At 39.1% G+C, this 288,358-nt stretch overlaps 3 protein-coding genes and 1 pseudogene across 4 annotated transcripts; 1 reads left to right on the top strand and 3 right to left on the bottom strand.

Moving 5' to 3' along the window:
• Nucleotides 1-48,630: 48,630 nt before the first annotated feature.
• On the bottom strand, nt 48,631-58,679 carry LOC127418933 (gastrula zinc finger protein XlCGF8.2DB-like). The gene is made up of 3 exons (XM_051659865.1): nt 58,633-58,679; nt 57,261-57,477; nt 48,631-51,641 (listed from the first exon to the last, which is right to left on the bottom strand). The coding sequence occupies exons 1-3, from the start codon at nt 58,663-58,665 to the stop codon at nt 50,785-50,787; spliced, it is 1,107 nt and encodes a 368-aa protein (XP_051515825.1). The 5' UTR covers nt 58,666-58,679; the 3' UTR covers nt 48,631-50,784.
• A 41,182-nt stretch (nt 58,680-99,861) lies between these two features.
• LOC127419359 (sodium/hydrogen exchanger 8-like) lies at nt 99,862-151,252 on the bottom strand (annotated as a pseudogene).
• Nucleotides 151,253-168,139: 16,887 nt separating this feature from the next.
• Nucleotides 168,140-221,825, top strand: LOC127418927 (beta-1,4-galactosyltransferase 5-like). Of its 2 annotated transcripts, XM_051659858.1 has the most exons (10): nt 168,140-168,542; nt 193,993-194,123; nt 201,549-201,668; nt 202,679-202,792; nt 205,997-206,124; nt 208,854-208,970; nt 211,546-211,733; nt 212,336-212,458; nt 216,031-216,132; nt 216,264-221,825. In XM_051659858.1, the coding sequence occupies exons 2-10, from the start codon at nt 194,066-194,068 to the stop codon at nt 216,409-216,411; spliced, it is 1,098 nt and encodes a 365-aa protein (XP_051515818.1). In that variant the 5' UTR covers nt 168,140-168,542; nt 193,993-194,065; the 3' UTR covers nt 216,412-221,825. The 2 variants fall into 2 exon arrangements, with proteins under 2 accessions (XP_051515818.1, XP_051515817.1); XM_051659857.1 differs by lacking the exon at nt 193,993-194,123.
• A 2,115-nt stretch (nt 221,826-223,940) lies between these two features.
• Nucleotides 223,941-266,782, bottom strand: LOC127418894 (EMILIN-3-like). Its single transcript, XM_051659790.1, has 5 exons — nt 266,291-266,782; nt 236,175-236,297; nt 227,219-227,547; nt 225,866-226,401; nt 223,941-225,666 (listed from the first exon to the last, which is right to left on the bottom strand). The coding sequence occupies exons 1-5, from the start codon at nt 266,449-266,451 to the stop codon at nt 224,386-224,388; spliced, it is 2,430 nt and encodes an 809-aa protein (XP_051515750.1). The 5' UTR covers nt 266,452-266,782; the 3' UTR covers nt 223,941-224,385.
• Between the last annotated feature and the right edge of the window lie 21,576 nt (nt 266,783-288,358).

The raw sequence follows: 288,358 nt of genomic DNA, 5'->3' as shown, positions 1-288,358 counted from the left end.
TGTACAAGACTTTATCCCCACCCCTGTAAGAATCCTCTTTGGCCTGATGAAGCTGCCTGAGCTCTGCTGTAAACCACGGTTTGTCATTGTTGAAGTCCTAGTAGGAATGCACATATCCTCACAGAAACTGATATATGATGTAACAGTATATGTGAGCTTGTCCAGGTCTGTGGCTGCAGCCTCAAAAACACTCCAATCCGTGCAATCGAAGCAGGCTTTGCTTCATTGGTCTCATCTCATTTACAGTCCTTACTACTGGCTTGGTTGATTTTAATTTCTGCCTGTAGGTTGGAAGAAGATGAACCAGACAGTGATCAGAGAGTCCCAAAGCTGCTCTAGGGACAGAGCGATATGCATCCTTTATTGTTGTGTAGCAATAATCCAGTATGTTCCTGTCTCTGGTGGGGCATGTAATGTGCTGTTTGTATTTGGGCAGTTCACGTGTGAGTTATGCTTTGTTAAAATCCCCAAGAACAATAATAACTGAGTCCGGGTATCGTTGTTCTGTGTCTGTGATTTGATCAGTCAGCTGTTGCAGCACTGTGTTCACACACGCGTTTGCCGCGAAATACACACTCACCAGAATAAACGAGGAAAACTCCCGTGGCGAGTAGAACGGCTTACATTTAATAAAGAGCACTTCAAAAGTAGGACAGCATATCCTCTTTAACGTTGTTACATCTGTACACCAACCTTCACTGATGTAAATGCATGTTCCACTACCTCTTGTTTTCCCCGTTAACTCCGCGATACGATCCACTCTGAACAGCTGAAAGCCCAGCAGATGTAACATGCTGTCCGGAATGGCTTCACTCAGCCAGGTTTCTGTGAAGAACAAGGCAGCAGAGTTTGAAAAGTCCTTGTTTGTACGAGTGAGGAGATGTAGTTCGTCCTTTTTGTAAGGGAGAGAGCGGAGATTCACTAGATGAATGCTCGGCAGCGCTGTTCGAAAGCCACACTGACGAAGCCTGACCAGCGCACCTGCTCGTCTCTCTCTCCTGCATCTCATAGCACGTTTAAACAACACAGCTGCGCATCTGATAAAAATGTCCAGCAAAACATCAGAATATTCAAAAACTGGGAAAAGCTTGTCTGCTATATGCTGCCGAAAGTTCAGAAGTTCGTCCCTGGTAAAACTGACCGGACAAATATTACTAAACGCAAGACAAACAAACAAAAACAACAAAAGAACTGAAGAGCTACACACTGAGGCAGCCATCCATGGCGCCATCTTGATGATTAGGAGGAATAATAAATTGGGAAGTATTAAAGAAATGTACAGTTGGTAGTGATCACTTTCCTATAATAAGCACAATTGTAAATAATGGGATAAGGAGGGAAAAACAAGGAAATACAGGAAAATGGAAGTTTGAGAAAGTTAACTGGGAAAAATATAAAATGAGTGAGGAAGGAATGAAAATGATCAAGAATGAAGGAAAAGATTTTGAAAGGATAAATATAGAATTAGTTTCAGTGATACAGAATGCTGCAAAAGAATGTATCCCAAAAAGTAAAGGAAAGAGGGTGGAGAAAATTGTTCCATGGTGGAATGAGACGTGTACAATTGCAGTCAGAAAGAAAAGGAAAGCATTTAAAATACTGAAGAAAACACATAATTTGGAACATATGATAATATATAAGAAAACTCAAGCAGAAACAAGGAAAATTATAAGGGAAGTAAAGAGAGAGTATTGGAGATCATTTTGTGAAGAAATTGGTAAAAGTACTCCAGTTGAGGAAGTGTGGAGCATGATTAAAAAGATGAGTGGAATTAGGAGAGAATATGATATTCAGTTTTAAGTATGGAAGAGGAAAATGCAATAAGTGACAAAGAAAAAGCAGAAATGTTCCAAAAAGAGTTTTTAAAAAGAAATAGTTCAGATAATTTGACAAAGTAGAGTAAGGAAATGAGGGAGAAGCTGCTAAGAAAACATCCATATATATTGGAAAGGAGGAGGGCAATGGATGGTTTATTGGATGTTCCGTTTTCATTCCCTGAATTAAAACGAGCATTAAAAAAAATGAAGGTAACAACTCCAGGATAAGATGAAATAAGTTATATTATGTTAAAAAAGTTAAGTGAAGAATCACTTGGAGTAATATTAAAGTTTTATAACAGAATATGGGAAGAAGGGATTTGACCTCAGAGTTGGAAGGAAGCTTTAATTATTCCTATAAAGAAACTAAGTAAAGATCCAAATGTACCTCTAAATTACAGACCAATAGCTTTAACTACACATTTATGTAAACTAATGGAAAAAAATTATTACTGACCGGCTAATGTATCATTTGGAGAAAATTAAGTTCTTTTCTCCGTATCAAAGTGGATTTAGATGCGGAAGGGGAACAATGGACTCAATAGTGAGTTTGGAATCGGATATAAGGAAAGCCTTGATAAATAAAGAAACAGTAGTAGCAATTTTCTTTGATATTGAAAAGGCTTATGATATGTTATGGAAGCAAGGTTTGCTGATAAAATTAGATCAGATTTGAATAGGTGGTAGGTTTATAATTCGATTAAAGATATTTTTAATAGAAAGAAATATAAAAGTGAAGATTGGAGAATATATATCAGAATAAATGGGGATTTAAATTCTCTGTGGAGAAAACCAAATATATATTCTTTACAAATAAAAAGATGAGTAGAGATATAAATCTAAAATTATATAATTAGGAATTAGAACAAGTTAAAGTGATAAGATTTCTTGGAATGTGGTTTGACACAAAAATTACATGGAGTACTCACATAAATAAGATAGAAGAGAAATGTAAGAAGATTTTAAGTGTAACAAGGTGTGTTTCAGGTCGTGAATGGGGGGCTGATAGAATGGCACTGAAAACCATTTATTCTACAATGATAAGAGCAATACTAGACTATGGATGTATGGCTTATGGATCAGCATCTAAATCACTATTAGGAAAATTAGAGAGAATTCAGTCATTAAGCATTAAGAATTTGTTGTGGAGCTTATCCTTCTCCAGTACCAGCATTACAGGTGGAGATGGGAGAGATGCCAATCTACTTAAGAAGGAAGCAACTGATATTGACATACTTAAAAGGTCAGAAGGATAATCACCCTTCAATAAAGGTACTAGAGGCTTGTTGGGAACATGGGAAAGGGAAAATTAATAGTTTTGGCTGGATTATTAAGGATTTAGTGCAGGATATGAAATTAAACAAGTATAATGTTACCCCAGAAGTAATATTACCATCAATACCTCTATTGATCTTACCGCAGCCAAACTTTGATTTATTCCTATTGGAAGCAAGACAAGACAAGAGTCAAAATGCATTAGATGCAGAATTAACAAAGGAGTATATATGGACTAAGTATGAAAGTTATATACAGGTTTTTACAGATGCATCTAAAGATCCAGGGAAAGGTCAGGTGGGGGTGGCATACATCATCCCAAGATTGAAAGAGGCAGACTGAAAAAGGATATCAGATCAAGTTTCAGTGTTTACAGGAGAATTACTAGCAATTTTGCTAACAATGAACAAAATAAAAGATATGGGATTAAACGAAACTCTCATATGTTCAGATTCAAGCTCTGCCCTGTTAAGTCGGGAAGCTCAACAGTCTGAAACTAGACAAGATATATTGATGGAGATTCTTCAGATATTATATATAATGCAGCAGACAAATAAGACAATTCAGTTTTTATGGGTTTCTGCACACATTGGAGTATCAGGGAACAAGGAAGCAGATAAATTAGCAAAACAAGTTATGGCAAAGGAAAATATAGACATGCATATAATGTATAGTAAATCAGAACTCAAATCAATAATAAAAAAGGAGTTAAATCATAAATGGTAATTTTATTGGGATAATGAAGAAAAGGGTAGGCATCTACATTTAATACAACCATTAGTAGGAAGAGGAAGGAATTCAAGTGGGAGAAGAAAAGAAGATTGTATTTTATCTAGACTCAGACTGGGACATACAAGACATAAATCAACAATGTATATAATAGGAAAACATCTTACAGGATTACATGATTGGTGTGGATTTAGAGAAACAGTGGAACATGTATTAATACAGTGTAACAGACATACAGAATAAAGAAATAAACTAACAGATGAATTACAGAAGAAAGGAGAACAGCAATCAACCTTAAAGAAGCTTTTAAATCCAGTAAGAGGGAATAGTCTATTAATACAATTTCTGAATAGAACTTGGTTAATTGAAAGAATATAGCTAGCCCATAAAAAAAAATAAAAAAATTCTTCTTCTTCTTCCTCCTCTCTCTGGGCAGTGAGGGACTTTGGGCTGAAAATGGAGGAGCTGAACACGCAGCGCCATCGGAAGTACGAGTCCTGAAAGGTCTGGGGAGAGAAGGGAAAGAGTCTCTGATCCATAACCCACAGTAGATGGCGGTAATGCTCTATTTTAGAATGCGATCCGGCAATTAAAAAAAAGGAGGAGGATGAACAGGAAATCACATGAGAGGAACAAGGAACTTAGTTTTCAAAATAAAAGACATGAACAAAAACACACGAAAATGTGACAGTAACTTATATTAAAGACCATAATAATAGATTTGAATTGAATATTAAAAAAAGTTGGAATTGCACTTTTTTTTGTTTTAGATTGGGAAAAATCCAAGCAAGAGTTACCAAATACCACAGTATCCATAATTATACAAGTCATAGGCGAGGACTGTGAGCTAAAATATGTCTGGGTTTGTGATGCCACAGGAATAATAAAGCTTGTTCTATGGAACCAGCTCATTTGTCAAGTAGTACCTGAACCAGATATTCCCTCACAAACCTGGCAACAAGAGAGAGAGAATCTTTTGTCACTTCAAGGTTATCAACCACCATTACGGAAATTGAAAACATCAGTATGCCTAAAGATATATTGAACTCGCAACACGATGATAGCCGTACCCAGTGATGTGCACAGACATTTAGAGGGGCTCCAAACATAGTTGAGGGACAGTCGCTTCCAATTTGTCCATTGGACCGGGTGTGTGCATGCGGCCGATTGCATGTACCGCCAAACTTGTTTCCACCTCAGCAAAGGGGCAGAGGATCTCCTTAGGAGGGGCACCTCATCAAAGGGGCAGGAGCTCAATGAATGTACAGTTGCAAGAAACAGTTTGGAATTTTTGATTTCTGCATTGATTACTTATGAAATGTGGTCTGATCTTCATCTAAGTCATAATTATAGACAAACACGATCTGACTAAATTAATAACACACAAACAATCGCACTCTCAATATTTTTTTATTGAAGACATTGAGAGCATTCACAGAGCAGGCTGGAAAAGGACCTTTAAAAGACCTAAAAGTGTGACAGAACACATTTGATAAAATAAATGGTCATTGATGCACTACCAAACCGACAGCCTTTTAGCTACATTTTATAACTTTTAATTTATGAATTCATATAAAAGCTAATACTGCAAACTAAATAATAATTTTAAAGAAATACATGCCACACTATCTTTTAATTACAGAAAAAAAGGCATTGGCCATGCACGTAACTAGACTTTAAAGACATTGAGTGCTTGCTCTAGTGTGACAATACAGTAGAATGCAGGGACTAAATATAAGTGGCATGGGGTGTAAAGCAATAGACTTAAAAATGTTAAGTCAAGTAATTTTTATTTCTAAAGCTATTAGCTAAAGCGCTTTTCATAAGACATCGTTTTAAAGCAGCTTTACAGAAAATTATGTTGTAATGTCCTCAATGAGTAGTTTCATTGAATAAACATGACTGAAAATCATGCTTTAAAACTTATTTGTCTTTAGGAACCCAGAGACCAAGCCAAAGGTGACTGTGTTTACTCCATTATATGTTAGTTAATGGAGAAAAAAAAAACTTGGGAGAAACCAGGCTCAGCTGGGGGAGCAGTTCCTCTCTGGCTATGCAGTAATATAATGCCAACATTAGCTATGTTTAATTTAAGTCATGTACTAATTGAGTAAACTGAGAAGATTTTGGTGAGCAATGTTTAAAACAAAAAGATATCAGAAAGTAACCCGGACTGAACTCCAGGCACGTTTCGCTGACAGAGAACGCTTGCAGGTCACCTACCCTCTTGATGGAAGTGAGCGCAGTCAGGAGGGCAGTCTTCAAGGAGAGTGCCTTAAGCTCGGCTGACTGCAAAGGCTCAAAGGGGGCTCTTTGTAGACCCTGAAGAACTACAGAGTGGTCCCATGAGGGAACGAGGCATGGTCTGGAGGGATTCAGCCTCCTGGTGTCTCTTAGGAACCTGATGATCAGGTCGTGCTTCCCTAAGGACTTACCGTTGACTGCATCGTGGTGTGCTGCTATGGTGGCAACGTACACCTTCAAAGTGGAAGGGGACAGCCTCCCTTCCAACCTCTCCTGCAGGAAGGAAAGCACTGATCTGACTGCGCATCTCTGGGGGTCTTCGTGTCGGGAAGAACACCACTTAGCGAACAGACGCCACTTAAAGGCATACAGGCACCTCGTAGAGGGGGCCCTAGCCTGAGTGATCGTGTCTATCACTGCAGGAAGGTCCTTCCTCAGGGGAATTTGCCAGGGGGAGCTGTCGCGAGGAGCGTGAGGTTCGAGAACCACGTCTGGGTGGGCCAGTAGGGTGCTACCAGGACGACCTGCTCCTCGTCCTCCCTGACCTTGCACAGGGTCTGTGCAAGTAGGCTCACTGGAGGAAATGCATATTTGCATAGGCCAGGGAGCCAGCTGTGTGCCAACGCGTCTATGCCGAGGGGAGCCTCGGTGAGGGTCTACCAGAGTGGGCAGTGGGAGGATTCTTGGGAGGCAAACAGGTCCACCTGTGCCCGTCCGAATTGACTCCAAATCAGCTGGACCACCAGTCTCCACTCTCCCCTGAGGGTAACCTGCCGTGACAGCGCGTCCGCTGTAGTGTTGAGGTTGCCCGGGATGTGAGTGGCTCGCAGCGACTTGAAGTGTTGCTGACTCCAGAGGAGGAGATGGCGGGCAAGTTGTGACATACAACGATGCTACTGTTGCCGTGTTGTCTGTCCGAATTAACACGTGCTTGCCCTGGATCAACGGCCAGAACCTCCGCAGGGCAAGCAGAATTGCCACAACTCGAGGCAGTTGATGTGACAATGCCTGTTGCAAACAGCGCCCCAGCCCGTTTTGGAGGCATCTGTCGTGACTACGATGCGCCTGGAGACCAGTTCTAGAGGAACACCTGCCCGTAGAAATGAGAGGTCGGTCCAAGGGCTGAAAAGACGGTGACAGACCGGCGTGATGACCACGCGATGTGTCCCGTGGCGCCATGCCCATCTCAGGACTCGAGTCTGGAGCCAGTGCTGAAGCGGCCTCATATGCATCAACCCGAGCAGGGTGGCCACCGCCGAGGATGCCATATGCCCCAGGAGCCTCTGAAAAAGTTTCAGTGGAACCGCTGTTTTCTGTTTGAAAGTCTTCAAACAGGCCAGCACCAACTAAGCGCGCTCGTTCATAAGGCACGCCGTCAAGGAGACTGAGTCCAACTCCAAACCGAGAAAAGAGATGCTCTGAACCGGGAGGAGCTTGCTCTTTTCCCAGTTGACCCGAAGCCCTGGTCGGCTGAGGTGTAAGAGCACCCTGTGTGCACACAACATGTCTCGAGAGTGAGCTAGGATTAGCCAGTCGTCCAGATAATTGAGAATGTGAATGCCCACCTCCCTTAACGGGGCAAGGGCAGCCTCTGCGACCTTCATGAAGAAGTGAGGAGACAGGGACAGGCCAAAAGGGAGGACTTTGTACTGATACGCCTGACCCTCAAATGCAAACCGCAGGAAGGGTCTGTGTCGAGGAAGGATCGAGACATGGAAGTACACATCTTTCAGATCTACCGCCGCGAACCAATCTTGATGCCGGACGCTCGCCAGAATGCGTTTTTGCGTCAGCATCTTGAACGGGAGTCTGTGTAAGGCCCAGTTCAGTACTCGTAGGTCCAAGATTGGCCACAACCCACCGCCTTTTTTTGGTACGATGAAGTAGGGGCTGTAAAACCCCTCCTTCATCTCGGCTGGAGGGACAGGTTCTATCGCGCCCTTCCGTAGGAGGGTAGCGATCGCCGCGCGCAAAGTAGCAGCGTTTTCGCTCTTGACCAAGGTGAAGTGAATACCGCTGAACCTGGGCGGGTGCCTGGTGAACTGAATCGCATAGCCGAGTTGGACGGTCCGAGTTGGATGGTCGGACGTAACCCGTGGTGACTGCCACATCAGGGGCGGCTGTGTGCCACAGCTGGGTGCTCCGTGGTGGAAAGGCCACCGCTGGAGCGTCAATCCTGTAAGAAAAAACCCATGGACGGTAGTCGTGGTGACGACCGTGCACACCGGGTATGTGACCCAGGGAGGAAGGAAGCCGCTCTTTTGCTGAACTGTTGGGTATCGCAGCCACTTGGGCATGCAGCGAAATCAAACAAAAAGGCAACAAAAGATTTTCCACCCGGCCCTCCACCGGGGGATGGAGTGGTCTTTTTACCAGCTCTAAGTGAGTGGGTTCCCTCGTCTCTGGGTCACCCATCTCAGGGGCACTTTGACAACCTCCGTGGGTTCTTAGGCGTCGGTTGTGAGACGGGTGGCATCTGCTTCCTGTGGTGGGCTCCACACTGGGGCCGGGCCGAAGGGGCTGGCTGCAGCGGTGCGGGATCTTGAGCCGCGCCGGGGCAGGATGTGCCGGATTGCCTCCGTCTGCTGCTTCAAATCTTGTTTAAATGAGACGGCCTTCGTAGGACAAACGGAAATGGAACGTAACATGGTTGCTATGACAGCACACCACTCTTTAACAAGCGTGAATGCTTCGAGTGAGACAGTAACAAATTCCCTTTAGAAGGGAATGTATGAGGTAAATTTTAGGAGAGTTATAAAGATGTAAAGAGATAAGAAAATCGGTTTTACAGGTGTACTTTTAGTCTACTACTTTATTTAACTATAATAAAATTGTAATAACTATACATATTATATACTCTGCACCCATCTACTGAGGTACTTCAACTTGGGAATTAACATTACTAGTGTTTGAACATCATATTTACAGGCAAATTGGCGTCGTTTTTTTTTTTTTTGATATTTCCGTTGAAGCAAAGAATTGTGGGTTGTGAGTGCCCACGAAGGATACACCTCATGCATCCTCCGAATTCCCATGAAAGAAGGTCGCATTCGAAGGCTGCATTCAAAGTATCCTACTTGCTTTTCTGAAACGAGACGGCCTCGATGACATATTGTAATGTTTTCCAGACTCTTAGTTTGGGTTGTTTTATATGCTGGGGTGCCAGACAGGATTTCTGTCATTAGTTTAAGTTTGAGATCATTGTTTAAGTCTCAAAGTAAAGAAAACGTACAAAGATTTGTGTCTTACACAAAACCCGTAACTTAGTGAGATGAGGATTTACACACCAGTAATCAATGCAATAATACCAATAATAACCACTCGTAAATATATATATATATATAAAAAATAAAATAAAAAAAAGAACATTAAACACAACAGGACTCAGATAAGGATTTGCATTCAAATCCGTATATTCAAAATTCAGCAAATTCAAGTGTCTCAAAATTGACTTTTGGTTAGAGAGGAAAGAAGAAAGAAAAAAGAAAAACAAAAATCAATTCAAAATTGTCCTGCCACAAAATAGGCAAAAAAAAAAAAAAAAAAAAAAAAAAAACATTAGTCCAGTTCACAAGGCAATCAATTAATCCAAACAGTAAATAATCAGCAGCAAAAACAGTTCAAATAGTCAAAGTAGTAGGGGAGAATAGGAAAAAATATTCCCCCTATCAAAAACAGTCAACAGTCATCCACAGCAGGCTGAATTGTACTCACGACTCATTGTTTAATGGTCTGGTACACATTTTCTGGGACTTCTTAGGCACTGGTATATACAGGGCTGGAGGCTTCCACTCTGTCAATCCAGTTCAGGTTTTGGAATTATACACTCACATTACTGTTTTCCCTGAAGCGTCTCAATGACTGGCAGCTAGTCACATAATGACAAGGATATTTTCCTTTGCGTAATCCAGGATGCATGATCACAGTATAACGCTGACGGTAAGCACTCTTGCCACGGATAAAACAGTAAATCGCCGCGGAAGTCTTCAAGAGGAGCTCCACGAGGTACACTCAATGCCACCCGACAGCCGCCGCCATCTTGCCGTGAGTGACGCACGTCAACCAGATAAAGGTAACTAGGGGCTGGACTAAAAACGTCACCATCTTGATTCGGGCCATATAGAACGATGACTGTAGATCCATAGAATATTGACATATCTTTGATATTTGTGGATAATGATCACAGATTAATTTCCCAGATGAATGATGACTGATAAATAAAAGACAGATGAACAATTAATTGCAATTCAATTATTTATTTCATGATGACATCGTCACAGTATGCGCCCGAGAAATGCGAGCTCCGGAGGACGCAGCCTTCCAAATGAGACACAGCCAATGTGTCGCTTTACAAACCCTGTAACTGTTAGACGACAACTATAGATTTCATCATTCTATTTTTATATTTTACCGGTCGCTATGTGACTTCCTGCCCTGGTTGCTGCTGGCACACTACTTGAGTCTGTGTTTGTAGCTTGCTAGCCTTCTTAGCATTGCTTATTCCTCTACGTTCATAGTTTATTCTTTAATCTTTGCCATTTTACAATGCGCTCCGGATTTTTACACTTTTCTACTTTTTCAACTGCGTGTATTTCACCTCTCACACCCGTTATTCTTTTTCTTTTTTCACTTGTCTACATCTCGCATTTCAACTGCATGCATTCGTATTCTCTTCTGTGTTTTACACGGACTATTGCATCTATCTCAAACCCCTGCTGATCAGGAACCACCACAACAACAGCAAACAATTGCGTGCGGAATTCGCATCAATATAAATCTCTCTTTTGGGTGACGCTGTTTCCTGTTCCTGTTGCTACTCGAGTCTGTGTTTGTGGCCTGCTAGAATGCTTGTCTTTCTATTTGTATCATTTAATCTTTAATCTCACCCATTTTTTTGCACGCATTGTTTTTTCCACTTTTATACTTTTTAAAGTGATACAACTATGTGCATTTTACCGCGCACACCTGCCTTTCTACCCTGCTCGTCGTAGTGACAAGGTTTATAGTAGATTAGTGTCATTAAATGGCTGGATGTCTGAGTGGTGTCCGGAGAATAGCATAGGATTTATAGACAATTGAAAGAGTTTATGGGGTAGACCTGAACTGCTAAAGAGAGTTAGACTCCATCCCTCCAGGGAAGGTGCTGCTCTCCTCTCTAGTAATTTGTCTCTATTCACTCTATTTGTATTAAAACTGCTTTTGTATTAATTGTAAAATTCTATTAATTATGTACAAAGTTTTGAATGGTCTAGCTCCACAGTACTTAAGTGACCTTCTACCATGCTATATTCCATCATGTTCGTTATGGTTGCAAAATTCTGGCCTGTTGATAGTACCTAGAATATCAAAATCCACAAAACTAGGTAGATCTTTTTCTTATTTGGCTTTAAATCAATTGAATAGTCTTCCTAACAGTTTTCAGGACTCAGACACTCTCTCAGTTTAAGTCAAAAATAAAGACTCATCTATTCAGCCAGGCATACACCTAATTTATCCATCAATTCATAATTAGGCTGCTTTAGTTAGGTCTGCCAGAACTGGAAACACTTCTCATAATCTATAACTCTGCAATAAATTGAATGGCATCTACGGTAATATTATTCAATTTGTTTCCCTGACTCAACCTTAGGATTCCTAAACCGAGGTTACCAGAGCCGGCCGGATCCAGCTCCGTTCCTGCTTGGCGTCGGACTCCAGTGCTACATGTTGCTGAGTGATGACGACTAACTGCAGATGGTGCTATCCAGACATCATTTCAGTCTACTACAATGGACTTCAGAGGATGAACTGATGCCAACTCCAACCGTAAGACATGGGATATTTCACATGCCATTGCCTGAACCTTGGACTTAGGACCTCACCGAACCTCACAGAAATGGCCTGCCAGTTGAACTGCGATGCATCTCACTGATCTCTACCTGCATCATCTTGGTCTATTGATGGACCACACTCTTAAAATGGAAGAAGTAGTTTTATTTAGATAGTGCCTTTCCCAAACCTCAAGGTCACTTTACAATAAGTACATTTTATACAGCATATAAAACACTGTCTTATTTATGTAGAAAAGTAATAGTAGCTCATACATTTGCAATTTTTTCATCTGTAAATTGACCTTGGTCATAGTTACCATAATACTGGACCATGTACAGGGTTGGGAGGGTTACCTTTGAAATGTATTCCACTACAGATTACAGAATACATGCTGTAAAATGTAATTTGTAACATATTCCGTTAGATTACTCAAGATCTGTAACATATTCTAAATACTTTGGATTACTTCTTCAGCACTGGTAGATTTTTTTCACTTCTCTACCTCTACCTTCACCAAACTCTACCAGTACAGTAAGACAAAATACATATTAAAAATACATTCTCTGAAAAACCTAAATATCTTATGCAGTGTTGTTTCTAAAACAAGATCAATCAAATTGATCTTGTTTTATGGATTTTTATATATTTTTACAGGAAAACAATAAAAAAATTATTATCAAGAATACGATTTCTGCCCTAATATCAAAGGTCTTTCTAGAAAAAAAGAAATTGTGATCCAACGTGAATTTTCTTGATAAAAAACAATATGACCGTGCCTGGTAACATGTGCATGTAAAATAGCTAGAAATAGCATTTTAGCTTAGCATAAAGCTGACAATTTACACAAGGTTTATTTCTATTTCTTCTTCTCCAAACTTATTTCAAACTTTCTTCTCTGTCTGCTCGTATGAATGTAACACTTCATAAGAAAGTTTCACCGCTGTTCAAATGCACTTTGGATCTCATCATTTATATGTATAAATGTTTTCCATCTGAAAGCACTAAATATTAAATGAAACAAATGACAATAAAGTATTCTCTTCAGTAATCAAAATACTTTTTGAATGTAACTGTATTCTAAATACCAATGATTTAAACTGTAACTGTAGTGGAATACAGTTACTTATATTTTGTATTTTAAATACGTAATCCCGTTACATGTATTCCGTTACCCCCCAACCCTGACCATGGATGCATACTCAACTTGAAGAACCTATGGGCTCAAACAGACTGCTTCAAAACCTGGGCCCAGTTGTTCAAAAAGTTAAATATGGATCAGAATGATCTAGATTTGGAAATACAAACATCCCCTTCCATTTTCAATTTCTTTTAGTCAGAACCCTCATCTGACCCACAACAATAAATAAAAACAAACAAATATACATTATTCACAGATACAATGTGGATATTTTGAACTCGTGTTTGAGAAATCATAAAAAGGCTAAATGTCCAAGAGTTAACAAAATAAAGAACGTTCAGAGTCCTTCTTCATTTTTGGAGAGACGGAAGCGGATATCAAGTCTGGCTTTGGTTTGCTGTAGTTGGGTAAGAGTGATTTGTTCCTCTGCCAAGCGAATCTATACTCTGCTCTTTGGGTTTCTTGTTAAAGAAGTGACTTATAGGCATCATCATCTTTGTTTGGCAGTGAATGCTTCCAGCCTCTTTTCTGAGCTCCTTTGGCAATAACTACTGGCTCTACCAGTGAGGATCCACCTTCTTCCTCAATAACAGGGCTGAGATACAAAATAAATGTTTCCTCTGCATTAGGAGGAACTGGCTCGCTTTCCTTTATAATTGTGGGCTCACCGTCCCTTACAACACCTTGAACCTGTGCAGAGCTTGCAAGTTTTCACCTCCAATAATGTCAAAAACCACATCTGTGTAATCACCTCTCCTTAAGGGCTTGTTGCCTGTTTGGGTGTTTTTTGCTTCAGCATTGTCCTTTGTTGCCCTGGCCTTCAGACTTTCCATCTAAATTTCACTTGCTCTGTGGTCCTCTTCTGGCCAGACCCCATGGCATTCATATTCTGGGTGATTTCAACCCATATGTTTTTTCTTTTTCTTTTTGTTAGTCACTTCTCCACCCATAATAGAATTCAAAGTTCCAACTATTGAAGCATAATGGCACCTAACACCCTCCAGCAGTGCATGGGTATCTGCAGCAGTGATATTAGGTCCTTTTGAGTCCATGGTTCCACCTCTTTGGTGCAGTGAACTGGGCATGATTGATTTAATTGAACACAAGCCAAAGCACATCAGCTAATTGATGTTTAATGGGTGTGCATTTTAAAAGACCAATTACATAGCCATCTTATTCAGCCTCTCAGAGGACTTGCAGAGAGGCACTGACATGGCAGGAATTGTCCATCGCCACCACCTTTTTGGTAGGAGAGGATACCATCAAAAGGTGTATGTTGAGTGTACAAAACCACTGGAGCAATACACCACTGACGAACTGTGTGCTTGGTTTCACTTTGGGACTGCTGATATTAAGTACATTGTAGACCTTGTCAGGCCAAAACAACGCAGAACCCGAAGGAGTCACGGTCTGTCCGTGGAAGAACAGGGCCTCATTGCTCTGCACTTCTATGAATCTGGGACTTTCTACCAAGTTGTTGGTGACAATATAGGAGTGGAAAAATCAACTGTGAGTGATGTGGTGAAAGATGTGTCAGTTGCTTTGGCCAGCCTGATCAATCAATTTGCCTCATTTCCAAAAGATGACCAGATTGCCCAGACCAAGTGCAATTTTTTTCTTTTTCCCAATACTATTGGGGTTATCAACTGCACTCATGTGCATATACAAACACCTCATGAGAGGGAGTGGGAGTACGTCAACCGAAAGGGGAGGCACAGCAGCAACATCCAACTTGTGGGCAACACTGACCTCGTCATCACAAACTGCGTCGTGAAGTGGCCTGGGTCTGTCCATGATGCGTGTATCCTGAGGGAGAGTGCTCTATACAGAGAGCTCCAAACCAACCGATCGGACTGCTTAATATTACACATTGTTTACTAATAAGGTTACAGCCATCAGCAATACATTCTCAGCACCACACCCTGTCAAACACCTGCCTCCTGTATGCAGCTCTTCTGTCTCTATGTTCTCTCCTCTGACTGACACTGAAGTCTCTAAACTCCTCCTCTCCAACCATCCCACCACCTGTTCCCTTGACCCCATTCCTTCCCACCTTCTCCAGACCATCTCCTACCTGCACTCACACACATAATTAACATATCTCTACTTACAGGCATTTTCCCCCACTACATTTAGGCAGGCTCGAGTAACCCCACTGCTGAAAAAACCTGCATTAACCTCAAACAGTAGAATACTACAGACCAGTCTCTCTCATCCCATTCATGGCAAAAACACTTGAATGGGCAGTTTTCAATCAGATCTCTGCTTATCTCTCTCAAAACATGCTGCTGGATGACAATCAGTCAGGCTTCAAAAGTGGACACTCCACCGAGACTGCCCTGCATGCAGCAGCATGTCTGGTCTTTAATGAACCAAAGAGAGCACATGTTACACCACTCCTTGTCTCTCTTCACTGGCTGCCAGTTGATGCATGTATCAAATTCAAGGCTGTGATGCTGGTATACAGAACAGTTACTGGGTCTGCTCCAGCATACCTAAAATAATTTCTGCAGAGCTACGTTCCACCAGAAGCCTGCGGTCGGCTAAGGAATGGTGCCTTGTTGTACCAACACAAAGAGGCACCAAAACACTTTCCTGGACTTTCGATTTTTTGTCACTAAAAAAATTAAAATAAATTATTGTTGCATTTTAATCTGTCTTGAATACAACTATTCTGATGCTAGTGAAACTTTGAAATGCAGCACTTTTTGTACCACTGTGTTGGGCCTCATGTATTCAGATAGAAGACAAAGGCAGGCCTAACACAGTCGTAAAAACCTAACTCAGGCCCCCACATACCAGGTCATAAATTATACTGATAAAAATCGTGCCAAAATCAAACAAAGGGAGTCCAAAACAGACTACAAATCCCATGAAGCCTTGTTCACTAAAGGATCGAACTCTCAACTTCTATTGGATGAGGCACACAACAGAACGTCCCTCAAACCATGACATCATCAGGAGATGAAATACCTCTGAAATGCTTCCGGGATTTGCTTCCAGCAACTTTGTTTACCGGGTATACACGTAGCTCATCGCTGCTCTCAGGCACAAGGAAGTAACGTCCGACTTGAAACTGTGGCCATACAATCTCCATCTCGCTGGATGAGTTGAGATTACTCTGTGTTCAACCGAACACTCTAACGGATCCGAAGGAGACCGCCGAGCAATCCGCATCTTCATCCGTTTGCCTGCAGAAGTGAAGAGATTAAAGATTTCTCTTCCATCTTCAATCAAGTCGACATTTCTGAGTTCTCCGCCAGCCCGCCAAGAATCAACAGCCATGCCCACCAACAGAGCGAGGAAATGGCCTCCCGTCACCACACGAGCCTCAAGGAACTGGGTCAGAATTAAAGGACGGAGGGACACACATTCTACCTGTGTCCTCATGCGATTCAAATAAGAGATTTACGTCTGGGCAGAGATAGAATATTATAGTGTGTTATTCTTGTGTTTCAAGGTTTTTGCTTGTACAGTTTACAGACCGCCATGTCCGCTCATTATTAATACTCATTTGTGATAATTAATACCCTTTGTTTTGCTGTATTGTGGTCCAACCAAATTGGACTGTTGTGCATTTTCACCATCACGGGTGAAACTGGCAAACTGAGTTATCCATTAAAGAGTCAAAGAACACGGGACTTTTACGAGCCGTCCACCTTGTCTCTGAGCGATAAACTTAACAGCTGCTTTCTCTCCCATGATCACGAAATTGGCTTTAGGGCCATCACTTTATTCTCTCTCTCTCTCATACTAACCACACACACACACACACACACACACACACACACACACACTCGCTCTCTCTCACACACACACACCCTCATGTGTTATAGAATTATTTTTATTTCCATATCTAATCATATCACTGTTTAGTTTGTAGTTGTAAGTCGGAAGTTTATTGACTGCATTGTATTAATTATTAATTGATATTACAGCATAAATAAACTTTGTTTATATTACAAAGAGAAGTGTTTTGGTTTGTTTTGCATATGCCTGTGTCATCCTGACGGGATGTCAGTGCTCGGATTCAAGCCTTCATTCATTGTTTTTTTCCCGAAAATCGATATTCTTCGGATGTCGATTTTCCTAAGAAAACAATCTAATATTGAGACTGTTATACTATCTGGTTATTAGTCCCTGATTCCAGGTTGGTGCCCCGTCAATGTTAATCCTTATTAATATTCTGTTGATTTTTGATAATCGATAATTATCTTTGATGATTGTTGAATTTGAATGATCAGTAAGCTAGTGTTAATTTTAATTAATGTTTCATCAATGTTAACAATTAACGATTATCTTTGGTAACTGTTGATTTAAAGGATTAGAAAAAGCTAACATTGATTCTCAACAATGTTCTATTGATTTTAATAATTAATAATTGTCTTTGATAATTATTAATTATTGCTAATAACCAAACCCGCTCCTAAACGTAGCGCACTACATTTACTGGAGCCCCATATGAGGTTTTAATGAGTTAGATTAAATTAATTAATTTAAATATTAATTAATAACTAAAGAAATAATTATTAATTATTTCTGATAGTAACACTGATCTACTCTTTTGAAAGAATTGGTATGGACCTCATTGGGTCATCGCTTTGTGTTGGTTCTGGTGGACTACTCAACGCGATATCCGGAAACAGTGCCCCTGCGCAACATCTCAGCACGTAGTGTTGCGGAGGCATTCTTCAGAATAATCTCCTGAGAGGGGATTCCGAAAGAAATCCTCACTGATCACGGCACTACTTCTGTCATGAACACTACACGAACTGTACAAATTATTGGGTATTAAATCGATTCGCACAAGTGTTTAGCACCCACAAACTGTTATTTGCAGTCTGAGAGGTCCCACAAGCCCCCACAACCAGTAAAGCCCTACAACTGTCTCCTTAAGATTTGCTTTGGATAAAAGCGTCTGCCAAATGAATAAATGTAATGTACATGTAATATTAGGAGACAGTGCCTATCCACTTCTACTATGGCTGATGACCCCTTTTCTTGCAGCAAACACACCTGAGCAGGCACGCTTCAACACTGCTCATTGCAAAACAAGATGTGCATTTGAGTGCTTTGCATGCCTTAACTACTTGCGAGTGGAATAAAGGATGCAATTGTTAGAAACTACTTTTGACTGGTTCATCTCTGATGATTGTGTTGTTTTAATTAATATACAGTGATAAATGACAGTTAAAATTAAATATATTATTTTTGTTTGATATTGGCAGCTGTTTAGGGGATTATTTTATGGGAACAAAATATTTTGTTTTACTGTACAGAAAGCCTTAATAGGTAGCCTAATTTCAACTTTATCTACTTTAGCACTGTAACGGTTAAACATATCAAGTGCAAAACATAAATAAATGAATATATGCTTCATGATACAAATGTTGTATTATGTGACAAATTTTAAAGTTTTATTACATTTTGTTCCTGAAATCCACCCTGAATTCACACTTCTGCTGGGATCAGGACAATCCTGATTTTTTTGGATCAAAGGTATCCCAATCCTACTAAAAAGTTTGAACAACACATACTGAAGGTTTGATCCAGATCAAAACCAAGACTGGATTATGTGATCTAATCTGATTTCAGAATCCTTTTTTTTTCTTTTGAACAACCCATTTTCAAGATTTGATCCTATCCAATAGCCAAAATCCAATCGGATTACTTCTGAACAACTGGGTACTGGGTGTTGCGTCATGCATCCAGGTTGGGGGTCAGCTTCAGAACATTTGTCCAGAACCTACAGAACAGTAATGGCAAAGTTTTGTAGCTGCTATAAATGTTGATACAATACAGGTTAGTGTAACTAGGATCATTTGTGGGGTAAAGGAGGAAACGGGAAATGTGACTTCAACTCAAAAAGGTCAGTCTTTAATAATAACTCAAAATAGCTTTCCAGCATGGGTGAGAACAGCCCAGTCACTGTGGGATTCTTCTATTACCCATATCGAGCATTGCATTTAATTCTTCCCGAACTACTTTTTTCTTGTGCTCGGGAAGCCGGTAGGGATGGCTACATACCACTACCCTGGGCATAGTTTCGATGTGGTGCAGTATGAGGTTTGTACGACCAGGCAGACGCGAGAACACGTTTGCAAATTCTTTCTGCAATTTGGCAACCTCTGTGACTTGAGACGAAGAGAGGTGGTCTCCACAAGTGACCGGGGTGACATGACATGATTGGCTTTTATGTTCACCTCTTGCACGAGCTCCGCCCTCTCTGGAACTACCATTGCCAACATCACAGGGACCACCTCCCTCCATAATTTCAGGAGGTTTAGATGGTATATTTGACGTGCGTCGCCTCTATTCATTTGTTTTACCTCATAATCGAGATCTCCCACTCATAATCGAGATCACGTGTGACCTCAAAGGGCCCTTCCCACTTGGTGAGTAATTTGGTGCTCCATGTTGGGAGCAATAAAAGCACTTTATCTCCCGGTGTGAATTCCCATAGGTGAATACCCCTGTCATACAGTTGGCTTTGATGTTCCTGAGCTTGGATCAAATTCTCCTGTGTTAGTTGACCCAAAGTGTGGAGTTTTGCTCTAAGATCAAGAATGTACTGAATTTCATTTTTGCTCTTTGAAGGTTCCTCCTCCCAAGATTTCCGCATGACGTCGAGCACACTGCGTGGCCAATGACCATACAGCAGCTTGAATGGGGAAAGCTCTGTGGGGGCTTGTGGGACCTCTCAGACTGCAAATAACAGTTTGTGGGTGCTAAACACTTGTGCGAATCGATTTAATACCCAATAATTTGTACAGTTCGTGTAGTGTTCATGACAGAAGTAGTGCCGTGATCAGTGAGGATCACATATTCCTTTTAATAGTCTCAAATTTTGGCCAACTAATCCTCAAAATTAGTGGATGGGTGAGGCAGGAACTAACCGCAGCCTCTACTCTATGCTTTTGTCCCCAACATTTAATAATGAGTGTCACTACAGGATAATTGTGAATATCCCCATGCACACATCTCACCTCCCTTTTATTTGTGCCCAAAGCCTCGTCCTGAACCAAACATTGTTGGATAATGGTCTGATTACAGCCAGTATCTACCAAGGCTTGATATGTACTTCCTCTGATTCTCACAGGTATTCTGTATGCTCCGGTTCGATTGGGGGCAGGTTGGTCCTGGAAATGTCCAGGTTCTCCGTGACTCAAAGAGGCCAGCCCAGGCATTACACCTGCACTTGCGACAGTGGGTTCAACCATCTGAGGGGGAGAGCGAAGAGACATTGGGGTCACCTGTTGCAGGGAAACCCCCAGGGAATGGGGAGCCGGCTTTGGCGGTACCTTTCCTCGCATCCGGGGTACCGGGATGCACTGTATTACAGGGACAGAGTGAGAGAGAAGAGAGGGGGGAAAACAAGATGGAGGGGAGAAAGAGTGGGAGGGCTCCACCCTCGGATATGCCGACATATGGTCCTCAGCCAGTTGGACGGCTTCCTCCAGTGACACCGGGTGGTGGCACTGGACCCACTCTGCTGTTCTTTTTGGAAGATGACGGATCAGCTGTTCCAGCACCATGAGATCAATGACTCCCTCGGCGTCGTGGCCCTCAGCCAGCAGCCACTTCCGGCAAGCGTCACAAAGCTGTTGCGTGAAGGCAAATGGGCAGCCACGCGTGTCCATCTTCATCAAATGGAAGAGTTGTCAGTGCTGTTCCGGGCTGTGACCGACCCGCTGCAAGATGGACTTCTTCAGGTCGTTGTGCACCAGGATACTCGCAGCATGTGGCATGAGTCTGAGCAAGTGGCCAGCCCCAGATCTCGGCCGTCTTCTTGAAGAGGTCTAGGAACAACTCCGGATCATCTTCTGCCCCCATTTTTATGAGGATGACCAGAGGCATGGGGGCTGTTGTGTCCGGGGCTGTTTCTCCCTGTGCAGTAAGCTCCGGATCGCCTGCCGGTCCTCTGCTTGAGCCCAAAGCACCTCCTGGAATTGGTGATCCTGGTCCTGGCACAGCTCAAGCAGGGCCTTATGCTGAGCATGGTGCATGCTGGCGAGGGACTGGATAACTCCCGCCAATGGTGAGGACTCCATGCCGATGTATATTTTCTACAAATTTCTGGGTTTCGGCACCAGTGTAACAGGGTTCATTTGTGGGGTAAAAGAGAAAACAGGAAATGTGACTTCAACTCAAAAAGGTCAGTCTTTAATAATAACTCAAAATAGCTTTCCAGCATTTAAAACACAGACAGCTTTGTGCGACTCTCTCTCTCAGTCTCTGAGACAGGTGTTAGATATGTAGTGCTCAGGTGTGTGCACCCTTACCACTTTCTCTCTCTCCGAACGAATGCACCACTACGCAATGTAAATGTATTAATGTATAGGAATATAATATCAATTACAATGTTTTGGGTTTTTTCTTTCTCTGATGATTAGTAAGTGTAGTCTTTTTATACATCTTCATATGAAGTCCTCTGCTAATATATATATATATATATATATATATAATACACACACACACACACACACACACACACACACACACTGGCGGCCAAAAGTTTGGAATAATGTACATATTTTGTTCTTATGGAAAGAAATTGGTACTTTTATTCACCAAAGTGGCATTCAGCTGATCACAATGTATAGTCAGGACTTTAAAAACGTGAACAATTCATATTTCAATTTGAAAAAAAATTCAGAACTTCTTAAACTATTTCAAAGAGTTCTCATCTCATCATCTCCATGACAGCTTTGCAGATCCTTTGGCATTCTAGCTGTCAGTTTGTCCAGATACTCATGTGACATTTCACCCCACGCTTCCTGTAGCACTTGACTTGACATAGTTGTCTTGTCGGGCACTTCTCACGCACCTTACAGTCTAGCTGATCCCACAAAAGCTCAATGGTGTTAAGATCCATAACACTCTTTTCCAATTAACTGCTGTCCAATGTCTGTGTTTCTTTGCCCACTCTAACCTTTTCTTTTTGTTTTTCTGTTTCAAAAGTGGCTTTTACTTTGCAATTCTTCCCATACGGCCTGCACCCCTGAGTCTTCTCTTTACTGTTGTGCATGAAACTGGTGTTGAGCGGGTAGAATTCAATGAAGCTGTCAGCTGAGGAAATGTGAGGCATCTATTTCCAAACTAGAGACTGCATTGGACTTATCCTCATGTTTAGTTGTACATCTGGGCCTTCCACACCTCTTTCTGTCCTTGTTAGAGCCAGTTGTCCTTTGTCTTTGAAGACTGTAGTGAACACCTTTTGTATGAAATCTTCAGTTCCCCTTAGGTCACCCTAGGGAGCACCAAACACCTCTGATCTTTGAGAAAAGGCCAATGGGAATTGGCGAGTGGAAATTGCATGCCATTCCCCCGGACATACAGGTATAAAAGGAGCTGGCTTGCAATCACTCATTCAGATTTTTTTCTTCGGAGCCAAGTGGTTGTGTTTCAGCGAGCTGAATTCCTCCGCCGATCCATTCACCTCAACAGAAACTGTTGGATTTATGGCGCATTACAGCGGCTTCTCCCCCTCTTGCACTGGTTGAGTGCAGAGAATACCCCTGGGCACTTCAGCAGCCTAAAAGAATATATTCTTCCTCTAAAAGAGTATATTTCACTTCTAAAAGAGTGGCACTCATGGAGAGCATTTTTTTTTAAAGCTGCCTTTCTGTTTGTGTATATTTCCTGGTTGCGATCATTACCTCTCTGCTTCCCATGGCCATAATTGCTGCCTCATGTGCTGGGCGCTGCCCATGCAAGGACAGCATTCGTGGACGGGTCATGTTCTCACTGCAAGAGCATGATTATGGCAACGTTGGTGTCACGGCTTTCCTTCCTCAGAGGGAAAGCCACACCAGCGGCTCCCTGCCGCGGTCCTTCTGCCTACGGGTTTGAGGCCGCATCGGTTAGCACTGGGAGCGATTTTGGAGATTTCAATGGGAGCCTCTCACGATGCAGTAGACGTAAGTATTTAGGGAAGCACAACTTGATCATCAGGTTCCTGAGAGGCGCAAGGAGGTTAAATCCCCCCAGATCGCGTCTCATTCCCTCGTGGGACCTCTCTGTGGTCCTTCGGGGCCTATGGGGAGCACCATTTGAGCCCCTAGAGTCAGCTGAGCTAAAGGCACTCTCTTTTGACTGCCCTCCTGATGGCGCTCACCTCCATCAAAAGGGTAGGGGACCTGCAGGCGTTCTCTGTCAGCGAAACGTGCCTGGAGTTCGGTCTGGGTTACTCTCATGTGATCCTGAGATCCCGACCGGGCTATGTGCCCAAGGTTCCCAAGACCCCATTTAGGGATCAGGTGGTGAACTTGCAAGCGAAGCTGCCCCGGGAGGAGGCAGACCCGGCCTCTGAGCGGCTCTTTGTCTGATTTGGCGGACAGCGGAAAGGGAACGCTATCTCCAAACAGAGGATCACCCACTGGGTCATTGATGCCATCGCTATTGCATATCACACCCAGGACGTGCTGCCCCCCTTGGGGCTATGAGCCCACTCTACTAGGAGTGTGGCGGCCTCCTGGGTGCCTCTTTAGCAGACAAATGCAGAGCAGCGTGCTGGGCAACACCCAACACCTTTGCAAGATTCTATAATCTCCGTGTTGAGCTTGTCTCGTCCCGTGTGTTGTCAGGTACGAACAGGTAAATTCCGGGACAGCTGGCCAGGTGTACTGCTTGCGCATAGTGCCTTTCCCCTCCCCTGAGGTGAAGACGTGCACTTTTTACCCTCAGTCGTGTTCATGAAGTCATGGACCCTAGATGTCCTTCCTCCTTAGCCCTGTGGCAGGCGAGTTTATGGAGAAACTCGCTGCCGGCCCAGTACGTGTGCTAACTAGGCCCTGTACTGGGGTAGGTGCTCCACATGCGCTGGTTGTCCATACGTAACCCTGTGTGATGTATCTTCTGCAAAAAAGTTTCCCTGTTGGTAAACTGCGTCTTCCTCAGACAGAGGTCTCTCTGCCCCCAGTCACCGTGTTTGTAGAACTTCTCCCCTCTCGGGTAGGACCTACCACTGGACTTCTCAACATGAGATGCTTCCGACAAGACTTGGTAAGACCATGTGACGTATTTCTACTCAAATGCCCCCCCCCCCCCCCCGGTGACACCCCCCGACGAACGGACCCTATATGGCCTCCAGCTGAATGATTTCATTCCTTTTGGGGAGAAAAAAAGAGAAGAGGCCGCAGCTGGGTCAGCCGGTCCCTAATTTTGGGCAGTCGACTTGTCCCCGAGGTGCATGTGACCATTTGACACCTGTAAGAGCATTGGGGGAGGTTACGTGACGGCCGGGTGCACTGGCTACAAGGCATGCAGAGGTCTGCCCGTCTCGCACCACCAGTCCACGTAACACAGTTCAGTTAGTTGTGGCGTTTTGTATAGGGACCCCTAGTATCACTACATCGACACAACCTCGAGTGAGTGACAGAAGGGGAATGTCTCGTTACTGTCGTAACCTCCGTTCCATGATGGAGGGAACGAGACGTTGTGTCCCTCCTGCCACAACACTGAACTACCTGCTGAAATGGCCGGGACCTTGTCTCGGCTCCACAGCACAAAACCTGAATGGTTGCAAGCCAGCTCCTTTTATACCCGTATGTCCGGGGGAGTGGCATGCAAATTCCACTCGCCAATTCCCATTGGCCTTTTCTCAAAGATCAGAGGTGTTTGGGGCTCCCAAGGCTGTTCTCTCCATCAGGGAATGGAGGTTACAACAGTAACTGAGACATTTTTTGGCAATTTCAAGCATTGTATAGCCTTCATTCCTCAAAACAATGATTGACTGATGAGTTTCTAGAGAAAGCTGTTTTTTTTATTTATTTATTTATTTATTTATTTATTTTGCCATTTTTGACCTAATATTGACCTTAAGACATGCCAGTCTATTGCATACTGTGGCAACCTAAAACAAACACAAAGACAATGATAAGCTTAATTTAATTAACCAAATAGCTTTCTACTGTGTTTGATATAATGACAAGTGATTTTCTAGTACCAAATTAGCAATTTAGCATGATTACTCAAGGATACGGTGTTGGAGTGATGGCTGCTGGAAATGGGGCCTGTCTAGATTTGATCAAAAATGACTTTTTTCAAATAGTGATGGTGCTGTTTTTTACACCAGTAACGTCCTGACTATACTTTGTGATAAGTTGAATGCCTTGTTTTACTACTGGTGCAAAAGGTAGCAGGGAAACTATTAGCCTATTCAATGCTGAAAGTTGATAGCTGCATTATTTTCCAAATAGATATTTAGACATTGTTTTAAGCCACTGTTTTAAGGGTGTCGGTAAAGCTATCATTCAACAATCTTGCCAATAAATAAAGTCAATAAATACTGGTTATTGTTACGGCAGTTAAGGCCAATAACTATAGATTTAGAAAAGAAGCGTTACCATTGGGACACATCGAGACGCTCTCGAGGGTGAAGTTGACCATGAGCCGCCTCGTCCCAGTCACTCTCTCGGTTCACAGTAGGAAGTGGCTCAAATAAATATGGACTGATTCCTTTGGTGAAATTTAGCTGCTGTTGATTGTCCTTGTTCTCGTCCTCCTCCTCAATAAAAAGTTCTTCAAGGGAGGGTGCTGGTGGTGTGTCAGGTGGAGAGTAATACTCCACAACTGACTGTAAACTTGCATTTAGATCTGCCTCCATTTAGTTTGCAATGTGCACTTTCTACGATCCAATCAATTCTCGATGGACAAAATCAAGTCCTGCCCTACAATTTTTTATCGTTCGATAAACCGTATCACTCGGATATACACTGATCAGCCACAACATTAAAACCACTGATGGGTAAAGAGAATGACATTTATTATCTTGTTACAATGACACCTGTCAAGGGGTGGGATATATTAGGCAGCAAGTGAACAGTCAGTTCTTGAATTTCATGTGTTGGAAGCAGGAAAAATGGGCCATGTTGTGATGGCTAGACGACTGGATCAGAGCATCTCCAAAACAGCAGGTCTTGTGGTGTGTTCCTGGTATGCAGTGGTTAGTACCAACCAAAAGTGGTCCAAGGAAGGACAACCGGTAAACCGGCAACAGGATCACGGGCGCCCAAGGCTCACTGATGTGAGCAAAGGCTTGCTCGTCTGGTGCAATCCCACAGAAGAGCCACTATAGCACAAATTACTGAAAAACTTAATGCTAACCATGATAGAAAGGTGTCAGAACACACAGTGCATCACAGCTTGCCATGTATGGGGCTGCATAGCCACAGACTGGTCAGAGTGCCCATGCTGACCTCTGTCCACTGCCGAAAATGCCTGCAATGTGCATGTGAGCTTCAGAACTGGACCATGGAGCAATGGAAGAAGGTGGCCTGGTCTGATGAATCATGTTTTCTGTAAGATCATGTGGACGGCCAGGCGCATGTGCGTCATTTACCTGGGGAAGAGATGACAGCACGATGCACTATTGGAAGAAGGCAGGCCGGTGGAGGCAGTGTGATGCTCTGTGCAATGTTCTGCTGGGAAACCTTGGGTCCTGGCATTCATGTGGATATTTGACACGTACCACCTACCTAAAGATTGTTGCAGACCATGTACACCCCTTCATGGCAATGGTATTCCCTGATGGCAGTGGCCTCTTTCAGCAGGATAATGTGCCCTGCCACACTGCAAAAATTGTTCAGGAATGGTTTGAGGAACATGAAAAAGAGTTCAAGGTGTTGACTTGGCCTCCAAATTCCCCAGATCTCAATCCAATTGAGCATCTATGGGATTTGCTGAACCAACAAGTTCAATCCATGGAGGCCCCACATCGCAACTTGCAGGACTTACAGAATCAGCTGCTAACGTCTTGGTGTCAGATACCATAGGACACCTTCAGAGGTCTTGTGGAATCCATGCCTCGATGGGTCAGAGATGTTTTGATGGCATGAGGGGGACCTACACGATATTAGGCAGGTGGTTTTAATGTTGTGGCTGATCGGTGTACGTCACAATAGGAAAGTAAAGTCTATCCAACTTCTGTTTCATGCCGACTTTAAAGTGGGGCTTGACTGAGCAGGGAGGAGGAAAATGTCTTAAATATTTATCTGTTTCTCACCCATACCTATGAAATCTCTTCTGGAGACATTGATTTAACCACTGGAGTTTTACTTTTATGCTGATTTATGTAATATTTGGAGCTTCAACATTTGGCACCATTCACTTGCATTTTATGGACCAAAACAGCAGAGAAATTCTTCCAAAAATCTTCATTTGAGTTAAGCAGAAGAAAGAAAGTCATACACATCTAGGATGGCATGAAGGTGAGTAAATCATGAGAGAACTGAAATTTTTGGGTGAAGTATCGCTTTAAGGCAGATAACAAAGTTTTATAATGGTTGAAAGGTAGTCAAGTTTTGTGTCTTTAATTCAATGTAAAAATTCTAAACATTTTTTTTTTTTTTTTTTGGTGTGTGTTTGGTGTTTAGTTATGACAAACATGAAAATATATAAATATGTAAGGAATATTTCTCGTTGGATGTAAAAGGGTTTAAATCCCACGTAAAGGGACTTAAAGGTGCACTCGGTCATTTTTTATTTTTTTTGTGTGTGTGTGTGTGTCATCTTGTACTTACAAAAAGGGGCATGATACTGATGCCATTGTAGAAATTCACCATTCACAGTCAGTCATGATTGATTTAATCAAAGAGTGAAAGTGTCCAATCACAGGGCAGTTACAGGGTAGAGATTAAGCTAGTAGTATTCGACTGGTTGTTTGATTATAACAACGAAGCCCCCATGAGGAGACCCTCTGAATGTAGATTTTAAAACAGCTTTCATAACATTACTAATATGACTGGGGTCTTCATCTCACATGAGTGGTCATGATTTAATACATACTGTATGTTTCAAAATTACAATTAATTTCTTTAAGCGTAAAACTTTTTTAATTAGGGAAAAATACTGAGTGCACCTTCAAATAAAATAAGTCAGCTTTTAAAATGAACCATGTTTATGTGCAACACAGGATTAAATAATTATAAACATCAAAACTACTTCCTTGAAGTTGCTGTCCCATATACCCTTTGCAAACAGCCATGTGGACAGGCCATTCATGATGGTTTTCAGTTGCTCATTTTCATCTGGATGGACCCTTTTGAGGCGTCTCCTTCCTGCAGTGCCCTTCAAGGGTGCAAATATGCCATTTGGGATTCATCCACAGTGAAGTTTTTGGTGTTACTCAGAGGACAGGATATATAACGTCAACACGCTTGGAACAAAACAAACAAGTCAAGTCATTTTTATTTGTATAGCGCCTTTCACAACACACATCATTTCAAAGCAGCTTCACAGAAGATCAGGCATTAACAGAAGATAAAACTAATATCTATAATGTCTTAGAGTCATCATTGATACGATTGCGAATTGTTTAAAATAAGTAATTAAATAATAATTGTATTTATAACCCCAGTGAGCAAGCCGAAGGCGACTGTGGCGAGGAACATAAACTCTATAAGATGTTGGTTAATGGAGAAAAATAACCTTGGAAGAAACCAGACTCACTGTGGGGGCCAGTTCCCCTCTGGCTAACATCATGAATATAATGCCAATATTACTTATGTATAGTACAAGTCATGGTTTAAAATTATTAAACTAAGTAAGTGTTAAGGGTCAGTGTTTAAAACAAAGATTTTATATGAACTGTAAGATTAATGACTAATGTCTTTGAAGTCCATCCTAGATTAACTGCAGAAGTTCACACAGATACAATAGTCCTTGTTAGTTGGCTGATGAAGGGTTTTGTTGGCAATTAACTGATAGTCTATGTATTCCATTTAAAGAGTGCAGTCCATCATTAAACCAAGGTGATGCAGGCAGGGATCAGTTAGGTGCATCGCAGTTCAACCTGGCCAGTAATTTCGGTGAGGTCTGTCCTAAGTCCAAGGTTCAGGCTATGGCATTTGAAGTATCCCATGTCTAATGGTTGGAGTTGGCATCAGTTCATCCTCTGAAGTCCATTGTAATAGACTGAAGTGATGTTTGGCTGGCCCCGGCTGATCTTAGTCATCGTCACACAGTGACACATAGCAGTGGAGCCCAACACCAAGCAGTAATGGAGCTGGATCCAGCCGGTTCTGGTGACCTCAGGATAGGAGTCCCAAGGTTGAGACAGGGAAACAAATGAAATAATATTAGCATAGATGCCATTCAGTTTATTGCAGAGTTATAGATCTGTAACACAGGGTAGAAGGAAAGGAGGAGGCAAGAACCAGCTTGACAATATAACTGATAATGGAATGAGAAACTTAAACCAAAAGACGAACACACACAGGTGTCAGACAGCTGTCCGTAACTCTTTCTCTCTGTCGCACTGCCATCTCCAGTCAGCCTTTATCCCTCTCAGGCTAATCAGCCCAATTAGGGGCCAGGTATGCGGAATCACGACCTGGCCCCGCCCTCCGCCCTGCCACAAGATCATGATCACTGTTTCTGGTTCCAGCAGACCTAACTAAAGCAGCCTAATTGTGAGTAGAAGGATAAATTAGGTGTATGCCTGGCTAAATAGATGAGTCTTTAGTCTAGACTTAAACTGAGTGAGTGTGTCTGTGAGGAGACTATTCCATAGTTTAGGTGCCAAATATGAGAAGGATAAAGATTTTAGGATTTTTATATTTTAGGAACTATTAACAGGCCAGAATTTTGCGAATGTAATGAACGTAATGGAATATAGTGTGGTAGAAGGTCACTTAAGTACTGCAGAGCTAGACCATTCAAAGCTTTGTACGTAGTTAACAGAATTTTAAAATTAATACGAAATTAACAGGTAACCAAAGTAACAATGATAAAATGGGGCTAATATGATCATATTTCTTGGTTCTCGTCAGCACTCTGGCTGCTGCATTTTGAACCAATTGAAGTATATTTATTGATATTGCTGGACATCCTTCCAGAAATGCATTACAATAATCTAATCTTGAGGTCCTGAATGCATGAATTAGTTTTTCGGCATCAGCAACAGAGAGCATGTGTCGTAACTTAGCAGTATTTCTTAGGTGGAAGAATGCTGTTCTACAAACACTGGTAATTTGATTTTCAAAGGACAGATTGGTATCAAATATAACACCTAAATTCTTCGCTGTTGAAGATGATGTAACAGTACATCCATCAAGAGTCAAATTATATTTTAGCAGCTTATTTTTAGATGTTTTTGGTCCAATAATTAGTACCTCTGTTTTGTCAGAATTGAGTAGAAGGAAATTTCTGGCCATCTAATCTTTTATTTCATTAATACACTCTGCTAATTTGGAGAATTGTGAAATCTCATCAGGTTTTGAAGAAATATAAAGTCGGGTATCGTCGGCATAACAGTGGAAACTTATTCCAAGATTCCTGATAATATCTCCCAGGGGAAGCATATACAAGGAGAAAAGCAGAGGCCCTAAAACTGATCCCTGAGGCACTCCATACTTTACTGTTGTTTGGTTTGACAATTCCTCATTTACACAGACAAAGTGGTAGTGGTCTGCTAAATAGAACCTAAACCATACTAATGCAACTCCACAAATGCCAACATAATTCTCCAGCCTGTTCAAGAGAATGTTGTGATCTATCATGTCGAATGCAGCACTAAGATCTAAAAGCACCAGAAGTGCAGGTCGTCCTGGTAGCACCCTACTGGCCCACCCAGACGTGGTTCTCGGACCTCACACTCCTCGCGACAGCCCCCCCCCCCCCCGGTGAATTCCCCTGAGGAAGGACCTTCTTTCTCAGGGATGGGGCACCATCTGGCACCCGCGACCAGACCTCTGGAATCTCCATGTCTGGCTCCTGGACGGGACGTGGAAGACCTAAGAGGACAAGATCACTCAGGCTAGGGCCCCCTCTACAAGGCGCCTGTATGCCTTTAAGTGGCGTCTGTTCGCTAAGTGGTGTTCCCCAGAGATGCGCAGTCAGATCAGTGCTTTCCTTCCTGCAGGAGAGCTTTCACCTTGAAGGTGTATGTTGCCGCCATAGCAGCACACCACGACGCAGTCGACGGTAAGTCCTCAGGGAAGCACGACCTGATCATCAGGTTCCTGAGAGGCGCCAGGAGGCTGAATCCCTCCAGACCGCACCTCGTTCCCTCATGGGACCTCTATGTAGTTCTTCAGGGTCTACAGAGAGCCACCTTTGAGCCTTTGCAGTCAGCTGAGCATAAGGCACTCTCCTTGAAGGCTGCCCTCCTGACTGCGCTCACTTCCATCAAGAGGGTAGGAGACCTGCAAGCGTTCTCTGTCAGAGCAACACATAGCTCCAATGCCATCATTAGATTTGCTGATGACACGACGGTGGTAGGTCTGATCACTGACAATGATGAAACAGCCTACAGAGAGGAGGTGCACACTCTGACACACTGGTGTCAGGAGCACAACCTCTCCCTCAATGTCAGTAAGACAAAGGAGCTTGTGGTGGACTTCAGGAAAAGAAAAAGAGAACACAGCCCCATCACCATCAATGGAGCACCAGTGGAGAGAGTCAGCAGCTTCAAGTTCCTGGGTGTCCACATCACTGAGGAACTCACATGGTCCATCTACACTGAAGTCGTTGTGAAGAAGGCTCATCAGCGCCTCTTCTTCCTGAGATGGCTGAGAAAGTTTGGAATGAACCGCCACATCCTCACACGGTTCTACACCTGCACTGTAGAGAGCATCCTGACTGGCTGCATCTCCACCTGGTACAGCAATAGCACAGCCCACAACCGCAAAGCACTGCAAAGGGTGATGCGAACTGCCAGACACATCATCGGAGGTGAGCTTCCCTCCCTCCAGGACATATATACCAGGCGGTGTGTGAAAAAAGCTTGGAGGATCATCAGAGACTCCAGCCACCCGAGCCATGGGCTGTTCTCACTGCTACCATCAGGCAGGCGGTATCGCAGCATAAGGACCCACACCAGCCGACTTCATGATAGCTTCTTCCCCCAAGCAATCAGACTTTTGAACTCCTGATCTCCCACGATCAAAATACATCAGCACTGCACTTTATTACTCTTACTCTTATATCTCACACCGGACTGTCATAAATTATATTATTATTATATTATATTCTCTCTTAACAACTTACTATCAACCGACAGCCTGAATGTCAATACAGTACAATACAACCTACTGTACATTCTATATATACTAAATATACTTTTTTTATTGAATAATGTGTATCTATATTGTGTGTATTGTATACTGTACAGTGTATGTTATTATTTGTATATTGTGTTGTGTGTAATTATGTGTATATTAGACTTTAAATTGTGTTGTGTTAATTTGATGTTATTGTAAATTGGTATATGTCTCATCACTGTCACGACTGCTATGTTGATCGGAACTGCACCCAAGAATTTCGCACACCATTGCACTTGTGTATATGGCTGTGTGACAATAAAAGTGATTTGATTTGATTTGAATACTAATCTTGGATACTGTTTAGAGGGGATAGGGTGCAGATTAGGACACAGATTAAGTCTATATTTAGTTAATATCTTCCTCAACCTTTGATCTCTTATAGTGCTCAAATATTCTGCTGTCATGTGGTTTATTTTTAGTTCCAAATAGAAAAGCATTTTCTTTTGTGATGGTATGATATGTTTCCAATGGGCAATATAATGTTCTTTTTGCTGTTTTATTATTTGGTTGGGCAAGACTGTGTGTGTGTTGTTCTGTGATTGGCTCAGTTTGAGCACTAGCTGGGAGAAAGCACTGCGCTTTACATCAAGGCTATTCAACTGGCAGCCTGTGGGCCAAGTCTGGCCAGCCAATAATCTTTATCTGGCCCCACATCTGATTTTGATAAAACCGCTTTGCAGTCTGATTATCAGAGCACTCTCTGTGCTAAACTCAGTGGTGAGGTTAACAACACTCAGCGGTGCATGCAACAGCATTCATGGTCGTTAGTGAGCACATGTAACAAAGAAAAGAAATAGTTATGAATCTTGTCAAAATAGTTGATCATATGCTGTGTTCAATTCATATATGTTGTGTTTATTACCATGGGTGCACACAGAGGGATATGGGGACAACTACATGAAAGACCTGAGTATATTTGCTCAGATACGCCAGTTTCTCTTCTATTCTAAATCTGTCCCTCCGGACAAACTGTTTGAAAACGTTTTAATTCATGTTAATTTAAGATTACCTTTTTCGAAATGTAATTTCAGTTAACTTATTATTTGAGTTGTGTATGAACCGAGAAGTTTGTTAAAAAGCGTAATTTAATATGTTTGAGTCATCGTACACAAGGCGAGCACTTGGAAAGTGTATATACAGTGTATGTGTATTTAAATATGTCGTTTTGCAATAAATCTATGCAATTTTTTTAATGACATATTGGATGAAACTAGAGACTCCAGTCTTTTGACTCAAACAAATTTCAATGTGAAAAGTTAAGCTGGTTTCTTACCAGATGTAGTTTTGATGCTGTTTCTCTGAAAGACAAACTTAGCTGAGATTGGCACCATGTTTTTTTGTCACATGACTCGGTGCGCTGAAAGTTTAACCCCTTAACGACAGCCTAGATTCTCCTGAACTGAGATCAGGGTGGAGTCTTTAGTGAAAATAAAAAGTGATAAGGTGAAGTGCCACTGAACCTGCATACATACATATATATATCCTAAATTTGGTTCTATGTACAGTTCAGCAATGACAACTCTCGGAAAGATTTGGCATGTTAATGTAGGTATGACATATTGATAGGATATTGGCCTTGGCTGACTAGATCTGCTACGCTGCTGCAGAGAAATGAAATTTGCTTCTGCTAGAAAATACACACACATACAAAGTTAAGGCCTGAGTATACTTCAGTTGTCCGTGTTGCTGGTTGCTCCGCACACAGTATGCGTGACGCAAATTTCTTCCTCAGCACAGTCTGCATGGCCCAGATTTTCTCGACCATGTGCATTGTCTGCGCCTGTGCATGAGATTGGCTGTAGTAATATGTGGGTCCACTAGGAGGCAAAATGTACAGTTGGCTCATTGCTTTTGAGTAGTCAAAGAAGAGGGTGCACTACCAATAAAAACAACAAAGCAGTAGTAGTGGCAATAACAACAATGGTGAAACCGACTCTCAAAAGAGGTAGGTTAAGCTATTTTTGTTAAATTATGAAAATGTAAAGTGATTACAGTGACCTAATTAGTTATGCCAACACTCTGAGCAGGGTTCCCACGCGTCCTGGAAAACCTGGAATTTTGCAATGCAGTTTTCCAGTCATGAAAATGGGAAGAAAAATGCCTAAATGTCCTGGAAAATAAATATTTGTCCTGGAAAATATTTCAGTTAATAAAAAGGTTTGACTGTGTTGCTAGCAAGGTTTTAGTTACATGTACAAAAACATGGAACGATCAGGACTTTGAATAGGAATCAAATACATAAATTCATATAGTTTTGTCACTGCTGCCAGCTGTGCATTGTGAAACAACATCAACAGTTAAGGGCGTTTTCACAGAAGCAACCAATCGTGTGCTTGGCAGTCGTGGTCCAATTGAGGCAGATCGCTTGATTGGTTACAGCTATGTTCGGTCGGGTGCATGGCTACAGCAGCACCATGCACAGTGAGAAAAGGCACTCGTGAAACTTCTCATTCATAAACAAACTGAATGACCTAGTCCATTTAATGACCGACTGAATGAGGGGGCATGTTGTTCTTTTACTTCAGCATTGGCATGTGAGTCTACCTTGTTCATCAGGTAAATAAAAGAGCGGAAGAGCTATTAATGCGTAAAAGTGACTGATGTTTATACACACTGACGGGTATTACTTTCACATGACTCCTGTCAGCGCTGTCTATGAAGTGATGTGTCAGTGCAACCTCAGCACCAACTTTACACCAAAGTGTTTTTCACACGTTTTTGCCTCACAAATTATGTCTTTGAGAGTGCAAAGCAACAATAAACATATTAAAACTGTCCAAATTTATGAAGAGATATTGAGTGTCTCATAACTTATTTAATTATGATCATTTCCGAGTATCCATATGTCCCAGTTATTGAACTACAGTAATTACATTAAAAAATAAATAAAATAAAAAACACTAAGACCTAAACATAAACAAGTCCTTTTTTTAACTTTCTCGTAAATTCTCCCCTTCGTGACGCTTTCTGCAACGCTTGTCATGTGGAGGGCAAAGTGCCGCTTGGCACCTCGACTCAACTCGTGTGAAAAGCATTTTTCAATGACTAAAGGACATTATTTAAATTCAGAATTCTGATTATTAGGCTATTATTGTTGTCTTTTCTGATAAAAGTCAAGCTCAGCAGTTTAAATGCTGTAGGAAAATGATACAGTAGATCTTCTTTGTTCTTATAATGCTTAAACATTCAACTGAAATTCTACTGCAAATTTTAATAAAGGAGAAGGTTATTAATACTCATTAATATTATTAGACTGTCATTGTTGTCTTTTTGGATGAAAACTCATGTTTGGCAGTTCACAAACTGAATGGGAATTATAGATCTGCTTTGTTCTTATAATGCTTAAATACTATAAAGTCTCTTGGCAGATTTCAGTTGTGAACATCTCAAAATGATTCAATGACTCGTTCATAGCACATAAGATGCTTATTTGTCACCACCTAGTGACATCTCCAGAAGGGGTCACTGAACTAATCAGTTAATTAACTGAACTAATTTGTGAAACAAAAGCAAGCCACATCAAAATACCCTTTATTTTGCATCTAATTCTGCACAATTGTGCAGATTATTTTCTATTCTTAAATCATTAAAATAGCTTAAGTTAGTGCTTTTAGCTTATTCTTAAAAAAATAATAATAACCCCACAAAACATGTTTGTGGATCAGTGATTGTCTCACTTTTTTTCACCTCTCATAAGTTCGCATCCCTGTGAGTCATAAACTTTAGGCAATGAAGGCAGTCGGTTAAAACTGATTAAAAAAAATTAAAAAATCACATTGGGTTGGAAGCGTGGTGATTCAGCCTTAATACCTTGGGATGTGAATTATTTTTCAATAATTCAACAATCGGAGTCAGCTTATACTGCGGTTACCACATGTAGTATGCGGAAAAAAGAATCTAATCATAAAAATAGCATTAGCAATAAAACGCAGAATGTCGTGTAATATGACATATTTGGACGAAAATTAATGTTTGAATGTACAATTGATCAAATTAAAATTGTGATAAGTCCTAGTGTGATAAACTATAAAAGTATTTGATTTAATTGAATAAATAAATAATCTGCAAGTGATGCATGCTTCAAAATGAACGTGTAGAGCCGGCCGCGATGATCAACACGTGCGCTCTTGTGTTTTTGAGATGACAGATACAGAGAGCACTCTGATGTGCACAACATATACAGATTATGTATTTATTTAATTAAATCACAGCTTTACAGGGATTAATAATCAAACTGGGCCATGGAGCAAACTGCTTATCTGGAAGTGAGAAACGTCCATCAAAAACACACAGAAACGTCAAAATAAAAGCTTGATTTAAATGGACGCATGCGTTTTTGCTTAAATATTACACTTGTTGGGCGCATAAAATGTCCTGGAAATGTCCTGGAAAATTGTGACTTGAGAGGGAATCCTGTCCAAGGCATTGTTTAGTTTGCTAACTAGCTAGCTAGCTACCAACCAAGTTGATGTGCTGATTCTGTGCATTTCTGACTGACTCAATCAATCAGAATCTCTGGTCACTCTGAACTTGGAGTGCATTGCCTCTGAAACTCTCACCGCCGACATGGAGCAACCTCCCTCCCTGTCCTCACCATCCCCTTCATCTTCCAAGCCGTCGGAGTCATGGCATTCAGCGGCATCACCATCTTCGTCTCCGCCTGATTCAAAGAAGCAGAGGAAGGACCACTTGACGCTGGTGCAAGAAGTTATAATGGCTCGACTGGGCAAGTATGACGAGGATGGGGAAAATATCTACGAGGACATGTATTTTGGCAAGATGGTGTGGAGGATGCTCTCCATAATGTCACCAAAAAACAAAGCACATGCCCGCCTGGAGATTTCCCAGGTGCTTTTCAAGTGGCAGATGGAGTGCTACTTGTCCATGCAAACATAAACTTGTCTACGAGACATTGCGCAAACAAATTTGCTAATTTCTCAATGTGATCCATAAACCATAAACTGTTTCTGTCTGAGCACTCAGTACTTCATATTGCACATCATGTGTATAAAGAATCCACCTATGCAAAAACAATTGCACATTTTATTCACACTTAAATACAGCACCATAATTCTATCTTGCATAAACACTTATACATTTAAATATACTTAAAAATATATATTATAATTGTTATTGCTATCTATAACTTGCAATGCAAACATTTAAGTATTTTTCCTTTAACAGATTGACCTTATCGGCAATGTATATGTACACATTGTGTGTTCTGCATTTGTATTTTTTGTGTACATTTTTCTTCTTCTATGTTTACATGGACAGTATTCACTAAATTGCATGTGAATTCCCCAAACTGACAATTTATATGTATATACTTAATTTATATAAAAATTATTATCTATAACCTGCAATGCAATCACTTAAGTCACACTACTTTTTTTTCCTTAAACAGATTGTCCTTATTGGCAAGTCAAGTCATTTTTATTTGTATAGCACTTTTCACAACACACATCGTTTCAAAGCAGCTTAACAGAAAAATCATGCTCTAAAAGAAAATTAAACTGTAATATCTATAAATTCTTAGTCATCATTGTGTAGTTTAATTGAATATGATTGTAAATTGTGTATAAAAAAATAAATAATTAAATCATAATTGTATTTAGAACCCCAGTGAGCAAGCTGAAGGCGACTGTGGCAAGGAACACAAAACACTGTGGGGGCCAGTGTTTAAACAAAGATTTTGTATGAACTGTAAGATTAATGACTAATGTGTATATGTGTATATACAGTACATATATATACAGGTGCATCTCAATAAATTAGAATGTCGTGGAAAAGTTCATTTATTTCAGTAATTCAACTCAAATTGTGAAACTCGTGTATTAAATAAATTCAATGCACACAGACTGAAGTAGTTTAAGTCTTTGGTTCTTTTAATTGTGATGATTTTGGCTCACATTTAACAAAAACCCACCAATTCACTATCTCAAAAAATTAGAATACATCATAAGACCAATAAAAAAAAACATTTTTAGTGAATTGTTGGCCTTCTGGAAAGTATGTTCATTTACTGTATATGTACTCAATACTTGGTAGGGGCTCCTTTTGCTTTAATTACTGCCTCAATTCGGCGTGGCATGGAGGTGATCAATTTGTGGCACTGCTGAGGTGGTATGGAAGCCCAGGTTTCTTTGACAGTGGCCTTCAGCTCATCTGCATTTTTTGGTCTCTCGTTTCTCATTTTCCTCTTGACAATACCCCATAGATTCTCTATGGGGTTCAGGTCTGGTGAGTTTGCTGGCCAGTCAAGCACACCAACACCATGGTCATTTAACCAACTTTTGGTGCTTTTGGCAGTGTGGGCAGGTGCCAAATCCTGCTGGAAAATGAAATCAGCATCTTAAAAAGCTGGTCAGCAGAAGGAAGCATGAAGTGCTCCAAAATTTCTTGGTAAATGGGTGCAGTGACTTTGGTTTTCAAAAAACACAATGGACCAACACCAGCAGATGACATTGCACCCCAAATCATCACAGACTGTGGAAACTTAACAGTGGACTTCAAGCAACTTGGGCTATGATCTTCTCCACCCTTCCTCCAGACTCTAGGACCTTGGTTTCCAAATGAAATACAAAACTTGCTCTCATCTGAAAAGAGGACTTTGGACCACTGGGCAACAGTCCAGGTAAGACGCCTCTGACGTTGTCTGTGGTTCAGGAGTGGCTTAACAAGAGGAATACAACAACTGTAGCCAAATTCCTTGACACGTCTGTGTGTGGTGGCTCTTGATGCCTTGACCCCAGCCTCAGTCCATTCCTTGTGAAGTTCATCCAAATTCTTGAATCGATTTTGCTTGACAATCCTCATAAGGCTGCGGTTCTCTCGGTTGGTTGTGCATCTTTTTCTTCCACAATTTTCCTTCCACTCAACTTTCTGTTAACATGCTTGGATACAGCACTCTGTAAACAGCCAGCTTCTTTGGCAATGAATGTTTGTGGCTTACCCTCCTTGTGAAGGGTGTCAATGATTGTCTTCTGGACAACTGTCAGATCAGCAGTCTTCCCCATGATTGTGTAGCCTAGTGAACCAAACTGAGAGACCATTTTGAAGGCTCAGGAAACCTTTGCAGGTGTTTTGAGTTGATCAGCTGATTGGCATGTCACCATATTCTAATTTTTTGAGATAGTGAATTGGTGGGTTTTTGTTAAATGTGAGCCAAAATCATCACAATTAAAAGAACCAAAGACTTAAACTACTTCAGTCTGTGTACACTGAATTTATTTAATACACGAGTTTCACAATTTGAGTTGAATTACTGAAATAAATGAACTTTTCCACGACATTCTAATTTATTGAGATGCACCTGTATATATATATATATATATATATATATATATATATATATATATATATATATATATATATGTGTGTGTGTGTGTTTGTATGTATGTATATATACAGTTGTCCTCAAAAGTTTGCATACCCTTGGAGAATTGGTAATATATGTACCATTTTTAAAGAAAACATTAGTGAGCAGGCAAAACACATTTCTTTTATTTCTTATGGGATTCATATTCAACTGTAGGTTATAACAGAATTGTGTAGGGCTTTACTGGTTGTTTAAATCAGTGTTACTATCAGAAATAATTAATAATTATTTCTGTAGTTATTAATTAATATTTAAACTAATAAATTTAATCTAACTCATTGAAACCTCATATGGGGCTCCAGTAAATGTAGTGTGCTACGTTTAGGAGTAAGTTTGGTCATTAGCAGTAATCAATAATTATCAAAGATAATTATTAATTATTAAAATCAATAGAACATTGATGAGAATCAATGTTAGCTTTTTTTAATATCCTGTAAATCAACAATTATCAAAGATAATCGTTAATTGTTAACATCGATGAAACATTAATTAAAATTAACACTAGCTTATTGATCATTCAAATTCAATCATCATAGATAATTATCAATTATCAAAAATCAATAGCACATTAATAAGGATTAACATTGATGGGGCACCACCCTGGAATCAGGGACTAATAACCAAATAGTAAAACAGTCTCAATATTAGATCGTTTTCTTAGGAAAATCGACATCCGAAGAATATCGATTTTCGGGAAAAAAAACAATGAATGAAGGTTTGAATCCGAGCACTGACATCCCATCAGCATGACACAGGTGTATGCAAAACAAACCAAAACACTTCTTTGTAATATAAACAAAGTTTATTTATGCAGTAATATCAATTAATAATTAATACAATGCAGTCAATAAACTTCCGACTTACAACTACAAACTAAACAGTGATATGATTAGATATGGAAATAAAAATAATTCTATAACACATAGGGTGTGTGTGTGTGACAGTGTGTGTGTGACAGTGTGTGTGTAAGCAGGGACGCGCACAAAATAGCGGATGTGACTCTCATGGAGAGTATGTCACATGAGACTTCCGGCCAGGGAATATGACCACGAATGGGGGCGGAGATGGCGTCAACCATTTACCGCGTATATCCGCTTGTACAATAGCTTAGGGACAAAGCTGGGCTTTAGCATTTAAGCTATCTACGAGACAAAATGTGTGCCAGAATGTTTGTGAGGGGTCGCGTACCTGCGTGCGTGTGTGTGTGTGTGTGTGTGTGTGTGGTTAGTACGAGAGCGCAAAAGAGAGAGAAGTGACAGCCCTAAAGCCGATTTTGCGATCGTGGGAGAGAAAGCAGCTGTTTAGTTCATCGCTCAGAGACGCGGTGGACGGCTCGTAAACAGTCCCGCATTATTTGACTCTTTAATGGATGAACTCAGTTGCTGTCTCACCCGCGATGGCGAAATTGCACAACAATCCAATTTGGTTGGACCACAATACAGCAAAACAAATTAATACCCTGAGTATTAATAATGAGCGGACATGGCAGTCCGTAAACTGTACAAGCAAAAACCTTGAAACGCATGAATAACACACTATAATATTCTATCTCTGCCCAGACGTAAACCTCTTACTTGAATCGCATGAGGACACAGGTAGAATGTGTTTTCCTCCGTCCTTTAACTCTGAGCCGGTTCCTTGAGGCTCGGGTGATGACGGGAGGCCGTTTCCTCGCTCTGTCGGCGGGCGGTCTGGCTGTTGATTCTCGGCGGGCTGGCGGAGAACTCAGAAATGTCGACTTGATTGAAGATGGAAGAGAAATCTTTAATCTCTTCACTTCTGTAGGCAAACGGATGAAGATGCGAATTGCTCGGCGGTCTCCTTCGGATCCGTTAGAGTGTTCGGTTGAACACAGAGTAATCTCAACTCGTCCAGCGAGATGGAGATTGTATGGCCACAGTTTCAAGTCGGACATTACTTCCTTGTGCCACGAGGTTGCACCTGAGAGCAGCAAAGAGCTACGTCTATATTCGGTGAACAAAGTCGCTGGAAGTAACTCACGAAACATTTCAGAGGTATTTCAACTCCTGATGATGTCATGTTTGAGGGACGTTCTGTTGTGTGCCTCATCCAATAGGAGTTGAGAGTTCGATCCTTTAGTTAGCAAGGCTTCATGGATTTGTAGTCTGTTTTGGACTCCCTTTGTTTGATTTTGGCACGATTTTTATCAGGAAGATTTACGACTTGGTAGGTGGGGGCTTGAGTTAGGTTTTTACGACTGTATTAGGCCTGCCTTTGTCTTCTATCTGAATACATGAGGCACAACAATTGCACAATCATAAAACAAAACATGGCAACAAAGTAAAAAATGAAATGACCCCTGTTCAAAAGTCTGCATACCCTTAGTTCTTAATACTGTGTATTGCCCCCTTTAGCATCAATGACAGCGTGCAGTCTTTTGTAATAGTTGTCTATGAGGCACAAAATACTTTCAGGTGGTATAGCTGCCCATTCTTCTTGGTAAAATGCTTCCAGGTCATGCAAAGTCTTAGGTTGTCTTGCATGAACCGCACGTTTGAGATCTCCCCAGAGTGGCTCGATGATATTAAGGTCAGGAGACTGTGATGGCCACTCCAGAACCTTCACCTTTTTCTGCTGTAACCACTGGAGCGTCAACTTGGCCTTGTGCTTAGGGTCATTGTCATGCTGGAAAGTCCAAGAGCGTCCCATGTGCAGCTTTCGTGCAGAAGAATGCAAATTGTCTGCCAGTATTTTCTGTAAACATGCTGCATTCATCTTGCCATAAATTTTCACAAGATTCCCAGTGCCTTTAGAGCTCACACACCCCCAAAACATCAGTGAGCACCACCATGCTTCACAATGGGGATGGTATTCTTTTCACTATAGGCCTTGTTGACCCCTCTCCAAACATAGCACTTATGGTTGTGACCATAAAGCTCTATTTTGGTCTTGTCACTCCAAAGAAGCTGTGAGGCATGTCAAGGTGTTGTTGGCATATTGTAACCGGACTTTTTCGTGGCATTTGCACAGCAAAGGCTTCTTTCTGGCAACTCGACCATGCAACTCATTTTTGTTCAAGTATCGTCGTATCGGGCTCCTTGAAAAAACCACACCGTCTTTTTCCAGAGCAGCCTGTATTTCAGGTTACCTGTGGGCTTTTCTTTGTATCCTGAACAATTCTTCTGGCAGTTGTGGCTGAAATCTTTCTTGGTCTACCTGACCTTGGCTTGGTATCAAGAGATCCCCAAATTTTCCACTTCTTAATAAGTGATTGAACAGTACTGACTGGCTTTGGATATCTTTTTATATCCTTTTCCATCTTTATAAAGTTCCATTACCTTGTTATGCAGGTTTTTTGACAGTTCATTTCTGCTCCCCATGGTTCAGTATCTAGCCTGCTCAGTGCATCCATGTGAGAGCTAACAATCTCATTGACTATTAATACGCAGACACTAATTGCAATTTAAAAACATGGCTTAGAAACATAGATGAGTCTTTAGTCTAGACTTAAACTGAGTATGTCTGCATCCTGAACAGTGTTAGGGAGACTATGCCATAGTCTAGGAGCCAAATAGGAAAATGATCTACCGCCTTTTGTGGAATTTGGTATTCTAGGAACTATTAACAGGCCAGAATTTTGCGATCATAATGAGTGTGATGGCATGTAGCATGGTAGAAGGTCACTTAAGTACTGCGGAGCTAGACCATTCAAAGCTTTGTACTTAGTTAACAAAATTTTAAAATGAATACGAAATTTAACGGGTAGCCAATATAATGATGATAAAATGGGGCTAACATGATCATTTTTCTTGGTTCTAGTCAGCACTCTGGCTGCTGCATTTTGAACCAATTGAAGTTTATTTATTAAACTTGCAGGACATCCTCCCAGTAATGCATTACAATAATCTAGTCTTGAGGTCATGAACACATGAATTAATGTTTTGGCATTAGCAACCATGTAGCATTAGCATGTGTCATAATTTAGCAATGTTTCTGAGGTGGAAGAATGCTGTTCTATAAACATTGGAAATTAGATTTTCAAAGGACAGATTTTTTTAGCATATTATTTTACTTTTTTGACTTGTAAGGTAGATGAATGTGTTAAACTGGATGCCCTGAGGGCTATTCAGTGTTTCATAAATATTGCATATAAATAAATTGCAGGCGGGCACTTCCTGTCATTTTGCTGAGTCACACAGGAAGTGCCCACCTGCAATGTGTTCTATTCATTTTAAATACTTACTCCATGGGCGGTGCTCAGAAAGGTCCAAATATCCCAAAATTGACATATGCATATTGTCATGGTGTCCTCAGACAGTGTCCAGAGTTTCATGACCCTTTGACCTTTTTGACACAAGATTTGCCCCTCTAGGAATGGTGTCCAAAAATCCATTATGAAAATTGCATTAGTTAAAATGGCAAGTGGGATGTCAGTAAAGAGGGGTCAAAAGGTCTCAGGCTCTTGAAATTCTAGATCCTGGTAGTCCTGGGTGCCCCCCAATCGAGACCCCAAATATGAATGCTCTAGAGCACTTCTGAATGCTTTTTAACAGCTCTAGAAAATATGCTTCCCATCAATTGACTCTGCTTAGGCCCAAGACTCTGTCTGACTCTAAGAGCAAGAAAGCTGTGTGAGAGCAGTTTTTAAAAAAAAAAAAAGCGAGGCTACACCTGGGAGCAGCAGGGCTGCAACTAGATGCAGTGAATACCGTCGCTGGAAGCAAGGCTTAGGAGGAATCTCCGGGGTTTTATACTCTCAATGACATCATGGTTTAGGGACGCATTCTGTCATGTGTTTCATCCAATAGCGAGTGGTGGTGGTGTAGTGGGCTAAAGCACATAACTTGTAATCTGGTTTGGTCCCCAAAGCCACCACCACTGTGTCCTTGAGCAAAGGCACTTAACTCCAGGTTGCTCCGGGGGGATTGTCCCTGTAATAAATGCACTGTAAGTCGCTTTGGATAAAAGCGTCTGCCAAATGCATAAATGTAAATGCAATAGGAATTGAGAGTTAGATCCTTCAGAATTTCATACCTAGGTGTAAAGTGAACAAGGGTTAATGGGATCTGTAGTCTGTTTTGACTCCCTTTTTTATTTTGCGCAGTTTTTTTATGTGTTATCAGGCTTTGAGTGTTCCTACAGGCCTCAGTCAGGCTTTATATCTGTGTGTAGGACTGCTTTTGTCTCCTATCTGAGCACGATGCCCAACATTACCCCCTTTGGTCTGAAGAGTTGGTTGTTGTCCAGCATCTTTAGAGCAACTGAAGGGCCGAACAGTTCCTGTAGGTTCACAGTAACCAGTAACCGGGTTACGCCGTCCGTGTCTTCCTGATAGAAAAGAAAATGGTTGCACAGTCCATATAGTTCATAGAGTTCACAGAGGCTTTATCATCTGAGCAGAGACTGAGGCACATCTGGGCATAGAAATTCTAGCTAAATCTAAAACTACAGTCATCACACATAAAGACAAACAGATCTGCATCGCCGGGTCTTCTTCCCAGGTGCAGAGTCTGTGGGCAGGTCTGCGGGTCTTCTCGCCTTTCTTTTGCATGCCGACGGTTGATTGCGTTTACCTCAATTTTGGGTAATTGGAAGCCACTCGTCTCTTGAACTCCCAGGACGTGCCCTGTTCCACGCCTAGCTTGGCTAGGAGGTTGGCTTTGTCATTACCGTCTTTGTCAAGACCGGAGGTTTGGGAATGACCTTTGAACTTTTTCCAGTACACTGTCATTCCCAAATCGGTCAGATGCCAGGTAGAGTTCCGAGTGCTTGACTTCATTGTTTCTCGTGTTCCTCATGCTGTTCTCTTTCCATGTGGGAAAGTGAGAAGTAAAAATGACGAGCATAGTTTGAGTCAGAACAGATCATCAGTTGCTCAGCAGTCAACTTAGCAGCTTGCTGGAGTGTAATGAGCACTGCTGCAATCTCCACATACTGGCATGTCTTGTTGCCCAGTCGGAGTTGTTTGGTTCGTCGACGTTGTGGTTGAACCAAACAATAGCGGCTCCTGCCCGAGTCTAACTTTCATGGTGGAATGAGCAGCCATCCCTGTAGACCCTTGGGAGGTCTGCGCAGGTATTCTCATCATAGTAATAATGATTTGCCGGGAGTAGTGGAGTGGTGACAAGTAAGGATTCTGGGCTTGGATGCCCTTCACAGTCACAGTGTTGGCATTCAGCCAGGCACTGGCCCAAGGCCATTTTATGGTTCTGGGCATACTTGACCTCAATGTCATAGCCTTGCATTGCCATCATCCAAGTGGCAATGCGGCTGTTGGATACCTGCACCTCCCTCAGCCGTTGGCTGTTCAGGAAGGTGACAGGTTGGTGACAAGTCTCAATGACTGTCTTCTGACCACCAATGTAGCTACGGAAGGGTTCCACAGCCCATACAGTGGCCAGGAGGACCTTCTCGCAGTCATAGAACTTAATCTCAACAACACTTAGAGGTCAGCTTGCGTAGTCAATGACACATTTGTCTGTGTCTTGTTTCTGTGTCAAGGAGGCACTGAGACAGTGGGACGAGAAGCTTGCCTTGAGGTGGAACTATTTATCCTTGTCTGGGTAGGCCAGACAGGGTACAGAGCTGAGCTTGTCTTTCATCTGGCAGAAAGACATGGGTTCCTGGGGCTCTCCCCACTTGAATGTTTTGTCTTTACGGAGTAGTTCTGTGAGGGGTCTGGCTATCTCCGCATAGTCCTCGATGAACAGTCGGGAGTAGTTGCAGACACCTTGGAAGCTTCTGAGTTCTGACAATCCTGTTAGAGCTTTGATGTCACGGATCACTCAAACTCTCCCAGTTTGGGGTTCTGATGCCATCTGCACTCACTGTTAGATCCACATACTCAAACTTGGTGTGGTACCACTGGCCCTTGGCTAGTGCAAGTTTGGCTCCAGCGGTGGAGAGTTGGTTAAGTGCATGTCAGATCTCGGTCAAGTGTTCCTCAAAGGTCTGGTTCCTCATGAGGATGTCGTCCACGTAGATGAGGTTACCACGGGCAGCAGCATCACTCATGGCCTTATGGAGGAAGATATACTGAGCTGGGGAGTTCGAATATCCAAATAGACAACGGTTCCAGGTGTACTGGCAGTTACCCAGTACCATCTTGTACTGGTCAGCTGGGTCAGCTCTCATTGTCCAGAAGCCATTGGCTATGTCCACATTAGAGAAGAAGCGGGCCCCTTTGACCTTGGCCAGTTCTTGGTCCAAATGGATCATGGACCAGCAGGAAAGTGGTATCTGCTTATTCAGAGGGTGATAGTCAATGGTGAGACACCACTTGCCGGTCGGCTTTAACACTGGCCAAAGTTGTAGTTTAAGTTGCATTCCTGAATGATTAGCTTTTGCAAAAGCTTGTCGAGGAGCCCTTGGATTTTGGAGGGGGATTTTGTACTGGCGTACAAATGTGGGTGGTGCATTTGGATCAGTGGGAATGCAAACGGTGTGGAGGTTGGTGTCATGGGAATCTCTCAAGAAGATCAGCTGGAAATTATGAATGAGTTTCTGAAGCATGTTTCTCTGCCCTCAAATCATCTGAACAAGGCAAAGTTGAAAAATCTCCTTCTTGCTCCACACAATCCCCACCTGTTCAGCTTTGTAACACTTCAGAAAGTAGACATTGCTGGTAATATTGCTGTTCCATTTCATTTGATTCTCCATTTTCATTTTCCCTACAGTGGTACAGGCTATCTGGGCTGGGAAAAACAGAGGGTTTTGTGGGGCAAGATAGGGCCATAAATATATTTTCAGAGAATACAAAGGATCATCTTAGACCTAGAAAAGAGTTGGAAAGTGAGGTAGGCTACTGGGTATCTCTGGGTTTTCTCTGAATAGAACTTTATTACATAATTTTTTTTCATATGTTTTTATAGATAATAAATGCCTTCCTCACAAGCTTGGTGAGGCAGTATAGTACAGACACCAGAAGGGGTTATGTCATAAACTCATACACAATGACTGCCATATGGAAAGGGAAGCACAAAGGCCTGAGAAATGTAAGCAACTTACACTGCTTTATTGACCATGTAGAAAGCAAGGGTCTATTGCTTTTAGCAGTCACCTTATGGCATTCTTGCTGTTGGATCCAATGGATTACAACATCTTAATTGCAGCCACTGGACACTCATTGTAAGTGGCACAGGATATCCTGAGATCCTGTAAGTGTGTTCCTTACACTTGTGTTGCACTGTCAAGGTCATTTATCCGAAGGAGAGAAGATGCCTCTATGTAGACCCATTTGGGGCCAATTTAGTGGCAATGCTGAAATGCAGAGATGTAACCTGGTGAGTTTTTTTTTTTTTTTTTTTTGTGAGTTGAAATTAACTATTAAGAATGCTATTTGTGGAGCTTTCATGAGACAGAGAGGTGTCAACAATTCATGGTGGACATCTGGAACAACTGAGCATCCACATCAACAGGATAGTACATCTTGTGGGGCTATGGTGTGCAAAGTAAGTTTATCAGCAATCTTTAGGCATTTTAGGTGTGCTTTATATCCTTAAAATATTTTCCTCCTAAAACAGCTTGCTGTAAGCAACCTTATGGAGGAGGCAGCAATTTCTGACACAGTTGACCAGGGTGTAAAGGCTATTCGGATGGGCATAGCCAGAAGGCTCATCAATGACACTTGTATGCTTTTGATAAATGTTTGCCTTCATTATGACGATATGGGTAATGTCAATTAATTCAATTGTTAATTTCATACTCAATTCAATTCTTAATTTTTATACTTAGATGACCTGTCCGAGCTCTGTAGGGTTTGTGGTGAACAATCTATATGTGAGCAGTGGGTAAGTTAAAGTGAGAATGGGGAAGTATCCATATTTATGTCTGAATATATTAATAGAAAACCCTTTTCCTCAAATACTTGTTTCCCTCCCCAGATTGGATGTAGCGCTAGTGAACTGTGCTTTAACTGGCAGTGAGCTGGCCAGCCACCTGCGGATCAGGATTTCTATTGCCCTGCCTGCAGCTGTGTTTTTAAATTGTTCCACCATGCAAGAATAAAATTGCCAGTGAAATGGGTCACATCTGTGTGCAGTCTTTTTGTATGTGTTCAGTTGGTTCACCCAGGAAAAGAACAGTTCTGTGGTAAAAGAGCTGACTAAAATGGTTTCAACAGATTATCATGTTGCCTATTTAATAGTTTTCAGTGCTAAGAGGCTGCAAGGTAAAGTGGTAGATGACATGTCACAAAACTATTCCATAGAATAACTGAATATGGCATGGTATTTTGGATTGCCTTTATTTGAGCAAGACCTTTTTGACGGGGTTGTAAACTGTCATTGATACTGACATCTCCTTTTAAAGTTTGAAAACAAATGTATAGTCTGAATGTTCAGCAGTCTGGTACAAATGGTTACAGTGTTAGCCACATTAACAATGCATACCAACATAATCTCATCAAATGTTAAAAATGACTGTGTAGGAAACTGTTTGACAATGGATAATTTTGGCTATTTGTTTTTCTGATCTTATGATTTTGACCTACAGTACTGTAATGTCACTACTGAGACCCAAGCCTACTGAGCATGTCTACACTAATAATAACAAACAAACTCAGTGGGGATTTATTCATTTGGGCAGTTTGTTCATTCAATTACTGATTGATTTTTGATGTTGCATAATATTTGGGAGCAGCATTAGCAAATGACTTTCAGATTTCATACAATGTCATAATCTGACAAGACCATCAGCTTGTAAACGTGAGGCACAAGTTAACATGATCACATTGCTGGATGCACACCATTATACACCAAATAAAGAAACCGGATTTTAATACAAAGATCCTCCCATTGACTATAGCCACCGCGTAGCTCAAGTTAAAAACACATTGTAAAGTAGCGCTGCCACTGATCACATTGCCGATGGCAGAGATAGATTCTCATATTATATATTTTTTTTTTTTTATCTAGCATATTTCTGCCATTTGAGCTAATCATACCACTTATTTTCATCCCAACATCATGTAGTAGGAAAGTGTAAATTCAATGGACAGCGAAATATTGAGACCTGTTGGGAGCATGATTTTCTTAATTGACAAATCTGCAGTAGTACACATCCAAGTTTGTGCTACTAGATAGGGTTTTCAAATGAAAACATAGTGTGGACATGGCCTCAGATCATTTTGCTCATTTGGAAGTATATCCATCGCTGTCTTTTTTGGAATTTCAGAATATTTGCTTGACAGCATTGAATCTGAAGAGAACATTTGCTCTCTGTGATCGCTTGGGCTTGGGCAACACTTTTTGTTTTAAGTCTCAGTAAACTACTTGATTGGCTGAAACTCCTCACACATGAAAAACAGTGCAATGGTTTCCTTCTTTCATGTTTTTTCAATTTATTTGTCGATTATTTCCCTTGATAATGAAGTTGTGATTATTAATTTCAATTATTATAATACACATTAAAAACACATTTTGTTGAGGACTACTGTATGCCATATTCAGGTGAGATATTAAACCTGCATCAGACTGTGCTAAACTCTCTCTTTAGGACTATTTCTTATAGTCAAACGGAATCTGTGTGTGAAGAATTCCGCAGATTTGGGACACACATCATCCACAAATTTCTACTTAATCCCTCTACACAATATGGAATGCATATGTTTAATAAATATTTTAGCTTATTTGAAGATATCTTCAGCAGCCATTAATACTGTTGTAGTCTCAACTCAGTTTTACAATGTTTAATCCATTCTGCAAAATTTCATAGATTTTCCAACAAAATCAGCACAGGAAAATGGCAAAAACAAAAAACAGATTGTGTCTGGGCTTAGACTTATCTTAACACTCTGATTCATCATTGAATTCATGCTCTCAACGGACATGTCTTCGATTGGTTACAATGCTCAATGTTGCAAAGAAAATACACACTGTAAATAGAACATTTTAACAAAAATTTTAACTTTTTTGTTTTGTTTTAAAACTATGTAAAATAATAATAACAAAATATTTCAGTTAACTATTTAATAAAGATGTAAACAATTTTCTATTTAAACAGTAAATAAAAATAGAAACATGACTGGAGAACACCTAAAGGGAATTCTGTTATTGACACTTAATGACGGTAGCCATAAATATAATCTCAAATATTTTTCCAATTCATTGTTTAGCCCTATACCATAGTGTACTTGTAAGGTTTCTCTCCAGTATTAATTCTTTGCTACACTTTCAAGTTGCTGGCTAAAACAATGGTCTTCCCACATTCAACATACATATTAGTCCCCACACCAGTATGCATTCTCTGGTGTTCTATAAAACAGTACAGCAGTGCAAAAAGAGCACACGTAATTCTCATTTTCATTCATTTTCATGTGCACCATTAGGAATATTGTCAAAACATTTTTTTTATATAATATGTATATATATATAATCTCACCAATCAGTTATATGTCCTAACAGAGTGACAACAGAGATGATGAGTCAGAGTGTGTGCCCGTGTGAAACTCTTCCCACACTGATGGCATGTGAAAGGCCTTTCTCCAGTGTGAATTCTCATGTGATCATTAAGATATGATTTACATCTGAAACTCTGTTCACAATTAACACATTTGTAAGGCCTCTCTCCAGTGTGAATTCTTATATGATCACTGAGAGGTCCTTTATTTCTGAAACTCTTTCCACACTGATGGCATGTGTAAGGTCTTTCTCCAGTGTGAATTCTCACATGACAATTAAGAGATCCCTTAGATTTGAAGCTCTGTCCACACAGAACACATATGTAAGGCCTCTCTCCCGTGTGAATCCTCATGTGATCATTAAGGTGTCTTTTATTTATGAATCTCTTACCACACTGAAGGCATGAGAAAGGCTTCTGTCCAGTGTGAATTTTTATATGCTCAGTGAGATGTCCTTTAGTTTTGAAACTCTGTCCACACTGATGGCATGTGTAAGGCCTCTCTCCAGTGTGAATTCTCATGTGATCATTAAGACATCCTTTACGTCTGAAACTCTGTCCACACTCAACACATAAGTAAGGCCTTTCTCCAGTGTGAATTTTAATGTGATCATTAAGATGTCCTTTACGTTTGAAACTCTGTCCACAGTGGACACATGTGTAAGGCCTCTTTCCAGTGCGAGTTCTCATGTGATCATTAAGGTGTCCTTTATAAATGAAACTCTTCCCACTCTGAGGGCATGATAAAGCTTTTTTTCCAGTTATGTAATGATGAGGTTCCTGATACTGATGATTCTCCTCTTCATTCAGTTCCTGAATTTCCTTTTTCACATCCACTAGGTCTAAAAATAAACATAGTAAATTGTAAAAATATAAAAAGCAAGTGATCTCTGGTTTTCTTAAAAAGTCAGTAGATATCTGCTTTTCAAAACCATGACCATTTAGATTATTCATTGTCTCTTTATCTTGTTTTATTTACATGTTAAATGTATGTTTTTAGAAAAAGTCAATGGAATTGCAGCACAGGTACAGTCAGAAATGCATCATTCACTCTGGGCGTGGTTTAGCATGGAGGAAAGAAAAGCCCTGTTACCAAAGTTACTTATTCATTCCTATGAGAAAAACAGGGAGAAATATCCAATAGGTATGACTATTTTAAAGGAACAGTTCCAGGGTATGAAATTAGCACCCGGAAAATGCAGGTGTTTCATTCGCAGTGGTGGGTAACTATACTCATCTACCCGTCACTGTTGTGGGCAACCTGTACGATATCTTAGAGTAACAAATAAAAACAAATGCCGTTAGACATAAAGACACGTTTGAAGAAGCAGACTTGATTATATTCTGAAGAACAGATGAAAGAATAGCCATCAATGTGCATGTGTAATTCGCCGTGTGATTAGAGGTTTATTGGTGCTCGCGCTGTGTCTAGCAGAACACGTTCATTTGACGAGTTCTCACTATTTCTTCTGTCGGTTTTCTGGGAACAATTTGCAAGAATAGTGTCGTATATGAGAAAGCTGCATATGATCTCAGACCACCTTAGGATGCAACAGCATTGGGACTACAAGTGAATTGTCATATATGTCATAATTCAGTACAACCTCAGAAATGCTTCTTGAACACGAAGTTTCTCTTCTGTGCTCGTCTACTCTTTTGAAAGTGGAGATTTATAAAAGGAGTTTTTATTTATCTGTTTCTCACCCACACCTGTCATATCACTTCTGAAGATATGGATTTAACCACTTGAGTTGTATGGATTACTTTATGCTGAATTTATTTGCTTTTTGAGCTTTAAAGTTTTGGACACTGTTGACTTGTATTGTATCTACACAGCTGAGATACTCTTCTAAAAATCTTAATTTGTGTTCTGCAGAAGAAAGTCATACACATCTGGGATGGCATGACGGTGATTAAATGATGAGAGAATTTTCATTTTTGGGTAAACTATACATTTAACACACAAAAAGCATGACGAAAAGCTGTTTTGTAGTTTCTTGCACTTCAGACAAAGCCAAAAAATCCAGACCTGAAGTTTAGCACCAATTTTTTGACAACAAATAAAAAGTCAAAATAAGATGCTGTGGCTGCAGTCTGGATCAAAGTCCCTTTCAAGGCAAGTCAGTCCACCTGGACGCCATTTAAGGAATGCTCCCGGACAGCTATTTTCTATGGATACAAGCAGCATAACAGTACAGCTCCTATCTATTTGAATGGGGAAAAGGCAGAAATCTCTAAAACGGTAGGAAATATAAAGCTGAGTATCATTAGCATAACAGTGAAAACTTATAAAGAAATAAAATAAAATAAAAAAGCAGGGGACCTAATACTGAGCCCTGCGGCACTCCATACTTCTATCTAAAATGTCCTTGTGTACACAAAAAAGTGGTAGATAGGACCTAAACCACGCTAATGTCTGTCCACATATGCCAACATAATTCTCAAGCCTATCCAAAAGAATGTCATGTTTTATGGTATCAAATGCAGCACTAAGATCTAATAGCACTAGAAGAGAGATGCGGCCACGGTCTGATGATTTGTGATTTGTAACTCTGATAAATAGAGCCTCTGCTCGATGGGGCACAAAAAGAAAAGTTAGGAGGACACTACTTTTTCTAATATTTTAGACATAATTGATTAGATTTGACATTTGTCTATAATAAACCAATTCTCCAGAATCAAGCTGTGGTTTATTGTTGTCAAACTAAAATTTGAAATTTGAATATTCGTCGAATTTAAGATTAAAATGGACATTCAAATGCTAAAATGTGCATTCAAACTTTGGATGTGTGTCAGGCACTGATGATGACTTATGGGTCAGACCGATTGCATTCTTGAGCTAAAATAAACTGCAGCTGTAGATGCGATTTAAATGTTGAATTTCCTAAATTGACAGTCTAAATAAAATAGTCAAAAATGTCTGTCTAGTGCATGCTTATGGATGCGGAGTAAACGGCCCTTGGGTGGAGGTCTTTGGCCATTGTGTCTTGCTCTCTTATCAGTGTCTCACTGTATTAGGTGTCAGGTAACTTAGTCTTGTTAGAGTCACGCATACAAATGGATGAGAATCTGCATCATGGTGAAAAGAAAATGCAAAGCGGTACGAGAAACTCGAAAGCTTATCAGATATGTGTGTATGTGGGTGAAATATCTGAACACCGGCAAATAGGACTTCAAGGATCACCATGACAAATGCCCCACCGCAGTGGTAAAGTGCCACCGGTGGTGATGTGCACGTAAATGTATCAGCTGCTAAGACCTTGCGAAAATCTGAATAAATAAAATATGCACTCCTTTATTTTAAGCATCTTTTAAGCATTAAAGATAGTAATAATATTTGTTAATGTTAGGCCTAATAAAAGTTCATTTAAATGAGATCTACGGTATAGAAGAAAATAAATTATTGCTAAATTACTGCTTAAATTATTGGTCTATGTACAGTAAATAATATGACATATCCAATATTCAAACTTATTAACAGCCGATTTAAATTAACCAAGTTACTGAGTTCAGTAAATGCTGTGGTGGCGAGACAGGTGACCATTCATCCCTCTAGATCTTCAATGGTGATCTTGTTCATGTGAGATCATCATTAGATCATATTTGGCCTCAGCGGTTGCACTTTGGAAATTAAAAACAGCCATTTGCAAAGTTTGTGCGAATCGTGATTTTTTTTATTTTTTTTTACATCTTATAGCAACTGTGTGGAAAATGGGTCTGACGTGACAATGACGGTGATGCATGAGATATGCCATGCCATATTCTTTATGTTGGCTACACCTGCAAAACAAGCTTAGAACAGTTAAGATGAATTAAATGTATTACTGTTTTATACAGATCAAATTCACATTGACCTGCTTAACATGCCAAACAGTTAATCAGTTTTTAACTGCACGCAGAAATCAATTAATGCAACAAACTCTCCCATTACAATGACTTCTGTCAGTCACTGCAGGTTTATACTGTTTGAGACCCGCAGTTCAGCACAAGCTCACTGACGCTCCAAACGGATTTCTGCACTCTTACGAATGCTCTCATTAAAACATTCTACTTAGTATAAATCAATTATAATGCCTTCATTAGAATGGAAGAGTTTTAGTTGTCACGTTGCTCATTTGCGGTGTATTCACCATCCAAGTTGCAAGCGAGCTGAGCAACATGCAATGAATCCAAAATCATTCCAAAGTGCTTTTCGCTTTTGTTCTATAGCTTCTTTTCGAGTATCAGGTGACGTTTCTTCAGTATTAATTTTCGTGTGCCACCGCAAACAGGTGAAACACCACGCATCTGGGCATCAGATTGTTTAAAACATGCGCATTGGCATCAGTTCTCATTACTGATAGAACAGGGGACTATTTTAAGCATCTCTGATTAGCCATTGCCATTTCATTGCTAAACTGGCATGTCTGTGATTGGTTAGAATACTCAACCGCTGCAAAAACACACTGTTAAAATAAACTACTGCCACAACAGGAACAGACTTAAATGGAACGCTGTAATCGTCAGATTTCACGATTACATAATCGTGGCAGCGATAATCGTAATTGCAATTAGTTTTTCGATTAATTTTGCAGCCCTATTCTATATTAGTTTCCATCACTATATTGTTAATTTGGGCTCCACTGTTGTCTGTAGTATGTACATTGTGTTTGTAGTTAATTTTTTGGTTTGCTTGTTTTTAGACACTTTTTATTTGAGAATTGGCAGAAAGCACTATATAAAGTAAACGTTGTTATTATTGTCATTATTAGTGATACGAATTTAACTGCATAACACAGTTTATGTGTTGTCAACATGGTAGCACCCATGAGGGGGCGACCCTCTCAATGTAAAATTAATCAGCTTTTATTGAGCTACTGACATGACTGGAAGTCTAATCTAATGTGAATGTACATAATTTTAAACATATTTTAAAAATGCTATTCATGTCTTTGCGTAAAACTTTTTTTTTTTTTTTTTTTTAGCAAAAGCTTAGTGCACCTTTAAAAAAGACTTTCGTAAATCTCACTTGATCTTTACATCTGGTCAAACCTCAACTTTTTTTCTCATGCTGATATTGAACTAAAGTCAGTGTCCCTGCAGAAATCAATGACATAGCACTTTTGTAAAAGAGCTTTAAGCACTTCTGAAACTGTGAGAAACTTTAGTTTGTGACTCTTGTGTGATGTAAAACCATTTTTCTTGGAAACATACACTGGCAGCCAAAAGTTTGGAATAAATGTACAGATTTTGCTGTCACGGATGGAAATTGGTACTTTAATTCACCAAAGTGGCATTCAGCTGATCACAAAGTATAGTCAGGACATTAATGATGTAAAAAACAGCTCCATCACTATTTGAAAAAAGTCATTTTTGATCAAATCTAGACAGGCCCCATTTCCAGCAGCCATTACTCCAACACCTTATCCTTGAGTAATCATGCTAAATTGATCATTTGATACAAGAAAATCACTTGACATTATATCAAACACAGATGAAAGCTATTTGGTTCGGTAAATGAAGCTTAACATTGTCTTTGTGTTTGTTTTTGAGTTGCCAGAGTATGCAATAGACTGGCATGTCTTAAGGTCAATATTAGGTCAAAAATGGCAAAAAATAAACAGCTTTCTCTAGAAACTCATCAGTCAATCATTGTTTTGAGGAATGAAAAACAATCTTCAAAAAACTGAAGATTTCATACAAAGGTGTACACTACAGTCTTCAAAGACAAAGGACAACTGGCTCTAACAAGGACAGAAAGAGATGTGGAAGGCCAGATGTACAACTAGACAAGAGGATAAATACATCAGAGTCTCTAGTTTGAGAAATAGACACCTCACATGTCCTCAGCTGACAGCTTCATTGAATTCTACCCGCTCAATGCCAGTTTCATGTACAACAGTAAAGAGAAGACTCAGGGGTGCAGGCCTTATGGGAAGAATTGCAAAGAAAAAGCCACTTTTAAAACAGAAAAACAAAAAGAAAAGGTTAGAGTGGGCAAAGAAACAGACATTGGACAACAGATAATTGGAAAAGAGTGTTATGGATCTTAACCCCATTGAGCTTTTGTGGGATCAGCTAGACTGTAAGGTGTGTGAGAAGTGCCCGACAAGACAGTCACATCTATGGCGAGTGCTACAGGAAGTGTGGGGTGAAATGTCACCTGAGTATCTGGACAAACTGACCGCTAGAATGTCAAGGATCTGCAAAGCTGTCATTGCTGCACATGGAGGATTTTTTATTAGAACACTTTGTAGTTGTTTAAGTTCTGAATTTTTTTTTAAATTGTAATAGTAATTTCTCACATTATTAATGTCCTGACTATACATTGTGATCAGTTGAATGCCACTTTGGTGAATAAAAGTACCAATTTCTTTCCATAAGAGCAAAATCTGTACATTATTCCAAACTTTTGGCTGCCAGTGTACATGACAGTCGAATGTCATGAAAATAAAAAAACAACATTAAAGGAAGAAACATACCAGAAGGAATAAATTCATCACTATCTTCATTGCTCTGTTCTCCCTCTGCATTGGTTTCTCTTCTTGTGTCTATCAGATTTCTGCAGTCCTCCAGCTTCACTGAGGACATCTTCAATGGTATCTGCAGCATCTGCTGTTCTCCACCATTACAGACAGAAGCCAGACACTCTCTGGAGGTTTTATCAATAGAGCCGTGGAGAGATAGACCAGATTCATCCTGGAAAATGCCAAAAATAAATTAAGTACAATTAAAATTTAAGTACACAATGATCAGTGCTACATTCAGATGTATCCATGCAACAGTAAATGTGTAATGTATGGATATAATAATAATCACATGTAATGTGAATATACTGCATATATTTTGTGTTTACATCCAATTGTTGGTCAATACAAAACACACACTAGACATGTTATCAGATGATGCACTCCAGATTTGATTTTCATTGCAGAAAAAAGTCATGTCTCAAGATAAAACATGTAAACATCTTTACAAAGATACATTTAGAAAGTAAAATTGCCACAAGCTGAAAAGACTTGTTTTCAGAGAATACATAATAAAATAATGTATTATAATTAACTTTTTTTTTTCCTAACAGGAATTTAATCATTCAGGCGAAGCTTCTCGAACAGACTGATTAAAATCACATACAAACCATAAAGGTTAGGGTTAACCTTGACGCTGAAATTGATTATTTCAAAATAAACCATTAGAGGTGTTCATGTTGAGGCTTGAAGAGCGTGGACTGACATTTTCACTTCCACATGTTGAGGAAACTCATGAATATTCGTATGCTGCCAGTGCAACCGATAATCTCAGACACAACTCGGCGAAATATCAGTCTGCAGCTTATCCTCGATGCGCACCTGACCAAATCAGAATCGACTATCCAATCCAAGAAAGCCTTGTGACAAATAAATACAAACGTCTTCAAATGGAGTTTGTTTTTAATTTCATTTTCCTCACACCAGAAATATCTTCAGATATTATAACCGCTTATATATTATATAATATCGCCTACATTTAACACATTTACATCCCGCAGCTGGATTAAATACACTCATAAAACAGATTTAAATATAATATTCACTGATTTCTGTGTCTTGTGAAACTGAATATTTTTAAGCGTCCGAGTCAATGACATGCGTGGAAATTAACATATGTAATTAAACACTGAGGAGAGCACACATACATTCTCCTCCCCCTTCACAACTACTTTAATTCATGTTTCACGTTTGCAGTTTACATAAACCATAATTGTCACATATTTCAACAGTGCGTCTTTAATTATTTGGATTATGATGAATATATTAATAAATAAAGATTAAATAACAAAACGGCAAGCGAAATGAGAAGCACCATTAAACGTACCGGCTGAGTGTTCAAACAATTTTCCGTCGTCATTCTTCTTCTTCTGAAGTTTTATGGTGGTTGGCATATAACGAAAGGTGCTTTACCGCCACTAACTGGTAAGGAGTGTTGGTCGGGATCAAAAAATTCCATTCTTTATGCAAGTATATACATATACTCAGGGCTGGGAGGGTTACTTTTTAAATGTATTCCACTACAGATTACAGAATACACGCTGTAAAATGTAATTTGTAACGTATTCCGTTAGATTACTCAAGCTCAGTAACATATTCTAAATACTTTGGATTTCTTCTTCAGCACTGGTAGATTTTTTTCACTTGTTTTGACTATAAAAGCTCTGCCAGTACAGTAAGACAAAATACACATGTTAAAAATACATTTTCTGAAAAATCAAAATATCTTATGCAGTGTTGTTTCTAAAACAAGATTAATCAAATTGATCTTGTTTTAAGGATTTATAGATATTTTTTACAGGAAAACAATACAAAAAAAAAAAAAATATTATCATGAATACGATTTTTGCCCTAATATCAAAGATCTTACTAGAAAAAAAGAAATTATGATCTAACATGAATTTTCTTGATAAAAAAATATGATCGTGTCTGGTAACATGTCATGTAAAATGGCTAGAAATAGCATTTTAGCTTAGCGTAAAGCTGACAATTTACACAAGGTTTATTTCTATTTCTTCTGCTCCAAACTTACTTCAAACTTACTTCTCTGTCTGCTCGTATGAATGTAACACATCATAAGAAAGTGTTTCACCGCTGTTCAAATGCACTTTGGATCACATCATTTATATGTATAAATGTTTTCCATCTGAAAGGACTAAATATTAAATGAAACAAATGACAATAAAATGCAAAGTAATCTCTTCAGTAATCAAAATACTTTTTGAATGTAACTGTATTCTAATTACTAATGATTTAAATTGTAACTGTAGTGGAATACAGTTACTTATATTTTGTATTTTAAATACGTATTCCCGTTACATGTATTTCATTACTCCCCAACCCTGCATATATTGTACAGTATACACTGTACACACACATACCCATATACTTTCTCACAAACTAAACACTATATTCTTATTTAATTCCATTGCTTTCAAATATTTTATTAAAAAGGGAACACATTCATCCCTTGAATTTCTTTTCAGATTGTTTGCCAACTCATAATTCATCTTAATTGTTTTACAGTTAGAAATCAACATCCTTCTTTTACTACAATATTTGGGAGAAATTATCATAAATGCTCTACTGTTTCTTCCTGAATACACCATTCACAGTTTCCTGTGCCATGTTTGCCTAGCCTATGCTATGTACTATTGAGTGCTGTGTGTCCAAACCTACTGTAAGTCTAGAAATGATGGTTTCTTCTCTTCTATTTCTACCTGTTATTTTACCTATGCCTACAGTTCTTTGAATATTATAAAACTATCTTTCTGTTCTATCCTCCTCCCACTGTTTGTGCCATCTAGTCCTCATTTGTTTTTTAATTAAGCTTTTCATTTCAGTCTTGCTATATTTTACGTTAATGTCTATAACGCTTTATCTTGTGGCTTCTTTTGCCATCCCATCTGCTCATTCATTTCTACATATAAAATATACAATCAGTAATATTAATAATAAAAACATTACCATCAATCCCATCATCTGAATCCTATACTATGTTTGTAGTAGGCTATATCAATCAAAATGTCTATTCTACTTTCAGTATGACACATTTTTAAAGTTGTTAATGACAAACTTGAATCGGAACATATAGGAGCCATCAGTGGTCTTACTTCCTCAACCTACTGCAAAGCCATTAAAATTGCTTACATTTCTCCTGTATACACTGATAAAATATCAGAGATTCTTTTGTGGAACTGAATATTGACATGTGGAACCGTGAATGCCATGCATAATTTGTTCTTTATATTTTTTGATGCATCTGAATATACACTGATCAGCCACAACATTAAAACCACCTGCTTAATATTGTGTATGCCCCCCTCATGCCAACAAAGCAGTGCCAACACGCATCTCAGAATAGCATTCTGAGATGATATTCTCACCACAATTGTACAGAGCGGTTATCTGAGTTACTGTAGACTTTGTCAGTTCGAACCAGTCTGGCCATTCTCTGTTGACCTCTCTCATCAACAATGCATTTCCATCCACAGAACTGCCACTCACTGGATGTTTTTTGTTTTTGGCACCATTCAGAGTAAATTCTAGAGACTGTTGTGTGTGAAAATCCCAGGAGATCAACAGTTACAGAAATACTCAAACCAGCCCGTCTGGCACCAACAATCATGCCACGCTTCAAATCACTCAGATCAAATTTTTCCCCCATGCTGATGGTTGATGTGAACATTAACTGAAGCTCCCGGCCCCTATCTGTATGATATTATGCACTACACTGCTGCCACACGATTGGCTAATTAGATAATCGCATGGATGATTGTTGGTTTATAAATGATAATTTATTTCCATCTCTTTTATCTTTCTCTGTCCTCGCCTCCTTGCAGTGCATTTAGCGAATTGATGTGTCCTTTATGATGCCGAATTTGATCGGTTTCCAGGTCACGGGCACAAGGACGGAGGAGTGAGGAAACGAGGATGCATAATTTAAGAAATGAGAAGTGCCTCTATTTGTTCCTTGCAGGCAGCAGATGCCCTAACCCCGCCCCCACCCTAATCCTAACCATCTGGACCCTGCCAGGAACAACCTTAGGCAACTTTCTCCTGTTGCGAAAAGCACCCAATTTTTCCACTTCTCTGTCAGCTTCTTCTTTTATGTTTTGTGGGAGTTGGCAAACTACCTTATGATGCATTCTGCCACCTACTGGGCTGGAGTGTGGAGCTACAGTGTTGTTGACCAACAAAAAACTTTGAGTCCCTTGTCCTTTGTAGGACAGCGATTTGGTGCCACGTTAAAGAAATATTCCGGGTTCAATACAAGTTGAGCTCATTCAACAGCATTTGTGGCATAATGTTGATTAACACACACACACAAAAATTTTTCAACTCCTTGTCTTTAAAAAAAAAAAAAAAAAAGAGAGAGCACAAATCGAGGTTCCAGTGAGGCACTTACAATGGAAGTGAATGTGGCCAATTCTTGGAGGGTTCAAAAGTTAAAATTGGAAGCTTATAATTTTATAAAAGCACTTACATTAATTGTATTATTTGAATGGTAAAGTTGTTTAAATAGTCGTTTTTATGTTCGTTTTAGGGTTTTGGCATTAAAGGTGTTATGTTGTCATGGCAATGAAGTTGTAAATTAGACATAGCTTTACACAGAAAAGGTTAGTAAGTGATTTTATCAAACTAAAATCATGTTACATGCAAACTGTTTATGTCTTATGGCTACACTTTTGAAACTGAGTATTTTAATGTTTACGGATTGGCCCCATTCACTTCCATTGTAAGTGCCTTACTGTAATCCAGATTTTTGCTTTTTATAAAGAAAAGGAGGGACGAGTTGAAATTTATTTTTGTGGTAATCAACATTATGCCACAAATGCTGTCGATTGAGCTTAATTTATATTAAACCTGAAATATTCCTTTAACATAAAAATAAAGATCTAAGATTTGAGAATAAAGTCATAGCATTATGAGAATAAAGTCGTAATATTTTGAGAATAAGTTGTGTGGAAAGTAACATCAAAGTGATGTAGAAAGTGCAAATGTGCAAAGTGGAGTGTCTGAGTCTTTACATAAAGTAAACACCACTTACCAGCGAGATAACATTGGCTGTGCTACTTCATTATCAAGTTAGTCGAGCTGAATTTGTGCGAAGTTTTTGTGAGCTCTCTGTTTATTAGGGCTGGGAATTGTCACAGACCTCCTGATTTGATATTACAGTGATATTTTCATGCCGATTCAATGTGTATTGCAATTTTTTAAGTATTGCAATTCTGTAAGTATTGCGATTTGATGTTTTTATATATTTAGCTGTGTTAGCTCCTTTTTCTCAGGAAGAAATGTCTGTTGAAGAACAGTTGTGTCTGAAATGAGATTTGTTTCACCATGTAATACAGAATTTGCAGGTAGGGGTGTGTAAAACTACCAATCTACTAATCTACTAATCGACCAGTCTGTGCATTGTCTGAGCTATTAGTTGACTAGTCAGTGTTAAGGAACCCAAGTATAATTAGGCTGCATTATGTTCATGTTACATAATCAGATGTGTTTCATAAGGACACATGGATGCAAGCACAGCCATTTAACAGCAAAACTAACAGATATTCAACTATTAAATAGGCTAAATTACTATAACCTCTTATCCCACAAAACTACTAAAGTAAAAAAGTATGAAACACGAAAAGCTCCAGTACAGAGTGGTACACAAAGGCTTATGCGCAACCCAGACGCTGAATGATGCGCTTCAATGCGCTTTTGTGCATCCCGACGCAGATGACACGCTTCAAGAACCAGGAGCTCGTGAAGTCCCATGGTGATCAGAAGTGCACAGCTGTTAGATTATAAAGATTGTGTGGACACGACATGAAGTTCTCGGCATCCAACAGTTTGATAAGCCTTTATACAGCTAAACTATTTATTAAAGCAGTGTCAGACAGAATCTGTAGAATGACTCCTGACAAATACTCTCCACAGCACCTCACAAATAAATCTGTGGATTATGCATAGTAACAGGAACATTACCCAAAGGAGAGGATTTTACATCCAACAGATAACAATCTGTTTGAGGGCTGCAACAGTGGTGCATTAAATGACTGAATGTAAAGAATTAAAGAGAAGAAACTTCTCTAAAAAGAAAAGTTTTCAAAAAGTCTTGTTGAACTCTGCACAAATATATCTTTCTATATTTGTCTATCAATCATCGTATTAGCATTAAGCTAAACATGTAATTTATTTATTTATTTATTTAAATATAGATTTTTCATCAGGATTCATCAGTTCAAATCGTTTGTCTCAAGAATCGTGATTTGTAACAGAATACATTTTTTCCCCCACCCTTACTAGTTACTGTTACTGCAGTAAAAACATTTTAGTTTGGATGATGATGTGTATATTAAAAAACTTATTCAGTGTTAATGCACTGCACAACTCTAGAGTGATGTTTATTATGTCAGGGCTGTCTAGCAGTTTGTGAGGTTCGATTTCCTCCAAATAGCGCTTTAAAGCTGCACTACGCAACTCTGTGCTCTTTACTGACATCTGTGGTTGAAACTTAAAATTGCTAGCAATTTGCAGAAGAACACTTTTAAGTCAGACGTGTTTTGACACTGCTCCTCTGCATGGATGAATCTCATGGTTTGAGTTTACCGGGACATTGCCTATATGTGATCATGACTGGGGGATATTCAGAGCTGGAATCATAATGTGCTATTGTCATGTTGATATTATGTTATACGATTAAACATTTAAAACAGAAGTATTTCTTGCTTTGAATATAATATATATTTATTTATTTATATATATATATATATATATATATATATATATATATATATATATATATATATATATGTAAATATAACACTCCTATTATCATATTTTGAATGAATGAATTTTACACATAGCGCTTTTTTGACACTACACTCAAAGCACTTTTACATTGATAACAAACCACCACCAGTTACCAGCATTTTTTAATGATTTTTCAAGTGTTTTATCTACTAATAATGTGTGTATTGTACTATACTTATCAATTTAAGAGGTGAAACTCATGATATGGCTGATACCAGCTCGATGGAAGATTAGATTATATTGTACAGCCTCAGTTGATAATGCAAATACCGTAATACTACCGTAATACTACAATAGTATGTCTATGCAATGCACACAATAATACAAAAAACTTAAAACATAAAAGGATTCAATAATGATGGGGATAAAATATATTTTATTAAACATGAAAATAATATGCTTAAATATGCAGTATAACAATTACAAGAAGTCAATTTCAGAAGTCATACATATTAGTATACATGTTACAGTAACATCACCAGACATTGTAGATACATCACGATCGGTTTACACATGAGTAATGTTCGATTCGTAAAAGCATGACAAGCAATATAAGCTTCAACAACCCTACCAGAAAACATATCCAAGCATAATAATAGGTAAACAACTTCAAACAGATAACAAATATACATCCAACCAGACTGCAGCAATGCTGTCATGAACTGCGTGAGTGTGACTGAACTGAAGTGAAAAGCGTAGTTTCTCCTGCCGGAACACATTACAGCCATTACTACTTTTTTGTGTTTATGGACATGACGTAATAACACAAGGATGAACGACATAAGCCAGTGATTTCGTGCCCAATCCAACCTGACAGCTCAAAATACAAATAATTGTTATAGGCTTACCATAGTGAATTAGGGTAAGGACATTGTTTTGAACACTGATTGTTTATGTACTCAATCAATAATGGCAATTTGTTAATTTTTAACCAAAAATCTTACATAGAGCAGCTTTAAAGTAGAAGATTCTCAATAGAATTCAATTGGGCGAGTTTCCAATCTCCGCCGGCCGTGATATCAAATGTAGCCAGACTGACCGCATGTTTCCACTGGCGCGTTGTGAGCGAAGCGAGAAACGGTGACATCTCGTTAATCGACTGTGTTTTTACTGTGCTGCTTCTGATCATCTCTCTGCTTCCTGTCCGGTAAAAGACATTACTCGTCCGTAGGAGAGGGGTTACTGACGAGTGCAACACCTTTGGACAAAACCCCTGGACTTCAGACACTTCTCCCAGCCCGGCTGCAGTATGGATCTGCCTGTCACACAGTTTACGCCTTGGTTGATTCCGAGGCTGAAGGGAACTTTATAGATTTCGAATTGGCTTCTAAGTTCTGACTTCCTATGGTCCAGTTGGAAAGACCCATCACCGCCCACACCCTAAGTGGCATGCTGCTGTCTGTCATCACTCAATCCACAAAGCTGGTCACCTTCATCTCTGGGAATCATATGGAGCAGTTGTCCTTCTACCTTATCCGATCTCCATCAGCATAGATAGTGTTGGGGCATCCTTGGTTGGTAACGCACAACCCACACATAGATTGCTCAACAAACACTGTTCTTGCTTGGAGTCCTTATTGTTTGTTGTACTGTCTAACTCTGCTTTTTTCCCTGTCCAGTCTTGAGTTTTGTTGCAGGACGAACCAGCGGACTTATCCGGAGTACCGTTGACATACTATGACTTGAGGGCGGTGTTCAGCCGGTCCCACACTGTGACCCTTCCTCCACATCGCATGTACGACTGTGCGATTGAACTGCTTCCTGGCACTTCGCCACCACAGGGATGGCTGTATTCGCTCTCAGCTCCCGAGAGGCCATGAATGGGTATATCAATGATTCTCTGGCAGCCGGTCTCATTCACCCTTCCTCTTCGCTGGCATTATGCCTTTAAGGATGGCTCACTTAGATACTATATAGATTATCGGGGGCTGAATGACATCACGGTGAAGAATCGCTATCCTTTACTGTTAATGTCCTCAGCCTTCAAACTCTTGCAGGGAGCAGCCATCTTTATTGAGTTGGATTTACGCAACGCTTACCACCTTGTCCGGATTAGGAATGGGGATGAGTGGAAGACGGCTTTTAACACCTATAGGGGGCACTTTGAATATTTGGTTATGTCTTTCGGATTGGTCAGCGCCCCCGCTGTCTTCGAGGAGCTTGTGAATAATGTGCTTAGAGACATGGTAGATCGTTTTGTGAAGATCTTGATGATATTCTGGTCTTCTCCCAGAATATCCAGGACCATGTGCAGCACGTCAGGCACGTGCTTCAGCAACTGTTACAGAATTGGTTCTTTGTCAAGGCGGAGAAGTGTGCTTTTCATGCACAATTGGTTCCATTCCTGGGGTTCATTGTTTCGTCCAAGGGAGTGCAAATGGACCCGACTAAGGTTAAAGCCATCTCCGATTGGCTAACCCCAGATTCTCGCAAAGCATTGCAGAGGTTTCTGTGGTTCACTAATTTTTATCTGAGTTTATAAGGAACTACACTCAGCTCACCGCACCTCTGATGGACCTCACCTCCACACGCACTGACTTTTGTTGGTCCTCATGAGCTGAGACCACGTGTTCTAAATTAAAGTAGTGGTTTTCTACTGCACCCATCATCGTTACTCCCAATCCTGCAAGTCAGTTCGTGGTGGAGGTGGATGCATTTGAGGTTGGTGTCAGAGCAGTCTTGTCACAGTGCTCCACCTTGGACAAAGATGCATCCGTGTGTTTTTTTTGCACTGCTTAACACCAGCTGAACACAATTACGACGTCGGCAACTGAAAATTATTGGCTGTCCGGTTGGCCTTGGGCGAGTGGCATCATTGGTTAGAGGGTTCAGGGGTATCTTTTGTGGTCTAGACAGATGTAGGGCTTTACTGGTTGTTTAGATCAGTGTTACTATCAGAAATAATTAATAATTATTTCTTTAGTTATTAATTAATATTAATTAAAATCTAGCTCATTAAAACCTCATATGGGGCTCCAGTAAATGTAATGCGCTAAGTTTAGGAGCGGGTTTGGTTATTAGCAAAGATAATAAGATAATTATTAAAATCAATAGAACACTGATGAGAATCAATGTTAGCTTTTTTTAATCCTTTAAATCAACAATTATCAAAGATAATCACTAATCATTAACATCGATGAAATATTAATTAAAATTAACACAAGCTTATTGATCATTCAAATTCAACAATCATCAAAGATAATTATCAATTATCAAAAATCAATAGAATATTAATAAGGATTAATGTTGACGGGGCACCACCATGGAATCAGGGACTAATAACCAGATAGTATAACATTCTCAATATTAGATTGTTTTCTTAGGAAAATCGACATCCGAAGAATATCGATTTTTGGGAATGAAAACAATGAATGAAGGCTTGAATCCGAGCACTGACATCCCATCAGCATGACACAGGTGTATGCAAAACAAACCAAAACACTTCTCTTTGTAATATAACAAAGTTTATTTATGCAGTAATATCAATTAATAATTAATACAATGCAGTCAATAAACTTCTGACTTACAACTACAAACTAAACAGTGATATGATTAGATATGTGTAAGGGGGTTCAGTGGAAAGGAGGAGGCGAGAAGCGAGGTTTCCCAGTTCAGGTAGGTTTTTAATTTGTCTAGCTTGATGCTTACAGTTTTACAGGAAAATATTTACTTTAACATACAACATCACAATAGCTTCTGTAGCAGTGTAGCTTTTCTTGTGCCAGTCTCTCTCTCCCCAGGTCTACTGGCGGTGTGGCTCTTTTATGCCGCTCTCCCCGTGCTCACTGAAATTAGAGACAGGTGTTAGACATAATTTAGCTCAGGTGTAAGCGCCCTTACCGCTTTCTCTCTCACCGGAGCTACAATATGGAAAACAAAATAATCCTAATAACACATGAGGGTGTGTGTGTGTGTAAGGAGGGATGCGCACAAAATGGTGGATATGACTCGTGGAGAGTATGTCACGCGAGACTTCCGGCCAGAGAATATGGCCGCGAATGTGGGTGGAGAGAAAACAGTCAATGGTAGCTTAGGGACAAAGCTGAGCTTTATCACGAAGCTATCTACTAGACAAAAATGTGTGCGAGAATGTTTGTGTGTGTGTGTGTGTGTTAGTACGAGAGAGAGAGAAAGAATTAAGTGACGGCCCCAAAGCTGATTTCGCGATCGTGGGAGAGAAAGCAGCTGTTAGTTTATCACTCAGAGACGCGGTGGACGGCTCATAAACCGTCCCACGGTCTTTGATTCTTTAATGGATAAACTCAGTTTGCCGGTCTCACCCGCGATGGTGGAAATGCACAACAGTCCAATGTGGTTGGACTACAATACAGCAAATCAAATTCGTGATAATTAATACCCTGAGTATTAATAATGAGCGGACATGGCGGTCCGTAAACTGTACAAGCAATAACCTTGATACACAAGAATAACACACTATAATATTCTATCTCTGCCCAGACGTAAACCTCTTATTTGAATCGCATGAGGATGCAGAATGTGTGTTCATCCGTCCTTTAACTCCGACTCGGTTCCTCGAGGCTCGGGTGATGACAGGAGGCCGTTTCCTCGCTCTGTCGGCGGGCAGGCGGAGAAATCAGCGGAGTCGACTTGATTGAAGATGGAAGAGAAATCTTTTATCTCTTCACTTCTGCAGGCAAACGGATGAATATACGTATTGCTCGGCGGTCTCCTTCGGATCCATTAGAGTGTTCGGTGGAACACAGAGTAATCTCAACTCGTCCAGCGAGATGGAGATTGTATGGCCACAGTTTCAAGTCGGACGTTACTTCCTTGTGCCACAAGGTTGCACATGAGAGCAGCGATGAGCTGCGTCCATGCACGGCGAGCAAAGTTGCTGGAAGCAAGTCCCGGAAGCATTTCAGAGGTATTTCTACTCCTAATGATGTCATGGTTGAGGTGCGTTCTGTTGTGTGCCTCATCCAATAGGAGTTGAGAGTTCGATCCTTTAGCGAGCAAGGCTTCATGGGATTTGTAGTCTGTTTGGACTCCCTTTGTTTGATTTTGGCGCGGTTTTTATCAGTAAGATTTATGACTTGATATGGGGGCCTGAGTTAGGTTTTACGACTGTGTTAGGCCTGCCTTTGACTTCTATCTGAATACATGAGGCCCAACACAGATCACAAGTACCTAGAGTATATTCGTAGCGACAAATGCCTCAACTCTTGACAGGCTCGCTGGGCACCATTTTTCATGCATTTCAACTTCGTGCTGTCTTATCGTCCGGGCTCTAAAAACATCAAGCCTGACTCCCTATTTCGATGTTTTGAGGTCGAGACCTCCACCGCCCCACTGGATACCATTCTACGAAACTCCGCACCCCCCGCCATGTGCCAAGCGGACCAATTATTTGTTCCGCAATCTGCCTGGGCGCACATCCTATAGTGGGGTCATTCATCCAATGTCGCTTGTCATCCAGGGGTGGCTCGCATTCAGACACTCATTAGACAGCGATTCTGGTGGCCATCATTAGCGCAGGTTGTTCGTTGATTCGTAGACTCTTGCCCCATTTGTGCGACTAATAAGAAATCCTGTGAACCCCCAACCGCTGCCTGTCCCTTCGAGACCCTGGTCGCACATAGCCATAGATTTTGTAACTGGTCTCCCCCCTCCCATGGCAACACATTTGTTTTGACTGTAGTGAACCAATTCTCGAAGGCGGCTCATTTTATTCCCCTCCCCAAATTACCTTCAGCGAGGAAGACAGCAGTAGTAGTCATTAACCACATCTTCCTCATCCATGGCCTCCCGGTCGATGTGTTTTCTGACAGAGGCCCCAATTTGTGTCTCGTTTTTTGGGCAGAATTCTGTCAACAGCTGGGGGCTACGGTGAGTTTGTCCTCTGGGATTCATCCCCAGACAAATGGGCAAGCTGAGTGTGTGAATCAGGATCTGGAAAAGGCCCTGCGCTGTGTGGCCTCCCGTAATCCATCTTCTTGGAGCAATCATTTAGTCTGGGTCGAGTAGACCCACGATACCTTGCAGTTGTCGTCTACGGGGTTATCACCCTTCCAGTGCAGCATTGGTCATCAGCCCCCTCTGTTCCCTGCACAAGAAACCGACGTACAAGTTCCGTCTGCCCACGCCTTTATGCAGAGGTGACGACGCACCTGGAAAGCCACCAGAGAAGCCCTCATATGGACTGGTGCTCATGTTAAGAGGTCGGCAGACTGGCACCAGGCTAAGGCCCCAGCTTACTTGTGTGGGCAGAAGGTTTGGTGTCCTCTAAGGACATCCCGATCCGACTCCCCTCACGTAAGCTGGGTCTCAAGCTGTTTCCCATCGCCAAGGTCATTAGTCCGGTGGCGGTCTATCTCAAACTACCTCCTTACCTTAAGCGTATTCACCCCGTTTTCCACATCTCCAAAATCAAACCTGTTTTACATTCTGAATTACACCCCACCACACCCATCCCACCTCCTCCGTGTCTTGTTGATGGCTCTCCGGTGTATATGGTCAAGAGACTGATCGATGTCAGGCGGAGGGGCAGAGGGTTCCAATATCTGGTTGACTGGGAGGGTTATGGACCTGAGGAGAGATGTTGGGTCCCAGCTCTGGACATCCTGGACCGCACCCTCATAGATCAATTTAACCTCCGGCAAGGTAATTCTGCCGAGGACGCCAGGAGGGGGGGTACTGTCATGGCTCCGGTGAGTTTGTTGGTTTGTTTTGTATGTTTTGTCATTTTCTCTCCCTCATGTCTCGCAGGTGCGTCCGGCATGCATGATCGGTGTTTCCATAGAAACCATTGATTGTTCCCGGGGGCACGCTGATCATGCCACTGATTAGCGTGCCGAGCAACACCTGTTCTCCTCTAATTCACTCCCTTCTTAAGCCCGTCGTGTTTTCAGTATCTTTGCCAGATTGTTGTTTGATGTTGAGTACTAACCTCACTCTCTCTGCCTAGTTGGTCCTGTCTCGTGTATCTGTTGGTTCCTTGCATTTCGGGTGTGTGGTTGACTTCCAGTATTGCTGCGTGTCAGCTGGTTTCCACGGAGGATACCTCGTCTCTGCCCGCATGTCGGGAGTTAAGTTCGCTCATCTCTGATGGCCGTTGTTCTGCATCTCACAAGCTTCAATGGAGGATTCTATAAATCTGTTCCTGACTTCCAGAATGCACACACTCATCCTATGAACACACTCTTCACGGATTGCCCCTTGCGCGACTATGACATGCATGCCATTGGAGATCACTTCCCACTGCTGCAGCTGGTGTCGGGATTTTCTACATTCCTCAACCCAGTGACTGCTCATTATTATTGTTAATAAATCCTTATAACTGTTCCTCTGCTCTTGGGTCTGTTTGTCTCACTATCATTCATTACAAATATATACACAGGGACTAATAAATTTAACAAGAAACACCTGGGGAACAATCAGAGGGGAACAAGGAACAGAGACAAGACCAAGAACTAAAACTTGATTTCAAAATAAGAGTCCATACAAAACTAAAGTCCAGAACATATGTTACAGTAAGAATCTCACAAGATTGAGTGAGAGGGATCCCTTCTAGACATGACCGTGGAGACCGCGGCACAACGTTACAAATGAGAAGCGTAAAACGCCGGGCGGCAGCCAATCACTATGAGCTGAAGCAGTGACAGCTGTCATAAGCGTTTAAAATACAGTATTCCTTTAATGCTGGAGTTTCTGCTGGATTCAGTGCTTAATCACATCATCATATTAATTTCTGACTTCAGACAGACTTCAAATGATGATTGCCTGGATTCACTGTAATAATACTGTGGCTGGGTGTAGTGTAATGTGCAAAAGTGTAATAAATCTAAACTGTTTGCACATTGTTGGCTTTCTAAAATGAAGCTGGCATCTTTCCAAATGTAATCACGCATATATAAGACGATAGTATTGCTCTCAAAAATTATGAGAGACAATACACACTGGCTTTGCATAATACAAAAACACCCCAAAGCAGTAGCTGTCTAGCGTGTTGAGTGGGGTTGGGCAGATTTTTTCCTGCGCCAGTGGAAATGTATGGTAAATCATGTAAGTTTCACCCATGCTGTCCCAAAGATCTGATGATCTAATCTTTGGAGCATGCTGATGTGCGCTGCAGCCTTTCACATGAATGCACGCTTCATTCGACCCACGGAGATGCACGTATCCAATATGAGAAGCATATTTACTACTTAATAGGCGCTGATCACGAGATGAATTCAATTAAATTTGCTTTGGCTGTGGCCACCCTCCAAAGTGGCTAGTAAGGGTGACAGAGTTACCTGCCACTGCCGATTTCTACCGACGGGTTGGTGGGTGTTAATGTCAAGCCCTGCTGATACATTTAAATGAACATTTTTTATTACATTTATATGCCAGAAGGTGGCAACAAATGACCCATCTTTTAATGAGGACATACAGGTGGAGCTCTGTTCATTTCACATCGTAAACATTTCTGTTAAAGGAATAGTTCGCCCAAAAATTTAAATTCTCTCATCATTTAATCACCCTCATGCCATCCCAGAAGTGTATGACTTTCTTACTTCAACAGAACACAAACAAAGATTTTTGGAAGAATATTTCAGCCATCTAAAAAGTAATCCATACAACTCCAGTGGATTAATGAATGTCTTCTGAAACTAAATGCTAGGTGTGTGTAAGAAATAGATCAATATTTTTCAATTATGATGTTTAGCAATTCTAGTGTTGCAGACCATTTGGTCCATCTAGGAAGTGTCACATGCTCTACCTAAAGGCAAAAATGCATATACAGAATATAGACAGCAAATGGTCAAATTATTGTCAAACACTAAACGAGATGCACTTTGCAAAAGCCAGATAGACTACTTGAACTTCTCATAAACAAGGACCCCAACCCTGAACCACATTGCTGAGTTACTGTGAATAGTACCCTACAGTTTTTTTCAGATCTCCCTATTCTTGGGTTAAAATACCATTGATGCCATATAACCTTTGTGTTCATTCACATGCAATGTGAAAGGTTTTCTGTGGTCTGGCATACCTAGAGCAGGAGCTAACTGCCTCACAGCGGTTAGGTGTTATACGTCTCTCAGCCCAAGTTAGACTCTGCCCTAAATAGATTACCTCAAACTTTGTACCAGAAATCAAGCAGCTAACTGATATCTCTTTTATGTTCAGCTTCATCCTCATCCATGAGTAAAACAAAACATCATCAACACACTGAATGACTGCTGATGTTGTCTCAAAGTCTGTCAGGTGTTTTCATAGAGACTGGTAATAAATAGTGGGTGAATTGTGAAAACCAGGTGGGAGTCTGGTAAAAGTATATGGTTGTCATAGAACAGTAAATGCAAACCATGGCTGCACTTCTTTAGCTAGTGGCACTGACAAAAACCCAGCTACAAAAGGACTGATCTTATCAATGTGTTGGTTTGCTACTCTGTACTCAATTATGAGTATCTGAAAATCAATCTAATTTTCTTGAAGACCAGACAGTACTACTTCTAGGGCTGTTGATCTTAGTAATAATGCCAATATACTTCTATTAGAAAAGACTTGGGATTATTGGAATTAATATGAATGTAGAGATACTTACGTATATAATTTGGCATAAGCCCCATCCTATGGTTCAGTGTTCAGTAGGGGAGCAGAGCTTACCCCATGCAGGACGGGACCTAAACTGTTGATGATGGGTGGAGGGGGGGTTGAGCCCTTGCTTTGTGATTGAGCCCTTGCAAAAAGGGTGGGCATATTTGTGCAATACCCTTGCAAAAGTACAAAAAACGTTTTGAATTTGAGCCCTACCATAAGGGTGACGTTGTTTGTGCAGTACCCCTGCAAAAGGACAAACAATGTTTGAGTTTGGGCCCTACCATAAAGGGTGGTGTTGTTTATTCAAAACCCTAACAAAATAATAAACAATATTTGTGTTTGAGCCCAACGATGAGGGTGATGTTATGTGTGCAATACCATTGCAAAAGAATAAACATTTAGCATTTTTGTCCTGCGATAAGAGGGAGCATTGTTTGTGCAATACCCCAGCAAAGATAAACAATGCTTTGCCATATGAAGGAAAAGTAAATGTTTTCTTTATAAACAAAATTTGCAGAGTTGTGGGACACTTTGAAGCATGGCCTGAAAGACAAGCTACAGCTGCGGCACCTAGACAGCTCATTTGCGCTGCTTAGGAGATTTACTGAGCCAATAGCAGAAAACACCGCAGCTGTGGTGTCGTGAGACGCTTAGTCTCATGTCCGAAAAGATATGCTGCAGTTGCAGCGCCTGGACAGTACATTTGCGCTGCTTAGGAGATGGATTGAGCCACTAGCAGAAGCACTGTCATTGTGGTGTCGCAAGTCTTAGACACACTGCCCTGGGAAAGACTATAGCAGTGAGCTCTAGGGTAGTATGAATGTGGAGAAGGAGAAGGAGACTTTCAATTACAATGTCGGGGCTCCTTTCAGCTGCAGAGAATCAATGACATCAATTATTAATAAAAGTGTAGGAATGGAAAATGCCTAAATGTCTATCTTGGTATATCTTACTAAATCTCTTACTATTTTAATTCTTAAGACGACTGAGAGGTAAAGGGAAATGTGAATAATGATGTGATGTCTGACACCAAAGCTCGTAGAAGCCTGTGTCAAACCAAACAACACCTATGCATGATCCATGATATGCGAAGCTTCAGTCGACTGAATATTCGGTATCTGCTTCAAAAGTGCTAATCCAGCACAGGTTTTATCCCAGTAATGTAATACAAATACCTTACTTAAATGTTACTGCCCTGACCACAAGCACATTTTGTATACTGTATAGTGAAAGGAGCAAAATGATCAAATTGCATTGATAACTTGAAATAAAATATAACCTTATTAAGATAATTTAGTAGGTCATTAATAGGGAGCTTATGTTTTGACCAGCAGATGCAGAAAATTGAACTGTATGTGGAAACTTGAGTAATGAAGCTTTGGAATTTCAAATGTTTGTGATAAATTCCCTCTGTTCTGGATCATACATTTAATCATTTATTTAATGTTTCAATGCTTAGTAGTGACAGCAGTAACATTTATATACCTAGTAATGTAGTTTTTTTAAATGGTTACCATAGCAACATTCTGATACAGTTAAATTCAGTTAAGTGCATTGCTTAAATTATCACACTCAGTGTCACGGATAGTTGATAAGAGTAGATGAATCCAAATGCAGAGAATCCAGCAAGAACTGAAGTACTCAAAACAGTGAGGATGTTGCTCAGATGGCGCAGAGGATGGCCAGCAAATTGCGAGCTCCTGCACCTTGCAGGGTTTTTTACAGTGTTTTTTATGTTTACCTATGTTTTTATTAATTGTTTTTATCACGGATGCTAGTGGTGTTCTTGTGTACGCCTGCCAAACTCTGCTGGAACTCAGATCAAGCATTGTTCACAGATGCGCCACAGATACACAATGGAGCAGCCCCACTATTCTGGACCATCCACCCATGCAAACGTCACTGGAGGAGAGGCAGACGTGTCTTAGTCAGACTGAGATGGTGGACTAACCATCCTCCTCTACCCAGCTTACTATTTGCAAACTTGCTGAGTTTGGAAAACAAATTTGCGAGCTCAGGGGGCGCATCTCATTCCAAAGAGAGGTACGCAACTGCAGCATAATTTGTCTCTTCCTAGAGATCCCTGACTTTTCCATTGAACCACCTGGATTCTCTATTCATTGCGCAGACAGAAATTGCGACCTCACGGGGAAAAGAAAAGGTGGTGGCATATGCTTTATGATCAATGAGTTGTGGTGTGATCATAGGAGCATGCAAACCATCAAAACATTCTGCCCCCCTTGTAACACTTCTACATATTTATGTCAACATTTATCATGGTGTATGTTTTATCAGTCATATCAAGTACTTACCTCTTGTTGGCTGAAACGTATTTACGATATACAAAACTCCATTACCCATAATGCTGTACTGTGCTTATATGTCACTTCCTGTACAACTCACTTCTGCTTTACTTCCTCTTTGCCACATTATTGTTTTTAGATTATATATAGGAGTAGTAGCCATGAGTGAGAGAGTTAGTTCTCTATGGATGTTATCCTCCAGAACGATTCCTAAACACTCTAGGAATTATCTTCAGTCTTGCTGTTAGCCCGCTGGCTGGATTACCCATGTATATACCGTGGAACATTTGCATTTGGATTTGTACTTGGACACATCAGCTTCACATTGGATTATGCTACCAGGACATTTGTTAACACAGTAAAAGTGATACATTTATTCCTTTATTGGAGAGACTATCAGGTACCCAGTGAGACAGAGACTCCATTCATGGTACACTGCTACTCCAGTTTCAATGTATATATAACATCGGTGAAGGTAAAGGGTTGCGATTTATTATTTATTGTGCACGTTTTCTTTGTATAATACAACTTACACTGTGATACATATGTACTTGCTTTATTCTCATTTTTTCATCTGATAATCCATCTCATTGTAACAATTGGCTGCTAATGCTGACAATGAAGAAGCAGACGATGAAGTGATGAACCCAAGTGCAATTTATTAACAAACATGATATCCAAAAACCCTAACTACAAATGTGAAACATGAACTTGACATAACCCTGACATGAACTAGCTAACAAAGTTACATTCACAATACCTGTTGCTAGACAATGGCAAACATGAGCGCTTAAATACAAGGACATGGGTAACAGTTAAACAAGACAACCAATCACAAGACTAAACTATAAACAAGATAACAAGACTAAATTAAATTAAACCAATGAAAAGACAAGACTAATAACAAAGTGATCAAACAATGAACCAGTGAAAACAAGACACATGAACAGGGGAAACACATGACAAGATCACATGAGGGAACAGGAAATCACGTAACATGACAGGAACTAAACTTGAAAATAAAACACATGAAAACAAGAACAAAACACAAACATGACACTCATACAAGCAAGGAACAGCTTCTGAACTGTATTTTATTTCTGTGTACTTTCCCTAATAAGGGGAGACCGTTACACCCTAATCTGAAATACATCATGATCCAGTGCCAACCTTTTTGGCTCCTGAGGGAATTATCATCTGTTATCACTATGGCTGTATACATTCCCCCACAAGCAGATACTGACCTAGCACTTAAACTATGTACAACAATGAACAAACAGGAAACAGCACACTCCGAGGCTGCATTTATTGTGGCCGAGGACTTTAATAAAGCAACACTGAAGAAAAGTACTGCCAAAATACTATCAACACATAAACTGTAACACAAGGGAAGACTGCATCATAGACCACTGCTATACTCACTTCCGCAATGCATACAAAGCCCTCCCATGCGCTCTGTTTGGCAAATCAAACCATTGTTCCATTTCACTCTTACCTGCTAACAGACAGAGATTGAAGCAGGAGACCCCCATCACCAGGACAACTTACCGCTGGTTGGACTAATCAGATGCTGTGTTAAAGGACTGGTTTGATCAAGTGGACTGGAAAATGTTTTGTGCCACTTCCAACAACAATGTTGATGAATATGCAGATGCAGTCTGCGGGATCATCAGTAAGTGCAGAGCAGATGTTGTTTCAGTCAAAACCATCAAAATGTATCCAAGCCAGATGCCTTGGATCAACAATAAGGTTTGTATGGCTCACAATGCACATACAGTTGCGTTCAACTCTGGCGACATGGTTGAATACAAAGCAACCTGTTACTCCCTCTGTAAGTTGATAAAAACGGCCAAACGCGAATACAGGGACTAAGTTGAAAACAATTTAACTCTGACGCTCGCAGCATTTGGCAAGAATTGAACACAAATACAGACTTTAGAGTGCAAGCCAGCACGTTTCACATCACTGTCTCTCTCACGGACAAACTTAACACCTTCTACGCCTGTTTCGAGTTGAACTCAACTCACTCTGGAAGCAAGTAGCAGCGACCAATGGTGTCAACACTTTTTCTGTCTCCATTGAGTATGTGCATAGGAGTCTTAGGTGAGTGAATACATGCAAGAATGTGGGTCCAGACAGCATTCCTGGATGTTTACTGAGATCCTGTACAGACCAACTTACTGGAGTGTTCACAGACATTTTCAACCGGTCTCTCTCCCTGTCTACAGTTCCAGCATGCTTCAAAATGTCAACTATTGTCCCAGTAACAAAGATCCCCAATGTGACATGTCTGAATTACTGGTGCCTGGTTGCTCTGACTCCCATAGTGAGTAAATGCTTTTAGAGACTGGTAAAGGAAATTATCTGCTACATGTTACCTAACACAATGGATCCCATACAGTTTGCCTACCATCAGAACAGGTCCACAGATGACGCAAAAGGTTGACACTGCACACTGCCTTTTTCCATCTGGAGGAGAGAGACACCTATGTGAGAATGCTGTTCATTGATTATAGCTCAGCATTCAATACCATAGTCCCCTCCAAGCTGGACAGCAAGCTACGCAACCTGGGCTGGACAAATCTATCTGTGACTGGATCTTGAGCTACCTGTCGGATCAGCACCAGGTGGTTAGACTGGGCAGCATAATTTCATCTCCACTCATACTCAACACTGGAGCTCCTCAGGGATGTGTGTTGAGCCCTCTCCCGTACTCCCTCTCTACTCATGACTGTGTGGCCACTAACAGCTCCAACACTGTTGTGAAATTTGCTGACAACACAACAGTGGTAGGTCTCATCACCCATGGTAACAAGACCACTTATCGCGAGGATAAGTGCCCTGAGACATTTGTGCCAGGAAAACTGTCTCTCCCTCAACATTGCCAAAGTCAAGGAGATGATAGTGGACTTCAGGGAAAAGAAACGAGTACACGCTCCCATCTCCATCAACGGCAACATTGTGGAGAGAGTCATCACTTTCAAGTTCCGGGGCATACATATCTCTGAGGACCTGACATGGACAGAGCACACACAGAACACTGTGAATAAAGCTCAGCAGTGTCTCTTCTCTTCTTAGACAGCTGAAGAGATTCGGTCCAACATTCTCAGTACTTTCTATAATTGCGCTATTGGAAGCATCCTAGCCTGGTTTGTGACCTGTACTACTTCCAACCACATAGCACTGCAGTGGGTAGTGCGATCGGCCCAACACATAATTGGAACTGAACTACCTTGTCTCCAGGACATTTATATCAAGCGTCATTTGAGGAAGGCAATAAAAATCACCAAGGACCCAAACCACAATCTATTTTTATTGCTTCTGTCAGGAAAACTGTACTGCAGTGTTAAAGCCCAGACCAGCAGGCTCAGAAACAGTTTCTTTCCACAGGCCATTAGAGGACTAAACACTACAATCACATGAACTCATCCATCTTTCACTGAAGTAATGTTTATCCTGTCCTAATGCCTATATTGTATTATTGTGTATAATTTGTGTGTACATATCATTGTTATAATTGGATATATTCTATGTAATTGCACTGTGCATATTTTTAAATATTATACTGCATTGCTGCTGTGATCTATGCACATAAGAGTTTCACTCCTTGTACACCCTTGTCAAGTGATGTGACAAAGCAGATAATACTACTACTAATAATAATGAACTTAAAACTTTTACTAGAGTCACTTCTTCAAAACAAACCAAAAAAAAAAAAAAAAAAAAAAAAAAAAACCTGTTCAAGGAGAGCAAACAGTATAGTTTTCTTTCCAGCTAAACTTTACAGGAAACAAACAAGATTCCTAGCACAAAGACAAAACTCCACAATCTGGCAAGCAACAAAATGGGGTTTTTATATGGTAGCTTCTAATTTATGAGACTAATTAAAAAGACAAGGAAAAACAGCAATTGGCTAAAATGTAATGAGCAAATTAAGGAGTCCAACAAGGTTACAATGAGTCCCAAGTGAAAGGGATCTTCCATTGGAAAGGAGTTCCTTCTTAGAATCTAACCGAGGAAAGGGACTCCAAATTGAGGACAGAATACCCATTGTTTAGAAGGCTTCATAGTCCTATCACTAATAAAATAATTAATAGTTTATAGTAACCCATAATAAAACAAATCTCTACATATTAATGATTCCAGAATGACTAAAATAAAATGAACATGTAACATAACTGTGATATAAGAATTAGCACCCCCTTGTTTGATTTGATTATTTCTTGTATTAGAGCAGCAATATACAATATGCTGTTAATGAAATACAGAAATATAATGAGCAATGCCTACCGCTACGTGTAAGAGGGCACGCTGCAAGAGATGATACTTCCCCTTTAAGAGAGAATGCGGATGTAGACATATGAAGTCCAGAAAACACTTTGTGATTTAACATGCGATAGGAGTGACCAACAGAACAAAACATTATCTTAACCTAATGGATGTAATCATACCCCGTACACTGAAGTACTTATGCATGACGACATGCATGAGTATTGGATCCTGATTTCCCGATGAGAAGTACACTCAGGCATGCAAACACTGTGGTAAACAGATCAACATTTGTGAACCTAAACTTGGTTACCCTTGTGACGCAGCTGCCACGGCTGGCGGGACCCATAATCACTTAGTATGATCAGAGAGAACCAGGTACTCTGGTAAAATGAAATATTGCCACTTGAAGGCAATACTGATGCAGTTTAAGGGATATGATGATCAGAGAATTGAGAACATTGATAGCAGAAAGCTTAGACCCCAACACCACCAGCTATATGCACTGACGATTGTTCCCCCAAAAGAAGAATAGATGGAGAACTTAGCTTATTTTCCTGATGGAGATCAGCTGTGCTGAGAACGTGAACATCACAGTGATTAGACCCAATGTTTAATCCAACATAAAGCAACTGTTGCTTATGAACATCACAATAAGTAGACCACAATGGATAATCCAACATGAAGTGATTGTTGCTTGAAAAAGCGAGGCACAGTGTGTTACATGATTGTGTGTTTCACTCACATGCGTGTGACTGAAAACAACGGAGGTATGCAAACGATGAGAGACAGCTGTGCAGGCTTATAAAGCGGAGGCTGTATTGTGATTGGATGAGATGCCTGATAGACTGAATCCCAAAAAAGGTGTTTTTGGGTTTGTTGCGGTGGTTCGAAAAAGCTTGACAGCGCAAACTTTCAGGAAAAGTTTGTACCTGCTGTTAAACACCTTCTTACTGTCATTGGTCCACGTGATTCAAGGGTGTGAATCATCACCTACTTTGATGGCAATATCTTTTTCCAATTAATAGGTGTGTTGAGACAGTGCCACCTCTACATCACCATGACGTATGCCATCAAAGTACCACAAGAGCAATTTGAGACCAGCTGCCTGGCACAACCAGTGAAGTTGTGCCAAAGCGGCTGCACAAGCTCTGATGACAACACAGCTTATTCATGATTGGCCAGACTCACTGCTGACAAAGGTCACATGTGTTTCATTGGCTGAGTTCTTAATGGCATACTTCACATAATACTCTATTTACGTCTACTATCACATACTATTCTTTTTACTTCTGCTATATCAATTTATGGCAGATATTCTAATGGTATGGTAGAATGCCATTACCAAGGTGTTTATTCTGAAACCTTCTTTTCCACTAAACTCTTACAAATCCGTGTTTTTAACTGTACAATATGTTTATATCATGTTTTATGATGTCATAGCAAATCATGTTTTTATTCATAAAAAAAATATATATTAAAAATACTGACTCCTTTATTGGTATTAAAATAATATTAGCTTTTATTGGACTTTCTTCTTGTACTCACAGCAGGTACTGTATTAAGCAGTACATAACGCTTCTGGTTATTATACATAAAATTCAAATGCCTGTGTAACTGAATTCCTCTTCATCTGCAATAAAGAAAGAAAACATTGCGCTATCTGCCGTGACTGGTGTAGGTTCAGCACACAACAGGAAGTGCAAAGTGTCTGGCTTGAAGGCACTCTTTTCAAGAGATCAGTCAACATGAACAGACTAGAGTGCAGAGCTGCCCTGCTGTACAATCGTTCCCACAGAGACATTTTCCAAGACTATGTAGTGTGATTTTATTTTCAGATTAGTCTACAAAAGAAACTAAATATTCTCAAATACTCAGAAGTGCCCATTCACTTCTTATTTGATGTGCTACATGTCTTTGTCTGCAGTCTGTAAACCATTTGCACTTCTACCCAATATCCCCCACCTGTCTGAAACACTTTTATATACCCATCTTTACAGTAGTATCAGTGTCTTTCTTTAAATATAAGCATAAAAACTTCTACATGATCGATAACAATAACAGTCAGTAACCTGTGCATATTATGACCGCATGTTAGCGCCATAAATGCAAAATGTAAACATGACAAATTACACATTAGCTACTGCATACTGTAAATATTTCTTTAAATATTCATTGATTGGTTAAAACTGTCAGTATCCTGGCATCTTTTTTTAATAATATAATTTTTTTTATTGTAGGAACCATCTCTGTATTTTTTTAAGTTTTTGGTTTTCCTGTGTCTATCCTGCCCTGTTCTCCTTGTTCTCTGTGTTATGTGTTGTAGTGTCTTTGAGCAAATTGCTTTGTTTGTGTTTTGCCATGTGCTCTCCTTGCCCCTCCCTGCTTGTTTGCTCCCTTGCCACACCCTCTTGTCAGCCTGTTTCACTTGTTCTCCATTACCCTTCTGTGTGTATGTTTTGCTTTCTTTGTTTTTTGCTGGGTTTTCTTGTGCCTATGCATTGTTGGTATCTCTGCCATTTCAGTTTGTTGTTTTATCTTGTTGGTTTGTAACTGTTGGTTTTCTATTGCATTTTTTGTCCCTCAGGCATCCCATTCCCTGCATTTGAGTCCTTTATCTCCACAATCCCTAACTAAAACAGCCAATTTTACTGATCTCATGCGTACTATATTCATGGAATGAGGCATATAGTCTTTGATAACACATTTTAATGTCATATTAGGTTTTACACATAGTCTGTCGACAGGACAACATGCATCTCATATTTAAATGCTCCTCTAAATGCCAGCCCCAGCGGTCCAAATGTTCACAAACAGTATAGAGTGGCAGTATATAGTTTCAACCTTCTTTCTAATTCTGAGTGAAAAACAAAGAATAACTTTGCTGTGAGTATATCAAGAGCTAAAATGAGGAAGCGATATCCTCTTAAATGCTGATACGCTATGGGAAACTCCTGCCAGGAGTGATGATCTCTGAAGCCCTTTAAAATCACGCCTATCTGTTGGCAGATGGCACTTGATGCTCCGCACCTTATGTGTGCATCATTGAAGAGAGAGCATCTTTCGGTGCCTTAACAGTGAGAAATCTGTAGTGCAGCGAGCATACGCAGCAGAGTTCCTAGGGTTATAGTCATAACCTTAAAGTTCACTTTCAAGTTGGTCACTTACAGTAGATGAGGACGTTTACCATTGCACCGTGCAACTAATTCACTCGACTACTAGCCATTACAGTAGTTGACACAGTCTCCCCTTTGTATTTAACAATAGGAAACTCAAAAAACATGTATTGTTCAAAAATTTTACAATGGCACTAGCCATACTGGGTAGTGAAACACTGTACAGAAATTCTTCACCCTCAGAAGAATCAAGGTATGGCATGGTCATAAGACCAACAGCCAGAACACAAAGTTACTGTGAACATTGAGAAATCAACCTCCTTCACAGCAAGGATCTGTAAAGAGAGAGAGGAAACATCCAATAATGAAACCTGGCAAAGGTGTTAGGGGAAGCCCAGCCTGCAGCCAGACAGATGTCCTGCAAGCCACACCCTTCGCCCAACCCCAGGAGAAGTCCACACTCCTGATAGGGTTTCAGCCCACTTTTCATCATAATTTTTTGGAATGCAATAATAAGTTATGGAAGTATGTAATTTCTGCGACACTAGTGCCACCGTATGGAATTGCAAAAATAAACAATGTTTTCAAAACAGCTCTCTGAATACTCACTCCACTTTCTCAGCTCAAACACACACACACAAACACACACACACACATATACAGAGAGAGAGAGAGAAAGAGAGTAAGAAATGGGTTAATCTGAGTTTTGCACACACACAGTCATCAGGGCAGACATTGTAACACATTTCAAGGTGATTCTGGTAAACTCTCATTAATTTGGACTGATAATTTGGTCCTCATTTCTTTTAGACTGATCCACTTTAAGTATGTATTTAAATAAACACTGGGCACAGGAACATTTTTTTCCCTCAGGCTATCCATCTCATGAACCGTTAAAACTGCCCTATTGAGCAAAGATTATGTGCAATACACAGCTTAGTGTCTTTATATTTATCCAACATACCATACCTGTTCTGCCATTACATTCCCTTGCTTCTGTATATAACAGATTTGTATAGTGTACATACGTATATATATATATATATATATATATATATATATATATATATATATATATATATATATATATAAACTCAGCAAAAAAGAAACGTCCTCTCACTTTCAACTCTTTTATTTTCAGCAAACTTGACATGTGTAAATCTTTTTATGAACATTTAAAGATTCAACAACTAAGACATAAACTGAACAAGTTTCACAGACATGTGACTAACAGAAATGGAATAATGTGTCCCCATGAGGGCTCCCCATATGAGGTTTTAATGAGTTAGATTCAATTAATTTATTTAAATATTAATTAATAACTAAAGAAATAATTATTAATTATCTAATCTAATCTATCTGATCTAAACAACCAGCAAAGCCCTACACCTGTGTGTGTTTGTGTCTTTTGGTTTAATTTATTATTAAACTATTATTTATATTGTCAAGCTGGTTCTCCACTGAATGTGTTACACTGGTGCCGAAATCCGGGAAGGAGGAGGGATGCGCCGTAGTAGAGTCCTCGCCACTACCGTCCACCCCAATGGAGCAGCCGCGGCCAAATGCCGGGGGACGAAGGAGCCCAGCCGCCTGAGAGTGGAGGAACGGCCGCCGACCGCAAGGGGAGGAGGGGTTCCTAACCAACCGCCTGGAGTGGTCAGGGCCGCTGCCAGGTGCGGAGAAGACCCCCTAACAGCTGCTGAAATGCGGCGGGGTCTGAGACCGCCGACTGCGAGCAGGGAGGTTCTCCTGGCCGACCGCCTGGAGCGGGAGGACTGCTGCCAGGGGCGGGGGAGACCCCTACCATCCACCGAAAAGGTGGCGGGGTTTCCGTCCACCAGGGGCCAGAGGATTGCCTCCGATCCGCCCGGGGAGGCGCGGCTGTCATCCACTAGAGGGTGGAGGATTGGCCGAGGACCAGGCTACGGCGTATCGGCGAACCGGCGAGTATGTTTTTTTTTTTTTCTTTCTCTCTCTCTCTCTCTCCTCTCTCTCACTCTCCCGCTGCTGCTCTGCATTGGCCTTTCCCTCTCTTTTTAAATATTAGTGTTAATTTGGTACCATCGCCACTACAGCATACAAGTACCGCTTTGTTTGTGTTGTTTCCCTCCCCTTGTCCCCTCCCAGACCCAGGAAGGCGGGGATGACCTGCCGGCAGACGGGGTGGAAGGCCCCCCCCCCCCCAGGGAAAGGGGGGGTATACGTCATGCCGGGGGCTTCCCGGCCTGAAAGAACAAGGGAGGAATGTGGCAGGGCGGAGGGCAGGGCCAGGTCATGATTCCGCACACCCGGCCCCTAATTAGGCTGATTAAGCCTGAGAGGGATAAGGCCGACCGGAGATGGCGGTACGAGAGAGAGCGTTACGGACAGCTGTCTGACACCTGTGTGTGTTTGTGTCTTTTGGTTTAAGTTTATTTTCCATTGAATGTGTTACAGTTAGGTTAAGACATAGGGGTTGGGTGTTCAAAATTATCTATATTATAGTGTCATGTAAATACAATTATTGTGACTACATTTACCTGCCGGTTTGATATTGTTTATAAGTGGTTAGGTTTAGGAATGTGGTTGGGTTAAGGCATCTTAAATATCAACACAATAGTATAATGTAACTAAACTAATGTATTTGTAAGTATAATGAAGCGAGAATGGCATGACCTTTTGTAATGATTCAGGCACAAAGTTGCTATGGTGATATCTTTTTCATGAGACAATTTGTAAATTATAATATCTAAGAACAGGCACTGGTGATGGGTCGAGCATTGGTCATGTTGTTGTGCTTCTCTTTACTTTAATGTGTGTATTATTTGTGGTTATTGTTGGAATTGTGGTCTTGGTGATCAGTATTGGCTCAATTATGGCACCTCTGTGTTTATTGGTTGTCATAGGCATAATCACCTACAAAGCCCCACCCAGTCCTGTCAGCACTCCTTGTACAAACAAGAGACCAGGTGCATGGTTGTTTATTGTTGCCATGGTTACCTTTGTTGTAATCTACTTACCAGTTGTGATAATGCTCTGTATTGAATTTTTCTGTCGACTGGGAGAATACATGTCTTTGCACAGAATATCTGTCTGCTTGTTATGTTTGAGATTGATTTTAGAGCCTGTCCTGTGTATGCTGATCTGCAGAAAGAATCTAAGTGTTCAGACAAAACAAACACACACAGAGCTCAACCATCAGTCAGAACATCAGCAGAAGCATCTCAGTGTCATTTTATGAGAGCAAATAAGCAGAAGATTGAAATACTTGATTGAGGAACAGAGCTGTTCAGCACTTAATACAAGTAAAAATTGTAAAACATTTGTTTAATATCGCTTCATTAGAGTTCATAGTGTCTGGCATTTTACATTTTGCTATCAATTTCTATGATAAAATAACCTTTTATTTTTAAAGTATTTGCTTGTTAATACATGGAACTTAATGAGCATATTTGGCCCTACATATAAACTTTATTTACAGTTGAAGCTGAATTTGGCAAGTACAAAGAAATTCACTTAGTACTCTTAATTTAAGAGTAGAAATAAAAATAGGAATACAAATAGAAACAACATGTGGAATAATCCACATAATGACGCAGTGTATCAGTTCAATTCATACACAAATTATTGATTAAAACATAATCAAATAAAACATATAAAGTAGTTGTGCTCATAAGTTTACCCCTTGCAGAACCTGTAAGTAGTTAAACCTTTTTAAAAATCATAAAAATTGTCTTTGTGTTTTTTATTTGGTACTGCTCTGAAGATGTGGCATAACAGCTATTTAAATATATTCCACTAGATAAAATAATGCATGATAGGTGACACACAATACTAAGAACTAAGGGTATGTAAACTTTTTAACAGGTTAATTTATGCTATTTGAGTGTGTAATTGGGATAATGCACTACAAGCTGGTCAAGTCAAGTCATTTTTATTTGTATAGCACTTTTTACAACACGTCGATTCAAAGTAGCTTTACAAAAAATGATGCTGTATCAGAAAATGAAGCTGTAATTTCGGTAATGTCTTAAAGTCTTCATTGTGCAGTTTGATTAAAAAAAGTGAATGTAGATTATGCCTTAAAAATATTATTTGGCTTTAGACCCCCAGTGATCAAGCCAAAGGCAGTGGTGGCAAGGAACACAAAACTCCATAAGATGTTAGTTAATGGAGCAAAATAACCTTCCTAAGTCCATTTTAAGTCAAAGGTTCAGGCAGTGACCACTGAAGTGCCCCATGTCTTATGGTTGGAGTTGACAGCAGTTCATCCTCTTTGATGTCCATTGTAGTTGACTGAAGTGATCACTCAGTGACACATAGCAGTGGGAGTCAGACATCAGGCAGGACCGAAGCAGGATATGGCAGGCTCTGGTAACCTCAGGATATGTATCCTGAGGATGAGACAGGAAAACAGATAGAATAATATTTGTGTGGATGCCATTCACTTTAAAGCAGATTTATAGAATATGAGAAGTGTTTCCAGTTCTGGCAGACCTGACTAATGAAGCGTAACTACGGGTTGAGGGATAAATTAGGTGTATGCCTAGCTGAAGAGATGAGTATTTAGTCTAGACTTAAACTAAGAGAGAGTGTCTAAGTCACGAACACTGCTAGGGAAAAGGATCTGGATTTTGATATTCTAGGTACTATTAACAGGCTGGAATTTTGCGATCGCAATGAACGTGATGGAATATAGCGTAATAGAAGGTCACTTAAGTACTCTGGAGCTAGACCATTCAAAGCTTTGTACGTAGTTAAAATAATTTTAAAATTAATATGAAAATTCACAGGTATCCAATATAGCAACCATAGAATGGGGCTGATATGAACATATTTCTTGGTTCTTGTCAGCACTCTAGCTGCTGCATTTTGAATCAATTTAAGTTTATTTATTGAACCTGCAGGACATTCTCCCAGTGATGTATTACAATAATCTGATCTTGAGGTCATGAATGCATTAATTCGTTTTTCAGCATCAGAAACAGAGAGCATGTGTCGTAACATAGCAATATTTCTGAGGTGGAAGAATGCTGTTCTACAAACATTGGAAATGTGATTTTCAAAAGACAGATTGCGATCAAATATAACACCCAAGTTCTTCGCTGTAGAAGACGACGTAACAGTACATCCATCGAGAGTGAAATAATATTTTAATGTCATATGTTTAGAGGTTTTTGGTCCAATAATTGGTACCTCTGTTTTGTCAGAATTCAGTTGAAGGAAATTTCTGGCTATTCAGTCTTTGATGTCATTGGTACACTCTGCTAACTTGGAGAATTGAGAAATTTTTTTGGTTTCGAGGGAATATAAAGCTGGGTATCACCTGTTTAACAGTGAAAACTAATACCACCGTTCTTGATAATGTCTCATATATATATATATATATATATATATATATATATATATATATATATATATATATATATATGCGGTCAGAGAGATAGGACCTAACCAAGCTAATACCTGTCCACAAATGCCAACATAATTCTCATGCCTATCCAAGAGAAAGTCTTCTTCCAAGAGAAAGTGATCTATGGTGTCGATGGCAGCACTAAGATATAAAAGCACTAGAAGAGAAATGCAGCTGCAATCAGAAAATAAGAGCAAGTCATTTGTAATGCTGATAAATGCAGTCTCTGTAAAATGATGGGGCCTAAATCCTGACTGAAATTCTTCACAGATACCATTTCTCTGTAAATATGAACATATTTGTGAGGATACTACATTTTCTAGTATTTTCAATACAAATGGGAGATTTGAGATCGGTCAATAATTAGACAACTCCCCAGGATAAAGCTGTGGTTTCTTGATAAGGGGTTTGATAACTGCCAGCTTAAAGTTTCTAGGGACATGCCCTAAGAATAGCGAGGATTTAATAATAGTAAGAAGAGGTTCTGAGATTCTGGGAAACACCTCTTTTAGGAGCTTAGTAGGTATGAGATCTAGCACACATGTTGTTGGTTTTGATGCTTTAATAAAATTTGTTAGCTCTTCCTGACTTATAACAGCGAAGGACTGAAGTTGCTCATAGAGTAAAGCCATTCATAAAGTCATTACTACTGTGCTGCGAGGGAAATTTAGCAAAATAAAGCAAACTCTGAATGGGGTAATTTTGTGATAATAATCAGATGACTGCACATTTTTCCTTACATATTGGTAGCTTGTTTTGTATTTATACTTATTTATTTAATCAGGGACAAAACACATTAATTAACATCATGTTGATGTAAATGTGGCAGATTTAGCCAAGGTGGCTAATTTTCATTTGCATTCCCTGGGCAAGTTGATGTTAAAGGAGAAAGACATGTCTTTTATTTTGAATCATGTTTATGTGTCATGTTTTCATTGGTTGATTGTTTAATTAGCTTGTTATCAGTTCTGTTTGTTCATTGGTTTATGTTCCCCCATGTCCATGTATTTAAGCCTCATGTTTTCCATTTTGTCTTTTGTCAAGTATTGAATGTGAATGTGAATGTGAGTGTAGATGTTTATGTCAGGCCACGTTTATGTCAAGCCATGTTTTTGTTAAGTCAAGTTTTTAGCCATAGTCAAGTTCATTGTAAAGACAGTCGATAAGGAGGACACGGGAGGCAGGTTGCTCCACTCACAGGTAAGGCTTTTAATGACCACACTTCAGCTTCACACACTAATCTCTTCAGCTTCACAATAATAAATTCTTAGCTTCACAATAGTAATCTCTTCAGCTTCACAATAATAATTTCTTCAGCTTCACAATAATAACTTTCTGGACCCAGGCTCTCTCTCCCTGGTTTGCTGGCAGTGTGGCTCTTTTATGCCACTCTCCCCGTGCTCACTGTAATTAGAGACAGGTGTTAGACATAATTTAGCTCATGTGCAAGCGCCCTTACCGCTTTCTCTCTCTCCAGACGGACGCTTGACCACGCCCCCGCTGCCACATTCACATTCTCTTATTCTACAACCCTGCTTTAAAGTGAATGGCATCTACGATAATATTATTCTATTTGTTTCCCTGTCTCAACCTCAGGATATATCCAAGGTTACCAGAGTGATATCCAACTCCCACTGCTACGTGTCATTGAGTGATGATGCCTAACTGCAGCCTATACCAGCCAGACTTCACTTCAGTCTACTACAATGGACTTCACAAAGGATGAATTGAGGCCAACTCCAAGACATTGGATACTTCATGTGTCACTGCCTGAACCCTGGACTCAGAAAATGGACTTCACCAAAATTACCTGCCATAAGCTTACAGCGGACTGCGATGCCTCTCACTGACTGTTGCCTATGTTGTCTTGGTCAAAGGATGGACTACACTGGAATGGAATACATAGACTATCAATTAATTGCCAACTGTAGCGCGGAGTGCGGGGCCGGGCCAGAATGACACATGCCTGGACCCCAATCAGCCTGATGAGGAGAGCAAGGGATAAAGGCGACCAGAGACGACAGTTGGTGGGAGAGAGAACTACAGGCAGTTGCCCTGTATGTGTATATGTTTGTGTGTTTTTGTTTAAGTTTATCAGTAAACTTTATTTATATTGTCAAGCTGGTTCTCGCCTCCTCCTTTCCCTCTAACCCCTTTACATTGGTGCCGAAACCCAGGAAGAAGGAAGGATGCCCATCGTAGAGTCCTCGACTCTGCCGTCCATCCAGGGGAGTGCCGCTGCCATCCGCCGGGGGATGGAGTACCCCAACCGCCCGGATGCGGGGAACAGCCGCCGTCCATGAGGCGAGGAGGTACTGGACTCCCTGACCGCCTGGAGCGATGGAGCCATGGAGGAGTGCCCTGCCGGCTGCCAGAAATGCGGAGGGGTCAAGGGAAGACCGCTGTCCACGAGGGGAGGAGGGAATCGACTCCTTGACCACCTGGAACGGTAGGGCCATGGAAAGCATGGGATAAAGGTGACCAGAGATGACAACTGGGGAGAGAGAGAACTACAGGCAGCTGCCCTGTATGTGTTTATGTTTGTGTGTTTGTGTGTTCACAACCTCCACGAGTGCATGCGATATGACGTCACGATGCACTGCAGAATGGGCAACCCCACCATGCAGGAAATCAGAAAGTACGCGCAACTGGCATGGGAGACACGCATGCGCCTTGCCCGAGGGCACGAAGGCGACGCCAGAGCCCTGGGGATCCAAGCCTCATATGCAGACCTAGCGCTTGAAGGCAATGAAATGCCTCGCGTTAAAGTGAATGCTAGAACAGAACCCCAGAGGTGCCGATCACCCCGCCAGCAGGGTAGACAACAGAACCAGGGGGGTGGTGACCAGACACACCCCCAGGGTCACGGCAGGCCTAAACAACAAAACGTTCGCCGGCAGAAAGGAAAGGCACGGTTCGAACGAAAACCCAAACAAGAAGGTGAGTGGGTAGGCAAGGTTTCAAATCCCCTCAGAGAACAAGATTTGAGAAAAGAAATGGAGGACATAAGGAGATGCTTGACTGAGTTAGTAACTAAGCTTGACGTGCTCCATTATTTACCAGGTCCTTCGACCTCCTCAAAGGAACACGGCACTGAAACCCCGTCAGTATGACTAGATGATGTACCCCCTCCCTTAATGTCAAAGTTTACTTTGTAGGTCGGGAAAAGGGGAACAGTGTCCAAGTTGCTCCCCAAAACAGTCACTCCTAACATGCCACACCCTCCTTTTCTGACCTTCTTGGGTGATCTGTACCGTAAGGGCAACGCCTGACACATGGGTCATTCCGCTCGAACGCACTACTCAACACCGGTTCCGAAATAAGTCTAATGGGTTCCAACACCTTCACAGAGGTGACTAGAGCAAAGCTCTCCCTTGGCAAACCTTTATAGACAGAGACCTGCAATGTAAGCATCACAAGCTATATGCAAGATAGGTCGTCTATCACAAAACGGGCCTTGATTGACACCTTTCAAGGGATGATGCTAATAGACCCTGTTTACATATATCCCATTAATACGGAACCACTGTTAATTGGCCAGGACCTACTGAACCGATTGGCTCCGCTCATTGACTGCTGTCGTGGACACATGTGGGCTCAGGTTGACATACCGAGACCACTTGGTCCAGAAAACAGTTCACCAGTTCAGTTGCACACGTCGCCATCGTCCAAAAATCCAGCAGAGACAATGACTCCAATAAGAACAATTACAGGGCCAGGGTAAAACCCTTCAGGGTACTATAGTCACTGTAAATTTGCAGTCCGTTCTTATCAATAACACTTTGCATGCTTTTTGTCAGAGAAAACAACTTATGCGTGTATCATTAGAGATCTAATGCAGGACCTCAGGGAAATTAGCTCCTCAGTCAACAGTCTGAGTAGTAAAAGGATTCCAGCTTACCTGGTCTCCCTAGACCTTGTCGAACAAATCCTTAGATCTGCTACTATCTCTGTTGTGCAACCTTCACAGATACACTTGGCATATAGTTTTGGCATTGAAATTCCAATCCCTGTAAATCCTCAGAACCTCAAAATAGGATTTATCCTCAATCTACCATCATAGGCAGAATATATACAGACTAAAGTCCATATTTAATGTTGGTTTTCAGAGAGGTAATGCACACATTCACCTCAAAACACCACCACACTCGCCTACCATGATGAGGACCCCTCGCTCTACCTTATCCCTAACCTAAACGTGTACCAAGACAAAGGACATTCATTGGGTTTGTCAAAACGCAACCCCTTTGTTAGAGAGGTGACTAACTACCTCCCTGAACAAGTGTCATGGTAGCATGTCCATCAAAGATGAAGGAACAGAGACAAAGGTAGAGCGAGCAGGCAATCGCTGGCTCGTTAACACACCAGCCACCGAAATCCCAATGTCATACGACTGCCATGATACAGCCACTAAACTAAGGCTACCAAACCAAACGGTGTTCTTAATGGTTCCCCAAGGAGCCACCGTGCACATTGATGATATTGTCCTCCATCATCTCAACGTCAACAAACATGACGCAGAAATTGAGATCATGGACGCATTTAGAGGTCACAGCCTCACCGTTGATGACAGCCTTCGACAGCAGCTTCAGGCTGAAGGGATGAAATTAGTGAAGTTCAGTCTCAAACCGACTGGCTTGACCACTATATTTCCTAGTCACATAAGCAGATCGTCATCTTACCGAGAACACCCTATCAGTTTGGTTGCCCTCTGGCTCCTCCTTAGTGGTTGGATCATCATCGCAATTATTGCACACGCCATGTACAGGTACATTCAACCCCTACAGGCCAGACTGGACTCACTTCTCATACAGCCGTGTTTTACATACCAGTCTGAGCCCATCCCACAGGTTAACCCCATCATTTCCAAGGATAAGCCTTTTAACCTTTAACCCTCCTTTCCTCTAACATTTTGTTCCGAGTAACCAATGTCAGGATCTACTTTGATTTTGTGTTATGACCAAAGAACAACAAAGGATTGTGTTATGGTTAATGCTGTGCCTTCCAATAACTTGAAATGTTTATGTGTGATGAATGTAGTTTTAGATTTAGCTAGAAGTTCTATGCCCAGATGTGCCTCAATCTCTGTCCAGACGATAAAGCCTCTGTGAACTCTAATGAACTGTATGGACTGTGCAACCGTTTTCTTTCCTATCAGGAATACATGGATGGCGTAACCCACAGGTTACTGTGAACCGACAAGAACTGTTCGGCCCTTCAGTTGCTCTAAAGATGCTGGACAACAACCAACTCTTCAGACCAAAGGGGGGAATGTTGGGCCTCATGTATTCAGATAGAAGACAAAGGCAGGCCTAACACAGTCGTAAAACCTAACTCAGCCCCCACATAACAAGTCGTAAATCTTACTGATAAAAACCACGCCAAAATCAAACAAAGGTAGTCCAAAACAGACTACAAATCCCATGAAGCCTTGCTCACTAAAGGATCGAACTCTCAACTCCTATTGGATGAGGCACACAACAGAACGTCCCTCAACCATGACATCATCAGGAGTAGAAATACCTCTGAAATGCTTCCGGGATTTGCTTCCAGCAACTTTGTTTGCAGTGTGTAGATGCAGCTCATCGCTGCTCTCAGGTGCAACCTTGTGGCACAAGGAAGTAACGTCCGACTTGAAACTGTGGCCATACAATCTCCATCTCGCTGGACGAGTTGAGATTACTCTGTGTTCAACCGAGCAATCCGCATCTTCATCTGTTTGCCTGCAGAAGTGAAGAGATTAAAGATTTCTCTTCGATCTTCAATCAAGTCGACATCTCTGAAGTTCTCCGCCAGCCCGCCGAGAATCAACAGCCGTGCCCTCCAACGGAGCGAGAAAACGGCCTCCCGTTATCACACAAGCCTCAAGGAACCGGGTCGGAGTTAAAGGACAAACATTCTACCTGTGTCCTCATGCGATTCAAGTAAGAGGTTTACGTCTGGGCAGAGATAGAATATTATAGTGTGTTATTCTTGTGTTTCAAGGTTTTTTTGCTTACGGATCGCCATGTCCGCTCATTATTAATACTCAGGGTATTAATTATCACGAATTTGCTTTGCTGTAATGTGGTCCAACCAAATTGGACTGTTGTGCATTTTCGCCATCGCGGATAAAACCGGCAAACTGAGTTATCCATTAAAGAGTCAAAGAACTTGGGACTTTTACGAGCCTCTGAGTGATAAACTAACAGCTGCTTTCTCTCCACAAATCAGCTTTAGGGCCATCACTTAATTCTCTCTCTCTCTCTCGTACTACCCCCCCCCACACACACACACACACGTTATGTGTTATAGGATTATTTTTATTTCCATATCTAATCATATCACTGTTTACTTTGTAGTTGTAAGTCAGAAGTGTATTGACTGCATTGTATTAATTATTAATTGATATTACTGCATAAATAAACTTTGTTTATATTACAAAGAGAAGTGTTTTGGTTTGTTTTGCATACACCTGTGTTTGCTTCATTGTTTTTTTCCCAAAAATTGATATTCTTCGGATGTCGATTTTCCTAAGAAAACAATCTAATATTGAGACTGTTTTACTATCTGGTTATTAGTCCCTGATTCCAGGGTGGTGCCCCGTCAATGTTAATCCTTATTAATATTCTATTGATTTTTGATAATTGATAATTATCTTTGATGATTGTTGAATTTGAATGATCAATAAGCTAGTGTTAATATTAATTAATGTTTCAACGATGTTAACAATTAATTATTATCTTTGATAATTGTTGATTTAAAGGATTAAAAAAGCTAACATTGATTCTCATCAATGTTCTATTGACTTTAATAATTAATAATTATCTTTGATAATTATTAATTATTGCTAATAACCAAACCCGCTCCTAAACGTAGCGCACTACATTTACTGGAGCCCCATTTTATTTTAATGAGTTTAATGGTTTTAATGAGTTAGATTCAATTAATTAATTTAAATATTAATTAATAACTAAAGAAATAATTATTAATTATTTCTGATAGTAACACTGATCTAAACAACCAGTAAAGCCCTACACAAAGGACACTTCATCTACATGTGCTTCCACAGTTAATACAGGATAAACTTCAAAGACTTTGACACTAATCTTACAGTTCATACAAAATCTTTGTTTAAACACTGGCTCTTAACACTTACTTAGTTTACTAATTTTAAACCATGACTTGTTCTACACATAAATAACTTAATATTGGCATTATATTCATGCTGTTTAGCCGAAGGGAACTGGCCCCCAAAGTAAGCCTTGATTCTCCCAAGATTAATTTTCTCCATTAACCAACATCTTATGGAGTTTTTTGCTCCTTGCAATGGTCGCCCTTGGCTTGCTCACTTGGGGGTCTAAAAACAAATATTATTTACTTATTGTAGCACAATATACAATCACATTTTTATCATATAGCACAAAGATGACTAAGACATTGCAGCTTTATTTTCTGTTATAGCATAATTTCCTGAAAAGCTGCTTTGAAACGACATCAGTTGTGAAAAGTGCTATACAAATAATAATGACGACTTTGATCACAGTAAATCTCACAAAACAAATGCAAATGCCAATACATAAGAGTCAAATGTACATATGTTTTTAATAGAGAAGTCTGGGCCTGGGGCATGTACGCTCTAACTAAATCATAACAGTTTGTTGTCTTCTTCATCTATCTTAGGAAGTTGTTGTTTGCTTAAAAAGATTTTTGCCACAGTTTTATGAAAAGTGAAATAAAAGCACCATAAAGGTATCATAAAGCATTGGTCCATACAACATAAGACATCTTCAAAGACATGAAATAGATTGTGAAGAACCCTGAAAATCTTCCGCTGTAGCTCTTAAATCTTGTGCCATACATTTCTGCTGAATATGAAATGATGATCCACTTCATCCACTTCAAGTTCAACAATTTCACAATGCAATACACAAAACACTGAACATACAGTTGAAGTCAGAAGTTTACATACACTTAGGTTGAAGTCATTAAAACTAATTTTTTAACCACTCCACAGATTTCATATTAGCAAACTATAGTTTTGGCAAGTCATTTAGGACATCTACTTTGTGCATGACATGAGTAATTTTTCCAACAATTGTTTACAGACAGATTGTTTCACTTTTAATTTACTATATCACAATTCCAGTGGGTCAGAAGTTTACATACACTAAGTTAACTGTGCCTTTAAGCAGCTTGGAAAATTCCAGAAAATGATGCCAAGCCTTTAAACAATTAGCCAATTAGCTTCTGATAGGAAATGTACTGAATTGGAGGTGTACCTGTGGATGTATTTTAAGGCCTACCATCAAACTCAGTGCCTCTTTGATTGTCATCATGGAAAAATCAAAAGAAATCAGTCAAGACCTCAGAAAAACATTGTGGACCTCCACAAGTCTGGTTCATCCTTGGGAGCAATTTCCAAACACCTGCAGGTACCATCTTCAATAATAATAATAACAAACAATAGTACGCAAGTATAAACACCATGGGACCACACAGCCATCATATTGCTCAGGAAGGAGACACATTCTGTCTCCTAGACATTAACGTAGATTGGTGCAAAAAGTGCAAATCAATCCCAGAACAACAGCAAAGGACCTTGTGAAGATGCTGGAGGAAACGGGTAGACCAGTATCTATATCCACAGTAAAACGAGTCCTATATCGACATAACCTGAAAGGCTTCTCAGCAAGGAAGAAGCCACTGCTCAAAAACTGCCATAAAAAAGCCAGACTACAGTTTGCAAGTGCACATGGGGACAAAGATCTTACTTTTTGGAGAAATGTCCTCTGGTCTAATGAAACAAAAATTTTACTGTTTGGCCATAATTACCATCGTTATGTTTGAAGGAAAAAGGGTGAGGCTTGCAAGCCAAAGAACACCATCTCAATTGTAAAGCAAGGGGGTGGCAGCATCATGTTGTTGGGGTGCTTTGCTACAGGAGGGACTGGTGCACTTCACAAAATAGATGGCATCATGAGGAAGGAAAATTATGTGGATATATTGAAGCAACATCTCAAGACAAGTTAAAGCTCGGTCGCAAATGGGTCTTCCAAATGGACGATGACCCCAAGCATACCTCCAAAGTTTTGGCAAAATGGCTTAAGGACAACAAAGTCAAGGTATTGGAGTGCCCATCACAAAGCCCTGACCTCAATCCAATGGACAATTTGTGTTATGTCTGGAGGAATGGGCTAGAATTCCAGCAACCTATTGTGAGTAGCTTGTGGAAGGCTACCCAAAACATTCGACCCAAGTTAAACAATTTAAAGGCAATGCTCCCAAATACTAAGAAAGTGTATGTAAACTTCTGACCCACTGGGAATGTGATGAAAGAAATAAAAGCTGAAATAAATCATTCTCTCTACTATTATTCTGACATTTCACATTCTTAAAATAAAGTAGTGATCCTAACTGACCTAAGACAGGGAATGTTTTCTACGATTAAATGTCAGCAATTGTGAAAAACTGAGTTTAACTGTATTTGGCTAAGGTGTATGTAAACTTCTGACTTCAACTGTACACACAACCTGATCACACATTAGTAATACATTTCTATGACGTATACAAATTAAATATAAAATAATATGTCATCCAGACAAACACACATACAATCATACACTCAGTCAAAATGTATATTAATTATCAATGAAAATAGACATGGCAAATGCTGCACAATAGTACTCCCTTTAGGTCAGATTGCTGAGGTTGCTACTTTCTGATCATTTTATCACTGCTGATACAATATCATCACTGCTGAATATTTATATAAATAATGTGACCTACAATATATTAATAAAGCAGTTAAAATGATCATTTAACAACTGAAGATTCATAGAATTCATGCAAAATAGTTGTATTTACATGTTTGTTTTTTAAAGAATTTCTGTTGCATTTGACATTGCATCAGTTTGAATTCCAGTAGGAGATTTTGGTAATGAGAAGTAGTTCAATCTTTCAAAGTGCAAACTGTTTAACTTTAAATATGACATGAACAAACATGGCACTCACAGGTAATTACAATCCATCATTTATTCACATTTGTGTTTTACATCCTTTCGTCATTGCAGTTTTGTGCATGTGGTTCTTAATATTATGCAAACATACATTCCTTCAGTCACACCTTCTTTACAATTACTTATAAACTCACCAAGTTTGCAGTGTCATAGTACAGTGTCAAGATTCATTATAAAAGACTCTTTTTCATTCCATTTATAAAGACAACACAACAAATAAATACTTCATAAATGAAAAAAAGGATACGTTTGTTAATCAATGCCAAACACACACACAAACACACATGTTGGTGCAGCTATCATTATGAGGACTCTCCATAGACATAATGATTTTTATACTGTATGAACTATAGATTCTGTCCCCTAACCCTAACCCTACCCCTAAACCTAACCCTCACAAAAAACGTTCTGCATTTTTACATTTTCAATAAAACATCGTTTAGTATGTTTTTTAAGCAAATTGAATTATGGGGACACTAGAAATGTCCTCATAAACCACATTTATAGCATAATACCCTTGTAATTACCAGTTTGTAAGCTAAATAAAAGTTCTCGTAAACCACTTATACCTGCCCCCCCCACACACACACACACACACAATTAGTTTTTGTCATTTCCCTGTATGAAAAAGCAAAACCCAACAAAGACAAATAGCAAGGCTGTGTAAGAATAAATTAAAGGAATAGTTCACACCAAAATTAAAATGCTGTCATTATTTACTTATCCACATGCAATTCCAAACCTGAATGCTGTTATTTTATATATATAAATATATTTTGAAGTCATATGTAGCTTTCATTTTCAGTGAACTATTCCTTAAAAATTTTTAAACTAAAAAAAAAAAAAGTGTCCAATATTGCTATTTATTTTAGCTTTGTTTGCCTTAAATTCTCTTCAGTATTCAACTTTTTATTAATTGTCATCACCATTATTTTTTCCTCTAGTGCAACTCGAAACATTGTTTTGACCACATCTTCCCCTTCTCTTCATGTTGCAGGTCCACTGTGGAGTGTTGTATTAGAGTAAAGCGCTGCATCATCTTGTGCTCCATGTATTTGATGCTACATACTAAGAGAACGGCTTAAGTTCTGACTCATCTCTCTCTTTCAGCCCTTTCCAAGAGTCTCAGAGCAGTTCTGCTTCATTGTCATCATCTTCAGAACCAGACAACCCCTGACGCACCTCCTCGTACCATTTATTAGTAAGAGTCTTCATCTGGATCTGCCCATGCCACAGGTCCTTACAGAGAAGCATTTAGAGATTATTACCAGAAATTTAGCTTTCAGTTACTCACGTAATTGAAATTATTAGTAACCAGTGCCTGAAGTAAGCCAGTTTGAGCACTGTTTGAAACTAGATTTGGACATTTTCATCAGAAAATGTGTGGTGTTTGTCTGTGCAAAGTCGCCACCACAATGCTAGGGTGTTGTTGGTAGTTGCTAGGGTGTTGCATTGTGATTGCTAAGGTGTTCTTAATGGTTTTTAAAAAGTTGCTATGCAGTTGCTAGTGTGTTCTGGGTGGTTGTTATGTGGTTACTAATGTGTTCTGACTGTTTTTTAGTGTGTTGCAAAGTAGTTTCTAGGGTGTTCTGGCTGGTTTCTAGGGCATTTTGAGTCGCTTTTAACATGTTGCTTAGCAGCTGCTATGTTGTTCTGGGTGGTTGATAGGATGTTGCAAGGTGGTTGTTAATGTGCTCTGCATGTGTTTTTTAGTGTTGTGCTGTGTAGTTTCTAGGATGTTCTGTGAGGTTGCATGGTGTTGTTAGGCGAAACCGATTATGATTTTTTGTATTTTGCTATATAGTTTCCAGGGTATTCTGGGTGGTTGCTATGCTGTTGCTAGGTGGTTGCCAGGGTGTTGATATGCAGTTGCTTATGTGTTCTGAGTGACTTTCAGTGCATTGCTATGTAGTTTCTAGGGTGTTCTGGCTGGTTTCTAGGGCATTTTGAGTCGCTTTTAACATGTTGCTTAGCAGTTGCTAGGTTGTTCTGGGTGGTTGCTAGGATGTTGCAAGGTGGTTGTTAATGTGCTCTGCATGTGTTTTTTAGTGTTGTGCTGTGTAGTTTCTAGGATGTTCTGTGAGGTTGCATGGTGTTGTTAGGCGAAACCGATTATGATTTTTTGTATTTTGCTATGTAGTTTCCAGAGTGTTCTGGGTGGTTGCTATGCTGTTGCTAGGTGGTTGCCAGGGTGTTGATATGCAGTTGCTTATGTGTTCTAAGTGACTTTCAGTGCATTGCTATGTAGTTTCTAGTGTGTTCTGGGTGTTTGCTACAGTATGTAGTTGCTAGGGAGTTGCTAGGTGGTTGCCAGGGTGTTGTTATGCAGTTGCTAATGTGTTCTGATGGAGTTTTAGTGTGTTGCTATGTAGCTGCCAGGGCATTCTGGGTGGTTGCTAGGGCCTTGCTAGATGGTTGCCAAGGCATTGCTATGCAGTTGCTAGGGAGTTGCTAGGTGGCTGCCAGGGTGTTGTTATGCAGTTACTAACCTGTTCTGAGGGGGTTTTAGTGTGTTATTATGTAGCTGATAGGGTGTTCTGGGTGGTTGCTAGGGCCTTGCTAGATGGTTGCCAAGGCATTGCTATGCAGTTGCTAGGGAGTTGCTAGGTGGCTGCCAGGGTGTTGTTATGCAGTTACTAAACTGTTCTGAGGGGGTTTTAGTGTGTTATTATGTAGCTGATAGGGTGTTCTGGGTGGTTGCTAGGGCCTTGCTAGATTTTTTTCAGGCCATTGCTTTGAAGTTGCTATGGAGTTGCTAGGTGGTTACCAGGGTGTTATGCAGTTGCTTATGTGTTCTGAGTGATTTTCAGTGTGTTGCTATGTAGTTTCTGGGTGGTTAATAGGATTTTGCTGAGTGGTTGCTATGTAGTTGCTAAGGAGTTGCTAGGTGGTTGTTATACAGTTGTTGATGTGTTCTGAGGGGTTTGTAGTGTTTGTGTTGTTCTTGCTAGGATGTTATGAGTGGCTTTTAACATGCATCTAATGCAATTGAGAGGGCATTGTTAATGTTTAACAAACGTTTTGGGTAGCCTTTCACAAGCTTCTCACAATAAGTTGCTGGAATTTTGGCCCATTCCTCCAGACAAAACTGGTGTAACTGTGTCAGGTTTGTAGGCCTCCTTGCTCGCACACACTCTTTCAGTTCTGCTCACAAATTTTCTATAGTATTAAGATCAGGGCTTTGTGATGGCCACTCCAATACCTTGACTTTGTTGTCCTTAAGCCATTTTGCCACAACTTTGGAGGTATGCTTGGCATCATTGTCCATTTGGAAGACCCATTTGTGACCGAGCTTTAACTTAATGGCTGATGTCTTGAGATGTTGCTTCAATATATCCACATAATTTTCCTTTCTCATGATGCCATCTATTTTGTGAAGTGCACCAGTCCCTCCTGCAGTACAGCACCCCCACAACATGATGCTGCCACCCCTATGCTTCACGGTTGGGATGGTGTTCTTCGGCTTGCAAACCTCATCCTTTTTCCTTCAAACATAACGATGGTCATTATGACCAAACAGTTAAATTTTTGTTTCATCAGACCAGAGGACATTTCTCCAAAAAGTAAGATCTTTGTCCCCATGTGCACTTGCAAACTGTAGTCTGGCTTTTTATGGCAGTTTTGGAGCAGTGGCTTCTTCCTTGCTGAGCAGCCTTTCAGGTTATGTCGTGGATATAGATACTTGTCTACCTGTTTCCTCCAGCATCTTCACAAGGTCCTTTGCTGTTGTTCTGGGATTGATTTGCACTTTTCACACCAAACTACATGTAACAAAGTTTCATTGTTGGGAAGATAAAGAGGAAGCGGGAGCCGGTTTCCACATTCCAAGTGAGTCAGCTTTTATTAAAATAAAACAGAAAACTTTCCAGTGTATATCAAACAAAAAACTGCTTTTCAGCATAAATTGAAACAAGGTCCAGCTTTTCAGCAATAATTGTAAAAAGTCTCTGATCATAAGTACACAGTCTCTGGTGTGTCACTCTCTTTCTGTGGACTGGCCGTCTTTTATCTCCCCTGACTCTCACTGTGAACACAGAAACGGTAATTAGTCACAATTCATCTCAGGTGGATGTCCTTATCACTTTCTCTCTCCCCAGACCTCCACGCTACGTTCATCTCCAGGAGGCAGAATGTGTCTCCTTCCTGAGCGGTATGATGGCTGCGTGGTCCCATGGTGTTTATACTTGTGTACTATTGATTGTAAAGATGAACGTGGTACCTTCAGGCATTTGGAAATTGCTCCTAAGGATGAACCAGACTTGTGGAGGTCCACAATTTTTTTTCTGAGGTCTTGGCTGATTTCTTTTGATTTTCCCATGATGTCAAGCAAAGAGGCACTGAGTTTGAAGGTAAGCCTTAAAATACATCCACAGGTACACCACCAACTGACTCCAATTAGCCTATCAGAAGCTAAATGAGGCTTGACATCATTTTCTGGAATTTTCCAAGCGGCTTAAAGGCGCAGTTAACGTAGTGTATGTAAACTTCTGACCCACTGGAATTGTGATATAGTCAATTAAATGTGAAACAATCTGTCTGTAAACAATTGTTGGAAGAATTACTCATGTCATGCACAATGATGATGTCCTAAATGACTTGCCAAAACTATAGTTTGCTAATATGAAATCTGTGGAGTGGTTAAAAAATTAGTTTTAATGACTTCAACCTAAGTGTATGTAAACTTCTGACTTCAACTGTATTTGTAGTGTAGCTAGGGTGTTCTGGGTGGATGTCAGGAAGTTGCTAAGTGGTTGGTAATGTGTTCTGATTGGCTTTTAATGTGTTGCTATGTGGTTTCTAGGGTGTTCTGAGTGGTTACTAGGGTGTTTTGAGTGTTTAATTACTGGCCCAAGTCAAAAGTGGCCACCCTCGTGTGTGCTATTCTGCTGCCAGTTGCAACAAACCCCTTTAGAATCCCTTGGTCATAACACACTTTCAATGACTGCAAAGGGTTATCTTAAAGGAGAACTGTGTCATTTCTGTGCCACTAGCATAACCAAACATAATTTCAAATACTAATTTAAAATAGGTATTTTCCACTGATATATATTTGGAAATGAATTGCTGATGCAACGGTAAACTTCCATCAGGAGGTGAAGCCACCAGAAGTGTACGAGCAGCCATCTTGGTGTGCCTCAACTGCCACAGGTGATAATGCTGCCGATTCACCGTCTCCGACCTCTGGCTATGACAGCCGCATTTTTTCCCTCTAGTGACAATCATGAATAATGTTTAATTTGCTTGTTATGGATTTTTTTAGTTACGAGGGAGAAGATATAAGCAGATTGCGATGTCAGAGCATTCACCTGTGCAGCTCATCAGTGCAGCACAATGTTCCAAGGGATGTGAAAAATCTGTCCACAAGTTGTAATACAAGTAGGAAAAGCTGTAATATGTGCTTGTTTTCAGGTGACAACACGTCTTTTACCTCAGAGGGTCCTTATAAAGTCAGACCAGGATTTACACATCGTTTTAAATTCCCTGTTTTTATATTCTCGCTATATATAACTCGCTCTTGCTTTCAAGAGAAAGAAAAATAAAAGAAAAAAGAATTACACACAAAAATACCATACATTTAGGTGAAAGCTGTGGGTATTGGAAGACCCTTATTAATTTTTTTATTAAAATTTTCTGTCTCAGACAATGTAAGAAAACTTCTCTAAGGTAAAATACATCTTTAAACTAGGGATGAGCACGAGTACTCGAGTACTTGGACATGGCAGCAATGATCGATCATGAAAACGATGATCGATAGTGATCACGCATGATGTGACTTTTCACTTAATTCGAAATCCAGTGACAATTACCTGACAACTAAACACACAAACAAAGAGGGAGCTTATTTTTAAATTTGAGATTGATAATGTTGTGGTTTTGAGGGGTACACTGATTGTCAGAAACGTCTCATAGCAACCAAACTGATACAACACTGCAATGCTATCTTTACGATAATCAAAAGAGAGTGTAATTAACCGTGTTTTGAACACTGCTAAACAATGCTAAACACGTTTTATTATCATTTCATGTAAGAATTTTGACTCATTAATGGATATTATTTAATAAAAGTAAATGTTTGACACTGATTGTAAACCTCCCTGCCCTGCGTGAAGTAACACACACCTGCATCTCGACGAAATGGGAGTTGAAGATTTCTGCACGAGTTTCCATGTTAGATGTCCAATATAAAGTGTCATTCCATTGCACTTTCCCCAGTTGAAAGGTGGAAATTCAGACTCTCCGAGTTGAATGGAACACTTCATGAAGCAACAACAGCAACAACAATACAGAGCATCGCGGCTTTCCTCACAAGAGCAAACATTTGGGGACACACACACCAGGCACGTGTGGCAGTGGACTCAACGCGCTTAAGCAACGCATATACAGCAGGCGAGTGTTTCAAACAGCTAGACAGAGCTAGACAGAGCACAGCTAAATGGAACACAATGCACCATCTTCAAACTGAACTACAATTTAACAAGTATATTGAAAATGCAATGGTTATGGTGTCTCCTGTTATTTGAAAATAGACGGTTTAGACAGTCACTAAAAAACTGGTGCGTGCTTACTAAGATTATTATGGTAACCTGAAGGAAGAACAGACAGACGTGCATTGGGCACATTCTTTCAGAGTTGGACAGCGAATCTTCACATAATGATAAAATATGATGCATTATATTTTGAATCTTTTGTACATTTTGTAACATATTTTATAACAGCCTATAATAATGAATAGACGATACACTGGAACAACAAGGCACAATGCAGCAGCCATAGATGTTTGTCAGACATGTTATTATATATACAGTTATGAACATGTTATCGCCCCTCGAGTACTCGACAAGTATTCGAATAATTAGTCAGAGTACTCGAGTAGACAAAATGACCAAAATGCCCATCCCCACTTTAAACTAATAAATCTGTAAACTAAAAACACAAATGAGGATTCAATAATTATGCTTGTTGCAGTTATTACATTGTCTGATATTGAAATCTGATATATGGCCATATACAAACAAATATAATTAGAGTTCATATATTTGAGCATTTATGTACAAATTTAAATTCCACGAGTGTTTAAGAAAATATGTTACATATATGAAAATGTTTGTCATATTTTGAAATATACTGTATGTTGCATTCTGTATGTAGGCCTATATGTGACCTTTTTATATCAATAAAAAACATTTATGAACATTTATTTTCAGCAAGTGTTCAGCATTTTCAGATTCGTAGCCTACTGTATTAAGCATATCAACTTCTTATCACATTTTACTACACAGATAATGGGGATTTTAAGTGAATGTTAGGGATTCTTTGTATAAACGTTGGTTTTTGCTTTTCATTCGCAGCACTAAGGGTGAAGATTAAATGCTAGCTGTGATGTGTGGCATGTGTGCTGTCTGCGGTCCCACGAAAGTTTAGACAAGGATTTTGATAGTGAACTGACAACGTGGAGGAGACAAGGCAGAGACACTAACTGTTACTATGCAGATGATATAACGGCAGCTGTGCATTTGGGTATGTTGCGACTGCTTCAAGCTTTTTAAGCATTTGTTTTGCTGCTGTCAAACATGAAGGAAAGTGATGGGATTCCCTCAGATTAACATTTTTTTGTGGAAAATGTGTGGAAATTATAAAAAATTGGAAGCTACTGCAAATAATGCAGAGATTGGTTTGAATTTTTTTGAGACTGCAAAATCCTGGAGGGACTGGTATGCGTTGTAGGGATGTACAGGAATATCTACTAAGTACAGTTCAAAATCAAATCACTTTTATTGTCACACAACCATATACACAAGTGCAATAGTGTGTGAAATTCTTGGGTGCAGTTCCGAGCAACATAGTAGTCGTGACAGTGATGAGACATATACCAGTTTACAATAAACATCAGATTTACACAACATAATTTAAAATCTAATATACACATAATTACACACAACACAATATACAAATAATAACATACAATGTACAGTATACAATACACACAATATAGAATACACATTATACAATAAAAATATAGTATATATAGTATATATAAAATATACAGTATGTTGTATTGTACTGTATTGACATTCAGGCTGTCGGTTGATAGTAAGTTGCCAGCGTGTTGTTAAGAGAGAATTTAATTTATGACAGTCCGGTGTGAGATAATAAGAGTAATAAAGTGCAGTGCTGATGTATTTTGATCGTGAGAGATCAAGAGTTAAAAAGGCTGATTGCTTGGGGGAAGAAGCTATCATGTAGTCGGCTGGTGCGGGTCCTGATGCTGCGATACCGCCTGCCTGATGGTAGCAGTGAGAACAGCCCATGGCTCGGGTGGCTGGAGTCTCTGATGATCCTCCGAGCTTTTTTCACACACCGCCTGGTATATATGTCCTGGAGGGAGGGAAGCTCACCTCCGATGATGTGTCTGGCAGTTCGCACCACTTTTTGCAGGGCTTTGCGGTTGTGGGCGGTGCTATTGCTGTACCAGGCGGAGATGCAGCCAGTCAGGATGCTCTCTGCAGTGCTGGTGTAGAACTGTGTGAGGATGTGGCGGTTCATTCCAAACTTCCTCAGCCGTCTCAGGAAGAAGAGGCGCTGATGAGCCTTCTTCACAATGGCCTCAGTGTGGACCGACCATGTGAATTCCTCAGTGATGTGGACACCCGGGAACTTGAAGCTGCTGACTCTCTCCACTGGTGCTCCATTGATGGTGATGGGGCTGTGTTCTCTTTTTCTTCTCCTGAAGTCCACCACAAGCTCCTTTGTCTTACTGACGTTGAGGGAGAGGTTGTGCTCCTGACACCAGTGTGTCAGAGTGTGCACCTCCTCTCTGTAGGCTGTTTCATCATTGTCAGTGATCAGACCTACCACCGTCGTATCATCAGCAAACTTAATGATGGCATTGGAGCTATGTGTTGCCACACAGTCATGTGTGTACAGGGAATACAGGAGTGGGCTGAGAACACAGCCCTGCAGGGCTCCAGTGTTGAGGGTCAGTGATGAGGAGATGTTGCTGCCCATTCTAACCACCTGGCGTCTGCTTGACAGGAAGTCCAGGATCCAGCTGCACAGTGAGCTGTTTAAGCCCAGAGCCTGGAGTTTCACATAAAGCTTGGAGGGTACTATGGTGTTGAATGCTGAACTGTAGTCTACAAACAACATTCTCACATAAGTGTTCTTTTTTTCCAGGTAGGAGAGAGCAGTGTGTATTGTAGATGCAATGGCATCATCAGTGGAGCGGTTGTTGCGGTAAGCAAACTGCAATGGGTCCAGTGATGGAGGCAGCACAGAGCAGATGTAATCTCTGATTAGTCTCTCAAAGCATTTGCTGATGATGGGGGTCAGAGCAACAGGATGCCAGTCATTTAAGCAAGTGATTTTGGATTGCTTTGGAACAGGCACAATGGTGGATGTTTTAAAGCATGTGGGGACTACAGACAAAGAGAGGGAAAGGTTGAAAATGTCAGTAAAAACACCAGCCAGTTGGTTCGCTCACGCTCTGATGACACGGCCCGGAATGCCGTCTGGACCCACGGCTTTGCGGATATTCACCCGTCGGAAGGATAGGGTTATATCCGCTACAGAGACGGAGAGTGAACTAACCTCTGTAGCTTCGGTCATGAGAGCTCTCTCCATGAGGGCGGTGTTATTTCCCTCGAAACGAGCATAAAAATTATAAAGGGAGTTTTTATTCCCTTTAAAGTCCGTGATGATGTTAATTCCCTGCCACATGCTTCGAGAGTTGGTGGTGTTGAACTGTCCTTCAATCTTGTTCCTGTATTGATGTTTTGCTGTTCTGATTTTCGGAGGGCATAACTGGCTTGTTTATGCTCCTCCGCATTTCTGGAATTAAAAGTGGAGATCAAGTGCCCCGCGAACATCGCTATTAATCCAAGGTTTCTGGTTCGAGTAGATCTGTATTGTTTTGGTCGGAACAACGTCCTCTACGCACTTTCTAATGAAACACGTTACGCTATCAGCGTAAAGCTCGATGTCGTCATCATAGGCAGACCGGAACATCTCCCAGTCCGCGTGATCAAAACAGTCTTGTATCGTAGAGTCTGATTGGTCCGACCAGCACTGGATCGTTCTGAGGGTGGATGCTTCCTGTTTCAGTTTCTGCCTGTAAGCGGGCAGAAGCAGAATGGAAGAATGGTCCGATTTGCCGAATGGTGGGTGGGGGGAGGGGTTTGTAGCCATCCTGGAAGGGAGAGTAGCAATGGTCCAAAACCTGGACCCTCGTGTGTTAAAACTAATGTGTTGGTGGTATTTTGGTGTGACTCATTTGAGATTGGCTTTGTTAAAGTCCCCGGTCACAATGAATGTGGCCTCAGGGTGCTCGGTTTGCTGCTTGCTTATAATCCCATACAGTTCCTTGAGTGCCCGGTCTGTGTCGGCTTGTGACGGGAGGTACGCAGCAGTGATTATGACTGCAGCAAATTCCCTCGGTAGCCAGAATGGTCGACACAGAAGCATGAGAAATTCCGGATCAGGTGAGCAGAAAGACTTGATAGTCTTGGGCCTCATGTATTCAGATAGAAGACAAAGGCAGGCCTAACACAGTCGTAAAAACCTAACTCAAGCCCCCACATTCCAAGTCGTAAATAAAGACTACAAATCCCATGAAGCCTTGCTCACTAAAGGATCGAACTCTCAACTCCTATTGGATGAGGCACACAACAGAACGTCCCTCAAACATGACATCATCAGGAGCTGAAATACCTCTGAAATGCTTTCGGGATTTGCTTCCAGCAACTTTGCTTGCAGTGTGTGGACGCAGTTCAACGCTGCTCTCATGTGCAACCTCGTGGCACAAGGAAGTAACGTCCGACTTGAAACTGTAGCCATACAATCTCCATCTCGCTGGACGAGTTGAGATTACTCTGTGTTCAACCAAACACTCTAACGGATCCGAAGGAGACCGCCGAGCATTCGCATCTTCATCCGTTTGCCTACAGAAGTGAAGAGATTAAAGATTTCTCTTCCATCTTCAATCAAGTCGACATTTCTGAGTTCTCCGCCAGCCCGCCGAGAATCAACAGCCGTACCGCCCGCCGACAGAGCGAGGAAACTGCCTCCCGTCATCACCCGAGCCTCAAGGAACTGGCTCAGAGTTAAAGGACGGAGGAAAACACATTCTACCTGTGTCCTCATGCAATTCAAGTAAGAGGTTTACGTCTGGGCAGAGATAGAATATTATAGTGTGTTATTCTTGTGTTTCAAGGTTTTTGCTTGTACAGTTTACGGACCACCGAGTCTGCTCATTATTAATACTCAGGGTATTAATTATCACGAATTTGTTTTGCTGTATTGTGGTCCAACCAAATTGGATTGTTGTGCAATTTCACCATCGCGGGTGAGACAGAAACTGAGTTCATCCATTAAAGAGTCAAATAACGCGGGACTGTTTATGAGCCGTACACCGCATCTCTGAGCGATGAACTAAACAGCTGTTTTCTCTCCCACGATCGCGAAATCGGCTTTAGGGCTGTCACTTCTCTCTCTCTCTCGTAATAACCACACACACACACACACGCAGGCACGCGACCCCTCACAAACATTCTGGTACACATTTTTGGCTCGTAGATAGCTTAAATGCTAAAGCCCAGCTTTGTCCCTAAGCTATCGTACAAGCGGATACATGCGGTAACTGGTAGACGCCATCTCCGCCCCCATTCGCGGTCATATTCCCTGGCCGGAAGTCTCGCGTGACATACTCTCCACAAGAGTCACGTCCACCATTTTGTGTGCGTCCCTCCTTACACACACACACTGTCACACACACACCTGATGTGTTATAGGATTATTTTATTTCCATATCTAGTCATATCACTGTTTAGTTTGTAGTTGTAAGTCGGAAGTTTATTGACTGCATTGTATTAATTATTAATTGATATTACTGCATAAATAAACTTTGTTTATATTACAAAGAGAAGTGTTTTGGTTTGTTTTGCATACACCTGTGTCATGCTGATGGGATGTCAGTGCTCGGATTCAAACCTTCATTCATTGTTTTTTTCCCCGAAAATCGATATTCTTCGGATGTCGATTTTCCTAAGAAAACAATCTAATATTGAGACTGTTTTACTATTTGGTTATTAGTCCCTGATTCCAGGGTGGTGCCCCGTCAATGTTAATCCTTATTAATATTCTATTGATTTTTGATAATTGATAATTATCTTTGATGATTGAATTTGAATGATCAATAAGCTAGTTTTAATTTTAATTAATGTCTCATCGATGTTAACAATTAACGATTATCTTTGATAATTGTTGATTTAAAGGATTTTAAAAATCTAACATTGATTCTCATTAATGTTCTATTGATTTTAATAATTAATAATTATCTTTGATAATTATTAATTATTGCTAATAACCAAACTTGCTCCTAAACGTAGCACACTACATTTACTGGAGCCCCATAAAGAGGTTTTAATGAGTTAGATTTAATTAATTTACATATTAATTAATAACTAAAGAAATAATTATTAATTATTTCTGATAGTAACACTGATCTAAACAACCAGTAAAGCCCTACAATAGAATATACATTCCTCTGATCACACCAGGATTTGTTGATCATAAAACATACACCACCACCTCTGCTTTTACCTGAGAGGTCTTTCGCTCTGTCCGTTTGGTGCACGGAACCCCGCGGGTTCAATAGCTGAGTCTGGAATCTACGCAGACATCCAAGTTTCTGTAAGGCAGATAATGCAGCAGTCCCTCGTCTCTCGTTGGAAAGAGATCCGCGCTCTCAGCTCGCAGAGCTTGTTGTCCAGAGACTGAACATTTGCCAGTAGAATACTGGGTAGCGGGGGTCGATTTGCACGACGTCTTACTCTGATGAGAACGCCGGCTCTGTTTCCCCTTTTCCTTCTGCGTTTCCGCGGCCGGGCTGCTCAGACAAAGGGCTCCGCTGTCGTGTTTGTAAACAGCAGGTCGGCATCGAGGAATTTGAAGTCTGGTTTACGGTATTTAATTGCAGAACCAATGTCCAAAAGTGTTTGTCTGTTGTAGACAATAAGGCAGACAACAGCCAAGACAAAAAATATAAGAATTGTAAACAAAACAAACAAAAAAATGACAATGTTGTGTCGGGGCTCGCAACGCAGCAGCCATACTCGCGCCATCTTGAGTCCATTTATCGTGTTATGACATCATAAGCCATCCAGTTCTACAGTGGGATTCTCACACTTTTAATTGTTAACCCAGGGTCATTCTCAACCCTGGGTAAACTGAACCTTGGGTTATCTCGTTTCATGTTTCACACTGTTCATACTTTAGGTTAAGAAATAATCCTAGGTATTTAGTTTTCAAGGTTTCACACCACACTCATAAATCCTGGGCTAACATTCTTATTTGCATATTTATGAGGTTGATAACAATGATTGGATGAATAAAGCTTGCGACAGTCAGGCAACCTGTGTTATCAACTGCTTATCAATAGAAATTCGCTCTGTTTATCTTTCGTCATCTGAAACATATTACGAGTATGAAAACACAGGCAACACGGTGATAACCCCCTTTCAAAATTACAACTGTGAAACCTTGCTTTACCCTGGGTTAAAAGTGGGTTTTAAAAAGATGATAACTCTGTGTGAAAAGCCCTCAAAGGTTGCCTGAACACCCCCTCTTGTCTGTCATTGGTAGTTCAAACAGATAATTCATGCTAATGTTACTGTGTCGGTATACTTAAACAAACAGATCAGTGTTTTAACTGAGGGCACAGGTCTCTAGATAATGGTTAGATATGGGATTGTTCAAATGCCTGAGTTTAAGTGTGAGCAACAGTGATGCTTGTCTTAATGAACACCACTAATAATGTATCAATAAAATACTCTCAGATTAAGAATCTATGAATGACATTATAAAAACATGATGAACATCCGTCTTACCTCCTGTGCGAGTGAAGAAAGGGTTCAGATATTTGGTGTCCAGCCACAGGAAGCCCTTCAGATCCTGCCTGAGCTTCATACTCTTCCTCTGTCTGCTCAGACAAATACTCTGACTCAATGGTGTTACCCTTTGAGAGAGAGAGAGAATCATATTGCGAACCCTGAGAAGACACTAAGACCCCGTTTACACATGGTTTGAACATCTCAGGTGATCCATTCACAAGTGGAGAGAAGTACAAGAGGTACAATTCTGTAATGAAATGAAAACAGGAAGAATGATGCAGATGAAAATTGTCTCACCATATTCTCAGTTTTGCTTAGGTTGACATCTTTCTTGTTCTTGAATCGTGACTGGCTCTCCTCAATGTCCATGATATGGAGTTAATTAACAGAGGTTTGGGAGGAGCATGTTTATTTTAATCTGACAAATCACAGCCCACGAGCAGGAGTATATAAGCGGCTGCTTACCTGCTTCCTGTGACATGTCTCATGACATGAGAGTCTTCCCGCCCATTTCCCCATGAACATACCCAGGCAGATGGATCATCGGATGCAACTTCCCTGCAAAGCATTCGGCTCCACCAGAACAGCTCTTCCATCCAAAGAGTCTTGTTATTCAACAGAAGCTGCCACAGCACCTCTTTGTTTTTTAGCAGTATTGAAGTCTACCATGTTAAGTGTTTATATATATATTATTTTTTTTATTTTATTTTTTATTTTTTACCCTGTCTGTCTTTCTATGCTCCATTTGACGAAGCAGTTTACAGCGCGAAGTTGCTGCCGCAAACTGGCTGCTCCTGCACTTCATAGAAGTGCATCTACAGCAATGGAAACACAGCAGCGCTACCACAGGAGCTCCTTCACTATGCCCCCAAATACTCAATCCACTGCTGCCGCAGTGCTTTAAACTCTGCTCCCACACAAGGCCAACTTTACTCTACTGCTGCAGCAGCTTTTATATCATATTTCCCCGAAGCCTTTTTTTTTCCTTTGCTTCTCAGCAGCTGCAGCTAGCATTACAGGAGATAGCGGTCACCACCTCCTCTTCTCAAAGCACCATATTTCCTTATCTATGGGTAGTCTATTGAGTGAGGCTACCCCCGCAAACAAGCCCCTTTCCTCTTGTTCTCATTCTTCCCGTTCGACTGCTTGCTGGGTTTACCCATTCGAATGCCGTGAGCGCGCTTTCTCTATGTAGCAGTCTCCCGTTCGAATCGCAGTGTGAGCCCTTCTTTTGAACACAGCGTGAGCCTTCTCCCAGTTCGATTGCTTGCTGGGCTTACCCGTTCGAATGCCGCGAGCACTCTCTCTCTATGGAGCAGTCTCCCGTTTGAATCGCAGTGTGAGCCCTCCCTTTCGAACGCAGCGCAAACCAACTCTCGTTCTCATTCTCCCCAGTCGACTGCATGCTGGGCTTACCCGTTCGAATGCCGCGAGCACTCTCTCTCTATGGAGCAGTCTCCCATTTGAATCGCAGTGTGAGCCCTCCCTTTCGAACGCAGCGCAAACCAACTCTCGTTCTCATTCTCCCCAGTCGACTGCTTGCTGGGCTTACTCGTTCGAATGCCGTGAGCACTCTCTCTCTCTATAGAGCAGTCTTCCATTCTAATCGCAGTGTGAGCCCTCCCTTTCGAACACAGCATGAGCCAACTCTCATTTTCACCTTCACTGTTCGCATACCATGAGCCCACCCACTTCTACAATGAGTGGTGGTCTCTCGTTCGAATCGCAGCGTAGCCCTCTCGACCAGCAATCGTAGAAGAATGCACCTTCAAACAAATGCTTAAAGCACTCCCTCTGTACAAATTTTTTTGGGGGAAAAACAATTCAGAAGCATCCGCCAAGCCAATTTACCTAATAGAATTGTTGCTGTCTTGCTGTCCTAAATACTTCCTGCCATAGTCATTGTACTGTTCTTTCATCCTAACGCCTTTTTGGGGGTAATCAGGACTCAAGTCGAGTCTCGAGCTCCGAGCCCTCCAGTATACGGACAGCAAGCCAAATACATTTACTGCTTCAACACAAGATTACATTAACATACGAACTACTGAAGCGGATGAGAGGCACGGTTCCGCCCCCCCAGCAGCAGAATGGTGAACAGTACAATGACTATGGTGGTGGTGCCGATAAGCTGCCGCTTCTCGATGGACTCCAGACCCAGATGAAGATTGCACCACGTAAACCTGAACACACCAGCGTCAAGAGACATGTTAAGACAAGAATATCGAATATAGACAAGACCACATGTCTGAAACATTGACTGAATGTCAGATAGCATTTGAGATACAAATAATGCCCAGGTTAATGAACACAAATACAATTTAATCACAAAAGAACTACTAGTTCTGGCTGACACCCAAATTTAAAATCTTACCTTACATACATACTGTGGACTAATTGCTTAATATTAGTCTCATTTTACAGACAATCCCTCAAATAAAAACTAAAATAAAAAAGATTCAAATTATTCATAAATAATATTTAGTACAGTGCATCCGGAAAGTATTCACAGCGCTTCACTTTTTCCACATTTTGTTATGCTACAGCCTTACTCCAAAATGGATTAAATTCATTATTTTCCTCAAAATTCTAGAAACAATACCCCATAATGACAACGTGAAAGGAGTTTGTTTGAAATCTTTGCAAATTTATTAAAAATAAAAAATGAAAAAAATCACATGTACATAAGTATTCACAGCCTTTGCCAAAACACTCAAAATTGAGCTCAGGTGCATCCTGTTTCCACTGTTCATCCTTGAGATGTTTCTACAACTTGATTGGTGTCCACCTGTGGTAAATTCAGTTGATTGGACATGATTTGGAAAGGCACACACCTGTCTATATAAGGTCCCACAGTTAACAGTGCATGTCAGAGCACAAACCAAGCCATGAAGTCCAAGGAATTGTCTGTAGACCTCCGAGACAAGATTGTATCGAGGCACAGATCTGGGGAAGGGTACAGAACAATTTCTGCAGCATTGAAGGTCCCAATGAGCACAGTGGCCTCCATCATCTGTAAATGGAAGAAGTTTTGAACCACCAGGACTCTTCCTAGTGCTGGCCGCCTGGCCAAACTGAGCGATCGGGGGAGAAGGGCCTTAGTCAGGGAGGTGACCAAGAACCCAATGGTCACTCTGACAGAGCTCCAGCATTTCTCTGTGGAGAGAGGAGAACCTTCCAGAAGAACAACCATCTCTGCAGCACTCCACCAATCAGGCCTGTATGGTAGAGTGGCCAGACGGAAGCCATTCCTCAGTAAAAGGCACATGACAGCCCGCCTGGAGTTTGCCAAAAGGCACCTGAAGGACTCTCAGACCATGAGAAACAAAGATTGAACTCTTTGGCCTGAATGGCAAGCGTCATGTCTGGAAGAAACCAGGCACCGCTCATCACCTGGCCAATACCATCCCTACAGTGAAGCATGGTGGTGTCAGCATCATGTGGTGGGGATGTTTTTCAGTGGCAGGAACTGGGAGATTAGTCAGGATCAAGGGAAAGATGAATGCAGCAATGTACAGAGACATCCTTGATGAAAACCTGCTCCAGAGCGCTCTGGACCTCAGACTGGGGCGAAGGTTCATCTTCCAACAGGACAATGACCCTAAGCACACAGCCAAGATAACAAAGGAGTGGCTCCGGGACAACTCTGTGAATGTCCTTGAGTGGCCCAGCCTGAGCCCAGATCTGAACCCGATTAAACGTCTCTGGAGAGATCTGAAAATGGCTGTGCACCGATGCTCCCCATCCAACCTGATGGAGCTTGAGAGGTCCTGCAAAGAAGAATGGGAGAAACTACCCAAAAATAGGTGTGCCAAGCTTGTAGCATCATACTCAAAAAGACTTGAGGCTGTAATTGGTGCCAAAGATGCTTCAACAAAGTATTGAGCAAAGGACGTGAATACTTATGTACAAGTGATTTTTTTCGTTTTTTTTATTTTTCATAAATTTGCAAAGATTTCAAACAAACTCCTTTCACATTGTCATTATGGGGTATTGTTTGTAGAATTTTGAGGAAAATAATGAATTTAATCCATTTTGGAATAAGGCTGTAACATAACAAAATGTGGAAAAAGTGAAGCGCTGTGAATACTTTCCAGATGCACTGTATATTATAGTATATGTTTACAATCTTATGATGAAATTAAATATTGTATATATACTGTATATTATCCTGTCTTTGAAATCTTGTGACTCAGGATTTGTTTGCTTTATGTCCCTGCTAAAAGTGTTAGTTCATTCCACTACTGTAGATGGCATCAAGCACTAGGATTTTTTTCTCTATCATCTTCTATCACAATATACAAATCTGAAAAGCAGATGGCGCTCTAATGGACATTCAGTCTATAGAATATCTCAGCCTCTGAGTGGACTAGAAGCTCATTCTAGGTTTCATTGGAAAGATGAGATCCTCATCTTTGCAACGATGTATAATAATAATTTGGGGATGATTTGTTTATTATGCTTTTTATTTTATGGGGTGGCCATAAATGATCATGATGTGGCAATACTAAACTTGACTAAAAAATAATAACTCACTTTAAACCCTTTATCCCGTGCTAAATGTTCACATGTATAGCATATTAAATTTGACTCATGAACATTGTCAGTGATGTCTTCTTACCACTAATTTTGATTAGATATGGGGTGAGCAGGAAAGAGAGAGGAAAGATATTCACAGCGTGACCAAGAAGAACCAGAACCTCAGACGAGAATACACTTTGTCAGAAGCTGTGTGTGCATTCAAACTCTGATAAAATGAGGTAAGATGAGTCTCTATATAATTAATTCTTGAAAAAGACTGGTATAATTATATAATGTATATTGACATTTTATTGTTCGTTGACAAAGTAGTAACATTTATTACCAGCTAGAAATAATATATTGACACACATTTTCGAAAAAAAAAAAAACTTCAGTTTCCTTTCTGTATTTCACGAAGACAGTGCGTAATTTAAATTAGAGTTATTTTGATGAAAAAATCAAACCAAATTTCAGAAACTTCCCCAGCTGAAATATTTTATTTTGTTAATGCTTTTTTGGGGGCAGAAAAGATAATGAAGAGCCACTGATATCTCTGGGATTGAATCATAAAACTACTGAACCTTAAAAAAGATACAAAAAGGAAAGTTTGTTCTAAACAAGAATCTACAATGATATTACGATATCTTTAATACTTCTGCAGTTATAGGCAAACCATCTTTTGAAAAACAACACAATTGTTGTTTTTGTTTTTTTTTGGACTCGCACCATTGGCAAAAAAGGAGACTAAAATCTTCTGAAGATTTTTAGTAACAGACCTATCTTCTGTTTATCTGTGGGGAAAAAAAATAAACCATGTTGCTGTCACCTAATAGATGAAAATTGTTAATTTTGACCCCCCTCTGCAAAATAATATTTCCCCTTCTGTCACTCACTTGACGTTGTGTCGATGTAGTGACACTAGGGTCACCCTTCGGAGCCCCAAACACCTCAGATCTTTGAGAAAGGCCAATGAGAATTGGCGAGTGGAATTTGCATGCCACTCCCCCAGACATACGGGTATAAAAGGAGCTGGCTCGCAATCACTCATTCAGATTTTTTCTTCGGAGCCAAGCGGTTGTGTGTCAGCAAGCTGTCTTCCACTACCGGTCCATTCACCTCCCAAGAAGCGTTTGCTGTTGGATATACGTCGCATTCCAGCAGCTTTTCTCTCCTTCTGCATAGATCTGTGCAGATTACGCCCCTGGGCACTTCGACAGCGCTAAGATAGTTTATATTCCTGCAAAGCGTATATTTTCTCTATTAGAGCAAACACATTGACGTGAACGTCTCTTTCAAGGTGCCTTTCCGTCTTTGTGTGATTCCTGGATGTGGTCGCTTTTTCTCTGCTTCCGACAGCCACGGGCGCTGCCTCAAGTGTCTGGGTCGTAATCACACCGAGGCAGCGTTCGTGGATGGTTCATGTTCTTATTGCGAAAATATGACCATGGCAACGTTGCGGTTTTCCTTCTTCCGGGGGAAAGCCACTCTAGATTTGGGGGCTTCAATGGGTGTGGCTTCACCGGGTAAATCCCCACGGACCTCCCATTACCCAGCACGAGGTCGTGGAGGGCAACTTTTTCTGCCCGAAATCGACCTCTCAGCTCATCCGCTCTCACTACCATTGATGGCGGGGTGGCCCAGGGGTATACGGAGGTCCCTCAAGTGGATAAGGTGGTTGCAGTGCACCTGTGCCCACAAAGCACAGCTACATGGCGGGATCGCACGGCACACCCTTCCAAGGCCTGTATGACGACGTCGTCTCTGACGACCAAAGCCTACAGCGCCGCTGGTCAGGCTGCCTCTGCCCTGCATGCCATGGCCCTCCTGCAAGTATACCAGGCCAAGGCACTAAAGGAACTGCACGTGGGTAGTCCTGATCCCGATGTGATGCAGGAGCTGTTCTCTATACTCAACTACCTTGACAATTGGCTGATTCTAGATCACTCACTAAAGTTGCTGTGCGCACACAGGGACCTCGTGCTCAGGCACCTCAGCCGGCTAGGGCTTCGAGTCAACTGGGAAAAGAGAAAGCTCTCCCCGGTTCAGAGCAACTCTTTTCTCAGCATGGAGTTAGACTCAGTCGGTGCTGAACTGCCTGAAGTCGTTCAAACAGAGAACAGCGGTTCCACTGAAACACTTTCAGAGGCTCCTGGGGCATATGGCATCCTCGGCACCGGTCACGCCACTAGGATTGATGCATATGAGACGGCTTCTGCACTGGCTTCAGACTTGAGTTCCGAGATGGACATGGCGCCACGGCACACATTGCTTGGCCATCACACCGATCTGCCACCACTTATTCAGCCCTTGGACAGACCTTGCATTTCTATGGGCAGGAGTTCCCCTACAGCAAGTGCCCAGGCACATCATCATTACGACAAATGCCTCCAAGCGAGGCTGGGGCACCGTGTGCAATGGGCACGCAGCCACTGGCTCCTGGACAGCACCGTGACTGTGTTGGCATATCAACTGCCTCGAGTTGCTGGCAGTATTGCTCACCCCGAGGAGGCTTTTGCCATTGATTTGCAAGCATGTGTTGGTCCAACACAGCGACAGGAGCGTATATAAATCACCAAGGCAGCTAACTCTCATGTCGCATGTCGCAACTCGCCCACCGTCTCCTACTATGGAGTCAACGGCGACTGAGGTCGTTGTGGGCCACTCACATCCCAGGCAACCTCAATGCCACAGCGGACGCACTGTCATGGCAGGTGACGCTCAGGGGAGAGTGGAGACTCCACCCCCAGGTGGTCCAGCTGATTTGGAGTCGGTTCGGCTCTGCAGGAGATGCTGGAGGAACGGCTGTCCCCTTCCACCTTGAAGGTGTATGTGGCCGCCATAGTGGCACACCACGATACAGTGGACAGTAAGTCCTTAGGGAAGCACGACCTGATCATCAGGTTCCTGAGGGGCACACGGAGGCTGAATCCTCCTAGGCCACACCTGTTCCCCTCATGGGATCTCTCCATGGTCCTCCTGGGCCTTCGCAGAGCCCCCTTTGAACCGCTAGAGTCAGTCGAGTTGAAAGCCCTCTCCTTGAAGACGGCCCTCTTGATTGCGCTCACCTCCATCAAGAGGGTCGAGGACCTGCAAGCATTATCTGTCAGCAATACCTGCCTGGAGTTCGGTCCGAGTCACTCTCATGTAATCCTGAGACCCCGGCTGGGCTATGTGCCCAAGGTTCCCACAACCCCCTTCAGGGATCAGGTGGTGAACCTGCAAGCGCTGCCCCAGGAGGAGGCAGACCTAGCCCTGTCGTTGCTGTGTCTGGTGCGTACTTTGCCGGACAGTGGAAAGGGAACGTTGTCTCCAAACAGAGGCTTGCCCACTGGTTCGTGGATGCCATCGCTATGGCATACCAGGCCCAGGCCGTGCCTGCCCCTTCGGGAATATGAGCACACTCCACAAGGAGTCTGGCATCCTCGTGGGCACTGTCCCATGGCACCTCTCTAGCAGACATCTGCATGGCAGCAGGCTGGGTGACATCCAATACCTTCACGAGATTTTACAATCTCCGGGTTGAGCTGGTTTCGTTCCATGTCAGGTATGAACAGGTAAGTTCGGGAATACAGACAGCTGGCTGGGTGTATCGCTTGTGTATAGTACCTTTCCCCTCCAAAGAGGCAAAGATGTGCACTTCATTTCCATTGCGAGTTCACAAACCCATGAACCCTGGATGTCCTTCCTCCCTAGCCCTGTGGCTCGCGAATTCAGCGGAGGAATTCACAGCCGGAACCAGTACGTGTGCTAATATGCCCTTACTGAGGTATGTGCTCCACAGGTGCTGGTTACTCCGGTAACCCCTGTGATGTATTTTCCACAGTACGGTCTCCCTGTTGGCAGACCTGCGTCTCCCTTCGACAGAGCCCTCTCTGTCCCAGTCGCCATGTTTGTAGAGCTCCTCCCCTTTCAGGCAGGACCTACCACCGCACCTCTTCCATGTGCGGCTCTGAGCCCACATGACGTGCTTGCCACATGTTACCTCCCCTCCGGACAGGATATGTCTCCACAGGGTCTTTTCCCCCTGAAAGAATATCATAGGAAAAGAACACCTTCCGTTATGACGGCACATATATTGAGTGTTAAAATGGCTCCAGCCGAATAACTGAATAGTCTGTGGAGAGAAAACATACAGAGGAAAGCGCGGCCTGCTCCCATACTAGATACATGGGAAAAAGGGATGTGGGGAACTATACGACGTTTTTTGGGGCGTTGGGGGAGGCTACGTGCAGACCGGTGCACCTGCTACTACGCACGCAGCAGCTTGCTTGCACCTACACCGGTAGTCCACGTAACACGGTTCAGCTAGTTGTGGCATTTCGTATAGGGAACCCTAGTGTCACTACATCGACACAACATCGAGTTAGTGACAGAAGGGGAACGTCTCGGTTACTGTCATAACCTTCGTTCCCTGATGGAAGGAATGAGACGTTGTGTCCCCCCTGCCACAATGCTGTACTACTGTACTGAAATGGCCAGGACCCTGTCTCAGCTCCTCAGCACAAAACCTGAATGAGTGGTTGCGCGCCAGCTCCTTTTATACCCATATGTCTGGGGGAGGCAAATTCCACTCGCCAATTCTCATTGGCCTTTTCTCAAAGATCTGAAGTGTTTAGTGCTCCCAAGAGTGACTCCTAGTGTCACTACATCGACAAAATGTCTCGTTCCCTCCATCAGGGAACGGAGGTTATGACAGTAACCGAGACAATTACTCAGTAAATATTGATAAATTTTGGCTTCCATCATCATTTGTGTATTTCTTTCACTAGGAAAAAATAAATATCAAAAACAACATTTTGAGCTGGGGACAACTGGTTGAGTTGCGTTTTTCCATACGTTCCATTATGGTGATATGTTCTACTTCAAATGAACTCTGCCCAAAACCATATGTAAAACAAAGAAAACTGAGATTAATCGTTTTACATGTCAGTCAGATTGCTCTTCCTCTCTAAGTGGGCAATTCTTGACCAGAATAAGCTGCAATATGGACCAGACTTTATGACGATAGTCCAAAGTGTGGCTAAACCAGATCTGCAGTCTGACTGGTCAGTAGTGCTCTGTGGCCAGAGACACACAACAAGCACTAGATATCATACAATAATGCCACTTACTATACATCAGATGACAAAAGACAGCTCAAACTTATGAGGAAAACTGAAGATGGACAGAACCAGGAAAGCAAACACACAATGCATCAAAAGTAATGCTGAATATTCAGATGTGTTATGTTAACACCAGGCATTTGTGAATGTTGTGAATGTATAGACCGCACATGATGGCGACAGTTCGAAGCGTCTGCTGCATGAGGATTTGATTGACTGGAGATAAGTTATGATGAGTGTAATGAGACATGACAATATCCGAGAACAGAATCGCCATGATACCTACTACACAAACAAACAGAATTTAAAAATACCCCTTTTTACAATAAAATGCCACGCAAAAACAAATTTACATTTTTTTTATCAGTAAAACTGGTCACACGTTGAAACTCATCAGGATAAGTTTGATGAGAGTTTGATGCATCAATTGAATTATATATATTTTTTGTAACACTTTATAATACTCATATGTAACTTTCATTCTCAGTGTTAAAGGAATATTCCGGGTTCAATACAAGTTAAACTTAACAGCATTTGTGGCATAATGTTGATTACTACAAAAATAATTTCAACTCGTCCCTTAAAAATCTGGGTTACAGAGAGACACTTACAATGGATGTCGATGGGACCAATCTGTAAACGTTTTAAACAACTTTACAGCTAAAAAAAATACAGAGGTTTTAACCAAATAACTAATGTATGTGCATTTATACAATTATAAGCTTTACATTTCTGCCTTTAAACCCTCTAAAAATTGGTCCCATTCACTTCCATTGTAATTGCCTCACTGTAACCTCCATCTTTTTTTTTAAAGGTGCAGTATGTAAGATTCAGAAACCCTTGTTATTAATGACAACTGTGGCCGTTAAGTGAACTGCATCCAGCTACTGTTGCTCGTGCTCGCGCTCGTGCATAGGGACGCTAGTGAGCATCCAAAACAATGACGTAACGTACAAAGAGACTGAACGTGATTCACCGGCATCATGATGACAGATAAGGTAGCATAATTAAAATTACACAGTTATGATTGTTTTACTACAAACTTTGAGACTGTATATTATATTTGACTCTCCAGTGCTGGAACAGTGCTAAAACAAAGTGTGGATATAGGTCTGGCTACGTGAGACTGTAGTTTGAAGTAATCACTTTTCTTTGCATGATACATTGACTGCATTTATACGATAGCCAATGTCGGCGTTAGCTAGCTAGCCAGCTTTATCAATAGCTGTTAGCAAAATTTGGTGGATGATGACAGTAGCTGTTTATAAAATAGACTGTACGTTATAAATATGTTGACACAGTTCAGTATTGATGTGATTCCATCACAACTGTCATTTTGATATATTGATGCACTATTGTTTTATAATAATAGAATGTATATATTTTCTGTATTACCAAATTACGTTACACTAATGAATGGAGCTTTTTGCATTATCATGAACATTGGCTAGCATTCTTTTTATGTGTTATTACCTTGCTGAATAATTACAGATTAACATTATTTATGAGAGTTACTGTGCAGGCAAGATCAAGTTAGCTAAAATTACACAGATCAATCCTTATGGCACTATATTTCACATGTTTTGCAGTTATGTAAGCTTACTAGTCCAATAAGAAGAATGCTAATTCAGGGTCAGTTTTGATCCCCAAAACCGAACGAAGGTCCCTCCAGGAATCAAATGCCCTGCCGATGTTCACTCAAGTTTTCGCTTGACCACGATCACGTTCCCGCTTAGCCAGACAGGATTCAGTAGATAAATGTTGTTGTTTTTTTTGGCAAGGAGTCGGTGTTGTGCTGGCAGCCGGACGTTTGCTGGATTCCATCTCTTAGATAACATTACCAGTTTGTTGATGCTGTTGAATAGCAGAAGAGAAGCTATTACTGTCTGAGGCAAGGCTCTCGGGAGCACGCATAAACGTCACATCCTTTGGATTTTCCCGCCAAAAGCGACCCGCTCCCTTTGCATGAAAATCAGTCTACAGGCTTTAATAGGCAACCTAGGAAGTCCGGGAAGGGCTAATTTTTTAAGTTGCATTACAAGCAAAAATAGGGTGACTATTACATGAAAATTGTTACATACTGCACCTTTAAAGAAAAGGAGGAACGAGTATAAAATTATTTTTTGAGATAATCAACATTATGCCACAAATGCTTTTGATTGAGCTTAACTAGGAATATTTCTATAATAGTATTGCATGATTTTAAGTCTAGTAGATCATAAGTTAATTAGATTCATACAGTTAAATGAAATGTACATGAACATTACATGATGTTTGTTAAAGACTTAAAGTTGTGTTGCATTTGTTTCCCACACACATGCAGAAGGATACAATACCAGAGATGAGCCCAGTGAGCGTGCCCAGTGCAGCCGAGCCAGAGAATATCTTGAGGAAGTAGCCGAGCGCCTGAGAATCTCCCAGCCTGAGACATCAGAGCCAGCAAACCCCTCCGCTGTACTGAAACATCAACAACACATACATGATCCACTGACCACTGTCTGATAACTACACAAACAAATACAACAGATGAATCTGTTCTTCTCAAATTTCTAAATGAGAGCTTAAAGAGAGAGTTCACCCAAAAATGAAAATTCTCTCATCATTTACTCACCCTCATGCCATCCCAGATGTGTTTGACTTTCTTTCTTCTGCTGAACACTAATGAAGATTTTTAGAAGAATATTTCAGCTCTGTAGGTCCATATAATTCAAGTGAATGGCAGCCAGATCTTTAAAGGCCCAAAATCCACATAAGGGCAGCATAAAAGTAATCCAGACTAATCTGGTGGTTAAATCCATATCTTCTGAAGTAATATATGAGAGGTGTGGGTGAAAAACAGTTCAATATTTAAGAATATTAAGTTAAATATTCCTTTTTCCTTCAATTTCAGTTTCTCCTTCTGTTTTTGATGATTCACATTATTTGTGCATATCGCCCTCTAGTGGCCTGTTTCTCACCCACACCTATCATAATTGTGTCTGAAGATATGCATTTAACCACTGGAGACTTTTATGCTCCCTTTATGTGGATTTTGGAGCTTCAAAATTTTGGCACCCAATCACTTGCATTGTGAGGACCTTTCAGAGCTGAAATATTCTTCAAAAATCTTCATCTGTGTTCTGCAGAAGAAAGAAGGTCATACACATCTGGGATGCCAGGAGGGTAAATCATGAGAGAATTTTCATTTTTGGGTGAGCTATCCATTTAATTACATCATGTACAGTGCCCTCCTTAAGTAGTTAGACAGTGAGACACTTTTCATAATTTTGGCTCTGTTCGCCACCACAATGGATTTGAAATGAAGCAATTAATATGTGATTGAGGTGCAGGCTGTCAGCTTTAATTTAAAGGTACTTATTTCCAAGTTGTGTGAATGGTTTAGAAATTACAGCATTTTTTTTATCCATACACCCCCCATTTTCAGGAGCTCAAAAGTAATTGGATAATGGACTGAGAAGCTGTTTCATGGCCAGGTGTGGGCTGTTTCCAGGTTATTTCATTAAAATTAAGCAGTTAAAAGATTTGGAGCTGATTTTAAATATGGAATTTGGATTTGAAAGCTGTTGCTATGAACTCTCATTGTGAGGTCCAAAGAGCTGCCCATGCAACTAAAGCAATAACAAAACAAATCCATCAGAGAGATAGCCGAAACCTTAGGAGTGGCCAAACCAACAATTTGGTACATTCTTAAAAAGTAGGAACACAATGGTGAGCTCAGCAACACCTACAGGCCTGATGATATTAATGATATCTTGATGATACAGTATGACTGCTGACAGAAGCAGCAGGATGAATTCTGAAGTGTTGAGGGCTATACTATCTGCTCAGATTCAGCCAAATGCTGCAAAACTGAGAAGACGGCGCTTCCCAGTGACCAAAACATACTGTGAAAGCAACCAAAGAGCTTTTTAAGGCAAATAAGTGGAATATTTTTCAATGGCAAGTGTCAGTCACTTGACCTCTACCCAAATTAACAAGCTTTTCACTTGCTGAAGACAAAAATAGAAGCAGAAAGACCCACAAACAAGCAGCAATTTAAAACAATTTAAGCTGCAGTAAAGGCCTGGCAAAGCATCACTATGGCGGAAACCCAGAATTTGGTGATGTCCATAGGTTCCAGACTTAAGACAGTCGTTCACTGCAAAGGATTTTCTAAGAATGATCATTTTATTTAGGATTATGTTAGTTTGTCCAATACCTTTTGAGCCCCTGAAAACAGGGGGTCTGTTTATAAAACGTGCAGTACCTTCAAATGAAAGCTGACAGTATATACTTTAATCACGTCTTGATTGATTATCATTTCAAATCCATTGTGGTGGCGAACAGAGCCAAAATTTTGTGTTTCACTGTCCAAATACTTATGGAGGGCACTGTACATTTAGAAAATGGTTGCATGCTACTGGTCTAATAAAATAACAATTAAAATAAACTGTTGCTGAAAATATTATCTGTAATGGCAAAAAAAAAAAAAAAACAGTTTACAAAAAAAATGCAAGGTAGAAGCACTTTCACAATTCAGACTTATACTTTTGAACTCCTAGTAAAATAAAAAGATGTTTGGTTAAATTATTAATTGATTTATTTGCATGGTCCCTTGCTTATTTACATCATCACAACTATGTATTATTGGGTAAAACATAATTACTTATTTTTCCTAACCCCAATAGAAAGTTTCAGTACATCTTTGAGTGTCAGCAGGGGGCAGTACATTCACATGCGACACACTACACACAACATTTATTCATTTAACTGATGCTTTTACCTACAGCAACACATGTAGTGATACAATGCTAAAACAATACTAGCAAGAAAACAAAATTTCAAAAAGTGTGAAAATATATTTTTTTATTGTATTTTATAGTACTTTCCACCACACAATCCTTTTAAACACATAAAATATATCATAAAATATATTATGTATTTAAATGGAAGAAACATCCATATGTGATTATGAATAGGTTAAGTGCTAAGTGTAGAGTTCTTGAGAATTTTGATGGGTAGAATTTGTAAGATCATAGGGGACATTACTGAAGCTATAAAGATTCAGTAACAAGAAAAGACAAGATGAGAGGGAAGAAAAATAAGACGAGATGACAAGAGACAAGATGAGACAAGTTGAGGAGAGGAGAGACAAGCCCAAAAAAGAAAAAAGGGAAGAGAACTGAAGAGAGGAGACCAAATGAGATGAGACAAGGGATGGGACGAGGCAAGAAGAGAAGAGACCACAAGACAAAAGACATGAAAAGACACAACAAGCGCATAGAAGATGTACGATAATCAAGATACTCCAGGAGAAGAGAGAGAGAAATGAGACAAGATGAGATAAGAGATGATATGAGACTAGAAAACAAAACAGGACAAAGAGACGAGACAACAGATTAAATGAGAAGATGAAGTAGATGAAGAAAAATGAGAAGAAAAGACAAGAGAGAAGAGGAGATGAGATGACGAGGAAAGAGACAAGATGAGGTAAGTTGAGGAGATGAGAGACAAGACAAAAAGAGAAAAGGGAAAAGAACAGACGAGACGAGACGAGACAAAGGATGACACAAGACAAGAGATGGAACAAGACAAGAGACAATGCAACATGAGATGAGACAAGACAAAAAATAAGAAAAGAGAAGACAAATGCATAGAAGATAGATGACAATCAAGACAAGCCAGGAGAACAAAAAAAGAGAGAGAAGAGAGACAAGCCCAAAAGAGTAAAGAAGAGGAGAGAACAGAACAGAAGGACAGGACAGGAGAGGAAAGGAGAGATGAGACAAGAGAAGAAAAAAGAAGGTGACAGAACAGGAGATGAGACGAGATGAGATGAGAGACGATAAGAGAGAAGAAACAACGTGATGAAGAGACAGATGGAGAAAAAACACTGCGAAGACACACCAAGCGATTGCATATACAAGAGTGAAAAGCATTAGGAAGGCCTACAGTACAGCACACTATCTCACTCTTTGTGTTTGACTTGTTTGTCACATGATCTTAAACTGTGTAAGCCATTCCTTTTATGCAATTAATATTTGTGTATTTGTTGTTATGTCAGATTTAATATATTGGATAAAATATTCAAATCTATTAAAAATTTAAAATGCAAATAATATTTTTTGTTATTATGATTATAATTGGTTATTAGTTATTTTTTTTCACAATGGAATTAACATAAGGATAGGAACACAAACTTCTTAAATGAAAAACTAATTATTAAAAATATTCCAGGTGTTTCTCATAATTTTTTTTTGTTCTTTCATTGAATGTTTAAAACAAAACGTGTTTTCTTGAATAAATTGTTGTAAATGGTAATCAATTTATATGTTTTACAGTGTCCTAAATATCACTTTCCATCCTATTAGTTATTCAGTAGTTCGTATGTTAATGTAATCTTGTGTTGAAGCAGTAAACGTATTTGGCTTGCTGACCATATACTGGAGGGCTCGGAGCTCGAGACTCGACTCGAGTCCTGATTACCCCCCTAGACTTTACTTATTTAGATAATGAATCTAGAGAATAGGTGGAGATGGGGTGGAGGTGGGATGTCAGGAAAGTTGTCACAGGAAGCAGGTAAGCAGCGGCTTATATACTCCTGCTTGTGGGCTGTGATTTGTCAGATTAAAATTAACATGCTCCTCCCGAACCTCTGTTAATTAACTCCATTTCAGTAGTTCGTATGTTAATGTAATCTTATGTTGAAGCAGTAAACGTATTTGGCTTGCTGTCCGTATACTGGAGGGCTCGGAGCTCGTGACTCAACTCGAGTCCCGATTACCCCCAAAAAGGCGTTAAGATGAAAGAACAGTACCATGACTATGGCAGGAAGTATTTAGGACAGCAAGCCAGTAATAATTCTATTTGATAAATTGGCTTGGCGGATGCATCTGAATTGTTTCCCCCCCAAACATTTTGCTTTAAGCATTTGTTTGAAGGTGTGTAGGATTGCTGGTCGAGAGGGCTACGCTGCAATTCAAACGAGAGACCACCACTCATCGTAGAAGTGGGTGGGCTCACGGTATACGAACAGGGAAGGTGAAAATGAGAGTTGGCTCGTGCTGTGTTCGAAAGGGAGGGCTCACACTGCAATTCAAACGAGAGACTGCTCTGTAGAGAGAGAGCGTTCACGGCATTCGAATGGGTAAGCCCAGCAAGCAGTCGAACAGGGAGAGTGAGCAGTAGTTGGTCGTGCTGCATTCGAAAGGGAGGGCTCACACTGTGATTCGAATGGGAGACTACTCTATAAAGAGAGAGCGCTCACGGCATTCGAATGGGTAAGCCCAGCAAGCAGTCGAACGGGGAGAAGGCTCACGCTGTGTTCGAAAGGGAGGGCTCACACTGCGATTAGAACGGGAAACTGCTCTATAAAGAGAGAGCGCTCATGGCATTCGAGCGGGTAAGCCCAGCAAGCAGTTGAACGGGGAGAAGGCTCACGCTGTGTTCGAAAGGGAGGGCTCATACTGCGATTCAAATGGGAGACAGCTCTATAAAGAGAGAGCGCTCACGGCATTCGAATGGGTAAGCCCAGCAAGCAATCAAACGGGAAAAATGAGAACGAGAGTTGGTTTGCACTACGTTCAAAAGGGAGGGCTTACACTGCGATTCGAATGGGAGACTGCTCTATAGAGAGAGAGTGCTCACGGCATTCGAATGGGTAAGCCCAGCAAGCCGGGAAAAGCTAAAAGGCTCTTAAGATTACTGCACCACCACTGCACTCGAACAGGAGAACTCATACTGCGTTTCAGATGGGAGAGCCCACCCTGTGAGTCGAACAGGAGAGCCTGCATTGTGGTCGAACGGGAGGACCCACACTGCGATTCGAAAGGGAGAGCCTGCGACCAATGCGCTGAGGCTCACACTGCATTCGAACGGGAGAGCCCACACTGCAATTCGATGGGAAAGCCTGCATAGTGTTTGAACGAGTGGGCCCACACTGCAGTCGAATGGTGGGTGGCGCAGAGTAAAGAACCTTGCTGAATAGCGGTTTGTGATGGGTATATGTTTATGAGCTGTGGCCCTCGTGTTTTAATAAGAGGAAACATAAGAGGAAACAGGCAACATGATTTTGGTGTTGTGGGAGATTTAGTGGCAAGGCCTGAAAGTTTCCGCAGTTGCGGCACCTGGAAAAACGCATTTGCGCTGCTTTGCGGTGTGGTGGAAGTTTGTCGCATGGTCCGAAGGACACCGCAGTTGCGGCACCTGTACAGCATGTTTGCGCTGCTTTGCGGTGTGGTGGGAGTTTTTTGCCTGGTCCGAAGGACACCGCAGTTGCGGCACCTGTACAGCATATTTGTGCTGCTTTGTGGTATCGTGGGGGTTTGTTGCATGACCCAAAAGACCCCGCAGTTGTGGCACGTGGACAGCACATTTGTGCTGCTTAGGGATATTTTGAACCTAAGGCAGAAGCACCGCAGTTGTGCTTTCTTAACTAAAATGGTTGCAATCTTTAGCTCCTCGATAGGTAATGGTGAAGTCTTGGAAAGACACCTAGAAGGAGAAAGTGAGAGGTAAACCTGCGTACAGTCCAGTGACAGGAATTTAAATTTAAATTTAAATTTAAATACCTGCTGGAAGTAATATTGGTGACACCCTGCAGAAGGCGCAATTTCAGGCGTTGCTGTAGAAAAGACAAAATAATCATAATTAGGTGAAACTTCAGAAAAAATGTGCTAGGGAATACAGTACATCTTCATAAACAATGTGAAAAAATAACATAAAATGATCTGAGAAATAAGAGCTTTGGCTCTGTACTGCATACAGATATGCATGGACTTGCAATCATCATTGAAGGATTCACTTTAGGCCATTCGCTCCTAGGAGTATGACTGCCCCCTGCTGTACAATATATGTCAATATATGTCAATAATGCTGAGAGGAAGCGAGACACTTTGCAGAATGATTATGAATGAGTTGGAACGCGGCACATGATCCGCCTCTTGCGGAGTCAAATTCGGCTGGTTTCTGTTCAGACAGAGGCCGTGTATATCTGCAGTGTGCTGTTGAATGGTCAGAGCCAGTGCTGCGCGGCATCGAGCTTGCGTTAAAATGTCTGCGTTGGTTGAAAAGAATTTGTCATTTGATTATCAGTCGATTGAAGGGAGTTCTGTGTTGCATGATGCCCCTGTGTTCAGAATGAAATAAATCACGCTCCGAAGGGCTCTTTGGAGGGAGAAACAACTGTGATATTCACGTTATAAGATGAGGAACAATTGCTGAATAGAACACGCCCCCTAAACAAGCTGTGGCGTGGTAATGAGGCTGACAGGTATCACCTGTGTGGCAGAACCTGATTAAAAATGCTGGGGTTGAAATGGTGGTCGGATTGAATAGTTAATCTTCGTTTCTTTCGCTTTCAAATAAAATTGAATTCTAATGGCATGAAGCCGGAATGGCACCCGTTCACGGAGGCAGCTGGCACTGCTTTCTGGGTGGAAAGTTTAGATAAGAGAACATGAGCAGTTGTAGAGTACTGTTTCACATTTTTAAAGTGCAGGAGCAGCCAGTTTGCGGCAGCAACTTCACGCTGTAAACTGCTTCGTCGAATGGAGCATAGAAAGACAGACAGGGTAAAAAAATAAATAAATAAATAAATAAATAAACATGTTTATATATATATATATATATATATATATATATATAAACACATAATGTGGTAGCCGTCAATATTGCTAAAAAACAAAGAGCTGCTGTGGCAGCTTCTGTTGAATAACGAGACTGTTTGGATGGAAGAGCTGTTCTGGTGGGGCCGAATGCTTTGCAGGGAAGTTGCATCCGATGATCCGTCTGCCTGGGTAGGTTTGTGGGAAATGGGCAGGGCCAAATGCTGGAAAGACTCTCATGTCAGGAGAGTTGGCACAGGAAGCAGGTAAGCAGCGGCTTATATACTCCTGCTCATGGGCTGTGATTTGTCAGATTAAAATTAACACGCTCCTCCCGAACCTCTGTTAATTAACTCAAATTTTAATTAAATTTTTTGTAATATCCAGTTACTTAATGACATCATCCTCCAGGAAGTGACATCATTTTTGGTGGAAAACAACAGCACAAACAATTGCTAAATTTAGCTTTATATTTCCATTCTGTTCATTTTCTTGCTGTAGTGTAAATGCTCAAGGTGTAATTAATAGTTTAAGTGCCTTTTTAGAGAGTCTGCTATACCATTTTATAAGAATAATAGTAAAATAACAACACAAGCATATTCATATTTTAACAGTTACAAGGTTCAAAAGCAAGGCATTACAAGAATGACCTGTGTGTTGTTGAGATGAAACCAGTAATACCATCTGTAACTGCCCAGTGGACTAGATTATGTTATAATCATTAATTATTCATATTCACAACAGTTAAACAGTCAACGCTGGTTAATTTGAGCTGTGACAGACTGTTCATGAGAGATAATGTACACATATGAGCTGGTTATAAAGATAGAAAAGCTCATGTTATATATGGATCTGATCTAGCTGCGCTCAGCAAATTCAGGATTGGCCCGTCCGACCTGATCTAAATCCACAGCCATAATCTCCCATCATTCACTCCTGTAAGAGCTGCAGAGACATGTGTCATCCGTTCAGTTATTGCCCTGGCTGGATTTCCTGTAACTCCTCTAATGAGGAAAGAGTTTGGGATTTTACTGTAAATGTCAAGTATGTTCAGTTGTGTGTTAAAGTTCAGTTCTTGCATTATGTAGACAGATCTAATGGCTAATTTAAGAACAGGGCTTTTAAATTATTTATGAGGAAAGACCTCCACAACAGAGACACATGACTTTGCCGAAAGGACAGTTAAGACTCTTTTAAGGTCATATTCTACACTTTTAGCATTTTTTACCCTCAAGTCCATTTATAATGTTAGACTGTAAGAAATGTTTGTAATATTAACAATAAAAATTATCATATATTTAACAAGACAATACATGTAATTTTATGGTAAAATATTGTGACTTTTTATGTAAAAAGTATGATTTTACAGTATCATTAATAGTAAAAATGTATATTATGTTTATCAAGACAATACACTTTTTACGGTAAACTATTGTTAAATTTACAGTAAAAAAAAAAAAAAATGGGGATCCCAGAATTCACTGCGTGACCCATCATATTTCATTATATTTTACTTGAATAGTTATGTTTCTTCTTATTTTTTTATATCAGCTATGTACTTTGGGTGTTCTGTGTTTATATGTTTATTGCATTTGTAACCCTGATAGAGTTTGATTATTACTCCAGGAAGGGCCTCTCTTAATGAACTTTAAGTCATCATGTGCCCTTCTCGTTTCACTATGATGATTAACAGAACATTTTAAAGTAAGAGGCAGACTTTTATAGTTCCAGAAGGTTAGTATATCAAGTTTATTTCTTTTTAATTATATAAAAGGTAGTGAACCGTAAAATATACAGGCATCGAATTTACATCTCGTAAAGTCTGAAACATGGTCACCGTCATTTTTATGTCATTTAGTTTTACACAACAACTTTTCTCCCCTTTCTGACCTTTACAATTAATCAGACTGATTTTGCAACTGTATCTTAAAGACTTCTTTATGTAAATGACATCTGTTATGACTGGCTGACCTACAGATAGTATTTTAATTTATAGATCGTGTTTTTAAAGTGTGCAACAGATAAAATAAAGAAAACAGGTAATCAAAGCCTCTATGATTAAACAACTTAAAGAGATAGTTCACCCAAAAATGTAAATTCTCTCATCATTTACTCACTCTCATGTCACCCCAGATGTGTATGACTTTCTTTCTTCAGCAGAACACAAATGAAGATTTTTCGAATAATTTTTCAGCTCTTTGGGTCCACACAATGCAAGTGACCAGATTCTGGTGACCAGAACTTTGAAGCTCCAAAAAGCACATAAAATCAGCATAAAAGTATTCCATAATACTCTAGTGGTTTAATCCATGTCTTCAGAAGTAATATGATAGGTGTGGGTGAGAAACAGATAAATATTTAAGTCATTTTTGGGTGAACTATCCCTTTAATAAGCAAATTCCAACACTGACGTCCAGATACTGTATGTTTGGCTACGAAGTGTATTTAAGCATGTTAAAAAGCTGTTTTCTTATTTTTTTCTCACATAACTCCTGCAGGCTGTGAGAGCAGAAGATGAACAGAAGGGACAGACTCCAGGCCATTAGACCAGCAGCAGCTCGGCCGTAAACTAGAAAAGAAAAGAGCTGCCGACACACTTACATGAAGCCTACTGAGATACAGTGTGTGTGTATGATACACAAATCTTGTCACACTGAAACTGGTGTTCAGCTTGTGTATTCACTGACTTGAGAACCGAATGATGGCATAACTGACAATGTTACTCATAACCTGCCCACAAACAAACCCAGTGCCTCATGGCCTTTGTTTATGTGATTCAATCTTGTTCCAAACTTGTATGACTTTCTTCCGTGAAACACAAAAGGAGAAATTTTGAAGAGTATCCTGACTGCCCTTTTCCTTTTAATGAAAGTGAATGAGGACTGGGGCTATCAATTTCCAAAATGACAAAAAAGCACCATAAAAGTATTTTGTGAAGCCATACATTAGCTTTTTGTGAAGAACGGACTGAGATTTAAGTCAATTTTCAATTATAAACCAATTCAAAGATTCAATGGATGTGAAGATTTTCAGTGAATAACATCTTAAATTTCTCACACAAAGCTATCGTATGATATTAGAAGACTTGGAATACAGCACATGAGTTGTATGCTCTACTTTTATGGTGCTTCTTTTTGTCATTTTGGAGCATGACACAACCAACACTTCTCAACACTTTTAAGCTCCAAAAACCACTTTAAGTCAGCATAAAAGTAATTCATGGTTTAATCCATGTCTTCAGAAGTGATATGATAGGTGTGGGTGAGAAACAGACTAATATTTAAGTCTTTTTCACTATAAATCTTGAAATCTGCAGTCGCGGTCATGATTTGATTACGCTCGATTACACTTCCTCACGCTTGACGCAACAGAGCACTGTGCACACATCAGGAGACATGGTTTTAACCACTGGAGTTGTATGGATTACTTTTATTCTGCCTTTATGTGCTTTTTGGAGCTTGGAAGTTTTGGACCCCATTGTAAGGACATATTCACCTCACTTCACCGCAGAAGAAAAAAGTCATATAAATCTGAGATGGCATAAGGGTGAGTAAATGATGAGAGAATGGTCATTTTTAGGGTAACTATTCCTTTAAAGATTGTAAGGAATACAGAGAGAGACAGTTGAAATGATTCAGTGTGGAGTACATTGTCAGCACAATGGAGACGGCGTCGTTCAGGATGCTCTCCCCGAACACCAACATATTCAGCACCGGATCCACATTCAGAGTGTTAAAGATGGCAACAGTGGTGACTGGATCCACAGCCAAGATCAGAGAGACAAACACAAAACTAACGAGAGAAAAAACCATGAGAGATCAGTGCAAGACATGAACGTACATGTTAAAGCTTCTCAGACATCATACATAATAATGTGAGGTATTCAAACACCTCACATTATTATGTCCGTCACTGTCATCTTGTAAATAACATCAGCCTTTTCAAGAGACACATTGACACATAACCCTTACAAAATTATACTGCAGTAAAACTTAAAAAGATTTTAAAGTTGTGCATACCCGTCAAACTAGACAAACCACTTCCTGAATCCATAAGGTTTAGACTACAGTTTTTTAAGGTCTTGGGAATGTTTCCATGAGAAAAGGTGTGGATGTCTCAAATTAGATATTCCTTGCCTCATGTAGCCAGATCTTTGAGTAAACGGTATAATCCCTGCCCCATTACATTTTATTCAGGCCAAGAACCACCCACTAAAGGTGCAGTCACATTTATCTTTGCATGGCAAATTCCACAGGCAAAGAAGGCATGGGCGGACATTGAGCACGTGTGAAACCTGCAAAAAAACTAATTGTCAATTAGTCTCTTTTTAATGCTGCACTTTATACTCTGAGAAAGTGAAGTTAAAAAGAAATAGTCGCCAAAATGATCCTTGTCCAATGTGAAAATTTAGTGTAGCTCTGTAGCACCACCCACACAGAGGTCATCGTCAAACCACCGGAAGTCCATCACGTGTAATTCACAAAGAATTCCCATTAACAATTTCGCTGTGCGAAAGTACATGTGATTGCGCCTTTAGACCGAAATAGACTGTCTGATTGAAATGTCAAGTGATCAATCGCAGTTTTTTTGTTTGCAGTTTAGGGTCAGATTTATCTGAAATAGATTATACCAAAATAATAGACCATAGGAATATAATTTGTTTAAAAAATAGCGCAGTGGTCTACACGTACAATTTTTCAGGAAAATAGAGGTCGACCGATTTATTGTTTTAGCTGATTAATCGGCGACAATGGTTGCTTTTGGAACCTTTTTTTGTAAACAGGAATAATCAAATGACAATAGTTCACCGATATTTAAGACTCATTTTTTAAGACTTAACAAAACGGTGCAGAAGTGTGAGTTGGGCCAATGTGCAATATACTGTACTGTATATACCAAAAAAAGATGATCCTTGTACTGAAATTGTACTTATTTAAAAAAAGGAAAAAAAGTGTAGAATATTTTTGTTGTTGTTTCTACATCCTTTATAATACAGTGATTTAGGGCGTTTACAGACCTGTAGCTTGCTTGATTTGTTCCGAAACAGGGGCTAAAATAGTTCAAATGTTTTCTTCATTTGAAAGATTAAACTCATACATCTGTATACCAGATAAAAGGATATACTATGTGTCAATGGGTACAAATATTTGAGTATTGTTTATGTCACGGTTATGCAAAACTTAACCGCTTGGATGGATCTGAGTTGTAAGATTTCCGCTATGGTTATTTTTATCCGTCATTAGTTGCTTTCGCATTATTTCTGCATTGAAAAGTACCTATTCTCACAGTCACAGAGCTCTCTCTCTCCCCCTCTCACACCCGCACACAAACACACACACTTGCAAACACACATATACACACAAAAAGAGTGAAGCCACATTTCAGTAAAAAAGTTGCAGACACCATGCTACCTGTGTCTGTTCTGCCGCTATACAAAGAGAGAAGTGATCGTGCTAAAATGACCTCCAGAATTATTAAATAACTCACATTTTAATCGTGCAACTATATCTAATATATTTGCCAAAAGGCTATATACACATTTTGATGATGAATTTCAGTGACGAGCTGACATGCAGATTTCTCCTCCACAGATCCATCGGGTTTGTTCGTGGTTTTTATAGGGATATTGTTTGTCTCACCACAATCAAATGACTCCAGAATTCGTTTGCAATCGGTCTGAGACCACCTTGTCCAATGTTTTAGTGCAGATCCGAGTGTGATTGCTGTGTTCATTTATGCCTATACGAACCGAACCAAGGGAGAAAATGCACCAGGTTTTGAAACAAATACTCCAAACGAGCCAGGTGTGCGAATCATGGAGTAACTTTACATTGTGAAAGTGTGTGATTGTGTATTTGTCCTCTTGAGGCTTTCAGTGAGTAAAGAAATTACGTTAATTAAAAACAAACTGTTGTGGCTCCGCTTTCTGGTGTCATTTCAGTGAAAGAAAAAAACGCTTGTTGACAGAATCACTATGAATGTCAATCAGTGTTTGTGATGATAGGCAGCTGAGTGTGATGAAAACATTTAGATCAGCTTGATGTCAGTTCTTCAGTAAAAGAAGAAGATAACTGGTCACTTGAGGAGAACACAAGAGCCCGCCCTGGCGACTGAATGATTTTTTCAAGCAAACCTGATGTGCTTTTTCAGTTTTTGAAGCCATTAACTCAGCAGGGAGTCCTGGTGGTCAAGTGATTAACAACCTCCCGCTGAGACGCTAATGTGCACTTTGTTTCCCTCTGCCTGGCAAAGACTATGTAAATGAATCTCACACCTGAAAACCACTGGAGAAATCGACTAGAGTAGTGCCGGCTTAACATGTTTGTGTTTGAATGTGTACACTACTGGTCAAACAAGGACACATCCAGTTTTATTCATTATATTTTCCATATTTTAGAATCATTGTAAAGTCATCAAAACTATGAAATAACACAAATGGAAGTATGGGGATTATGTAGATGGTGTTTTTTTCCAAGACCATAAGAAACAAATTCAGTCAAGTGTGACCAAATGCTTTACTTGTTGTGCATGTCTGATTATTTCCTATTTTCTTATGTCTATAAAGCACTTTGTATATGAAATGTGCTATATAAATACATTTGCCTTGCCTTCACATACAGTCAGAGATTGAGAGACACATTGCATGTGTGTATTTGAGCACAAGTGCAATTTCCCACCATTGCTCTTCTGTAGACAGTTGATTTTTGTTGGTTTACTGAAAGTGATAATATTGGCATGTGTGCAAAAGTACCAAACACTTCATGCATGTAACCACCAGTGCATCACCTTTCACACACTCATTCTTGATGATCCTCATCTGGCCACAATCTCTTTCACTTCCAAAAAGATAAATCACAAAATTCCTGAGAATTTCAATTCAGTCGTCTTTGATACCAGCACAGAAATATGAGCCGGATTTGGGTGTGGATAGGCTCCTTCAGGTTTAAACATATGAACAAGGTATGCATATGGGCTCTTGGTTCTGCAATGCATCTGTTGAAGGCACATACAGTATCTGCACTCATCAAGAGAGAGAAAAGTTGATGGTTGCAGGAGATTTACAATACAGTCCATAAGCAAGAGACATGGAGCACTGTTGCATTACCTAATAAGCTGTCCACAAGTGTGTGTACAACAAACAATCAGCGATAATGGAATGTTTGTTCTGCTGCCATCCCCAATACATTTGGAAAAACTATATGGTTTTCAAAGTTACAGCATTGTCAATTTTATTATTATTGGTGAACCCTAGTTAGGATGCTGACTTAGAAGGTAGCTACCTATGTAGAGAGTAATCAGCGAGTTTGTAACTACGGCTTGTGTTATTGGCCAATTCCACGCAATCCCTCTGGCACCAAACATGTACATCACGAGGACGGGTATACCCTGCAGGTCGTTCACCAACTTCAACAGATTTATCAGAAACGGGAAAGAGTTCATTGCAGACAAAGCAGGAACAGTGTGACATGCGCCTCAGGCACATGCTTGCACGAGTAGCGGGTTCGAACCCTTGGGTTATGAATTCCGAGCATATGAGCAGACGGTTAAAGGTGCATTGTATCTATCTGTACCAGTGACATGAGAACAGCATGTTGTAGCGTCAGGAGGATGTGCTGTTGGCAAGAACAAGCATGCTATTCTGAGGCTAACCTAAATCAATCAGTCCATCCACTTTATTATCCACATATTTGGTTTATACTGTATATTGTATATTATAAGGTGTATATTGTATATTATAAGGTGTATATTGTATATTGTGTTGTGTAACAAGATGTGTAAATTGTGTTATGTGTAAATCAGATGTTTATTGTAATTGTCATATTGCTCGGAACTGCACCCAAGACTTTCACCCACTGTTGCACTTGTATATATGGTTGAGTGAAAATAAAGGGACTTGATTTGATTTGATTTTGATTCATTACGAACTATGACGAGAAATGTTGCATTAGGACAACAGTTAAAGAATAGTATAGTCACAGTAACTCAGCCATTTTCAAAACAGGGTAGCTTTTTCAGAACAAGCTGCTTTTTCAATGACTAGCAATTATTTGAGCAACTTTTTGTCAAACTGTATTCTGTATGCAGCTTCACAGCTGAGCAAACCAAGGTGATAATCAATCACGATAATCATAAACAGACAGTTCAAAAAATCAATTTACATCTTAATAGCAATACACAAATAATATTTATTAAAACAGGTTTTCAAAATGATATAATATTTAGTTAAATGTTGCCATTCACCACTATGTTCTATGTCAGTTATATCAATTATGGTATTTTCTAGTGTTACTGGTGGTATTTAGTGTAAATCCATCTGTTCAAATTCCTGTTTATTGCTGTCACATTGAGACCCTCTTTGCTTTTTTGCCAAATAAATACTGCTCTGATTGAAAAAATAAAGAAAGAAAGAAATGAATGAATACATGAATAATAAAATAATTATTTGTTTCAATTCATTTTATAGTTGGGTATTTTTTCAAAAGTAGGGTATAATCCTGTGGTTGATTTTCACCAAAAATGTACAGTTTTAAATTTCTGTCTTTTTGTTGAATGAACGTCACACTAAAACTGAACTAGAAACTTTTCTCCAGACCATCATCATTTACTTTTGGTACTTTTCAAATGACTTGGTAACACTTTACAATAAGGTTCCATTTATTACCATTAGTTAAAAACATTAGTTAACAATGAACTTACAATGAACAATACTTTTACATAATTTCTTAATCTTAGTTAATGTTCATTTAAAAAAATAAACAAAACAATGAACAATTGACCCTTCCCTAAGCCCTGCCTTAAAAAAGCACTTCTGACCAATCCTGTCACAGCAACTGTTGCCCTGCTGCTATTACTCTGACATGCGTTTGCTATTTTCCAATGACAGTCTAAGAGAGTAATGTGTAGGGCTGTTCGATTCATTATATATATATACAACCCCATTTCCAAAAAAGTTTGGAAAGAAGTGATTTGTAAATTATATTCACCTTTTGCTATATTGAAAACACTATAACTAAACATTATATGATGTATTACCTTGTGAATTTCATTGTTTATTTGTTTTTTTACATACAGTAATTTCAAATAAGATGATTGCAACATGCTCCAAAAAAGTTGAGACAGGGGAAATTTAAAGGCAATGTGAAACAGGAGATGTTAAACAGGTGATGCAATCGTGTCATTGTATATAAGGAGCCTCCAAAAATAGTCTAGTCTTCAAGAGCAAGGATCATTCGAGATTTGTCAATTTGTCAACAGATCCTTCAGCAAATAATCCAGCAGAGAACAATGTTCCCCAAAGACAAATTGGAAGGATTTTGGGCATTTCATCCTCTACAGTGCACAATATAGTTAAAAGATTCAAGGAATCTGGTCAAATCTCGGTGCGTAAATGGCAAGACGTATACAACTTCTGAATGCACGTGATCTCTGATCCCTCAGACGTCACTGTCTTAAAAAACATCACTCATCTGTAATAGATATCATGAACATGGGCTTGGGATTACTTTAGTAAACCTTTGTTAGTCAACACCATTCGCTGCTGCATCCACAGATACAAGTTAAGACTTCACTATGCAAAGCAGAAGCCATACATCAACACTTTCCAGAAGCGCTGCCGACTTCTCTGGGCTCGGTCTCATCTTAGATGGAAAGTAGAACAGTGGAACAGTGTTTTTTGGTCTGATGAGTCCACATTTCAAATATTTTTTGAAAAACACAGCCATTGTGTTCTCCGTGCCAAAGAGGAAAAGGACCATCCAAGCTGTTATTAGCGTCAGGTCCAAAAGCCAGTGTCCGTATGGGCCTGGGATGTGTCAGTGCCCATGGCATGGATAACTCACACATTTGTGAGGGCACCATTAATGTAGACAGATATGTAAAAATTTTGGAGCAGCATATACTGCCATCCAGCACCGTCTTTTCCAGGGACATCCCAGCATTTTCAGCAGCTTCAGTCAACTTCAAACCACATACTGGCCGAATAAGCAGAGAGTGCGGGTGCTAGATTTGCCTGCCTGCAGTCCTGACCATCTCCAATTGAGAATGTGTGGTGCATTATGAAGTGCATAATATAGCAATGAAGACCCTGTACAATTGTGAAGCTGAAGACCTGCATAATGGATGAATGGGGGAAAATTCCACTTTCTCAACTTAATAAACTTCAGTGCCTAAATGCTTAATAATTATTATTAGAAGAATGGTGATGTTTCACAGTGGTAAACACTCGAATGTCTCAACTTTTTTGGAGTGTGTTGCAATCATCTGATTAGAAATTACTGTACATAAAAAAAAAAAAAAAAAATAAATAAAAAAAAAGAAAATTACAAGGTAAAACATCATATAATGTTTAGTTGTAGTACTTTCAATATAGCAAAGGGTGAATATAATTTACAAATCACTCCTTTTTGTTTTTATTAGCATTTTTCTTACTGTCTCAACTTTTTCGGAATTGGGGTTGTATATTTACAGTATATATGCAAAAGGTTTTTAAACACTGTAAAAATGTTGAGAACGAGTAGAGAAGCGTTAGATTCTCGCTTTTATAAGTGCAGCACATTGATCATTTAAACTTTAACATACCGATTTATTGATGTGAACTAGGACGCTAACTGAACTCTGCCATCTCCTTGTTGCAGACTTGTGTTGTAACATCGGGGAAGTTGTTGTTGTATGCCAATTTACTGTCACAAATTTGGCATGTTAATTGATTATAAATTTAATCCAAAGTAAAATACCAGCAGACTATACTGCTTATGTCACACATAACAGCTTCCTATCATGTTTACACATTCTACTGATTGGTTAGGTTTAGATAAGGGGTATGGGTAAGGGCATAATATTAATAAGCATGTCCTTAACGCCTCGTGCATGAAACTTGCGCTTACTTCCACATTAGACATCCTGGCATTTACATGTGATGAAATCATACAAATTTATACGAATGAACTCATGAATTTTCATGAGACTGGATTGAGATGAACAAACAGAGCGGATTTACAGATGCTGACGGACTACAAAAGACTCAAGATGCAGTCATTTTATAAGACTTTTGTAAATTGTACTAGTGTTGTTAGGCTTCTGAAATGTGTAGTAGTTCAGTGGTCGAGGAAATAAACACAGTCTGAAAATATCAACTGGTTTCCCCGAAAGAAATCGACTCCAGCTCGATTCCAATGCTTCGAGTCGATTCTCGATTTCCAACGCCTTGGAATCGATTCCCATTCCTAGTAATGTGTGTTCGAGTACTTTTAAGCGGGATTTTATCAAAATAATCCAAAAAATTTAAAACACGCTGTTGCCGGGTCATGACATGAGTTGCCCAGAGACAGTGGCGGATTTAGGCATGGGCAACATGGGCAGTGTTGCGGGGGGTAAGCACAAGACACCTACACAGACCCCCCCCCCCCACACACACACACACACACACACACTTTGGGGGTGTGTTGAAGTGGGTTTCGCCCAGGGCGCCATAAAAGCTAGAACTGCTACTGCCCAGAGAAGATCCATGCAGTGTTTTTCTTTATTTATTTTTAAATAATCTTTAAGTAAATCTGGAGAAGAGCATGTTATGGATTAAACTGAGATAGCCCTCATTCCCAAATGAACATATAACATCTTCAAGGACACCTACATTTGCTCCAAGGAAAATTAAAGCTAATAACTGAATGTTAATTAATTTGTGTTGATTCAAATATAGTAAAAGCGATTAGTAAATAAACAATTCACAGCATCAAAATTAGTATGTTATGAGACGTTATAAACAGCTCTGTTCACATACGCTAATAATATTATATTAGATGTGTAATCGCTGTTAAATGAAGTTTTTCTCTTTACAAGTGACTGTAATAATCTTTTGCCTTGATTCTGATTCACAGTCCACATATTTTTTAATCAAATTACTGTGTAATTTAACAATTTCTTTTACAAAAAACTTCAGATAAATATGCATTACAATGTCACTCTTCATACCAGCCCGCGTAAAAATATTATCCATTTCATTTATGTGAATATTTTGCCAAAAACCACGTCGTTCATGGCAATCTCCCGTTCATTCCAGTGGGGAGTTCTGCAGAGCTTGTCTGAGCAATAGTAACCAAGGGGGGTGGAGCTTAGCAAATGGTCAATTATATTTTTATTAACTAACATTAATTAATAAAGATTAATAAATGCTGTGAAAAATATATTGTTAATTGTTTGTTCATTCTGACTAATGTATTTACAAATGTTAACAAATGGAACCTTATTGTAAAGTGTTACAAATGCCTTTTATGTACAGATATTTCTGTTTTAGTCTTGTCTCAGACCCAGACTTTCAATATTGAACTATGAAATCCATTGTAAAAATTCAAATTATTACATGCTTAAAACTATGATCATCTGAACAAAGAGTGAATTAAAATAAAAATCAATATTTTTTGTGTGAATTTTTTTATTTATCCATTTTTCAAAAACATTACGACCCACAATGTCCTATAGTTGTGACGTAATTTCCACCATATAAAAATTTTGAGATAAGGGACAAAACGTCTTCCAAACAAAAGTCCTTTATTTTAAAAGTCAAGAAATTCAAAATAATAAAAATATTGCAGAAATTAATTCTAAAGGATATGTATATACTCTTATACATTTATTACTTCTAATTAAATTATTTAAAAATATAAGTTCATAAAATGCTCTATACTTGGAAGCACATGTACTGTAACCTTGTAATGATGGGCTGGCAAAGACAATGATGAAGATGATGACGAAGAAATGAGGAACCCAAATGCAATTTCATCCAAAACGTGAAATCCCAAACAGTAAATCCAAACGTAAATAAAACATAAACATGAACTTGACTGGTCATAAAACTAGACTTGGCTTGGCTTGACTAAACAAAGTTACATTCACAATACCTGACACCAGACAATGGCAAACATGAGGGCTTAAATACAAGGACATGGTTAACAAGTAAACAAGACAACCAATCACAAGACTAGACTATCAACAAGCTAACAAGACTAAATGAACTTTAACCAATGACAAGATCACATGATGGAACAGGAAATCACATGACATGACACCACATGACCTGAACAGGAACTAAACTTGAAAATAAAAGACATGAAAACAAGAACAAAACACATAAACATGACAAACCTAATCTGTCCCCAGCAAGAGGTCACAATGTTAAACTGCCAAACAAAGTTTTTACAAATTCAATTAAATGAAAAGATCTGAAAGATATCAAACAATACATAAACTTTAAATCATATTTTATTAATGCTGTGTCCTCAATTTGCGTCAACTCCGTCAGATTTTTTTTAAATATATTATCCTGAATAAATCAGACAATGTCATGGTCAGCTATAACTCTGAGGACCCCTTTCCCACTTCCTGCTCATGGTGGATGCAACAGTAGGACACGTGGTCTGGTAAGTTTTATAATTTTTCATATTATAAACAAACAATGTTTAAGTCTCTGCGGTCACAGCTTCAACATGTCAACTTCGTCATTCTCATTATGATCACTTTTAAGGATTGTGGAATAATTTTGGCATTTTAGTTTAGGTTATAAAAGCAGCTTCAACTGAGTAAGATATAATTTATGAAGTGAATAAATGTCCATTTTCTGAAAAAAGCGTTTTAATAAAAACCTGTTCCCTTACATGGTTCATTAGTTGAGACACTTGTCTACAAATATATCCATTTCAAATGAATTTAGTATTAAAAAATAAAAACTCAGATTTAAAACCTTTTTTGTCTCTTATCAGTGCCCTAATAAAGTGTTTTTTTTCCCTAAAAAAAAAGTTAGTGTAATTGTTAATAAAGTGGACAAAAGTGTCAATGAGCAACATGCTTGAGATGAAATATGAGACAAGTGATGTTTGAAGAAAACTAAGAAAAATCAAGGGAAATATCACTTGTGAGCAGAAGATTTTTTTCGGCCATTATTTCCAATCATGCTATAATTTTGAACATTTAAGCAAAAAAATAATAACAAAAAAATAATAGTACAAATATTATTTAATTATGTGTATTTAGGAAAAGTAAAAAATGTCATTTCCACCAGCTTGATGAAATTACACTGTGCTGGGAATTTTCTTGACAAAAATGACAAATCTCCTGTGATGCATGTACAGACATTGTCGGACATTGTTAGTAGACAAATAATATATATATATATATATATATATATATATATTGAGAGTGTGAGAAATATTTTAATGAGACTTTACTTTCTAGACGTCCACAATCCTAAAAGTGCCTGAAGTTGCAGAAACACCCAGTGATACATTATTTAAAAAGATACTGCCCTTCTTAAATAGCTTTGATATTGCCCAGCATCAAACAGCTTAAATGTAGTTTACTAAATAAGTTTACACAACGTTTTGTAATTTGTAGTGTAACTAACAGTAGTTGAAGTTTGTAGTTGTACTACAGAACTCCAGTTTTCAAAGTCGCTTTACCAACTCTGTACAGAAATGTTGCATTTAAACTCAGAGCCAGCACAATCTGTGCCACTTACATACAAAAAGACTAGTCAGCAGATATGAGACCCAAACACCTCCCCCTTGATCAGCCACCCACAGAAGAACAAAACAAATGAGAGAGAGAGAGAGAGAGAGAGAGAGAGAGAGAGAATCTAGTTGAGCTGTTCATCACGAGGGTCTCTGATTACTGAAACTGAGGGGCTCTCATGACCTTTAAACCTTATGAAACAAAACGAAGCTCTGTGCTCATCTCAAATCACACACAACATTAATTAAAGCCTGAAAAGAGAGAGAAAGAAAGCTGAAAAGGTAGAGAGAGGGAGGGAAAGAAAAAGAGGGGTGTATTGATAGAAAGAAACAGAAAGACATTGTGAAGCCGAGAGAATGAAACGAAAGAGAGAGAATGTGAGAAATGAGGCAGCACTGAACATCAGGAAGGCGAGCATGGAACAGGAAGACATCTGGCACACAGACTGACTTCCTCCACTCATCACCATGTATGTTATACACCAAAGCAATATTTGACATTACATTTCCTGCTATGTTTTCACTTTCTGGAAGATTTCACAACCGGAATAATGCTCACAACCAGGGTGGGAAATAAACACCCGCCACCAGCCAAATGCAGCAAATTTTTTCATAGTGCCGGGTAATTTTGACTCATCTATCAGCCACTGTGGTGGGCGACCCGTCTCGGATTGGCCTTTGATATGAAATGCTTTCGTTTATAGGGCTGGGTAACAATACAGATTTCCCAAATTGATTCTGATTCATTTTTGATTTGATTCAAATCAATTTCTATTTGATTCAGTTAAACTTAATTCCATTCTAACTAATTTCGGTATACAGGTATTTAAGTAATAAAGTCCATTTTGCTTACATATGAAAGGAATTTGATGATTCTCAATACTTTTGATACCACAACAAAATACTAACTAATTTGAGTAAATGATGTTTCAATTCTTTAAGTAATTATTCAAGACAAGTAAACAGTCGGAAATAAAGAAAAAAGAAATTATAAGCAATAGAGCAAATAAAAACAATAGAACACAACTACTAAGTTTTTAACAGCAGTATTCTAGTGTAAGTATCCTAGTAAGCATTGAGAAGTTAAAAATAAGTAATGAAATGTAACAAAACTATATAAATTACTGGTCTTGACAGTATAATTATAATAAGCTAAAGTTAACAAAAGGTTCTCCTGCCAACAGCAGTGAGAGGTTTTATTGTTATTGTTGTCCGAAGACAGGGATTAATCTGATTTTTTTTTTTTTTCCCTATTGCTTTGTTACAATAATGCACTCTTGTTGACCAACCCGCATCTCACAATAACATTCTGAGATGATATTCTTCTCACCACAATTGTACAGAGTGGTTATCTGAGTTACCGTGGACTTTGTCAGTTCGAACCAGTCTGGCCATTCTCTGTTGACCTCTCTCATCAACAAGGCATTTCCATCCACAGAACTGCTGCTCACTGGATGTTTTTTGTTTTTGGCACCATTCAGAGTAAATTCTAGAGACTGCTGTGTGTGAAAATCCCAGGAGATCAACAGTTACAGAAATACTTAAATCAGCCCATCTGGCACCAACAATCATCCATGTGATTATCTAATCAGCCAATCGTGTGGCAGCAGTGCAGCGCATAAAATCATGCAGATATGGGTCAGGAGCTTCAGTTAATGTTCACATCAACCATCAGAATGGGGAAAAAAATGTGATCTCAGTGATTTGGACCGTGGCATGATTGTACCCTGTACAACTGTGGTGAGAAGAATATAATCTCAGAATGCTATTCTGAGATGCGGATTGGCGCTGTTTTGGCGGCATGAGGGGGACCTACACAATATTAGGCTTTTAATGTTGTGGCTGATCGTTGTGTGTATATATATATATATATATATTAAAGAACTGGAAATCAGCACAATAACTTAAGGGTAACCTAGACGGGGTCCTATAAAAACAATAGTGGACTGACAATGATAATAATTTCAGTGTCCACTAACAACACCAGGAATAGTGTGAACACAAAGAAAACTGGGTTCAGTTTCAATCTTTAGTTATTTTAGTTATTTTAAAGGGCTCGTGTGAAAAAGAGAGACCACACCAATCAGAATTACATTTTTGTGCATTTGTTCAATTTCACACATATAGTGAGTTTTTTTATATATTTGAATTATATTTGGGTTGAAAAAAAATGGGAAAAAAAATAATATATATATGTTTATATATATATATTATATTATATAAACAGGTAAAATATCAGAGTGGTTGGTAAAATTCTGCATTCAACAGTCACTCCAGCTGGTGGGCAGAAAGTTAATTTCCCACCGGCTCACAACAAACAGGCTGTATATAAGACTCTGACCACGTTTACGTGCACTTAAGAAAACAGTTTGCTCAGGGTTTTAGCAGAAAGTGGCGTTCTGAAACATCATGTAAACAAGAACACTGATTTCCTTATGCCGTTTAAAGGATTAAGAGAAAGATGTTTGACACACTCAGGTTTCTCCCGGAGAACACAGCTTATTGTGCTCATGTAAACACATAAGTGCCATTCTGATGGGTGTTTGAAGAGTACATGTGCGTGAACAGGCTGGATGACAAACATTATTCGATGGAGCCCAACATTTCTAGGAGTACAGTGGGAAAATCACATATAATTATACCCATTTATACACACCGGTGTAAAATATTGACTATCCCTCACAGTCGAGTATTTGCACTCATACATTCCAGAGTTTTATGTAATAAGGAAACCACACTACTGCAGCACAATTCCGCAACAACTCTGGAATATCTGGAAATAAAGCAAAGCAATGGAGAACAAAATAGTGAAGTCTTCCTCTGATGCAATGTTTGTTATTTACACAAGCATCGTGGGGAAATTACTTTGCTGTGGAGAAAGTTGCTTACATGTTTACGAGAGTAAAGTGTACACCACTTATACAGTGCATGTAAATGGGAATGCTGTTTTCTCGCAATAACCCCCTTTCTGGTGTCCAAGTAAATGTAGTCACTGTTTTTATTACAGCAATCAAAATTAACAGGTTAACGCATGCAATTAATTAAAAATGTTTAATGTGTTCATTTTTCTTTAACGCGTCATTATACTGACACACACACAACAGTGATTCCATGTCAATAATCAAGTGATGGAAAACGGACCTCTGAAGCATTTTAGTTTTTTTACAAAACAAACCCAGATTGGACCTGTGAAAAGCTGCATTCACATGGCTCATGGGAGTGAAGCATCAGTGTTTCTCCGGTGCCGTGTTGCTCTTCTGTCTTACTGGACATTTTGGATAAAGATTCATTTATGTGTGCAGTGCCAGCGCTCAGAGCTGAGAGTTCTCTTCAGCGCTTTTCATGTGGAGTTCAAAACGGCACAAATCATGTGAATGCTGTAGCAAAGTGGATAGCCACGATTAATATTGTGGAGGATGAGAAGTTGAGATATATAATGCCCATTGCAACGAATATTTAACCAAGTTTTTTTCAGTCAACCTCACACTTAGACAATGGAACATGTTTAATGTCAGTTGAATTGGTGTTATTTTAGTGCATTTATGCCTTTATATTGTGGAATACTTGGTCTGAAAAATGTTAATAAAACGTTATTGTTTCATATTGTTTTTTTTTTGTTGTTGTTTTTTTTAAATTATTTTCAAAGGCACTAAATGTATTTTGACAGGAAAAGAAGTATACATGGAGTGAAACTTAACCACTTTCAAAATCTGCGGTTAATCGCAATTAACATACAGTATACCTATTAAATAACCAGTAATTAAATAAAAGAGAGAATCTCACCTTCCAATTGGCCAACTGCTGAGACTCAATGATCTTGATGAACGCCCCATCAGAATATCTGAAAAACAGGAACTTTTAGCACTGTAGACTTCTAGAAAGTAGTCTCGTAAAAAAATTCATACTCTCAATATTTATTTTCTTTTTTATTTGTCTACTAACATTATCCACCAGTGTTTGTACATGCATCACAGGAGATTTATGTCATTTTTTCCTGAAAGTCATACATTTCTATCACATCTCAGATTCTGTATTGTGTTTCATAGAATTCAGTGCTGGAAATGACACTGATGGAAATGACATTTTTTATCTTTTTCAAATAAAATGGCAGACTCTTTTGTCTTGCTAATTTTATATCTAACATTTTATGTATCCTAAATTCACACAAATAAATAATATTTTCAAACTTTTTGCATAATTTGGCAAAATTACAGATGAAGTTACTGTTTACAAACAAATACTCGGCTCCGGCACTTTCAGGAATTTCGCTAACAACTGTATTTAATTTCCAGTGTGTCTGTGACAAGTCACTGTGACCGATATGAGGTCAAACATGATTTAATGATGATCTTATAACACCATGTGAGATCTAACAGGAAGAACCAGACCCTGTCTACACCACTGCAGCACATAAGATACTGTTTCTGAAAGGATTTGTGAATAAAAAAAAAAATAATTCTAAAATGAGGTATTTGTCTTTATTTTGATAGCAGTAAGTAATTTTTAAATCAAAACCAACTGTTATCAAGTTTAAATATTCTATGTATGATGGTATTGATGTAAAATATTATTCTTTAATGTATGTAGACCAACAATTTAAGTTGTAAAGATGCATACTGTATGTTGATATGTATGATGATAGTTTTTATTTTAATATGCCACATTTTTCAGACTTTAGAAGTGTTAAACAGCAGGATGTTCATCAAACTGTTACATGTCCAGCATAATCATACTGTCACAGTCGGGTCTGACTGTGCCTCCCCTGACTGTCTGTCTCGTATGAGTGTGTGCCATGTCTGTGTGTGTCTGTGTTTTCCCTCATGTGTTTCAGGTGCAGCTGGTAGGTGATTGGCATTTCTGTGGGAACGCTTATTGCCTAGCTCATCAGCGGACCAACGGCACCTGTCCCTCCTTACTTACCTCTTCATATAAGCTCTCCTGTGTTGAGTCCTGCATTGAAGTGTGTATCAGATAAATGTGATGTTTGTAATGTTCCTGAAAATGTTGAGCATGTTATTATGTGATGTAGTAAATATAATTCAGAGATGAACATCTTATGTGATAAGATATACTAACTAGAACGAGGATGGAATTTGGAAGGGGTTTTAGGGATGAGTGAGAAAATGAGGGAATGCGGCAAGGCTCTTTCATTTTCTTAAAAATAAAGGATTAGATTGTAAAAAATTTTATGTAACCTGAAGTATGTAAAACCCTGATGTTACACACTCCGGTACAGTAGGTGTCAGTATGCACCTATTCACGTTGGCTTGCAATCCGCCATTAAACAGCAAGAAGAAGAGTCTAGTCAAATTGTTTGTTATTGTATTGTGGTGCTGTTTTGTATCCAATCGGTGTTGTCCTGTTCCTGTGATTACTTCAGTCGGTTTTTGCTTTTTTGAAAAGAAAATTGGTTTTCTTCAAACTGGTTTTCATCTCAACCATGCTCTTCACTCACACTTTTGTTAACTCTGTAAACAAGTACACTAACTTTTAAAAAACACAAAGGGCACAATTGTTTGGTGTGGTGGAGAAGATGCCACAATTTTGGAACAGTTGTAATTTTTGAAAAATTGTTAAATTTTTAAATGGTTCATTATTACTTTTTTTTTAATTGTATTTTTTTATAGATGATCATAGTTTTTAACATATTAATTTGTATTTTTATAATGGATTTTTGTAGTTTCATATTAAAAAGCTGAGTTTGGGATAAGACTAAAACAGAATATTTTACAAAATATATTTTTTTTATTTAAAATATATTTATATATATATATATATATATATATATATATACTGTAAATATACAACCTCAATTCTGAAAAAGTTGGGACAGTATAAAAAATGCTAATAAAAACAAAAAGGAGTGATTTGTAAATTATATTCACCCTTTGCTATATTGAAAGTACTACAACTAAACATTATATTATGTTTTACCTTGTGAATTTCATTTTTTTTTATTTTGTTTTTTTATTTTTTTATTTTTATTTTTTATGTACAAATCAGATGATTGCAACACACTCCAAAAAAGTTGGGACAGTCGAGTGTTTACCACTGTGAAACATCACCATTCTTCTAATAATAATTATTAAGCATTTAGGCACTGAAGTTTGTTAAGTTTAGAAAGTGGAATTTTCCCCCATTCATCCATTATGCAGGTCTTCAACTGCACAATTGTACAGGGTCTTCATTGCTATATTATGCACTTCATAATGCACCACACATTCTCAATTGGAGATGGTCAGGACTGCTGGCAGGCAAATCTAGCACCCGCACTCTCTGCTTATTCGGCCAGTATGTGGTTTGAAGTGTCCTGCTGAAAATGCAGGGACGTCCCTGGAAAAGACGATGCTGGATGGTAGTATATGCTGCTCCAAAATTTTTACATATCTGTCTGCATTAATGGTGCCCTCACAGATGTGTGAGTTACCCATGCCATGGGCACTGACACACCCCTGGCCCATACAGACACTGGCTTTTGGACCTGACACTGATAACAGCTTGGATGATCCTTTTCCTCTTTGGCAGGGAGAACACAACAGCTGTTTTTCAAAAACTATTTGAAATGTGGACTCATCTAACCAAAAAAACACAGTTCCACTGTTCTACTTTCCATCTACGATGAGACCGAGCCCAGAGAAGTCGGCAGCGCTTCTGGACAGTGTTGATGTATGGTTTCTCCTTTGCATAGTAAAGTCTTAACTTGCATCTGTGGATGCAGTGGCGAATGGTGTTGACTAACAAAGGTTTACTAAAGTAATCCCAAGCCAATGTACATGATATCCATTACAGATGAGTGATGTTTTTTAAGACAGTGTCATTTGAGGGATCAGAGATCATGTGCATTCAGAAGTTGTTTTCATCTTGCCCTTTACGCACCGAGATTTGACCAGATTCCTTGAATCTTTTAACTATATTATACACTGTAGAGGGTGAAATGCCCAAAATCCTTCTGATTTATCTTTGGGGAACATTGTTCTCAAAGTGCTGGATTATTTGCTGAAGCATCTGTTGGCATATTGACAAATCTCGAATGATACTTGCTCTTGAAGGACTAGGCTGTTTTTGGAGGCTCCTTATGACACAATTGCCTCACCTGTTTAGCATCTCCTGTTTCACATTGCCTTATTTTAACTCGTCAAATTGTTATGAATCTTAAATTTCCCCTCTCTCAACTTTTTTGGAGTGTGTTGCAATCATCTGATTTGAAATTACTGTACATAAAAAAATTTAAAAAAAATGAAATTCACAAGGTAAAACATCATATAATGTTTAGTTGTAGTACTTCCAATATAGCAAAGTGTGAATATAATTTACAAATCACTATTTTGTTTTTATTAGCCTTTTTCATAGTGTCCCAACTTTTTTGGAATTGGGGTTGTGTGTGTGTGTGATATATATATATATATAGAGAGAGAGAGAGAGAGAGAGAGAGAGAGAGAGAGAGAGGCTACAATCTGTAAGTTTTACACAAGCTTCCTGGGGAAATTACTTTGCTATGGAGAAAGCTGCTTAATGACCAATCTGTAAAAAACTAAAGTTGAAGAAACACCCAAATATGAATCAAAAACATTGTATCCAACTATACATACAAATTTGTATTTAGTATAATTTATTGCACTACAAAGAACAACAAAATACAGTGCTCTGCTGTAACTTATTTTAAATGTTCACTTCAATCTGTGAATTTTGCTACAACAAATCAGGTTTCTCAATGTTGATTGAGCGTACACATGAATTGCACCACTAATTTGAAATGTACTGTAATGTGACATTAAAACAGTAATGTTGTAATTTGTTATGCAACACTGCTTTCTGTTGGGAAAAGTGCTTGATACTGGAAAAGCTACTCCATTTTAAAAACAGTTGGGCAATAGTGTCAAAGTCACACTTCTGAAAAATCTAGTGAAATTTGTTGCATCACTTGTATTTAGCTACTCAACAGTGTGTGACAGGGCAAAAGTCAAGCAATATAGTCAGGACACTTCTACTACCAGTGTTGGGCAAGCTACTCAAATGTAGCAAGCTATGCTACAACCTACTCAACAGAAAAATTAGTTAAGCTAAGCTAAAAGCTACGCTTTAGAGAAAGTAGAATGTTACGCTACAAGCTACATGCCAAAAGTACCTTGCTACATTTAAGCTACTTCATATTTTTTTCAACCGCAGATGCACGGAGCATACCGTCATAAACAAGGCACCTAAAAGATGTATTCACATGATGTTTATCAAAGCCAAGCTACAGTACATTACAGTTTAGTGCAATACAGTATACAGTAGGTGCAATACTGATGTACATGTAAAAAATAAATAAATAAATGCATATTTAGACATGCTACTTATACAAACCCAAGTGTTCAACATTTAAAGTCACTATTTTTACATTGTATTTTTCATATTTATACTACTACCTCTACAAACACGTGTTCAATATGAAAAATCACTATTTTTACATTTTATTTTTCAGATTTAGACTACTACCTCTACAAACCCATACCCATTTAAACATAATTTCATTCGCACATTTCTGTATAAAATCTCTGCATACATACAGTATACTATTCATCTATACAGTACAGAAATACAGCAGCTAGACACAGAATTACTGGATATATCATCAGAGGCCAAATTTCTTGTGTGTGTGCGCGTGCGTGCGTGCGTGTGTGTGTGTGTGTGTGTGTGTGTGTGCGTGTGAGCACATCTGGGCAATAACAATGTGATTTCTGATGGTATCAGATGGTAATACCATGGTACTTTGATATGCAATTACCATATTTATATACCATTATGTATTTACATGGTGCTTCAAGGTGATTAAAATAATACCACAGTACTTCGCTATATATTCATATAGCCTGCCATTGTATTAACATAGTGCATCCAGGTAATGGTACTGGTCCAAAAAAACATGGTAATGCCATGGTACTTTTTATGTGTTTTAGTTGGGAGGGTTACTTTTGAAATGTATTCCACTACAGATTACAGAATACATGCTGTAAAATGTAATTTGTAACGTATTCGGTTAGATTACTCAAACTCAGTAACGTATTCTAAATACTTTGGATTACTTCTTCAGCACTGGTAGATTTTTTCACTTGTTTTGACTATAAAAACTCTGCCAGTACAGTAAGACAAAATACACGTTAAAAATACATTCTCTGAAAAACCTAAATATCTTATGCAGTGTTGTTTCTAAAACAAGATCAATCAAACTGATCTTGTTTTAAGGATTTTTAGATATTTTTACAGGAAAACAATACAAAAAATATTATCAAGAATACGATTTTTGCCCTAATATCAAAGATCTTACTAGAAAAAAAGAAATTATAATCCAACGTGAATTTTCGTGATAAAAATATGATCGTGTCTGGTAACATGTCATGTAAAATGGCTAGAAATAGCATTTTAGCTTAGCTTAAAGCTGAAAATTTACACAAGGTTTATTTCTATTTCCTCTGATCCAAACTTACTTTAAACTTACTTCTCTGTCTGTTCGTATGAATGTAACACATCATAAGAAAGTGTTTCACCGCTGTTCAAATGCACTTTGGATCGCATCATTTATATGTATAAATGTTTTCCATCTGAAAGGACTAAATATTAAATGAAACAAATAACAATAAAATGCAAAGTAATCTCTTCAGTAATCAAAATACTTTTTGAATGTAACTGTATTCTAAATACCAATGATTTAAATTGTAACTGTAGTGGAATACAGTTACTTATATTTTGTATTTTAAATAAGTATTACTGTTACATGTATTCCGTTATTCCCCCAACCCTGGTTTTAGTGTAGGCTAATACATGTTTTGATACTCTTTTGGTTGGAAAATGTATTTACCTGCAGAATTCGTTTACAAGCTGCAAACGTGTTTAACTTTATAAAGACCTTCATCACTGGCAAATGATAGGACACATTTGCAGGTTTGGTTTCCATTGATTGTAGATCCACTGCAGCCAGCGTTATCTTTATTTTCCGTGTTATAAAATACTCAGTGAGCTTAATGGCAAGTGAGAGCGCGCACAAATGATTCAGCAGCGTCATTCAGATTGAATCACAAACCGAATCAGACAGCTTTTCTATCACGTGTGACCAATTCATTTTAAAGAACAGACTCAGATGAGTGATTCATTTGTGATCGGACATCTTTAGTTTTGATTCAAAACTGCCGATAGTAAACACCGGGTACAAGGCATGATGTAGCGGTGTAGCTTTTCTCAGCACTACGCCACTACCTAGTCAAAAATATAGCTTCGCTACTGAAAAGCTACTTGATTTAAAAACTAGCAAAGCTACCACCTCAACTACTCAGAAATGTAGTTAAGATAATAGCTTTGCTATTTGTAGCGAAGCTACTGCCCATCACTGTCTTCTACACATCAGTGTCATGATGTGTAGTAGACAGATCTGGAAACAGTTTGGAAAACACAAAATGCATTGAAGGTTTTCAGGAGCACAGAGGCTTCATTAGTGTCAAAAGAATGTCTTCACTCATCACATCAACATTGCTGTCTCCTTGGTAATAACACTAACTTAGGAAAAACTAAAAGTGGCAAAATTGCTGGTCATGGTGCAAGTGACGCCACAACTGTACACAGTAAACCCTAATGTTGTCATTACTGGAAAAATCAAGTTGTCTTAATTACTTAAAATGTCAAGTTTCAGGCTCATAACTCAAATATCTATGTTTGTTGAACTTATTTTTCTTATAAATCCATAGACTTTTGAACAATTATCAAACTCAAACAATTGAGTACAAAATTGAGGCTATGGGGAATACCCACAATCCTTGGTCAAAGGGAACATGTAGCAGCATTTAAATAGTTGTTATTATTAGTTGAATCCATAGAGGTTTTAGCTCTTTTGTGATATTATTTATGCGGTTTTGTTGCAAATAGTGTCATGTGATGTCACCATTAGTGTGATCTGTGTCTCCTTTAGTCAACTTGGACCATGTTCACACTATCTCAGTTCTCCTTGTGCATGTGCAAATGAAGTACAGGTTTATATGCATTTCTGTGGAGAATTAAGTTTATTTAATAATTGATCCAGAATCAGTTATTATCTTCTTTATTTGAGTTGTGTTATTGTATGATCCAAATTTGAGTTCATTCAATTAAAATTATTAAGTAACAATAACACCATTTAAATAGCAAATCTCAGGTAAGACTACTTGTATCTAGTTACCTTAACTTAAATACCGTAGTTAAGTTCATTCTATATGAACGCCAAGTTAAGTGAACTTAATTACACAACTTTTGGAGATGCCATTCCTCAATTAAATTGTGGGAATGCACTTACACAGTCAATTGAGCAAGGAGAACTTATTAGGGTGTGAAAGACCTTTGCTTGTGTGGGAAGGAGGAAGCGGGAGCCGGGTGCACATCCAAACGTACAACATTCATTTGTACACTTTCCAGCAGTGGTGAATCTTAGGGCCAGCAAAGCATTCTCTGCTGGACTAACATGACTAATAAATAAATATTTTTTCAGCCTCTCATTCTCATTCACTTTTTTGCCTATGTATTTTCAATCGCTTTCAACTCCTAATTCATCTAAAAATGAATAGCAAACAACGAATAGTTTATCAGAATTTATTCCTTGATCCTTACAAGCGAAGCGTGACGACTGGTTCACAAATCCCATGCCCAAAGCCGAGCACTTGAGTCTGAGCTTCACGTTGTTAAGCCTTCAGAATTTCTACAGAATCCCTCAACAGTTCAAGTGAATAGGCATCTAAAGTCAGATTGTCAAATTCATCAGCCAATCAGATTGATTTATTTGTTCTTGGTGGGTGTGGTCTTTAGGATATGTCCCAGTTGAGGCCTTCTAGCTGGCCTTGAGTGATGCAATCACGCTTTAAGTGATGTACGTAATTTGAAAGCGAAGAGCGCGAGATCTAGCTGATGAGTCGGCTGTCATCACTGCCGCTATCACCAAGAGATCCTTATGGATTTAAAAACCTGTGATATTCTGCATGATCATGCAATTGATTAATTAAACAGGAAAGGAGGGCTGATTTTCACTTCAAGTAAATTAGTAAGTGCTTTTAGCATTGTTATAGCAACATCAGGAATTTTCTAAGTGTAAATTAGGCTGCTGTTGGTTCAAGTTTTGAAAAGTAACCTACGAAACAAAAATTATTGCAAGCAACATTTAGATCACAAATATTATTAGATAGATTTTTCCTGGTATTAGACCTTCTTGGTTTTGGCTTTCGTGCATGGACGTGTTTTAAAAATGTCAGTTGGTATTATTATTTGGCTGTGATATAATGTTTGATGTCAATAGGCATAGGGAGTCTTATTAAACAGTGTTTTCCTAATGGCATGAATCACACTGAAGGCCAAGACTTAAAATTACCTTTGCTCGTGTGGGAAGGAGGAAGCGGGAGACAGGTGCACATCCAAACATACAACATTCAATTGTACACTTTCCAGTTTCTTCACAATCACACAATGCTTTTCCAGCAGCACGCACCCTAGTGGCTTTCCAGCTCACTGACCTCTCAGTCGCTCTGCTTATCAGCAGCAGCTCTCAATCACACACAGAGACACACAGCTTTTCTGCGTCTCTCTTTCTCAGTGTCTCTCTCCTGACTGCAGCTCTGGTTGCAGCTTATTCCCTCGCCCACCAACACTGCAATCACCGACAGCTAGGCGAGATCATTTGCCCCAGGTGTCCATCCCGGCCTCACTCCGCATCGTCATCGCTTGGCCCTGCCCCGCCCGCCACACAGGGTTTTCAGTGTGGGACAGTCTTAATAGACCTTTCTCACAAACTGCGATGACAAGTTTCTGCCTTATTTAGCAGCATAAATCTAGCAAACATCATTATTTTGTGTAAATTTATAACATTATTTGTGTTATATTACCCTATAATATAATATAACCTATATAAAAATGTATATAAAAAATTTTAACACAACAAATATTGAAGTTATGTCTATTTCGTTCTTTGTTTATAATATCATAGTTCTAAAAATGCTACAAATAATGTTTTTTATCAAAGACAAAGGTAAAATAATAAAATCTATATGTAAAAGGCATTGGAAAAGTAGCAAAAATAAATTAAGTCATGGTAAAAAAAAAATATAAAGATATTTTTAAATAAAAATCAACCCCTGGGACATAAAAATGCACCCAAGTACAGGTATTTGTGTGGTGGTGTACTCTGTATATGTCTCCATAACTCTTGTGTACTGAGAGACATTGAGCAACACACATGTCATCTTGGAGAAACTCCATTTGTGTACATTCACACTTTGGTTTCACGATATTGTGAAGTAGGTCAACTGGGTGGGAACACTGACATATATATTTACCATTGACCCGATGACGGCATGCTCTCATTAATAATTCATAAATTTATCACTTTATTCGAATGGAATATTTGTGTAACTTTAGATAAATAAATCCACTTCTTTTTTTGTCCTCACATGTACTTATGTAAGTCCATTTATTGATGATCGACTGATTGATTGCTCATCAAAAAAGCATAGCTTACGCAACAGAAACATGTTTTATGATTAACTGTTTCTGATTACCATTATCACTATTACTGAGGCATTTGTTCTGGCCAGCACTCAATGGAAAAGTTTTAAGAGCAAACTGAGATTAAACTGAAATAAAGTGAGTTTATGCAGTTACTTACCAAGGGACACGACCGCCACACTCTCGGGTAAAAAGTGAAGCTTAAATTTGACCAGCAGGTGCACCAGTATAATACATGTACCTGAAAACACAAAAATATTCCATTATAATTTTCTTGAAATGACATGTATTTCTTAATACATATATGACATTTTCTGAAATGTATTTGTGATTTTGTTTTGGATCATTCATAATGTGCCATTGTAACCTACACTAATGTGTCATGCAGGTTTATAAATCCACTTTATCCAGATTAAACCTTCTACCATCCAATGACGAGACATTATGAACAATAAAGAAGACTATTAGACCCCCCTCTGATGAAACACTGCTTATTCTTAATTGTATTTTTAAATTGGAGCTTGTCAATGTGTAATATTACACTCAGGACAATGGTTTCCATTACACACTGCATCATGGACACACACAGCACAATGTACCGCAACACACATGGCAACAGCATGGCCCGATGGCATCACAGGACCATGACATCACTGCTCCCGATACATCAGCAGGTAACTTTAAACCCCTGAGTTTGATAATAACACAAACAGCATGACAAAGTGCTTGATGTCATTGAATCAGTGGTGTCAGGTACACACAAACAGGTGTCAGTACTGTCTGATGAGTCACTCTGTTATCTTACAAGGACACCTTTAAATTTGGAGGAAACAACCATAACAACCAAAGGCACCACTATAAATAATCCTCATCCATTACTGTAAATTGTACAAATTTCCCTCAGGGTCTATTTTTATCCTTCTTATTTGTTTTCATTTCCCTAAAAAGTATGTAGACATTTTGCATTTGTGTGTGAACATTTGATATCTTCTTGATAGAGCCAATATTAACATTTTCAGTATTGTGTCAAATGACAACTTACAGCCCAAGAAAGTTTTCCCATGTAGTAGCTTACCTTAAGAAGCAACCCAGCTAAAATGCATGGTCTGTTATTCATGCTTTAAGAGGTTCAGTTTTGGCCTATATCATATCCGAGTCAGAGTCTATGTTTAGGACTACAAGAAACCAGACCTGGCAAAACATGACCTTGGCTACAAGTTAACAAAGATTAAAAATATGAAATAAATCACAGACAACTGGGGAACCACTTAAGCCTTTTATAATCCTTCATTTTTTGTCACACATTATACATTTTTAACATATATGTGAAATTCTTTTTTTCCCACATATCAGAGCACAGGATCAGCCATGATACAGTGTCATCTTGGCACTGATGGGGCTTGAACCCCAAACCTTCTGGTCAGTAACCCAGAGCTTTAATTGCTGAGCCACTACTGCCCCTTCTGTATATCCCTGCTAAGCTAAGGTCATAGTGCAGGGTCAGCCATGATACAGTGCCCCTGGAGCAGATAGGGTCAAGGGCCTTGCTCAAGGGCCTAACAGTGGCATCATGGCAGTGCTGGGGCTTGAACCCCTGACCCTGATATACACACACACACACACACACACACACACACACACACGACAGACAGACAGACAGACAGACACAAGGGGCCAAAAGTTTGGAATAATGTACAGATTTTGCTCTTATGGAAAGAAATTGGTACTTTTATTCACCAAAGTGGCATTCAACTGATCACAATGTATAGTCAGGACATTAATAATGTGAAAAATTATTATTACAATTTGAAAAAAAAGAAAATGTCCAGAACTTCTTAAACTATTTCAAAGAGTTCTCATCAAAAAATCCTCCATGTGCAGCAATGACAGCTTTGCAGATCCTTGACATTCTAGCGGTCAGTTTGTCCAGATACTCAAGTGACATTTCATCCCACACTTCCTGTAGCACTCGCCATAGATGCGACTGTCTTGTTGGGCACTTCTCACGCACCTTACAGTCTAGCTGATCCCACAAAAGCTCAATGGGGTTAAGATCCATAACACTCTTTTCCAATTATCTGTTGTCCAATGTCTGTTTCTTTGCCCACTCTAACCTTTTCTTTTTGTTCTTCTGTTTCAAAAGTGGCTTTTTCTTTGCAATTCTTCCCATAAGGCCTGCACCTCTGAGTCTTCTCTTTACTGTTGTACATGAAACTGGTGTTGAGCGGGTAGAATTCAATGAAGCTGTCAGCTGAGGACATGTGAGGCGTCTATTTCTCAAACTAGACCCTCTGATGTATTTATCCTCTTGTTTAGTTGTACATCTGTCCTTCCACATCTCTTTCTGTCCTTGTTAGAGCCAGTTGTCCTTTGTCTTTGAAGACTGTAGTGTACACCTTTGTATGAAATCTTCAGTTTTTTTGCAATTTCAAGCATTGTATAGCCTTCATTCCTCAAAACAGTGATTGACTGATGAGTTTCTAGAGAAAGCTGTTTCTTTTTTGCCATTTTTGACCTAATATTGACCTTAAGACATGCCAGTCTATTGCATACTGTGTCAACTCAAAAACAAACACAATGTTAAGCTTCATTTGTGGCTTCATCAGCTGTTTGATATAATGTCAAGTGATTTTCTAGTATCCAATTAGCAATTTAGCGTGATTACTCAAGGATAAGGTGTTGGAGTGATGGCTGCTGGAAATGGGGCCTGTCTAGATTTGATCAAAAATGACTTTTTTCAAATAGTGATGGTGCTGTTTTTTACATCAGTAATGTCCTGACTATATTTTGTGATCAGTTGAATGCCACTTTGGTGAATTAAAGTACCAATTTCCTTCCGAAATAGCAAAATCTGTACATTGTTCCAAACGTTTGGCAGCCAGTGTATGCATATATATATATATATATATTAGTTTACATGCACCTTAGCCAAATACATTTAAACTCAGTTTTTGCATGTACACGTGCAAGTGAATAATTTTAATTGCCTTTTCAGCAGATTCGTTCAATGTGAATTACCAAGGAGCAAAGAAAAGATGTTTTGCACATTATTAAAAATATAGGCTATATATATTTACTGTTATATATGTATAATATACTGTATATATTCATTAATTCGTTTAAAATTACTTTTTGAGCTGTTTCCATCGCTTTGTGATTGTCCAAGAGAGAGATGGATTACATCAACGTTCGTTTGCTCTTACCTGCATTCCTGGATGTCATCCTCGAATTTTGCAACCTGAATTCTCAACCTGTATTCAACAACCTGAATATTGATACCTGAATTTCATGACCTGAAATCCACCACTTGAATAATAAAAACTTGAATTTCACAACTTGAAATGTTTTTAGGTGAATTCACACAAAATATTTTCAAATATATAAAATTAACAGCAAAACATTTCTATAACATCAAATTACACCCAGTCTTTTAAAGATCATGAATTCAGAGGCTTTTTCAAATTCAAGTTCTGGGGATATAAAAATGACACCATAGAAGTGGGCGTGTCTGTACTGCGCAATGCTGTGATGCACAAGTAAGGTAAGTGAAACACTCCAACACAAGTACTCACTGAGCAAATACTCCAGATATTTGCTGAAAATAAATGACATCATGATTTGCTATTTATTTTTCAATCTTTAGCTGTGCACTTGTATGGGGTCTTTGTTGCCGTATGGTGCGTTTCATAATGCACCACACATTCTCAGTTGTCAAAGACAATGTCTGGATGACAGCATGTTGCTCCAAAATATGTACATTAATGGTGCCCTCAGAGATGTGCAAATGAACCATTTCATGGGCACTGACACACCCCTGGCCCATACAGACACTGGCTTTTGGACCTGACACTCATAACAGCTTGGATGTTACTTTGTTACTTTGTGCTGTTTTTTTTTTTTCAAAAAACTTTATAAAATGTGTACACATCAGACCACAAAACACAATTTCACTGTTCTACGTTCCATCTCAGATGAGACCGAGCCCAGAGAAGTCAGCGGCACTTCTGGACAGTGTTGATGTATGGATTCTGCTTTGCATTTGTCTTAACTTGCATCTGTGGATGCAGCGGCGAATGGTGTTGACATAGGTGAACCACGGACCGGTCCAGTGGGGCCAGTGCCAAGGGATCCTTGACTACCAGGGGCCCAAGGTCTCGCAGCCCATCAACTTTGAAAACAAATGTTTGTATATGCTTAAAAATGTGGGCCCCACAGCTTATACAAGGCACCCTCAACAGAGCCCTGTGAGTATGAGGGCCCCCAGCACTCTTATAAGACCCTTTTGATTCCTGTTTCTAATTAAATTTTTTGAGCCACTCTTTAATCTTATAACGACACCTGGTGAAAGTTTCCATGCTCTTCTGGAAGTACAAGACCTTGTAAAATAATTTCCAAACTAGTTTCCTTCATATTTTGATGCACTCGTCTTTTTTATGTGAAATATTTGCTGATTTTGATAAAGTAAAATTAACAATAACATTTATCTTGTTACTGATATTTCAAAATTAGTATTTATTGAATTCAAGCAACATGTGCTTAATTTCATTATTTTATAGAAAACGAGGTTTAAACAGGTTTAAAATATATCATTTTCGGACTATTATTTCATATGTTAGGTTAAACTTTATTCGTTGTATAAAAGGGCTGTCAAACAAATACGTTTATTATACTATTAAATGGTATAACTGCCTTTTTTCCCTACATTACAAAAAGTAACTTGGCTTAGGTGGTTAGGAAAAATAAAATATTGATATTTTACTTTGTGTGGTTCAAAAGCATTGATTAAACTAGATACATAAAGTTGTTGAGACAAACTATAATGTTGGTCTGACAAAATCTTGTCTGAAAGTTTAAAATAGTTTTAAATGCTTACAGGTTTTACAGTAATAAAGAAAGAAAGAAAGAAAGAAAGAAAGAAGGGAGCATCTTAAAGCAGATTAAAGGGCTTGTGTGTATGTTTTGAAGGCTTTAGTTTGAAATCACGAATATTCATAAACAGACTTTTAGATCATTTAAACATTCTGTCAGTGTAATGTAGTCTAGGGGATTTTAGCTTAAATGATGCCTTAGCAGGGCTTTTCGATGCAAGAATAATAATGTTATCCAAGCTGTAGTGTTGTTCCAAACAGAATTTCCCCAGAAATTACTATTTTTGAGCCCCACACTTTTCAGCCCTTGCATAGATACTGTAGGAGCCTACTGTATTTGTTAAATTCATCAATATTTAAAGTGTTCGATGAAGTTAAATAATTTAATAAATTAATATGGATATAAAATATTAGATTTTGGAAATATACAGGTACTGGAATACTTTTATTGGTTGGATTAAGTTACTTTATAGACAACTGGTAGCAGCGATTTAAACGAATGGATTAATATCAGATTATTTTACTCTGGATAAGCTTTTGCTTTACCTAGATAATATTTTATTATTTGTCTCTGACCCCACTAGATCTATGTCTTGCCTCCACAGAATTATTAATTCCTTTTCTAAATTCTCAGGATACAGAGTCAATTGGTCTAAATCTGAAGCTTTGGCTCTGGCAGCGTACTGCCCAGTAACGGCTTTTCAGCCGGGCACCTTCCAGTGGCCCAAACAGGGAATTAAGTATTTGGGGATTTTATTCCCAGCAAATTTGTGTGATTTAGGTTGAGTTAATTTTGACCCTTTAATAAAAAGGTTTTCGTGCGATGTGGGAAGGTGGGCTTCATTAAATTTATCTATGACTTGGGAAGGTTAATGTTATTAAAATGAATTGTATTCCAAAATTCAACTACCTGCTACAATCTCTCCCTATAAGATGTCCCCCTCTCTTATTTCAAGCAATTTGATAGCATAGCGAAGTCCTTCATTTGGAATGGTAAACGTCCCAGATTACATTTCATTAAGTTACATAGGCCGATTGACAAAGGTGGGCTAGGCCTACCCAAGATTTTGTTTTATTAATATGCATTCGGTCTCAGACATTTGGCTCATTGGTCACTTCCACCTGAGAGAGCCCCTCCCTGGTTTTGTAATGAACAGGAAGTTCTTGCCCCTATTTTGCCATTACAAAGCCTTTCTATCAAACTAACCGGAGAAGTTAAATTACACCCCGTTATCTCGCATTTACACTCAGTATGGACGAAAGTGTCCAGAGTGTTTAACTCTGACATTTATTTAAATGTTGCCTCGAGCATATGGCAGAACCCAAAATTATGTGTTAATAAGTCCCCTTTCTGCTGGTCAGAGTGGATTGTGAGGGAGGTTAATACACTCTGTGACCTATATGAGAGTGGAGTGTTGAGATCCTTTGCAAATATGGTTCAACATTTTGGAATTCCCAGGTCTCAATACTTTAGGTATTTACAGCTGCGCCACCTACTTTGTACTATTTTTGGGAGTAGCATACACCCCCCTAAAGTGGCAGATACTCTGGGAGTGGTGATTACTGCTTTTCGATCCGTCATGGTCTGGGGCGGTGTGTCGCAGCGTCATCAGACTGAGCTTGTTGTCATTGCAGGCAATCTCAATGCTGTGCGTTACAGGGAAGACATCCTCCTCCCTCATGTGGTACCCTTCCTGCAAGCTCATCCTGATATGACCCTCCAGCATGACAATGCTACTAGCCATACTGCTCATTCTGTGCGTGATATCCTGCAAGACAGGAGTGTCAGTGTTCTGCCATGGCCAGCAAAGAGCCCGGATCTCAATCCCATTGAGCACGTCTGGGACCTGTTGGGTCAGAGAGTTTGGGCTAGGGCCATTCCCCCCAGAAATGTCCGGGAACTTGCAAGTGCCTTGGTGGAAGGGTGGGGTAACATCTCACAGCAAGAACTGGCAAATCTGGTGCAGTCCATGAGGAGGAGATGCACTGCAGTACTTAATGCAGCTGGTGGCCACACCAGATACTGACTGTTACTTTTGATTTTGATCCCCCCCCCCCCCTTTGTTCAGGGACACATTATCCCATTTCTGTTAGTCACATGTCTGAGAAACTTGTTCAGTTTATGTCTTAGTTGTTGAATCTTTTTATGTTTATACAAATATTTACATATGTTAAATTTGCTGAAAATAAAAGCAGTTGAAAGTGAGAGGACGTTTCTTTTTTTTTTTTTTTGCTGAGTTTATATATATTTCTTTTTTGTGTGTGTGTAACTCAAGTTGTGACCACAGGGATGTTTGTTGAGGGTCAGGGTGGGGTTGAGGATTGGGAGGGGGAAAGGGAATAATGGGGTTATAGTTGATTCTATGAATGTATGTTTTGCTTTTCTGTTTCAAAATATAAATAATAATAAATTCACAAGCTAAAACATCAAATAATGTGTTGTAGTGCTTTGAATATAGCACAGGGTGAATACAATTTACAAATCTCTCCATTTTGTTTTTATATAATTTTCATACTGTCCCAACTTTTTCTAAATTGTTGTATTCTATTATATATTCAATTCTAATCTATTCTGATGTGCTCTAATCTGATCTATTCAATTTTATTCTGTTTGGTTCTATTCTTTTCTATGCTGTTGTGATCTAATTTGTTCTAATCCATTTTCTATGCTGTTTCTGTTCTGTTCTATTCTACTCTGTTCTATTCAGAATTGATCTGTTGTTTTCTGTTTTGTTTTGTTCTATTCTGTTCTATTCTATTTCATTTTATAATGTTTGGTTCTATTCTGTTCTGTTCTAATCTATTCTGTTATGTTCATGAGTTTTAATCTGTTCTATTCTATTTAATCAGTTTTTTTCTATTCTGTTGTGTTCTTTTTTTTTTGTTCTGTTCTGTTCTATTCTTCTCTGTTCTATGCGGTTCTATTCCATCCCATTCCATTTTATTCTGCTGTGCTTTGTTCTGTTCTTTTATACTCTATGCTATTTTATTCCACTCTGTTTTGTTTTATTCTGTTCTATTCTACTATATTCTGTTCTACATCTGTTGTGTTGTCTTCTAATCTGTTGTATTGCGTTTTATTCAGATTTTTTTCTGTTCTGTTGAGTTTTATTTTGTTCTATTCTCTTTCATTCGGATCTGATCTACTTTCTTCTGTTTTGTTCTATGCTGTTCTATTCTGCAGTATTCTGTTCTGTTCTACGCTGTGTCAATGTCCATCTATTGACAGATAAATTTAGTGCTCAGGTGAATTTTTTTATGTATATGTGCACGGCTCATTCTCTGCAAATGCATTCAAGAGGCCATTATGATGCAATGCATTAAGTCAATGAGCGTATCTCCACCTGTCTGTCTGTTCTACAGCCTCTTCATGAAAACTGGAGAGTGAGTGAGCAGTTACGTAATCATGTAAAGTCATGTATAGTAATTTCCACACACTCCCTACTTGGCCGACGCTCCCTTGCATACCTCATTTATCAGTTCCATGCGCTTTCATTCATTACCAGCACATAGGTGTGTGTGTGTGTGTGTGTATCTGTGTGTGCTACAGTATAGCTGACTAGTACATACAGATACGCATGATGGGGATTCTGCGACTCCAATAGGACGTGGGAACCTTCTCGATTTGAGGAGATCTGCGGGATCGGACCTGATTCAGAGCGTTTGCTGTCGTGGATCCCTCATCTGTGGCTATTAACGGGATACATCTGTCTGTATATATAGAATAATATCTACATCTGTATATAGTATATAATGCCGACACATCTGAGATTTCGGAGAAGGTCATTTCTCGGGCTCTTATTTCTCTTCTCGCTGTCCACATCTGCGCTCTACTTCATTTATTCAGCTCCTGGCATAGGTGAGTTCCATTACATTCATATATATATATATGGTGACGTGTGAGACATGCATCTTGGTCATATTGGCTGATCTTTAGGGTTTGATATGGTCAGGTTGGTCAGTTGATAATGATCATATGTTGGATTGACTACTGGATGGCAATGATGTGTTGTTCATTATAATTAATGAGATAAGTGTATGAGCTGCCTCGGGTTTTGACGGAGACTACATTCAGTCAGTATTCCTATCTTAAAGCCATGTCGTTTACTGTGTTTGCATGTATGAAGATGTCTAAGACCTCCATTGCTGATATCTGTATTGAAAATAAATGAGCGCTGGCTGTTTGATTTGCTTTCATATTTTATTTATTAAAGACAACTGAACTTTGTTTTCCAGTGAAAACAACCTTTATCTTGATCTTTATCCCGAGCCTTTCCGGTTATATGTTGGTTCGCTTGATCTGACACACCGCCCCGTAGACATCTAAGCCCCGCCCCGTAGACGCGCCTTCCCGGCACCCCATGGAGACGTGGGTTTCGGTCATGAATATTTAATTAGGCAATGCCCACTGGCGAAGGATTGAGTCATGAATATTAAATAACATAGTTCCGCTGAAGGAGCACTGGTAAATTTCGATTTACGAAGCTGAGAGTTCAAGAAGAACACATTTTTATTAATAGTTCATTTAAAATGGCGAAAAACTTGGTGACCAGATACAGGGCCTAAACTCTGCCATACACTCACATGCATTTGAATCTAAAATCTTGATGCTGATTAAAAAAAAGTTCATATAAGGAGTTTGAAACATTTTGTTGGCAGTCACTCAAAGGCAGCCTATTTTTGATGATGCTGAGGATTCGTTCTGCATGTGCCTGGCTCATTACTATGTAAATATGCATAATTATTAATGAACACACTTTAGAATCCATTTTAGCTTCCTTCTACCATGAGAATTTCCTTTCATAGTATGTTTAAAAGAAGAACAAGAACCAGTGCTGCCAATACATTAATAATGTACGAAAAGGCGTGTAGAAGCAGCATTGATGTCTCAGATGGGGGTGAATGGCATATGTAGCTAATGAAAGAGTATTGCCCTCTTCTGAAGGAAGTCTTTTTGTACTGTCCACTACACCTTTCTGGTGTATCTCCACCTGTCACACAAAAGACCAGGGTTCAATTCCCTGATGGGTTTTCCTGTAGCTCAACTGGTAAAGCACTACACTAGCATTGCCAAGGTGGTCGGTTCAGTTCCCAGGAAGTGCATAAATTAATAAAAATCACTTTGTATAAAAGTATAAATGTAAACTAGAGGACCAAAAGAGATTGGCTCTCTGCTGACAACCAATAATGTTGGATAACTTCACTTAGAAAATCAAACTTCTGAGGTGCTTTATGTTCTGAAATGGCTGAAATTTTTCGTAGATTGATAGTGCTTCAGTTTTGTCTGCTGTGGTGGAAGTCTGAATCCTTATAGGTAAAATTATGTTCTCAAAACGAGTTGAAAACTCTAACTAGAGGTACAAAAATATCCCCTTGTTGAGGGTATCACCCCAGCGACAGAAAATGTACAGTTTGGAACTTTTTTCTGAGAATGTATATTCCAAGTCTTCTAAAACCATTTGATGACTTTATGTGAGAATCAGACCAACATTTTCGTTTTTATACACTAATCAATGTTCATCCTTTGGAAGCTTGAAAGCTTCAGTCCCCATGTCCTACTAAGTGAAATCATGGTCACATGGTTCATACTATGCCAGATCCTTCTGACAAAACAGATCCGTTGGCCTTCTTTCTAGTTGTAAAAAATCCAGTTGAAGATCATTCATCAGACCACATTAGTTTGTTCCACAGAATCAATGTTATGTGCTGGACTTTGATACTCTCATCACTTCCGTGAAGCCCTCAGTTTTTGTTCAGGCTGTGTGACAGTCTTTACCACAACATGTGGTTTTGTGTGTTTTATTTTGTGCTTTACATTCTCAAGAACACTAAACTAAACCTGCTGCATACAAAAACTTTATACCAACATTTTTTACCTACATGCCGTGTTTCCGCCTTATTTAGCAGCTTAAATCTAGCAAACTTTTTTATATTATACATTTTTTAAATATTGAGTGCAACTTTATAACATTATTCTTTGTGTTATATTACCCTGATATTAGTTTTAGAAACCAAATTACCACAGCTGTGAGGGTGTTTCTATTACAGCTGCTGAGAGAGTGACATTAAATTTGGCATCTTCTCCCATCTGTCTGTCTTAATCCACAGCTCTCTATTTCTATCCTCTTCTGGAAAGTCATTCAAATGTAATAGTGGATTTTTTCTTTTGGTCTTGAAGCAAATTGGTAAGTGAAAATAGTATTTGCTGTGATCTCCCATTCACTCCCATATACTGTCGAAGTTTACCCTGCAAACGTTTACTTCCGCGTTCCAAAACCTGGAGTGTGAAAAAGGTCAATTGTGCGTACGTGGCAGTTTCCTGGTGAAATAAACACTAGAGGCACTATAACAACAATGATTTTTATTCTCTTTCACATATGACTATAGTAATAGTAGTGGTAAATGTCTCTTTTACTGTAGCGCATGACTTGTTAGGCCATTTTAACGTATGTATTTAATAACCAACTACATTTACATGCTTGTTCGAGTACGATCAGAGTGCATGGTAGCTCAACTGATAGAGCGTTGCACTTGCAATGTAAAAGAGTGGGGTACGAGTCCTGAAGAGCACAAGAGTCGACACATGAGCCAAAAGTGTCATAAAAGCACCACAAATTGATGTGGATGTGTTTTTCGTCTCGCATTTGCTTTTTCTGACACTATTGGTTAGGTTTAGGTTTAGGTTTAAGGTTTAGGGTAGGAAGGTCAGTTTTGTTGATTTAAACTTGATAGAGCATTAACTTTAAAAACCTCATCTGTTTGGGAGAATATTTAACTCTCTTTTAGCACCACACAGTGGACATTTCACTTCGGAAATGCTGCGATACGTGTAATGAACTATGTAATGTCACTTTGAAAAAATGTCGCCACACTCACGTTATTTTTATAAGATTAGGATGCAAATTTGAACAAAAATATCTGTGGCTGCATGAACTAAAATATCATGTGGTTACATGATCTACTGGACCAAACTGAGCCACTTTTGCTATAATAGTTTTGTAAAGTTACATTCTGAAGTTTAATACTTAGTGTTATGGGTTTGTTCAAAACCCTAAGCCCAAGTATGAGCAACAGTAGTGAAGCTTGCATTTAAAGTCTGCATGTAATCAAAATTGACTCTATTTATATTGTTAACGCACATTACTAGTCTTGTGGTGAACAATTCATCTGTGCAAGTTAATCCACAGAAAAAAAATGGTTTGTCTTCATAATCTTCAATCAAAATCTGAAAAATAGCTTTGTCTCTGGAATGACATTCCTTCTCTGATGACTTCAGTTTGACGGCTTGGGCAGAACATCCTTTAACCACCCCCCTCCAACCACCAGTCTGCTTTGAGCTTTGACAGCAAGTAAAAAAGATGCATATCAAACAGAGATGGTGAAGAGGTGTGTTTTAGGTTGTGGCTCTCCCAAAACCCTTGTCCCAATCCCCCAAATACCCTGGTTGTGGGCCCGATGGCTTGATTTTGTGCATATTGATGGAGGGATATCTGAGAGGACGAGGTTGTGTTCGAGGCATTTCACCCACTAATGCTTCAAAAACTGGACAGAACACGAAATGGGGTTTGTGAAATATCTGTCCTTAACAGATTCGGCTGTCCCGTCAGTGTACGCCATTGGTACCTCACAAAGTTTGACGGTAAGTGAAATTAGCTAGCAAGCTCATCAGAAACCGGAAAGGCACATGCCACCAACAACGACATTAAATCAAGATAATTATCCAACACCATACATACACACCATCAACTCGAGTGCTGTTTGCAGTATTTTACATGGAATTTTAAAAAACTTGTGCTTCACAATTATCTATTTTGGTCATGCTACCTCTATCATATATCATATACTGTGATGCAACCCCTGTTATACAGCCCCTAACAAGAGATGTGGCCTGTCAATGGGATGCATCATCTTTGAATAGCGTCAATCCAAACGGTAACTCCCACAATAAAATGATCCTCTGTGTGCTCCTGCTCCTCGTCCTCCTCCGTCTGCCTCAAACAAACTTCTTCCCCATCGGAAGCGATTGCTGGCGGTGTGTCAGGCGGCGAGTAGTCCTCCACAACTGACTGTAAACTTGCGTTCAGATCTGCCTCCATTTCTGTATGGAACGCCTACATTTCTAGATCCAGTCAATTCCCAGTGGATAAAATCAAGCCCCACCCTCTATTTCTTCTCATTCAATATTCCATTTCACTCGGAAATACGTCACAATACTGAAGTAAAGTTGGTCGCAACTTCCATTACATGAAGACTTTAAAACACAATCAAAAACCACATAGCATATACAGTACATTCATGCATGCATTATTAGTGCTTTTGCAGTCATGCATCATGCCTTATGTTATTTTCCTCTACTTCATGCTTTAACCACACATATCACCACATGTATGGTGATACATATACAGCACATTTACACAAGCATTGTTTAACATCACAGTCTCTACTATAAACCTGTTGAAATGAATTTGAACACTGCTGGAGACACATGCAAATCCTTCGAAGCTACAGCTCAATTTATGCTTAAATATTCAGGTATGTCTTATATGTGCATGGGTTGTAGTGGCATGCATGGATGTTTATAAGACATAACACAGGATCTGCATCTTCAAAGTCGTTTGACTCTGTTAGCATCGTGATATGGAGTAGAAAGCAGTGGCTTCGAGGCAGGACATTCCTGCTCCACTCTGCTTATTGTCATATTTGCATGAACATTTGTTTACAGAAGATTAAACCACATGGAAAAGCAGAGAGGAGGATCATGGGAAACAGAAGGCCAATAGCACAGTGCACTTACCATGTATGTTTGTGGCAGGTAGATAGTAAGAATGAATCGTTTCACATGAAAACCCTTACAAATATTGAGAGTTCACTGCAAATTTGACGCAAACTTTCCGCAAATTCGGCAAAGATAATTTTACAATGCAAATAAGCTTTGCAGCAAATTGTCCATTGTCACCAAAGGTTTGCAGGAGGATCACCGCTACCGGTGAAGAGCTGCAAACTTCTGGCAAACATTTGCGGCGAATCAGAAGCTCATTTGCATGTGAAATTAATGAGTGTCAAGTTTGCGGCTAGTATAGATTTTTTGTAAGGGAAATTAATCTTACACTGCAAAAAAATAAAATAAAAGAAATTGTCTGGATTTTACAAGGTTTAACAGAAATGTTGTTTTTGGGTTCGTTTTGGTGGTTCGTTACTACTCACTAGGGTGAACTTTCAGGAAAACTTCTTACTGGCTGCTAAACACCTTCTTTCTGCCATTGGTCCACATTATTATAAGGTGTGACCCGGAGCTTCAGCTACTTTGTGGCCGACAGCTGATTCCCGTTCAGTCAGTCAAGATCAGTCAACATGAACACACCGGTGTGAAGTTATTAGCAAACTGGTGCAAACTTACCTACATCTGTATGATCAGTCGCATCAGAGGCGGACTGGCCATTGGGAGAACAGGGACTTTTCTTGGTGGACCGGCCGTGAAACGGGGCTGCAGTATGCCAAAGGGGGCCGTGATATGATGAAGTGTGCGAGACATTTTCCAAGAACATGTCATGCGATTTTTTTTTTTTTTTTACATTTTTATTAATTAATCTACAAAAGGAATCAAATCTACAAAAAATACTTTTAGGTGCCCATTCACTCTTTTGTTTTATCTGCTCAAAGTGAGATTATGCCTCAGTCATAATTTTTTTTGCATGTATTCTACCCATTAACACTCTTTTATCAACCCATTTTTGCAGTAGTATCAGTGTCATCATAAATTACAATAACAGAGTGTAACCAGTGCAGAATGTTGCAAGTTAGTGCATTAGCGCCATGAATTCAGAATGTAAACAAGACATATTGCACATTATGTAGTGCATATATATTATTTTTAATTATCATCGAGTGGTTAAAACAGCTTCTTTGACTGACCTCGTGTGAACTGTACTTATAGAATGAGGCATGAAGTCATTGATAACACTTTTTAATGTTATATTAGTTGATGTTTTACATGTAGTCTTGTGAGTCCTCATTTAAATGCTCCTCCAAATGCCTCCCGCAGCGATGTAACCGATGTCTGAATGTTCGGAAACAATATGTCATTGCTCAGCTGTATCAAACTTCTTTTTACATCTGAACGAAGAATGAAGAAGAACTTTGCGTTGAGTGTGTTGTAGACTTAAAGGTATAGTTCACCCAAAAAATGAAAATTCTCTCATCATTTACTCACCCTCATGTCATTCCAGATGTGTATGACTTTTTTCTTCTTTTTAGAAGAATATTTCAGCTCTGTAGTTCCATACAATGCAAATGAATGGGTGCCAAAATTTTGAAGCTCCAAAAAGCACATAAAGGAGGCATAAAAGTAATCCATATGACTCTAGTGGTTAAATCTATGTCTTCTGAAGTGATATGATAGGTGTGGGTGAGAAACAGATCAATAATTAAGTAGTTGTTTTGTACTATATAATTCTCCTCCCTGCCCAGTAGATGGCGATATGCATGAATAATGTGAATGTGAACAAATAAAGAAGAATTTGAAAGTTAAAATGGAGATTTATAGTAACAAAGGACTTAAATATTGATCTGTTTCTCACCCACACCTATCATATTACTTCAGAATGCATTAATTAAATCACTGGAGTCTAGTGGATTACTTTTATGCTGCCTTTATGTGATTTTTGGAGCTTAAAAAGTTTGGTCATCATTCACTTACATTGTATGGACTGAAATATTCTTCTAAAAATCATTATTTGTGTTCTGCAGAAGAAAGAAAGTCATACAAATCTGGGATGGCATGAGGGATAGTAAATGGTGAACTGTCCCTTTAATTCTCTGTCGCTGAATTGCTGTGCATTTAGAAACTGCAAATGGATGTAATAATTAATTGAATATATATATATATATATATATATATATATATATATATATATATATATATATATATATATATATAAAACAAAATATTGGAAATATGTCAGCCAACAGCAGTGTTAAATGATCAGATATTGGTAAATAGGATGAGGTGTCATTTAAACTGTCTGCGCTATGTAGACAGCATAATTGATTACAATGGGACTGAGCGATTGCTTTTTGCATGTTGCCCCCGCAGTGAAAGCTCACCTGCTGGAGCTGCAGTTTAATGTCCAAGGACAACCATGTGAAGTCAAATGCCACATGAACACTGGAATTTGGTTAAACATCAATCAGGAGAGACGGCCTGCAAATTCTCATTCACTCTCACAGACAGGAAGAAACATTAATTATTAACAGCTTGATACTATTAAATGTACTTAAAACTGCCATAATATCACAGGATCACTTACTGTTCAACTAATGTAACAATTCCAGTGACTGTGGCCATTAAATACAAATAAATGGGTACTGAAATTATATTTTTCATATAGAAAATAAAGTCTATTTTTAGGGCCAGTCATATTTTTACATTGTGACATTATTTTCATCACATTTTCACACATTTTACCTGTCATTTCTCATTAACGCAATCTGAAAAAAATAAATAAATGTAACTATACAGTATTTATATATCATAGTAGTACTCACTTGATATTGCCTTTCTTTTCTTTTTTTACTGATTTTAATTTGAAATCTACAGCATCTGTTTACTGTTGTACTGTAAACAATGACCATGTTATGGTAATGAGAATTGTCATTGAAAACATGGGAATAGTGATAGTAAAATGTAAAAAAGAAACTTAAAAAACTTAAAACAAAAATATAAAAAAATATTTTTATTTTTTAAATGTACTTACGTTTCCTGTTCACAATGCAAAATAATCTTTATTTTCTTTATTCAAAATATAATTTATTGTTTTTTTATTATATAATTTTATGTTCTTTATTAACAGGTTAAGAAAGTCAAAACACAATTAGTGTAGCATACATAACACTAAAACAATCCAGTAATCACTAACTAAACAACATAAAATGTAATATTAAACAATCCATTGCACATCAGTATGTAACTACTAACAGAAAATAAGAACTTTAAAACTTTTAGATCTGTGTTAATAACAAAAATGAGAACTTTTAACACTTTTAGAACTGTTAATAACAAAAATAAGAACTTTAAAACTTTTAGATCTGTGTTAATAACAAAAATAAGAACTTAACACTTTTAGATCTGTGTTAATAACAAAAATAAGAACTTAACACTTTTAGATCTGTGTTAATAACAAAAATAAGAACTTAACACTTTTAGATCTGTGTTAATAACAAAAATGAGAACTTTTAACACTTTTAGAACTGTGTTAATAACAAAAATAAGAACTTTAAAACTTTTAGAACTGTGTTAATAACAAAAATAAGAACTTAACACTTTTAGATCTGTGTTAATAACAAAAATTAGAACTTTAAACACTTTCAGAGCTGTGTTAATAACAAAATAAGAACTTTAAACACTTTCAGAGCTGTGTTAATAACAAAATAAGAACTTTAAAACTTTCAGAGCTGTGTTAATAACAAAAATAAGAACTTTAAACACTTTCAGAGCTGTGTTAATAACAAAATAAGAACTTTAAACACTTTCAGAGCTGTGTTAATAACAAAATAAGAACTTTAAACACTTTCAGAGCTGTGTTAATAACAAAATAAGAACTTTAAACACTTTCAGAGCTGTGTTAATAACAAAATAAGAACTTTAAACACTTTTAGAGCTGTGTTAATCACAAAAATAAGAACTTTTAACACTTTTAGATCTGTGTTAATAACAAAAATAAGAACTTCAAAACTTTTTGAGCTGTGTTAACAAAAATAAGAACTTAACACAGGCTGTGTTAATAACAAAAACGGGGCATCATTCACAAAACACAGGCTTTACAAATTTCTGTATAAACTGTGTAAAAATTTATGTAAATGAACTAGTTAACATAAATGATTCATACATCGAAATATTTAGTGTATTTCTGCTGTTTTTTTTTTTTTTTTTGCTATATTTCAATTCTGTTATATAAAATAGGGTGTTTTATAGTTTTATTTATAACACCCTATTTGTTTAATGTCACCCTAATTAAATAGAACTAATCAGTGATATTATTGAATTTTACAATCCAAACTGATTGCAGAATTAAATAACATCACCCAGTTTTTCAATGTATTTAGCTACTTTTTGTTAGTAGCTTGTAGTGTAGCTAACATTTTTTTTTTTTTTTTTTAAAGAGTAGCTTGACTGTAGTTAAACTACTTTAAGTTATGTGTAGCTTGGGAAGTTTCAAAGTAGCTTCCCCAACACTATTCACTACGGAATTGCAAAAGTAATGCCTGCTTTCAAACAGGTTTCCTCAACACTGCCATTGGTCAGACAACAGATAGTCCCGCCCCAAACTTGAGCCACTGTTGAGGTGTCAGGCTGTTTGGGATGCTCACAGTCACAGAAACCAACCAAAAATGGTTTACTTATAGTACACTTTGCATATTATGTAAACTGGGATATGAGAATTTATTTTAACACCCCAAAAATGACTTTTAACAGATTTTTACTGTAGCGTTTTTCATGTTTTTTTTTTTTTTTTTTCAGTTAAAATTACAAGCATTTTTTTTTACTGTATTTGGTGAAGCTGAAATGCCAAGAAATATGTTTGTACACATACACATAAGACAGAAGAGATGTGGTGTATGACTGCAGCTCTCTCCCCCCCCCCCCCCCTTTCATGCACCTGTGTTTACACACAGTGACATGCAACACTAAGCGCATTTGACTGGTTGACTCAAGCTGATGCATGTGGAAATGAGGAAGAACCAGTGCTCTGATCTGCTTGCAATCAAAAGCAGCACAATTCAACAGGAAGTTCAGTGATCCTGTACCTGTGTCCTCCTGCCAATTCCTTAAATAATTATTTATGAAAGCAAACAGAGGCAATGCTCTACCAATGCCCTGCTAATTAAAACAGCTAAAACTCAAATATCATTCTCTCCCTCACTGATTGTAGTCATTATTTAAAATAGTTTACAATTATTCACAAGTAAAATTGAAACAACATCAAATGCACCATATACATAGAAGTCACAACAATTGCAGTCCACAGGAAATATGTGAGCCAGTGCATCACAATAACAAATTCATTTATGCCGCAAAATTTTAAATCCAAGCAAGAAATTTAGATATGTAGCTTTTGCAGGTCAATCAACAAAGCACACCACATTTTTAGGCCACACTGCAATAAATAAATTAAAACATTTAAATAAATCAATAAGTAAATCATAACAAATTAATTTAAATAATAAACAAACAAATAAGTAATTAAATAACATTTCATGAATGTCTTGTTTTTCAGTAAAATTATCTAAACATCATTCCAAACATTTGCACTGGACGATTTTGCCACTTGTTTTAAGCAAATATATATTGTTTTAAGGATGTTTGTTTATTTTTACTGAAAACAAGACAAAGAGTCTCATTAAAACATGATGTTTTGCAGTGCATATGTATTGGATTGAATTTTTGAATGGATAGTTCACCCACAAATGAAAATTCTCTCTTCATTTATTCACCCTCATACCATCCCAGATGTATATGACTTTCTTTCTTCTGCAGAACACAAATGAAGATTTTTAGAAGAATATTTCATCTCTGTAGGTCCATACAATACTAGTGAATGGTGATTTAGACCTATGAAGCTCCAGAAATCACATAAAGGCAGCATAAAAGTAATCCACAAGACCCTAGTGGTTATATATATATATAAATCTACAAGTGCATGGTTAAGTGCTCATGGAAAAGATGTTTTTAGCCTTTTTTTGAAGACAGCGAGTGTGTCTGTGTCATGGAGTTGGGAAGGTCGTTCCACCAATGTGGTACAGTGAAACCGAAAGTCCGGGAAAGTGTTTTGGTGTCTCTTTTTGTTGGTACAACAAGACACCGCTCATTAATCGAACGCAAGCTTCTGGTGGGAACGTAGCTCTGCAGAAATGATTTTAGGTATGTTGGAGCAGACCCAGTGACTGTTCTGTATGCCAGCATCAGAGCCTTGAATTTGATACGTGCATCAACCAGCAGCCAGAGAAGAGAGACAAGGAGTGGTATAACATGTGCTCTCTTTGGTTCATTAAAGACCAGACATGCTGCTGCATTCTGGATCATTTGCAGGGGTCTAATTGCGCATGTAGGGAGGCCTGCAATGAGAGCGTTACAGTAGTCCAGTCTAGTTATGACAAGTGACTGAACAAGAAGTTGTGTGGCATGTTCAGAGAGGAAGGATCTTATCTTCCTGATATTGTAGAGTGTAAATCTACATGATAATGCTGTCTTTGATATGTGGTCTGTGAAATTTAGTTGGTTATTGATGGTTACCCCTAGATTTCTGACCATTTTGGAAGGCATTACTGTAGTTGAACCCTGAGGTACCCCAGTAAGTAGCTGATGTGACTTGGACACCTCTCCAGGCTACCTTGAAGGACCGACCTGAGAGATATGAATTAAACCAGTCAAGCACAGTTCCTGTGATGCCCATAGTAGAGGGGGTGGAGAGTAGGATCTGATGGTTGACTGTGTCAAAGGCTGCAGAAAGGTCCAGCAGTATCAGGATCCAGTTTTCACCTGTCTCAGTGACAGACAGCAGGGCAGTCTTGGTGGAGTGTCCACTTTTGAAGCCTGACTGATTGTCATCCAGCAGCTTGTTCTGTGAGAGATAGGCAGAGATCTGATTAAAAACTGCCCTTTCAAGTGTTTTCGCCATGAATGGGATGAGAGAGACTGGTCTGTAGTGTTCTACTTGTGTGGGGTTAAGTGCAGGTTTCTTCAGAAGTGGGGTTACTCGAGCCTGCTTAAATGTAGTGGGGAAAATGCCTGTAAATAGACATGTGTTAACTATGTGTGTAAGTGCAGGTAGTATGGATGGGGAGATGGCTTGGAGAAGGTGGGAAGGAATGGGGTCAAGGGGAGAGGTGGTGGGGTGGTTGGAGAGGAGGAGTTTAGAGACCTCAGTGTCAGTCAGAGGAGAGAACATAGAGATTTATGCTGCCTTTATCTGCTTTTTGGACCTTCAAATTTCTGGACAACATTCACTTGCATTCTACAGAGCTGAAATATTTTTCTAAAAATCTTCATTTGTGTTCTGAAGAAGAAAGTCGTACACATCTGGGATGTGAGTAAATTATGAGAGAATTTTCATGTTTTTTATTTTTATTTTTTTTATGAACTATTCCTTTAAGGTGACAATTACATTTTCATTCACAAATTGTCTCCTGAACTGCTTCATTCTGGAGCAATCCCAAACTGATGTTGATTCAGGAATATTAAGCATTCTCCCTCCATCATTCCCATGCTGTTTTTCTTGTTTTGACAGTGCACCAATTGTTGAGTTATTAGCATGGAGAGGCACGAGACTAATTACACACCGTATCTGACTGAGCAAATGAAATGTTGTTACAGCAACGGGGAACTCTGTTGATGTTGTCATCATGGCAGCAGGTGTCACATGGCATGAAGTGGCAGGAATAAGGTTTTACGGTCTGACTGACAGCATCTGACTGAAAACAGTACATCCAGGTCTAAACTAAACTGCATTTAGCTGGACACAATAAAGACACACAGATTTTAAATCTTCATCTGTTTCTTATTTTATATTCTTATTTATTGAAATAGTTTTGTTTTGGCAAAATAAATGGCTGACAAGTGCCACTCTCTTTCCTGTGTTGATGTATTTGCTGTTGAAACAGAAAGTTGGGGAGATCCAACAGCTTGTCCTTTTTTAAAAAGCCAATATTTACATCACAGTAATAAAGATGATTTGTAACTTGCTGTTGCTAGTCTGTGCCAGGTGGTATTAGGGGGAAGGACATTCTTACTCTAAAGACAGTTTGATTGGACAACAATTTTAATATGCCTGTGAGCGCAAGATGATGTCATCAATATTTTTGGTCCATTTTTTCTGGGAAAAGTGAAGAGAGAAAGTGATTTTGTGAACTTAGACACACTTAATGTAAACACTGTCCGCAATGTAGACATACACACACACACATGTTGGTGAGACTTATGAGGAATCTCCATAGACATAATGATTTTTATACTGCATGAACTATAGATTCTGTCCCCAACCCTAAACCTAATCCTTACAAAAAACTTTCTGCATTTTTACATTTTCAATAAAACATCATTTAGTATGTTTTTTTAAAGCTATTTGAATAATAGGGACACTAGAAATCTCCTCATAAACCACATTTATAGCATAATACCCTTGTAATTACCAGTTTGTAACCTAAAAAAATTCCTCGTAAACCACCCAATCCCACCCACCCACGCACGCACCCACCCACACACACAATACTCTAATAAGCATACAAAAACACTGCGCACACAAATATTAAGTAAAATCATCTTTAAATCGGATTGAACTACTTTTTCAGTATTGAATAAACTAAGTGCAATTATATTTATAATCAGCATTTCACTCATGTTAGCATGTTGCTAAGCTAACAACTCAATACTCTAATATAAGCTTACAAATACACTACACACACCATTGTTGGGTAAATAATATTTTTTCCATTAAAATGAAGAATTTTTATTGATACAGTACTTTTTAGTATTTATTGAAATATAACAGTATCAATATTTTTCTCGTGATAGCATGTTGGTAAGCTAACAATGTGATATTCTAATAAGCTACAAATACATTTCAAATTATACACAAATAATGGGCAAAATAATCATTTTTAATTAGGTTGAATTAGTTTTATTCATACTTTTTAGTACTGAATGAAATGTAAGTGAAAGTATATTTATAATCAGCATTTCAACTTTGTCCAACATTTTAGCAGATTTTTTTCACAGAGCTTGTCACGACGCATACTTCGATTGCCCTTACCACAAAGAATCATGCTTTGATGCCTTAAATTGCTGTCTAGGTAGGCAGCTCACTAGGTTTTGGAACAAAGCTGCTGTCTTTGCAGTGTTAAGGTGACTATAGATGGTTAAATAGATGCAACATATAGCAACCAAGTTATCACTTGGTTGCTATTAGTCTTGAGGTGGAAAGAGTACTAAAAACATAATACTCAAGTAAAAGTACTGTTACTTCTTAAAAAATGTAGTTTGAGTAGAGTTAAAGTACCTGTCCTAAAATCTACTCAAGTAAGAGTAAAAGAGTAGCTCATTTAAAAGTACTCATGAGTAGTGAGTATTGAGTACTGAGTTGCGAAAACTATGCCCCATTTTAATAAAAACTCTATGCTGCAATTTAAAAATGAGGCACACAAAATGTAATTTACATTCCCTTTAATGGCTGTTTGCCAGAAGGAATAAAAAATATAGGTATTTTATAGGTGTTTGTGATTGACAACTTTTAAAATACGTCACTTATCTATGATACTGTAAACACTACATGAATCTGATTAAAAAAATAAAATAAAAGGGCGACATGATTACAGAAATGAAAGATGAAAGTTACTTTCAATATCATAGTGTATGAAACAATTACATTAAATCAGTTTATATGTAGGGTCTAAATTTCCCTTAAAGGAATAGTTCACCCAAAAATGAAAATTTGCTGATAATTTACTCAGATGTATCTGAGTTCCCTATCTGTCAATCACTTGACGTTGTGTTGATGTAGTGACACTAGGGGTCACTCTTGGGAGTCCCAAACACCTCTGCTTTTTTGAAAAAAGGCCAATGAGAACTGCATCTTCCTTGGTGCATGCACATTCCACTCGCCAGTTCTCATTGGCCTTTTTTAAAAAAAGCAGAGGTGTTTGGGGCTCCCAAGAGTGACCCCTAGTGTCACTACATCGACACAATGTCTCGTTCCCTCCATTAGGAAACGGAGGTTACAAAAGTAACCAGGACGTTTCTTTCTTCATCAAAACAGAATTTAAGACTTTTAGGATTTCATTTCAGGCCTCCTCCTCTAAACAATGCAAGTGAATGTACTCCATTTTTGACGGTCCAAAATGCATATTTAAGGTGCATAAAAATAATCCACAAGACTCCAGTCGACAAATAAAGTTCTTCTGAATGTAAACGATTGATCATTTTTAGAAAAAAAAAATACTTATATACTTCTTAACTACAAATGTTCACTTCTGTACATCTCTGTGATGCGAATAAAACATGTTCAAAACAATGCAAGGAATGCAAAAAATAAAATAAAAAAAACACTGAAAAAGCAGGGTCACTTGGCACGTCATGTCCCGCACATTAGAGGGGGTAGACCAATTGTTTGGTACAGGGGCCACGTTTGGCTTTAAAGGAATAATTCACACAAAAAGGAAAATTCTCTCATCATTTAGTCACCCTTTTGTCATCCCAGATGTGTATGACTTTCTTTCTTCAGCAGAACACAAAGTAAGATTTTTAGAAGAATATTTCAGCTCTTTTGGTCCATACAATGCAGGTGAATGGGTGCCAAAATTTTGAAGCTCCAAAAATCACATAAATCAGCATAAAAGTAGCCTAATCCATGTGACTCCAGTTGTTAAATCCATGTCTTCTGAAGAGATATGATAGGTTGTGTGAGAAACAGATCAATATTTAAGTAATTATCCTCCCTGCTCAGTCAATCTCCACTTTAACTTTAACTTTCTTCTTATTTTGTTTTTGGTGATTCACATTCTTCATGCATATTGCCATCTACTGGGCAGCGTGAAGAATTGGACTTAAATATTGATCTGTTTCTCACTCACACCTATCATATCACTTCTGAAGTCATGGTTGTCATATGGATTACTTTTGTGCTGCCTTTATGTGCTTTATAGATTGTCAAAATTTTGGCATCCATTCACTTGTATTGTATGGACCTACAGAGCTGAAATATTCTTCTAAAAATCTTCATTTGTGTTCTGGTGAAGAAAGAAAGTCATACACATCTGGGATGGCATGAGGGTTAGTAAAAAATGAGAGAATTTTCATTTTTGAGTGAACTATTTCTTTAAGTAGCACATGGGGGGCCACATTGTACTCCTTTTGAGATACAATGTTCCACATTGATTTAGTTCTTGTATCTTTTAAGCCCAGCAATAGTTGTGTTCTCATTCTAATGCATGATGCACAATTTTCTGAAGTTTGTGACTGGTGAGATGTTCTGCCTGAAGTATTGCTCTAAAAGGGTTGATACTTTTCTATCTTTATAAAGGCTAAGCATAACTATAAATTATTTGATCATCTCTACTTTCCTGGTAATTTATTATACAAATTAACACACTCTCCACAACAGGGGTCAGTATTATTAAAAAAAACTAACAATACTATAAAAAAATAGTATTATTAAAAATCACTGTTTTATTCTATTACATTAATACTTTTAAAGCTACTCAAGTTATTTAGCCAAAAGAGTGGTTTTCTCGTTTCCTTGTTAATGTTGTTTGATTAATATCCTTTATGACATAGCCTACTAGACAGTGCTCAATTCGGTTACGTGCGCATTTCAAGTCGGACATTTTGATACAAATACTCTTTTTGTCCCACTGTTTACGTTCACTTTAGACCAAACCGACTGCGTTTATATTAATGCCTAACCAAGACGGGCACTGGCGGAATTATAAAGTGTATTTGACCATTTAGGCGCGTATCCGCATTAGCGCACAAACATTAGCTGCCTGTCAATCAAACAGTGCGCAGCTACAGACGTCAGGAAATTAAAAGTCAATCTTTTATATTTTATCTAGATCAACCAACCAGTGGTTGTCTTGCTATCGCGATCGATGTAATGAACACCCCTGGTCTATATGTAGAACATAGGCTAAGTATAGAAAATTACTCAAAAGTTTATCATCGATATCGAGGACATCTCTCTTTCTTTTTTTTCAGATAAACATCAAGATTGTTTTATCGCCCAGCCCTATTGATAACATTGATAACCCAATAATCTCAGTGATAGATAGCTAATTTACAGACTACGTTATAGACACACAGAATCTAGTATGCAGAAATATGAAATTTACCTCAATATGTTTCTTCAAATTAGAGGCAGGATTAATGCTGATATCTGGCTTTAGCAAGTTAAGCTCACATGACACAATCATGCAATTGGCCTTTTTCACTGCGAAAATCCCTTTCAGGTGCGGCCGTGATGTTCAGGTGTTGAAATGTGTTCGAGGCATCCTCCACATCCATAACAGTTGGCGCCGATCTACAGCTGCCTTTCAAGTTTTTTACGTGTGATTTGATTTGTCGGGAGTCATGAGACTCTCCCTAGCCAATCATGTTGATAGATAAAAATAAAATCAGGACAGGGAAGTAGTAACACAGACAGAGGGAACATAGCGCATTAAAAGTACAGTTACAGCACTTAAAATGTACTCAAGTTAAAGTATAAAAATTTTAAACTACTTAAAAAAGTACAATTCCTGTGAAAAACTACTTAATTACAGTAAAGTGACTATTTGTAATTCCTTACTTTACACCCCTGCACAGTCGTCACATTTTGAATGCATTCTGTCAGTTTAAACCTCAGTTCCAAGAGCTTTGGACTGAATTAATTGGTGCTGCCCTGCAACTATTAATGACTAATAGTGATGATGATTCAGAGTACAGTTGGGCTTACTGTAAAATCAGATAAGGAAGAGATTTTACATTCTCAGCACATGTGGTGAAGAAAAATCTTCCTGTAAACACACACACACTAAAAACCTGAAATGGCAGTGATTTTATAACCCTTGAACTACCCTCAAAGCAAACACACATACATGTTTACTTAGCTATCTAAATGAAGATGCACCATAGACTTTAGAGTTTTTATATCAATCTCATTATATTTAGTCCAAACTAACCCTAAAGGGGCAGTCGCACTACACTTTGCACTCCATTCACTTTCATTCAAATGCATCCGAATGCAGCAGAGCGGAAACGCAAGCTCATGCAAAGTAATTTCGTACTACACTGCGTACCAAAGTTCAAGCTTGGTGAACTCTGAACCGTCAATTCGTACGACAAGAGCACACGCAACCAATAGGAGACTGAAACGTCACACACTGACCTCTTGGCTCAATTCAAAGGATACATATTTCAAAGCTGCGAGATTTATTGTTGCAGGAAAGTGAGTAGACAATACACAGTTGTGTTCAAAAGTTTGCATACCCTTGGAGAAGTGGTAATATATGTACCATTTTTAAAGAAAACATGAGTGAGCAGGCAAAACACATTTCTTTTATTTCTTATGGGATTCATATTCAGCTGTAGGTTATAACAGAATGGCACAATCATAAAACAAAACATGGCAACAATGAAAAAAATGAAATGACCCCTGTTCAAAAGTCTGCATACCCTTAGTTCTTAATACTGTGTATTGCCCCCTTTAGCATCAATGACAGTGTGCAGTCTTTTGTATTAGTTGTCTATGAGGCCCCAAATTCTTGCAGGTGGTATAGCTGCCCATTCATCTTGGCAAAATGCCTCCAGGTCTTTGGTCATCTTGCATGAACCGCATGTTTGAGATTTCCCCAGAGTGGCTCAATGATATTAAGGTCAGAACGTTTGTGCTGGTTTGGTGTTTGAGATATTAAGCATTCTTTTTTGGGCTGTGTGATGTCACTCTCCACCCCATCTCGCTCAAATCGCTGTGACTTATTAAATATTAAATAATTAAATATGTGATTTGGATTTGAAGCTTGAAGTTACTGCCAATGATCAAACTGTCAATATAAAAAAAAAAAAAAAAATGACAGCAACGGTAAGAAACCTGCACCGAGAGCACAAACGAACGAGTCAGAAAATTAGTACATTGGATGAGATGAGGTAAATGCATGAATGACGTCACAGATCCGGGAGATAATTTTGTTATTTCTATGTAAGGGAATCAGTTAGATTGTTTCTTTCAACAGCACAAACAGGCACAAATCGAGCACAAACAAATGACACCGGTTTGGAGCGATTCGGACGACATGGGGTGGAGAATGACGTCACTGCTCCCAAAAACATTCTTGCTATATCTAAGGAAGGGAAATAGTTACAATGTTTGTTTTAATGGCACAAACCGAGCACAAACGACCAGCACCGGTTTGGAGCGATTTGAGCGAGATGGGGTGGAGAGTGACGTCACACAGCCCAAAAAAGAATGCTTAATATCTCAAACACCAAACCAGCACAAACGTTCATTTTTGTGGCACAAATCAGCACAAACACAGCACAAACGAATGGAATAGTTTTGGTGATTACTTAATTATATGGGGTGCCAACTTCACGGAGGTAATTACAAACTTTGATTTGAAGCAAAAAGGTATTTGGAAATCGGACAAAAAGACAAAGGATGCTGTCTTTTTTGTGTACTCAACGCCTTCCATGAGGGAATGAACTACAATCACATGAAGCATTGCCAATGATGTAATCGTGAAATTATTTAAAGTTGTTGATTATAAGTATTAGGGCTGTCAAATTAAAAATCGAATTTCAAATATTCATTGAATTTAAGAAAAAAAAATGCACATTCAAATGCTAAAAGTGTGCATTCGAATTTTGGATGTGTGCCAAGCATTGATGATGACTTCAGATCGAACGCACTCTTGCGTAAAAAAAAAAAAAAAAACTAGACACAGCGCAACAAATACAGTTTAACAGAAAGCAGGTGTCTCGAGACACTTTTTAAAGTTCTTTTTAAATAGACACAGCATCTATTTAAAAGCGCTCCTGCACGAGATGCTGAATAAACAAAAACAAAGAGAAACAAAGACGTTCGTCTAGCACGCGTTTACATAGAAAAGGACATGGATGATTGCAAAAGCATTGCAAACAGCCCCTTGCAGTTGGTGGAGGTAGTTGGCCGTTGCGTCTTCCTCTCTTATAAGCGTTTCTCAGATTAAGCAATGAGTTTTTTAAACGCTTTGTCAGGAAAGATGTTCAACTTGGAAATGAGTGTCTCGAGATCCTCGCATTCGGTTACAGTCTGTTGTGTTCCGTCTGTTTGAACAGCCCCTGACCTGTGCTCATAGTCTGAGCCATAGTTCAGCTGAATACCACTGCTGTCTGGGAATATTGCTACTCTACATACAACTGTAATGAATAAAAAACAGTGTGGTATTTCACTATATTATGAAGCTTGAGTTTGGGGTAGTGTACTGTGGCATCAGTGTAAGTGTAACAACATGTGAATTCACCCCCCCCCCCCCATTTTACTGTTGACTTAACATTTGAAAATATGGACCGACTTAAACTTTTTATTTTATTTGTTTTATGCACATTAATTGAAAATGAAATGCTCTTTTTTAACAGCGAGGAATGTTCTTTGCAATAATGTTACACAGTGCTGGTTTATGTATTCAATGTGCCCTCTTGTGGACTAAGGAAACAACGTCAATTTAAAAATCAGTTGACTTTTAAAATTTGAATTTAACTTTACATAAATGAGTTCACATTTACTATATAGCGTGCGGTTCAAAATTGTTCATAATGTTGACAAATTATACATCTGTATAATTTGTCAACATTATTAACTCTTTTTTGACTAGACTATATAGTAAATGTGAACTAAATTAAGTAAAGTGACATCAACAGGTATCAGTTTTACCTGTTGATGTGCAACATCAATAAAAATTTGAATTTAGTTTCTCTGCCCAATTGACAGCCCAATAAGTATAGAAACAATATATTTTAATTTTATTGCAAATATTCAGATTTATACACAAATTTATAAGTAGTTTGAGAGTGTTTCAAAAGTATTTTAATATTTTTTTTATAAAAAATACTTATATTTCATTTTTACCCAGAACTTGTGTGTGCAATGTATTTGAATGCTTATTAGAGTATCATTTATGTTATCTTAGCAACATGCTAATGAAAGAGAAATGCTGATTATAAATATACTTACTGTGTACCACATTACATCAGTACTAAAAGCGTTAATAAAAATTGTTCAATCTAATTAAAAAAATATATATTTTTACCAAAAATTTGTGTGCAACGTATTTGTATGCTTATTAGAGTATAATTTATGTTATTATAGCAACATGCTAACGTGAGAGTAATGCTGATTATAAATATACTTAAACTTTTATTTCATCAATTCTAAAAAGTTTCAATAAAAGTAGTTCGATCTAATTTGAAAAATTATTATTTTACCCAATATTTGTGTGCAGGATATATTTGTATGCTTATTAGAGTATTGTGTTTTTAGCTTAGCAATATGCTAACATGAGAAAAATGTAGATTTGTTGATTGCGATTCTGTTAATGCTGAGCGTTTCTCTGCCGGATCATGGATAGTGTAATTCTTAACCAGGAATAACGCTAATAAATATGAAAAATGAACACAGACTGATGTCTACAACAGAAGCATACTGTATACCATTGATGAACAACCTCGGAGCTCACTGTAGGTCTGTCTTTAAATAGGGTGACCATATGTCCTCTTTTTCCCGGATATGTCCTCTTTTTCCCGGATATGTCCTCTTTTTCGAACCTTAAAAAAGCGTCCAGCCGGGATTTCTAAATTTGCGAAAATGTCCGGGATTCTGCTTTAGTTGCATTATGATGTGCATCTGGTCTAATACTTCATTGTGTGTGCATGCATATTTGCATTGCTTTAACCCCTTTTTGTAAGTCCCGCCTTCTCACACACCAATTGGTCGATTATAAGAGGCTTTGCAGCAACTATTGGCCAAATTCCTGCCTGTCAATCTCTCCACAAACGCACGAAGCGCTGTTGTGTTCGACATCAAACAGTTGCTTGACAGTAGCAGCAAATGACAGCTGAGTGGAAACAATGCCCAAACGGAAGTGCAAATTTCCAGAAGATTTGCACAAAAAATTCCCATGGTTTCGTCCAGGTCGAGATCCGTGGGAAGCAGAATGTATGACATGTAAAGCTGGCACTTATGTGTCAGTTGCTAATAAAGGTGCAAGTGATTTAGAAGCACACATTAGCTCTGCGAAGCATAAAGGGTCAGCAAAAGGTGAAAGTTCATCAGGTAAATTAACGGACTACTTTTTGCGACCAGGTAAAATTGTTATCACATTGCTTCATTTTCCAAGGCCATTCAAAATAATAGTAATAGTAAATGAAGGTACACTCATGGCATCAAATATTTTATTTTAATACATGGACATTCAAAGGTATGTTGGAAATTTGTATTTATTTATATATATTTATGTTATGCTAATAGAGTGTCTTTTTCACTGTATTAAAGTTTGCGTAACACTGTTTTGAAACCTATTATTCCACCCCACCCCAATCTCAACAAATAATGTGCCTGACAATCACAGATAATACCAGCAGTAGCAGTTCTAGCTTGTATGGCGCCCTGGGTGAAACCCACTTCAGGGGGAGGGGCTTGTGGGTGATGAGATGGCTAGTGGGGTTCAGGTGCCCACTTGTCTGTGTGGGCGCCTCGTGCCGCCACCGGTAAGATGCCGCCCTGGGCGGCCGCCCATGTCGCCCATGTCTAAATCCGCCACTGAATACCAGCCATGATTTCTTTGTCACTTGATCAATATGATTAATAATACTTACATTCTCTATAATTTAACAATACGTACATCTAAATCCTGATGAGAATTTTGCATTCATAATAACACTGTTTTGAACCCTATTATTCCACCCTACCCCAGTTGACAATAATGGAATTTTTACTTCCGGAACCAGACTGTTGTGCTCTATAGAAAGTAGAAAATCATGGTTCATGTCTGTGAAGTAAGTAAGGCTTTAGGATGCTTAAAAACAGGGACAGGCTTCAATATGTCCCTCCTCAACTTCCAGTTTCAATAGGAAATATTGCATTTCAACACAGGAAAGACAACTGCAACTGTCAACTACATTTCATCCCACACTTCCTGTAGCACTTGCCATAGATGTGACTGTCTTGTCGGGTTAAGACTGTCTTGTGGGGTTAAGATCCATAACACTTTTTTCCAATTATCTGTTGTCCAATGTCTGTTTCTTTGCCCACTCTAACCTTTTCTTTTTGATTTTCTGTTTCAAAAGTGGCTTTTTCTTTGCAATTCTTCCCATAAGGCCTGCACCCCTGAGTCTTCTCTTTACTGTTGTACATGAAACTGGTGTTGAGCAGGTAGAATTCAATGAAGCTGTCAGCTGAGGACATGTGAGGTGTCTATTTCTCAAACTAGAGATTCTGATGTACTTATCCTCTTGTTTAGTTGTACATCTGGCCTTCCACATCTCTTTCTGTCCTTGTTAGAGCCAGTTGTCCTTTGTCTTTGAAGACTGTAGTGTACACCTTTGTATGAAATCTTCAGTTTTTTGGCAATTTCAAGCATTGTATAGCCTTCATTCCTCAAAACAATGATTGACTGACGAGTTTCTAGAAAAAGCTGTTTCTTTTTTTATCATTTTTGACCTAATATGACCTTAAGACATGCCAGTCTATTGCATACTGTGGCAACTCAAAAACAAACACAAAGACAATGTTAAGCTTCATTTAACAAACCAAATAGCTTTCAACTGTGTTTGATATAATGGCAAGTGATTTTCTAGTATCAAATGAGCAATTTAGCATGAATACTCAAGGATAATGTGTTGGAGTGATGGCTGCTGGAAATGGGGCCTGTCTAGATTTGATCAAAAATGACTTTTTTCAAATAGTGATGGTGCTGTTTTTTACATCAGTAATGTCCTGACTATACTTTGTGATCAGTTGAATGCCACTTTGGTGAAATAAAGGACCGATTTCCTTCCGAAACAGCAAAATCTCTACATTATTCCAAACTTTTGGCTGCCAGTGTATCCTGTGACAAGATTTCTACATTTACTTTTGAAACTGAATTGGTGGTTTCCAGGGTACCATGGTTACTAATGTTTTCTTACTGGATGCTACTGTAGTGCATTGCTATGTGGTTGCTAAGGTATTTTGAGCGCTTGTTACAATCTTGAGCAATAGTAAGAATGATGCTTTGAACCTATCAGTGAGTGTCGTTATTGAGAAACTTTGTATGTATGTGTGCTGGCTACAATGATGCCTTATGAGTAACCCATGATCGGACTTCATGTGATCTGGTGCAGAGTTCAGACCAGGTCACGTGTGTGTGCATTCACTTTAGTTTGTAATGAAAAAAACTAAAAAATTAATATATTAATTTTCTTTTGTCTTGTTTACCTAAACATCCTTAAAACAAAATAAATTTACTTGAAGCAAGCTAAATTTATGCTTAAAGCAAGTGAAACTATTTGCCAATGGGGTATTGCATTTATTAATCCTAGTTAATGTTCATTTATGAAAACACACTTATTAATTGTAAGTTTAAACATTAACTTTTTAACATTGTTTATTGTTAGTTCATGTTACCTAATGTAGTTAAGTAAAACACTACATACACACACAGACACACACAGCAGCAGCAGCAGCACTCGCATATAATCATGTGATCACAGCTTACTGAAGTCACAAGACACTCTCTGGTCATCTGTTGAGTCTGAAGTCAACCAGAGCACCTCATTAACTCAGTAACATTTTCAATTTGCACTTAGAAACTTTATCCTCATTTAAAAAGTTGTACCCCTAAAGAAATGTCATTTTCATGACCGTGTTAGGTCCAATGCTAGGCGCAATGACCGTGCGCTCCGTCTTATACCATTTTTATGCCAGTGCAGAGAGCACAGTTTGCTACTTTCCTGAGAAATAAGTCACTGCGTTTCAAAACCATGTCTATTCTCGGCACAAAGTGTGCATTCAGTTCCTACATTTGCAGTTTGGAGATTTCACCAGAAGGTAGGGTGACCATACGTCCTCATTTTCCCGGATATGTCCTCTTTTTCGGACCTTAAAAAAGCATCCGGCCGGGATTTCTAAATTTGTGAAAATGTCCGGGATTCTGCTTTAATTGCGTTATGATGTGCATCTGGTCTAATACTTCATTGTGTGTGCACACATATTTGCATTGCTTTAACCCCACTTTGTAAGTCCCGCCTTCTCGCACACCAATTTATTATAAGACACTTGCAGCAACTATTGGCCAAATTCCTGCCTGTCAATCTCTCCGCGAGCGCGCGAAGCACTATTGTGATCAGCATCAAACAGTTGCTTGACAGTAGCAGCAAATGACAGCTGAGTAGAAACAATGCCCAAATGAAAGTGCAAATTTACAGAAGATTTGCACAAAAAAATCCCATACTTTCATCCTGGTCAAGATGCGTGGGAAGCAGAATGTATGACATGTAAAGCTGGCACTTATGTGTCAGTGGCTAATAAAGGTGCAAGTGATTTAGAAGCACACATTAGCTCTGCGACTATTTTTGCGACTAGGTAAAATTGTTATCACATTGCTTCATTTTCCATGGCCATTCAAAATAATAGTAATAGTAAATGAAGGTACACTCATGGCATCAAATATTTTATTTTAGTACATGGACATTCAAAAGTATGTTGGAAATTTGTATTTATTTATATATATTTATGTTATGCTAATAGAGTGTTTTTTTCACTGTATTAAAGTACCAGCAGTAGCAGTTCTAGCTTGTATGGCGCCCTGGGTGAAACCCACTTCAGGGGGAGGGGCTTGTGGGTGATGAGATGGCTAGTGGAGTTCAAGTGCCCACCTGTGTGGGCGCCTCGTGCCGCCACCGGTAAGATGCCGCCCTGCCCATGTTGCCCATGTCTAAATCCGCCACTGAATACTAGCCATGATTTCTGTCACTTGATCAATATGATTAATAATACTTACATTCTCTATAATTTAACAATACGTACATCTAAATCCTGATGAGAATTTACACTACCAACTTCTTATAAATGTTATCAATGCTTGACAGGGAATGGAATATATAAATCAATGCAGATGGTGCAAAAACCGGAGAAGAACTTTAGAATAAAATTGCACTTGACCCAGCCCATTAGCACTTTGCAGCATGATTTTCCAACCCTTGCGGCTATATATAGCACATGCTTGCACCAAAGTACCAAAACTTCACGGCCCTACCCACTGACTTTGCATAAATAACCTATCGCATAGCGCTGCACTTAAGACAGGAAATAAGGCCTGAAGACTTCAGTCACATCAGTAACCTTGTAAAAGCTGTTTTATTCTACATGGAGCGGGTCACCTCATGGGAGCCGTCATGTTGAGATCACATGACTAGTCGAATACCATGCGCTTTATCTAAGTAACCCCCAAAGAAGACATACAGTTTCATTTTTATTGTATTTTTTTGGCTTACCATATGCAAAAAAGACAAAAAAGCTTTGAAGCATTACATTTTTATTACACAAGTGATTTTCTCTAGTGTACTGCAGTGTATGCAACACAATACTGTAAGACAATTCTGCTTCTGTAAAGAAAAAAATGAAAAAATCCAAGATTCTTTAAAAAAGATTCTTCCAATGATCTTGAAATGGTAGAGTTTTATGGACAGTGTCATGAATGATTAACCAGTTGAAAACAGATGTTCTTGATGGCTGTGCCATCAAGAACATGGTAGAATGAGACATGTATGAAGTACTTTGGTGGTTGTAGTGGACACTGAAAGAGAGATGAACTGCTGTGTCAAGGTGAATGTGGGAAAAGAAAACTGTATGAAGGGTTTGGAAAATGTGTTCTCAGAACTGAGAAATGTGTGAAAATGATTATAAAACAACTGTAAAGTTGTGTGATGTTGCTGTAGATTCAGATATTGTGACAGATGGTCAGTGGATGGATGTGGATAAATGGAAACTTTTGGCTGTCACATCCTTCAGAGTTCAGATTGAGAGTGTTGTGTTGGTGAATGAGGGTGAACCTCGGGCGTGTAACTCCTCAAGCGTAAATTTCATGGCATTATTTGATTTGTGGCTTTTCTCATTTGATCAGGGGAAAACAACAACAAATGCGTCAGTCCCTTTGTGGTACAAATTGATTTACTCAGTGTGTTTATTTTAATGGATTCATAATTTAATTTATATGCATTGTTCAAGAGATCTTTTCTGCAAAACAGAGAACACAATTTCACAGATACCAGCCCATCAACACAGTGTGTGATTGTGTGTGTGTGTGTGTGTTGGTTTTGTGTATCGAATGTCCCCACAATGATGGTAAAACTTGAATTCAGCTATATTGTGTAGAGCAGCCAAAGTTTCCCCACTAGGAAAACAATCATATGACAATAAACATATACAATCTAAAAAAAAACATTTAATATGATAATATACAAATATTAATAAACATACTAGATAATGTCTTTATGAAAATGCGGAAAGGTTTGTGTGAGGGTTAGATTTAGGGGAGTTGAACAATATTGTTTTTAATAATATAATATAATATTATATAATATAATAATATAATATAATATAATATAATCTAATATAATATAATATAATATATACCATGGTCTGTTCGAATACTCAATTCTGATTGGTTGGAATGGTTGCATTAAAACTGTTTGATGCACAGGTAATTCTAGTCATTTTTGATCACCGTTCTATATTAAGATGTCTACTCTGCTGTGCTCCATAATGAGACATTTTGAAAGTTTAATACCTCTTTTCAAACGACCTCCAGACATACAGTATATCAAGGCTGATGAGTCTCAGAGCTGAGATTAACCATCACAAAACCACATCATTAAGTCATGCAACATCATTATGCCATCTTTAAATCAACTGTAAAGCTACAGGAAACAAAGAAAAGACAACAGTGTTCATCAGTCCTGTATAACTCACCCAAAGTGCTTGTGAGGAAAGTGTGGTTTGACATTCAGCTGTTTTGCATGGAGGGGCAGAGAAGGTAACCTCGACCTATTTAATGCATCTTTCGCAGTTCGTCAAGACAAGGCAAGATCATTTATATTGAAAAACATCATCTAAAATTGCTGCCCTGCTCAACGTGTGCGCTAGAGTGCGCCCCGCGATCACACATCGCTGACTGAAGCTCTGAATGGATAGAGACTGTTTCATAACAAGCAGCCTTTTGTAATGGTGTAAGGTCACATTGCGATTTCATTTTTAATTCAATCAATCATGTAGCCTTAATGGATACCATATGGATGCCTCAGAGGTCAAAGTCTGCATGATTAGAGCTTTTTGGATTATTTTCTCCTCAACATGAACAGCAAGTGATACTTTTACATCACGTCACGTCAGCAACACCAGTTTTTCCTCATTATTGTGAAAATGACTTTATTACATGTTCTGAGGTGTGCCAACCCTTCTACATTATGTGGCTGCTATTATTTCTGCATTGAGTATTTAAATTCACAGTTTTAAAGAGTGTTTGGTCTCCAAAAATCCTGTGATATTATCGCACTACTTTTTCTCGGTCTGTGATTTAGAACGGGCAGAACTCTAGATTTCTCAACCTGTAGAAAAAGTTAAACGTTATTGTTATTGTTCCAGTCAAAATTTGCACTGTAAAAATCAATGACAGCTGTAACTAATCAATGCTGGCAAGTGACCATGGTATAAGTAGATAATCCACGGCTAGGTGTGCGTTAAACACTTAGAGTCGGTTGTTTCCTTGCCTCCATGTCCTGCATTAAAATAATTTAACGCAACCTAGCCGTGGATTATCCCTTACAGTTTGGTGTCTCTATGACTTGCGGTTTTTGCTTCCCAGACACTCTTAAGGCAGAAAAATCATTATTATTATTATTAACTAGGTAGGTACATTTCCTGAAGAAAATGTGAGTGGTCCTTGCCGTTGCAAAATTCATCACCACAGTGTCCCACCAACTGCCCCAAGTTGAAAGAGGCCACCTCCCACAACTGTAAGATGTTCAGGTACAGAGAAATGGGTGTTCTGCAGTTACAAAAGTGTTCCATCTGGTTGCTAGGCAGTTGCCAGGGTAATAATAAAAAGGTTGCTTTCTATCTTGAGTCAAATGAGCCCACCTGCATGTCGTTGTGCTGCAGAGATATGTGTGTTGAAATTTGGTTGCTAGGGTGACCCCATCTGGTTGCTAGGCAGTTGCCAGGGTGATACTAATAAGTCAAACGAGCCAACACTGAAGTCTTCTGATCCGAAGATATCCCACTGGGCCATTTTGAATGGAAGTCAATGGGGTTTAGTTGCTAGGGTGCTCCAAATAGTTGCTAGGGTGTGGCTAAGTAGTTTCCAGGGTGATACTTAAAGGCTGCTAGGTATTCTGAATCAAAAAAGCCAAAGTTGAAGTCTCTACGATGTTGTGGTGCAGAGATATGGGCTTTGCAATACGGTTGATAGGGTAAGCCCATCTGGTTGCTGGGCAGTTACCAGGGTGATACTAAAAAGGCTGCTTGCTGGCCTGAGTGTAATGAGCTCAATCTGAAGTCTCTACGACATTCTGATCCGGAGATATCCATCTAAGCCATTTTGAATGGAAGTCAATGGAGTTTGTTGCTAGGGTCCTCTAAATGGTTGCTAGGGCATGGCTAAGTAGTTTCCAAGGTGATATTCAATGACTGATTGTTAACCAAAGTAAAACAAGCCATCCCTGAAGTCTCTATGACTTTCTGATCTGGAGATATGATCTGACAAATTTCTTGTCACTGTTTAGTCTGTGATTTTTTGGGGCAGTTTTTTACCTCCCAGGGGTACATAATTAGAAAAGTCATAGCACACCTCTCCTCAATAACCCGGTCGATTTGACACCTCGTTGAAGGTTGTATGACAAATGGTGCGGGATGAGTTAGGTAAAAAAATATTGTCCGGAATAATAATAAGTTTGTGAGATAATAATAGTGATGCTTTGCTAAAGCAAGCACCGCTAATACGAAGAAGGATACTGAATATCAGCACTCTTGGAGCACCGCTTGACCAATCAGATTAGAGGACTCAAACTAACTTCTGTACAATGGTGAATAAGATACTTTAAATGTACCTTCATTTTTGATGGTGTAACTTGTTACTTATGATGTTTTGTGAAGCACCTTATGTGATAATATGCTCTTTAATGTTTGTAAGGGAATTTCTGAATTACCTCATTTCCAATTAATGTTGTTTTCTACATGTATTTGCATTAGTCAGACCGAGAGGAATGAGGCGCACACACGCACACACACACACTACACGCTTGGGAGGTCTTCAGCTTAAGGTGGTCTTGTACATTCCTAGGATTCCTCTGAGTATGTTTTAGGGTTTGAAGATTTGTCTTCAGGTTTTGGAAGGTTTTAGAGATTTAAAAATGCACAAGGCTGTTGCAGATCAGTGCTTCTCAACTGGTTTCTTCCCAGTCCGCCCCTGTCATACAAAATTAAAATTGATGCTTTCATGCTCTTAGAAGCCAATAATTCAAAGCTCCAAACACATAATCGGCACAAACAATGTTTCTCCTTGTGGCAAGTGAACCTGTATTTAATGTGGTCTGGGTCGTTGTTCTGTTGAATACTTTTGTTCATGGTTTTTTTTATGAATTTGTGCACAAATACTGTAGTTTTATTGGAGGTATGGCTTCAAAAGTCAACAACAATAACAGATATTTACTTTACTTTTTTTGCTATCCTAACTAAACATGATTATATAGTTATGTTAGCATTTATAATTTCCATTTAGCACTGTTTTGTTTCCTGCTGACCTATCAGAACAGACCTGTGGCCCATTTTTGGGTCATGACCCACCGGTTAATTTAGCACATTAGCAGACGTGTCTGTCTAAGTGGAATTTTAACACATTGTTCACTACATATAAAACTGAGAAGGGCACATGTATGAAGATCTGTGGGTTGTTTAAGGCAGTGGTTCTCAACCATGGGGCCGGGACCCACTAGAGGGCATCAGCACGATTCCAAGGGGGCCTCAAGATGACTTAAAATTAATTTAAAATAAGAAATATTAAAATCATTAAAATAATCCTACTTAACCCTTGTGCGACCTTAGGGAGATTTTTGTCTTTATCATTTTTGTTTTTTCGATCATGTTGGCTGTGTTAATTCCAATGCCATACATTTTGCCAAAGGTGTTTATTTTGGGGAGAATTTTGATATTTCAACCTCAGTATATATAATACACTGTGTACACAAAATAGTTACACTCAAGACCTTCAGGACAAAAATGTCCCCATTGAAACCCATTAAAACTGCAATATTTGATCCCAGTGCCATTAAAGCATAAAATCATGAATTCTATGATATTATCCTTTCATTCTAGAGCCCTGGCTTTAAAATTTAATTTTAATTTTTTTTTTTTCCACCAGATGACGCCATTTTTCTCATGTTTAGCCTATGGAGCAAATACATGCTTTTTTCCTATTTTCTGTTTGCTGTATTATAGAGCACTGCAGGCCAATTGAATAAATGATGCAGTTAAAATTGTGTGGGTGTGTTGGTATGGATGTCAGAGTGTGTTTTTTATGTGTGTATTGAGAAATGTGTGTGTGTGTTTGTGTGTGTGTGTGTGTGTGTGTGGGCGGGTTTAGGTGGTTTACGAGGACTTTTTTTTAGGTTACAAACTGGTAATTACAAGGGTATTATGCTATAAATGTGGTTTATGAGGACATTTCTAGTGTCCCCATAATTCAAATCACTTAAAAAAACATACTAAATTATGTTTTTTTGAAAATGTAAAAATGCAGAAAGTTTTTTGTGAGGGTTAGGTTTAGGGGATAGAATCTATAGTTCATACAGTATAAAAATCATTATGTCTATGGAGAGTCCTCATAATGATAGTCGCACCAACGTGTGTGTGTGTGTGTGTGTGTGTGTGTGTGTGTTAAAAACAACAGTGGCATTATTTAAACAAACTGGCATTTAAAGGGTTAAAATCCTGAAAATGAATGAATATTTGGTAGTTATGATCAGGACTGATGTTGGTTACAAAAATTAACTAATTGAAAGTGGAAAATAATATTAATATATAATATTTTTATGGCAGTTTTTTGACGCGGACATAATTAAAATGTTAAAAAATACTTTAAGATGGATGCCTACAAATTATAAACAGACTCTTTCTGAAACTTCAAGAATCAAAAATTATCCATGATTAATTATTTTAATCAGACACGTGTAGTTTCGGGCTAGGGGGTCTTCAAATTTTGTCTTGGACAGTGGGGGGCCGTGGAGTAAAAAGATTGAGAACCACTGGTTTAAGGGATGTGCCAGTCTGCACACACTGTTAAGAGTCATTGTCTTTCTCAGAACAGGACGCACACACACTTATGAGGACACAGTCCAGCACTGGATGTATGATGGCACATTAATGCATGAACATAAGGTTATTTTTGGAAGTGAGCAACTGACTGAATGTGGAACAACAACGCCTGTCCATTTCTGAAAAAAAAAAAAAAAACTAAAAAATAACTGTAGACTAGACTAACACATTCAGTCCACAGATTTGAAAAGCCAGACAGAAATAAGAACACCACAACAATTAGTTTTTAAAAAATATGTGAATATCCTTAAAACACAATACACTTATTTAAAAAGCAAAATTGTGTAATAATAATTTTTCTAACCCCAATGGCAAATATTGTAGTTTTGTAACACTTTATAATAAGGTTGCATTTTTTTAAACATTAGTTAACTACATTAGTTATCATGAAATAACAATGAACAATACTTTTACAGCACAAACCTAAAGTTACAAATTTTATTTATGCGCCCAATTTTGAGTATTTCAAAAACAATTTGCGAATAAATCAGCGTTTCCACCCCAAAATGAAATGAAAAATGGAAGAAATGAAAATGGAAGTTGAAGCCACTATGGCTCTAATATTAAATGTAATAAATGACTTACTACTTACAGTGCAAATTAAATGTTTTTTTTTATTTTTATTTTTTATGTGCATTTTAGAGATTTCATTCGCATGTTTGTTTCTATCCAGCAGTTTTATTGTGATATCCCAAAATTGACAGTAAAATACGTAGAAAGAAACTTAGCTATTGATGCCAATGCCATTGGTTCACACTGGTTCATCAGTTCAAATGTGGAATGGAAGATGAGATTATTATTTTATGTTCTTCTCTCGCACTGTTTCTCTGTGATTTCTCACTTCTGCGCATACAGTTGTGCTGATGGCCCTTTAAGATGGTCGTTCTAGCCACAAGTTTCAATAATTATGTTTTGTGTCAGTATGAAAATGGCCTATCTCTCTCTCTCTCTCTCGTCAGTTAATGAATACCTGTTCATGGTTCAAGCCCACGGCATTCAGATCCGTGAAAATGTGAAGAATATCGGCGCACAGGTTATTGAGCAGGTGGTGCGCAGTGCCTACAACATCAACAGTACAGGTATGAAAAACAATGAAATATTCTCATTATTTTCATAAAGAAGGGATAGTGTACCCAAAAATTTAAATTCTGCTATTATTTACTCATCCTCATATCACTCCAAACCAGTACACATGAGTAGAACCAAAAACAAGAAAATCAATGGGGACTGGCGCTTTCGAGCCACAAAATATAAATTGCTATTAGTGTTGGGTGTAATCCGTGTACAAAGTAATTAGTTACTGTAATCTACAAAAAAGTAGTGTAACAGATTACAATTTGATTTCTTGTTATCAGATTACAGTTACTGACTTAAGTAAATACTTTAAGTAAATTACTAGGGTTACACATTTCTAAAATTATATTATTTATGTAGAATACATTTAAAATATGAATTCATATGTACGTCTGTTTGCATTTCTGTGACAGCTCGAGGGTGTGCGACAATAAAGGAAGGAAATGTAGACATTATTTGTAATATGTTAAGCAGAAAAACAAAAACTTCTTAATGAAAAGTATTTTAGAAAGGAGCTTAAAAGTAAAGTAATTAGTAATGTGATTACTTTTCATATTACGTAATCAGGAGTAATCTGATTAAGTAGTAATTAGTCATTTGTAGTCGATTACTTTTCCAAACACTGGTTTAACAGCTCACTTGAGGGGAAGACATTCAGTAAATAACGACTTTATTTTTTGTCTGTTCCTCACACAAAGCTATCATATTGCCTCATAAGTCTTGAAATATCGCGCACAAGATGTGTGGAACACATTTATGATATTTCGGATACTTTTTTGTGCTGTTGCATCATTTTTGAAGCACAAAAGCTTTAATCCCCATTCACTGAAACTGTATGGATTGCATCTCTTTTTGTTTCCATGGAAGAAGTTTAGAATAGCATGAGGATGAGTAAATGATGAAAGAATTTTCATTTCTGGTGAACACTGGACATCCTGTCTGTAGCGATGTCATATCCTGTGTAAATACAGTATGGTAATTGGGATGATGAATAATTGATTCTCTGTGTTTTTAGACTACACATATGAGTTTAATTTGAGCGAGACAGATGTGCCCACCACTTCATTCCTCCCTGAGGACTTTACGTACATGCCTGATCAGGTCTGCCCCGAGAAACTTCCCTCCATGAGTAAGTGTCAAGACTTCACATTTTTAAGATGCTTCTGTTGTTATCGGCTACTGTATGTGCTTACGCAATCACAAAAGTGTACTAGAAACACGCACAATTCAATTATATCATATAACATTTAATTAGGGTGACATTCCCTTATGAAAATTAATCATTGTTTTACTACAGTAACCATAGTTTAACCATGATGTTTGTAGTAAAACCATAGTAACCACAAAATTAAAGGAATATTCCAGGTTAAATACAAGTTAAGCTCAATTGACAGCATTTGTGGCATAGTGTTGATTACCACAAAACTAATTTTGACTTTCTTTAAAACAAGCAAAAGTTTGGGGTACAGTGAGGCACTTACAATGGAAGTGAATGTGGCCAATTTTTGGAGGGTTTAAAAGCAGAAATTTGAAGCTTATAATTTACATTAATTACACTTACATTAATTCCTCTGTTCAAACTTGTGTATTATTTGAGCTGTAAAGTTGTTTATTTTGTAATTTTTACAGTCGTTTTAAGGTTTGTTGACATTACATCGTCATTGTATTGAACCTGGAATATTCCTTTAATCATGGTTACTACAGGATTACTATAATAATATCAGAATCAGAATGAGCTTTATTGCCAAGTATGCTTACACATACAAGGAATTTGTCATGGTGACAGGAGCTTCCAGTGTACAACCATACAAAAACAGCAACAAGACTTTTAAAAAGAATTAAAAATTGAATAAAAAATAAACATTGAAAAGAAAATAAAGTATATATAGAATACACAATAGACAATATATACACATACACACACATACATACATATACACACATACACATATATACATACATACACACATACACATACGTAGTGCAAATCTAAATACAAATCGGTTATATACAGCGCAAGGGAATATAATGGCAGAAGAGGTTGGATGTGTTGGATAAATATAAAAAGACTAAGCTGTGTATTGCACATTAATTATTGCTCAATGGGGCAGTTTTATCTGTTGAAAGATAGCCTGAGGGAAAAAACTGTTCCTGTGCCTGACGGTTCGGGTGCTCAGAGCTCAGAAGGCAACAGTTCAAAAAGGTAGTGGGCAGGGTGAGTGGGGTCCAGAGTGATTTTTCCAGCCTTTTTCCTCACTCTGGAAGTGTATAGTTCTTGAAGGGAGGGCAGGGGCAACCAATAATCCTCTCGGCAGTCCGAATTGTCCTTTGTAGTCTTCTGATATCCGATTTCATAGCTGAACCAAACCAGACAGATATTGCAGTGCAGAGGACAGACTCAATGACTGCTGAGTAGAACTGTATCAGCAGCGCCTGTGGCAGGTTGAACTTCCTCAGCTGGCGAAGGAAGTACAACCTCTGCTGGGGCTTTTTCATAATGGAGTCAATGTGGGTCTCCCACTTCAGGTTCTGTGAGATGGTAGTGCCCAGGAACCTGAATGACTCCACTGCTGCCACAGTGCTGTTTAGAATGGTGAGGGGTGTCAGTGTTGGGGTGTTCCTCCTAAAGTCCACAATCATCTCCACCATTTTGAGCATGTTCAGCTCAAGGTTGTTTTGACTGCACCAGACAGCCAGCTGTTTAACCTCCCTTCTGTATGCAGACTCATTGTCATCTTGGATGAGGCCGATGGCAGTGGTGTTGTCTGCAAACTTCAGGAGCTTGACAGAGGGGCCCTTGGCGATGCAGTTGTTGGTGTAGAGGGAGAATAGTGAGGAGAGCACACATCCCTGGGGGGCACCAGTGCTGATTGTACAGGTGCTGGAAGTGAATTTCCCCTGTCTCACAAGCTGCTGCCTGTCCGTCAGAAAGCTGGTAATTCACTGACAGATAGACGTGGAAACAGAGTGTTGGTGTAATTTAGTCTGGATAATAGCTGGGATGTTGAAAGCCGAACTGAAGTCCACAAAAAGGATCCTTGCATATGTCCCTGGTCTGTCCAGATGTTGCAGGATATGATGCAATCCCAAGTTGACTGCATCATCCACAGACCTGTTTGCTCGATAAGCAAATTGAAGGGGATCTAGAAAGGGTCCAGTGATGTCCTTTAGGTGGGCCAACACCAGTCTCTCAAATGACTTCATGACCACAGATGTCAGGGTGACAGGTCTGTAGTCATTAAGTCCTGTGATTTTGGGTATCTTTGGGACAGGAATGATGATTGAGCGTTTGAAGCAGCATGGGAATTCACATTGCTCCAGTGATCTATTGAAAATCAGTGTGAAGATGGGGGCCAGCTAGTTAGCATAGGATCTAAGACATGCAGGTGAAATGCCATCTGGGCCTGAAGCTTTCCTTATCTTTTGTTTCCAAAAGAAATGGCACACATCATCTTCACAGATCTTAAGTGCAGGCTGAGTAGCAGGAGGGGAGAGGAGGGGGGTTGCAGGAGGTGTTGGTGTTTGTGTGAAGTGAAGGTCAGAGTGGTTGTGGGGTGTGAGATTGGGCCTTTCAAATCTGCGGTAGAACACATTCAGGTCGTCAGACAGTTGTTGGTTCCCTACAGGGTTGGGGGTAGGAGTCCTGTAATTCATAAATTGTTTCATGCCACTCCACACTGATTTAGGGTCATTAGCTGAAAACTTGTTTCACTCTGATTTCCTTATTCAGTGTGTTCCTGGCCTGATTGAGACTTTATCCCCACCCCTGTATGCATCCTCTTTGGCCTGACGAAGCTGCCTGAGTTCTGTTGTAAACCATGGTTTGTCGTTGTTAAACGTTAAATAAGTCCTAGTAGGGATGCACATATCAAAGTTCATTCTCATAAGCGTTAAACAAATAGGGTGACAACATCAAATTAAGTGTTCATTTCCTCTAAATATATACTAATAAACTAGAAAACACCGTATTTTATATAACATAATGGAATTATAGCGATAAACAGCAGTAATACACTAAATATTTAGCTTCACAAAAATGTAAGTCCTTTTAATGCTAATTTTTTTTTGATGAGAATTGAGTGGAAATTGTTATTAAAATAATGTCAATATATATATATATATATATATATATATATATATATATATATATATATATATATATATATATATATGAATGGTCCTTAAATAGGCTTAAGTAAAATGTAAGTGCTTACGTGTGTCTTTTGATTTTGGGTTGAAATATGAGCTGCACATGTTCTTGTGAGATTCACTTTGACACTGCAGGTATTGAGCTGACAGTAATAACATGAGATTGTCTCTGTGTGTCTCTCAGAAGGTGGTGTGAAGGTGAACATGAGTGAAGTTGCTCTAGTGGACGTGGAGAAGCTTCTGACGGAGGCCGATCCCAGTCTGAGCCGCGGAGGCCACTGGAAACCCCACGACTGCCTCCCACGCTGGAAGGTGACTCATGCGCTTCCTGCTGGTGTGGTGACACTCTTCACACAGCAGTCTGTGCACACTGAGTGTTTCTCACAGCTATAAAAAAAATTGTGGTGTGTTGTGGTGAAGAACTCAACCAGCAGCATTCATAACATAACTTGTTGCATGAGAAGCACGGTTGCATGCACGGTTTAATCTATTTTCATGCACATATAGGCTGTTATGTTTTAAAAACACATTTTATTTACTTATTTTTTAGTGATTAAAAGCGCACACACGATTACTTAGCTATGTAATTGGGGTCATACGTAGACTTCTACACTCAAAAAAAGATTTTAGTCTATTTTTAATATTTATACAATTCAATAAAAAAGCAGAGGCTATAGTAGAGGCCAAGTGCAAATAGCAACAAAAAGGGTCTTCTCTGCACTAAGTGCAAATATTGGCATATACTACTTGCAAATCTAATTAAATACTAACATACAGTATAGGGGCATCACTGCAGTGTGTTTAATTAGAGTCCCACAATGGCCTACGCCAACCCTTAACCTAACCCTCACCTTCCCTTACAAAAATTAACCATGGGTTTACTACAGTAACCATAGTATCATCATGGTATTTTGTAGTAAAATCATAGTAACTGCAAACTTAAACATGGTTACTACAGTATATTAACACCATGGTTAATTGCATTAAACTATGACTTGGTTACTACATGGCTACTACAATTTACTATAGTAAAACCATGATTTACTTTTTTCCCAACTCAACTCATCGACCATCATCATGACCAAATCACTGGGAGTGAATCAACACTTATATACATTTTTATTCATAACTATAAGAAGTATTTAAGGAAATATTAAGGGTGGAGACAGGAAACAGGATGGGACAAAAGTGGGAATCGAACCCAGGTCATTTGATGAAAGAAGCTCATCTACACCTCTTTACACGCTACACAATTACAGTGACACTTGAGGGTGCAGTTTGTCTTTAATTTCTGTTTCCACCAGAACATTGGAGTGCAAATGTCTGTGCTTTGTGGCAGGTGGTGCCATACACCTACTGCAAATAATCACTCCATAAAAAAATACATCAAATTGAATTGTGTAGTTTTTAACGTCAGTGCCCCGTCAATAGCTATTATACAGTTGCCCCCCTACAAGCACACCCGGCCCCACCCTGGCCCCCCCAGTCAAAATGGTGTAGAACCGCCCATGCTAAATATATTATCAAAATTTTTAGCTAATTGATGATATTAAAAATGTGTCTGAATACTTGCGTATTTGCTCTGAAATTGATTAAATGGATGTGTTTCTTCCATGGAACACAAAAGGAGATGTTAGTCAGAATGACCTCAGTCACCATTCACTTTCATTGTATCTTTTTTTTTTTTTTTCGTATAATAAAAGTGAACGGTCAATGAGGCTGTCATTCTGAATAAAATATCTCATTTTTAACATTTCCACAGAAGAGTGGAAGTCATAGGGGTTTGGAAAAACATGAAGGGGAGTAAATGATGACAGAATGTAATTTTTTTATGGGTGAACTGTCCTATTTAAAGGAAATATAATTACAGCTAAACAGCCATTGTAGCCAAGTAGATTCAAAGCTAGTTTAAAATAATCAAGTTATGTTTGTCACGTTGTTTTTCAGTAAATGAACACAAGAAAGAATCATATTTAATAATTTTCATGTATTTGCACCAAATTTACAGTGCATAGGAATAACAACATTTACCTACAATATTGCATTTTTAACTTAAACATTTTAAAACACATAAAATGCAACACGGGGACTTCTGTTAACATTTTTGATTTGTTGAATGTTTTGAATAATTGAAACAGACATTCAGTAATAATGATTTGTGGAAATTAATCAAACTTTTATCGGCATTTTGAGCACTATAAAATATCTTTCTTAGTCAGTGTTGGGTAAGTTATTTTAAAAGTAATGCACTACAAATGACTAATTACTTCTTTAAAACGTTAATTAAAATAATGTCTATATTTCTTCTTTTTCATTGTCATACAGTAAGAACCTCACATTTGTCCCGTACATTGACTTGTTAGGGCGCGCACGCACTTCAACTGTCATGGGAATGATAACAGATGTACATAATTAAGAATAAATTTCATGCTGTACATGTATTCTACAGAAATAATATCATTTTAGAAATATGTGTAACGTTTAAGTAATGTAGTTAAACATAATTAACTGAAAGTCAGTAACTGTAATCTGATTACAAGAATTTACACTACTTTTGTACTAAAAGTCATTAGATTACAGTAACCAATTTACAGATTACACCCAACACTGGTTTTAATGCGTCCAACTGACAAGCCAAACACAAGGAGCAGGTCGCAAATCTGGCCTTATGAAACTTACTAGCAATGGTTAAATTAAAACAGGGTTAAAATCGAAGCAATATTGCAATGATGGTTCACTTCATGTAGTAAACAAAATATAATTGAATATATTGTAAATATAATCATCCAGCCCTATCACACACACCTGACCACAGCGAGCAAAACGCAGCTTAGATTTCTGAAAAACGTTCCTATATAAAACTGGCTTTTCTGAGGTGGTTTGCATGCTACGTTTCCACAGGAACACATCACAGAAACAAAACAAATGTGTCCCACAACGCAGGCAATGTTCCTGTATTGGAAATGTGGTTAAAAGAGACGCACTAGAAGTGAAAGTATTTCCTCAGTTTCTCTTTCATCTTCCTCTTCCATCTGTTTCAGGTGGCCATTTTGGTTCCCTTTAGAAATCGTCACGAGCATCTGCCGATACTCTTCCGTCACCTGATCCCAGTGCTGCAGAGACAGAGACTGCAGTTCGCCTTCTACGTCATTGAACAGGTCAAAGAAGCACAACACAAGATTATCATACAGTCACTTGTGTACATGAAATGTCTTTTGTGCAGTGCAGTTTAAAGGTCAAGTGTGTCATTTCTGCGCCTCCAAAATAATGACTCTTCAAATTAAGGCTTTGCAATGCCTCCCTTCATCTGCCATTGGTCAAACAAACAGATGGTTCTGGCAATGTTGCTCTGCTGATACTTAAACAAAAATAGCAATGTTTTAAAGGTGCACTTAGTAATATTTTTGTTTATGTTGCGCTAACAGCTAATGGTGAAGATGCAGCATCACGCAAGTGCAAATGTTTTCCATTTCCCTTGTAGCAGTGATGTGACATAACGAATCTATTTGAACCCTTAAACGCATACCTCAGGTCTTTAGTGACCCGGGAACTCATTCCTCCCCCTGTACCTCATCCAATTTTTTGGAGTTATCCACCTTATTTTCCAATGTAGCTGCATTTCCGGCGAATGTAAGTTCCGCTGGCATTGACCGAAGTGTAAATAACTAGAAGGATAATAATACCAGAATTTTGTGATCTGGGCTTATAAACTATCACACAAGCAGAGGATGTACAGCAGAATTATGTGGCAATATCTGATCATTTCTAACGTCAGCATTTATAGTAAAAGAGTAAGTAAATCATTCACTTGTTGCTGTGTGTTGTTGTATTGAAGAGAGGATAATAAAATCTGCTTCTTTCATAACCGAGATTGTAATGATGCAGTCTCTCTTGTCTCCATGTAAACCTCCGTTCGTATGTACCTGCATAACCTCTGATGATGCTTTTATTTATTTATTTCTAAAGGCGTTGTTTCATAAGCCATGCTGAATGCGGGATCTGCGTGTCTGTTTACTATACACTGCTAAGAAAGAGAGAATGCTCTCTGACAAGAATGGAGAGTAAAATACGTTTATTATTTATTATTAAGATGAAACAAGATGTAGTTTTGGTGCAAAGAAAGTTGAAGCAGCATTTCCCCGGCAGCTTTCTCCTCTCTGCTGGTTGAGTAAAGTTTGTGGAGGACTGTCCACAGTTTTATATATATATATAAATTATTATTATTATTATTATTTTTTTGCTTAAGTACCAAAAGTGTATAGGGTCATTAGAGACACTAGATCCTGTATGTAGTGTCGTTTTTTATGCTTCCATTAATTATATTTTTATTATTATTTCATATCTATGTAAGTTTACCATCACATGATATCTATTTATTTGTTTATTGCAAGAGAAATGAGAACTATAGTCATACTAATAAATACTGTTTCATGTCGATTTTCTGTGCAGTAATGATGAATTATCAGTATTCCATATGCATGTTCACAGACATATTGTACGGTTCATGTTATTTGTTACTTAAGGTGGCATTGTTGTTTCAGTGATTGACTTGATTTACATTTGACATTGCTATTGGATGAAGAAGCAACATGGAAGTAAACTATAGCAAAGTTAACACATGAACAGTACGATTTGACTGTTGTCATCTGTGTGCACTACTGAAATTATGTAAGTTGTGCATCTTTTTAGACTCAATAAGTGCCTGAGATAATACATATGTGTAACTTATTTGTTTTGTGTAGCTCAATACAGCCAGTTGTGTCTCATGAAGTTTCAGTGTGAAAGTAATGAATCCTGTTCTAGATTTGTCCTGATTTGTTGCATCATCTCTTTGATATATGAATAATAAAACATCAAAATATATTGTATTCTATTATTTTCTAATTGTCTTGAAAATACTTTGAAAGAGATCCATTAGTGATAGATATATGTGCTATCGACCCGAGTATGTAATAATATTTGGTGAAATACCCATGAATAAAAAAATATATGTATATATATAAAAAAATTGCTTAAAAAAAGTTGCTTTAAAAGTATCACAATTAGAAATGAATAAATAAATAAATCACTGAGTGCTTTTTTTAAAAAGTGCCACAGTTTTTACACTTTTCTGAGAAATCCACCTATGAATGGCTTACTAATATAAGAATATTTTATTTTGGGTGAATTTTGTGACTTCAGAAAACAATGAGCTTGATTTTTAAATATGTTTTGCTTTGAGGTGAGTACTGCGTGACTTCAGCAAGCTATGACATTCAAAATCCGAGTTTTTCCCACCAGAACTGCTGTTGTGACCATTCAGAGTGTCCACCACTATTGTGTAATGTTTTTTTACATACTGTATACTACATACCCATAATGTTTGGACTCTCGCTGATGAAATACAGGCAGAATGAATTTCTGTGTAAATTGTTCATTAAACCATTCTTAGGTAAAATATTGCATTCAGTTCAATTCACCGTTCCTGCTGACAACAAAGGTTCAGGCTGGTTTAAGCTGTTTAACTGGTCAACCATCCTAGCCAGAGCTGGTTTTTAGCTGACAAGTGTCCAAAACTCTCTAAAACCAGCAAACCAGAATGGCCTGAGCAGCTTGTCCAGACTAGGAGACCAGCAAACCACCTTAGTCTGGTTTCAGCTCAGCACTTCAATCTCAAAGAGTGTAAACTCATTGACTCATGTAGTACTTGATGCTATCCAGACAGAAAGTTAACACAGTTCTGTGCATCTACAGGCTGGGAATGAAGCATTTAATCGTGCCATGCTGTTTAACGTCGGTTTCAAAGAGGCCATGAAGGACTTGAACTGGGATTGCGTAATATTCCACGACGTTGACCACCTTCTGGAAAATGATCGCAACTACTACGGCTGTGGTGAAATGCCAAGACACTTTGCGGTTAAACTCAACAAGTACTCATACATGTAAGTTTTTGTGAAACTCAGCACAGTTGTGCATTTCTTTATAGGGGAGATCAGAGTTAGTTGTCTCACTTTTAACTCCAGTGAATATTTCTCAGGGTATGTTCAATTTAGAAAGTCAATTTCTATATAGTCACATACCTTAAAGTCTTGGCTACACAAAAGCAATTGAACCATCGCTGTTGCCCAGGAAAAAGGATACAGTTCACTGAACACAAGTTGGTGCCGATAGCCGGGCATGTTGTCACACTGTTTTGGAACCTGCGATTAAAAGGAGTAGTTCACCCGAAAATGAAAAATCTTTCATCATGCCAAACCCGTATGACTTTCTGTGTTATGTAGAACACAAAAGGATATGTTTTAATAAATATCCAGATCCATCTTTAATATACAGTATACGCTTCTCAAATAAAAATGTGACCACTTGCATCACCAACCTGACATGTGAAACCAACATACAAAACCACTGCTAGTTAAAAACACACATTTGTGTATTTGGACTTTTGACTCAAAACTTTATCGTTACCCCTGTGACAAGTAGCCCTGATTTCCCCTATACTGTATGTGGCTTTTATAGTTGAATCTTGATCTCTTTGAACATGCAGGCTTCCATATAAGGAATTCTTTGGTGGTGTCAGTGGACTCACTGTGGAACAGTTTCAAAAGATAAACGGTTTTCCCAATGGATTCTGGGGCTGGGGAGGCGAGGACGACGACCTTTGGAACAGGTGAGAGGGTGAAACTTTGCAGGGCAATACACCTGATTTGACAACACAATGATCTCATGTAGTTTCATCAGAGACTCTCCTGTAAAAGTTGTCTAGCAGGCAGTTTACTCTAAATGACAGTACTGTTTGCTGAACTGAATTGATTAAATCCTGCTGAATATACAGTATTGTATGTTTAAATTGGAATAATTATAATTTGTAAGGATCATCTGACAATGGACCATTGAACTATTGAAAATGAATGCCGAGGTGGTAATGACCTATGGTAAGGTATAGGTAATGATAAAACTATGATGCAAAGTGGATGCATTTCTTAACAGTGTGGAGTCAATTATTCCGCTTATACCACATGCACATCTATTTATTTCAGGACAGATGTCGGTTTTGCCCATAAAATGAACTAATTTATTACAGCACCAATGAAGTACCTTGCTCAGAATGAGTTAAGCATGTTACTTGCTTGAAAAGCATGTGATTAAGTGATATACAACTGTAATTCAATCAAAAAAAAAAAAAAGAAAAAAAAAAGAAAAGAAAAAGAAACTGGAACAACTAAATAGACCTTCAGTTTAAAAGTTGATGATTCTCAAATGTGCATTTTTCTGCGAATGCAGACGGAACACCCAAACATTAAAATATTCTGATAGTGTTTCCTGCAGTGCTATTCAGAGGTAGTGCTGCCCCTCTACTGAACCTATATGTAGCCATCTTTGCACTGCACAGCTGGCACAGAAGCTGCATCTGAAGTGGAATTTAGTTGTATTTATACAGACTGTTTAGTGCTGCTCAGAGCAGTTATCAATGCGTTTAAACAGCAGCTACAAATGCATAAACAATGTTATGAGATGAATATTTAAAATATAAAATTATGAATATAGAAATATGAAATTAATGAAAAATATAAAGTTTTAAATATGGCACTAAATTATGAAAGATATACTCTATCATGACAACAACCAAATTAAAGGCTGCTCTGACGCTGCATTTCATTTACACAGAATTAATGCAGCATCGGAACTGTCTTTGATACTAGGGGTTGAGGTGCATCAGAGCAGGCTCAGAACAAGCTTAACTCGGCTATTTTATAAGACATCTTTTTATGCAAAACATAGAGTGTAGTACATTTACTGAACAAATTACTGAATTACTGAACAAAGAGTCAGGTTTTTTAATGTTATTTACAGCACGAAACACTAAGTGTGACCAGTGTTGTCCGATTCCCAAATGAATGACTCTAATGAGCTGATTCTTCCGAATCTACAGTGTAAGACATACAGCACGTCCAGTGTAGTCCAATTCCCGAACGAATTACTCTTCTGAGCTGGTTCTTTTGAATCTATGGCATGACCAGTGTTGTCCGATTCCAGAACTAATGAGTGTAATGAGCCGATTCTTTCAAATCTACAGCGTAAAACATATAGTGCGTCAAGTGTTGTCCGATTCCCGAACAATTTACTCTTAAGAGCCGGTTCTTTAGAATTTACAGTGCAAAACTTACTTCGTGACCAGTGTAGTCTGATTCCCTAACAAATGAATTTTCTGATCTGGTTCTTTTGAATCTACAGCGTGAAACTCACATTACATTTAGTGTAGTCCGATTCCCAAACAAATGACTCTTATGAGTCGGTTCTTTTTAATCTACAGCACGAAACTTACAGTGCGACCTGTGTAGTCCGATTCCTGAAATTCTTCTGAATCTACAATGCGAAACATAAACCGTGACAAGTGTTGTCGGATTCACAAACAAATGACTCTCCTTAGCCAATTCTTTTGAATCTACAGTGTGAAACATACAGCGTGTCTAGTGTAGTCCGATTCCTGAAAAAATTACCCTTCTGAGCTGGTTCTTTTGAATCTACGGCATGACCAGTGTTGCCCAATTCCCAAACAAATGACTCAAATGAGCTGATTCTTTTGAATCTACTATACAGCGTAAAACATATAGCACATCCAGAACTGTCTGATTCCTGAACAAATGACTCTTAAGAGACGGTTCTGTTGAATCTACGACATGACCAGTGTTGTCTGATTCCCAAACAAATTACTCTAATGAGGCGATTCTTTCAAATCTACAGTGTAAATCATATAGCACGTCAAGTGTAGTCCGATTCCCGAACAAATGACTGTTATGAGTTGGTTCTTTTGAATCTACAGCGCGAAACTTACAGCGCGGCCAGTATAGTTTGATTCTCGAACAAGTGACTCTTATTAGCTGGTTATTTTGAATCTACAACTCAAAACACAGTGCGACCTGTGTAGTCTGATTCATGAATGAATGACTCTTCTGAGCCGATTCTTCTGAATCTACAATGCAAAACATTAAGTATGACAAGTGTAGTACGATTCACGAAGGAATGACTCTTCTTAGCCAGTTCTTTTGAATCTACAATGTGAAACGTACAGCGCGTCTAGTGTTGTCCGATTCCCGAACAAACGACTTTTAAGAGCCGATTCTTTTGAATTTACAGCATGACCAGTGTATTCTGATTCCCTAACAAATTACTCTTTTGAGCTGGTTCCTTTGAATCTACTGCGCAAGATTTACAGCGCGACCAGTATAATTTGATTCTTGAACAAGTGACTCTTATGAGCCGGTTCTTTTGAATCTACAGCACGAAACACACAGTGTGACCTGTGTAGTCCGATTCCTGAATAAATGACTCTTCAAAGACAATTCTTCTGAATCTACAATGTGAAACATAAAGCGTGACAAGTGTAGTACGATTCACAAAGGAATGACTCTTCTTAGCCAGTTCTTTTGAATCTACAGTGTGAAACGTACAGCGCATCTAGTGTAGTCCGATTCCCGAACAAATTACTCTTCTGAGCCGGTTCTTTTCAATCTACAGCGTGACCAGTGTTGTCCGATTACTGAACAAATGACTCTAATGAGCTGATTCTTTCGAATCTACTGTACAGCGTAAAACGTATAGCGTGTCCAGTGTAGTCTGATTCCCATACAAATGACACTTAAGAGCTGGTTCGTGAGAATTAACAGTGCGACCAGTGTAGTCCAATTCCTGAACAAGTGACTCCTATGAGCCAGTTCTTTTGAATCTACAGCGTGAAACATTCAGTGTGACCAGGGTAGTCCAGTTATGGATGGGGATTATAAGGAGGCCATATCAGTCGAAACGGTGACTGAATCATCCTCACTGACCTGCAAGTTATGACTGCCATCACGTCCAATTCTAAATGGAATAAGATCTGTTATTGTGTTGTTTAATGTTGTACAAATACAGTTATTGACTGGTTTTTCATATGACATGTGTAGTTAAAGATACACATTAAGTTTTGTTGTAATAAGTGGACCTTTACATAAAAAAATTAATGAATAAATCTTATCACTTTTATTTCAATTTAATATTTAGTTAGGACCAATTATTGGATTGTTTATGCCTCTAAAACGTCTTAGAAATGTCATCAAAAAGTCTCTGTAAACATCTTTAACAAGAATGATATTGCATTTATTTCTGATTCATTATATTTGCTCTGTTGCAAGAGCATCCTGCTTTTTTGGAATGAGAAGTGAACATAGACTCAATCGGCGCGTATATGCGTGTGTTTACCAGGGTTCAGTTTGCCGGCTACAAAGTGAGTCGGCCACCTGGAGAATTTGGCCGTTATATGTCCATACCGCACCACCACCGAGGGGAAGTCCAGTTCCTGGGCAGGTAAGCTTAGGACGGCAAAGACAAGCTTCTTCTTCATATCTCCAATTCTTAGGCCCCGAGGGTGGCATTTGGGACAGGGTCCTACATCTTTCATAAGCCTAATGAAACCTTCTCCCCTTTTTGTTTTTCAGATACAAGCTTCTCCGAAGATCCAAGGAGAGACAGAGAGTGGATGGCTTGAATAACTTGAATTACTCCCCCATAGTGTCCCGGAGGAGTCTCTACACTAATGTTTCAGTGACGCTCAGTCGAGATCTGGCCCCCGTCGCGAACTACTGACCTCATACAAGGGACGATGCAAGAGAGACGCTCATATTCTCTCTGCCTAGCATGGCCACATGCTTAATCACCATTTTGAGCCTATTTTTTATTTTATAAAAAAAAAAAAAAAAAAAGAGAGAGAGAGCAGGGAATTGCTATAGCTCCTCAACACTCAAAGCAATTTTCTTTTCTTTCATTTTTTTTTTTTTTTTTTTTTTTACAATTTCAGCCTTTCCTACCATTTGTTTTTTGTAAAGATTACACCACATTTCACCACATTTGTGCTTCATGTGGATCAATTGCTTTTACTTTTGATACTCTTTTATTATTCATCTATCATCTAAATGGATCCGTTATGACAATCTAAGACCCTCACCGCTGGTCTCCCCTCATCTGACGTGGGTGTGTCTTCTAATTAGACTCCACCAGGAGGGCGGAGTCACATGTTTACAGCAAGAGTGAGAAAAGCTAGTGAACTAGTTAATATGCTGAACAACTTCAGAATAGCCATCGCAGGAGCTGCGCCAGAAACAAACACAGCTGGTTCTGTGTGTTAGAATAGAAACAAATAATTGCAGATTAAACTAATCATGAAATATACAATAAACAAGCATGCACTGACACTTAGATACTACTAACATCACGGGGAGAGTGATGAAGTGCTCATGAAATGTGGTGTAGTCATCAAAGCTGTATAGTAAAAACATGCTCATTTACAGGTATATATGTATCGCAAGTTGTCATGGCAGTTTTTTCTCGATATTATGACATCAACACAGAAAGCAAGAGCTACAATGTGCTTAACAAACCCAAGAGCAGTGGCTATGTTCGGATTATAATGCTAATGTACTGCTCACTGCATACTGTACAGTATAAACTGTATGAAAATAGTATGCATTATGCAGTGATAAACATTTCAAACATTGTTGTCACATGACCTTATTGGAGCGTGTTTAATTTAGCAAATTGCGTCCAGTTATAATCTTGAAAATAAACATGGTTATTTTGCATTGTCACATCCAACCTTGTGTAAAAACAAAAAATGTCCCGATTTTGGTCTGTCCAAACAAATGAGTCATCTTAAATCAAGAAATATTGATAACAAAACCGATATTACTTCTGGTTCGTTCGTCACACTGGAACTTGCATTGCATACAGTATTTCTTGCAGTGTGCTCTGCTGTATAATGCTCATTTTGTTAAATGGAGTACGTCATCTGAGGATTCCAATGCAATTGGCACAGTTTACATACGATACACTGCAGAAGTAGTACAAGTGGCAGGGTAGTATGCTATTCCGAACATAGCCTAGCTCAATACTTTAAAGGAGAAGTTGCAGGATACATGTCCTGGGACCTAGACTAGGACTAGGTGACTTGATAGATTCAGAATTTGATATCCAGTCAAGCTGTTTGTGTGTGCGTCTGTTGACCACTTGAAACACTGGGCTCTCTGTCAAACAAGTATTTTGTAGCTTGTGTTTACAGAGGATTTTTTTCCCCCATTTTGTTTCCACAGTAGGAGTGTTACCCATGCCCTGCCCATATCGGTCAAATGAGTGTACTTTGCATTTAAGCATTATGCTGCTGCCTCTCTACTGTAAAATGTGTGTGTTTAGTCACCTTTGGGTATTAACAAAAGGCACTGATGATTGTGCGTGTGTGCGTGCGTGCGTGCGTACGTGCGTGTGGATAAAACTAGTCCACTATTGAGCCAACTAACAATGGCCATATTTGATGCTGTATAATTCCGACCGTTGTGTAATGTCAGTTAATCTACTGATCTTGATTTGGACAAATGTTTCACAGACTGAGCAACTCACAACAAACCACTCACTTTGGGCCTTTTTCAAAAAAAACATAAGTAGAACGGATTTTGGTGTAAATTGCTCGCAAACTATTCTTACATAGTGACACATCGATGCGACAATTTACTTTCACTAAGCACAAGCTGAATTGATTTGCCTCTATAATTTGTAAAAACATTGTTATGTAAATTGCCACACTGATGCAAGACTTTACATCCATGAAACAAGAGCAGAATGAATTTCTGTGTAAATTGTTCATAAAACTATGACCATTGATGTAAAAATGTATGTTCATGAAACCCAAGCAGAACGGATTTTGATCTAAATTGTTCGTACAAGCATTATTACATACAGTAAAGTGTCACATTGTTGCGGCAATTTATGTTCAAGAAACAAGAGGAGAGCAATTTCTGTCTAAATCATTCATTAAATCATTCTTACGCAACTGATGCACTGATGTAAAAATGTATGTTCTTGAAACCCAAGTAGAAAGAATTTTTATCTAAATTGTTTTAAAACCTTTATTTTTTTTTATTTTTATTTTTTTATCCCATTTTCTCCCCAATTTGGAATGCCCAATTCCCACTGCTTAGTAGGTCCTCATGGTGGCGGGGTTACTCACCTCAATCCAGGAGGCAGAAGACAAGTCTCAGTTGCCTCCTCTTCTGAGACCGTCAATCCGTGCATCTTATCATGTGGCTCGTCGTGCATGACACTGCGGAGACTCACAGCACGTGGAGGCTCATGCTACTCTCCGTGATCCATGTACAACTTACCACGCGCTCCACTGAGAGCGAGAACCACTAATCGCGACCACGAGGAGGTTACCCCATGTGACTCAACCCTCCATAGCAACCGAGCCAATTTGGTTGCTTAGGAGACCTGGCTGGAGTCACTCAGCACACCCTGGTTTCGAACTCGCAACTCCAGGGGTGGTAGTCGGCGTCAATACTTGCTTAGCTACCCAGGCCCCCTGTAAAACCATTCTTATGTAATTGATGGATTATGTAAAATTTGCATTCATGAAACACAAGCTGAAAGCATTACTAACTAAATTGTTCGTATAACCATTCTTACATAAAGTGTAACATTGTTGTGGCAATTTATGTTCAAGAAACACAAGAATTTCTGTCTAAATCATTTGTAAAACCATTCTCACGTAAATTGTTGCATCAACACGACCAGGGGCATATGTTCCAGGGAGGATGGGGGTAGGCAGGGTTGGGAGAATTGGGAGGGTTACTTTTGAAATGTATTCCACTACAGATTACAGAATACATGCTGTAAAATGTAATTTGTAATGTATTCTGTTAGATTACTCAAGGACAATAACGTATTCTAAATACTCTGGATTACTTCTTCAGCACTGGTAGATTTTTTCACTTGTTTTGACTATAAAAACTCTGCCAGTACAGTAAGACAAAATACACGTTAAAAATACATTCTCTGAAAAACCTAAATATCTTATGCAGTGTTGTTTCTAAAACAAGATTAATCAAATTGATCTTGTTTTAAGGATTTTTTGATATTTTTACAGGAAAACAATACAAAAACAGTACAACCCCCCAATATTTATACTATGATGAGTGAAAACATGTAAATTCTTCACACTTCACACTGTAACCCCCCCAATGTTCAAGACAAATCTTCGCCCTTGAATACAACTATCCAGAACATTTCTGATAAAACTGTTTGTGAGACCATTCTTACATTAAGTGTCAGATTATTGCGACAATTTATGTTCTCGAAAAACAAGCTGGATGAATTTCTGACTAAATAATTCGTAAAACCATTTGTATGTAAATTGTTGCATCAGTGCGACAGTGTGTAAATTACTGATGTAACAATTTTCGCTCATGAAAGATGCAGAATGAATTTGTGTAAATCGTAAATTGGTGCATTTATATCGATTTATATCAGTTTTATGAACAGTTTATGCAGGGTTCGTTCTGCTCTTGTTTCACGAAAAAGGCCATTCTACCACCTTACTAGCACATTGTCATTACATGGGAATTTTTAAAGATGGTGTAGGCATCGTAATGTGCATTTGTGTGAGCGTGAGTGTGTACTGTATGTGTGTGTTAATCAAACCACAGAGGCTGGCCCTTGTATTTATTCAGTCTTCTATGAACATATTTGTTTTTTAGTTAATTTTTTCATATTTGTGTCATTAGTTTTTCGGTCATTGTGATAATTTTGAGGGAAACAATAAGAACTGTGATGTACAAGTACTAAAATTTGTTTCTTATGACATAATGTGAGGTTGATCACGTTTGTTGCTGTTAAACCGAAGGGGAGACGGTTTCGCATGACAACACGAGAGAGTGAGACTGTTAGAGAGACTGTTTTTCAACCATCCCCTCCTGGTAACTGATGGTGCTGATGTTGGCATTGTGCTGCCACAGTACTTCTGTCTTGTAGCAGATAATTATACAAGATTTTGATAAATTACACTCTGCTGCATTGATGCGACAGTTTCGGCAGAGTAATCTGCTGTGTAGCAGGTAAACTGTGTGTGTTTTGTGGGAAATGCGCACAGAGCAGATCGCAGGTCTCCCTAAAGTCTGATTCCCTCTGTGTTTGACGACCATGGAGTTTTGCTCCAATATTTGGAATCTTTTTTAACTCATGATAATAATTTGTGTTTTTTATTCTCTTAGTCCAAATACTAATGCTGGTGTCTGTAAGCTAATAATCAAACTCTACTGTATTGTGGCTCAAATCCACCTATCACTTGGTAGAGGTGACCAATGAGTAATACATTAGCATTCCTTTGAGATTTGTTTTATTTTTTATTATTAATAAGGATCGTATGAATAGTGGAAGGAAGATTCAAAGATACTTTGGGTGGAAATAACCCACATACTGGTTCTGAATTCGATGTAAGACCAGCTTGAGTCCATCCTGTAGGAAAACACCGCTGCGGACCCCATCATTGGTGCACTCCAATCCACTATATAACTCATTCTGCTCCAGCTGAAATGACAGGGACATTTCTCTTGAACAGCTGGCTGCCTTAAAACCTCTTAATTTTTCTATATATAATCATATTTTTTTATTATTATTATTATTTTTTTATAAACAAATATATTTTAAAATGTTAATGTGTTTATTTGCCTGTACATATTGTGTAGTGTGTTTTGGAGCAAAAACAAAAAATGTCATAAAAGTAACTGCAAGAAAAATGGAGCCCTTTATTAATTTGGTGCCATTTACCTCAATGCCATGAGCTGTATGAGCTGTATTGAACTATCATGACTGGCCTTAAATTCTATTTGTAGTATCATTTGTCATGATAAAGAGGCTCCTCTGTGACGTATCATATTTGGGTTGTATTAGAAGATCTTTTGTCTGCCAAAAACATTGCTCAATTTCTTCCTTAGACTTCCAGACCTGTACATCAGTCTCCAAACTAGACAATTTAAATGTTTTGAGAAAATGAAATATTATATTAAGGAGATCTGGTCTCCTTGAAATGAAGCCATCTACCACTCGTACAACATGCCTGGGCCTTAGTGTTTGTGTATGAAAATAAGTAGAGACACTTTGTATGATGTGAGATCTTTGTTTTTCTATTATTATTGTTGAAATGTCTGAAGTACACCAATAAAAGTAATGTTAAGCAATCTCTTTTGTTTTAGTCCTTTATGTGTGTGTGTGCATGCTCAGTTATTAATGATGAAATGTGTGATTTCTGCGCCACCAAACAGAATGACTTGGCTTGAAGGAATATTCCGGGTTCAATACAAGTGAAGCTCAATTGACAGCATTTGTGGCATAATATTGATCACCACAAAAATTTATTTCTTTAAATAAAAAGCAAAAATCGGCACTTACAATGGAAGTCAATGGGGCCAATTTTTGAATGTTAAAATACTCACTGTTTCAAAAGTATAGACACAAGACGTAAACAATATGTGTAAACTAGATTTTAGTGGGATAAAATCACTTTTTAACCGTATCTGTGTAAAGTTATAGCCAATTTTACAACTTCATTGTCATGACGATGTAACGTCAACAAACCCTAAAACCTTAAAATGACTATAAAAATGACAATTTAAAGAAATTTACAGTTCAAATAATACATGAGTTTTAACAGAAGAATTCATGTAAGTGCTTTTATAAAATTATAAGCTTCACATTTCTGCCTTTAAACCCTTCAAAAACTGACCCCATTCACTTCCATTGTAAGTGACTTACTTTAACCTCGATTTTTCTTCTTTTTTTTTTTTTTTTTTTTTTTTTTTTTTTAAAAAAGGGACGAATTGAAATATTTATTTATTTATTGTGGTAATCAATTTTTTCCACACGTGCTGTTGATTGAGCTTAACTTGTGTTGAACCCGGAATATTCAAATTCATCATTTCTTATTTCCTCTTTGACACAGTCATGATCTTTCTTTTTACTGTGGCTCTTTGAGTCTGCACAGCTGTCTGCTGAAAAGAAGCACAGGAGCACAATGCTGTTAAACGGGAAGCGTTATTTTTAGGCATGCTAAAAGGACAATTTCTCTGTGAATACACACTGCTTCATTGTCAATGTAACATCTCTATAACATGGCAGATGAGACTGGACGATATGACACATGGTGAGAGAAATGTTTGGCTGACTTAGTTTCTCGGCTGAAAGTAAGAGACACTCAGTGTATGAAAATGAAATATATATAAAATAAATATTTACAGGATTAGTTCACCCCAAACTGACAATTCTGTCGTCCTTTCTCGCATACTGCTAAACTACTCTTTACTATTTCTGCAGTTCATTATGTAATGTGTGCAGAATACCTATTTCTGTATGGCTATTGTGTGTTCAGAATAGCATACTACCATACTACTTGTACTATTTCTGTAATATGCAGTAAAGATACCTTGTACAGTATGCAAATATCCTGTGAGAAAGACTGTATCCCCCAATGCAGTGCACTTGACATGACCTTCCATTTCCAGTGTGATGAAAGAAGTGAAAGTTATCAGATCTCTGTCTTGACTCATTATTTGATCGGACTGCCAAAAATAAAAAAAAAGCTTCGGATCAGATCAATGTGTGTGTGTGATCAAATAAAATGAGGAGAGCTTATAATGTCTCAGAGAGAATTTGTTCTTGCTTCCAGCAGGCCATATAAGTCCAAGAGCAGGTTTACTAGTTATAACATAATGATAAACCATGATTGCACTCTTTCCAGTTGAGCGATATTCATATATTTTAATATAAACACATGTTTCTCAAACAAATATTGACACACTCATTTCTCACACACTGTTTGCCCTGCAGATGCTAGTGGCCTTGTTAAAACAGTGGGTGGTATTACAGCCCAGCTCAGGGACATCCTGTGTCTCTGTCTGAGGCCAAAACACAATGCCATCATTGCCGTCATTGCTTATTAATAGCACGAAGTGTAGAAAAGTGGCATAAACGTAAGGACAGATTCGCTTGAGTTTGGATTAACATTTGAAATTATATTTCTAATACAAAAGACTAGATCACCAGGAATAAGAGAATGGAATATGGACTAAAAACATATATGGATATGAATATGGAAATAAGATGGAAATATATTTATGCAAATAAATATACAATAAACATATTATAGTACAATAAACAATTCCCTCTATGTCATTGGTGTATTTGAGTTATTTGTGGATGGTCATAACTGGAACTTTTACAACAAACAAAATAGGAGAGAGAGAGAAAAAAAAAGAAGAATATCAAATAGCTTACAAACTTTTTTATTTGTTTCACACAACCCACTTTTATTCATGGAAAAATTATAATCTCTTAGAAAACAGCATTTTGATAATGAGAATTTTTTTTTTTAAACAAAACTTTTCACACGCAACAAATGTTTATAAAAATGTATAGCTTTGTTTGTGTTATAATACAGTAATTAAATCAGGAGATGACTCAGCTGTTGAGATGAGAAGGTAGTGGACAGTACCTGCCAGTAGAAACCCGTAGCAGCTTCATAGTTTTGAAACATTTGCTTTCCTTTTTTATTCAGATTTGTTATTTCATTTAATAAACACATTTCATAATGTAATCACGCTTTCTTCATATAAGTTAAAAAAGTATATCAGCTTAAAATATGCTTAAAACAAAGAATTAAGAGACAAAATGCCCTGCTGAGAGGACAAAAATATTGCCTATTTGTACAACCTCAGGCCTTGCTGTGTTTCTGTACAGGAAGTGTTACTGATTATCTGTTTTGCTCAAGCAGTCTTTGAGACCGTCCTTCAGTTGGACCAGCTGCTCCGAGTGGCTGACCAGCGTCCCATTGACCTGAGCCAGATAGGCATCTGAATGTCTCTCTAGTTCACTACGGATTCTCTCAAGGTCATCAGCTAGCTCGCCAAGGCTTCCGCACTGTCCTTCTACCTGGGTAATTCGACTTTCCACACCTAACACGTCCCGTTGCATTCCCAGTGTTGTGGTATGACAACCTTGTAGCTCCCCAGCTAACCTTCGCCGCAAACTCTGGAGTTCCGCCTTGAGCTGGATCAGCCTCCGCTCCCCGGCCCCAAGCATAGATGTCTGGTGCTCCACTATATCCGAAATGCCTTGGACTTGTGTAACCAACCTGTTTTCCCGTTCCTGCCAAGTGGAATTCACCTGTCCCACTTCTTGTGCAAACAAGTTGACCGAATCACGTAGACCCTTCAAAGTACGATTGACAGAGTTGACATTGATCTTCAGGAGCGTGATTTCCCCCTGGATGGAGCCCTCTATGTCCTGTTGGGAGAGCTGCATTAGGAGACCCTGCAAGGTGCGGTTGAGATGGTCCAGCTTGTTTGAATGTAAGTCCAGGCGATCCATCACGTTCTTCTTGTTTTCCTTACAGTCCTCTATCCCGGTCTGGATGAGGGCTGTCTCGGGGCTAGAAGCAGGGGAGCAAGCAGAGGAGCAGAGGAGCTCTAGAGCCGACATCTGCTTCTGCATTCCATCCAAATTCACCTCAACTCTTCTCCGAATGCTGTCGATCTCTGTCTCAAGTGCCGGCACCACTTGCCCCTCCAGCAGCGCTGGGGCCGTGGCATTGCTCAACTCCTCTACTGCCACAAACAAACGTCGCTCCAATGTATTTAGCTTATCATCCAACAAGGCCTTAAATCCATCCAGGGAGCTGAAGCCAGGTCCAATCCCATTGTGTTCAACATGTTCAGAGCCATTAATCCTGCCCTCCATGTCCACTAGCCGGGTCTCCAATAAGGTCTCTATATGGAGGGTCTGGTGGGTCAGGTCCACTTGTAACTGCCTCTGGGACTCAGTCAGACCTGTAACAGATTCTTCCACCAGAAACATCCGCTGGGTCAGGCTGTTTATCTCACCGCAGCAGCTCTCGGTCACGGTCAAACCTTGGATCTGTGCCTGCAGCTCACCCAGCTCTTTCCTCAGGCCTGTTTCATGGCCGTCCAGTGACTGTTGGATCTGCTCATGACCCTTTAGATGCTCCTTATGACAGTGCTGCTGGACCTGAGGTGAGACACAAAAAGAATGTTATGCTCCACAAAAACTGAAAGGATAAGGTCAACATTGTACTATAACTGATGCTCTTACCTCAATTTATTTTTTGGAAGGGAAGGCGGGGGATAATTAGGTTCAGTTTATTCTTAATGCTGAATGCCTATATTTGGGTTGAAGTGTTTAACATGAACTTCAATGAACAACCCACCTGACCAATTCTCTCATCACAGTGGTTCTCCAGACCTGACAATCTCTTCTCAAAGCCATCAAGAACCTCTTCCCTCACTCCAGCCAATCTGGCATCCAATAGTTCTTCCAGATGTCGCTGATCTCCTCCAGGGACAGGTCTCCCTGTGGCACCATCCATCAGCCTCCTGAGCTGGCCATCGTGTCCCATTACCATGCCACGGATCTCGTCCAGTATGTCACTCTTTACCTTGAGATCATCTTTGACCTCCGTCACCATCCCCACTAACTCTCCAAAGCCAGGGAAACTCTTATCACCATCTAAGCCATTTGGCGCACCCTCTGGGATCAGGCCGAAACCCACAGAGGTATCCAGGAGCCGGGGGGCACCACTGAGCAAGGAGGTCAGCATCTTTTTTGTGTCCTCTCGAAGAGAGACACGTAGACGCTCTTCCATACCAACCACCATGCCGTTCAATGTGTCCAGACTTTGAGAGAGTCTGCGAAGATTTTCCTCAATGCGGTCCAGGTGCTCATCAGAGACTCCCACCTTAGGACCTTGAAGGAAGTGAGAAATAACATTTAAACCTTTCAGAACTAAATTTAGCAAATGAGAAATGTGTAGATCATTGACCCTAGGGCAGAAAAGAAACAAGGAAAATGTATGTACCTGTAGTTTACCATATTGTAAGATTACTAGACTTTACCCTACCCAGTTAATGTTAAAATAATTGATTATTAAAGACCCCATGAAACCAAATTTGGAATTTTGTGGCTTGTTGTCCATGTCAGTTGTCTTTGACGTTATCCATGTGCTAGTGTACTTCTAAATGTTGACAAAATAAACTTTTAGCAGTTATATGCATTTAAAATGTTTCTTCTTAGAAAACGGACCAGAAGTATTGTTGACATCATCTTGCACTCAGGTTGCATACACATTTTTGCCCAATAAAATTCTCTATAGAATGAGAATGTCCCTCCCTTTGGCTAGCAATAGCAAGCAGTAAATCATGTTCACGGATGTGGTGTAACTTAAAGGCTATTGGCTATTTAAAAACAGGGACGTGCCTTTTGATATGTTCCACCTCAATGTCCTCAATAGGAAATACAGTGACACTAATTATAGTGGCACATTCATTTGTTTCATGTCATTTATTTCATTATGTCATTTGTGGTGGTGTTGTAGTGGGCTAAAGCACACAACTGGTAAGCAGAAAGTTGCTGGTTCAATCCCCACAGCCACCACCACTGTGTCCTTGAGCAAGCCACTTAACTCCAGGTTGCTCTGGGGGGATTGTCCCTGTAATAAGTGAACTGTAAGTCACTTTGGATAAAAGCGTCTGCCAAATGCATAAATGTAAATGTATTTATTTACCATAACTTGTTTTGGGATTTTCAGGTGGCAGGTATCCACTAGGGATGGGTTTGTTGTCAGGGTGACCTCCAGGGAAAGGGAAGGGTTTTCCAGGATCCAGGCCTGATACAGGAATGAGTCTAGGGTCAGAGGGTATCTTGGGGTGACCCCGGGGGTAACCCTTCATCCCTGGCCGAGGAAGAGAGCCCGTTAAGGGCATCATGCCATCAGGGAGGGAGGTTGGCCCATCAATGCAGTTCTCTCCAGAGTAACCTGGGCAACAGCGCCACTCCAGTTCAGTGATGGTTTTATGGCCGATTTTATACTGCGGTTTGAAGAGAGTTCGATACCTGCAGGGAGAAATACTAATGTTTAATGCCATAAACAGGATATACTTACTGTCTTCATGACCTCTGATTTTTACCATAGCCTGTTTAGTTTTAGTACATACATTATAGAATTTAATAATAATGTTTAGTCATTTACTGTAGCAGAAGCTTTTATCCAAACTATCTTATCTTATCTCATAAGGTACTCCTGGAGCAACTAAGCTTCAGTTTCTTGTGTTAGGCAATATTCAGAATGTGAGAACTGATGGTCACACTTTATTCTACAGTATTCATGTTACTGTGTATTTCACATAGGTAATTACTGAGTAATACTAATGAACTACATGTATTTACTGTGTAGTCATTTTTTAGAGCTGCTTGATTTTACATATTGTTATTGATTTTTCTATAGTAATTAATAATAGTAACCTGTAATATGTGTAACACGGACACTGTAAAATCAAGTGTTACAAAACTGACTTTATTCTATTCCTTAGTGGGAATTTGTTATTAACATTTTTATTGATTCATAAATTAACACAAAAAATACAACAACATATATATAATGAATCAAACACTTTAAACATTAAACCCCCACTATATCCCCTCCCCCTACCAAACTCTCAACCCACCCTGACCCCCCCACGAACACCCCTGTGGTCAATAGAATATAGACACACACACAGAAAAAAACTAAAACAAAACTAAAACAACAACATAAAATAAAATACAATAATCAAGTATAATAATAATAAAAAAATAAAAAACTAAACTCTAAATTACTCCCTCCACCGCCCCTCCTCGAGATTCCCTCAAAAATGCTAAATAATTGCCCCATTTCTTATTGTAAGATTCCCTAACCCCCATCCTTATGCTCAACCCCTCCTAAAATGCAGCCACCCTCCCCATCTCCGCGCACCACTCCGGGAACGAGGATGCTCCATCCGACTTCCAACTCCTCAAAATAACCTGCCTACCAATCATCACACTGGTCAAAACCCAGTCCTTCATGTACGTATCCTCCAAATCCATGACCTCCCTATCTCCCAAAATCCAGAGTCTGGGGCAGAATGAGACCTGAGTGCCCAACACATCACACACAAAACTTTGCACCTTCAGCCAAAATTATTGGATCTTACGGCACCCCCAAAAAACATGGATGGTGTTTTCATCTTCAGAATGGCATCACCAGCAGATGGGTGTGTCCTTAATACCAAGCCTATACAATCTAGAGGGGGTCCAATAAAATCTATGTAAAATCTTAAATTGCATAAGGCGAACCCTTGCATCTCTAGATGCAGACTTTATGTTTTTTAGAATCCTTGCCCACACTCCCTCCTCCAATAACAAATTTAAATCTTGCTGCCATAATCTTTTGAGAGAATTTAAAGCTCCATCCCCCAGACTCTGAATTAACAGGGTCACTGATGCCTCATGACCCTTCCCAAAAGCAGCAATCACCACTTCCAGAGTATCTGCTGCTCTAGGGGGGTGTATGCTACTCCCAAAAACAGAGCAGAGCAGGTGGCACAGCTGTAAATACTTATAAAATTGAGATCTGGGAATCCCAAAATGTTGAATAAAATTTTCAAAAGATCTCAATACTCCACTCTCATATAGGTCACCAAATGTATTAACCCCCCTTACAATCCAATCTGACCAACAGAAAGGGGACTTATTAATACATAGTTTAGGGTTCAGCCATATGCTCGAGGCTACGTTTAAATAAATATCAGAATTAAACACTCTGGACACTTTTGTCCATATCGAGTGCAAATGCAAAATAACGGGGTGCGACTTAACCTCTCCAGCTAGTTTAATCGTAAGGCTTTACAGTGGCGAGATAGGGGCAAGAACTTCCTTTTCAATGCAAAACCAGGGAGGAGCTCTCTCAGGTGGAAGTGACCAATGAGCCAAATGTCGAAGACTGAATGCATAATAATAAAACAAAATCTTGGGTAGGCCTAACCCACCTTTGTCAATCGGCCTATGTTACTTATTTAAATTTAACCTGGGACGCTTACCATTCCAAATGAAGGACTTCGCTATGCTATCAAATTGCTTGAAATAAGAGGGGGACATCTACAGGGAGAGACTGAAGCAGGTAGTTGAATTTTGGAATACAATTCATTTTAATAACATTAACCTTCCCAATCGTCGATAAATGTAATGAAGCCCATCTATCCACATCATTCAAAAACCTTTTTATTAAGGGATCAAAATTAACTCTGACTAAATCAGACAAATTTGCTGGGAATAAAATTCCTAAATACTTAATGACCTGTTTGGGCCACTGGAAGGCACCCGGCTGGAAGGCCGTTACTAGACAGTACACTGTCAAAGCCAAAGCTTCGGATTTAGACCAATTGACTTTGTATCCTGTGAATTTGGAAAAGGAGTTAATAATTCTGTGGAGGCAAGGCATAGATCTAGTGGGGTCGGAGACGAATAATAAAATATCATCTACGTTAAGCAGAAGCTTATGCGCCACACCTCCCGCCGTCACCCCTGGAAAATCATCCTCCTTTCTTATCGTGGCTGCTAATGGTTCCAGGGCAAGACAGAACAATAATGGGGAAAGAGGGCAACCCTGCCGGGTGCCCCATCCAGAGTAAAATAATCTGAAATTAACCCATTTGTTTGTACCGCTGCTACAGGGTGTCTATAAAATAACTTAATCCAACCAATAAATGTACTCCCGAACCCATACCTTTCCAAAATCTTAAAAAGATAATCCCATTCTACCATATCAAATGCCTTTTCGGTGTCAAGAGAGATGGCAGTGACCGGAGATTGATCATTCGCTACTGACCACATGATATTGATGAGACGCCTAATATTATCAGAAGAGCTACAGCCTCGAATAAACCCCACCTGATCTATATGTATAAGTGACGTCATAACTTTACTTAATCGATTAGCCAGAATTTTGGACAAAATGTTTACATCTAACTGGATCAGGGAAATTGGGCAGTAACTTTTACACTCGCTTGGATCTTTGTCCTTTTTTAGAATCAGACTGATCCGGGCTTGTGTCATGGTTGGCGGAAGCTTTCTGTTCTTTAATGATTCCGTATGATCTTCTAACAAAAGTGGAGCCACTTCTGTAGCATAAGATTTGAAAAACTTGGAGGAAAAGCCGTCAGGCCCTGGAGCCTTGCCTGTAGGCAAGGCCTTAATTACCTCATCAAGCTACTCCAAGGTTATCTCAGAATCAAGAGAATTTTTTTGCACAGTCGTCAGTTTAGGGAGATCTAATGGTTCCACAAAGTTCCTAATATCTTCATCAGTGGATGAAGATGTGGAACTATAGAGATCAAAATAGAATTCTTTAAAAGCATTATTAATATCAATGGCCGAGGTAAATATTTCACCACCAGCAGATTTCACTGAGGGAATGGTAGAAAAAGACTCTCTCTGCTTTATATATCTAGCCAAAAGTTTTCCTGTTTTGTCCCCCGACTCTTGCCCTGAATAACCAAAACTCCACTTTCCGTGACAAAATAGTATTATATCTATATTTCAATCGGGTCAATTCTCTGAGGCCATCAGATGACATACGGTGCTTCAGCTCTGCCTCGGCACTTTTAATATTTCCTTCCAACTCCACAAGTTCTTGTGCTTTGGATTTTTTTAATGAATGAGGCATACTGTATGATCCGACCCCTAAGAACTGCCTTAAGTGCCTCCCAAGCCACGCCCACAGAGGATACTGAGGACCAGTTGGTCTCCATATAAACACTGATTTCAGTCTTTAACATTTATTGGAAATCAGGATTTTGCAAAAGGGATACATTAAGGCACCAACTATATTATTTCTTTTTCTCTGTATATGGCAACACCTCTAAACTCACCAGAACGTGATCTGAGACTAAGATATTTCCAATTGAGCAATCAACAACAGATGAAATGAGGGATTTGGATATATAAAAAAAAATCTATTCTAAAATAAATTTTATGGACTGATGAAAAAAATTTATAGTCCCTACTGGATAGGTTCAATAGTCTCCAAATATCCGTAAGACTTTTATACATCCTGTGAAGCGTCAATGTTGCTCTAGGCGTTTTACACACTTTTGCTTCTCTATGATCAAGGACTGAGTCCATCAAAAGATTAAAGTCTCCTCCCAATATTATATCATGAGGGGTGCCAGCGGCTTGCAGCATCCCTTCAAGATCTATAAAAAAGCCCTGATCATCAGCGTTAGGTGCGTAAATATTAGCCAAAATCAATCTTTACCCTTGAATTTCAGCTAAAACAATAATGACTCTTCCTAATTTATCTTTAATCTGTTTGAGAAATATGAATTGTAGATGTTTATTTACAAATATAATGACTCCCTTGCTCTTACTTGTGCCAGCACTAAAAAAAACATGTCCACCCCATATCTTTGCAATTTTTTCAGCTTCCTGTGGGGAGAGATGTGTTTCTTGAAGAAACACTATATCATATTACTTACGTTTAATAAAAGTAATAACCTTCCTTCTTTTTATGGGGTGCCCCAACCCATTTACATTCTATGTGGAGAGAGATAGTACACTCATATTAACATTTTACATTTTGATATAGTAGAAAAAATAAATTGTGTGTCAAAAACAGAATGATACAGACCACATTCCCCATTAGTGAAACAATCAAACCCCGAACTTCCCCCTGAACAAAACAAGCAGAAAAAAGAAAAACGTGCGCATTAACCCTGCGCACAAAAGCGCCAACCGGCGACAATCCCTCTAAACTCAAAAGGTCCATGAAATCCCACGAGCCCCCGTGACAACTTTGCCATCGGATTGCTCAATTTTGCCTCACAAATTTGTGAGGCAAAATTACATAACAGAAAATACTTTGTAAAATAAGCCCAGTCAATAGGAAAAATGAACACAAAGGACATTTAGATTAAATTACAGAACTGTCTCAAAGGTGTGATCTTCCACAAAACAAATTCCAGCTGATACAAAACTGTTCAGATTCCTCGGACAGACAAACGAATGTTCAGTGAGCCGGATGTTATGAGTTCAGCGGATGACGTAATCATTCCAATGTCCTGTAAAAATACTCAACAAAACAAAGTACAGCCAGCAGGAGGAATAAGCACAAAGAATGAACAGATTAATCCACAGTTGTTCCAAAGGAGTGTTATTCAACAGAACAAGCTCCAGCTGCTAGGCAGAACCAATACAAAATGAAACAAAACCGGCATCCCGGTTCCCCGGATGGTCGAGTCAATTCACTCGGAGGCCGCATAAACGTATATACCACGACTTACACAATCCGACAACTTTATAAAAGACATCCTTTGTGTGAGCATGTAGATATTTTGCGGTCATCCATAGTGTCCACTCTCAAACTGGCTGGGAACTTCAATGCAAAAGTAATCTTTCATCAATGCAAAAGTTTCTTTAAGGAAAAGTGTTATTCATAAAACAAGCTCCAGCCGCTCGGCAGAGCTAACGCAGTTTACTCAGCCATTGATTCAATAAAAGACATTGCCTGATTGGGACATATAAATATTTTGCGACCGACCTTCATTTGTATTCTCAGTTTGGCCGGGAACAAAAGTGATCTTTTTCTGATGTAAGAATTTCTTGCATTCCTTGAACCAATCGTGTTTCTCTCTTGTCGAGTTTGCAAAGTCCGGGAACAAGAAAATATTATGGTTCTTCCAAGAAAGCTTCCCTTTGCTCCTCGCCTGGCGCAACACAAGATCTTTATCGGATGATCTCAGAAATCTGGCCATAATCAATTGGGGCCTGTCTCCCTCAGCAGATCTCCGAGCAGGGACTCTGTGAGCTCGCTCAATTTCCAGATTGTGGCCTGTTATATCGAGCAGACTCGGGAAAAGCTCGTCTAGAAATTTCACCATATCTCTGCCCTCCTCATGCTCAGGAATTCCAACAATTCGAACATTATTCCTGCAGCTTCTATTCTCAAGATCTTCAAGCTTTTCAAGATGTTCCAAATCAACTTTGGTCACGGGCGGATTAGCGGTTAATTCCCTCTCCGAAGATTCCAGAAAATCGATTCGTCTCTCAACATCAGTCACTCTTGTAACTGTCTCAGAGAATTTTATTTTCATCGCCGTAATCGATCGACGTATTACAACGAGATCCTCCAAGTCAGCAAGAACCTTCGTCAACATCACCAAAATGTTGGAAAACTGACGCTGGATCACCTCTCCCGCTGCGCCATCCAAATCGAGTCCCCGGTCTGTAGGCCTGTCGGGGCTTTCATCCTGAACACGTAAGGGTCTTCTAATGACTCCAGAGCCTGAGGATTTTGACTTCTTTGCCATGTTTTGCCTCAAAGAGCAAATGTGTAACTGGGTGTATCAAATTTCACCAAATTATAACATGAAAATAATCAAAAATTGGTGTCACATGACCTCCCCTTAGTGGTAATTTGAATCGAATGACAGGAAGAGGAATTTACTGAATTGCAACACATAGACAAATTTGTGACAAAATAATAAATAATTAAATCTTTTATTTAGAGAAATGATGCTTATTTATTCCCTGGTACCAATAATACAATTCACAGTTTGTCAAATATCAAAATAATTAGCCATCCACACAGAATTTAGATTTGCCATACAGTAGTGTCCACCTTAGTCAAGTCCAAGTCAAGACCAAGAAAATCCTTAAGCTAAGATCTCAAGGGGTTTCTTGTAAATGGGCCTTGGTCTTTAACCAATCAAGTTCATGTCCAAAAGGGGTCGATGGTCTCAAGATCATGTCCATAACAGCGTCGAGTCAAAGTTGAATCCAAGTCCTAGTCCGAGTCCGAGTGAATAAGTTAATGAATCCGAATTTAAATTATAAACCTTCACAACTAAGAAAAAAATTGTTAATATTAGGGTCGGCAGGACCGGATTAACCATATGCAGAATTGGGCACGTGCCCAGGGGCACTGCGTCCAGGGGGCACCACGCAACGGCATCTTAGGTCCTTTATTATTTCAATGGCTATTACAGTTTTTCAGTATAATTAATCAGGTGTGAATTATTCACAATTATTCCAGAGTTCCAGACCTCTACCGAAGCAGCATGTTGACGAAGCTGTCACGTGGTACCTGCTACTTTTCTCAGGGCTGGCCAGGATGGGCCAGTCACAGTCGTTTATTAGTACTGGATGACGAATTTAATGCTTTCCTAGGTATGGCTGAGGCTGATTTTTTTTTTTCACAGGTATAAACTCCTTGCATTTATCAGTGTTTATAAAAATTACTATCCAGTGTAAACATGTCTCCAATTTTATACGATTTAAATGTGGTTGAATGGAGGATTCTGTTTTCTGTCAAGCGCCCCCTGCAGGAAGAAAAGTTTGTGTCTCAAAGGACACAGTCAGTGTCCTACAACATTCAAAATTTCTGTCTGTTATTAGTAACATTGCCCCTGGGCATGAACCATTTGTGTTCAATTCCAGGGGCACAAAGGAGTCCATATGCTAGTGTAGCTAGTATCATATGCTAATCCGGCCCTAAAGGGTCGCAGCTATCCATTTATGGATATAGTTGGACTCAAGCCCATCAACTTAAAATTCAGACTTGAGTAACCCAACTCTGCATACAGCACCACAAAATATCCACCAATTATTATTGAAATGTGTGATTGAAAACAACACTTACAGCAGTTAAATACATGTTTTTGCATTACAGTACATTCCAAATTATTTTCTAATTCCTTATATTCCAACTCATTACAATTCTGAATCCACACTTAATTCAAATTAAGCAAGTGAACTGGAAATCAAAAGGCATTCTCAATTCTAAATGGCACATGACCCAGGGTGATATTTCATGGCTTGCTCTTTGAGGGGATTGACTCAATAATCATCTTCTTAACGAGCCTGAGCTTTAGACACTACACTACTGCACCCTATCACCAAATCAGTGAAGTGATTCTCATATTGCTTCATGATTTCTATGTACTGATATTCATGCTTAAGACTACTGATGCAACTCCACCCTCTTTTCTTTTATCCGATTATATGTCTTGTCACATTCAATTGAATTGAATGCAAACATATATGGAAGAATGGTTATATGGACAATTTATAAAGACATTCATTCTTGCCATGTATTATGAGTGAAACCCCTTGAGTCAGTTTTTTTCCTGGTAAATTTCTGCAATTATGGCTTAATTTTCCAGCTGAATGAAAATTCTAGATGATAAATGACATATAACACCAGAGGTGTAGCAGCCATCATAACTGATGGGCCATAAACCTCACTTTTTTCCATCTATGCCCCTGATGTTCTTTTGCTCACTGAATCTAGGCAAAAAGTTTCACTTGATAGTGAACAGTATTTATCACTAGAGGGCAACTCAAAAACACTCAAGTTTATGATTCAAGCCAAATTCGCTAACGTCATATAGACTTCAGTGTGCAAATATAAAGTGAGTATCAATCAGGTTATTAACAGCATGAAACCATAATTCAACAGTTTTAGTTGCAGGAATACCATTTCCTTGTCTTTTTACCATATTGTGATCAAACACATTTATAACACCTTTATCAATCTTCACATTCAGTTTTTAAGATCAAATCTTTATCCTGTTATCTTAAACTTTCCATTTGTATCTGAATTTTGCTGTGACATTAAAATATGGCATTCACCATTATTATGACATTTCCATGCAAAGATTACTTACATGACCACAGGGCATTTCTGTCCCCACAGGCACTTTGTAGTGTACTCAGGTTTGACATAGGTGGCCACTCCATCCTGCATCACACAGGTGACATTCTTCTGAACGATATAGGCACAGAAGTTCCTGTTATGAAGAGAGAGAGAGAGAGAGAGAGACATCAAAAAGATAACAATGATCAGCCTGATCGAAGGCTTTTTCTTGATCTAAAGAAATTATACCAACTTTCATTTCAAAACCTTTACAAATGTCTAAAATGTCCCGAATTAATAACAAGTTATCCATGATCACTCTCTCTGGAATACAATAAGTTTGATATTTTTGTACAATTAAGTTTAGATAATTTTTAAGTCTGTTAGTAAGACACTTAGACAAAATTTTATAATCAGTGGTCAGTAATGCAACAGGTCTCCAATTTTTTAAAAGAGGTAAATCCCCCTTTTTTGGTAATAAAGATTAAGCATCACATCGACAGGGTATAGGCAAATAACCATCTTTGCTGCATTCACAGAAAACCTCATATAAATCTTCACCAAAACAGTTCCAGAATCGCTTGTAAAATTCAGACGGCAACCCATCAATACCAGGAGATTGTCCAATACCAAGCTGACCAATTGCAGCAGTAAGTTCTTGAAAAGACAGCTCAGTGTCCAAGGCAGTCTTGGAGTCTGAGTCTATTTGAGGCAAGTCTTGAGTTAGCTGTTCGGCACAATCAGTATCACAATGATCAGCAGTATACAGACTGGAATAAAAAGTCACTGCATGACACCTCATCTCCATAATATTACTGGTCACCCTCCCATCAGGAAGGCGAAGAAATGTCATTTGTTTCTGTTGTGCCACTTTGTGCTCTAAATTAAAAAAATAAGCACTAAGGGGCATCCATGTCATTAACAGAGACAAACCAAGATCTTACAAGAGCTCCCTTCACCCTCTCATTTAAAAACAACCCCAATTCTCTTTTTATTTTCTTGCAGGTTATTAAGCAAATTAGGGTCATATCTATTAATTAGATCCACCTCCATATTTGATATATCCTTCTCAATTAACTGAATAGTTTCTCTTAATTTATTAGTGGAATTAGCAGTATGTTGCAAACAAAACAATTTAATATTTGTCTTCCCTATTTCCCACCACTGTTTTAAATTTTCAAAAGTGCCTTTACACAATCTTTGTTGCCAAAAAGTTTCAAAATGGTTACAAAAATTAATATCCTGAAGCAGTTTAGTGTTAAAATGCCAATAAGAAGACTTTTCTATACACTTGGACATACTTATAGTAAGAGAAACCAAATGATGATCTGTGAACCCTACTGGAATGATTAAACAATCAATAATCCTTCTACTAAAATTATTGGACACATAGATCCTATCCAGTCGAGCAGCACTAACTCTGTTTTCCATCATTTTAAGTATATTGTCTCACTTGTGGATGTTTAATCCGCCACATATCTATAAGATCTATTTCTTTAATTATTTTTGATAATTGAGATGAAGACTGAAAATGAGGTTCCTCATTGGTGCGATCAATAGTAACATTTTCAGTACAATTCCAATCACCTCCCATAATTATATTTCCATCAGAACACTGATTTAAAACATTACTTAACATACTGAAAAAGATAACTCATTCATGCCCCACATTAGGTGCATTTAGGTGCATTTGTTTTATGATTAAGTACATACTGCCCTTTCCACCAAATTCTCCACTCAACTTCATTAACTGTATCGCTATGCGTTTCTTGAAGGAAAATAAAATTTAAATTTTTTTGCTCTATTGTAAGCACGCTTACGTTCATCCCTTCCACCATTAATGTTAAGTGTGCCAACCCTTAATACTTCCATAAAACAAACTGGAAGAAAGAGCAGACAGACAGAAAGGAGCAGAAATAAAGAAAAAGACACCATGTGATGCATGGAAGGTCAATTACAGAATTACTTTTGACGTTCTCTTTTTCTCTATTTTTCGATAATTTCTAACTGCAGTTAAGTGCTTCTTTAGATGGAACCGCTTATTTTCGCTCAAAAGATCAACCCCCACAGTCTTCTGAAGAAATGTAACTGACTTTACAAACTTCTCTACATCAGGAAAAAATTCCCTAACATTAACCTGCTTTCCAAAAGTATTATCTAGAAACTGATCAATTTTATCTAAAGTATACAAAGAGAGATCCTTCTGAGGATCTTGAGAGTTCTCTTCAAACCCACACTGTGAGCAGGAGTCCATATCCTGCATAGAAACAGACTCATCTGACAAAGCATCCTCTGCTATTCTGTTCGACTCTTCTCTGCATCACACCCTTACTGATCAGCACTAGTACTTGGCAACACATTCTCGTCACATTCATTGTCCTGTTCAACCACTAAATGTTCTTTACCTTTAACAGCATTATCATCGACATCAGTATTTGAACTTGTTGCCGCTACCACTGGTACATCTACAGTATTCACCGCTACATTTAAATCCATATTAATCTCTGATTGTCTCACCTCCGTGGGTCCTGAAGTCTCCTCCTGACCCATATGTATAGAAGTAGCCTGAGCATCAGCCTCTATCCCTGGGCCAAAGTTTTCCTGTCCACGCTCTTTGTGCAGGCACACCTGCCGTTTATGGCTGACATCACATTCAAAGCACCACAAATTCCCGGTAGTCGCATAAATCATATATGATCCTCCATCATGTTTTATATGAAAGGAGACGTTAAGTGTACGATCTGGTGATTCTAAAAACATGTAAACCTGTCTCCTAAAAGACATAACATGCTTCAATGCCGGGTTCTTACACCCCAGAGAAATCGCTCTGAACGGACTCGCAGTCTTGCCAAACCGCAATAATTCACACTCTAATACGTCAACAGAGATGAACGGTGGCACATTTGAAATCACTACTTTACTAGATGTATTATGTAGTGGTGTGACTTCCACCAATTCATCTTTAATGACAAGCCCTGTTTTCGATCACTTGATTAACAAGATGTTGTTGTTTCAAAAAAATGACTACGGCTTTATTCATTCTGGAAGCAGAGGAAATATTCTCATGGCCTACCTTCTCTCCCACTGCAACCAGAACATCCTCCACCATCACTCCGTCCTCCGGCATACACCTAAAGCCATTGCACAGAGAAATGGATGGCGTCTCCACGTGGAACGCCATCCTCTTATCCTCTTACACAACTCCCACTTTTTCACAAAAATTAAACTAATACCAAACCATGCAAAAAGAAATAGAGAGAGAGAAAAAAAAACAGATTGAAAAAACAGGTGAACTTTCACAGCTTCACTCACGCCCAACACTGCTCTCACCCACAACCTCCCAGCATGCACCACGTGAGAGAGAGAGAGAGAGAGAGAGAGAGAGAGAAAGAGAGAACCTTAAACTTTTTCCCAGCAAAAGACAATTTTGCAAGATGAACCTCAACAGATTGTGCCCAAAGAGACAATCATATCTGCATTCTCATCAACATCAGTGTCACAAAGGAAAAGGAAACGTAATTTATTTATTCACTTATGAGTGTTGAGTGTAAAAGTGCAGTCAATTTCACTGGGTAAGACAACATCAGCTACATGAACAAAAAGGCATAAAGCTTTGCTTCCACTATCTTTTCACTGGAATCAGAAATATATAGGGCAGTAAAATGATGAGAAAGAGAAACAGCTTAAGCATTAGACAGCTATGTGGGCTGTTGCACAGAGTCCAGCTGAACTGCTGCCATTCAGTGAATAACCTGCCATCAGTATTCACTAAAACACATTCATTCTGTTATAGCAACTGATCCGTGTCCACAGCAACAACAAACAACACTGATGGAGAGACAGACAGACAGACAATATGGATACACAGTCAGGCCATATTCTCAGCTGTCCCAGCCAAGGCAACTGTTCAGCAACAAAGAAAATAGCAGCTTATTGCTGCTGCATATGCAATGGAATTTGCATTGTCCCTACTACATATTGCACAGTATTTACTGTTTACTACCTACTACTTATATAAAAGTATATATATACAGGTGCATCTCAATAAATTAGAATGTCGTGGAAAAGTTCATTTATTTCAGTAATTCAACTCAAATTGTGAAACTCGTGTATTAAATAAATTCAATGCACACAGACTGAAGTAGTTTAAGTCTTTGGTTCTTTTAATTGTGATGATTTTGGCTCACATTTAACAAAAACCCACCAATTCACTATCTCAAAAAATTAGAATACATCATAAGACCAATAAAAAAAACAGTTTTAGTGAATTGTTGGCCTTCTGGAAAGTATGTTCATTTACTGTTTATGTACTCAACACTTGGTAGGGGCTCCTTTTGCTTTAATTACTGCCTCAATTCGGCGTGGCATGGAGGTGATCAGTTTGTGGCACTGCTGAGGTGGTATGGAAGCCCAGGTTTCTTTGACAGTGGCCTTCAGCTCATCTGCATTTTTTGGTCTCTTGTTTCTCATTTTCCTCTTGACAATATCCCATAGATTCTCTATGGGGTTCAGGTCTGGTGAGTTTGCTGGCCAGTCAAGCACACCAACACCATGGTCATTTAACCAACTTTTGGTGCTTTTGGCAGTGTGGGCAGGTGCCAAATCCTGCTGGAAAATGAAATCAGCATCTTTAAAAAGCTGGTCAGCAGAAGGAAGCATGAAGTGCTCCAAAATTTCTTGGTAAACGGGTGCAGTGACTTTGGTTTTCAAAAAACACAATGGACCAACACCAGCAGATGACATTGCACCCCAAATCATCACAGACTGTGGAAACTTAACACTGGACTTCAAGCAACTTGGGCTATGAGCTTCTCCACCCTTCCTCCAGACTCTAGGACCTTGGTTTCCAAATGAAATACAAAACTTGCTCTCATCTGAAAAGAGGACTTTGGAACACTGGGCAACAGTCCAGTTCTTCTTCTCCTTAGCCCAGGTAAGACACCTCTGACGTTGTCTGTGGTTCAGGAGTGGCTTAACAAGAGGAATACGACAACTGTAGCCAAATTCCTTGACACGTCTGTGTGTGGTGGCTCTTGATGCCTTGACCCCAGCCTCAGTCCATTCCTTGTGAAGTTCACCCAAATTCTTGAATCGATTTTGCTGGACAATCATAAGGCTGCGGTTCTCTCGGTTGGTTGTGCATCTTTTTCTTCCACACTTTTCCTTCCACTCAACTTTCTGTTAACATGCTTGGATACAGCACTCTGTGAACAGCCAGCTTCTATGGCAATGAATGTTTGTGGTTTACCCTCCTTGTGAAGGGTGTCAATGATTGTCTTCTGGACAACTGTCAGATCAGCAGTCTTCCCCATGATTTTGTAGCCTAGTGAACCAAACTGAGAGACCATTTTGAAGGCTCAGGAAACCTTTGCAGGTGTTTTGAGTTGATTAGCTGATTGGCATGTCAAAATATTCTAATTTTTTGAGATAGTGAATTGGTGGGTTTTTGTTAAATGTGAGCCAAAATCATCACAATTAAAAGAACCAAAGACTTAAACTACTTCAGTCTGTGTGCATTGAATTTATTTAATACACGAGTTTCACAATTTGAGTTGAATTACTGAAATAAATGAACTTTTCCACGACATTCTAATTTATTGAGATGCACCTGTATATATATAATTTTTTTTTTTTTTTTTTGTAAAACAGTATGCAGTATGCATGCAATGATAAACGCTTCAAACAGTAGTGTGCTACTAGAAAGAATTACGGTGCATGTTCAATTCATTGAGTGGCATAGGTATCATCTTGGAACTATAAAAGGTTATTTTGCACTTTTGATTCAATTTAATTTAAATTGTTTCAACTTTTGGCAATCCGATCAAGGAGATGTTAAAAATTACAGTTGATGTTGCTAACGATTCGTTCATGACACTGGAACTGGAAGGTCCAAAATTACAGTTTCAAAGTAGCATCACAAACACTGGTATGAAGTCATGCAAACAAAGCTGCATCCAGGGAGATACAAAGCTAATGATAAACATTCACTTTTAAGCAAATAAATTGCATGAGTCTGTTATCAGAGACAGGTGTGTAACACATGGTAAATTAGCTTTTCTGTTTATACTCGTACACCTGCAAAACAAATGCTAGCATTGCATGGTATTGTTTATCTCTGGAATGTCTTTATGATCAAAAGTTAGAAATCCACTTTGCAATATCCCACATCCGACTTTGAATGGCACACAGAAAAGTCTTGTTTACTAATTCAAATAAGGTGACCTGAATCCAGAACCACATAATTACACAGTTCAACAGCTGTTTAGATCTGATTTATTGCTATCGGCTGTGAAACAAACACAGTTTTGTTGAAAACGATGCATACTTAACAAAGGAAACCATAACATAACCATAAATATGCAGGGTACAGCACAGAAAGACTGTGTGACTGAAGAGCAGTCATGCATTGCTGTAGTGGAGCTGGCATTCTCCAGTGAGTCTGGAACGAAACTCTGACTCCTGCTGTTTAGCGGCAGTTCTGCTCCAGAGATCTGAACTGTCAGAGAGCTTCAGGTGTACTGACCCTTTACATCAGTGAATCTAATTACAAGTGTGACCAGTGAACTAACCCAAATACTGGCTAGAAAGCTGGTGCGTCTTCACATTTCTGTCTTAAAGGAAAACAGCCCAGCAATGGCAAAACACAGTAATTAGATATTTTGTCAAAATTGTGGTATGACTGAATTCAGGTCTCTTAGACTATGATCTGTCCTGATCATATGTTTTGGCTGCCCCAAAGCCTATCCTATTAAAGAAAACAGGATTTCCATTTCCAGTGTGATGAATGAACTGGAAGTTATATACAGCCATCATCTCGTACTCTACTCATTATTTGATTGCCAAATATCAAGACTTTTTACAAAATAACTGCTGAGTCGAGCTCTAAGTATCTCCATTGGACTTCTAAAATAGAAGTTGAAACAGGAGTGGAGATGGGGTGGTGGAAGGGTTTACCTTCCAATGTGATTGACAGGATTAGATGAACATGCCTGTCCCGAACTTTATACTTTATACCATATAGTGCGAGATATTTTTTGTCCACTTTCCCAGAAGAGTTTTTTAAATCTGTAAAAATCAGCAAGTAATACAATACCACATACAGTTGCTAACAAAGTTAACAGATATGGACTAAAAGACACAAAACTTCAATAGAGTGCAGTAGTCTGGTTCCAGAAGTATTATTTTTTCTATAGACAAATAGATTTTTAATGATAACTTATAAACCTTTAAAGACAGACCTGTCGTGAGCACAGAGGTTGTTAGTCAATGTTATCTGCTTCTGCTGAAGCCATCAGTCTCCGTTATTTCAACTTCAGTTTAAAAAAAATCATGTTTAATAGTGGAACTCTTGGTGAATAACTACACTACCCATGATCCTGAAGAGAAAGAGTCATGGCAAACAGGCCTAACATCGACCACCCACGCACTTTGTATGATGCAATTGAGTCGGTCTCCCTACACTCTCAAACTACTTATATATTACTATATATCTGAATATTTTTTTTTTCTCTCTCTCCTTTTCTCCCCAATTTGGAATGCCCAGTTCTCAATGCGCTCTAAGTCCACATGGTGGCGTAGTGACTCGCCTCAATCTGGGTGGCGGAGGACGAATCTCAGTTGCCTCCGCGTCTGAGACGTCAATCCGCACATCTTATCATGTGGCCTGTTGAGCGCGTTACCGCGGAGACATAGCACGTGTGGAGGCTTCACGCCATCCACCACGGCATCCACGCACAACTCACCACGTGCCCTACCAAGAGCGAACCACATTATAGCGACCACGAGGAGGTTACCCCATGTGACTCTACCATCCTTAGCAACCGGGCCAATTTGGTTACTTAGGAGACCTGGCTGGAGTCAGTCAGCATGCCCTGGATACGAACTCGCAAATTCCAGGGGTGGTAGTCAGCATCAATACTCGCTGAGCTACCCAGGTCCCTATATCTGAATATTCTGCGATAAAATTAAAACATATTGACTATGATTACATCATTTGCAATGATTCATGGGACTGTAGTTCATTCCCTCACAACAGACGTTAAGTACACAGTTTTGTACCTTTGTCTTTTTATTCGATTTTCAAATACTTTTTTGTTTTTAATTATGTGATTCATCTTGGAGCTGGTTGATTTTTATGAAGACTATTATGAAATCCCTATGGAAAAAATGAACGGGAAAAATGATTCCAGAAACAAGATGGATGAACTGTTGCGTTCTGTATTTATTTCATGGGGTTTTTAAGTTTGTATGTGTATGCTTTGTTGTTATTTATTTTTGCTCCTTTTTTAAATCTGTTCAAACATGTTTATTTTTCATTAACTTTTCTCATTCCCATTCCAACGACACAAACGACCCATGTGACCTCGTGTGTTTAATTAGGTGACGCTAAACAGATTTTTGCCAACACTGCAAATTATTGGAGTGAAAATAACTGCATGCACACGACTTGTGTTTTCCAACCGTGAGTAACGAAAAACAGATCAGGCTTCAGGATTTGTTTGTAAAGTGAGTGCACATCTGCAGGAAAAAGAGTGACCTCTGTAAGTCAAACAAAATGAGATGTCCAAATGGTCCATGTGTGTGCACATAACCCCGTTCCCCATTTTATTGTAACTACTTGAGCTCTTTACATTTAGTATTCAGTATGGAAAGATTTCTACAACACTGTGATGGGGAAAAAAACAAGTGAAAAGTGCCAAAGTGAGTGAGTGTGTGTCAGTGGCGATTGCTGTAAGACTAGCACTGCTTCACACTGATCGTTCTAGTAATGTGATTCCGTTTTTTTTCTACAAAAATATGTCAGTATAAGACAATGGACACACGCCCATATAGCCCTATTGAAACCATGTTGTTGACTGGACAAGAGGCTCTAATCAAAGACTAGCTTCCTGTTTAATAATTAATATGCATTGTACACTGTATGCTTCCTACTGCTTTTTATTTTTTTTTAATTTACATGTACTATGCAATATGCAAGCATAAACAACAAACAGTCACATGACCTCATCACACTGCATGTGAGTGCTGTCCAGTTATCATCCTGTAGATAAAAACAGTTATTTTGCATTTTTATTTAATTTTGTGTCAAAATATCTTTCTATTTAGCAGTTTGATCAAATAATGTTTTAAGAAGGAGACATAAAAAATTGTGTATATAATGATTTCGGATGTTTTGTTTTGCTGTCAGAGAATTCGGAAATTAGAGAGTCAATCAATTAAAATTTGTAATCAAAATAATTACATGCTGATTAATTAATCACAATTAATCACATATCAATATTTACTGAGAAATGCCCCCAAATAAAGATCATTTAGTATATAAGAATTTAAATAATTATAATAATATATGGGCATAATAAACATTACAATGCAGATACTGTAATTCAAATTCATTACATCATATACAGTACATATATTGTGGCAGCAGACAAGTAAAGTATTTAGACAATACAAAAAGTGGCTTTAGAAGTCAAAATTGTTTTTTTAATGATATTATTTATTTCCATCATTTAACATAACCCTATTATTGGCTTACTTCCATCTGCTCTATTTTTAATTGTTGGTCTATGTCAGTAGTTCTGAAAGAAGAAAAACTTTCATGACCCCCCACCCCATAATCTGACTGAAAAATCATCGAACATGTTGCAAGTTTATAATATTTTTTATTTTTTTTTAAAGATTACAGAACTACATTCTCTCACCTTTTTGCTGAATAAACAAAAGTAACACTCTTCATTGAAAAAAAAAAAAAACTTTTTTTAAATTTGTAAATAAATTGTTTTATAACTTTCATTGTTCTGTTATTTTCTGTACACTTCCTGTGTTACCTAAATACATAAAATGTTTTTATATGTGTGTAAAATGTCCAAAAATACAACTGACACCGAAATGTAAGTGTTAATTCACCACTTCATTCATTCAAATCTGGCAAGCGAAAACTTCTTGGTAACACTATACATTAAAGTTCCCTTGTTAAGGGTTTATAAAGGTGTTCATTAGTGACTAATAAGCTATTTACAATAGCATTATAAATCACTGATATGCAGTTATAACAACATGAATTAAAAGGGCAACTTACATGCAATACTTGCCAAATTGTGAGCATTTAACTTGCATGTTATAGGTGCTAAATTACACTTATTCGACATTAGAAACCTATTAAAAATGTACCTTAATGTAAAGTAGATATATATTAAGAATTTATTTTGGAGTTGCCTACATAAGAAACATGTACATAAAGTTCAGTATGGTTTAATGGTCATCAGGCTTTATTATGTGGTATATGTTGTGAATGAGCATGAAGAGCTGAAAAGAGGACTTTAGGTAACTAGAACTATGTAAGTTGGGACATCATTTGGAGTAGCACCATTTTTTTTGACATCAACATAACAATACAAGTGAGTCAAGACATTACAGTAATGAATATAAACAAAAAATGACATAATCCCTTCTTTTAATATCACTATAACAGTTTTGCTACATTGTGATATGAATAATGAATTAAGGAAGTTGATATTTTTGATCAATATAAAGTATAAATAAGTGTATTAATTAAGCATTTATAACATGTATGTTAAAATTTTCATTTAAAAAGTTGCCCTTTTTTATTCATGTTGATATAATAGCATATCAATGATTTATAATGCAGTCATAAATTGCTTATTAGTCATTAATTAACCTTTTTATAAACTCTTAACAAAGGTAACATGTACAGTGTTTCCATGAATGTAAGACATAGTGACAACATGGCACTGGCATGATAGGGCAAATGACAGTTCCATTAACTGGCCCAAAAATCTGACTGTGAGCTACTTAACCTAATGTCTATGGACCACATCTGTGGCACATGTGTTACCACAGACAATCATTTAGATTTAGTGTGAATGTGTATAAACACATTTATACAGTGTGTATAAATGAATGGGAAACACGTTTAGAGTAATACATTTAAAATTGAAGCTGAACGTGCAAGCAGGAATCACTGCAAATAAATGTTTAAAATATGCAATTATTACAATGTATTGAAAGTTTAACCATAATGCTTAAACACTACGCATGTTAGCACTGATAGTGGTGTGAAAAAATGGCTTTGCAACCACCTCTGTACAAAGTTATAGCCAAATGCAGTTGGTATTGCATCTATTTTTGTACCTGTTTTGAACAATGTAGCAACATGGCAGCAGGTTAAAATAGCTGCAATAAAAGTATTTTGTTTTTCCTTTTTTATTACTTCTCTGAACTGAAGCTATTCTGGTGTGTAGATACAGTTTCTCTGTTCTAAAAGCATCCTATTGTTTGCGGCACTTCTATCTTTGCTTAATGGATCCTAAAAAGCCTCCATAGACCATATCTCCATATTCCTACTGTCAATAGCTCCATCTCTTCCAGAGCGGCTCTTGTGACATGACCAATGTCTGAACCCAGCGACCGATGATAGATTGCCTCCATTAGTGTGAGTGAGAGATTAGGTGAGATAGAGAGAAGAATGGATGGACGGAGGGAGGTATTTATATAATGAAAGAAGGAAAAAAATACTGGCACATCTCCATCTCACAACTGTAAGTTGTAAGTGGCATTAAAAGCTTTTCACATGCCTGTGCATTACCCAAGGGTGACCAGGGTCAAACAATGCAAGCCATTTATATTTAGATTATGAAAATCCACTGCCAAATCCTGAGCTAGATAAACCCTTAAACAATTTGTGTGGCTCTGTCATTGTCAGTTAGTTTTGCGCTAGTCTCACATAGCCAGATGTTTTTTTGTCATAATGTCCTGTCCATATATTGCAGTTTATTCTGGCCAAAAAATGCGCAAGACACGAAGAGACCATCTGGCAAACATGTAAACCAACCAACCACAGTTTCTTTTTTGTTATCCCCTTTTCTCCCCAATTTGGCATGCCCAATTCCCACTGTTTACTTGAGACATTAACTTTTCAAGGAATAATTTTTAAGCGTTTCCCAAATTCGATATAGTTACAGTTTCTGGTTTCTAAAGATTTCTGGAACAATGCCTATTATGAAAAGCACTATAAAAATGTTTTTTGAAAATGAAAATATTTCTCTTCAGTTTTATACTTCTAACATTGCTCTAATATTGGGTTGAAAAAGATACTGCCAACTTGATACAAAGTAATATTTTAGAGATAATATTTAATTATTTGCTTTGGCTTTACTACGTTGAGAATATAAAAGAAAATTATTTATTTTTGCAAATATGTTGTATAATCAGGCCTAATTTTTCTCACACAATATAAACAGGTTTTTATACATAAAACTGTAAAGCTGCCCTTAAATTTTAGGAAGGGGTCTCTCGCAAGGGGATCATCTTATTTATCAGTTCCTTTATATCAAATCCCTGAATTGTACCACAATAATAGGCTGACATGGAAAAAAACAAAAATTGGTTGAAAATTTGTAGATTTTGTCATCAAAATTACCGAAAGTAATAAGTACAGATAATAAAAGAGGAATAGGGTCAATGATGCAACACTAATTTTATTTTTGTCCAGTTCTAATAAATTAAATATACAGTTGAAGTCAGAAGTTTACATACACATTAGCCAAATACATTTAAACTCAGTTTTTCACAATTCCTGACATTTAATCGAAGAAAACATTCCATGTCTTAGGTCAGTTAAGACACTACTTTATTTTATGAATGTGAAATGTCAGAATAATAGTAGAGAGAATGATTTATTTCAGCTTTTATTTCTTTCATCACATTCCCAGTAGGTCAGAAGTTTACAAACATTTTGTTAGTATTTGGGAGCATTGCCTTTAAATTGTTTAACTTGGATCAAACGTTTTGGGTAGCCTCCCACAAGCTTCTCACAATAAGTTGCTGGAATTTTGGCTCATTCCTCCAGACAGAACACAAATTTTCTATCAGATTGAGGTCAGGGCTTTGTGATGGCCACTCCAAAACAATGACTTTGTTGTCCTTAAACCATTTTGCCACCACTTTGGAGGTATGCTTTGGGTCATTGTCCATTTGGAAGACCCATTTGCGACCGAGCTTTAACTTCCTGGCTGATGTCATGAGATGTTGCTTCAATATATCCACATAATTTTCCTTCCTCATGATGCCATCTATTTTGTGAAGTGCACCAGTCCCTCATGCAGCAAAGCACCCACACAACATGATGCTGCCACCCCCATGCGTCACGGTTGGGATGGTGTTCTTCAGCTTGCAAGCCTCACCCTTTTTCCTCCGAACATAACGATGGTCATTATGACCAAACAGTTCAATTTGTTTCATTAGACCAGAGGACATTTCTTCAAAAAGTAAGATCTTTTCCCCCATGTGCACTTGCAAACTGTAGTCTGGCTTTTTTATGGCGGTTTTGGAGCTGTGGCTTCTTCCTTGCTGAGCAGCCTTTCAGGTTATGTCGATATAGGACTCATTTTACTGTGGATATAGATACTTGTCTACCTGTTTCCTTCAGCATCTTCACAAGGTCCATTGCTGTTGTTCTGGGATTGATCTGCACTTTTCGCATCAAACTACGTTCATCTCTAGGAGACAGAATGCGTCTCCTTCCTGAACGGTACGATGGCTGCATGGTCCCATGGTATTTATACTTGTGTACTATTGTTTGTACAGATGAACGTGGTACCTTCAGGCATTTGAAAATTGCTCCTAAGGATGAACCAGACTTGTGGAGGTCCACAATTTTTTTTTTTCTGAGGTCTTGGCTGATTTCTTTTTATTTTCCCATGATGCCAAAAAAAGAGGCACTGAGTTTTAAGGTAGGCCTTACAATACATCCACAGGTACACCTCCAATTCAGTACTCCTCCTATCAGAAGCTAATTGGCTAACTGTCTTGACATCATTTTCTGGAATTATCCAAGCTGCTTAAAGGCACAGTTAACTTAGTGTATGTAAACTTCTGACCCACTGGAATTGTGATATAGTCAATTAAAATTGAAACAATCTGTCTGTAAACAATTGTTGGAAACATTACTTGTGTCATGCACAAAGTAGATGTCCTAAACGACTTGCCAAAACTATAGTTTGATAATGTTAAATCTGTGGAGTGGTTAAAAACTTTGTTTTAATGACTTCAACCTAAGTGTATGTAAACTTCTGACTTCATCTGTATATAGCTCTGGAAAAAATTAAGAGACCACTGCAAAATTATCAGTTTCTCTGGATTTACTATTTATAGGTATGTGTTTGAGTACAATTTTTGTTTTATTCTTTAAATCACTGACAACATTTCTCCCAAAATCCAAATAAAAATATTGTCATTTAGAGCGTTTATTTGCAGAAAATGACAACTGGTCAAAATAACAAAAAAGTTGCTGTTTTCATACCTCAAGTAATGCAAAGAAAACAAGTTCATATTCATTTTTAAACAACACAATACTAATGTTTTAACTTAAGAAGAGTTCAGTAATCAATATTTGGTGGAATAACCCTGATTTTCAATCAAAGCTTTCATGCGTCTTGGCATGAGTTTTTCACATTGCTGTTGGGTGACTTTATGCCACTCCTGGCACAAAAATTCAAACAGAAGACTGATCCGTTCTCACGCAAACCTCATTCACTTTCACACATTCAAAAAATTTGTACATGCAAGAACCGATGTGTGCGATTTTTTTTTTCTTCCATCTTTTTCTCCTTAAGCCTTGTTTATACCTTTGCTTGTCATTATAGTGCATCCTGTGCTTGCAGCTCTTTTGTGGTGTGGTGTCAAGTGCACTCACTGTGCTATGCTTATTTAAACAAAGACGTTTAACACCTTATAATAACTACACGGTATAAAGTATTTGTAAAGCATTAGTTTATAGTCAATTGATCATTTATAAACTATTGTTCATACATTAATAAGCAACATACAAATAGTTTGTTATATGTTTATATTAACTGTAGCAAATTATTTATTATTGTTTAATAAGTTCATCTATAGGCAGTTTGATAATGTTTTTTAACATGAACAAGGAATGAATTCATAGTAAATAAAGAAATTATATATGTAATTAATTGGATTTACATTTAAACATAATTAATGTATTTGTTACTGTTTTAGTAACACTTACTACAAAGCAATTATTACTTAATATATAGTTCGTAATAAAGAATTGATTAATTGCTAACTAAGCATTTTGCGTGACCTAATCTAAAGTAAGAAGTGTATATGCCTAATTATACATATATTAATGATCAATTACTCTGAAAACTTGGATGTGAAATAACCATCTCCACAGCATCTCAATCACAAAGGCTCTAAACAGACACTAAAGCTTAAAAAAACAAAAACAACAAAAAACTAAAAAAAAGTCACAACACAAAATTACAGGAATAATAGTGAGAGAGGAAAATCCACAGATTATTAAAAGAAATCCTCTAATTGCTCAAACGCCACTTTAGCATTTTCCATCTTATTAAGCTTTATGAGCAGACTTGTTCTCATTATTGCCAATTAAAATGACTGTTTAATTCAGTTTCACCAGTGGAACTACTATAAATATTTCATTAAATTTAATCCGATTCCAGAAGGAAAGTCCAAAAATGTGCGCGCACTCTGGAAACAGCCAGCATGTCACCACGGTCACATGACAGTGATGAAATGGCAAAAAAATAAATAATAATTGAAATAGGAAAGAGCATGTAACGTTACATTATTGACTTTAAATGATATTTTGCCAATTCAGTGCCTATTAAACTTCATTAGTGAAAGTTTCCTTACTATGCTGCTGAAGTGTACAAGCGACATTGTCACGCCGTACATGTTACTTTTCTCAGCGCTGGGCCGGATGGAACAATAACAGTAGTTTGTGGTTATTGAATAGGGCATAATGGCCCTGTCCCAATACCCACACTTGTGGTCTTGGCCACTTGAGTGTGCGTGCACGCGACAGGAAGTAAGTGTTCAAGACTGCCCCATGTCTAAACATGCCAAAGCTCAGTGCACTTAACCCGCACTAAATCCACACTAGTGCAAATACCGCTTCTGAGTGGTATTTCAGGCTAAGTGTATCCCAGAGTTCATCATGATCAGGGGCCCACACACCGCCTACCCAAGCGATCTGTGTATTTTCGCCATGATAACATCAAAGGAAGCTTTTCAACATAAGTTATTTATTATAATCAAATAGTGAAATGTAAGTTAAGTATATATTTATTTTAGTATAACAGAATATATACAACATTATATAATGTGTTGGGATGACTTAATAGCTGTAATGTTTAATGTGTGTGTTCATGTATTTCATGTCTTTTATTTTGAAAGTTTATTTCCTGTTCATGTCATGTGTCCCTAGTTATGTGATTCCTGTTTCCCTCCATGTTTATGTGTCTTGTTTTTATTGGTTTATTGGTTGATTATCTTGTTATCAGTTCTGTCTGTTTATTGGTTATCTTTGTCATGTGTTCTCCCATGTCCATGTATTTAAGCCCTCATGTTTTCCATTGTTGGGTGTCAGGTTTTGTGTGATTGGTAACATTGTCACATTTTGTCAGGCCAAGTTTATGTCAAGCCATGTTAATGTCAAGCCAAGTTTACGTCAAGTCTAGTCAAGTTCATGTTTTAAGTTTCTTTCATGTTTATAGTTAAGGTTTATTGGATTTCACGTTTATAAATAAATTTGCACTTGGGTTCTTCAATTCATTGTCTCTTCATTTTCCTCATCGTTCAGCAGCAGCCTCATTCCAGAATACCTAACCGACGCAATATGAAACCCAGCAATCCAGCTCCTCCACCTACGTCAGGGGAATCGGCCCCTGGAGCATTATGTGGAGGACTTCTGTGATCTGGCCTGCTGGGTGGACTTTAATGAGGTCGCCCTCAAAGACTGTTTCCGTTTTGGATTGAGTGAGCCAATCTCCTCGTTGATGCCTGGCGGTCACAGTTCCCTCAAGCTGGTTCAGTATATCAACCTTGCCCTGCAGATTACTGGTTCTACGTTCACTGTGGGGGAGGCGGATGCCGAGCCGGAGTCCCACGTCATGGTCGACGAGCCGGAGTCCCACGTCATGGTCGACGAGCCGGAGTCCCACATCATGGCTGCCGAGCCAGAGTCCCACGTCATGGCCACCAAGCCAGGGTTCCACGTCATGACCGCCAAGCCAGGGTTCCACGTCATGGTGGCTGAGCTAGCACCATCTTTTCCCCTGGATCCTGAGCCTGTTCCATGCCATGTCACAGCAACGCCTCAGCCTGCTCCATGCCATGTCACAGCAATGCCTCAGCCTGCTCCATGCCATGTCACAGCAACACCTCAGCCTGCTCCATGCCATGCCATGTCATAGCCTAGCCTGAGCCTGCTACATGCCACGTCACAGCCATGCCTGAGTCTTCTCCACGGCATGTCATGGCCACATCTGAGCTGTTAGACCTGGAGATTGTTCCCGCTCTTGTACCCACCATATGGACACTTCTTCATGATCATACAAGGGGAACTTTTGATCCTCCGACCCTGCCTAGACCCTCTGAGCCCTGGACTCCTCCTTGGCCTGTCGATCCCTCGACACACCTCGGCTCTACTTTCCTGGGCTCCACTGCGGTCCTTCAGCCTGTTGGCTTTACCGGGGTCCCTCGTCCCTCCATCTCCTCCTTGGTCTGTCGGTCACCTGGCTATGCCTTGGCTCTCCGATCCTCTGGCTATGCCTTGTCCCTCTGATCTGTCAGCTCCACCGGGGACCTCCATCCCTACTGCTCCGCCTTGGTCCCCAGCCCCACCGGCTCCGCCTCAGTCTTATGATCCCCCAGCTCCACCTTGCTCCTACAAGCCTCCAGTGCTGCCTTGGTCCTCCCTGCCATCGGCTTCACCCTGGTCCTTCGAGTCTTCGGCTACTCTCTGGGTACCAAGGTCCATGGTGTCGCTCTTCAAGTTTCTCACGGCTCTGCCTTCCATGGCTCCGCACTTCAAGTCTCTCACAGCCCCACCTTTCACGGCTCCGCCCCTCGAGCCTCTCAGGGCCCCACCTTCCATTGACTCTGCCCTGGTCCCATGCCCCATGCCATGTCTCACCAGGCCATTCCAAGCCACACCTCAAGACCCCCCCCCACCCCAGCTCCCTACAGAACTTTGAAATTATGTTTCATAATTAAGAGCTGCCCCTAGTGGGGGGGATATGTAATGTTTAATGTGTGTGTTCATGTATTTCATGTCTTTTATTTTGAACGTTTATTTCCTGTTTCATGTCATGTGTCCCTAGTCATGTGATTCCTGTTTCCCTCCATGTTTATCTGTCTTGTTTTCATTGATTTATTGGTTGATTATCTTGTTCAGTTCTGTCTGTTTATTGGTTATCTTTGTCATGTGTTCTCCCATGTCCATGTATTTAAGCCCTCATGTTTTCCATTGTTGGATGTCAGGTATTGTGTGATTGGTAACGTTGTCACGTTTTGTCAGGCCAAGTTTATATCAAACCATGTTAATGCCAAACCAAGTTTACGTCAAGTCTAGTCAAATTCATGTTTTATGTTTCTTTCATGTTTATAGTTAGGGTTTATTGGATTTCACGTTTATAAATAAATTTGCACTTGGGTTCTTCAATTCATTGTCTCTTCATTTTTCTCATTGCTCAGCAGCAGCCTCGTTACAATAGCAGCATAATAATTACTAAATATTATTTATATACCTCTTTGTTATCCTTCTCACCCAGTTTGTTCTTGCTTAATACTGCTGGTGATTTTGGTAATTTATCAGCCAGTGTGGCATACAATATACGTTTTATTAAAAAAAAAAAAAAATTAACTACTACCACGGTTTCTTTCTCATCTTTATGTATTTAAAATATAAGTTTTAATGCTTATTTGTTGTATGAAACCACATACTGATAAGTTGTGTAAAGCAGTCTTTGGTCATCTTATATAAATGATAAATTATATAAATTATAAAGCATATAATTTAAGTGGTTTGTATTAGTAGTTATTAATGGATCACACAGGTTTATAGAATGAGGTTTTTATTTGTTTAAATAAGTTTTATGTGTTTTGAAAAACAAAGTAGAAAGAAATTGCTTATATTTTATATTTTACAGCAGTTATGGATGATGCAATTTTACAGTTAAACTGTTTTTAATGTGCAAAGTATTGAAGATAAAAATGAGTAAAAAATAATTAACTTTGCAGTTATTTTCACACAAAAACATTATAAAAAATTTACTTCCATATTTTCTATAGCACAATACACTTCCAACAACCAGTAGTGTATTAATGAATGAAAAGATGGGTACAATTTTCAGTTATTTATTATTTTAATTAGGCTATAACAGTCACCGCTACCAAAAACAATCAGTCCTCAGCTGAGTGAAAAGACTAAAACAGCTGTCACAGCCAGCACCAACATCGTTAAGTCTACGAGTGTCCCAACGCGCAATCAAGTCATACACACACTCGCAGTCTTCATGTCTACTTGCACACTAGTGACCAAACACCGGAAATACGTAAGACAAGTGGGTAAGTAGGCAAGACCAAAACCACGAGTGGGGGTATTGGGACAGGGCCTTTATGTAATCATTTTCCAGAGATTACAGGGGCGGATTTGTATCTCAGGTACCAATCCTTGTAGTAACATTAAACAAGCACACTATTTAATGTACAAATGTCTGCAGTATGACAAACACATACTAAGATTTGAATGCTGATCAACGAAGAATTCATCTTTCAGGATTCAGGCCGGGAGGTGCCACTTCAGGAAGACACATTTGTCTCTCATAGAAAACCATTTTTAGCCAAATCACCACTTTGATGACAAGTTTCAATGAGCAAAATTAGATATTCAATACATCAACAACTTTTATTACTTTAAAGAAAATGCAAATGTTTAAGTTTGTAAAGCATAAAAAATATGACCCAATATTTTCTTTCCTAATTTTTCTTTGTTTTCCTAAATTCTGTTTTCCATTCTATTTATTTCTGAATTACCTGTTTAAATGATTATTTTTTTTATCATACATATTTTATCATTTATGAAATGAATTCATTAAGAGTTCATCAAATTAAATTAGTTTTTCAAATATACTGCTTCAATAATATCTTCACAGCTGAATCTAAAACAGTTATTTTTTGACAAACAACATGAGCACAACAGAGAATCACTGTATAAATGAGAAACTTTTTTGCTTGAAATTCTTCTCCCTGCCCAGTAGGGGGCGATATGCATGAAGAATGTGAATCACCAAAAACAAAAGAATAAGAATGTGAAAGTGAAGAAAAAAGGACTTAAATATTGATCTGTTTCTCACTCACACCTATCATATCACAAGACTTTGATTTAAGAACTGGAGTCTTATGGATTACCTTTATGCTGACTTATGTGATTTTTGGAGCTTCAAAATGTTGGCACCCACTTGCACTGGCACCTACAGAGCTGAAATATAGTTCAGCAGATGAAAGAAAGTCATACACATCTGGGATGACATGAGGGTGAGTAAATGAGATTTTTTTTTTATTTTTTTTTTTTTTTCGGGTGAACTATCCCTTTAACATAGCATGTGTTTTGTTTTAATAAAATTAATAATGTTTTGTAACATATGCCATAATTTTCCAGAAAAACTGTTTATTAATTTATAGTTGTTATTGAGTTACATATAATTATAAAGTTGTGGTTATATAATTTCCAGCTAGTATTGCAAATAATTGTTGTATATGAAATTTTGTAAAAAAAAAAATAAAATAAAATAAAAAAAAAAAATAAACATTTTTTATTGAAGGGCCAGTGGAAATATTAGAAAGGCAAGTACAAATCACTGGGCCAGCAGAAAAAAAGAAAGAAAGAACAAAAAAAAAAAAAAATGGATTACATTTATAATTTTAGCAGATACTTTTCCAACCAAAATCGAGTTATAATAAAGAGATAAATTATAGGTCAGAATGTTTGGTTTTCCAATAGTTTCTCACTTCTTTAACATTACTGCTGTCAGCCTGGAGAAAACCACTAATGTAAAAAACGATTATATACAAACTCATTGTGCCCAATCAAAAACTCAGATTAGCCCTAATTATGTATCAAAGATACACTATTTGACTGAAAAGTTTCTCATGATCTTAAGAATCTTTTGATCTGAAGGCGTATGCTTAAATGTTTGAAATTAGTTTTGTAGACAAAAATATAATTGTGCCACCATATTCATTTATTTCATTACAAAACTAAAATTTTATAAAAATTAAAAAAAAGTTTTTGAAATTGATGACTTGGACCGAATAATAAAGAAAAGCAGCCAATTAGTGCCCAACATAGATGGGAACTCCTTCAATACTGTTTAAAAAGCATCCCAGGGTGATACCTCAAGAAGTTGGTTGAGAAAATGTCAAGAGTACATGTCTGCAAATTCTAGGCAAAGGGTGACTACTTTGAAGATGCTAAAATATAACACAGTTTTGATTTATTTTGAATTTTGTTTAGTCACAACATAATTCCCATAGTTCCATTTATGTTTTTCCATAGTTATGATGACTTTACTATTATTCTAAAATGTAAATATATATACCGGTAGTGTATATCAACATGACATCGCTGGTGCTTGCAATTTAAATAGAAAACAAGACTGCATTTTCATTGACTGACATAATGAGAAACATGTTTTCTAGAATCTAGATAATAATGATGTCAGGACAGTTGATAATGTTAAGTTGTTGATTTCTATGTCAGTTATAATGACTTTTGGGTAATTTTTGGATGCATTATTCTCATATGTTCTCACTTAGAAGATGGGCTCTGATGTGCAGATACAGGTTTGTCGTACAAACAAAGAATTACACGTGGCATTTTATGGATTCCTCGTTTATAGCATTTGTTGATGGAACCACCAATGGAACCATTATATCAGTAATATAGAGTAATCAAGGAAATTTCTCAATTAGAATGTCATTATTTATGTAAAAAACACAGCATTGAAAAGTATATGTAAACAACTAACATTCCACTGCTGGATGCATAAACATAATAATATATGCACTTTTGTATTATGCCTGCCCAGAGGAAATTTTTATTGCTCGAAGGTTGAAAGTTCATAGCTCTCGGTTAAAGTATTTTACTTTGTATATTTATTATAAAACAGATAGTTGTGGTCCTAGATACAGAGTCAGGATAAAGAAAAATAAATAAAAACCTCTCCACATGTCTCCAATCGGGGTGCGTTTCCCGAACAACGATGTAACTCACTGCTTAACCACCATAGTACGATGCATCACTGGAGAAATTAACTAGCTAGTCACTACTGTTTCCCAAAACCGTATTTTGCACTTCTATCGTTCAAACCACATTGGTTCAACAATATCGTTTATGACGTTACACAGGGGGTGGAGTGAAAAGTTCTGCATATATTAAATTATAAAAGCTCATTTACACGTACGCCGGAAAGCCATGCAATGAGAGAAAGCTGCTGAAGACACGGAAACGACGTGCACTGTGTAATGAGACAGATGCATTGTGCTTCAATAGTAGGGTTTTCACAGCAGACATCGGGGTTCCCCCGATGCACTTGAGCACATGCGAACTATTCAAAAACCTATAAGAATGCTACTTATGTGTTAACATGGACAAAAAAGCTGTGTTCTAAAGCACTTTCTCTTAACAACCTTTAATTCCTTAAATGGCATAAGAAAGGCTGCATTTGTGTTTACTTGACGTTTCAGAACATAAAGACACTAACCAGACATTATCTTCACCAGTGGCTCTCAACTGGTGGTTCGTGACCCAAAAATGGGTCACAGTTCGTTCGGATCAGGTCACTGACAGCAGGGAAAAACAATTCTTAATGCAAATAATAAAATGGAACAGACCATATAATCATGCAGAGTTTGGATAGCAAAACAAATAACTTTATCAACTTGTAAAATGTATATATTTTGATGTTGATGACAAAGGCAGAGCGTCAAATGAAATTCTTTATTATCTTGGCACAAATTCATCTGTCTCTCAGTAGAAAGTATCCAAATTAGGCAGATGCCAACTTGGACAGGTTGCACGACATGCGCACGTTTTCAAAAACCATGAATAAAACTTTACAAGGCAAAAGAAAGACTCAGACTACATTAAATACGGATTTACTTACAGCGAGTAAAACTTAGTAATAATATGTAGTAAAACGTAAGACGTAGGATGTAATAAGACATAGTAATGGATTACATGTATTATGTGCTACGTAATCAGATAACAAAAATCAAGTACTTGTAATTAGATAAGACTAGATTTTAAAATGTGCGTAATCAGATTACAGTTAATTTTATATGGATTTTATGATTACATTCTTGATAACATGACAATCAGCCAACAGCCGTAACAAGTGTGTAATTTACCAATTGTGCTCCTAAATTGTAAAAGAGCATTCTGAGACAGAGACTGAAATATTTGCAACAGGCCTTGCCAGGAAGCACTACACACATTAAAGACAGTCCTCTTTAACACTTACAAAAATATATAGACTTTCAAATAGACAGGAAAAATAACTGAGCAAAACAATATTTGCCTTAAAAAAGTACACATCCAATCTTAATCCAACCTCCAAACTCTGAGGTACTCTAAATCCTTCATTCAATTTTGGTAGGCTTACGGGGTTGGGACCTGAAGCAAAACCGGTTCAGAACCACTGATGTTTGCAAATACGTGAACGCAAAACATCTGACAAGCAATGCAAGCTTGATTTTGTTCAACATTGTGTTCTTAAACGTTTCAGACTCCAGTTCATAATGCAATGCAAGTTTGTGTTGCATTCTTAGCTTTGCTAAAACTGTCTTCTTTTACGTTCAGTTTCCTCTTTAACATTGCTGCCTACGTTGGCCTTTCGCTACAGAGCTAGAGTGTAGTGTGAAGCTGTACAGGGTGCCGTGTTTACCCGACTGGTGCAGATTAAGATGTTTCAACACACAGAGAGTTTGTGTGGCAGCAATGAACTGCTCAGACAGTGACTATAGGTCATTGAGGACAGATGCAGCAGATACATCATCACTGCCAACATTCACAATCTGCATTTGATACCACTGGCAGTCCAGAATTCCTGCATGCCAACAGCTCTTTGATGTGGATTTGCTCAACATGCCAAATGCTTATCTTTGAGCACGATCCAAATGTAGATGCTGGACTAAACTACAGCCACACAGCAACTTTAGGAGAACAAACCCTCTGTATTGACTAGTGGTCAACTGATATGGGTTTTTCAATGGCCAATGCTGATGATACTGATGAATAGAGAGTCACACGTGTTATAGGCTATATTCAAATATATATACTAATAAAACTGAATTATGCGAATGAAGATATTGCTACAATTAAAAATCAGAACACATTGGCCTCAATGCTGAAATTGCATGAAAATTGATTTACACAATACAACACTTATCCTACAAAGTCACAAAAAATATTTGAAAACATAAATTGCATTATATGTTGAGATGTTTGTTATATATTAGAACTGACACAAGGGAGAGCTAACACTTCATTGGTGAAGCAAACAAGGATTGGTTGATGCAGCTTATCTCATAATGAACATATATCAGCCAATTTAGCACTAGTAATTATTTTTCGGAACTGAAGCATGTGTATTATATTTAAGGATCATAAGGGAATACATATTGATGTCGAAGTTAGTTTAAAAACGGTCAAGTTTCATGACATGTAAGGTCATGAAAATGCCATAAATGGTTTTCTTTTATCATCAAAATGTCATTAATGGTTTAAACAAAAACGGATCACACCAAGATTTTTGTTCATATCACTCTGATTTCCCTCTACATGTAAACATATTTACGCCATTCTGCCGGCTTATTCAGTGTGCACATATCTGTCAAATGTTTGGCGATGTGACCTCACGGCATTGTCAGGTTTGTAGAAAGAGCAATTTTTTTGTTGTTATTAGCATATTGTCGTGCATGTAAATAACGGTCATCCAGGAAATGTGAGTCATCTTTCCTACTTCTCGTATCACTCTGCGATCTCTTCATGAAAGCTAATAAAATAACTTCAACTTAAATAAATGTTCCAAGTCCATTTATTTATTTATTTGGTTAATATTCTTGTAATAATCTGGATAATGAGCAGTCAGACAGTAATTTTTGCTAAATAAACCCCATCAGAACTCCAATGCAAAGAGGAGGAGTAATTCAGCTGTTTCAAGAGACTCTGCGATTTCTTTCTTCTTCACGAATGAACAGTCAGCCAACATTATCACTTTGCGTCGGGGTCCTGAACACTCTGCCAGTGACAATGACCGGCTGACTTTACATTATCCCTTTACCTTTAACTGTTGATGCCACTGCCATTTTTGGTTCTTTTTACATGACGTCATGACTATCGAGTCGGAGCTTTCAAAGAATTCTGAGTTTACAACTTGTAATAACAAAATGTACAAATACGTGAATGCTTTTTAAAAGTCAGAATCTCGTAATAACTTATTCATACATGAAGTGAACACACCATATATCTTCTAACAGAAGGATAACATTTAATTATTTTACTTCCAATTTATTTTATTATTATTTTTTTTTTTAATAAATCCTTATTATTTTTATCATTTGATTACCATTTTATAAAAGCAGTAAGGCATTTGAGGCTGTGCCATATTGTGAATACAGTCACAACTGAAGGGGTTGCTTCATGTTGTGCCAGAGCACTTCTATAAAGGGGAGCCTACAAGGTTATCAACAAATGTTTCACAGTCAACAATGGTACGCTGGCGAGGAGACAAGAGGCCGTTCTTTTTGAATGGATGTCTATGGAAGAGATGTTTGAGAGTGCTGAATAAACCACTTTTGTGAGGAAATGGCTCATCACTTAATAAATTGGCTGCCTGTCTGCTAATCTTCAACATGTTTAACACTAAACAATCCTTATGGAATGAACTATGTGTAGAGTGAGAATACTCCAGACTGAACTCCAGGCAGGTGTCACTGACAGAGAACACCTGCAGGTCCCCAATCCTCTTGATGGACGTGAGAGCAGTCAGGAGGGCAGTCTTCAACGAGATAGCCTTTAGCTCAACTGACTTTAGGGGCTTAAACAGGGCTCTCCACAGGCCCAGCAGGACCACAGAGAGAGCCCACGAGGAAATGAGGCGCGGCGTAGGAGGATTCAGCCTCCTCACACCTCTAAGGAACCTGACGATCAGGTTGTACTTCCCGAGGGACTTACCGTCCACCGCGTCGTGGTGCGCTGCTATAGCAGCCACATACACCTTCAAGGTGGAGGGGGACAGCCACCCCTCCAACCTCTCCTGCAGGAAGGAAAGCACTGACCCAACTGCGCATCTCTGGGGGTCTTCACCTCGGGAAGAACACCACTTTGCAAACAAATGCCACTTCAAGGCATACAGGCGCCTCATAGAGGGAGCCCTGGCCTGAGTGATCATGTCTACCACCACCAGTGGTAGGCCAGTTAGGTCTTCTGCATCCCGTCCAGGGGCCAGACATGGAGATTCGGTCTGGTCACGGGTGCCAGATGGTGCCCCATCCCTGAGAGAGGCGGTCCTCCCTCAGGGGAATTCACCAGGGAGGGGCTGTCAAAAGGAGCGTGAGTTCTGAGAACCAAAACTGGGTGGGCCAGTACGGCGCCACGAGGATGACCTGTTCCTCATCCTCCCTGACCTTGCACAAGGTCTGTGCAAGCAGGCTCACTGGGGGGAACGCATACTTGCGCAGCCCCCAGGGCCAGCTGTGTGCCAGTGCATCTGTGCCAAGGGGGGCCTCGGTCAGAGAATACCAGAGCAGACAGTGGGAGGATTCCTAGGAAGCAAACAGGTCTACCTGTGCTTCGCCGAATCGACTCCAAATCAGCTGGACCACCTGGGGGTGGAGCCTCCACTCTCCCCTGAGCATCACCTGCAGTGACAGCGCTTCCACTGTATGGTTGAGGTCGCCCGAGATGTGAGTGGCCTGCAATGACTTCAGTTGCTGCTGAATCCAAAGGAGGAGATGGCGGGCAAGTTGCGACATGTGACGCGGGCATACGCCGCCTTGGCAGTTTATATACGCTACTGTCACCATGTTGTCCATCAGGATCAACACGTGCTTGCCCTGAATCAACGGCTGAAGCCTCTGCAGGGCCAGCAATACCGCCAGCAACTCGAGGCAGTTGATATGCCAATGCAGTCGCGGCCCTGTCCAGGAGCCCGCGGCTGTGTGCCTGTTGCACATGGCACCCCAGCCTAACTTGGAGGTGTCTGTCGTAACAACAACATGCCTGGACACTTGCTGTAAGGGGACCCTGCCTGCAGAAATTTAAGGTCTGTCCAAGGGCTGAATGTGCAGCAGCAGATCGGCATGATGGCCACGCGGTGTGAGCCGCGGCACCATGCCCATCTCGGGACTCGAGTCTGAAGCCAGTGCTGGAGCGGTCTCAAATGCATCAACCCGAGGATGCCATATGCCCCAGGAGCCTCTGAAACTGTTTCAGTGGGACTGCTGTTCTCTGACTGAACGACTACGCACGCTCGTCCGAGAGGCGTGCTATCATAGAGACCGAGTCTAACTCCATCCTGAGAAAAGAGATGCTCTGGACTGGGAAGAGCTTGCCTTTTCCCAGTTCACCTGAAGCCCCAACCGGCTGAGGTGCCTGAGCATCAGGTCCCTGTGCGCACTCAACAGGTCTTGAGAGTAAGCTAGAATCAGCCAGTCATCGAGATAACTGAGGATGCTGAAGCCCACTTCCCTTAGCAGGGCAAGGACTTTCGTAAAGACATGAGGCGACAGGGACAGACCAAAGGGGAGGACCTTGTACTGATACGCCCAGCCCTCGAAAGCGAACCGCAGAAAGGGTTTGTGCCTAGGTAAAACTGAGACATTGAAGTACACATCCTTCAGGTCTCCTGCCGCGAACCAATCTTGATGCCGAATGCACGATAAAATCCGCTTCTGAGTCAGCATCTTGAATGGGAGTCTATGCAGGGCCCGGTTCAGCACTCACAGGTCCAAGATTGGCCGCAACCCACCGCCTTTCTTTGGCACGATGATGTAGGGGCTGTAGAACCCCTTCTTCATCTCGGATGGAGGGACAGGCTCTATCGCTTCCTTCTGCAGAAGGGTCAAGATCACCGCACGCTGGGCAGCGGCGTTCTCGCCCCTCACTGAGGTGAAACGGATGCTGCTGAATGCGGGCAGGCACCGGGCGAATTGAATCACAGAGCCGAGTCAGATCGTCTTGGCCAACCAGCGTGACGGGTTGGAGAGGGCTAGCCACACTTCCAAACTCTGAGCGAGGGGCACCAAGGAGAAGACCACGTTTGATGTACCTGTGGGTAGGGCCTCGCGGCGGGGTGGAGCAGAAACCGCCATGTCGAGGAGCCTCGCATCCTGAGCTCGTGGCTGTGCTGAGGGAAACATCAAAGCACTTACCTTGCTCCGCATACTCACCATAGGACTGGTCAGCAACGGGGGAGGAGGCTGAGCACCCTCACGGCTCGTCATGACTGCACAAGTGCACCGCAACTGCCTTCTCCACCTGAGAAATCTCCGTATACCCCCTGGCCACCCCACCATCGAGGGTATTGAGAGCGGAAGAACCCAGAAGTCGGGTCCGGGCAGTAAAAGGTGCCCGCCACGACTTCATGAGTTCTTTGTGCACCTCCGGGAAGAATGGGACCGGGGCAGAGCAGCGCTCTGAATCCAGGTACCAATCATCAAGCTGTGAGAGCTCAGGGCAGGGTGGAGGGTTCCACTCCAGCCCGAAACTTGCGGCAGCCTGGGCAAGCATGGCATTCAGCTCCGCGTCGGCCTCAGACTGGGCGACCGCACCCGAAGGTGGGAGCCCAGTCGAGTCCTCAGCGTCCGACTGCGCCAAACCGCTCTCCGATGCTGCGATCGAGAGCTCATCCTGTTCACGAGCTCCGAAAGAGACATTAAACTCGCCCTGAGATGAGCTGCCTGTCTCATCCCAGAACTCGACCGGGGCAAATGAGCGTACTGGGGAATGGGAGGTCCGTGGGGGATTACCCAGCAGAACCACTCCGGTTGGGGTCCCCAAATCACCCCCAGCGCTAACCGACCTGGCCTCGTACCCTTGGTAGAAGGACCGGGGCGGGGAGCGGCTGGAGTGGCTTTCCCCCGGAAGAAGGAAAGCCGCGACCGCAATGTTGCCATGGTCATGTTCTCACAGTTAGAACAAGAACCATCCACGAACGCTGCCTCAATGTGACTATGGCCCAGACACGTGAGACAGCGATTGTGGCCGTCAGAGGCGAAGATAGTGACCGCATCCAGGAACTACACACAGACGGAAAGCCATCTTTAAAAAGACGCTCTCCGTCAGTGCGCACTCTTTTAGAAGAAAATATACTCTTTTTTGCAAGAATATATACTCTTTCAGCTGTCGAAGAGCCCAGGGGTGTACTCTGCATTAATTGTGCAGAGGGGGAGAAAACCGCTGAAATGCACCGTATATCCAACAGCAAATGCTTCTCGTTTATGAGGTGAATGGAACGGCAGTGGAACTCTCTGCTCAACACCACTCGGCTCCGAAGAAATAATATGAATGAGTGATTGCGAGCCAGCTCCTTTTATACCCATATGTCCATGGGAGTGGTATGCAAATTCTACTCACCAATTCCCATTGGCATTTTCTCAAAGATCAGAGGTGTTTGGGGCTCCCAAGAGTGACCCCTAGTGTCACTACATCGACACAAAGTCGAGTGAGTCACAGATAGGGAACCAAATTTGTTGACAGACGTTTCCATCCTTAAAATAATGTGTTGGATAAGAGGCTCACTAAAATTTGATTCCTGTATTGTATCGATTTGAAATTGTGTTTGTTCTATGGAAATAAAAGTCTTACCTATTTGTGCAAGCCAAGTTGTACGATATTTTACGACTTTAGCATTTTGTATGAATTATAATGAGTTGTCATGAGACTGTTACTTGTTCCTTATTGTTTAATAATTTTGTTTTCCAGTTTCATCCTTGTTTTTTATTGTTCTTGGTATATGTAGCTCACTAAATTTGGTTAGATTTATGCTTAAAACAACTTGCACAGCTTTGTCTCTCAAGTATATTTTGCAGTAAATTCAAGTAAATGGCTGTTTAGACATTTTTACTGGAAAACAAGACAAAAACACAGATTTTTTGCTGTGAGTTTAGCATGTCACACAGCAGTACACTTGACTTTTTTGGTCAACTCCCCATTTACTTGTGCACTCACGTGGAGTAATGCTTGAAAATGCGGGCTTCTATGCTGTACACACACACATGCTCACACTGTTTACTTACTTAAGTTGACCCATCGGCTTTCCAGGGTTGTACTGTGGGACACTCCCAGACTTGTGCAGATTGTATCTGTATGGACTTCCATAGAGAGTTCCTTTGGCATCCACTGAAGTCAGTAGCAATGTGAGCAACACAAGAGCCTCACACATCAATATCCCCCTCATCTTTAAGAAGCAAAGCAATGGTTGACAAAAATACTTGCAGAAAAAGACAAAGTTGGGGAGAAGAGAAAAAATGTACAGAAAGCAAAAAGCAGGGGATAATAAGGAGAAAAAACACAAGTCAACTGTGCTTCAGAGTCCAGAGGTTGTGAAGGATTGATTGTTTTTCTTGCAAAGTCCCACAAGGTTCTCTAGAGCATCGAATCTTTCAGGTGGACGATCTGTTGTTCTGGTATCATCCTGCCCAGTTTACCACTCACACGAGACAGAGACAGACAGATGGAGGAGAAAGTGAAGAGGAAAGACAGAACGACAGCAGTAGCAGAAGCGAGCACTCAAATCTCTCTGTCAACAGAGCAGTGTGTAAGCTCGACCCTGCAGCTGCAGCGACTGCATTTGCATATCCCTCCCCAAACCCTGCACTGAAACGAGACCCAGCCGGCGACAACGGGGGTGAACCCATTCACATGTTTCTCTCAAAACACAAACCCCCCAAACCCCTCAAAAATGGGAGGACATTTACTGTTCTTAACCAGACAAACCCACTCACTGCTTATAGTGGGGTCCAAAAGTCTGAGAGCACATTGAACTTCTGGAAAGTAAGATTTGGAGAAAAAAAAAAATAAGTTTAAGATTCTGCACTATTTCTGGGTCACTAATCAAATGTAAGCAAATTAGATTTAGACAAGCCAGATTTTCTTGTTTCCAAAAGAACACAAGATGCTCTTTGGATCATTCTCAGAAAAATACTCAGAAACATTGTTTAATTCACCTGTTCACTCAATTTATGCTGATTATATAATTTGCATTGACAAATTGGTAACACTATAGGCCTACTCTAATGTTCTGTTAAGGGTTTATAAAGGGGTTCATTAATTACTATTAAGTAATTTACAAATGCATTATAAATTATTTATATGCAGTTATAGCAACAAACATAAAAAGGGTGACTTTCATCCAGTACTTGCCAAACAGTAAGCATTTTAACTTACATGTTATAAATGCTTAATTAACACATTTATACTTATATTAATGGAGTATTACGCATTCAATACAAGTGAAACTCAATTCAAAGCATTTGTGGCATAATGTTGATTACGACAGAAAATAATTTTGACTCGTCCCTCCTTTTTTTTTAAAGCAAAAATTTAAGTACATTTTCGTAGGTTACTAATGTTGAATAAATGTTATTAAGCATTTACAACATGTGAGATAAAATGGCTCACTATTTGGCAGGTATTGCAGGAAAGTCACCCTTTTTATGCATGTTGATATAACGGCATATCAATGATTTATAATGTGTTTATAAATTACTAATTAATCATTAATGAAAGCCTTTATAATTCCTTAATAAAGGGAAAATTTATGTAATGTGCTATAAAAATTTCAACTGAAAATTAAATAACTTTCTTCTGTGAAACACAAAAGGAGATGTTAGGCAGAATGTCAGGATCTGACAGTTACAGTCACTATTCACTTTCATCGTATGGACAAAAAGATGCAATGAAAGTGAATGGTGACTGATGCTAACATTCTGCCTAACATCTCATTTTGTGTTCTGCAGAAGACAGAAAGTCATATGGGTTTGGAACAACATGAGGGTTGGTAAATTATGACAGAATTTTCATTTTTGTGTAAACTACTTTAAATTGAAATAATAAATAAATAAATAGGAGCATTTTTACTACTGGTCTCAGACTTTTGGAACTCAATGTATTTCACTGCATTTATAATCTGTGGTTCATGTGTAAATGCATGCTGGAATTATGAATATTTTCTTTTGTTTCTTCTGTGCCTAATCTCCACCCCTCCCTTTGTCAAATATCCTCACATGCCTGCAGCTATAAATCTCCAAACATTTCTTTCACTCTGCGATTTCCCTTCATTTTTCAAAATGCTCCGTCTCGGAATAACTTTGTGGGAGCAGCATACTGTATGGTCTACAAAGATCTACAGTCACCAGAGCCAAGCATTCGTGAACACGTTTGTTGCATTAAACAAAGCATGTGATGATTTTTCCACACAATCTGCAGTTTTCCGTGCAATTTTATGCTTTTAATTTTTAATAAAATGAATCAATATTTATGATTCTGTCAACATATCTTGTATGACTCAATATCAACTTAATTCAGTTTTACACTTTCATATACTTTTAATATACAAAATAAAAGGGGCCTGGGTAGCTCAGCGATTATTAACGCTGACTACCACACCTGGAGTCGTGAATTTGAATCCAGAGCATGTTGAGTGACTCCAGCCAGGTCTCCTAAGCAACCAAATTGGCCCGGTTGCTAGGGAGGGTATAGTCACATGGGGTAACCTCCTCGTGGTCTCAATAATGTGGTTCTCGCTCTCGGTGGGGCACGTGGTGAGTTGTGCGCGGAAGCCTCCACACGCGCTATGTCTCTGCGGTAAGGCGCTCAACAAGTCACATGATAAGATGCATGGATTGATGGTCTCAGATGCGGAGGCAACTGAGATTCATCCTCCACCACCCGGATTGAGGTGAGTCACTACGCCACCACGAGGACTTAGAGCGCATTGGGCATTCCAAATTGGGGAAAAAAGGGAGAAAAAAGAATATACAGTTGTGCTCAAAAGTTTGCGTACCCTGGCAGAAATTGTGAAGTTTTGGCATTGATTTGGAAAATATAACTGATCATGAAAAAAAAACTGTCTTTTATTTAAGGATAGTGATCATATGAAGCCATTTATTATCACATAGTTGTTTGGCTCTTTTTTAAATCATCATGATAACAGAAATCACCCAAATGGCCCTGATCAAAAGTTTACATACCCTTGAATGTTTGGCCTTGTTACAGACACACAAGGTGACACACACAGGTTTAAATGGCAACTAAAGTTTAAATTCCCACACATGTGGCTTTTTAAATTGCAATAAGTGTCTGTGTATATATAGTCAATGAGTTTGTTAGCTCTCACATGGATGCACTGAGCAGGCTAGATACTGAGCCATGGGGAGCAGAAAAGAACTGTCAAAAGACCTGCGTAACAAGGTAATGGAACTTTATAAAGATGGAAAAGGATATAAAAAGATATCCAAAGCCTTGAAAATGCCAGTCAGTACTGTTCAATCACTTATTAAGAAGTGGAAAATTCGGGGATCTCTTGATACCAAGCCAAGGTCAGGTAGACCAAGAAAGATTTCATCCACAACTGCAAGAAAAATTGTTCGGGATACAAAGAAAAACCCACAGGTAACCTCAGGAAAAATACAGGCTGCTCTGGAAAAAAGACGGTGTGGTTGTTTTAAAAAAGGACCATCCAAGCTGTTATCAGTGTCAGGTCCAAAAGCCAGTGTCTGTATGGGCCAGGGGTGTGTCAGTGCCCAATGCATGGGTAACTCGCACAACTGTGAGGGCACCATTAATGCAGACAGATATGTACAAATTTTGGAGCAGCATATACTGCCATCCAGCACTGTCTTTTCCTGTGATGTCCCTACATTTTCAGCAGGACAACTTCAAACCACATACTGGCCGAATAAGCAGAGAGTGCGGGTGCTAGATTGGCCTGCCAGCAGTCCTGACCATCTCCAATTGAGAATGTGTGGTGCATTATGAAGTGCATAATATAGCAATGAAGACCCTGTACAATTGTGAAGCTGAAGACCTGCATAATGGATGAATGGGGGAAAATTCCACTTTCTAAACTTAACAAACTTGTGTCTTCAGTGCCTAAATGCTTAATAAGAGTTATTAGAAGAATAGTGATGTTTCACAGTGGTAAACTGTGGCAGCAGGGGCGTGGTCAAGCGTCCGTCTGGAGAGAGAGAAAGCGGTAAGGGCGCTTGCACCTGAGCTAGATTATGTGTAACACCTGTCTCTAATTCCAGTGAGCATGGGGAGAGCAGCATATAAGCAGCCACGCCACCAGCAGAGAGAGAGAGAGAGTCTGGCACAAGGAAGGCCATGGTGCTCCTGAAGCTTCTACGTTTAATCTGTTATGTTTGTGAAGTTGATGTGTTTAAGTTACTATGTGCCTGTGAAGCTAATGAATCTAAGTCTACGTGCCTGTGAAGATGACGAGTTTGTGAAGTTGTTAAGCATTGAAGTGGCCGATTAAAAGTCCTACCTGAGCCTGGAAAAACCCGCTTCCCTGTGTTCTCCTTCCCTTCTGTTTGTGAGCTGTTACATAAACACTCAACTGTCTCAACCTTTTTGGAGTGTGTTGCAGTCACCTGATTTGAAATTACTGTACATTAAAAAAAAATTAAAAAAAATGAAATTCACAAGGTAAAACATCATATAATGTTTAGTTGAAGCACTTTCAATATAGCAAAGGGTGAATATAATTTACAAATCACTACTTTTTGTTTTTATTAATATTTTTCAATCTGTCCCAACTTTTTCGGAATTGGGCTTGTATTTAAAGATATGAAATGACATTTGCAATGCCATTTACTCTTTTACGTATTTCATAGGCAATAATGTAGAAAGGAACATGATCGTTACTGGTGATGAATCATTCACAATATATATAAATGTATATAAACAAGGACTGTGTGTGTGTGTGTGTATATATATATATACCAGGTCCACACCCCATGCTTTCTACAGTATGTCTCCATACAATCATGGTATATATATATATATATATATATATATATATATATATATATATATATATATATATATATATACCATGATTGTATGGAGACATACTGTAGAAAGCATGGGGTGTGGACCTGGTCCGACCAATCACAAACTATCTTTGACTGATGATGCAGTTTAAGGTCATCGTAGGATATGGCAGTCAGTTAAAGACAGTATGTGACTGGATCAGGAGTATTTAGAGGCTCCTCTGTGTTTACTCAGCCAACGAGGAAAAGCTCTTCTCTCATGGGGTGTGAGGAGATCACCATTACAATATCATGTTTGCTTTACATTCACAAATAATTATCTAAAACAAACTTTGTGGAAAGTTATTTGCGGAAGGTTTTTTCCAAGAATCCTTAGCAACCAAATGCACTCAGTTTTAAACAAACAATAACTTCTACTTCCATAAACAATTGGAAAAAGTTGAACATAAAACACACATTTTAATCAGTAAATGAAAGATTTATTTGCAAAATGGACATTTTATACTCAGTGGCCTCTAAAAAAATAATTAGACGCTTAAGTCACACTTTAACATGTCTGCATGTCAATGCAGTAGATATCAAAATATCAAAGCAAGTGTCATCTGCAAACAAATACTGCTAGAGCTTTACATTTAACTTTACATTTCTGCAATGGCTTTTCCAATTACTTCCATTCCACGGATGAACAAATGTCAGAAAGATTACAAACAAAAACTTTTTGGGGCCACTGTACTGTATATATGGTGCTTAACCCCTTCAATACTGGTCTAAATTTGCAGCAAAAATAAAATAAATAAATAAATAAAAGATTCCAAACAATTCATAAATAATATTGTGTATGTTTACAATCTTATGATTTTTGTTTTATTTTTTTATTTTTTTATGCTGTCTTGTAATGCAGGCTCTGTTTGCTCTGTTTTGTGATCCCACACATCTAACCCACTGTTTCATTGTATACTGTATCTCGGCCTCTGAGTGGACTAGAAGATTAATCTCAGTGTCGTTGGATAGCAGAGATCCTCAGCTTCGTGTATAATGATGTATAATATTTAATCACTGGTAGTCGAACATATTTTCTCAATGATTTGTTTATTATACTTTTTCTGCTGGACTGCACATTTTGTTTTGGACATCTGATACACACATTAGATTGTTTGCACATGCAAGCTCACAGACAAGCACAAAATGGCTCATTTTGAAGAAAACAGCTTAAGATAAGAGCTTAAATTGAGTTTGTGGCTACTTGGGGCTAACAGAAGCAGTGATTGGAGCCGACATGAGACTTTTGTCTTTGTTGTCGTACAGAGATATTTCAATTCATGATTCTTTTGATAATCATTCAATGTGTCATGGCTACATACGAATGCATAGTCACATTCCTGAGAATGAGAGCTTTCTTTTAATATATGACTAGTTTATTTAGTGCTATTTGAAAAACTTTTATATTCATGTTTATATTTCTATATTATTACCACAGGGTGGTGCTCTTTTTTGACACAGAGGTTTTCAGGTCTTCTTATTTTATGTAACATAAATGCAAAAGTGATGGAGTTTTCTGAAAAATTGAGATTCTAAGTTGTCAAATGTTCCCACAAATGGCTATTTATGTATCCAGGGGCTTTTTCATTTTAAGTGTAAACTTATTACACTCTCCTGGCCCCGCCAGTGGTTTTACTATACAGTATACAATGTATACTGTGTAGTCTTCAGTATTTATAGTAGTAATTTGGTATTCCATTCTGAACACACTGTACAATTCACACACTGGTATTAGTATCATTTTCATAACAGCAAATAACTCTTCAATTATTCACTGCAAAAACCTGCAGTGTGTGTGTGTGTGTGTGTGTGTGTGTGTGCGCGCGTGAGTGCGTGCGTGCATGCGTGAGTGCGTGTGTGTTACCAGCTCATGTTTTTACACTTTCTCTATAAATCTGAGGTACTTTTAACAACTTGTCAGTGTGGGACCCATTTCAGGAATCCACGAGAACTCGCTTTAACAATTACGTTGCCATTTTGGAGGTTATTGCAGCAAATAAAAATCCCACTGCTGTAAGAAAATGTGAGTATTCTCTGAGTCTGCAAATTATTACCATTTTCATGTGGGAAACAATACAGTGCAAATATGTTAATGAAATCACATTACTCTTATATGCATGGAAGCTATTTGGCAGTAGAAATAAGTGTGCTTATCTGAAACTATTCACAGATATTGCATGGATCATGGCTGGTGAGGGAGTCCAGGGAACTAAATTAGAAACACAGTTAAATGAATTGATTTCAGCCTATTGTTTTCATAATTTTTCCTCATGCATTTACTTCAAGGAGATGCAGATAAAAAAAATTTTTATAATGTTTTGGTCAAAATCATTAGATGTTTGTATTTTGAAATGCATAATTGTATCCCATTTGTTGTTGCTTTAATAAAATGGAAGGTTAAGTTGAGTGCACTGCATTGTCAAATACAGTTTAATGTGCAGTGTGCTTTGTTGTAAACTACACATTTTGCCAAATGTATTAGATTATTCAGATATTCTATACATACAAAAATGTGCATACTGTACAAAGTTTACTTTCAATATACTGCAGAAATAGTCAGAGCAGTATTGTAGTTTCTGAAAATTATAAAAATACTGGTTTTCAGGTTTGGAATTTTCCTGGTGCAAAAGTTTGTTGAGGTTTGTCACACAAGCGGACGTTTGGCAGCACTTGCATGTTAGCTAAGCATGAATTATTATAAGAAGACATTATATTATATATTTAAGAAACTATGTTGTATATTTGTGAACACAGACCTGAGTCCTCATGAGCCAACAGCACTAAGCCACAGCTCCGAAAAGAAAAGCTGTATTTTTCAGTGATTTTACTACAGTGAAGGGTGTTCTAATGCCCAATGCAAACCACTGTTCGATAAATAAATGTATTAAAAAGAATGATTATTATTTATTTTATAATAAAACAGCCTACTTAGCAGGCTTTTTAAATATAAATCTGTCTTATAATGTTATTTTCACTTTTCCTTTTTTTTTTAACTGGAACTGTTTCCTCTGTTTTTGATTCTTTTGCTTTTTGTTTTCTTTTGTACGGCTGCTTTCTGTTATTTCAGTAAGCTATTTAACAGTAGGCATGAGCTAAACTCTTCAAATGGCGATCTGCTCCCCATCAACTGAAATAAAAGTTTAGAAAACATGATGACTATATTGGTCTTATATTCTGGACATGGAGATGGATCAAGCTGTAACATAGAATATAAAATGTTAAAAAGCCAAAGATCCATGTTTGATGCACAGCTTTAAACAGAAACCTGAGGAATCAAAGACCCAATGAGGAACTGTGAACTCTTCAAATCTGTACGGCCAATTCACTTAACAATTGTGTTAGTTTTGTGTGCAGTAATTCAGTGTGAAACCCTGCATCTTGTTCATTTACCACCTGTAATCTAGTTCAAGCCATAAATTAAACTTTTAACAAAAAGTTATTTTTTTATATTTAAAAATTAACAAAATTCAGTGCTTTTTGACTTGCACAGTTAACATCGCACTATTACTGCCTGCGGAAAGCAGGAGGTAAACAGATTTTTATTTTATTTTATAATATTTAAAAAAGAGATGTTTTTGTACATTTTCAATTGATCATTGCAGTGGTAACATGGTGGCCAAATGTTGGTGATGAACATTATAACCAGGAATACATCATGTAGATAAGCACACTAACATTTTAAAGAGCCAGTTCTGATGCTTGGATCACAGTGTAGGACCTCAATGAAGCTGAATCACAAAGTGGAATCAGAATTGTTGAATTCCATGTGATAACAATGCCTGTTCAGACTGATCTCACAGTGAAATCGGAAACAGTAGGTTGACTTTTCTTCAGCTAAAATTGGTCTGTGCTGAAAAAAATACAAAACACTGCCCCCAGTGGCCAAAACGGAAAGTGTTGTTGGGCGTATGGGCAAGTGTGAGCTCCGTTAACCATCAGTGGATTATAAATTTAATGTTAGAGGGAAAAATGCAACCTCCAAATCACACTCGTCACTGATTATGTGAACGCGAATACTTCATGGTTTCAACCGCAGGATCCGAACTCTGGTCTCGGGTTTACCTTCCCACCTGCCGGTCAAGCCAAATGGTAAGGTAAACATGCTGGAGCCGATGCAAAAATACGTGATAGGAGATGGCGCTTGTTGGTAAGTCTGCACAATGTGGCCAATCCTAGTTTACCAGAACTCTCGTAAAAAAAAAAAAAAAAAAAAGCTGACTTTTCCTGTGATCATGTTGGCCTGTTTACTGTAGACTTCTGTCTTAAGTTGACAACACAGACAGACAGAATCCATCTTGAGGCCATAAATACCTCACAGTCTGTGTGTACATGAAAAGCTTTGACAATACAATTACAGACAGAAGGTTTGTGGCTTCCTCACACAGATAAGGAATGTTTAGAACATTTGGGAAGTACACAAGTTCTCCAATGGTTTAGAGGATTGAAATATAATTGCTTTCATCAGGCCTGGACTCAATGATTGCATTTTACTGTTTTATTTATGTATTTATTTATTTTATCCCCTTTTCTCCCAATTTGAAATGCCCAACTCCCACTACTTAGTAGGTCCTCGTGGTGGCGCAGTTACTCACCTCAATTCGGGTGGCAGAGGACATGTCTCAGTTGCCTCCGCTTCTGATATAGTCAATATGCACATCTTATCAGGTGGCTCGCTGTGCATGACACTGCGGAGACTCCCAGAATGTGGAGGCACATGCTACTCTCCGCAATCCACACACAACTTACCACATGCCCCATTGTGAGCGAGAACCACTAATTGCGACCACGAGGAGGTTACCCCATATGACTTTACTCTTCCTAGCAACCGGGCCAATTTGATTGCTTAGGAGACCTGGCTGGAGTCACTCAGCACACCCTGGATTCAAACTCGTGACTCCAGGGGTGGTAGTCAGCGTCAATTCTCGCTAAGCTACCCAGGCCCCCAAAACTAGCATTTTACTGTTTTTGAATATCAGGACAGCTACATATTTGTTAATTTTAAAACTTTATCAACAGCATTCACTGGCCAAATGTCCTGGGTATTCAGTGATTTAAAACTCTACAACAAGAGGTGGTGTTTCTTTTACACCTGTCAAATAAGATCTTTTTGATATCTCAATTGTTTCTCTTAGACAAAAGTCTCAAAAGAGTTTCAGGAGGGATCTAAACAATCTCTCAAATGGATCTTAGATTTGCCAATACCATCAATATATAATCAAGTTACCATATATGATAACTACCGCATATCAAATATCAACATGAGGGTGTTTCTTCAACTTCTGTCACTTTTATACTTTGAGGGATTATAGATTATGTATAGATTTTAATGTTTTAGTCTTGTCCCAGACCCTGAATTTTAAAATTAAATTATAAAAATACCAACTATGATAATCTAAACTAAGAGTAAAATAAACATAAACCATTTCAATATTTATTTTGTAAAAATGATTTTTATCACTTTTTCAAATATGACTGTCCTACAGTTGTGGAGTATTATAGCACTCCCACCCACTCCCCCACCCCTGGTCAGACGGAATTTTGTTGCCAACCCAGACTGATCACTGTACGCTGCCTGGCACCCCCTTTGAAAAAATAAAAAATGACACTTTTCGGCAAATGTGTGATTGAAGAGCATGCTTGAGAGGAAATATGAGACAAGTGATGTTTAAAGAAAAGAAAAATCTATTTAAATATTATTTGTTAGCAGAATATTTTTATTGGGCATCATTTCAAAATCAAGCTGTTAATTTTGGCACATTATGCAAAAATGGTGAAAATATTATGTAAGGGCAGATTCACTAAACAGTTGTGCCACTTTTGCGCGTAGAATTTCAGTGTAAAAACCTGTGTCTTATTCACTATCCACCCACAATCTATTTTAGCAGGCACAAACAGCACTGAAGTTGCGCTGCGTCTTGAGAATTTAAATTAAGTCATTGTCATTCCTTTCAGTGCAAACAAGCCTCCTTTCTGCGTAAATAAGGCTCGTTATAGATTGCACTTCATTCACAAGAATTGCCAGGCACAATTTAGACTGCATTATTACCGCCAAATGAAAGTAGGCGGTAAAATTAATTTTATTTAAAAGAGAGTTTGTGAACATTTTCAACCCATCATATCAGCAGTACTTCATCAAATACTGATCAAATGATGGAGAAGAGCGTTACATATAAGATGCACGGTGTAGTCAAGTGCACGTTCTGCATGTTTAAGAGATGATCCAGGTGTCTGGATCACAGTGATGCTGTAGAGTCCCGGCAGAGTGTGTCAAGTACAATGGTCTGCACCATACTCCACTATACAGCGCTCAGAATCGACCCGCAAGATCAGAATTGTGTGCAAATTGCATTCAGCAGCGATTTTGTAGACACGTTTGCGGCATTGCCTTATCTGCATAATTTCTTTAATGAATCAGGTGTTACACTCCTGAGTGTATTTAGGATACATAAAATGTTAGTTATGAAATTAGCCTTAGCAAAACAAAGGAATCAGCCATTTTATTTCAATAGCATTAACATTTTTATTTTAATCAGTCATTTCCAGGACAGAATTCTATTAAACACAATACATAATTTGAGATGTGCTGGAAATGGCACCATGCTGGAACTTTTTGACTTTAATTTACAAATCTCAAATTACAAATTACAAATCTCCTGTGATGCATGTACATACACTGTTGAACATTGTTAGTAGAAACATTTAAAATAAATTATTGAGTGTGTGAAAAATGCTTTAATGAGACTACTTTCTAAGTCCACTATGCTAAAAGTTAATCATAAATACATTTTACTGAGACCAAATGATCTGAGCTACAGTATGTTATCTACATTTTGATTTCATAGCTCAACAACTGACTCATTTGTGTCTTTTTTTTAATTTCCTCTGTCTCCTGATTTTAGAAAAAACAGCAAAGACAAAGTTGACACTTCTACGAAAAATAACTCCATTAAGTCTTCTGAGCTACTGATGATGGATCTGTGAGCAATGAACATTTCTGTCAAAGCACTTTCTTAGTTCCAGAAGCCAAACTGTTCATTTACAACAAGCGCATATCAGCGTAATGCAGCATGAGGCGAAACCTCAAAAGAGCCAATCAAAAGTGAATACTCGCCTTGTAATCTGATTGTTCAGCTTGTATGTATGATGTTTCACCTATTGGGGTTTTTTAGTCAGAAATCATACTATATAATTCATATGAAAGCTGAGATCATGCTCTTTTAAGCAGAACGTCTATGTTAAGGCACTGTGGTATATGCGTGATGAAATTATGTTGGATTTGTAATCAGATCTCTTGTTTTACTCTCGCACACACATACACACACATACACAGATCCTCATAGGTATAGTACCTTGTGTAAACCAGGCATCTGGTCTTAATTACCTTTCTGACCTGCACACACACACACACACACACACAACCCGCTACTCAAACTTCAGTAGTGACTTCCATGAGATCTGAACATAGTGTGGCTCTTTATTTCACACACAGTCCTTCCTCGCTGCTCAATCCCACTCCAGAACCCCTCCACCAATCACATGTGCATTTACTGCACCAGCTGTGTGTATTCACCCGTCTGTCAGTGTGTTTACCAACACACACATGCTGCTCAACACTATTGTTTGTCTGACCTAATGGAAGCTGAGGCCTTGAGCTCTGTGATTGGAAGCATGAAAACCAATTAGGTCTCATATAATTAGTTAATTTACCTTCATTTTGCAAAATGATTTATACGTGGCTCTTTGTACACATCGTGGCAGTTTCCTGGTGAAATGAACACTAAAGGCGCTACAATAACTTTTATAACCTTTCACACAAATTATGAGTAAAACGGCAGATTATCAGTTAATAAACACAGGGGGGAATTCACTAAGAGTGAATTGCTCCTGATAAAAGTGGCAGATATTTTCACGCATTGTCTGCACTGGTTTAGCGCACGATTAACTAAAGGAATTATGCAGATCAGGCAGAGGAGCAAACGCCCCAACAAAATCTGTTCTGAACACAATTTGTACATGCAGTTCCGATCATTTAGGCCGGTTCTGAGTGCTATATAGCGGAGGATGGTGATCTGACACTTTCTACCAGGACAGAACAGCATCACTCAATACTGTGATCCAGACACATCCAGCTGACGCATCTGGATATACAACATGCGTGGTTATAATGTTATTAAAAATAAAATGTACATGCTGAAGAGCACATTCTGATTACCTCTGACCTGTAGTCATTATATAATAAATAAATATGTAGTGAAGTGTTGTTTATTTACTCTTCCTCCTGAACAGTCAGGATGTCTTCCCATGGTTTTCACTAATGAGGCTGACCACGATGTGACTATTCCACGACGATGTGTCATCACTGAAATTCATGCGATGGAATCTGTGCTTTCATCTAACAGAGCCGTATTCAAGTCTGATTCCCAGAGCGTTAAGCCTTGAAACGGTCAAAGAGTCAAAGGTTACTTTGGACTTTGGTAATTCTCCACTGTCACAAGAGTGGAAAGACCGGATTACTAAAAAGCTTAATGAAATGCATGAAGTCTTTGCTCAGCATGACCTAGACTTTGGACGGACTCAGAAAGTGAAGCATAGTATTAAGCTACATGATGAAACCCCATTTAAGCGTAGAGCCAGACCCATTCACCCACAAGATCTCGGAGCTGTGCGCAAGCATCTCCAAGAACTTCTGTAGAGCGTTTTTATCCGTGAATCATAATCTCTTTTCTCTTCAGTGGTGGTTAGGAAAAAGAACGGCAACGTCCGACTTTGTATAAATTACAGGAAGTTGAACCTGAAAACAATAAAGGACATGTACGCCCTGTCTAACCTCGAAGAGACATTTGCGGCTCTGAATGGTTCAAAAATGTTCACCGTGCTTGACTTAAAGTCGGGGTATTACCAAATTGAAGTAGAGGAGGCAGATAAACCCAAAACTGCTTTTGTGTGTCCCTTAGGATTTTGGGAATTTAATAGGATGCTTCAAGGGGTGACCAATGCGCCGAGCACCTTCCAACAGTTGATGGAGAAGTGCATGGGAAATATCAATTTGAAGGAAGTGCTCGTGTTTCTAGACGACTTGATTGTATTTACCAAAACTCTAGAGGAACACAAAAGACGGTTACTACAGGTGCTCACTCGTTTGAGAGAGTACAGGTTGAAACTTTCACCAGAGTAATGTCGGTTTTTCAAAACTGCCGTGAAGTACTTGGGTCATATTGTATCCGAGCGCGGGGTGGAAACCGATCCCGAGAAAATTGAGGCCATAAAGACCTGGCCTTGTCCTAAAAACCCTAAAGAGTTAAGGTCATTTTTAGGGTTTTCTGGTTACTACTGGAGAATTATAAAGGACTACTCCCAGATTGTGAAACCGCTGAATGAACTGATCTCTGGATATCAGCCATTGAGAAAGGGTAGCAAAAAGCCTGGTAAAGAAGGTCAGTACCACAAACCCAAAGAGCCATTTGGTGGTCATTGGACACTCTCTTGCCAGACAACGTTTGAAACCCTGATTACTAAGCTCTCTACCGCTCCTGTCTTGGGTTTCGCTAACCCTAAGCTTCCCTACATCCTACATACAATAGTTGTGTCTCTTGCCATTCACCCAGATGCAGTACCAAGCTGCTATGGGCAGGAGGACAATCTAAGTGGGTCATCAGCTATACCTCAGTCAACAAAAGAAGAGCTAGCTGAAAAGCAGAGATCTGACCCGGTTAAGTGCTGATATACCTGTTACCTTCACAATGAATTAAAACCAGTAAACATCAGATTTACAACTTAAGTTCACTGTGTGAAAAGATAACCCTTTTCCAAAGAATCCACTTTGGAAAAATAAGGCACAGTTCAGTTCAAATCAATCACTGATATCAGGTTCTGTTTCACATTCACTTATATCTGATCCAACGATACATCTGTCAGTTCACAGTTCCATCCAAAAAAAGTCCTCTTCAGACTCTGTTAATCTTCTTGATAACTTTTCTTTTCTTCTCTTTCTAGCATTCATCTAGGTAGTTCACCATCAACGGAACTTTCCGATGAATTCAAAAAAACCTGACCTATTTTAAAAAGCCAGAAATTGCAACACATAATGTATTTATCTGTGTTCAACTCTCTTTCAGGTAAGTAATTATCTTATATCACAATCAACATTCACATTAATCAAATATTCACAATAATTTCAGTATTAATCTGCTAACACATTAACTTCTCTCTTTTTCCAGGCTCACGTGTATTACGTTTTGAAGCCACGTAAATTGCGACTCCACGTGAGATGAATTAACTCAACGATTAACCTTATACATTTCAAAATACATACAAATAACACATATATCTCACAATTTCAATAAACATTTGGATCTAAAACAATTGCCTTGTGCTTATTTCACAATAAACAGCAATTAAAACAATAACTCACCACATCCAGTATTTCCAGATGGTAATAGTTCAAATTAAAAACCTCATTAAAATAATAACTGGATTTCTTCATTATAATTTCTCCTCTCGAATTCCATAGGTTTTCAATCAAATTCAGCAATTTAAACCTATATTTTCTTCTTTTAGAAAGCGCTCGCTCTAGCTTGCTGCTCTCTTCTCCGTTGTCTCGTCCGTTCTCTCTGTGTCTGCTGACTCAGCAAAGGCAGAACTTCTCAATTTACTCTCATTGGTTAATTCTCTATTACATCTTATTCAACTTATTTCTCTTTCACAATTATTTCTTTTTACTCACAAGCTTATTTAGGTTAGTTAGCAATTATATAACTATGCATTTCTATTTATTTCAAACTATATACAATTCTTGTTATAAACCTGGAATTAAGTCTGGGTTACATCCTCCCCTCCTAACTGTGTACGTCCTTGTAACACAATTTAAGGTAGCTCAAATCTCACACAATCTTTATTTGAGACATTTCAATCAACTCACTAGGATCTTCAATACCACTCAAGGCAGTGACAAAAGCAGTAACCTTGGTTCCCTGAAAGGAGGGAATGAGATGCTGCGTAAGTAGCTGACACTATGGGAACTACTCCCAGGAGTTATGATCTCTGAAGCCCTATAGAATCACAGCAATGACACTGACAGATGGTGCTCCGCCCCTTAATGCACACATCATCACGGGCATATAATCCTGAGCACAGCAATGTTTTGTCAGGACTTTTTTACTTAACAACGAGAAATTAGTAGTGTGGCTAGTGTATGCAGTGTCTTGTACCCTCCTTTCAAGCAAAACTAAGGTTACAGTCATAACCAAGACTTTCCCTTTCAAGTCAGTCACTTCAACAATGCATCAGTATATGACGCTATGGAAAACGTATACCATAACCCAGTGCTACTGATTCACATGCAATTGAGCAATGCTCACTTGCTGTTAGGGTGGTGAAAAAGAATTAAAATAGCCACCCCTTAGTATTGATAAATAGGAAGGAAGATGGGGAAACATAACAGTTTTATGATAAATACAACATTGCCACTAGCCATTCCTGGTATTGAAACATTGGAAGAAAGAGCCTTGGCCAGTATTTTGAATAGATTAATCAAGAACGGCTTTGGACAAGCCTGGTCCAAACTCTAAGCGGAGTCTTTGACCAACAAGGCCCGAAGGTCCTCAACAAGTTTAACTGAAGCCAAAGCGAGTAGCAGCACAGTCTTAAAGGAGAGTATGCATAGGCTTGCCACATCTAATGGCTCAAACAGGAAACCCGTAAGCTCATTTAATACCAGCATCCCAGGACAGAACAGTAGCAGGGTGAGGTGCCTCAGCTGTCTAGTTCCTCGCAATAATTTACTGACCAGAGGGTCATGCCCCACACACTTTGCCACACACTTTGAACATGGGACCCTTTTACTGTGGAAAACTCAACATGCTAGAGCCAACAGCAGGCACGAATGGACTCCCCCTTGGCAGTTTATGTACGCCACCACCACAGTACTGTCTGTGCGGTTGAGAACATTAAAGCCTTGTATGTCTGTTCAAAAAGCTCTCAGAGCCAGGAGGACTGTCAGCAGTTCTAGGTGATGTGCAATGTCATTTGCGCAACTGTCATTCCACAGGGCACCCCAGCCTGTGTTGGATGTGTCTGTCATGACCACTTTGCGTCTGGCCACTTTGCCAAGCATAATGCCAGTCTCATAGTACAAGGGCTTTCTCCAAATAGAGAACAAGAGTGCTGGTGGCCTTTTGTTTCACTGGACGCTGCACAGGGGAAGAGCGCAAATAAACCGGCTGCGCTACAATGCCACCTCACCTCAGCAAGATGTGCTTTAAAACCGAATGCTTCTTAGCTGATTGGAATCTCTCTGTGAAAGCACTCATGGTGTCACCGAAGAGTCCCTGCTGTGACATATGAACGTCGAGCAACACAGCTTTGTCCTGAGATAATACTCAATGGACACCAGGCTTCCATAGTCCTGCCAATAGCTTGGGCAGTGATCTTGTTAGCCCGGAGCGCCAGATGTCCTTTAGAAGGTCTGCTTGGTAGGCCTGCAAGACCACCATGGTGTGCAGGGCCGAACCAGCTTGGTCTGCCACAATATAAGCTTTAGCCACTAATAAGGACTTTAGCCTACACAGCTTAGATGGATGCACTGGCTTCGATTTCCATGCCAGCGTGAAGAAGGAGGGGTACAAGTGGGATGTTACTGCCTTTTCGACAGGGAAGCTCGCTATAGCCTCTCTGCATGGCACAATGCAGTGAAATAAAGACCGCTGCATCAGAGATGTGTGTTCTCGCTGAGTAGGGCGAGCACCATGTCTTGACCAGCTGGTCATGCAGCTGGGTAAAGAACGGTACCGGGCGGCAGGACCCGGAGTCGTGCTGACAAGCCTAGAGTGAAGTGTGAATGCAATTACACCCTGTCTACACCGGACGCGAGCATCGCGTTGCGTCGTGTCAAAAGCAATAGAACCCCATTATAATCAATAATGCTGTCTACACTGGAAGTGTCTAATGCGGCGCATCCGTCATGCCGACAATAAACGGATGTCATGTTCCATTTTGCGCTGCACGCACTGGCGCTACTGCACAAATTAAATGGTTGCGTCCAGTGTAGACAGCCTCAAGCCGTCGCGTCGAATCGCGCCCACAAAATCTGTTCTGAACACAATTTGTATGCGCAATTCCGATCTTGTGGGGCGGTTCTGAGCGCTATATAGCGGAGGATGCAGCTGACCAGAGTGATCTGACACACACTGCCTGGATTGTACAGCATCACTCACTACTGTGATCCAGACACATCCAGCTGATGCATTTGAATATATGTATGTATGTTGTTATGTAGGATTTATTTATTTTCTGGTTAATTACTAAAATCCTAATTGAAATGGTTTTATCAGTCTCAGAGCCTGCAACTTAAATCTTGACTGCCTTTATGAAAATTAACCATGGTTTTATTACAGTAACAACAGTATCCTTGGTTCACTGAAAGGGGGAATGAGACGCTGAGTCAGTAGCTGACACTATGGGAACTCCAGTAGTGGGACAGCCTCTAGAAGGAGTCCACAATGGATAGGCAGTCTAAGCTATGGAAACACCTGCAGGACTGTACCAACTCTAAAAAGTGGAAAACCCCCCAACCTATGGATGACCAGCTTACCAACAATTTGAAAGAGTTCTGATATAAATTTGACAGTTAGTGGACTAACCTGGACCCCATCACTCAAACCCCACATCAGCTATTAACCAAAAACCCATTAGCCAACATTCAGTGTAACAGCCCCTGAACCCTCCCAGAACTGACCTATAACAGACTGCTGAGGTGCCTGAGAAGCAGAAAAGCACTGGGATCACAGAGGTTTTTAGCCGGTCTTGGGTGTTCTGTACGGATCCTGACAGTTTAAAAGCTCAGCCATTGTTCCAGCCCTCCAAAAGCCATGAATTAAATGAGCACAGACCTCTCATCCGGACTTCAGGAACCATTTGTGGCCCCCAAAACCATTATAGACCACTAAAATATACTTATATATGTGTTCAGTTCCTGCAACTCTCCAACTAAATACTTCAACAGCCTGGGCACCTAAAATTCTGGGTAACTATTTCCTTTGTTAAGGGATTATTCCTTTGTTATATTATTATAAAGGGGTTCATTAATGACTAATACATAATTTATAAATGCATTATAAATCATTGATATGCGTTTATTACAACATAAAAAATGGAGACTTTCATGCAATACTTGCCAGTTTACTTGTTAAATGTTATGAATGCTTAATTATGCTTAATCAACAATAATAACCTATGGAAATGTACCTTAATGTAAAGTTGACACAAATTAAGAATTTATTAAGGAGTTGCCAACATTAGAAACCTCAGTACATAAATTTCAGTATAGTTTAATGTTCATCAGGCTTTATTGTATTATATATGCTGTGAATGAGCATGAAGAGCTGAAAAGTGTTTTTGCAGAGGACTTAAGATATTTGTTACATTGTATGCTTGTAATGTTTAATGTGTGTGTTCATGTATTTCATGTCTTTTATTTTGAAAAGTTTAGTTCCTGTTTCATTTCATGTGCCAGCAGCATCGTTACAGAATACCTGACCACCCATAATGAACCCAGCAGTTCGGCTTCTTCGCCTACGTCAGGGGAGTCGTCCCCTGGAGGATTATGTAGAGGACTTCTGCGATCTGGCCTGCCGGGTGGACTTTAATGAGGTCACTCTCAAAGACTGTTTCCGTTTTGGATTGAGTGAGCCAATCTCCACTTTGATGCCTGGCGGTCGCAGTTCCCTCAGCCTAGCTCAGTATATCAACCTTGCCCTGCAGATTACTGGTTCTACGTTCACTGTGGGGGAGGCAGATGCTCAGCCAGTGTCCCACGTCATGGTCGACAAGCCAGCATCCCACATCATGGTCAGTGAGCCAGCATCCCACATCATGGTTGACGAGCCAGCGTCCCATGACATATGTCATTAATGAACCCATTTACAAACCCTTAGCAAAGGGAACATTAATGTAAAGTGTAATCAAATTCTGTCATCCTTCACCCTCATGTTGTTCCAACACTGTACAGTGCTGTGAAAAACATTTGCCCCCATCCTGATTTCATGTATATCTCATAAATTGTTTCAAATATTCAAACAAAATCTAACATAAAACAAAGGCAATCTGAGTGAACACAAAATACAGTTTTTAAATGATAATGTTATTTATTGAAGCAAAAAAGTTATCCAATAATAACTGGGCCTGTGTGAAAAAGTATTTTTCACTAGTTACGTAATCCCCAAATCTATGAAACTGCATTCATAATGGGGCTCAGCTGGACTAGACACGCCCAGGCCTGATTACTGCCAGCCCTGTTCAATCAAATCAACACCTAAATAGAACTTTTTCAGCAGCATGAAGTTAGCTAAAAGGTCTCACCCAGTAGCACATTATGCCAAGGTTGAAAGAAATTCCAGAAATTATGAGGAAAAAGTTGACTGAAATACATCAGTCTTGGAAGGGGTACAAAGTTATTTCAAAGGGTCTGGGACTCCAAAGAACCACAGTGAGAGCCATTATCTCCAAATGGAGAAAACTTGGCACAGTAGTGAACCTTCCCAGGAGTGGCTGACCTTCCAAAATTCCTCCAAGAACACAGTGATGACTCATCCCAAAAAAGTCAAGGACAACATCCAAGGAACTGCAGGCCTCTCTCGGATCAATAAATGTCACTGTTTATGACTCCACTATCAGAAAGACAGTGGCCAAAAATGCCATCCATGGAAGAGTGACGAGGCAAAAACCACTGCTAACCCAGAAGAACATTAAGACTCGTCTGAATTTTGCCAAAATACACTCTGATGATCCTCAAAGCTTTTGGGAGAATATTCTGTGGACTGATGAGTCGAATGGAACTGTTTGGAAAACAGGGGTCCCATTACATCTGGCATAAATCAAACATTAAATTCCACAAAAAGAACATCATACCTACAGTCAAGCATGGTGGTGGTAGTGTGATGGTGTGGGGATGCTTTGCTGCTTCAGGGCCAGGGCGACTTGCAATAATTGAGAGAAACATTAATTCTGCTCTCTACCAGAAAATCCTGAAGGAGAACGTGCTCGAAAACCCTCCAATGTGGCATAACTAAGCAAAGAAGTGTGGGCCAAAATTCCACCACAGCATTGTGAAAGACTGATCTCCAGTTATCAGAAACGTTTGGTTGCAGTTGTTGCTGCTAAAGGTGGCACAACCAGCTATTAAGTTTAAGGGGTCAGTTAGTTTTTCTCATGCGTTATATTGCTGTTGGATAACTCTTTTGCTTCAATAAAAAAATATATATATATTTGAAAACTGTATTTTGAGTTTACTCAGGTTGCCTTTGTTGTATGTTCTATCTCGTTTGAAGATATAAAACAATTTATTGTGAAAAATACACAAAAATAGAAGAAATCAGGAAGGGGGCAAATACTTTTCACAGAACTGCATGACTTTCCAATGTGGAACACAAAAGGAGATGTTAGGCGGTATGTACATGCTTCTGTTTTCAATACAATGAAAGCATACAGTGACTAGGGACTGTCAATCTCCAAAGGCATCATAAAGCATCATAAAAGTATTATAAAAAGCAGTCCGTATAATTTGTGTGCTATAATTTACGCTACTGAATAAAAATCTTTCCCTCCATAGCAGCTTTGCTGCACCAAGGTTTGATGTCAATTATATTTGGTTACAAGACATGCAAGAAACAATGTTTGATGATGTCATGTTTGATGATATCATTGTCATATTTAATTTAAAATCTGCAGCAGGGGGCAAGATTATAATGAATAATAACTTATATTTCAGTATGTTCCTCACAAAACTACCGTATGGGATAAAACGTAATAACTACTGATGGACAGATTAGATCATTTTTACATCCCTAAAGCTATAAATACATAAAAACTTGTACATTTTAGATGCTGTCAATATGTCAGTATTTTATTTTTCAGTGTCTATCCACATGTATAAAGAGGTACATTTAAATGTTTAACCCTTACCAGCTGGAGCGTTCAAATTTGGGAACAATTATTCCCATGGTTCCTGTCTCAGAATCTTCGCTGTCCAATCACTGATTTTATTTCTGAAAACTGCCAGATACTCATGACAATACAAGCTAAAAGCACATATGACTGGTTAAGGGGTTACTGGGCGTGAATAATAAATGTATCGACATCAGCATCATCCTCCATTTGCCTGAGCGGAGCCAGAGAAGATACTCCGGGAGATTACCTCCAGTGTTGGACTTACTGCTTCAAATTGAAAACTGAGGCGATCTTTCGAGGTAAGACAAGTTATTTAACATGTGTTGT

The sequence above is a fragment of the Myxocyprinus asiaticus genome, chromosome 28 (assembly GCF_019703515.2).
Source record: "Myxocyprinus asiaticus isolate MX2 ecotype Aquarium Trade chromosome 28, UBuf_Myxa_2, whole genome shotgun sequence".
Lineage (NCBI taxonomy): Eukaryota > Metazoa > Chordata > Actinopteri > Cypriniformes > Catostomidae > Myxocyprinus > Myxocyprinus asiaticus.
This window is presented reverse-complemented; position numbering and strand designations above follow the sequence as displayed.

Coding starts and splice junctions, on each gene's coding strand:
- LOC127418933 (XM_051659865.1), bottom strand. CDS start 58,665: ATGACGACGGAAAATTGTTTGAACACTCAGCCG. Junction 57,478..58,632: donor ATTGTTTGAACACTCAGCCG/GTACGTTTAATG, acceptor GGCATTTTCCAG/GATGAATCTGGTCTATCTCT. Junction 51,642..57,260: donor TGATGAATTTATTCCTTCTG/GTATGTTTCTTC, acceptor GTTTATTTTTAG/ACCTAGTGGATGTGAAAAAG.
- LOC127418927 (XM_051659857.1), top strand. CDS start 168,437: ATGCCGACACATCTGAGATTTCGGAGAAGGTCATTTCTCGGGCTCTTA. Junction 206,125..208,853: donor ACTGCCTCCCACGCTGGAAG/GTGACTCATGCG, acceptor CATCTGTTTCAG/GTGGCCATTTTGGTTCCCTT. Junction 208,971..211,545: donor CCTTCTACGTCATTGAACAG/GTCAAAGAAGCA, acceptor GTGCATCTACAG/GCTGGGAATGAAGCATTTAA.
- LOC127418894 (XM_051659790.1), bottom strand. CDS start 266,451: ATGAGGGGGATATTGATGTGTGAGGCTCTTGTGTTGCTCACATTGCTA. Junction 226,402..227,218: donor AAATCCCAAAACAAGTTATG/GTAAATAAATAC, acceptor ACTTCCTTCAAG/GTCCTAAGGTGGGAGTCTCT. Junction 225,667..225,865: donor GTGATGAGAGAATTGGTCAG/GTGGGTTGTTCA, acceptor GTCTCACCTCAG/GTCCAGCAGCACTGTCATAA.